Genomic DNA, 288,358 nt, shown 5'->3' with positions numbered 1-288,358 from the left:
ATTCCCTTTCTCTAGGCCTAACTTTCTGCTTCCCCTCAAAGCAGAAATCAACATTTCCCTTGGAAGGGATTGGATAGAAAAGCCTGAAGATATTTCCATTCACGCCTCCCATGTAGACACACATAACTTGTATGAGCAATATAACTATACACATATAGATGATACAGTAGTTAGAGCACCTATTCCACACACTGTACCAAATTCTAGCCATACAAAGAAAGTAAAAAAATATAATTCCTGCATTCCAGTAGCTGACATTCTAATGGAGGAGACATTGCAAACCAAAATGTACATATAAGACCTCTACAATATAAATGAGAGATAATCTCAAATGAAAGGTACCAGAAATGAATTTAGAGAGACTGGGGAGGGACTGGTAAAGACCATTTACAGAAATGGAATTAAGATGCATTTCTAAAGAAGCCAGAGAAGAAAAAAGTTGGAGAGGTTGTGGGAAAGCACTACAAGCTTGGGGAAGAGCCATTTCAAAGGTACAAAGTCAAGAGATAGAGGGTCATATTTAGAAAAATAGCAAAAAGGTCAGTGTAAATGAATAATAAAGTACATGAAAGTAAAATATAAAAAGAAAGGAAAGCAGTAAGGAATAATTTTTAATGTTTCCTGGGAAGAATTCAGACACACAAATTTTTCTGAAACAATTATCAAAGGATTTGAAAAAAATCTTTATTTTAATGCAACCAAAGAAGACTTTCTTAAACATTCACATAGCCCTCTAAGGTCTTCCCAGTCTCTTTCCAAAATAGCTCATTAATGAGCAAATAGAAGTCCTTTATAGTAAAGTTAATGTCTGGGCTGTTCCTGCACCCCACTTCAAGATCTTTCTATGCAGAAAAGCATTCACTAATAACTCAACTCAACAATATTAAATTAAGAACCAATGTTCTAGAAATGATATGTTAAGAACAACTGTTAGGATATCAGGAAAAGAAAAAAGAAAAAATAATGATCACATGGAAAATAGATAATTCCCTCTGCATTTGAACCACAAGATGGTATTGTAATCTCAGTCAACAGAGATTTAATTGCTACAACTATTAAAAGGGTTTAACTTGATATCAGTCAGGGAAATTAAAACTGGGCCTTGAGCTCCCAGACCTGGAACACTTTGTGGATGTTATTGAGATATTTTTCATGTGCTTGGTGAGAGGAAAGAAAGAAAAGAACATTAATGAAATATATATAAATACACAAAACGGAGAAGAAGGAAGTTGAGAAAGAAAATATAATCCAACAAGATAGTATTAGTTTATTATATTAAATTGTATGTATATATTTATGTATATATATATATGTAGTTATGTAATAAATATGTATAGTAATGTGTAATAGATATAACTTAGCTATATATAATAAATATTTATGGTTTCACATAAAGTACAATCCTTTCTTTCCATCCTCTGTCCATAGAATTATTCAGCTCATTAATATTTGTGGAGCAGAGAGAGAGAGAAAGAAAGAAAGAAAGAAAGAAAGAAAGAAAGAAAGAAAGAAAGAAAGAAAGAAAGAAAGAAAGAAAGAAAGAAAGGAAAAGAAGAAAGGAAGAAGGAAGGAAGGAAGGAAGGAAGGAAGGAAGGAAGGAAGGAAGGAAGGAAGGAAGGAAGGAAGGAAGGAAGGAAGGAAGGAAGGAAGGAAGGAAGGAAGGAAGGAAAGGAAGGAAGGAAGAAGGAAGAAAGGAAGAAAGAAAGAAAGAAAGAAAGAAAGAAAGAAAGAAAGAAGAAAGAAAGAAAGAAAGAAAGAAGAAAGAAAGAAAGGAAAGAAAGAAGAAAGAAGAAAGAAAGAAAGGAAGGAAGGAAGGAAGGAAGGAAGGAAGGAGGAAGGAAGGAGAAGAAGAAAGAAGAAAGAAAGGAAAGATAGAAAGAAAGAAAGAAAGAAAGAAAGAAAGAAAGAAAGAAAGAAAGAAAGGAAAGAAAGAAGAAGAAAGAAAGAAAGAAAGAAAGAAAGAAAGGAAGAAAGGAAGAAAGGAAGGAATGAAGGAAGGAAGGAAGGAAGGAAGGAAGGAAGAAGGAAAGGTAGGAAGGAAGGAAGGAAGGAAGGAAAGGAAGGGAAGGAAGGAAGGAAGGAAGGAGGAAGGAAGGAAGGAAGAAATACAGAAAGGAAGGAAGAAAGGAAGGAAGAAAAAAAGAAAGAAAGAAAAAAAGAAAGAAAGAATCTAAAATATTTTTCACAGCTGTTATTTCATCATAATTTTGGCAAGGTAGAAGGGTCAAACAAGAGACTGTGGAGACCCAGAAATGAGTCATTGTCCCAACAGTCCTTATCATAAACCCTCAACTGAAAGAAGTCTCTTTTACATATATAATTTTTGTAAGTTTGAATTCTGCTATGTTATTCATATTTCTACTCTATAATCATCTTTAAGATTTCTTTTTAAAATCCTACCATTCCTACAGTTGAGCTGGTCCAACACCTGACCACAGTCCCTCTTTTTTTCTGGGAATAGATTTACAAACACAGTTGTCTGCTAGGTTCACCAGACCACAGCTGGCTTTCTGGCATCCCACTTTGTGCTAAAACAAGAAGATTCCACTAAGTTTCATATCATAAAGGGGAAAAGGAACATGGGTGTGTTCCTATTTGCTGGTGACCTGTTCTAACATGAAGAAGAAAGTGCAGCTTCTCCAGGCCAGTGCCAAGTTAAAATGGCTCTATCTTCCTACATGTAGAAGGGGCATCAGTCCTGATCACTCCCCATAGAAACTCTGGTCCTGTCTGGGTTTCTCTAAGAAATAATCCAAAATCAAAATTGCAAACATGGCTAGGGCCACCAGAATGGTTCAGTCTTTTAGGCAGAATCTTCTTGTCAGGAATCCTTAACACAGAATCCATGAATTTATATTTGTGTATATGTGTGTGTGTGTGTGTGTGTGTGTGTGTGTGTGTGTGTGTGTAAACATGCATATTTAGAGATAGATAACTATTTCAATATAAATTATTTCCTTCATAGTTTTGTGTATTTTATTTCATGCACTTGAATACATTATGTGAGAAAAAATACATTAACTTCACCAGATGGGTCAAAGATATTCAAGATAGAAAAAAGAAAAAGAAAAAAAAAAAAAAAAAAGAGGTAAGAAGCCCATGACTTCAAGTTGCTTACCACAGCTCTTCTAAACCAGAACTAGACTAACACTAGACTAGACCCCTTAGGACCAATCCTAAGACAAGTCTAATAACCCTAATATCTTCTTCATTCTGGCATTCGGCTGTAGCTTTTCAAAGGACAATTGTACACTATCACACAAGATAATGTAAGACTATAATAAGGTTGTTTTAGTTTGAGGAGTTTTTTTGGGTGGGGAGAAAGGAGTAGAATTGTGTGTCTGTAATGTGTGATGGCATTTTGTTGTTGTTAAAATATTCTATATTATGGAAATGTTTAACACGAATGAATGTACATGTATATAGTCTATATTATATTGCTGTTTTGGGGAGGGAAGAAAGAAGAAGGAGGTAGAAACATTTGGAACTCAAAATATTACAAAAAATGAACGCTGAAAACCATCTTTACATATAATTGGGGGGAAAATAAAATATTACTAAATAGAAAAAAAGTATTCCATATTAATTTATCTTTGTCCTTGATGACTGAAGTAGCCAGAAAATGATGTCCAGAAAAAAGAAAGCAGAACATCAGGCATTAGCCAACAAGGAATATTCTATTTTTATTATTATTAAAGCTTTTTATTTTCAAAATATATGCATGGATCATTTTTCAACATTAACCCTTGCAAAAACTTGTGTTCCAATTTTTCCCCTTTTCCCCCAGCTTCTCCCTTAGATGGCAAATAATCCAATATATGTTTAAAATGGTAAAAATGTGTTAAATCCAATATATGCATACATATTTATACAATTATCCTGCCGCACCAGAAAAATCAAATCAAAAAGGAAAAAAACGAGAAAGAAAATAAAATGCAAGCAAAAAACAACAAAAAGAGAGAAAATACTATATTGTGATCCACACTCAGTCCCCTCAGTCCTCTTTCTGGATGTAGATGGCTCTCTTTATCACAAAATCATTGGAACTGGCTTCAATCATCTCATTGTTGAAAAGAGCTACGTCCATCAGAATTGATCATTGTATAATCTTGTTATTGCCATGTACCATGATCTCCTGGTTCTTCTCATTTCACTCAGCATCAGTTCATCTAAGTCTCTCTAGGCCTCTCTGAAATCATCCTGCTGATCACTTCTTATAGAACAATAATATTCCATAAGGAATATTCTTTTAGCAAAACACTACTGGATGAGAACAACCTGAAAAAATATATGTTGCAGAGTTGAAATTCTTAATAAAATCTCAGAGAACCCAACAATAGTTTCTGGATAATATAGAAATCTGAAGAAGAGAATATACAAATCCAAGTACTTTTCACAAGCACAGTATTGCCCTAAAAGTATAAATAGAGATTATTGAGTCATCTGAAGATAAACTATTAAGGTCCATAGAGGTCAGGAAAGGTTAGGAGTGGAGTCTCTGTACAACTTCCTCTAAGGTCCACAGTCTCTCATACTTACTTAGAACAGATTATACTAGATCAGTTTTTTGTTCCACAAACTTCTTTCAACAATAACAAGAGGTGGTGTGATTTCCAGAAAGTAATTTGACATGTTATTCATATTTTTAGACTTCTTCATTAAGTGCTTATACTAATTTAAAATAATAACTTTTGCCCCCTCCTAAAAAGTTCCAAATGAAAATTTATATTACATATTCATAAAATATTAAATTGCATTTTATCTAAAATTATTAAAATTAAATATAATACAATAAAATATAAATATAAAATAAAATAAAATAATATAAAATAATTACAAATGTTTTATACAAAATGTTCTGTAAGAATTAAAAGAAATCCAGCAAAACTTCATATATCTACCATTATCTAAAAGCCTTTCATATTACATTTCTTTCTATGCAAATTTTATTGAATATACATAATATTTTAATGAAATAAGTTACAACTTTAAAGATGTTTAACATTATAATCATAAATAAATTTAATTTCAATTCTGGGCTTTTTTATTTGAAAGACTGTTTACAATCTTGTCTCAATATCAGACAGTCTTAAATCCAGAGATTATTTCTGTGTTTTGATTTAAAATAAACAGTAATATAAGGTTTGTTTCTATGAACATTTGTGATAATCTGTGATGGTTTAGCATGACTGGTAAAGCACATGCCCAACATTCATGGTTTTTAAGAAGCCTGATAGTTGTATTACAAGAACTCAAGGGTTCATAATAATTTGATTATGTAAATTATACAGTTGATGAAATAGTAATACAGTTAACAAAAGGGAATAAAGAAGCTATTTTGGCATAGTATATACAATACAAATGATAGTATGAGCATGCATCTGACCATCCATTGCTAATTGTTTTGCTTTAGAATGTTGAACCCTTGTGGTGGCTGGACAAAATTTGATGGCAGGTTGAGAAACTGCAAGAACACATGCTTAGTCAGAAGCAGTCAGAATTTGATGTGACTGATGCATAAATACTAAAATCATTGTGTGCATGATGATGACAGTTTTGAATCACTGTACAAACAAACCCAGACTGCTTCAAACATGCACATTCTTGGTATCACAGAGGAAAAACACATTTGTAACATAATCAGATAATTATTTACTGCTTAAGGTGCCATTAAAGGATTTTTAGTGTAAATCTTTTGGACCATTGTTGCAAACCCCCAAGGGCTTTTCAAACCACTAAATGGGAACCAGTCAAATAGATGATCTCAAAGTCCCTGACTCATATGCCTTATTGAGTCCTTATTTCTATACTCTCCGAACACATCTTCCATGGAGAATATACCACTCCTTGATCTCTCTATTCTTTCTGTTTTCCCTACACAAATCAGTCTTAACAACCTGAGCCTCTCTCTTTCATATAAGTCATTAAAATTGAAATTCATGAATTTGTTCTCATGCTATATATAACGATTAATGAAAAAAAGGTAGCTCAAAAAAACTATTTTTCTAATATTGCTATTTATACTCCACTAAGATTAAATCCTCAGTATGTACCTGCATTTAATAAGCAAATAAACTATTTTCTTATTCATTTACTACCAAGAAAGAGGAATTTACCTATGTTATAATAGTTGACACATTTCTTGTGTGGACCAATATTTCATACTCAGCCCAGAGTTGGGAAATTGGTTTTGTCAAAACTTGTTTCAGACGTAGTTTGAGGGCGTCTCTACACTTGGAGACCCCTCTTCCAAAATGATAAGAAAATATCTTAACAAAATTCCATTTTTTTCTACTATTGTTATTTATACTTTAATAACATAAATGCTCAAAATAACTATATTTTATAAGTAAGCAATCCATATTCTTATTTATCTCCTAGCAAGAAAAGAGGAATTTATCTATTTTACAATGTTTGGCCAACATTTTAACCTCAGCCTAGAGTTGGAGAGTTATTTTTGTCAGCTATTTATTTCAGACATAAATAGTTTAAGGTACAGAGTAAGGAATGCTTGATTTACAAAAGTCTTTATCCTCAATTCTCAGAACCAACTTGCACAGGAAGTTTTATGTAAAATATTCAGCAATATGTTCATATTCAGAAAACAGTCAATTTGTGAGATAGCTAGATAGGATTCTTCAAACTTGGAGGGGTCTATTATAAAACCAACTGAAACATCAATATATTTCAAAAAAGAGCTATTAATCATGTAAATGTTACTTATTTATAATTTAAGACAAGTAGAATGAGTAAAACAATGAACTCTCCATTAATGTTGTTGAAACTGCTGTTTCTAAATCTCAAAGAGTTCCATGGTTTTAAAAGGCAATGACCATCCATGGAACATAAAATACAATTTATTAAAAACAAGAGTGGGAAAGAACCATTTTATAATACAAGATATTAACAGACAATTCCTGATTCCTTAGACAGAATCAAAATAGGCAGGAAGGCCTCACACTGTAACAAGAAACAAGGTAAAGAATCTAATTCTAACTAGGACCTTTTATACCTCAGGTCTCAAGGAAGTCAAATGGCCTCCCTTCTCTTTCCCTCCTCCTCACCCCGAGGATCCGCCCAGTCAATGTAAATAAGAGTTGCTCCTACAGCAACAGGGTTTCCCTTTCTACAATTTTCTGGGCTAGGTGATATGATGATGATTTATTTCCATGATACAAATGAGAGAAAAGAGAGTTTCAGTAACTTGCCCTAGGAAGAAGTACTGATAATTGTAACCCCTGTCCCAAAGCCCATTGTTATGGGATTCTTTCCTTATTGGTGGAAAAAGAAATCCTTTTTCTATATGTGGAGTGGGGTGGAGTTGACCAGAGCAAGAGACTGAAGGTCTCCAATGCTGTTCAGGTCCCTTCAAGCTTCAGATCTCTTATCTTCAAGTTGCTTCCCCTCCCAGCCAAAGCTTTTGGCTTCTAGGTCCTAGAAGAATGATAAAGGTAGCCAACCCCACACCAAGGCGCTGAAAGGAAAATACTCTGGAAAGAGAAGACATGAGAGGAGACAGAAGAGAGAGAAGACTCTCTTATATCCATATTGCCAACTTGCTATACTAGAAACTATAGAGTGTTTCCCTCTGCTTAAGATGGATGATTCTCTTTTGATCTAGATGAATCTTGCGCCCAAGAGAACAGAACCTTCATTCTTTATTGTCTGGTTTATATTCTCTAATGTATAGCTTCTCTAATGTCTGTTTTGCTATTGATTTGAATAAATAAGTTTTCTTTGCGATGCACTATGTGTGTTCATTGTAGAAGTGGTATTTCATGGGAAAGGGGTCGTGCTTTGGATATAGAGCTTGGGGTTCCCTTAGTAGGACACAGTGATCAGAAGTTAGATTGAACCTAATTATATCCCCTAGACCAACAATAATTAAAGAAACAGATAGATACTTCCTTCAGACCTGGTACATCCCCTGCTTTCTGAGAACAGAGCAGCTCCTATCCCCTACTTCCTATTTCCCCTCCTGGCATAAAAAAGGTAGAAGGAGAAGAGGCTAGAAATGTCTACTCTGGCTCCTTTCAAATTTTACAATGACAACCCTTGTGATAGATGAGTCCCTCTATACTTGGGGCCCTCTCTCCTTACATAATAAATTTAGGCTTTGAGAATTTTGCTTTAGTGTTTCAAAAAGGAGAGAAATTCATTCAGATTTCTCACTGGGACAGGTGTCCTTTTAAAAATCTGTTTAACTCAAGTTGGAGAAAGTAGAAATAATTATTCTAAATTATTTTCAAAACAAAGTGTAGATTTCATGTGTAGGTTGCCAAATCACTCAACTGCTGAAAATGAAGAATCTTCAAAGATAAAATGAAATCTACAATATAAAATGAAATATATTATACATATATATATATTATACAATATAAAATGAAATAGTATTAAGTATTAAATAGTATTAAGTATTAAGAAACCTGATATAGAAGCTGAAACTTTTAAGCATTAAAAGGTCTATCTTTAGCAATTCCCCTCTTAAATGAGGAAGAGAAAGATTAATATAAGTAAAGAGGAATTGTTTTCTCTTTGACCAAAATCTAAGCACATGATTGTACTGGAAAGGGCTTTGTTCTTTTTTTTTTTTTTTTTCTTTTAACCCTAAAGAGAGTAGCTGACACTGCAGTTATAAAGAATATTGTCAAATTTAGTACCATTTAGTGCAAACTACTCTTTTATTCACAAATAATGATGAGATTTTTTTTTCCTTAGATGCTGAGGACAGGGTACCAAACCACTATTAAAAACAAAAAAACAAAACCCAAGGCTCTCAGCAGAATACTTATAGTAACAAATGTGTTAAAATACAAATAAAATACAAAAGTATTTTAAAAGAAAAAAAATGCAAGAAACAGATTTCTACTTTGGAGAAAGCAAAATGTGTTTTTTTTTAAAGTTATGCATTTAATTCAGATTCTTTACATACACTCTAAGAAGCTGGCCCTAGGTAAGCTCTGGCATTTAAGACACACAAAGAAAAGAACAAAATCGAAAACAAAGTTATGGAAGCCAAGTTAAACATAAACTAGTTGGGTTGTTTCCTGTTTGGCACATGCCCAAAAGTATGATTTCAACTACTTCTACAAGTAACTACTTAATCATATATACATATATATATATATTCAGTTAAAATATATAAAGAAAAAGAAGATGATTTTTCAGCCTTAATTTTCTCAAGGGATAGAATATTCTTTCAAAATTACCAAAAAGATTTGGATATAAATACAAATACTTATTCCACATCCAAAAGACTAATTTTCAGTCATTTTCATTTTCTCTTTTTCTCTAATTTCTGAGGAGTAGATGTCCTTTATACTTCCCAAAGTGAACTTGTCCACTTATATCCTTGATCCTATCCCCTTCCATCTCTCCTGGAAGCCTGAATCTCTATAATTCTACCTTTTCTCATCTTTACTCTCTCCTCATGCACTGGCTTCTTCCCTGCTGTCTACAAATGTGTCCACATCTTCCCTGCCCTTTTAAAATCTGTTTTTTCTTTCTTGTGCTTTTTTTCCACCATTTTTGTTCTGATTCTTCTTTCACAACATGACTAATGTGGAAATGGGTTTATTATAACTGTACATGTATGATCTCTTGGGGAGAGGAGAAGGGAGGCAGGAAGAAAAAATGGACATAGAAATCTTATAAAAATAAATATAAAAAAACTAACAAATTTTTAAAAAAGATAAGTAAAACCTGACTCCAAGCCCTGTGCTCTACTACTCTCTGTCTCTCTCTCTGTCTTTCTCTGTCTCTTTCTGTCTCTCTCTGTCTCTCTCTGTCTCTCTTACATACACACACACATTCCACATACACACACACACACTTTGTCACACACAGTCCTAATCTTGTCAATTCCATGTCCAAAATATATCCCTGTTCTCTCCAATCATTCATAGTAACATACCTAAAGAATTTCTGCTTCTTTTCTGTTCTATCAGAATATCTTATATTTTAATGATGTGTTTGAGGTTTAGCACTAAATGATGAGATTGATGTAGGCACCAAATGTTGGAGTTGTTACGTGAAGAATTCACAATGGCCATTTTCTTTGGCAAAAGGTAGATTTGTTTTTTGTTGTTATTATTCTGTGCTTTTTTTTCTTTCTCATGTTTTTCCCCTTTTGATCTGATTTTTCTCACAGCATGACAAATATAGAAATTTGTTTAGAAAAATGTAATATCTTTAATCTATATTGGATTAGTTGCTGTCAAGGGAAGGGGGAAGGAGCGAGGGAAGGAAAAAATTTTGGAACACAAGGTTTTGCAAGGGTGAATGTTAAAAACTATCTTTACATTTATTTTGAAAAATAAAAAAGTTAAAATAGGCTTATTAGGAAAAGAGGTTACAAACAAAATGAAGAGATACAATAGACACCAAGATTGATAAATATGAAATAGATTTGGGAGAGCAATAGAGTTACTAAGGAAGAATTAATTAAAGAAATATGCCATGGGGGAGCTAGGTGGCACAGTGGATAGAGCACCAGCCCTGAAGTCAGGAGGACCTGAGTTCAATCTGACCTCAGACGCTTAACATTTGCTAGCTGTGTGACTCTGGGCAAATCACTTAACCCTCAGCAAAAAAAGAAAGAGAGAAAGAGAGAAAGAAAGACAGATAGAAAGAAAGAGAGAAAGAAAGAAAGAAAGAAAGAAAGAAAGAAAGAAAGAAAGAAAGAAAGAAAGAAAGAAAGAAAGAAAGAAAGAAAGAAAGAAAGAAAGAAAGAAAGAAAGAAAGAAAGAAAGAAAGAAAGAAAGAAAGAAAGAAAGGGAAGAAAAGCAAGAAAAGGAAGAAAAGCAAATCAATGTTTGACAAAAATTGCTGGGAAAATTGGAAATTAATATGGCAGAAACTAGGCATTGACCCACACTTAACACTGTACACCAAAATCAGGTCAAAATGGGTTCATGACCTAGACATAAAGAATGAGATTATAAATAAATTAGAGGAACATAGGATAGTTTAATCTCTCAGACCTGTGGAAGAGGAATGAATCTATGTCCAAAGAAGAATGAGAGATCATTATTGATCACAAAGTAGAACACTTTGATTATATCAAATTGAAAAGTTTTTGTACAAACAAAATTAATGCAGATAAGATTAGAGGGAAACAATAAAATGGGAAAACATTTTTACAGTCAAAGGTTCTGATAAAGGCCTCATTTCCAAAATATATAGAGTATTGACTCCAATTTATAAGAAATCCAGCCATTCTCCAATTGATAAATGGTCAAAGGATATGGACAGACAATTTTCAGATGAAGAAATTGAAACTATTTCTAGCCATATGAAAAGATACTCCAAGTAATTATTAATCAGAGAAATGCAAATTAAGACAATTCTGAGATACCACTACAAACCTGTCAGATTGGCTAGAATGCAAGGGAAAGATAATGCATAATGTTGGAGGGGATGTGGGAAAACAGGGACACTGATACATTGTTGGTGGAGTTGTGAATACATCCAGCCATTCTGGAGAGCAATTTGGAACTATGCTCAAAAAGTTATCCAACTTTGACCCAGCAGTGCTACTATTGGGCTTATATCCCAAAGAGATCTTAAAGAAGGGAAAGGGATCTGTATGTGCAAAAATGTTTATGGCAGCCCTCTTTGTAGTGGCCAGAAACTGGAAACTAAGTGGATGTCCATCAATAGGAGAATGGTTGGGTAAGTTGTGGTATATGAATTTTATGGAATATTATTGCTCTGTAAGAAATAACCAACAGGATGATTTCAGAAAGGCCTGGAGAGACTTAGATGAACTGATGCTGAGTGAAATGAGCAGGACCAGGAGATCGTTGTATACTTCAACAACAATACTATATGATGATCAATTCTGATGAAAGAGGCCCTCTTCAACAATGAGATGAACCAAATCAGTTCCAATAGAGCAGCAATGAACTGAACCAGCTACGCCCAGCGAGAGAACTCTGGGAGATGACTATGAACCACTACATAGAATTCCCAATCCCTCTATTTTTGTCTGCCTGCACTTTTGATTTCTTTCACAGGTTAATTGTACACTATTTCAAAGTCCTATTTTTTGTGTACATCAAAACAACTGTTTGGACATGTATACATATATTGTATTTAATTTATACTTTAACATATTGAACATGTATTGGTCAATCTGCCATCTGGTAGGGGGGAAGGAGGGGAAAAATTAGAACAAAAGATTTGGCAATTGTCAATGTTGTAAAATTACCCATGCATATATCTGGTAAATGAAAACTATTAAAAAAATTTTTTTTAATGTAGTTTGCTATAATAAGGAGAAAGACACCCTGAGGTATGATGGGGAGAAGAGAGGAAAGACACCATGAGGTAGAAACTGTAGCAGGTTTAATCTAAAAATGGTTCAACAAAGATGGCATGAGCCATGGATAGACAGATCTGTAGGGGAAATTTCACCTCAGAGGTTTGAGGTAACTTGAATTTCTAACTGGAAACAGGAAGGTGGAGCTACTCCATACCTCCATAGAGGGTGAGACTATAAAGTTGAACTGATGTCCATCAGTGAATGTCCTTCCCTGCTTGCCTCAGGGACTAGTCTTATCAGTCCTTCAGTCTTTCTCTGCCAACCCCACCTGGTTACACACCTCATTAGTAGGACAAATATGTACCAGCAGCTCCTTTTCTTCAACATGGGTTTGTCTAGTTTTTCCTTAAAAAACAATAAAACCAGGACTTGATTGCCTACAGGGGTTAGGACAGAGTTCAAATTATTCCTCTCCAGATATAGTTTCCTGAAAACCTCTCACGGTATTGATGTAGCTTCTTTATCACCTAAATGCATAAAAAGAATTACCTAAACAGATTTAGTGTCTTTTAAACTTAGTCACCACATAAGTCTCCACACCCTGATCTGTTGACCAGTCATGCAAAAAGGAGGGGGGTAGACCCTCCTCCCCACTCCTTGCCCTCTGGTAAGTGAAACTATAGTTGTTAAATACCCAGTCATGTGACAAGGAGAGGGGGCCTCTACACATACACTCCCTATCCCCTGTCCTCAACTAAATGAAATTATTTGTTAAATATCCTTTCTATGATAGAACTAAGTTAACTTCTCAATAACTCAAAAGTACCTTATTTCATCCCATCATCAAATCTGAACAAACAAGGTACTAGCCTTTATTAGGCTGATGCTAACACCTTCTTAATTGATATCTTTACTTCTTGCTGCCAAAATAATTTTTTCAAGGCTCTACTTTAACTATGTCATTTCCTGCTTGAGAATCTGCAATCCCTCAAGAGGTGTGGTAAATGTTTAACTGCATGCTAACTGAACATATTTGAAGTTTAGCCTGTGTTATTACCATTTTCCCCATCTCTTTTTAAAGTCTAACAATCAACAAACAATAAATCAAGCCCTGATTTGTAGTACTCACTGATTTTGACATGTAAATGCTCACACCAAAAATTTAACAACCATCTCTTAGCTGTTAGAATTGCCTCCATCACACACACTGAATGATTCCTTTTATCTCTAAGATAAAATATAAATTTGCTAGCTTATAATTTAAATCCTTTCATAACCTAGCTATAAACTATGTTTCTATACTCTTTCATGTTCCAGCTGTAGCCTACTTCTTTTGTTTTTTTTTTTATTTCTAATGTATTAAATTTTATTTACACTAAAAAGTGAAGTTAGATGTAATATAAGTTCATAATTTCACACTTTCCTTTTTTCTTTATGTTTATGTTGATAATATTTGTTAAGTTCATAGTTTTTACAAGGTACATACATACATATATTACATAGATTCTAGATTTGGAATCAGGGGCTTTGTGACTAAAGATTTACTTGACTCTGGGCAAATCATGTGCCATTTCTGGATCTCAGTTTCCCTACTTGTAAAATAAGGGGGTTGATCTCTATGGCCTATGAGGACCCAATTAGTGATGTGCACATATCCAGTGCATTTCTTCTTCCTCTAAAGTCCAGGAATGCTTGTTGTCTAGCCTCTTCATTTAGTGCTCATCTTACAGATGGCTGACACAAATCCCCTTCTTTTTATTAGGAATATTCCTCCTGTGATGTTATATGGTTGTGGATCATGGAATAGCATTATCTACAAAGAATCAAAATGGTGGATAACTCCAAGGGGAATTCGGCGACATCTAGTGGGCTGGAGGAGGTTGCATTCCAAAATAACTGGGGGCAAAGTATCCTAAAGAGAATGATCCAGGAAACAAAGAATCAAGAAACAGAATTAGGCTGGTCATTTAGTGAAATGAAGGAATGGCAGAGGGAATCAACAGAGTGGAAAAACAAAGTGGGCAGATTTTGTTTGGAATATTCATAGCAAGATACACACTGCAGGAGAAGTACAGTTTATGTTTAAACTGACTAAATGCAGTATTCACATAAATCATGCTATGGGCTGTCATCTTTAAAGTAATTTAATGTTTAATGTTTTGATAAAGCACTTTATCAAATCTTCTCACTATGTAATGGAATATTACTGTTCTACAAGAAATGATGACCAGGCCAATTTCAGAAAAACCTGGAAAGACCCACATGAACTGATGCCGAGTGAAGTGAGCACAACCAGGAGAACATCATATATAGCACCAGCAAGACCATTTAATGGTCAACTGTGATGGACTTGGCTCCTCCCAGCAATGAGGTGATGCAAGGGACCTGGGATGGAAAATTCCATCTGCATCCAGAGAACCAGCCATGGAGAATGAATGTGGATTGAAGCATAGTATTTTCGTCTTTCTTTCTCTTTGTCTGTTCATCTGTTCTTTCTATAGCCTACTTATTTCCCAAACTCAGCACTCCATCTTATCCATCTATGCATGAAATGCATTCCTTTATTACTTCTGTCTCTTAGAATCCCCAGCTTTCTTCAAGGTTCAATTTCATTTTCAAACTGTGCATACCCTTTGACCTAGCAGTGTTACTACTGGGCTTATATCCCAAAGAGATCTTAAAGGAGGGAAAGGAACCCACATGTGCAAAAATGTTTGTGGCAACCTTCTTTGTAGTGGCAAGAAACTGGAAAATGAATGGATGCCCATCAGCTGGAGAATGGCTGAATAAATTGTGGTATATGAATGTTATGGAATACTATTGTTCTGTAAAAAACAACCAGCAGGATGATTTCAGAAAGGCTTAGAGAGACTTACATGAACTGATGCTGAGTGAAATGGGCAGTACCAGGAGACCATTGTACATGACAAAAACAATATTATATGACAATCAATTCTGATGGATGTGACTCTTTCCAACAATGAGATGATTGAGGCCAGTTCCAATGATGAAGAGATCCAATTACATCTAGAGAAAGGAACTGAGTGTGGATCATAACAGCATTTTCACTTTTTGTTGTTCATTTGCCTTTTGTTTTCTTACTCATTTTCTTTCTTTTTTGATCTGATCTTTCTTGTACAGAAAGATGACTGTACACATATATTTACATATTTTAGATTTAACATGTATATTAGCATGTAAAACATATATTGGATTATTTGTCATCTCTGAAAGGGGTTGGGGGGGGAAAAGAGGAAAATTTGGAACACAAGACAAGGATCAATGTTGACAAATTATCTGTGCATATGTTTTGAAAATAAATAATTTTTTAAAAATTGAAAAAAAACATTCAATTTCTTTTTTTTCTTTTTTGCTGAGGCAATTTGGCTTAAGTGACTTGCCCAGGGTCATACAGCTAGGACGTGTTAAGACTCTGAGATCACATTTGAACTCGGGTCCTCCTGACTTCAGGGCTGGTGCTCTATCCACTGCACCACCTAGCTGCCCCCAACATGTTCAATGTCAGTTGCTACTTTCTCTGTGAAACTTTCTCAGATTTTTTTTTTGGGGGGGGGGGGCTATTTCTCTGACTTGCCTTCTCAAATGATCTGCTATTTATTGATCTGTAGACATATATGCCTCTAGGAGAAGAAAATCTTCTTGAGAAAGAATTAGTTCCTATATTTTTGCCTTTATATCTCTAGTACCTAGATATAAACTAAAAGCTAGAAAGGATCTCAGAGGTTCTCAGTCCAATCCTGTCTTCCTAAGACAATTTCAAATGGAAAAGATTCCATCTTCTGGCATGGTGCTGGTAGACTGTCCAGATTTCACAGCTTACAACAACAGCAACAATGGCTTAGGAAAACTCTGAAGATCACTAGAGAAGATAATGTACCAGACACTGAGGTCCTTTCTTGAGCTCAACTGTCAAGCATTCAAACTACTGCACAAGCCCAAAATGCCAAACGCACATTTAATTAAAAGACTAATATATGGAGAACTCACTCCAGGCAAGTGTTCACATGGAGATCAGAAGAAGCGATACAAGCAATATACTCTTAAGGTCTCTAAAAAATTTTGTTTTAATTATGAGACATAAGAGACACTGGCACAGGACCACCCAGCATGGCATGCCCACATCAAAGAAGGCACTGTGCCCTATGAGCAAAACAGAAGTCCAGGAGCACAAAGGAAGCATGAGATGAGCAAATCTAGAGACATCTCCATCCCCAAAGTTCAGACTATTTGTGTCTGCCCTGTGGCAGAGCAGAATGCAGCTTCAATATTCTGGATCCAAACTCAGTACTTTTCTTATATAACTATACTCTCTTCTCCCCTCCCCCCAACATAGTAGGTACTTTATAAATGTTTTCAAATTCAATTGAATGTAACAATTATTTTCTAAGTAATAATTTGCTGGCTTATTATAGTTGTCATTTCCCCCAAGAAACTAGCCTATTGTGATTCATGAATAAACCACAAAGAGCTAATAAACAAAGAACACCTTGGCAAATTGGCAACTGGATCAACTCTACAATCTGCATCAATAATCTGACTCTATTGTGAAGCAACCTGACCTAATTTCTGATGTAGTTGATGAGCCTGGCTGCTGAGAAAGGAATGAAGGCAGATAACTCTATCACTCTTCTCAAGAGAATTCATTCATTTTTTTTGTTGTTCTCTTCCTCCCACTTATGCTTTCAAAAGCAAAAGTAAGAATAAAGTTCTGTCAGTAGAAGTTCTCTTCAAAACTGTTGAGCCTTAGTTGTGTCCTTAACAATTTCTGGAAAGTATGTAGAAAGAGATATATGGGTCCTCTTATTTGTCTGAAAGTCACCTCAAGAGCATTCTAAGAATTAGTTTATGCTAATTAGCTTTAGTAAAGTTTATCATTATTGTTATTGTATTCGAATTAACAAGCATTTATTAAGCTCCTACTATGTAACAAGCATTGGGATACAAAGAAAGCCAGAAAACAGTCCCTACTTTGGAGGAGTTCACTGTTCCATGGGGAAGACAATATGCAAGCAACTTTGTACATACAAAGAAGATGTATACAGGATATATTGGGTTAGACTCAGAGGAAAGGCACTAAAATTAAGAAGGACTAAGAAAGGCTTCTTCTAGAACGTAGGGCTTTATCTAAAACCTGAAAGAAGGCAGAGAAATGAAGAAGCAGATATGAGGCTGGATCTCCATATCTCACCCAGACTGGAAGTATGGTAGACACATATAGTTCAGTCCCAAAAGTGACTGGATGGGAAGCTTTACTTTGGTCCATCTTTTCCCATCTGAGCTGGTTCATCCCTTCTTAGATATAGCTTTCTACTCCTGAGGACTCACAAATATACTGCCAGACTTGATGGAGATGACTGACTAGATATAGACCTATTGTAGCCCAAACTATCAAGCTCAATCTACCAACCTCGGGGTTCTTAGCAGCCCTCTGCCTGACTTTTGGTACAGTTTAAAAAGCCATCCATATTTTCATGGCAATGTTTCAAAATATCAGAGGTTTGGTTAATAAATTTGTATTCTTTTAACAAGAGAGAAAGTAATGAGGGAAAGGAAAGGAGGAACCCCATTTCTCGGAGCATAGATAATCCCATGAGGCACAGTGTCCCCTGTAAAATGAATTTACAGGCCCGAAAATCTAGATTGAAAAATAAAAGGTTTATTGTAGAAATTTGGAAGTAAAATCAGTTAGAATAGGGCCGAAGGTGGCCGCTAGGCGGACAGGAACCCTTACATGGCTGGAAGGATGCCATGTATTGGCTGGGAGGGCTCCTGCAAAGAGGGCTCCAGCTCGGACCTTTTTATATATGATGGGCGGTACCCCTAAGTTCTCGGCGGGCTTTTCAGTTAGCCCAGATCAGGTGAGGGCTGGGGGAAGCTGAGCTGAGGGTGGGGGCTGAGCCCAGATATTCAAAGGGTGCCTTTGACCAGGATTTGTGAATCAAGGTCAGTTATGGGTTGGGCAATTAGAAAGGAATCTTAAAGGGACCCCAATCCCCATCAAAAGCATTTCTTTGAAAAGCATCACAATCTCAATTCCTATGCAAACAGAATTGTAAGGAATACACATAAGCTACCATGTTTAGCTAAATGTCAAGACTTATTCATTTTTGCAACACCAACTACCTGTGGAATTTTTAATAAAAGTTTCCCATCAAAACTTAAAGCAAAAGAAAACTTTGCAAAGGCCATGGCCTACCTTGAAAATCAAATTTTAAAAATATTTCCTAGAGACCAAAATTAAATGGCTTTTATTTTGCTCAGTGCAAAAAGTTGGGTAGGAGGGGAAAGGGAATGAAGGAAAGAAATAATCACTCTTTATTAAAGGAAGGAAGGAAGGAAGGAAGGAAGGAAGGAAGGAAGGAAGGAAGGAAGGAAAGAAGGAAGGAAGGAAGGAAGGAAAGAAGGAAAGAAGGAAGGAAGGAAGGAAGGAAGGAAGGAAGGAAGGAAGGAAGGAAGGAAGGAAGGAAGGAAGGAAGGAAGGAAGGAAGGAAGGAAAGAATATCTCAACAAACATATAACAAGGCCCTAGACTAAAGGAATTATTTCACTCTATATAATGTTTTTTAAAGTTTTAAAATTTATTTTAAACAAGTACAAAATAAGAAAAGAAAACAAGCATATATCAGAAAATAGAGTCTATTCAATATAAAGCAATAAATTTTCATTTCAAAAAAACCCTATAAATATTATAAATTTTTTCAAAACTCTCCAGCTTTTATTTGCTTCCTTGTAGGGTCTTTTTGTTGTTGATGTTCTCTGCTTTGCATTTTTTTACTTGACTTTTTCCCTTTCTCCCCTGCCACCTTCCTCCTCCCCCCCCCCTGAAAACTACAATTAAGCAAGGAGATATATATAGACATGTATGTCAACATATACATATATACACACACACATATATTATTCCACACACACACACACACACACACACACACACACACACACACATACATATATATATATAACTGTACTATGCTTATTTCCACTTGTCTTCTGTTTCTCTGAAAGTGGATAGCATCTTCTTTAATAAGTCCAAGTTTTACCATGTTTTTCAGTTTGTTAAATGTCCTTTTTTTTCCATTGAGGATTATACTTAATCTTGCTCAGTAAATTACCCTTAGTCATAATCCCAGATCTTCTGTTCAACAAAATATAGCATTCCATGATTTACAATCCTTCAACATAGTAGCTTTTAGGTCATGTGTAATCCTTATTGTAGTTCCATGATATTTAAATTGTTTTTTTTTCCTTGTACGTCTAACATTTTCTTCTTAACTAGAAGCTTTGAAATTTGAAATCTGAAATATGATATTCCTGCAAGTTTTCCTCTGAGAAACTTTTTTAGATGTGATTAGTAGTGGGGCTTTTTTCCTATCTCTGCTTTGCATTCTTGTTCTAGAATTTCAGGACAATTTTCCTTGTAATTTCTTGACATTCTTTTTGTGCTTGGGATCATTTGACATTTCTCATTGAAAAAGTAGCTTTTTTGTTTTAGCTCCAATAACTTCCTCTGAACATGAACCAGATTTCTCTGGCCCTATAATAGCTATCTATGATTGGGTTCTTTTTCCTTTGCTTGATCATTTATTTTATTTTTTATCAGCTATTAGTGTGATTAAGTTCTAATCCTGAGGTATGGGGAATAATGCCCCAAGCCTCAAATCCTTCTTACTGTTTTTCCTGAGGTCTGTCCAGGGGCTCAACTTTGGATTCTCTTCTCCATTACTAAATCACATCTAGAATCCCCCATCACACTATTCCACATATGATCTTGTTTTTGCAGTCCCTCTGGGGATTACAAATTACAATTATCCTCTCTTCCCTAGAACTGAAACCAGGGATTCTGCTCTCTTGCTAGTGTAAGAGAGTCGCCATCCCTACGAAGATGTTTGCTAGCTCCTTTTCCCTAGCAACTACAACCTAGTTTTAAGATGCATCTGATCAGCATAGGTATGCATCGTGTCCCTCAACAGCGAAAGGTCCTTTAATCTTCTACTCATCAGTCAAATCCCCACACTGTCTAAAGAAATGAAAGTTTCTAAGGCTGAGGTTGGCTTCTAGTCCCAGCTGTCTCCTGAGCTTGTTTGTTAATCCCAGAGTTGAACTGGAGGTGTGTGCACCTCACTCAGGCCAAATCTCTGTCCCCTAGAGATCAGGTCTTTTCTTTAGGTCTTAGGAGAACAACTGCTTTACTCTGATTTTTGTTTATTTCTTCTGCTCTACATTCCCTCTGAGGCAATGTTCTTTTTCTGTGAAGGAAATTTAGATAGCCAAAAATTTTCTGACCTACTCTGCTATCTTCTCAGAATCTTCCCCACTCCATTTAATGTTAATACATAGAATTGTGTCTTTAAATCAGTAACAAATGTACCTCACATAGTATTACAAGTTGTTGAAATTTTTTTAAATCCACTACAGTTGTTATAAAAAGAGAAATTATTGCTGTTTCTGGCCATACAATAAGCTATTAGTTGTAAGCACAGCTGGTTCTGCCAAGAACAGCAGGAACAGTGGTTTACTGTGTAAAAATGGACTTAAGAGTTGAAGGAGCCAGAGAGAAGAGAACACAGCTGAAATTCTTGATGTGGTCAAGAAAAAAAACAAAATCTCTTTGCATGTGACTGAAGTTTCTGTCAGGTTGGTACAAAGGATTTAACTATCACTTCTGCTATAAGGTTCCAATGAATCTAGCTGACCATCCACATTTTAGCAGCTGAGCAAAATTTTCACCAGTTCTTATCATTACTGTATTGAAGAAGTCTGATGTAAGTTTAAATGTTTCAGGTCAAAATTTCAATAAAATATAAGTATGCTCCCTTGTGACCTAATTTCTTTTAGACACTGCCCATCAATTTTTCAGGTCATGAACCTAGGTAATCTAATATACCTGTTTCATAAAGAAAGTAGCCTATATGTTTATAATGAAAAAGCAAAGAAGAGTCATTGAAGTACTTCTATTTCTTCATATAGAGAAAATGAAGTAAGTAATAAAGCAAGGGATTTTGAAACTGCTAAGCGTGTATTAAGCTGAAAACAGATTTATAAAGGAAATAAAAAACTTTATATTACAGTGCTAAAAACTACTATCTCTCTTGAAATTTAACAACTATCACACATCTCTTTATTGTACTAAGGGAAAACCCACCAAAAATGGAAGCTAAACTAAGAGAATATTCCAGAATTCAGAAATAGCACAGGTTTAGGACAAAACTGGTAAGTTTAAGACATTCTCATACATCTAATCAGGTAGCAGAACTCCAAACATATGTAACCTCTAATAATTCTATCAAAAAATCCTAAATAAATTTGTCACATATTTTGATCATTTGGATTTTTTGAATGATTGATGGTACCCTTAAACAACAGATCTGGATGGAACCCCTCTCTCCTCAGATGTCTCATACTTTTCTTGAAGCCCTCAAAGGAGATGAGATTTCTCTTCTTATCATTTGCTTCTTTGCAAATTCTACTCATTGATCTTGTTGGTTCTACTCTCTAAGACCTAAGGGGAACACATCTAATCTTTCTTCCATGTGACAGCCCTTCAGATACATAGACAACTACCATGTTCCAGTAGTCTTTTCCAGGTTTAACATTCCCAGTTTCTTCAAATGATCTCCCTATGATATAAACTTAAGTCCTTTATCACCATATGCATGAGAGGTTGCATGTCTCTGAAAATCAGCTTTATCAATATATTTTCTAAAACATGTCACCCAAAATTAAACACAGTACTTTAGGATCAGGAGTGCATCTATGATTTTACTGGTAATGGTAACTTCCCAGTAAGGAAATGCCTTCCATCAATATAAGTCAACATCCTTCTCTGCAACTTATTGTCTCAACTTCTGCCCAAAGCTTGAGAGGTTGTGATTTACCCAATGTTACAAAGCTGGCATATGTCAAAGGTGAGACTTGAGCCCAAGTCTTATATATGTAGATGTTATGTCCTCTGATGAAGTGTTCCTTGGGGAGTTTAATTTCATTTTTGTCTTTGTGTCTTAGCTAGTGCTTAATAAATGCTTGATTCATTCATATTGAGCTTGTAGTCCTCAAAAACTGTATCTTTTTCAGATAAACTTCTATCTAGCCATGACTACCACACTATACATTTGTGGATACCAATTTTTTTAACCCAAATGTACAGCTTGATATTTATCCCTATCAAGTGTCATCTCATTTGATTCAGACTTGTGTTTTAGACTGTTAATATCTTTTGGGATCCTGTCCCAGGCATCCAGTGTTTTAACCATCCCTCCTAGCTTCATGTCATTCCCAAATATAATAAGCATGCCATCTAATCCTTTATCAAAATAATTGATAAAAATATTAAACAATAAAAGAAACCTAAATCCTTGCGACATACCACAAAAGACTTCCTGCCAACTTGATTTTGCAACCAATTGCAAAGACCTCTAAGGCTATGTTCTAGGCAGCAACTTCCCTTCTTTTTCACAAGAATAGTATGAAATACGGTGTCACATGTTTTGCTAAAACCTAAAAGAGTTTGAATCTTTGGAGAAAGATATTGGTTCATTAATCCTCACTCCCAAAATGGGAGGAAACGTTAGTTTTAATACATATTTTCTTATCCTGTTAAGTTTTTTGTGATTACCATTTCCTTTTTTTTTTTTTTTTTTTTTGGTTCTAATTTGACTGTCTTTTTAATAATAAATTTTAGAACTTTATGAGAAATCAAAGTCAATCTCACTACAGTTTGCAAATTCTCTTTTCTTTTTCTTTTTGGTGTGAGTAACTAAAAAGGAGCCTTTGTACTTTGCCAGTTTGTAGTACCTCTCCCATCCTCTGATTTTTCAGATATCACTGGCAATGGTTCAGCAATCATATCCACTAGTTCTTCTGGTATATAAGAATATAGTTCATGTAGGTCAAATGACTTGAGTTCTATAAAGGCAGTCAGATGCTCTTACTATGTCTTTATTTCAGGAATTTTTTTTTTATTCATTTTTCCAAATTATCCCCTCCCTCCCTCCACTCCCTCCCCCCGATGGCAGGCAATCCCATACATTTTACATGTGTTACAATATAACCTAGATACAATATATGTGTGTAAATACCATTTTCTTGTTGCACATTAATTTTTAGCTTCCGAAGGTATAAGTAACCTGGGTAGATAGACAGTAGTGCTAACAATTTACATTCACTTCCCAGTGTTCCTTCTCTGGGTATAGTTATTTCTGTCCATCATTGATCAACTGGAAATGAGTTGGATCTTCTTTATGTTGAAGATTTCCACCTCCATCAGCATACATCCTCATACAGTATTGTTGTTGAAGTGTATAGTGATCTTCTGGTTCTGCTCATTTCACTCAGCAACAGTTGATTCAAGTCTCTCCAAGGCTCTCTGTATTCCTTATTTCAGGAATTTTTTTAACCCTACTTCCCATTCTGGCTCTTCAATTATAACATATAACCATATTATATTCCAATCATGAGTATCAGTTCATCAAGTCTCCGTGATCCCTATGTAGCCATAGGGTCTCTTTGCATTAGGATTTCAAATTCATCTTGCTTTTTTCTCCCTAGACTTTGTGCATTTGCAGATGGACAAACTACAAACTCTATTTTGGATTTTGTTTCCTAAGCTTCTAGGCATCTCATTGGTCCTATTCTTATTACTAAATTGTAACTATCAAAATTGCAGCTGTAATTTTATAAACTATAATACAATATGATGCTGAAAATATGGATTGGGTTCAGGTTGTAAAGAGTTCTTATAACTAAACAGAAGAGCTTATTTTTTATTGTAAAGGGCAAACTTTGAATTAAGTCCAGCCACTCTTCAAATCACAGAAGCCTGCATAACAGAAGCAGCTAAGTAGAACAGCAGCAGGAGTGCTTACCTTTGAGTGAGGAAGACCAGAGTTTAAATATGACCTCAGACACTTACTAGCTATGTGATCCTGGGCAAATAATCATTTAACCTCATCTGTAAAATGGGGATAAGAACACTACCTACCACGCATAGTTATTGTGAGATATTTGGAAGGTGGTTAGCATAGAATCTGAAATACAGTAAGCACTTAATCATGCCTGTGTCCTTCATTCCTTCCTTTTCAGTTTGATAGGGTCTCCCAGAGTTTGCACTGAACTAGTATAAGCTTTAAAGATTGGGAAAAGGCATCTTAATTGTTTTGTATCAGGCTCCCTAACGTAGAATTCTGGTGAATCCTATGGATCTTGTTTTATAATAATGTTTTTAAATTCATAAAATATATAGGATTTCAAAGGAAACTAAATTATATTGAAATATAATCATCAGCATATTTTTTTTAAATCAATGGACCCCAGGATAAGAATTCCTGACTTAGGGCTATCTGCATGCTGTAATGAGGAATCATTGACAAACAACTTAAATTTTTTTTCCTAAATGTATATTTTCTTAATTCTAGAAATATCTGCTTTCTAAAGCAATCTTCTACACTGGTGTGGCAAGTCTTGGGATAATTGGAAATAAAAAAAGTTGACACAAATATGGTGCTTTTAAGATTTGAAGGCATGAACTAGCTCCAGCACATCCCTAAGGTACCCACCATAGAGTATTTAACAAAGGACATGAAGACTGGGCAACTTGTGAAGACATAGATAGGGGCAGCTAATTAAGAAGATCTGAGTTTAAATCCAGCCTCAGACACTACAAGTGCTTCATTTCTGAAATATACCCCCAGTCTACAATTGATTCACATCTGAGCCTATGAGTAGTTAAAATATCTCCCTTTTCCTCTCTGGTGGGCTTCTTTCTCTAAAGGGACCTGTACAGTCACAATTCAGTTCTGCTAAATCCCCAGGTCAAGAGGAAAGCACTTAAGTTAGGGAATCAAATAACTTTCCTCTCTGGTGAATCATATTATCTTCAGGGAAAATCTTGCTAACTATTTTGCAATGGTCCATGAATGGAGTCTCTACAGTTAAATCATCAGAGTTGGGTTTTATTTACCTGGGTCCTATGCAATCCTCCTGACTATTTTACCTTGGTGTCTGTCCATCCCAAAGGTAAAAATACTTCTCTGACTAGTATTGTATACTGGGTATGCTTCAGAAATGAAGCACTTGTCAACTCTCTCTCAGTTAACAAAAGAAGGTCTACTTAGCCAAATCATGAAAAGAATATTCAGCAAGGATACTGTTAGTTCAGACATATGAAACCACTTTCATTTCCATATGAAAACATGACTGATCAATAGGGTATGTTGCATATGATTGTATATAAGATATCCACTAAATCTGGATACTGACTCTTTATAGGTTGGCCTTATATGGAAGACCCATGAATGATGCAAAATTTTAGTCTCTTGTACCAATCAAGTGTCAGGGACAACTCCCCTGCCTTTCAGGAGAAAAAAATAATAGTATAGTTTGCATGGTAGTTATTGCTCTCCTCTCTGTTTCTGTCTGTCTGTCTCTCTCGTATTACAGAAATTATGAGTGAGTTTATATTATTATATTCTCTCAAATTCCACTTAAAATGACTTATGTTCATTATTATTCAAACATTCTTTGAAATAGATCATTTCTTCCTAAGAATGTTGGATGGATTTTGCTGCCCCTAACTTTCAGCACCAATAATTTCAGGAAAGGAACTCCACGTGTAAAGGTAGAATCATAAATTTGGTTTCCATGTTTTTTAAAGGGGCTAAAGCTTCTAACTTGAAGAAAACCTTCAACCTAAGTAGTTAACTATTGTTTAAAATATAAAAGCCCTCACTATAATTGCCAAATAAAACAGGAGATGGCGAACATTTCTTTATCTAATAGGATTCAACAGTCACAGAAAAAGCTTCTGCCTAAAGGTAAACAAGTGCAAATTTGATTAGATATTTTGACTTCAGCAAATTTCCTCCAAGATCTGATCTAAACTACAGTGACAACATAAAAATACAATTATGTAGCATTTAGATTCACCCACTATTGTAACTATAGTCTAGTCTTAGAATTGAAACTGTACTGTATGTTTTGATTGGGTGTTATAACATCAGGAAGATTGCTGAGCCATATTTGTCACTTGAGAAAGAACAACAAGTCATAATATAATTGCACAAAGTAGCTAGTTGCACCTTTATGTACATTTCTTTTTTTGGTTCATTGACAACTGGGGGGAATGAATTTATAGCCATTTATCAGATTGCAAGACACCCTATTCTACAAAGTTTTTTCAAAAAGTATGTAAAATCAAATCATGGCTCTAGTGTTCTTATACTCATGGCTCACTAAGTAGCTGCAAGAAGTAGCCTTCCTACAAAATATTCCAGAACTCTTTAGGTGAGTCAGTCTTTAGTTATAAAGGAAAGGAAAGCTTTAATGTCAGGTTTAAAAGGAGGAAGTGACTCACTAGCTCCGAGGGTGGGAGGGAGTTTTCCACATGAAAGGGGTAATATAAATGAATAAGCTTCTACCTCCTGCAAAGGAAAGTCACTGGGGAGAAGAATTTAAAGGGGAAGAAGGGGCGCCACAAAAGTCAGCAGTAGGACAATTATAACCAGGTGTAATATTTGTCATTGGTGCTTATATTAGGGTATGCCAATCCAGAACTGCAGAGGCTGATTCTTCCAGGGGAATGGAAGCCTTGTAGGAACAAGTCTGCTAAGGGGTTTGTGTGTGCATTGTTGTGTGTATGTGTGTGTGTGTGTGTATCTATGACACGTTTGTGTAGGTTGGAGAAGATATGAAGATATGTATATCAAAACAAGTAAATAGTCATTTATTAAGTGCCTACTATATTCCAGGAACCTGGTTAAGTGGTGGGGATATTTTAAAAAAGGAAAAAGATAGTCCTTTTTCTCAGAGAGCTCACAACGGAGTCTAAGAAACATAACATGCAAATAATTATGTGCCAATAAGATACATATACAATCAATTGGAGATAATTAACAGAAGGAGGGCACTAACATTAAGAGGAATTTGGAAGGGCTGCTTGTGGCAGTTTACTGGGACTTGAAAGAAGCCATGGAAGCCTGGAGGCAGAGATAGAGAGGGAGAGAATTCCAGAATTCCAAGAATGGAAGTTAGCCAAAGAAATTGCCTGGAATGAGAAGATGGAGTGTCTTGTGTGAGGAATGGCAAGGAGGCCATGGGAGTAGGAATAGGGTGGGACAAGGAGCAAAACAGGAGAAGATTAGAAAGGCAGGAGGAGCCAAGTTACAAAGATCCTTGTAGATCTTTGAAAATGAGTTTTTAACTTTTTCTTGGAGTTGAGTGACTAGGGCAGTGATTTAATCAAACAGATCTGCACCTTAGGAAATTTGACAGTGTATACATCTTTTTTTTAAATTTTAATTTATTTAACTAAAATTTTTTTGCAAGATGAGGGTTATGGTTACACAGGGTCACACATTTAGTAAATATCAAGTGTTTAAGGCCTGATTTGAACTGAAGCCCTCCTGACTCCAGGGCCAGTGCTCTATTATAGCACCTAGCTGTCCCAATATGTATATATTTAATGTTTAAACCTCATAATATCTTACAAACCTAGATTTTAATATCTGTTTCAGGACTTCCAAAATGAGACATCCCAGCAATCACTAATAAGGATTTTATAGGTAATAAAAAATAGTGGAAATAGTACTGATCCAAGTCTTGGCTATATCATTTATCTTGGGGCAGTCAGTTTATCTCTATGATCTTCAATTTTTTTTACTGTAAAATAGGAATCATAATGACTGCTTATTTACATCACAGGGTTGTTATAAGAATCAAATTATATATTCTATCTGAAAGCAATTTGCAAATTTATAAAGCAATTTATAAATCCTTTTCCAAAATAAATTATTAATTTCTAGTGTATTATCCTCTCTGGGCTTATTCTCACATACACATTGCCAAGTTAGGTACCCAGAGGGCAGCTGACTATTAGTCTACTCAGAATTCTAGGAGTAACCTCACCACCCCCTATCCTGAATACTATTATTAATCATCCAGTGGAATATTGATTTCTAGAAATGGTTCTTACTGAGAAAGTATAAGAACACTAGGGACAAAATCATTCCCCTAATATAAAGCAAACTCTCCTTTTGTGAACAAAAGGCTTCAAACTTAAGGTTAAATGGTGGTATAGAGAACATGGGCAGTTAAGTGCTACTTTCAGATTCCAGGCCTTTGGAAGTCCTTGTCTTTCTTCATAAATTTTTATGAGAGTTCCTGAATTCTCTGCTGAGAATCTGAGAATCTGGTCAGTGCCAAGAGGACCTTTAGGGTCTCTGATAGATTGCCTGGTCAGAATTCTAAATTACCAAAGATCAGAAAAGAATGAACACAAAAGACAAAGAGGTGGCATTTACTCACAAATATCTGGCAATCATGTAAGAAACAGGGAAGTTACCCTTTCATGAGTGATTGCTCTTTCCAATTCTGTAGGCAAGGTAGTCATGGCATAATATCAATCCTTCACTTACACATGGCTGGAGATAGGCTTCCCCAAGTTTTATGGACTTCATCAGAACCAGGCAGGAACTATTTGTACATGTTCTGTAAAACCTATGCACAAGCCCAGCCTGAGTGATTCCATGTTTAAACCTTGCTTAACTTTTGGTTATGTGCACAGCCAGCTTGCAGAAGATGGTGGCCTTGTGCATGTGAACTTAGACATGGGGAAAAGCTGAGGTGGCACAAAATCCATTTCTTCACATATGTACCAAGCAAATTTTTCCTCTTCCTTTCTTTTTTTCACCCTTATATGAAATTATTTACTTCTATCTATAAAAACTGTGGAAGATTTAAAATTGATTCTGGCTACACCTGCTTGCTATCTTGGCATGCTAATAATATACCTCGGTCTTGTTTTCTGAATTTGCCTCATTGATTAGGGCTAGACCCAAACTAAGATTTCTCTTAACATCTATGTCCATGAATTACTGTCTGGTTTTCGAAGAAAGGCAGAGCAAAACATGTTCTAAAGACTGGGCTTGCATTGGCTACTCCAATTTCTTGTTTTTTAAAAGATGCTTGGAGAGGTTAAATGACTTGCACAATGTCTGGCACATTAAATTTTTAATAAACTCTTTTTGATTGATTACTCAAGGTCAAGCTACTAAACAGCTAATAAAGGGCAGAGTTGGAACTAGAATTTAGGTATGCTATGCTTTTCATTGAACGAGTTTAGAAATACTATGACTATTAGTGATGTGATTAAAATTCCCTGTACTTAAAGGTTCCTAGAAATAAATATGAAGCTTATTGCCATCTGGCTATCTGTTCTTAATAGGGCCTTGCCCCAATGTACTCTGAATCTTCCCTCCATATAGAGTTTTTTTTAAATTCATATTCAGAATTTAAAATCCACATACATTAAGTATAATTCTTTTAAGGGAGTTTTTGGGGGTGCTATTATTCTTCCTTTAAAATCTAAGTTCCACTTAATTATTGAACAATAAATCTCTTATCATATTAACAATTTTAAAATGTAAGTCAAACACATTGCATCACCAGCTATATCAAATCATTAGGGTACAGTAAAATCTTGGTAATTTGCCATCCAAGCTCCATATGGAATTCTGACAAATCTGAATGGCTTTGTACAAGTTCATTTTTAAAAGATGGATTATTTTTAAATCTTAGTAAAAAAGAGTTTATTATTTAAAAATATATTTTTAAGTTAGAATCACTTTACTTCAGACCTTTAAGGTGATAGTTGGAAATAAACCTTATTACACAATGAATTCTTTCAAACAGACTGTGTAGGAATTCTACCTGGCAAAATATTAGCCTTTCTTAAATGCTGAAACTGAAAGTACTACAATTATTTCTTTAAAAATATTCTGCAATGATAGAAGGGAGGAAAAGAAAAAAAAAATCTTCTTCTCAGGCTGATTGTAAGAGAAAATCTCTTACAACACATGCATGCCATACACACACAGAATGATAGTATGTAAAAGACAGAAAGAGAAGGTAAAGAAGGAAGAGAGAGAAAGAAAAAACAGTCCTAACAGTCTAGACTATCCCAAAATTCCTGAACTGTGAAGGAAGGTCCTTGATGCTTCTTAGTCAGTAGGAAGATGCATATTAAAAGTTATGGGGAATCTAATTCACTTTCTCAAGTTACTGATTATGTCAGTGTTGCCTCCAGGGCTAAAGGATTCCTGGCATTAAACTAAGAAGCTCATCTAGATCACAGGGGATTTATTACCAAACCTCACTTTGGATATGGTTTCTCATAGTCTACTGTAGAAATTGTTTGTGAAATGAAAACAAAATGTTGAAGGATCACCTGCTGTCCTTGGATTGGATAACATTTGTATTTGATATTTCCTTCATTATTACTTTAGAGCTTTCGGATTTCTTGAATTTTGTTTTAAAGAAGTGAATCTAAAATCTCAAATGGATCTCATTCTTTTCTTTTCTTTCTTTTTTTTTTTTTTCCCTGAGGCTGGGGTTAAGTACTTGCCCAGGGTCACACAGCTAGGAAGTATTAAGTGTCTGAGACCAAATTTGAACTCGGGTCCTCCTGAATTCAGGGCTGGTGCTTTATCCACTGCGCCACCTAGCTGCCCCCTTGGATCTCATTCTAAAAAAAAAAAGAAAGAAAGAAAGAAAGAAAGAAAGAAAGAAAGAAAGAAAGAAAGAAAGAAAGAAAGAAAGAAAGAAAGAAAGAAAGAAAGGAAGGAAGGAAGGAAGGAAGGAAGGAAGGAAGGAAGGAAGGAAGGAAGGAAGGAAGGAAGGAAGGAAGGAAGGAAGGAAGGAAGGAAGGAAGGAAGGAAGGAAGGAAGGAAGGAAGGAAGGAAGGAAGAAAGAAAGAAAGAAAGAAAGAAAGAAAGAAAGAAAGAAAGAAAGAAAGAAAGAAAGAAAGAAAGAAAGAAAGAAAGAAAGAAAGAAAGAAAGAAAGAAAGAAAGAAAGAAAGAAAGAAAGAAAAATATTCTGCAAATTTACTAGTTCATTGAGTGAGTCTGCATAATGGATGTTTAATCATCATTGTCCTCACTCTTCTGCAGGATGCACTAGCAAACTCCCCTACCATACTCTACCTTCTCATCCTGAAGCTTCATTCTAGTCCTGGAAATGATGCTCTCAAAGTACCCTCTACTCTTATAGCTTCTGCCTCTGATTAGATGGCTTCTCTTGGAATCTCTATTTAAGGAGGTGACCCAGGCTAGCCATGTCTCATTCCTCCCCAGGCTACAATTGGTATGTCTTCTACTATGCCCCCTCAGTGGGTACCCTCCACCCCTTTCAGTTTTCTTTTATGTGGTGCCTTCCCCCATTAAAATGTAAAATCCTTTGAAGTTGAAGACTTTCTATTAGCAAACAGCCAGCTTGTAGAGTAGACAGACAGTTGGGCCTGGAGTCAGGAAGCCCTGGGTTTCAATCCCACATCTGACACTAATTGTATGATTCTAGGCAAATCACTTTACCTTAGTCTGCTCACCTGTAAAATGGGGACAATTTTACAATAGCATCTACTTCCTAGGGTTGTTATGAGAATCAGATGAGAAAATAATTGTAAAGTATAGGGCTTGGCATATAGTAGATGACATTATTATGCATATTTATATTCCCAGTGCATAGTAAATGTGTAACAAATTAAAGTTAACTGATTGTGGAGAAAATATTCAGAGCTTCAGATACAATGAACAATTCATATCCTATTTCTTGGCTCTCACACTGTTTTTGTCTTATTATTGTTTACATATCAGAAAGACATTGAAAGTGAGCATGGGATGGATATGTGTAAAAGACTCCCTCAGTGTACAGGCAATGATTGAGATTACCCAACAGCTGAGGTAGATTAGAGCTATTTTTCCTTAAACTTCATTTTAAAAACTTAGCACATTTTCTAGTCTATGAAATATAATGAAGTAATTTTTTCAGATTGCAAGTAAGAAAAACAGGGAAAAGAAGCTTTGGTTTGTTATTTTTATTATTATCACTTTTCTTTTACTGCTTTTTTTATTCCAAGCATGCCACAAGCTATGAGAAATTTTATTCCAAGGGCATTAATTTTTCTTCCCTTCCTCTTGCTTAGCAAAAAACTGCTCAATTTGTCTTTCCAGAATAGGGTTTAGCTATGCCAGAGGGAAGCAACTGCAGCTTCTCAAATGGGAAGGAAGAAGATCCCAAATCCTACTGAAGTATATGATAGCTATGTCCAAGTTGATAGGCTTGAGGGGTCATTTAAAATTTTAAGGACAGATTTATAATGCCCTATCAAAGAATCCTATCTGGTCCTTGAAATAAACAAATAGTACTTTTGTCACTGAATCACAGAATGTAAGAATTGAAATGAATGTTGGTGACCATTTATCCAACATATACCTGAATCTCCTCTATAACATATCTGACAAGTATTCATCCAGCTTTTATTATCTGAAAATACTTCTAGTGTTTTACGTTAAATTAAAAAGGTTTTCTACAAATAAAAACCAAAATAACAAGATTAAAAGGAAAGCAGAAAATTGGAGGGGGAAGAGGAAGATTTTTATAGATAGTTTCTTAGGTAAAGGTCTCATATCTCAAATAAATAAAGAAGTTTATTAAATTTATAAGAATATGACTCATTCCCCAGTTGATGAATGGTTCAAGGATATGAATAGGCAGTTTTTAGAGGAAGGAATCAAAACTATATATAGTTACATAAAATACTCTAAATCAGTATTGATTAGAGAAACTTTGAGATATCATTTCATACGTATAAGATTAGCTAAAATGAAAGAAGAGGAAAATGACAAGTGTCAGAGGGGATGTGGGGGAAAATGGGACACTAATATGCTGTTGATAGAACTGTAAACTGATCCAATCTTTTAAAAAAAAATTTTATGAAAAAACAACAAATCAGAAACATTGGTTAGTTTGATTAGAGTAAGAAGAAAAAAAAAAAAAAAAGAAAAAAAACCAAATTACCAGCATCAAAAATGAAAAGAGTAAATTTACCACCAGTAAAGAAGAAATTAAAGCAATAATTAGGAGCTGTTTGCCCAATTGTATGACAATAAATCTGATCATCTAAGTGAAATGCATGAATATTTCCAAAAATATAGATTGCCCAGATAAACAGATGAGGAAATAAATTATTTAAATAGTACCATTTTAGAAAAGGAAATTGAACAAGCTATTAACTCCCTAAGAAAAAATCTCCAGGGCCAGATGAATTTACAAGTAAATTCTACTAAACATTTAAAGAACAATTAATTTCAATACTCTATAAATTATTTGGAAAATTAGGGAGGAAAGAAGTCCTACCAATTTCCTTTTATGACACAGATATAGTGCTGATACCTAAACAAGAAAGGGCCAAAACAGAGACCAACTTCCCTAATGAATATTGATGCTAAAATCTTAAATAAAAATTTAGCAAAGAGATTACAGAAGTTTATCACTAGGATGCAGTATGACCACATAGGATTTATACCAGGAATGATACAATATCAGGAAAACTATTAGCACAATTAACTTATGTCAATAACCAAACTAATAGAAATCATATGATTATCTCAATAGATGCAGAAAAAGCATTTACAAAATACAATACTCATTTCTATTAAAAACACTAGAAAGCTTAGGGATAAATGGAGTTTTCCTTAAAATGATAAGTCACACCTACCTAAAACCATCAGCAAGCATTACATGTAATGAAGATAAATTAGAAGCATTCCTAACAAGAACAAAAGTAAAACAAGGTTACCTGCTAACACCATTACTACTCAATATTTTACTAGAAATGTTAGCTTCAGCAATAAAAAAAAAAAAAAAAAAAACTAAGAACTATATGAGCACAATTACAAAACACTTTACAAGACACAAATAAAGTTAGATCTAAACAATTGGAAGAATATCAAATATTCATGGGTAGGCTGAGCTAATATAGTAAAAATGACAATTCTACTTAAATTAATCTACTTATTCAATGCCAAACCAGTCCAATTGCCAAGAAATTACTTTATAGAGCTACATAAAATAATAACAAAATTCATCTGGAAGAACAAAAGATCAAGAATTTCAAGGGAATTAACAAAAAAAAAAAAATGCAAAGGAAGGTAACCTAGCTATACTATACTTTTAAAACTATCTCATAAAACAGTAGTCATCAAAACCATTTGATACTGGCTAAGAAATAAAGTAGTGGATCAGTGGAATAGGTTACATTCACAAGACAAAATAGTCAATGATTATAGTAATCTAGTGTTTGATAAACTCAAAGACTTTGTTTCTGGCATAAAAACTCACTAGTTGATTAAAAATTGCTGGGACAACTGGAAAATAGTATGGCAGAAGTTAAGCACTGACCAATACATACCAACACAAGGTTGAAATGAGTTCATGATTTAGACATAAAAGGTGGTACTATAAGCAAATTATCAACAATGAGGTGATTCAAAGTAATTTCAATAGACTTGGTTTTTTTGTTGTTGTTGTTGTTGCTTTTTTGTTTTTTGAGGCTGGGATTAAGTGACTTGCCCAGGGTCACACAGCTAGGAAGTGTTAAGTGTCTGAGACCAGATTTGAACTCGTATCCTCCTGAATTCAGGGCTGGTGCTCTATCCACTGCACCACCTAACTGCCCCAATTTCAATAGACTTGTGATGGAAAGAACCATCCAAATCCAGAGAAAAAATTATGGAGATTGAATGTGGATAAAAATATAGTATTTTTCACCTTTTTTGTTATCATTGCTTGCTTGGTTTTCTCCTTTCTTGTGTTTTCCCCCTTTGATCTGATTTTTCTTGAACAGCATGACAAATGTGGAAATATGTTTAGAAGAATTGCACATGTTTATCTTATATTGGATCACTTGCTGTCTAGGGGAGAAGGAGGGAAGGAGAGGGGAAGAAACATTTGGAACACAAGGTTTTGCAAGGATGAATATTGAAATATTTTGAAAAATAAAAAGCCATTATTGTAAAAAAATTATTTTAGTAGCATATTATTTTTCCAATTGTAAGTAAAGATGGCTTTCAACATTCATTTTTGTAAGATTTTGAGCTCCAATTTTTCTTCTCTCTCTTTTACCTCCTCCCTCCTCAGGAAAGCAAGCAATCTGATATAGATTATTAATGTACAATCAATTTTATGCTTTGATGCACATTCAGTCACCATAATTGTTTCTCTGTATGTGGATGGCATTTTCCATCCAAAGTCTATTGGAATTGTCTTGGGTCACTCTATTGCTGAGAAAAGCTTAAGTCTATCATAGTTTGATCCAATCATTTTGAAGAGCAATCTGGAGCTATGCTCCAAAAGTTATAAAACTAGATATACCCTGTGACCCAGCAGTATCACTAATAAGTCTGTTACCCAAAGTGATCAGGAAAAAAAAAAGGAAAATAACCTATATGTTCTAAAATATTTACAGCAGCTTTCTTTGTGGTGACAAAGAACTGACATTGAGGGGATCATCAATTGGGGAATGGCTAAACAAATTATAGTATTATGGCTGTGATGGAATATTGTGTGCTATAAGAAATGAGCAAGGTGATTTTAGATTTGCATGAAATAATGACTCGTGAAATGAGTAGAACCAAGAATGCATTGGATACAGTAACAATTGTTTAAAGAGTAACAGTGAATAACTAATATATTTTCAGTATTATAAAGATTTAAATAAGCTACAAAAGATCTATGAAGGAAGATAGTTTTACACACATATTTTTTTCTTTGTACTTAAAGATCTTTCTCCTGATTACTTGCAGAACTTAATTCTGAGGTGAATTTTAAAATATAACACCATGTGTCCTGCAGTTTTCAGCTTTAAGTGAGTAGTCTGTTTATTTCCGGAGGTGATGTGCTACTTCTTTCAAATGGTATTTCATTTTCTATGCTTAGAATTTCTGGGCAGTTCTATTATTTCCCTCATTATGATATTAATTTTTTTCTCCAGATATATTCTTCCCAGATATTCTAAGGTTGTCTCTGCACATCTTGCATTTGAGTTCAGTATGCTTTGCTTACATAGTAAGCCTCTTTTATTAATGTTTTTTGCTTCTCTCTTCTTCTGGGTTCAATTCTATGTATTTGCATTCCCATTGCTCTCTTTGTTTCTCTTTTGTTTCTTTGATGGAGCTTTTTATTACAGATTTTTCTATTCTATTATTGTTGTTGGTCAAGCCATTAAGTTCTGCACTCAGATTTTTCATTTCTTTTAAACCATTCAGAAACAGTATGTTATAGTACCATGTTTTCCCATTCTACATACAGGGTTTTCTGTCTCATCAAATGCTGTATCATTTTCCTTTATTTTTCAGTATTTATTCATATATGATGGAATTGATTTATTAGATCTGGAGGCTATATTTCCTTCTGTTGCTACTGTTTTTCCCTTTTGATTTATTTGTTTATGTTTGAGGTATTTGAGGATTCTTTCTGAAATCTTCAATATTTTCAGTCTCCCCCTTCTCCACCCCCCCCTCCATTTTCCTTATCATTTACTTCCTGACTGCTTCCCCTCCAGTTTTTTTGGAGGCCAGACAGAATGCTGGAAGGATGGTAATATCATTAATAGAATAGAGATGTTGGTGGTATGTCAAACTTGGGAGAAAGATAATGAGTTTTTGTTTCATTCTTATTGAATTTGAAGTGACAGTAAGATATCCAGATAGAAATACATAGCACATTAGGAAGGAAAAGCATAGCTCATATACTAATAAATACAGGTAGTACAGTTTTAAAATACAATAGAGCAACATTATTGTCATATTATATCACAATGGAGCAGAATTCATTATAAGCTATGTCTGAAGTTGTTGAAGAACTCAAAAGAACTCTCATCTATATATAGGGTATATCTTATATATACCCTAGCAAATTACTTATTACAAATTCAATTCCCTGACAATCTCATCTATCTGGAGAACAGACAAATACTAGGACATAAGCAAAAATGTCTGTGAGTAATCAAATGACCTACCATAAATCCATTCACTAAATCCATGTACTTTATTTATAAGCAGGACTTTCAAACTTTGATTAATTCCATTTACTTCATTTACTCTAGATGAAACTTTTATGCTAAATATACTACACATTCTCTTCTTTCATAAATAGGATGTACTTAAGATTCAATTTTTTGATGACTCAAGGTCATTATTATAAACATTAGTTATTGCACTGTTATATAGTAATAATAAAATAGTTATCTTGTTTCTAAGTCCACTGCAGATTAGTAGCAGTTAACAGAAATGGGAGGAGCCATTACTACCAGATACACACAGAAGTGACAGCTAACTGCCTAACAATGAGAAAGTAGAATATGTCACAATTATGATCTTTGAAAAAGCATAGCACTACGTTACGGGGTCATTTAAATTAGGATTATAATCTATTACATACCTCAACAGACCACAAGGACATTCATTCATTCACCCTCCCGGATCCAGTACAAAAACTTCTTTACAATAATGTTTAGTCATCAAAAGTTAGTCACTTATGACCTAAGAAATACTCTGCCACCAAAAATCCTTCAGGTCTAGATTCATAGCCACTGGATAACATAAACCCCAAAAAGACACCAGGATTTTCTCAAATTCTTAGGCTCATTTTAGAGGCAACTAGATGGTACAGTAGATAGAGTGCTCAGCCCAGAATCAGAAATTTAAGTTCAAATGCAGCCTCAGACACTTAGTAAAGATATGATCCTGGGCAAGTCATTTAATCTCTGTCTCTCTTCTGATTCCTTAAAAGTAAATTGGGGATAAAAATAGCATTTTACTCCCAGAGTTGATATGAGAATTAAATGAAGTAATATAATAACTGTTTCTTTCTCTTTTTTTCCACCTGTTTCTGGGGAAATTTTCTTCCATAAAGTTGAACGAAGTAGGTCTTATGTCCAGAGTTTCCTAGAAAAGGAATTAACAAAATGCCTTCTAGATGGGTAACTAAGTATTTGTGCAAAGTGGCTGATAAGTTATCTTCCTATATTTGTTCTCTCTACCACAATAGAAATACTTATGGCTGAAAATTATTCAAAAGCATACACTGATATGTATTAAAACATGAAACAATACTCATTACTTCTATTATATTCTCCTGAAAGGTAAAGATTCTTGGGAAACGTGTAACCTTTAAAAAGATTTCACTTTCATTTAAGTCTATTTTAGCAACAATTCAGACCAGGTCCAGGTCTTCTGGGCAGACAAGTGAAAGGATGGGGCTTCAGATTTTAGACTGATCCTATGCATGGTCATCTGCTCTATGGTAAGCCATGCAGTTAGAAGAAGTGCCTCCCTCTGCCAGTCAATTCCCAGGAACTTTTAACTCATAGAATTCATGAAACAAGTAGCAGGGCTGGAAATGTTGACTGTTTTTTGATGATCTGTGTTAGAGAAAAAAACATAGAGGAGAGGTAGCTAGGGATAAGAGGTTCAATTTCAACCTAGATAAGCACAAATTCTTTCTGTAATATGTCAGTGTTTTGGAAGATACCACAAATGCTGATAGGGGAGAAAAAGAAAGAATTCCATTTTCATCTTTTTGGGGGAATCCAAGAGAGAGCTGACAAGAGTTTCAAGCAAAACTCACTCAAAAAGGGTGGGGGGGAAAAGGAGAGAGGCAGAAAGAGAGAGAAGGGGGGAGGGAGGGGAGGAAAGGAGGGACAGAAAGGGAAAGGGAAAAGGGGGGGGGGAGAGAGAGAGAGAGAGAGAGAGAGAGAGAGAGAGAGAGAGAGAGAGAGAGAGAGAGAGAGAGAAGTAAGAGGAGAAAAAGGAGGAGGAGGAGGAGGAGGAGGAGGAGGAGGAGGAGGAGGAGGAAGGAGGGAGAGAGGGAGGGAGGGAGGAGGGAGGGAGAGGGAAGTGGAGAGGAAGAAAAAAAAAAACCTATTGAATGTGTATATCTTTTCCTGGCTTGATTGTCAATCCTTCCTCTTCCAAGGAGACCAAGGGATCAACTGCTAGTCACACATGTACTTTATATTTCTTATTTGTTTACATGTTGTGTCCCTCATTAGAAGATGAGTTTCTTGAGTCTTTTTGTCTTTCTTTGTATCCCTTGTGCTTAGAATAGTGCCTGACAGTGTTTAAAAAAATAATTGAGCATGAGGATGACAATGAATTTCCCAATAAGGTAAAGAATTAGTTCCATTTTTAGAGGACTAGAGTTTAAAAAGGCTAAATAACTTAGCCCAAGATCATACCACTGTTTAAAAGCAGGGTTAGGACTTGAACCCATGTCTTCTTACTCCAAGTTCAATGATCATTGTATTGTCTCTCTTGAACTAAATCCATTATTCCTGTGTCTTTATTTTAAAATGTCTGACAATTGGCACTTCTCTAGGAAAGCATGCCTAGAACACATGTTCATTTGTGCCTTACCCATAAAGCTGAGTGGGCACAATTATATGCCCATCATGGTGCTATGGGTAGCTTCACTGAGAAAGTTTTAAACCTTGATCCTTTTCTTGCCTACTCCTATATAAATATCCTGAAATAGGTATTCCTGGCCTTGATGGCAACTTAATGAATTCAAGAGGTTGGGAGCTCCTAGGTCTGAGCGCTCATAAAATGATCTCTGAAACAATGCCTCAGAAAAGATATAGAAAAGCTTCCTTTCTTATAACTCTAAGGCTATGATTTCAGGACTGGTAAAATAAACTTCTTTGATACTTCACTGGTAACATTACATCTGGCATACCGTGTTGTTCATTGCAGGAAAGATAAGATCAAGCCACATAACCGGGCTTGCCTTAAAATATGACCTGGAACTGCTCAGACAGTGCAGAGCTGAGATAAAGGTGAAATGCCTTTTAGTATTCCCACAAAGTGTTTCGTTAATAGTTTAAGAACCAGCCCCCCTCAGAGAATAATAATAGGAGCAATGGATTATTGTATCATATTTTGAATATTTGTCAACACTCATCAATCTTGTTTTAAGCAGTTTTTTCATAATAAAGAAAATGTCTTAAGCCTGATCTACTTTATACACTAAGTCCTTTTCTAGAAGAAAGTGATCCTGTTAAATACCTTTGAAGAGATCCCAAACAGCCAAACACTGTACTTTGTTTCAGAAATCTTTCCCAGGTTTTGAGGTGGCAGAATAATGACCCAGAGAATAGAATTATCTGTTTCATTCTCTTTAGTTGCCAAGCTCCCTCAGGACGTGATCCTGGTCTCCATGAAGAGACCTCTTTTAGTGGAAGAGGGTGGAGCAGTTAAGGGGCTTAATAGATAGAACACTGGATCTGGAGTCAGGAGGACCTAACATCAAATTTGATCCTCAGAGATTTGATATTTATTAGTTATGTGACCCTGGGCAAATCACCTAATTCAGATTGCCTTGCCAAACACACACACACACATATCACACACACACACACACACACACACACACACACACACACACACTCTGGCTGTCAAAAGGGGAAAAAAAGGAAGAGGATAGATACTTTTACAGAGATTTGGCCAATCCCAGCAATAGAGGATTCTATGGTACTGGTGGGATTAAGAATCACTAAACCTTCAAAGAATGGTTAATATATTTAAGCCCACAGTCTCCCACCCTTGGAGATTATGGATAATTACAATCTTTGTAGGGTCCATGGTGTCAATGAAGCAAATATGGCATTCAAACTTCCTGCCCAGCTCAAACTTTAAGAGATCTTGTCATACTTCCCCTAAGTTTTTAATAAAAAGCCACTGGCTAGAAATGAAAGCATGGGAATAAGGAAGTAGGAAATAGGTCAATTAGAATAGATAGGGAAAATAACATTTTTTTTTTTAATATAAGTTCATTGAGGTCAAAAGACTATTTGATTTTTGTCCTTGTATCTTGAAAGCCTAGGGCTTTGTAAATGGTAAACTCTTAATAAATTTTTGGAAAATTATTTGTTGAGTTGAATTAAAATACTCAATGAGACAGCAGAGTAATATAGAACAAGTGCTGACCTGTAAGTCAGGAAAAGTCTGCCTAGATTTGAATCATGCCAGTGGGTGGTTACTACTATTACTAAGGGCAAGTCACTTTCTATGAGCTTCAATTTTGTCATCTGGGAGATAAGAACATGCTTATAGTTATAAGTATTATTGCTGTTGTGAAGATCAAATAAAATAATGTAGATAAAGTAATTTTTCCACTTTAGTGCCATATAAAGGGTCCCTGTTGTTACTTAAGGAAAGAGAGGTACATCTATTGTAAATGGGAATATTTCTATATATGTTAGTCAATTCAGGAAACAGTTATTAAAACCTAAAAGTCTAGAAATTATTAAGTAAAGATATTACAGCAATTTATTTCCAAAATCATACATTCCAACCATATGGGATTTATACCAAGAGTGCAGGACTGGTTCAATATTAGGAAAACTAGTAGCATAATTGACTATATCAATAATAACATTAACATAAATCATATGATTATCTCAATAGATGCAGAGAAAGCTTTTAACAAAATACAGCAGCTATTTCTATTAAAAACACTAGAGAGTACAGGAATACAAGGAATTTTTCCTTAGAATGATAAGTAATATCTTTGAGTAAGTATTATCTGTAATGGGGGATAAACTAGAAGTCTTCCCAATAAGATCAGGGGTGAAACAAAGATATTTATTATTACCATTACTATTCAATATTATACTGAAAATGTTAGTTTTAGCTAGCTAAGAGGGTGGGAAAGCAATGAAAGGAATAAGACAAGGCAAGAAGGAAACAAAACTATGGCTCTTTGTAGATGATATGATGATAAAGAATTAACTAAAAACTAGTTGAAATAATGAACAACTTTAGCAAATTTGCAGGATATAAAAATAAGTCATCAGCATTTCTACATATTACTAACAAAGCTTAACAAGAAGAGATAGAGAAATCACATTTAAAATAACTGTAGACAATATAAAATATTTGGGAGTCTATTTCTCAGGACAAATCCAGAAACTATATGAACACAAAGCAAAACACTTTTCATACAAATAAAGTCAATTGGAAAAATATCAATTGCTCCTGGGTAAGCAAAGCTAATAAAATAAAAATGACAATTCTACCTAAATTAATTTATTTGTTCAGTAACACCAACCAAACTATCAAATATTATTTTATGGAGCTAGAAAAAACAATAACAAAATGTATCTGGAAGAACAAAAGATCACAAATATCAAGGGAATTAATGGGGGAAGGGGGAGGGAAATGCAAAGGAATGTGACCTAGCCATACCAGTTCTACAATTTAATCATAAAGTGGCAATCATCAAAATTATTTGGTACCTGAGTGGTGGATCAATGGGAAAGATTAGGTGTATAAGACACAGATGATTGGTTGATAGCTGCCCTTCATTCTTGAAGAGGATCCAAATGATATTGTTGAGAGTTAGATAAAGGGTACCTAGATGAAATTAGGGTTAATTGAGATCTAGTGGCAGGTTCGGGGTACAGGGAGTCAAATAGAGCTTTCCTGCAACCCTTTTGGATTCAGCGCAAGGATACAGAGTTAAATGAGGTCTAGTAGCGGTGCAAGAGTCCCCTGTAAAGGAATTTACAGACCGGAAAATCTAGATTAATAAAAGAGGTTTATTTGGGGTTTGGAAGTAAGGGTAAAGGTAGAAAGACGCCAGGGCCAGGGTTAGAATTTGAATAGAATTCAATGGGGTTTTAGATAAGGAACTGTTTGTGCTAGGGGTGGGGGTTGGGGAAGCCTGAGCAGATCCTTAGAGTGGGGGCTGGGACAGCCCAAGTTAGCTCAGATCTGGTGGGAGCTGGAAAGCCCAGATATCTCCCATTGGGATTCATGGGGCTGGGAATTAGAAAGGAATCTTTAACTCATATCAATATCACTATATTAGAGTCAAATTAGTGTATATGACTGGGGCTGATCAGACTAATACATGCTTAGAATCTTCTGCCATATATTGGACACAAATAGTCCCTATGAACAATTGGAGTGGATTCTCTAACTGTGCACATCTTGTTTCTTCTGAGCTAATTCTGCTTTGGTGGTAGAACACAGCACCTTCTCTGATGAGGCCATGACATGCTGGATATCCTATGCCAATGCTTCACATATCATACAATCAATTCTAAAGTTCTTGAGAGACCTTGAGTGTGTACTTTTATTGCTTTTTCTGACTACTTTGCCCTGTGTGAGTTCTCCATAAAATAGTCATTTTGGCAAACATACATTTGGCATTTGAACAACATGGCCAGCCCAGTAGAGTTGTGTTCTTTGCAGTAGAGTTGGAATGCTTGTCAGTTTAGTTTGAGAAAGGACCTCAGGGTCTGGTATTTTATCCTGCCAGGTGATCTTCAGAAGCTTCCTAAGATAATTTATTAAATGGAAGCCATTCAGTTTCTTCATATGGTACTGGTATACTGTCTAGGTCCTCAACTGCTCTGTAGACCTTCAGTTTGGTAATAGCTTAATACCTTTTCTCTTCCACACTTTCCTTCAGAGCCTCCCAAACAGTGAGCTAGCTCTAGCCATGAATGTATCAATCTCATTATCAGATCTATATATTGATCCCTAGAAAATATACTGCCAAGGTAAGTGAACTTATTCACAGCACTCAGTTTCTTCATTTACTGTAACTGACAGCTCTACATATAGATGGTGTGGTGCTGGCTGATGGGTCCTGGTGTATTCTTGGTATTAACTGTTGGGTCAAAATTAGCACAACCAGTAGAAAATCAATCCATATTCTGCTGCATCTCAGTTTCAGAGGCTGCAGTGATTGTACAATCATCTGAAAACAGAAAATCATGCACCAACATTCCCTCCACTTTAATTTTGACGTGTAGCCTTTTCAAGTTGAAGAATTTACCATCAGTGCAATAATTGATTTTGATGCCATGCTTATACAACGTCAGTGAGCTTTTGTAGCTGCTTTCCCAATTGTCCATGTTTGCTTTTTAAGGCATTCTACTCATTAGCCTTTTGCATTTCCTTTTGTACCACTCTCTATTCTTTTTCTAATTTTTTCTCTTATCAAAATCCCTTTTGAGCTCTTCCATAGCCTGAGCCCAAATATTATTTTTCTTAGAGGCTTTAGATGTAGGAACTTTGAATTTATCATTATCTTCTGGATATGTGTTTTAATCTTGTCACCATAATAACTTTCAATGATCAAAAACTTTTGTTGTCTGCTCATTTTCCTAGCCTATTACTTGGCTTTTAACCCTTAACAAAGTAGGGCTCTGTTTACAGGATGGAGGGTGCACTGTCTCAAGTTTCAGGGGTTTTGTGCAACTGTTTTCAGAAAGTCTTAGAGGAACCTAACCACAAGCCTTCTTTTCTTCCCTAGAGATGTTAGAAGCTTCCCAGCCCCACTGTAGCTACAAGATCTAGTGTGCTGAATCAACAAAGTTCTTTTTTGCTAATGCTTGGGGTTGGAGCTCATTGGGCTGGCACAACCTGCATTGGGACCGGACACCAGACTCTCCCCCTGATGCCAGAGACCCTCTCCACAGATCTTCTGAGTCTTCTCTGGTGTCTCCAGGTTGAGAGGTCCAGAAGCCTCCAGTACTGCTTCTGATTCAGAGATCCCACCTTGCTCACTGGGGTCCAGCTGAGGATAGGGCCAGGGCTGGAGTGAGGCATGTCGGGCTTGGAGTTGGGACTAGCGTTGGGACGGAGGCTGGGGCCAAGGTTGCAGTGTAGCCTTGATGCTGATTCTAGTGGTCGAGAATTGATGTGAGAATCCCCTCTTTGGTTGGAGGTGCAGGTCCAACATGAAAAGAATTCACAAACCCAAAAAGTTTGAATGACAAAGGAAGTTTATTGGCACTGAGAAGTCAGCTTTGCTAGGAAGGCAGACTTCTGAGTGGCACAGTCCTGTTAGGGAAATAAAGATTAGTACTGAGAAGAGAATGTCTTCACATTGGGCAACAATCCTGGTAGACAGATGTGCCAAGAGGAAAGGTCCCTTGGCAAAAGCATACTACTTTGGACTTCTGCAAAGATATGAGTTTAAAATTGTCATTTTATAAGTCTGAGGTTAAGGCTCCCAGTTGAAAAAGAGAGCCTATGCCCCCAGGCCTAAATACTTATCAAGCCACTCAATATCAGGTCCAGATCTTCAATTGAATGAAATTCTTGAAGATCTGGCTACTGGAAAGATCAATGGGGGATTTTTCTGAGCTCTTCAGTTGAATGAAGCTCTTATCTTAGGAAAAGGTTTGTCTGGAAAATATGCCTTCTCTTAGACTTTCTGGAATCTGGGGGATCCCAAATCAGAGGGAACACAATTTCAGAGTGATTATTTTACAGAGTAAAGGGGACACAGTTTCACCCCCGTCAGCCTGTGTTGGAATTATGAGCTAGGCTTCCCCCTTGATTCCATAGATCTTTTCTGCTCACCTTCCAAGTCTTCTTTGTTGTCTCTGAGCTGAGAGATCTGGAAGCCACTGAAACTGCTGCTGATTCACAGGTCTGGCTGGACCTGGGATCTGGGTCCAGGGCTGGGCTAGCATGGCAGGTGCTAGGATTGAACACTAGACTCCCGCCCTGGTTCCACAGACCTTTTCTGTTGACCTTCTAAATTTTTTTTGGCTGGTAAATGTTCTACTCTGTCTTTGGGGGTATTTTGATGCTCTAAAATTTGTTTAGTGTCATTATTTAAAGGAATTTGGAGCAGTTTGGTAGAGAGGTTGGGCAAATTCTTATCTTTACTCCACCATCTTGGTTCCACCTCTGTACAATCTCATTGAAGGCATCTGACAACATGATTGAAAACATCGTGCTAAAAGCCTGGGAGTAAACTTACAGCTTTGTTTCATTTCATTGTTGACTGGGAAAGCTTGAGAGCACTGTCCATTTTTCAGAACCCAGGCAACTGTGCCATCATGAAACTGACATACTATACTGACAAACTTTTGATAATTATAGTAATCTACTGTCTGATAAACCCAAAGATTCCAACTGGGAAAACTGGAAAATAATATGACAGAACCTAGGCATAGACCAACATCTCACACCATATACCAAAATAAGATCAAAATGGGTACATAATTTAGACATAAAAAGTGATAATAGGGGGCAGCTAGTTGGTGTAGTGGACAGAGCACCAGCCCTGAAGTCAGGAGGACCTGAGTTCAAATCTGGCCTCAGACACTTAACACTTCCTGGCTATGTGACCCTGAGCAAGTCACTTAACCCCAGTTGCTTCAGCTAAAAAAAAAAAAAAAAAAAAAAAAAAAAGTGATACTATATGCAAACTAGGAGAACAAGAAATAGTTTATCTGTCAGATCTATGAAGAAGGGAAAACTCTATGATCAAACAAGAGATAGAAAACATTAAATACAAAATGGATAATTTTGATTACATTTAAAAACTTTTATACAAACAAAACCAATGCAACCAAGATTTAAAGGAAAGCAAAAAAAGATGGGAAACAATTTTTATAGCCAGTATTGCTGATAAAGGCTCAATTCTAAAATAAAGTCAAGTTTATAGGTTACAACTCATTCCTTGGTTGATAAATGGCCAAAAGATATGAACAGGCAGTTTTCAGATGAAGGAATTAAAGCTATTTATGGCCATATGAAAATAATTCTCTTAATTACTATTGATTAGAGAAATGAAAATTAAAATAACTCTGAAGTGCCATCTCATACCTATTAAATTTTCAAAAGGAAAATACATGTTGGAGAAGATATAGGAAAACTGGGACACTGATGCATTGTTGGTGGAGTTGTGAACTGATCCAACCATTCTGAAGAGCAATTTGAAACCATGCCAAAAGACAATCAAATTGTGCAAAAGCTTTAATCCTACAATATTTTCACTACTAGGCCTATATCCCAAAGAGATAACAAAAAAAGGAAAAGGACTTACATGTACAAAAATATATGTAGCAGCTCTTTTTGTGATGGAAAAGAAATGGAAATTAAGGGAATATCCATCAATTGGGAAACAGTTAAAACAAAATGTGCCATATGAATACAATGGAATACTATTGTGCTGTAATGATGACTAGGTAGATTTCAGAAAAACCTGAAAAGACTTACATGAACTGGTATTGAGTGAAGCAAGAAGAACCAGAACATTGTACACATTAGCAACAACATTGTTTGATGATCAACTATGACTAACTGGAGCTCTTTTCAGTGAGACTATGATCCAAAACAATTCCAAAGACTCATATGATATAAAATGCTATTGATATCCATTGAAAAAAACTGGAATATGAATGCAGATTTCAATTTGCATTCTATTTTTCATTTTGTGTGTGTCTTTTTTCTTCTTTTACAACATGATTAATATGGAATTATGCATGTGTATATATGTATATATATATATATATATATATATATATATATATATATATACACATAAATATATGAAATCAGGTTGCTAGTCTTGGAAAGGGAAGGAAGGGAGAGAGAGAAAAAAATTGAAACACAAAATCTTATTAAAATGACTAAAATATCCACATTCTTTGACCCAGAGGTCCCACTACTATGCATGACATCTGAAATAGGACAATGTTATGACCAATACTTTCATATATTGCAAAATATTCATAGTAACATATCTTGAGGTAGCCAAGAATAGAAACAAAGTAGATGCACATCAATAGGAGAATGGTTAAACTATATTAATATAATGTTATATTACTATATTGTAAGAAACAATAAATGTGAAAAATTCAAAAAAGCCCTAAGAACCTTATATGAACTGATGTAGAGTGAAGTTTAAAGGATGAGGAAAACAAAATACCTAAGCATTACACTCCTTAGTATTTTTTTTTTGCCATGAGGAACCAAGGCATGCTGTAGGAAAGTAAGGACACCTACACATACACATGATTGCAAGTACATATTCTATATGATTCATGGCACATGTATTCAAAACTGCCTCAGTACATACATCCTTTGAAAATCACTGGACAACACTAATGTAATGGAAAGACAAAAAAATCTGAAATGAAATAATTGTACAATTATAACAACAGATTTGGTCCTGAAAAAATGTGAGAAGATTCATCTTCCTATCCTCTTGGTAGAGATTGAGGGGGTAGAGGAGAGAAGGGAAATATTCTATTGATGTAGAATATTTATACATTATAAAATGTGTTGAATTTTTTGAAGTGCAATTCAAATATCACCTCTTCCATCAAGTTTTCCATATTCTTTCTGGTCAGTGTTATTTTATATTCTTTTAATCTTTCTTACAAAGCCTTATATCATGTTGTAAAAAAAGATAAAAGACATACACAAAAAGTGAAAATAGAATGCAGATTGAAATCTGAATTCATATTCCACAGTTGTTTCTTTGGATGCGGACAGCATTTTACAACATGAGTCTTTTGAAATCGTTTTGTTTTGTTGAACAGTATTGTTGAAAAGAGCTAACTCATTCATAGTTGATCATTGTACAATGTTGCTGCTACTGTGTACAATATTCTCTTGGTTCTTCTTGCTTTACTCACTACCAGTTCATGTAAATCTTTTCAGGTTTTTCTGAAATCTACCTATTATTCATCATCATAGCACAATAGTATTTCATTGTATTCATATAGCACAAATTGTTCTCAATTGATGGTCATTCCCTTAATTTCCAATTTTTTGCCACCACAAAAAGAGCTGCTATAAATGTTTATACAGATAGATTTTTTTCTCCTTTTTTTAATGACCTTTTTAGGATACAGATCTAATAGTGAATGTATTGCTGATCAAAGGTTGTAAGACTTAAGTAAAAGAGAAAGAAATATATATGGAATTTAAAACTATGTAAAAAATAAAAGAATAAAAAGTTTATAAAAATACAAGTACATTAAGCATAGACAAATGCATAAAAGCACAAGGAACATGCAATAAATCTACTGTGGGTAAAATGCTGTCAGGCATTCCTAGTGTGTGGATAGGGATGTGCATATGAAAATATAGGACCTGTGATTTCTCTAACTAGTAGCCATTTTATGAAACTTTCAGTTAAGTAGGGAGGTGTGACATACAAAACAGCTAGAGAATAAGCTATAATAATAATAATAAATTATTAATATATAAAGCATAAGAAAAGCATGAGATGTGCAAATAAAGTACTATGTGAAATCTAAGGGGAGAAAGGTAATCATTGACTACAACAAAGAATAGAGAAAGGTTTGTGTGTCTTGTAGAGAAAGGTTTTTCTTTTTAGTTGAATTTTAAAGGTATTAGAGATGAGGATTAAGAGGAAGCATTCCAACTTTAAACAAAAGCTTCAGCAAAGATGTGAAGATGAGAAGTTCAGCATATCACTTGAAGTGTTTTATTTTAAAACATGGAAGAAAATAATATGAAGGCCAGAAAAAAATTAGAATAGTGCAGGATTGTAGATGATCCATGTTTGGAAGCCACTTCATGACACAATATCTATGCATGAGGAAAATTAGTCTTCGATAGGTATGAAAGATAAGTTAGAATGGGAGAAATCATAAGTCAGGAAGAACAATTTGGAGGCAATTGTTATTGTCCAAGCAGGTAGTATTAAAAACCTATTCCCTAGGATGAGAACACTAGACTATAGAAAAAACAACAAATTCAAACCTTAGCTTATCTTGGCCAGAATCAGGCCTCCATTTCATTTCTAGGTAACCATCTCCAAACCATGTTGCTTCTACTTGGTCATTATCTCTATCTTCTCATAAAAACTTTTTGGACTCCATCCCTAAATCTACCATGCAAGTTTTTGCCTTATCCTGCTCAGGCATGCCTCCATGGTGTACTGGAGCCAGCTTTTACCTATTTACAAAAGTTGATTTAAAATTTTCAGTGAGATCATTTATACCTCAGAAATCCGTAAATACTATAAATCAGGCCTTGAATTGACTTGTCTAGATTTAAGAAAGTGATGAAGATGTTAAGAATGCAGATTAAATTTAAAAGTGTGGTGTGCATATTTTTTCTTGCAAAAACATAAATTAGACATTTACTATCATATTCCTGAATCACCTCATGCTCTGGCCAATAGCTCCAAACTATGCCCTTTCCTACAATGCCCCTGTTAGAATATAAGGTCCTTGAAGACAGAAATTAACTTACTTGCTTCTGTTTGTATCCTTAGTGCTTAGCACAATGCCTGGAATATAGTAAGAGCTTCATATATGCTTTATCCATGTATTTATCTATATTACAAAAAGAAAATGAAAAGAACTTGGCAACATAGGATATGAGACTAGAGGGATAACACTTAAGTTTTAAACATGGAAGACTGAATAGAAATACTGCAGTAAAAACAAGTTTACATATATATGTATGTATACATATATATGTGTAAATAAGTTTATGACATATTGAGTTTGTTCAGTTCTGTGCAACTAGAGATATGGGTTTGGAGCACAAGAGGAAAATCAGAACTAGAGATACAGATTTGAATGTCACATTTAAATGTGTTAGTTGAAACATGGGAGCAAGTGACATTGCCAAGAAGATAATGTAGAGAAGAATAGAGGATCAAATACAGAGCTTGGAGAAAATGAATCCTAATGCATTGAAAAGATGATGAACTACCAATAAGGAACAATGAAGAAATACTTGAAGAGATAAGGGAAGAAATCAATCAAACAGCATTTATGAAAAAATTACTATGTACCAGATATGTTAGATGCTACAGCTGAAAGTAAAAGAATGAATCCCTTCTCATAAGGAACTTTCGTTATGAGGGAAACAAGTATACACACACACATACACACACACAAATACACAGTATAAAGTGAATATATACACAAAGTAAATATAAGATAGTTTTGGAAGGAGAGGTACTAACAAAATAATGAAGACAGTGAAAGTTTTCATCCAGAAAATGATTACATGAGCTACATTTAAGAGAATTTGTCTAATTTGACTAAAAGCTTAAGAGCAAGGCTTTATATCCCCAGTGCTTAGCATAGTGTCTAGTACATGTTGTTTTATAAATGTGCTGGTAAAAAGGACTCAGGAGTGTATGAAGTTAATTTATAGTTCTTGTAAGAAATGGGCAATCCACCCAGGGGAAGATCCAAATTTATAGACTGTACAATATGCCTTTTATTTACTATCCTGAAATGCAAGATCCCTTCCTTGTCTTCCCAATTAGTGGGGATGACAAAATTAAAGGATTTTTTGGTTTGGGTGACTTAAGTAGAGTACCTCAACAACTTCATTTACAACTTCATTTTAATATAGTCTAACTCCCATCAAATTAGCTAGTTAACTGGCACCCCTCAGGAACACCTTCCTTTCAAAGGACATATATACTGACATCCTAACATGAATAGGTCTAAGAGAGATGGCGAAATGATCATCCACTTATTAGTAAAGGATAGCTTTATTAATAAAATGATTAAATTAACCAGAAACTGTGTTTCTTGAATCTTTTCAATCACAGTAGATGCCTTTTTTGTCAGACAGGGAAAGGAGAGAATGGGAATAATGTCAAAGGGTTATGAAATTAAGAATATAGGAAAATAAGAGAGTTCAGATGAATGGCCCCCATTTTCTCAATAAGAACTTTAGCTGAAAAGGAATGGAAAGGGGGAGATTTGAGGAAGGAAACACTTTCATGGTGAGATAAATCAATTAGAAAGGAATAAAAGAACTGCCTGGTTGAACTAAGGCCTGGTTGAGGTTGGATAATATGAATTTGTAATATACCAGTCAGCATGTTTGGTGACTTTATCTGTATTCAGTAGTTAGTGGGTAAGAGTAGGAGATACTGTGAATAATCCAGGGCTGAGGTTTGGCAAGAGATGATGGGTGAAAGGACAAAGGGACAAGGTATTTGAAAACAGAGGATGGTGCAGAAATGGCTAACTATTAGGTTGAGATTAGAGAGGGAGGAAAATGAATAAGAGCAGAAATTATAGTCTGAGAAAAGAAATTTGGGGTTGGGGGATTAATAGTCTTAATGGCAAAGTATGAGTTTAGGAGTCTGTGGGAGAGACAGATAGGTTAGAATCAAAAAGGAGAATGTCAAGTTTTCTAATTAGAAATGGACCATTAGAAATGGTGAGATCTAATCTGTGACTACTCCTTTGTGAGGCTGAGGTAAAATGAAACATCAGGTCACAAGATTTTTTAAATTAAAATTTTCAATTAATAAGGGACTAAACATTTATAAAGTGCCTACTATGAGCTGAGACTTCAAATATTATTTTATTTGATTCTCTCAACAACCCTGGGAAGTAGGAACTATTATTTTCTTCTTATGGGCCAGGAAACAGAATTTAAGTGATTTACCCAGTCACATAGCTAGTAAGTTGTCTCAAGACAAAATTAAACTCAGATCCTACTGACTCCAAGTCCAGTGCTCTATGCACTACCCAAAATACTTGGCTGCAGTTATTTTCTTTTCCTCCTACATAGCCATTGAAAAGAAAAAAATAACTCTTGTAATAAATATGTATAAATCCTTCATCATAAGTCTATTGAAGTCATTGTTAGTCATGGCACTACTCAGAATTCTTTCAGAGAAGTTGTTTGCCTTTATAAAGTTGTATAAAGTTTTCTCCTAGTTCTGCTCACTTCATAAAAAGTCTTCACAAGTCTTCCTAGGTCTGGGAAACTGTCTAGTTTGTCATGTATAGAAGCACAATAGTATTCCACTACATTAATATAACAATTTGATTAGCCATCCCCTAATTGATTCCCTTCTTAGTTTCTAGATCTTTGCCATTACGAAAGGATGCCAAAATTTTTGTACATATTTTTTTCTTTCTTTCTTTGATCTCCTTAGGTAAAGATACTGCTGGTTATATATAGCATAGTTTCTGTTGTTCAGTCATGTCTGATTCTAACTCCATTTGAGGTTTTGTCAGATACTGGAGTGGTTTGCCATTTTCTTCTCCAGATCATTTTGATGAGGGAATTGAGGCTAAGAAGTTTAAACCCAGGGTTACACAGCAAATAAGTGCCTGAGGCATCTGGAGTCTTCCTGACTTCAGGTCTGGCACTCTCTATCCACTATGCCATCTAGCTGTCTCAAAAACTAGGAGGCATAGAGACAACACAGGTGATAAATAATGAAGCTTATAATCTCCAACGGGTGTTTTAGAGATTACTGAAATAGATGTATATAATATTTTGGGAGTTCACATAAGAGTTGCTAAAAATAAAAAGCATCTAGATTCTCCCACCTCTCAGTGGGAGAAATTATTGACTATATGCAAAATAAAAAATTCATTTTTAGATATGGTCATTATGGGAATGTTTTATCTCTATATATGTAAAATGGATTCTAGATCCTCTCTTTCTCCTTCCTTTCCATTTCTCCCTCCTTTCCTCTCTTCTTTTTCTTCCCCTCTTTTCCATTTTCCTCTGTCCTTCCCTTCCTCTTTTCCCTTTTCTTCCCTCCTTTTTTCTTTTCTTCCTTCTTCCTGTCCTTCCATTCATCCATTCATCTTTCCTTCCTTTTTTGTCCTTCTTTCTTCCTTTTTTTCTTTCTTTTAAATGGGTGGGGGAGATGATGAGAAAAAAAGAATTCTTGCTAAGTTTAATAAATAAAATTTTTTTTAAAGTTTCAGTAGAGCAATAGAGAGCGAAATCAGATTGCAAGTTGTTGAAGAAATATGTCTTGAGGGAATCAGAAGCATGAACACAAATAGAAGAAGAATGGGACAATACTTCTTTGTAAGATGTACAAGAGTTGAAAGGATATTTTAGAATTGGGAAAACTTGGCAGATGAGGAGCAATTCAGAGTGAAAGAGTGAATATGTGTGAGGAAAAGGGGATGATAGCTGGAGCAAGGTCTAGAAGATGAGAAAATGGATGGAAGGGCACAGGTTATTATAGCCTTAGGAAATACAGCCACATCTTCCTCTGAGACAGAAGGGAAGAACTGGAAATAGCGATCCTGAAAAAAATAGGAGTGAAGTTGAGAGATCTTAGTAAAAGTACATTGTTTTTTATGCCCATCAAAACCTAGTCTACCATCTTTCTAGTTTTCTTGTATCTTACACTCTCTTCCTCCCCCCACATACTCTGATCCAGTGATATCAACCTCCTAGCTATTCCTTGAAGAAAATACTTTCATGTATTTTCACTGGCTGCCCCTCCCCCCTCATTCCTGGAATTCAATCCTTCCTCCAGTGTCTCCTGGTTTCCCTGACTTCCTTCAAGTCCCAACCAAAATTTCACCATTATACAAATCCCAATTTTCCCAATTCCACTTAATCCTAGTGCCTCCTCTCTGTTGATTATCTTCAATTTATTCTGTTTATGTCTTGTCTGTACATAAATCATTGGCAGGTTGTCTGGAACTTCTTGAGAGCAAGAACTGTCTTCTGCCTTTTTTATCTTCAAAGTTTAACACAGTCGCCTGGCACATCATAGACACTTTATATTTATTGACTGATAAATGGGAAGCTGTAACCATAATTAAAGCAGTTTGAAATAGTCATTGAGGAGAAAGAGACCAGAGTTAATAAAAGTGATGTTGTAAGAAATATGTACACATATACATTCATAAATATACTTTAACCTCAAAATAGTTTATAGTTTCAGTTTATTTCTCTCACAAATGCAGACTTCAACTTCTTCCCCCTCATGCTTAGTATGGCTTTCCTGAGATGCTGTGGCAAATTAAGAAAGGCAGGCAGGCAGAAAGGAGGAAGCAAAGAAAATAAAGGAAGAAAAAGAAAACAAAATCCATTACTTGGTGGCCAACTTTTTGGCAACGGACTCAACTAACCCTTCTAAAACAGACACACAATCCATTGCTGGGCCCATATTCAAAGTCTTTCCAATTTGATATTTGACCTGCCGGAGGTTGGGTTCTCTTGGCATAGCCTTGAAAAACCCAGTGATGTTCCATGCCACAGCCTACATCGAGTGCACCTTCAGAAGGAGAATTAGATTCTTATCCCTAATTCTTTTTTCTCTGCTCGGGATGGGAGCATTTCCCCACAGAGGGATACTAAACTTCAATTATTCCAAAGAAAAAGTGAGGCTTATCCAGGGCTTTAAGGAACTAATTCTATGCAAATATGGAGATAACAAGGAAATTGTAAAATAAAAGATGGAACCATTTGTTACTCCTAAACTGGCTAATTTACAAGTGCTCACTATGGGACTGGCATGAGGGCGAGGAAATATCTGGAAGTTTTTTAGTGGAAATAGAAGTCTTTTCTGTAACCGACCAAATTTATACTTCCTCTTTCATCCCTTACTTATCTAATTCTGCCAGTCGTTCTTTTAATGGGGGTGGGGGAAAGGCTGGAAAATGACTGCACTGGTTGATACCATCTAAAGTTGGGAGGGAGCGGAGGTTTCTCTAGGATGATGGCAAATGTCTGTGCAGCCTGGATCGTTCCACGGAGCCACAGAAAATACTATAAGTAGTCACTGTTCGGACAGAATCGAGTAATCAGGTAGTGGGGGAACGCTCCATTTCCGATTAAAAGTCTCTCTTCCATATGCTTCCCCCTCCCCCCAAAAAAATGCTAGTAGGGAAAAAATCCTTTTGAAAACAGTATTTCTGATGCAACCACAGTAATTGAATAAGAGTTTTGGAGAGGAAAAAACCAAACCGAAGCAGAGTGCGATGTTAGCAGAGTCACAATCCATAGGAAATTTTGTTCAGGCTGTTTCCAGGCACGCCCTTCTGGGCAGCCATGACTCTCCCCAGTCTGTTTCACAGATAAATCAGTCCTTGTTTTGAAGACCTGAAATTGGTGTGACTCACACACTAGCGTGCCCTGCCGCTGCTGCCGCCTCTGGAAGGCAGGGGGAAAAAATGTGTAGTTTCCCACAACCCGAGCACCCAAAACGCCGCACTGAGCCAATCAGAAGCGGATGGCCATAATCGCACCAAAGTAGGTAAAAATGAGGCTTTCGTCCCCTCCCCCGCTCTATCTCTGCCCTCCTCCTCGGCTTCCCCGCCTTCCCCCTCCCTCCTTCCAGCTCCTCCTTCCGTAGCTTTTTTCCTCCTCCCTGTCCTTTTTTTCCTCTCCTCCTTTTCCTCCTTTGCACCCCTCCTCTTCTCTGCTCCTCTTCTCCTTAGTCACTCTGGTCTACCGAGGCTTCTCTCGCCCCACCCCTCTCCGCCTGCGCACACCTGGGCCAGGTAGTTAATTCCATGTAAGGAAAAGGTCTCCGCAGCGAGCGCCAGGAACCACGTGACTCCCCTCTCGGCCCTCCTCCTCCCCCACCCCACCTCACTTGGGGGGCCGATACGACCCTCCCAGTTCCTTTCTCCTCCCCTCTCCCTCCCTCCTCTGACTGACGGACAGGTGCTCGTAGATTCCTTCAGCTCTAGGCTTCCCCTAGGTGAGGAGAAGTGACCCCGCCCCTTCTCTGAGTGCGGCCGAAATCGGCTTCCGGAGGGCGCGGCTGAGAGGGGCGGGTCGTTGTCGAGCAGGCCCCTTCCTTAGCAACGGCGACCAGCCCGCGAAGCAGGACTAAGAGCGTGACGTGTGCAGCGTTTCCGCCCGGCTCGCGCTCGGCCGCTCCCTTCCTCTTTCCCTCCCTCGCTCAGTCTCTTGCCTGCCCGCTCTCCCCGACAGACTCGCGCGCCGCCGCCTCAGCGTCGCCTCCTCCCGCCAGCTCTCGTTGTTCCCTTCCTCGGGCTCCCGGAGGAAGTCTCTCCTCCGCACTTTAGATCGGAGCAGCGCTAGACTCGGTTCTTCCTCCACCCCGCCCCCGTCGGCCCAGGGACCAGACCGCGCTCCAGATCGTCCGCTTTGGAAAGATGGTGAGTGGGTGGGAGGGAGGCAGAAATGGCCCAGGCATCGGCGGAGCCGGGGCAGCTCGAGCCCCGCCCGGCTGCCTGCTCGGCCGTGCTCCCGTCTCTTCCCCAGGCACCTGGCGAGCCCGAGCCCCCGGAGGTGGAGGATTCTATTCGGAGAGTGGGGGAGGGGGCCTTCCCTAGAGGCTGAGAGCCCCCATCCCCCCGTTTCTGAATACAGTCTCCTTCCTTAGACTCCACTGCCTGTCGAGGCCAGCTCGCTTCCTGTTCCGCGTCTTCCCGGCTTTCTCTGCAATGTGGCCCCGAGGGGTCGAGCGGCAGCTTTGTTCTTTCCTCCACTCCCTACCTATCCGACCCCTCCCCCATTGTTCCCCCCATCTCTCTCGAACCTCCCCCTCGGCTGGGGGTGGGTGCTCGGGCGAACCGAGCCGCGCCAATCCTTCCCCTCCCCCTGCCTTCCCCTCCCCCAGCGTGGTGCGTGTCCTTTGCTCTAAGGTGGGGCTCTGTGGCTGCTGCATTGCTTCAGGCTGTTGTGAAAGTGCTGCGGAGGGTTTCCTGCTCCCTTCGCGTACCCCGCGGAGTGTGGTGTGAGTGTGCGCGCTCTTGTGTGTACTTGCACATCTTGTACAGATGTGGAACTACACTCACGCCGAGTTACGGAAAAATACATCATTGTGTGCACGTATGTGGACGCTTCCTGGGCTTCACCCTGGAAATGGAAGGCTCTTTAATCGCTTCGGTGGAAGCGCTTTACGTTCTGCTTCCCGATGGAGGTGTTGGGGTCATTGGGTCAAAACAGGACTTATTTGAGTAAAAAATTTCTGCCCCACAGCCACAGGGATGTGTGGTTTAAAGGAAGGCTAGTCAAAGTTCCTTGTATGGCCTTGGGATTCCTGTCAAAACGCCATTCCATCCTGTTATTGTGCAGGCTGGAGGATCATTTATTTAATATTTGGATGGGGGGCAAAAAGGGGAGGGAAATACTTTTTAGAAAGGGAAAGAGCAACCATACAAGAAGAAATCATCACTAAGCATGATTAAGAACACTAGCTTTGCTACCTCTTTGTTTGTCATATCTGTAAATCAGCTTCCAGCAGCAGTCTTGTAGTGCTAGTCAAGCTTGGCAGTGTCTGTCTTAACCCCTCCCTGCCTGATTCATGCTTGTATGGTTAGATTTTTATTTGCAATAGGCAGTTTTGCTAGGTGAAAATTTGCCATGTCTAGTGCCAGTTTGCTAATAAAAGCAGAGGGAGAAGCCCTAATAACACGAGTTTTAAAACATTCATAGATATTAAGAATTTTAGGGGTGAAAAACAGTATTTAAATTGGTATCTTTTTCTGTTAAATTATCAGTCTAGTTTGGGGGAAAAATACGGAACTTGAAGATTAGGTAAAACATTTCTCTGTTCTGCTTTACGCTACACCGCACCATTACCATTTTTGGTCATTGATTTGCAGGCTAAGGCTCACCAGACTTTGGTAGAAATGTTTTCCTATAATGCCTCCCAGTATAGGTGTCAGGATTAGTGTGTCAGAATACATAAGACTTAGTTGAGTTAAAAAAAAAAGTCACATTTCCAGGCATGTTGACTTTCAAAGGTAGTCTCTGACACTGATATTTTAACTGTACCAAAAAACTCCAGTTAATCAGTCACCTTATTCAGTACACATAGTTAAATATTAAAGTAAGCCATTCAATTTTGTGATATTTCCCCTCTATAGTATTAGTATTTGAACCTCAAAAATGATATATAAGCACCTTTGCCTTTGTAGCACTAAAGTATTTTTATAGCAACAGCTACACTTGGACTCATAGTTAAAGATTCTCCTTATTAGATTATGGTGCTTTGAAATGGGATGGAAGCTGTATTTGTTCTTATTATATTATAAATAGGATAAAATTTTTAAACTGTTTTATTACTTATTAATGTATTTCCATGCAATTCTGGAAAGGTTGTATGTGTTTTATATTTTTATAACTTAGTCTACAAAGATTAGCATATGTAGGAGTGTGATGTTCTGTCTAAGAAAGAAAGGTAAAAGGAAACGAGGTAGTCTTGACTGAAAATACGTTTCAAATCTGTCTCAGTAATGTCAGGAAGACAATACATATTTTATTTCAGATTACCTATGAGCAGACTCAGGAATACTCACTTATTTGTTCTAAGATCCTTATTTGGGTTTTGATTCCAAATGTCTGTATGGCTACATTGAAATGTTTAAAATAGATAGGACTTTTAAAATGTATTTTTGTTGAGACCATTTTGCATCAGTTTTACAAGTGTTTTACCCACATGTTCAAGATGGCTTCCAAACTTCATTTTGTAAAAGTTGTTTAACTTGATTTGATGAGATTCTTTTAATATCCTTGAATAGTGATATTTTTTATTAGTGACATAGAAATAATTTCTCAGTTTGTCTATTATGTTTGAACTCATTGAATATGTTGGGGGCAAGGTGAGTACATTTATTTGGGCTGCTATGTCTTATGGGTAATGAATTAATAAAATTTCAAGGCTTTTTCTTAACTAGTCGGGGATTTCAGACATCTGCAATTCCGTATTTTGTGTAGTTCAGGTTGTCAGATGTTATTTTCTAGTATTTGTTAGTTTGTACAATATTTAAGTTGAACTTAAAACTTAATGTTTAATTGTTTTACCCATCTCAAATTCATACAATTTTAGAGCAGGAAAGAACATTAGTTATAATGTTCATATGGCGGTATTAATTTGATTCTATACTTTGATTGTTCCAGATCATTAAAGTGCAAGTACAAACTTAAAGGTGCCTTGGCTGTAGGGTAAAAGTTAGCCTTTTGTAATAACTGTGGCAGAATTTGGTACCTTTTCTCTTTTATAAGCTGTTTCTACCAATTTCATTGGATGTTCGGTTCAACTAAGATAAGCTTTGATTTCAATGTTGAGGTTTTAAAATGTAACTTCAGATGTTAGTTTTGACTTGGTAGATTCAAATAAACGGTCCTTTAAAATCACTGCCAAGTATTCCCTCAGATCTTAATGAAGCATCTCCAGTGGGAATGAGGAACTTCAGATTAATGAAAAGAACTGGACTTGGAGGGAAAAAGACACTCTCTGATACTTAGTAGCTATATTACCAAGTGCAAATCACTGCCATATCCTTATCTCATTTTCATCTTCTGTGAAATGAGAATAATAGTACCTTTCTTATGAGGATCAGAAGAAATGATGTGGATAAAATTATGAAAAAAGTTTAACATATATAAATGACAATTATTAATAATTCAATTGCTTCAGATTATCGCTTTTAATATTTTGATGAGTTTTTGAGGTGCAATGCTTTAAAATGTATCACTTTAAATGCGATTTTTTTTTTTAAAGCATCCTGATTAAAAAAAAAGATTCCTCAATATTCTGATTCTTGTCTAAAGATGTTTGTGAGTATGCACATAAAGAAATGAATTTGTCTTACCTAGTCCTTAATATGTGAATGCACTTGCAGGGCCACTGAGAAGGAAGTTAGGCATGAAGTCTATCTAAGTGAGCCTTTTTGACGATGCATTATACATCCATGTCTCTGTGAAAACTGCCTTGTAACTAACCCTGTAAACTGAGATAGCCAGCTTTAAATTCCTCAAGGAGGAATCTCTGAAGGGAGATCCAATATGAAAAAGTCAATAATAGGATGCAGCAGACCTAGTACTGCCTTGTTCTGGGCTGCAACATTTCTTTTCTATGTATTTAGTTTCCCTCTTGGAATTTCTTTCTTTGTTAAAGAGGGTTCAAGAGTCAGCTGAAGTGTAGCAGCCAGCTAAAAATTTATTGGTTCATGAACATGGAGAATAGAGTCATACTTTGCCAAATAAAGTCAAAATGTCTGAGACATCACAGAATATATCATAGAATTATAAAGGTTTCACTTTTTTTGTTCAGTAGCTTGAGTCCTTGTGACCCACCAGGGATTTTCTTGGTAATACTGGAGTGGTTTGCCATTTCCTTCTTTAACTCATTTTACAGTTAAGAAACAGGCAGACAAGGTTAAGTTATTTTGCCCAGAAGCACACTGCTAGTAAGTGTCTGAGGCCACATTTGAACCCTGGAAGATGAGTGCTTCCCAACTCCAGGCCCTGTACACTATTCACTGCGCCACCTAGCTGTACCAGGTTTCACTAGATTATTTTCAAGACACTTAGGGCTGAGGAAAAATACAAGATCATTCAGTTTCTTTAACTTGAATCATTTTTTTTCCTTGTTTTTGTTTTATTAGATTTTATGATAGTACCTCACATTTATGTTTCCATATAACAATCCTGTGAGGTAGATAGTGTGAATATTAATATCTTTGTCTTACAAATGAGAAAACAGGAACTCAAATAAGGTAAGTGACTCATGGTACACTTATGGTCTACTCTGAGAAATTGTGGTATCACCAAATCTATAAAAGCATATTTTCACATATATATATATATATATATATATATATATATATATATATAAATGGCTAATAATAAAATATAACTAAGAATGTGCCTTTGTTTTTAGATTACGTATGAAATATACATGAATAATGAATTTACATGTTTAGACATGTTCACCTTAAGTAGCTTTATGAGAAGCATTTACCGTGAATCTTTATTTAGACCTCTTTTCCTTCCTTCTTTTTCCCTCCTTCCTTTCTTCCTTCCCTTTCTCTCCCCCTCCTTCCTTTGTCCTCTTTATTTTTTTATTTTATTTTATTTTTTTGGTAGAATTGTTTGTCTAGTCTTGCAATTGGAGAAATAGAAGAAACTATTAAAATATTTTGGAGATTGCTGCTGTGATCATTTTATTCTTATCCATATCATTCATTCTCTTATTGGATATGACTTTTATGAGAACTTTATTTAAATGTTTATAAATTAAGACTAGATTGTCTATTTAGAGGATAGTTTAAATTTATTTACTTTTCTGTTGAAGAAGCTGTGGCCATAAACCAAATTAAACAAAGTAAAAGCATGAAATTGCAAAGTTAAAATATAATAATGCTACTTAGACATAATTTATCTGTAATTGATAGCATTGCTTCTTAAAAGTATACGTGCTAGGTGGTGCAGTGAATAGAGCACCAGCCCTGAAGTCAGGAGGATCTGAGTTCAAATGTGGCCTCAAACATTTAATACTTCCTATCTCTGTAATCCTGGTCAACTCACTTAACCCCAATTGCCTTAGCTAAAAAAAACAAAATAAAAAAAACTGTACATGCTAGTACTAGTTTTTAAAAATTGACTTTTATCTTATTAACTTTGGTTTTTACCACATCCCTAGTTATAAAATGAAATGACTTTGCTGTTGCTTGATAGAGGTCTCCTGAGTTCCTACAAGGGGAAAAAGCAGTCTTAAATTAGTTTCTATTTTCAAGAAACATTGTGTTTTTAAATGAGCAAGATGAATTTAGTAATTTGGTGGGCATTTCAAACTCAACGCTGTTATAAAACTTCACTTCATTTCCTTCAACTTAGCCCCCTGCAAACTTGCCTTTTTCTGTTCATAATGCTGCCCACTGTCCTGTCACATAATTAACAATTTGGAGTCATCTTTGACTTTTCTGCCCATATTCAGTCTCCCAAGTTTTAACCAATTCTGTTGTTACTTCTCCATTCAATTGTTATCATTCTTAATAATCTCTTGATTGATTGGTCTCTCTGTTTGAAATTTCTTCTCTCTGATCCTTTCACACATTTGCCACGTTGATGTTTTAAATACAAATTTCTGACTATATTCTCCCCCTTCCTCAGTCTTCCATGGCTCTATTTTACCTCTAGGATAAAATACAAAATCCTCGGCCTAGCATTTAAAGTCCTCTATAATCTGGCTTCCACCTACTTTAACATTATTTTATTTCCCTTCATGCTGTAGACCAACTGACCTTCTTGCTGTTGTTCATACTTGCCATTCTATCTTCTAGGATTGTCAAGTGGTTCTCCTGTATGTCCCTTCTTAACTCTGCCCCATACAATCACTAGCTTCCTTCAAAGCATTACTTAGGTATAACCTTTCTTCAAGAAATTTTGTCCTTCCTACTTCTCAACTAATTAACATTTCTCTTCCTCTTGAAATAACTGTACAATGACTTACATGTGCCCATATATTACGTCTGGTAAGCTCTTTGATAGTAGAGTGTGTTTAACAGAGTGTCCTATCACTCAAACACTCCCAATCCCCCTTTTCCTCTGGACCTGTAATTTCATAGGACAGTTAGGTCTGGAGTCAAAAAAGACCTATGTTCAGTTTTCTCATATGTAAAATGAGCTAGAGAAGGGAATGGCAAACCACTCTAACATCTTAACAAGAAAACCCCAAGTGGGGAATGAAGAGTCAGACATGACTGACACAACTGAACAAGTGATTTCATAGATTTGAAGAAATGCCTTAAAATGATAGCTATTTGCACTGAGAGATTAAACCTAGTCTATGTTAACAGTCTTAAACTCAGATTTTCTTGAATCTACCTTAACTTCCTCTAGCTTTGCATAAATTAGATACCTAATGAGTCATATTGAATTTGTAACATGTCACTTCTGAATGAAGAAAGTTAAATTCAATTTGACAAGGCTTTAGCAGGTAAGCAAGGAGCAGTTCTCAATCTTTCTTTTCTATTATTGTCCTTGGAGAATGGAGAAGTTGATGTTCACTCACCTAGGGCCTTAAAACCTTAAACCAGAGGTTCTCTACTCATAAATTTTATTTTTCCTGAAGAAATAAAAAAACAAAGCAAAACAATTGTTTTTGAAGTAGAAGGGAACTTATTGATGTCTAAAGCTTGTTTCATTTCTTTTCTCTTACTTGGTGACCTCATCTACTTCATGGATTCATTATTATCTAAGCAGACAGTTTCCAGATCTACATATAACCCTACTCTTAATCAGTTCAGCATTACCAGCTAGACTTGACAAATAAGCATCTCAAATTCAAAAGTGGCCAAAATAGAATTCAAACATTATGTGCCTATGTGTGCATGCACACGAATGCATACACACACACACACAGAATACTTTTGCATTCACTCAGTTATTATCCTCCTCACCTGTCGTATAGGCATTTGCAATAGATTTTTTTGATCTCATCTCAAAAGAATCTCCCCATTCTCATCCACCAAAGAAAGTAGTTGAAAGCCCAAGATACATACAATAATCCCTTATTCCTTCAATCCTTTGATAAAATTCTTTGTTTCCTGCCATATCGAATATAAAATTTCCTTGTTTGTCATTAAAAGCTTGAGAACCTGACTCCTTCCTGTCTTTCCAGTCTACTTAGACATTAATTCCTTCCACCCTCTCTATAATCCAACCATATTGTTCTACTAAGTGTATCTTACTTTTCATTGGTTGTTCTCCAGGGAGCTGAACTGCTCTCCTTCCCCTCTAATTTTTTGAATCTTTGGTCTCATTTAGCATTTAAGTTATGCTCCACCTTCTGTACGAGACCTTTCTTAGTTCCCCCAGCTATTGTTCTTTTACTTTTCTAGATTAGCGCTTATTTGATTTGTACATATCTTGAACATAGAAACTGTATTTTGTCTCCTTTATTAGAATTTGGTTTCTTAGAGGATTTTTTGGTATCCCTATCTCATAGCATAGTACTTATTACATAATAGATGTTTAACAAAATGCTTGTTACAAGATTGACATAGCTAAGGAAAGTGAGATTAAGAAAATTAGTGACTTGTCTAAAGTCACAGCTCTACATAGGGGATTAGCCTAAACTATTATCTAGGTCTCTTGATTTTGTTCCACTGCTTTTTCTTCTGAATACCCCTGTCTTTCAAGAACAATAAAGTATAGTTAGGACTTAATATCTGTTGACTTGAAAGATTTAGTAGTTTGTTAATCTGTACCTAGAAATATATAGAGGGAATTTATACTTTATGTCAAGCCCCTCCCTTTTGCAATGAATCTTATAGACATGCTTTTCAATCACATGTTCTCTTTCTTCCCTTTGCCACTGTCACAGGAAGGAAAGTCTATATTGTGAGTAGGATGAGAGTACTGGGTTCAGGAAAGCAACTCTCTAGCTTTGATTTGTCAGGGTTGATACCAGTCCAAGTTGGTTGATAGAAGAAGCAGTTTCACTACTGAAGCCAGAACCAGCTTTATATGGGTTACAGACTTGGCTTCAAGAAAATACCAGCCTATTGCAATAGAATGTCAACTCCCAACATATTTGAAGGTTGTGCGTATTTGATAAAGAACAGTGGCGGGAAATGATAAATATTTCCCCCTTCCAACTCTATCTCCACTTCCCTTAGGTCTTTTCCCTCTTGTAACATGCTAGACAACAAGTAGAAGAGGGAAAAGTCTTAAAGCACTAAGACCAGTAGGGACTAACTTCAAAGGTTAGTAAGAAAGAGTCTTTCATAGAGGCAGTCGCCAGATGAGGTTGTTGAACTCTTGGATGCACTGGCTGAACAATTAAGGGCTGTAATAGACAATTGTATCTTAATTCTCCTTTAGCATTTTGGACTAAATATGTAAAACTTCCAAGTACAAGAGATGTTTATTTGGAGAGAATAGGAGAAAGTAGGATCAGATGAAATAGCATATATTTTGCTATTAGAAAGGAGCTAGAGATTTGAGGTTAACACTATCTAAAGGAAGTAGTACTAGCAAGAGGTTGATCCATATGCCCAAGTTTAAAATTGCTCTCAGAAATGACAGGAATTCTATTTAGTGTTAGAGCACTAATATCTCTTTCTTTTCTACCCACTCTCCTTGGCTTTGTAAATAGAATGTTCAATTTTGAGATTAGCATAAAAATGAGTATGTTGTAAGATGTTCCTTTTAAAAAATAATTTGTCATCTGCATACTTAAGTATTTGATGGAGCTTTGATTTCATCAATTTGAGTACTCCTTTCAGATTACAAGCACAATTGTGTGTCTTCTTGTTTTGTCCTTGATTTCCCAAGAACTCTTTGCAAGGATCCATTCAGAATGCTGGGGAGCTTTAGATCTCTTACCATTGTGGAACCCCCAGGCTGGCCATCAGTTTTCAAGATTTCTTGAAAGATGTAACTACAGAGAAACTGAAACTGTTTCATGATAATTAATATGAAGTGAAGCATAAACCATGTTGATAGCATTTTGGTGGGGTCAAAAGGAAGAACAATAATGATGAGGTGGTTCAGAAGATCCTTTTTTGTGACTGACATGCCAGTTGCATCCGCAATTGCATCAAGCTAGTAGCTAACATGTTGCACAAATGTAGATATTCAGGAGTTAGGCTTAACTACATGGGAGGTATAACTATACAAGAATGGATTTCAAATTTCTATTGTATAGACTTAGATTTGCACTTGGACCATAGACTTGGAGATGGGCCTACATTGGATAGTTAGGGATGGTGCTGGATTGCCTTTGGAAAGTTAGTGTTTTTAATGATTGCAAGCTGCTTCTTGAAACTGATTCATCTTTTTAAAACAGTTTTCTTCTGGTATTATATGGCTACAAATAATGAACTCCACAGAATTAACATTGTGAATCACCTAGAGAGAAATGGAAGATTCATGGGAGATGTAAATATTCCTAAGAAAGAATTAACATGGGAGAAGAGATATGATAGATACTATCAGAGGGGGGTATTTCTGACTACTAAAGGAGGTGGGCTTTTCATGTAGCATAATTGCATATTAGAAGAAAATTAGCATACAGTAACATCTCAATTATCTACCATTGTCAAAAAACTAAAAATTACATCTTTTAGCCACAAAACATTTTAAAATTTTAATACTTTTTTCTAGTTGCAGTGAGTTTATTCCCTACTCGGTATATGTATCATAAAAATATTCATGATTTTCCCTAACCAGGTTGCCATAATGTTTTTAAATTTTATTTTTATTTATTTATTATTAGCTTTTTATTTACAAGATATAAACATGGGTAATTTTTCAGCATTGACCCTTGCAAAACCTTCTGTTCCAAATTATCTCCTCCTTCCCCCCACTCCCTCTCCTAGATGCCATACTGTTTCTTATCAGTTACTATAATATGCCTTCAAAAAATATTTAGGTTTGTAATACTGTTTGGACATAATGACATGGTCAAAATCCTGCTGATGATTCAATGATTTCTCTTAGTTTTATTCTTTTCTCCCTCTGATATGAGTCAGCATTCTCTTGCTGTAGTCAGTGCTGTGTATAGCAATTCCTTCTAATCTTTTGTAGGCCTGGAAAACAGATAATGGCTGTGTAAAGTACAAGTAAGACTGAGGGGCTTTTATGATGCATATACTTTTAGTCCTTTAGTGCTTATACAGAAGCAATTTTTTTTTCCTGTTCTTGGCTATTTCAGGTTCTTATAATGACCAGAGAAATTGCCAGAAATATGTGTGTGTGTTGTGTGTGTTTGTGTTTTAGGGAAATCATTTTAATTGGATAATTGAAGGAATATGTTAATGTGTTAAGGTTAGAAATAGAATACCCATGACATTAATTATTTTATCTAAGTTTTACTTTTTACAATAGCTGGATATAGTCAGATACCAAAGGATTATAGATTTAGATATGGAAGAAACTTCAAGACCATCTAGTCCTTTAGTTAAGAACTAAATTAAGTTTTAATTTAACTTTCTTTAATTCTCTTATAAAACAGTGTGTATGTTGTTCTTTTGACTTTGCTTATTTTAGCTCTACATCATTTCATATGTTTTTCTTTATTTCTTTAAATTCTTGTGTTTGTCATTCATTATAGCACACAGCATTTGCTTATTCCTTATTTGCTGAAACTTTCCCCTAGCAGTTGTGCTTATCTTTCCAGGCTTTTCATATAAAAAATAATACTGCTGTAAACATTTTTATGCTTTCTTGTTGCTTGCTGATCACTTACTCAAGATACAGTCTTAGTAATGAAATCTCTTAAGTAATAATACCTAGTAGAATTTCAAATTATTATCTTCGGCTGTTAAACCAATTCACAGCAATTAATTAACTTGTCCATATGTCTTAGACCCATAACATTTACAATGAGTTTTCCAATTAAAAAAAAAAGTTTGTAAGATGATGGTTATAAGGTTTTACCTCATGATTGTTTAAATTTCCATTTCTCATTAAGTTGTTTGTCTATTTCAGCATGGCTGTTAATCTTGTACGTTTGTGTCAATTCTATGTAGTTTTTGGATATCAGACTTTTATTAGAGATAAATTAGTGTAAAGATTCCTCCATCTTTTCTTGCTATTTCTGACTATCTTCATTTTATTTTGCACAAAAGCCTTTTCATTTCATAAAATTTAGATTTTAAAATTTCTCTTTCAAAAATTTCCTCTTGGAAATTTTGAGAATCATGAAAGCCAGATTTTCCATTCTACTCTTATTCTTTTTCAGTGTGACTATATTTAGATTATTTATTCATTTGAAATATATTGTGGTACAAGATGAGAATTTTAAATTCATAAATAAATAAAATACAAATTGAAATCATATTGAAATATAGCCATCAGGATACTTAAAAACAAAGACAAATTAACAGACTCCTGGTTAAGAACCCAAGTTTAGAGTATTCATTTAAAAGTTATTGGGTTTTTTTAGCATCTAGATTTGGTAACACCAGTAGAGGCAAATAGTTCATCTTTGAGCATCTTTGTATTGTATTTAAATAATAATAGTCCATAATGACCTTTAACATAACAGATGGTGGTTCTGTGGAGGTTTATGGAAAGACGTAGATAAAAATTGTTTCAGATAACATGGGATCATAACATGCCAAGGGTTCTTTAAACATGGAATGACAGTAAAAAAATTTAAGAGTTTGGAGGGTATAAAGAGGCTATAACATGAAAGTCCAATCCATATGGATGAATCTCCACTATAGCATTTCCAACAAGTAATCATCTCTATTTAATAGACCTCCAAAATAGAGGAACTTTTTTTTTTTTTTTTTTTTTTTTTTTTTTAAGTTTTTATTTACCAGATATTTGCATGGGTAATTTTACAACATTGACAATTGCTAAACCATTTGTTCCAATTTTTCCCCTCCTTTCTCCCACCCCCTCCCCCAGATGGCAGGTTGACCAATACATGTTAAATATGTTAGAGTATAAATTAAATACAATATGTATATCTGACCAAACACTTGTTTTGCTGAACAAAAAGAATCGGACTTTGAAACAGTGCATATTTAGCCTGTGAAGGAAATTCAAAATGCAGGCGGACAAAATTAGAGGGATTGGAAATTCTATGTAGTGGTTCATCTCATCGTTGGAGAGGGCCATGTCCATCAGAATTGATCATCATATAGTATTGTTGTTGAAGTATATAATGATCTCCTTGTCCTGCTCATTTCACTCAGCATCAGTTCATGTAAGTCATTACAGGCCTTTCTGAAATCATCCTGTTGGTCATTTCTTACAGAACAATAATATTCCATAATATTCATATATCACAATTTATTCAGTTAATCTCCAATTGATGGGCATCCACTCAGTTTCCAGTTTCTGGCCACTACAAAGAGGGCCGCCACAAACATTCTTGCACATACAGGTCCCTTTCCCTTCTTTAAGATCTCTTTGGGATACAAACCCAGTAGCAACGCTGCTGGATCAAAGGGGCATGCACAGTTTGATAACTTTTTGAGCATATTTCCAAATTGCTCTCCAGAATGTCTGGATGTATTCCCAGTTCCACCAACAATGTATCAGTGTCCCTGTTTTCCCACATCCCCTCCAGCATTCTGCATTACCTTTCCCTGTCATTCTAGCCAATCTGACAGGTGGTTAGTGGTATCTCAGAGTTGTCTTAATTTGCATTTCTCTGATTATTAATGATTTGGAGCATCTTTTCATATGACAAGAAATAGTTTCAATTTCTTCATCTGAGAATTGTCTGTTCATATCCTTTGACCATTTATCAATCGGAGATTGGCTTGATTTCTTACATATTAAGAATCAATTCTCTATATATTTTGGAAATGAGGCCTTTATCTGAACCTTTGACTGTAAAAATGTTTTCCCAGTTTATTGTTTCCCTGCATTGATTTTGTTTGTACAAAAACTTTTCAATTTGGTATAATCAAAGCTTTCTATTTTGTAATCAATAATGATCTCTAGTTCTTCTTTGATCATGTTAGTATTTCTAAGTAGAAGGAAAAGGGGCTTTTTTAGTTCCTTTCAAATTTCTACCCATGTCATTTTCAGTAGGCCTCCTCTTAACCTATCCTCCTTCCAGTTCCTTTAATATCATTGGGAAGGATTTTAATCTTTCTAAATTTTCCTGTTTTTGTTGAGGGATACTTGGTTACTCAGAATCATTTAGGATCTCACCATCCTTGGATCCAGTCAGTTGGCAAATTGTGTTGAATCTCCCCATAACAGCTTTTGCATCTATCTTGTCTCCATATTGTCACTGTCTTAATCTGAGCCCTTATCATTTCTGACATGGGCCATTACTAGTCCTTTAATTAGATCTTTTTATTCTGTCAAAACCTAAGGGACAGGTCTTACCATATCATTCTGCTATTCAAAAATCTTTAGTGGCTTCCCATCACCTCTAGGATAGAATGCAGTTGTTCAACCTGGTGTTTAAACCTGCCACCATCTGTCCAGCCTTACTTCATATTAATTACTCCTTAATGTGAGAAACCAATATAGCACTGGGTATAGACTTACCTCAAAATCAGGATAAACTGGGTTTAAGTCCAACCTCTGTTGTATATTGGCTGTGTGACACTGAACATGACATTTAACTCTCAAGTTAATAACAAGGTGATCTCCATTCAACTCTTTAAGATTGTAAATTGCAGAGAGTAAGCCAGCCTCCTTTAGCAAATTTTTATAGCACAGGTTCAGTTTCTATATTATATACATTTCATCATTGCCTTATATGTTTAACTCTTTCAAAACTCTACTCAAAGTTCTTTAGTGAAGCCTTCCTTAATCTCCATCCTCTTATTAACCCCCTCAATAACAATAATGATAATTATGATAACTAACATTTATATAGTCCTGTTATAGCCACCCAAATAGAATGAAAACTTCTTGAATGAAAACACTTTTATTTTGCCTTTGTAGCCCTATTATGTAGTGGTTAATGTTTGAACTTTCCTTAGATTGGGGGGAAATGTATATGTGTATATATACACTAGTCTACATATGTATATTATTAATAAATGTATGTGTATACATAAATTGCACTTTGGAAGTAGAAAACTTAAGCTTTCATCTCCCCTTTATATTGTAGAAAGACAAAGGGAGTTAATTTTTTTGTAAGCTGAGATCAGGTAGTGTACCTAAGTTTTGTGACTACTTCAGGTTGAGTTCAGTGCTGTCAGAATTGTGAACAGTGATTTAAACAAAAAAGCTTGGTTTTCAAGTATTGTTTGATATACCATGGGATAGGAAAATGGGTTTGTTTTTTGTGTGTGTTTATGGACTTTAAAATTTCCAGATTTTCGTTTTTATGGTGGCACTTGCATTCCTTTTTTGTGTAAATAACTTTTTTCAAGCTGTGTATGTTGAGCAGGTCTTCAATATAAGGCTTTCTTTTTCCTCACCTTCTATCCAGCCATTATGTGTGCTCCACTTGAAACAAATGAAAAACAAATAGCCATTTGAGTTGGCACTTTGTTAAGTCATGCTTTAGCCACAACTATTTTTAAGTGGGGTTGGTGTTCTGGGAGGTTGCTGTTTTCCCTTGGTCACTGAAGAAACTGAAGCTGTGGATAACATATCTTTTTAAGGTAATCTCAGAACTCTTGTTTTAATAGCAATCTATTTTTGCTCTCAAGATTTGCTTTTTTACAGAGCATAAAATGTTCTGTGTTCAGAGGACCATAGTTTTAGCCTAAGTTGCTGCAGATGGCTCATGTTTGGTATGACAAAACTTTTAGCTTTTAGTATATATTTTTTCCTTCTCTTTTCCTTAATCTGCATTTGGTGCAGAATACCTTCATTCTTGATTGTTTTGAGCTGAATTAATCCCCATGAACTATAAAGTTTTTCTAGGATTTATGAGATTGATGGGAGAAGGATTTTCTGTTAGGTAAAGCATCTTATGTGATTAAGAATAAAAGACATAAAAACAAACAACTTTGACCCTGAGAAAAAGGCCTTGTTCTGGTCAAAATGAATTCTATATAATAAGTACTCCAATAAAATGTTTTTTATTCCAGTTCATATCTGTGTTTGCTGAGAACTTAATTAAAACTATTTTTCTATGGAGGTTCAATTATAAGCAGAAGTAGAAATAACAAAATAATATTAAGACATTTATACAGGCATATCTTACTTAATGCTAATATCTTGATTCCTTGAAAAATATTAATGCTTTGCTGCAGTTATTAGCTACATAGGAAATAACTAAACTGAGCCAGAAAGAAGGGAAGAGGAAAGGTGTGCAACGGTAAAGAGACTGTCAGTATTTAAGAAATTGGCTTAATGGTATAAAGTTTGATCTAGTTCTGTATTAATTCAGCAGTTGAGATGGGAGATTGCATGCAGATCAAACTTGTACAAGACAAATTGCAAGAAGCCCACTTTGTTTCAGGACTTTATTTTTTATTTTTTAATTTTTTCTGAGGCTGGGGTTAAGTGACTTGCCCAGGGTCACACAGCTAGGAAGTGTTAAGTGTCTGAGAGCATATTTGAACTCGGGTCCTCCTGAATTCAAGGCTGGTGCTCTATCCACTGTGCCACCTAGCTGCCCCCTGTTTCTGGATTTTAGAGGAAGAGAAGGGGAGTGATGTAAACATAAATTGGGGCCAGATTTGGATAAAATCTTCATTGTCAAACAACAGGTCACTGGGGTTTATTGATACTTTTTATCCTTCCTCTCTCTATGTAATTACCTTTTTTTTTTTTTTTTTTTTTTTGTAAGTATGAATCAATTTGGTGGTGTTTAATCTTTGGGAAGCATTAAGTTCAATTTATAATGAAGGGGGATTGTAATATTGTGAGTGGATAGAATTTCAGAGTCAGGAAGATCAGGAAGTCATATCCTATCACTGATAATTCTGTTAGCATGGGCAGATCACATAATCTTTGCTTCAGTTTCCTTATCTGTAAAAAGGGATAATAGTAGCATCTACCTCCAAAGGTTGTTGTGAGGATCAAATGAGATAATTATTATAAAGCCCATAGCACAGTACCTGGCACATAGTAAACACTATATAAATATGTTTTAAAATTAGAAATGCCCAGCATGTGAATATCAAGTATGTGATTATTTTTTTCCAGATTGTAAAATTGGGACCAGTACAATTTTAAGTGTTTTTAGTATATTGATTAAGAAAATTCTCCTTTATATAAATACAGAATTGAAAAGTATGTAAATGGAAGAGTGGCTTAAAAGGTGTCAATACTTACTTCCTGCAGTAAGCATAGTGACAGTAGTTGCACAAGTTTGAAATACAATTCAACAAGACTTTTATTAAGTTCTTAAGTCAGTGTAAGGCACTACACAAATTAATCAGTCTAGCATGCCAACTAGGTATACCTGCATCGAGCCAGAAGTAATCTATTCCTCCTTATATTCTTTGTGCCACTTAAATTTTTAAAAAATTCTCCCATGTACTTAAAAGTATTCTATTTTGCATTTCACTCCTGGTAGGAAAGGCTCATAGAAGGCCAAAACCATAGTGTCCTCCTCTGTACTTTGTAAATGTTAAAGTGCTATATGAATTGTTTATATCAGTCAGTACTTAGACTGATATATTTTCATTGAACGTAATGCATATGCATAATAAAAATGCCTTATTTTGACTGAATTTTTCAGTGTATAGTTCAACTTGATGACAGTTTTAACTAGAAAAATTGCATTCCCTTAAACTCCATAATGCTACAAAAGGCAACCCCTTTTCCTGGAAGTGGGAGTATATGTAATACATGTTATTTAAATTGGTCTTTGGTAGTTAGACGTGAAGATTTCTTGGGAAAATTAATATAATATAATCTAAACCACCCTGGGTTTAGATCTTCTAGGTCTATAGTAACATCAGAAATTTGAGTTCATTGAAAATGACTTTAAAAGGATGCCAAAAGTTTATAGAATTTTTATATGCTCATCTGGAATGCTAGTATAAAGTAAACATTTGGCAAGAATTTGTTGAATGTGATTGCCAGTGACAGAAAAGGTATTCTGTTTAAATTAAATACACAGACCTTTTCAATAGGCACCATCATTCATCCCAATCACTCAGATTCTGTTCCCTCTAGATATCAAATCAGTTGCCAGTTGTTACTGATAATATTTTGTGGCATCAGAGTATTTCTGTGTGTACAAGTGATACCTCATTGTCTACTTCTCCACTACTAGCATTGCTTCCTAAGTGGTCTACCTATTTCTCCCTACTCCATCTTTCATGTCTGCCAAAATTATCATCCTTAAGTGTAGATCTGACCTTGTCATTTCTCTATTCAGTAAACTCCAGTGGCTCCTTATGGTTTCATCTTATTAGATGAAATATAAAAACCCTTTCTTTGATTTTAATCCCCTTTTCAACCTGGTTCCATCTTTATATATGCTTCAGCCAAAGGACTTTACTCTCATATGGCTCTCTCATTTCCTTTGCACTGGCCATCCCCCCATCTAGAAAGAATTCCCTCCTTACTCTTCAAAGCTTAGCACTACCGTACCAGTTTCCACACAGAACTTCCCTAGAATGTTAGCTCTTTGGAGAATCTCTTGTTTCAAGAGATTGTTTCATTTGTCTTTTTTTTTTCCCTGAGGCAATTGGAGTTAAGTGAGTTGCCCAGGGTAACACAGCTCATTTGTCATTTTTAATCCCCAACACCTAGCATGTTGCAAACTATTTGGTATATTTAATGATTGATATGAAAAATCTCCATTCACAAATTTTAAAGTCTTTTTTTTTCCTTCTGATGCTTCTGCCATAATCTCTTGAATCTTCCATGACCCACATTTAATTTCAATTGTTCTTTCTGATTTTAAATTATTTTCCTCCCTTTGGTCTTTTTACTGGTCCATAGAAAGGATGCTGGGTTTGAAGAGAGGGGGCCCGAGTTCAAATACTAGTCCTGCCTGTATTGCTTTTGACTACTCATTTAACCTCTGAAATGCAATTTCCTCATTTGAAAGAAAAAAATAAAATAAAAATGAAGCGGGATTGGACCAGATGATTCCCAAGGTCCCTCAAGTTTAATATTGTAAGACAAATAACCTTAAAGCTAAATCTCTACAATTCTCTAAGTACCAAATTGTTATGTGTATGGCTTTTTTGGGGGGAGGCGGCAAACTATGAGTACCTTTTATCAAAATTGACGTGTAGGCCTTTTATAAAGTATTGTAGTATAGTTATTGTTAGAAATAAAAAGGATTTTAGGGGGATAATGTAATCTAACCCCTACCTTAATCAAAGTATTTATTTTATAAATAACTTCAGACCTAAGTTTTTTTATTTTTTTTCCCCAAAAATGGTGACATTTAACTCCCATCCATGTTGATTTTCATTTTGCCTATTTGCAATTCTTTCTCCTCCCCCCTCTTTTTTAGTAGGTGATAGTATTATGGTGTGATAGTAAAAATGGAGCATTTAAACTTGATAGTTACTACAAATATAAAATAAAATGTAATTCTTTATGAAACAATGAGCCTACTAATTATTATTTATCCATTTAGTTTTTCCTGTGTGGATAACAAGATCTAAATCTTGATTGATAATTCAGTCTCTTCAAGTCAATATCATTTGTAAATAGGAGTATCTTCAGTATCTCACCATCTGTAGGGAATCCTTTGTTTTGGCCTCAAATGTGGTCAACACTTGGTACGAAAGAATACATCTTCCTGTCTTTTGACCCTTAATATTAATCATCAGAGGGTTAGGGGACAGTTACCTGTTACATCTTTTAAAGGAATCTTACATGATTTGCATGGAATAAAATTTTAGTTGAAAGGAATTTTTCAGGGATCAAATGCTTTTTTAATAGTTAGCAAACATTTACCCTTCCACATATTTGAAGACAGCTATCTCTAAAGCCATCCCTTATTTAAGGCTAAACTTTTCCTTCTGACATTGGGTTTTGATTCATTTCTCTTTCTGATCACTTTTGTTTAGATACATTCTAGCTTATTTCTATTTGTCTTAAGAGAGAATGTCCTTAAGATTATAATATGAGCCAGGGAAAGGTAAATTCTTGTGAGTTAGATACAGTTCTATTATTGCAAAGTAATAATACCATTACATTACATGATCCTTTTTCAAAGCCAGATTTCCCCCATTTTATTTGTATACAGCTGCTATTTAATTCAGGTTTCTTACTACCTCTTGCCTGAACTATTACAATTGATCTTATTAATAATGTCTCTCTTCTCAAATCTTTTCCACTGTATTCTCTACACAACTTTCACATATAACCACATGATTCCCTTGTTCTGTAAACTGCAGTGGCTCCCAATTATTTCTAGAATCAAATGCAAACTTATCTGATTAGTGGTACTTAAAACCCTTTACATCCTAGCTACAATCTACTTTTCTGTTTTATTAATCCTCTTCCTGCATCTATTTGCATCTATTTAAAATGGTATAGTTTGACATGGCAAAAATAATGTGATTTTTTTTTTTTTTTTTTTACCTTTTAGAGACTGATCATAAACTTTGCAGTGAGTGCATTTCTATCCATAATATTGGTCATATTTTTATTGTGTGTGTGTGTGATTTTATAATAAAAATTGGAAATATATTCCACCTTTAGTTAGGGAGAGGTAGATAATCTATGTCTTTTGGTTTTATTGTAGTATACCCCTTCACAATATTTACTATGTATAGAAATTGCTGACTACGTCTTTGAGAACCCAAATTATAGAGGTTCAGGCAGCTAGTTGGTTCAGTCGATAGAGGCCTGGAATGAGGAAAATTTGAGTTCAAATTAGACCTTAGACACTTAACTAGCTGTGTGATTCTAGGCAAGTCACTTAACCCATATTTGGCTTAGTTTTTAATATCTAAAAATGGGACACACAGAAGGATATAATAAGCCACTAATCATCTTTGCCAAGAAAATCCCATGAACTTTTTTGATCATGTAGTCATAGAGTTGGCTGTGACTTAACAACTGAACAAGTCTTAATTTCTTCCTGTAAAGAGTTATCTAACACATAGCTTATTTCATCATAAAAATTAGTTCATCATCAGCATTCATATTATACCAAATGAGTTCTCAAGCTTATACAATAACATATTTCTGATTTGCTTATGATGGTACATACCTCGGTAGTCTTCCTATTTATTTTGATTTTCCTCTTATAATTTTACTGCCTTCATTGTTGCAAAAGATTTTAGCTTAGATTTGAAGGGAAAAATGCGCCTATTGAAATTCATAATGTAGAACAACCCCACATTGGAAGCAAGTGTGTTCTTAAAGTTCTCTAACTAAATTTAGAGAAATTGGCCCCAGGGTAATGATTTTATCAGCCATAATAACTTTGTTTGGAAGTGCTTTTTTTTTTTTCTATAGAAATTCTATTACACATATTGGTTAGGCTCCCATACTAGCCTACAAAATCTTGTTTAACCCAGAACATAGCTGAGAATCTAATTATCATTTATGGCATTGTTTCTATGGACAAATGCATTCCATGGTGAGAAGAGAATGTAGTGGCTGGAAAATGTTGATGTTCCCAGGCGCTGCCGTGCCAGCTGCCTAACTTTGATGAGAAGGGAATGAAGCAATAGCAGGAACATTTCTTTCCATCACAGCAACTTCTGGCTTCCTGCTGCACTGTGAGAAGAAAAGGAGAAAACTTTGGAAATACTTCTTTGCTCTATCTCGGTTCAAGTGTCCAAGGGAAAGAGCACCAAGGAGCTCAGGGCATGCACAGTAAAGTAGACAGCTTGGAAGTGGGATTTGCAAGTCAGGTGGTTGCAATTTAGGGAATATAAGTAGTTCCCATTTTCTATTATTGTTATTAGGCAATGTTAAATGTCTTAATTATTTGCAAAAGACTAAAGGGAACTTTGTCTTCTGTGTCTATGGTAACAGGCCTCAGGAGTGCAAGTAGCTGATGAAGTATGCCGCATTTTCTATGATATGAAGGTTCGGAAATGTTCCACACCAGAAGAAATCAAGAAAAGAAAGAAGGCAGTTATCTTTTGTCTCAGTGCTGACAAAAAATGCATCATTGTGGAAGAAGGCAAAGAGATCTTAGTGGGAGATGTTGGTGTAACCATTACTGATCCTTTCAAGCATTTTGTGGGAATGCTTCCTGAAAAGGATTGTCGTTATGCTTTATATGATGCAAGCTTTGAAACAAAGGAATCAAGAAAAGAAGAGTTGATGTTTTTTCTATGGTAAGCATCGCCAAAATATGGAACTCAACTGATTTGAGATAGTAATGTTTTCTTATGATACCACTTTTAGAACTGCATTCTGGGATTAAAATACTTCCTTAATTTTTGTACTTACAGCCGATTATAATCTGGAAATGCTTAATTTTGATTGCACAATTTAACAACACTCATCATCTCCTTAAGATTGCACTTAACTTGTATGAGTAATCATTTAGAAATTTGGATAAATTATATATGACTCCTGTACTTACTAATTATAAGCTAAAATCTTGCTTTTCCCATGAAATTCTGGGATAAGCAAAAGGAAAGTAGTAGTTTGTGCACACATGCAGATTCATTTTCTTGTGGGTGTTTTTTTTTTTTTTTTTTTTTGCATTTGAGAATTACAATTTATTACAACATTTATTCATTAAGCACAGTTCCATTCCAGTATCTTTCTGTGGTATTGAAATGACCCAGGATTTTTGAAAGTTATACCATTGGAAAGATCTCTGACACATAATTTCAAGATGCAAAGATTGGCTATAGGTTCAGGAATGGATTGTGTGTCTATGTCTTGAGGACTAACTTAGCTAAATTTAGAGCCATATTATTATGAGGTTAGTTTCAGGATAATTCTTTTTTTTTTTTTTTTTTTTTTTTTAATTTTAAGCCATGACAGCTCTTAGAGACCGTCTACCAAGTTATAAATGGACTGTGATCTCTATCATTGTAGAGAATATGAATTGTTATATTGAGGCAAATGTGTAGAACATTGAAACCTGATTCTGTATTCATTATTCCACCTTTTTTTCACAAATTGTGACTGATTTGTCTGGTTCCTGGAAATTTGTAAGAGCAGGCTCAATCAACTCTCCAGTTTTAGACTGTATCTGTATAATCCTAAGCTGTGGTCCCCTAACATTTCTGCTCCTCAATTTTCTCTCTCCTGATGAGATGATCTCTAGGGTTTGTTCTGTTCCCTTTCTGCATTCCGTGATAGTAAACTTGACAAATCAGGGAAATTGCATAATCACACCCCATACCTTTTTTTTTTTTTTTTTTTTTTTTTAATAATAACTGTTAGCTTATTTGTAGAGTTAAAAATACAAGTGATCTTAAGAGATCATGGAGTAAGAGGATTTTAACCTAGGGTCTGTGAACTATATATATTTTGCTCATACCCAATTTATTACTGTTAAATATATGTCTAACATTTTTTCCATTTTTTATTTATTTTTTTTTATTATAACTTTTTATTGACAGTACATATGCATGGGTAATTTTTTACAACATTATCCCTTGCACTCACTTCTGTTCTGACTTTTCCCTTCCTTCCCTCCATCTCTTCTCCACCCCACCCCCCCCATTGCAGGCAGTCTTATACATGCGGTGAACTTACTTTTAAAAATATTTTGATTATATTTTAGTATAATTGGTTTCCTTTTAGTCTTATGCATTTAACAAATTATTGGGTCCACAGTCTCTTCTTCAGACTGCCAAAGGGGTTATATGATAAAAAAGTTTAGAGCTCCTAATCCGATCCAATTCTTTCATAGGTAAGTATTATAGATAAATAACTGAGATTTCTCAAGAGATTGGCTGAATTGCCCCAGGTCCCATAGCTAATAAATGGCAGAGTTATGATTAGAACCTTTGACTCCAAATACAGGGTATTTTCAACTGTGGTTGTTTTGGGGTGTGTAAAATGCCTGGTAAATAAGAAAGGAAAAAGGCTTTCTGTGGTCCCTTTAGTAGTGTGTCTTTGGGGTGGGAAAGATGGACAGTGAGGATTCCTGTAAAGGGCTTAAACTCTCAAAAGGTGTGCTTGAATCAGACAACCGAGCACTTAAGGCTAATTATCTATTGGGGCAATAATTCTATTAGCCTATGTTTGGAATTTCTTTCTCTCAGTTAATGCTGGCTCAATGTTTGGGGTTAAGAGAGAATTGTAGGTAGTGTTAGGGGGTGGAATGAGAGAGGCAGAGAACTTCACTTGGCCGCAGGAGAGGGAGGAGATTCTGAACTCTAGAATCAAGGAGGGATCCTTGGCAAACCTCTTGGCATGTTTGTCCATTCCCTTCACTTCTCCCCCTAAAGACCAAGACTTTTGCTTATCTTGCCTCTGGATGATCCTGATGCCTTCTGGGAGCTAGTTTGGACTTTACAGATTCCTACTTGAAAAGGGAAAGTACTGTTGTACCACCCCACCCCACCCAACCCATTATGGTGGGGAAAGAGACTAACCTATGATAATGATGGTCATAGACTGACTAGTAATGTTATGGTATGGTATAGAAAGCAAGCATCCTTAGATCTTGCAACATCTCTACCTCTGTCATACATTGATTTTGTAGTTTTGGATAAGGCACACCACCCATCCTGTCAGTTTTTCAGGCAACTATCTAAGTTGCAGAATGCCGATCTGTATTGATAGAAGACATTTTTTTATCAAGCATACTTAAAACGATTCTCCAGAGGAGTACATAATACCTTTAAAAATCATATATATTAATGTGATTTATGTTTTATTGTATTCTTATTTATTTTGTTAAATATTTGCCAATCATGTATTCTAGTACTCAGAAGTATGGAGTGATTTTAATACTTCTGCCTTGCACTATTAAAATCAGAAATCCAAAACAAAAAAGTCTACTAGAAATTAATTTTGTAACTTTACACCTTGAGTTTTGTAGAAATCAGCATCATTAATGGTTCCTTTCTGCTGTATTAAAAACGGTGCTTCTCAATGTAACCTCATTATATATGTAAGATTTTATTCTAAAAATAAATCCATTGCAATGATTTCTTTGAGAATAATACAGTGTTAGCAAAAAGTGAAACGGTGACAGAAAAGTAGCAGGAAAAAATCAAGGGGCAGCTTTGTTTTCTCAGATATCATATTAAAAGAAATAGATAGTTTATTGACACATTCTGGAAACAAAAATTTGAAAATTATAGGTTTGAATTCAAATCTAATAAAATTGATAAACAGGCTTTTGAAATCTTTGGTTTTGAAAATGTCCAAAATGTGCCCAAGATAGGAAATTGCTACTACTGCCTTTAACTTTAATCTGTTCTAATTACTAAAGTGACATGATTTTTGTCATTGATTTTGTAACCTTTCAGTATGGTTTGCCTTTCAAAGGAAAAAAAGACATCTTTATTGATCTTCTCTAAGGTTTTCCATCAGGTTAGAATATATTTTACCATGAGTTCAAAGAAGGCATAATTTTTGTATCCTAGTAATCCTATCACAGCATAAAATATATATGCTGTATTTCGGAGAAAGGGAAAAGATCTATCCATAGCAGATACCTCTATGAGCTCCTCATGGACAGTATTCTAGTCTTATTCCTGTATCCTGCAACTTGACAATGGATAATAGTTGGAACCCCAAATCTAAAGATTAAATGTTAGCCATGTCAAGGAAAACTAGGGCTACTATCCTTAAGAGGGACAAAAAGAGGTAGCACAGTAGACAGCACTGGCTGTGAAATCAAGAGGATCTGAGTTCAAATCCGGTCTCAGATGCTTGCTAGCTTCATGATCCTGGGCAAGTCACTGAACCCCAGTTGCCTTACTACCCCTCCCCCCTTTCCTTGCACAAAAGATCGCTAACTAACAAAATCAGAGATTCTGATCTCATTTCAGTGCTTGAGTCACAGTAAACAAGATATTTAGATAAAAAAATTCCCTGTTTTGGCAACATAACATGATCACATATCATAAGAAATCTTTGGTATAATCCTCTGAAAGTTAGGGGGGGGGGTGTTAGGTGAAATGTGTGCACATATGTTTTGTTTTGACTTGATCATTATTGATAGTTGACAATATGTTTAGGAAATAGCCTAAGAATACTTAAGAATTGTTAACACTGCTTAACTGTTTCTTTGTAGTTAATAGCAGTATATAAGGGTAGAACTTGGAAAACTGAGAAGCATAGGATTAGGTTGAGTAGGAAAAAAAATTTGAATTGCCAACTTGTAATTGGACATTGTTGCTGAATATACTTACAGAAGGAATCATTGTGATTTGCTGTCTCATGTGTTTTTTCTTATTCTGCATATCTTAGAATGTACAGATTTCCTTTCCAGCTCTGACACTACAATCCATAAATTTGTCTCAGTTATTCTGAGTGACTTCTCTCACTTCCCACCTTTCCCATATCTGCCTGTGAAAAATCCTTCCTGGGGAGAGCTGGTGGATAGAGCACCAGCCCTGAATTCAGGAGGACTCGAGTTCAAATGTGGTCTCAGACACTTAACACTTCCTAGCTGTGTGACCCTGGGCAAGTCACTTAACCCCAGCCTCAGAAAAAGAAAGAAAAATCCTTACTTTCCTCCAGTTAGGCGTCATGTTTATAAAAATTTCCCTGCACCAACCTGAAATCCAACTCTCACCCAAGTCTCAGCAATTTTTATAGTTATCACATTGGTGCTTATGCCATAGGTACATATATATATGTGACTTAACATTCCTGTTAGATTGTAGGAACCTTGAATGAAGGAATGTCATCTTAATGTTGAATTCAATTATTACTTTTAACACGTTTTTGGTATCTTTGTCCAGGGCACCAGAACTAGCACCTCTCAAAAGTAAAATGATCTATGCAAGCTCCAAGGATGCAATCAAAAAGAAATTTCCAGGTATGAATTAACTTCCTGATACATTCAATCATGGAAACAGTGTGTAGAAGAAAAAAAGGCAGGCTTTAAGTGAAGAAAAACTTTCTCATAATGAGTTATCCTACAGCGAAATGGGCTACCTTGGACTGAAGCAGATTCTGCCTTATTAGAGTTATAAAAGGAAAAGCTAGAATGATTTTAAGTAGGTGGTCCCTTTCCACTCGTTCTATGGGAAGTTCCCCAAAGACTATATCATTTCTCCCCCCCCCTTTTTTATTTTTATTTATTTATATATTTTGGAAGTGCAGAGTTGTATTTCTGGAAGGCCTATTGTCCAAAAGGGAAATGTTATCAGTGCTTCCTTTGTTTCAAAAGTTAAAATAGAGAATGAGTTCAGGGAGGTAGAAGCATCCTCTTAGCATAATTTGATGCCATATGCTATTTGTGCCTCCTACTTTTTTGGCTATGTACTTCATTTTAGCTCTGTTTTAATTGATTAGTTGGCTATTATATTTTTGTATCTTTTTGTTAATAAACTTCATTGACTTGGAACTTAATTAATTGGATTTTTAAAAACAGAACTTTGCACAAATAGAATAGTATGTTCTGACTTTGGAACAAAGGGGACTTGAATGCTGTGATTTTTAGATAATTTAAGCCAGCAAGTTGTATAAATGGGAGTGTACAGCTTATGTGGCCTGTTTCTGTTTCTGCAGGAATAGGGAAAAGGGGTTCTAATTATATTACACCCAGATTTTAGGGGTGGGACTATAAAACATTAACTTATTGTGTGGATTTTTTAAAAATAGGAAATCTTTAATGTTGAAACATGGTTTTGTGCCTCAGGACAAAGAGGTTGGTGAGCTATGGCTAAGGAATAAGGTATATAATTAGCTATTTTAAGTATTTAGGAGATTATTATATAGAAAAGAAATTAACTTTGTTATATTTTGCCTTAGAGCAGTGGATAGAAGTTGTACATAAGTATGTTTAGGCTTGATATCTTTCCAGACAGAAAGACTTCCTAAGAGATAGAATTATTTCCTAGAGTAGAAATGAGCTGCCTCTGAAGGGACTGAGTTCTTTTATTAGCAGTCTTAAGCAAAGCCTTGATAACCATTTTCTGTGCTTGTTGTAATCAGGAAGATTTGAGTTCAAATTCATCTGCAGCCAGCCACTTAATAACCGTATGACCTGGGCAAGTCATTTATTTAATCTCTATTTGCCTTAGTAATTTTTGCCAAGAAAATCCCTCAATAGGGACACAATTGTGATTGGACACAATTGAGCAACAAGAAAAAGAATGAATCATCTCTGAGAAGTTATCAAGTTCTTTTCAGAAAGAACATCTAAGTTCTTCCTGAAACTAAGCCATCTATCTTATCTTTTAAAAATTCAGTATACTTCTAGTGATGCCATTTATCTATGAATCATGAGAGAATTGAATAGTGATTCATCTACATGGCACTGGAGAGATGCATAGCCAAGATAAATAGACTGCAGTTTGTTATTCACAAAGAATTATACAAGTATATAAAATTTTTTAAAATGTCAAGGAAGATAGAGGACCAAAAGAGAGAGATGGGTCAGTTACAGCAAAAATGAGGAATACCCAGTTGATAGTTTACATGCTTCAGTAATAACAACATAGTGTAAGGATGTACATCCTTACACTAACTGGTAGGCTATAACACAATCTTGTCACAATTATGTACCACAATTTTAGTTATTCATTAAAAAGCTATAATATTGTAGAACTATTTTTATCTGATTGTGTAATATGGGAATGTGATTTGAATGAGAAAACAAGATTGTGCAGAATAATTTTAGCTGTTAAATTTCTATAAATAACTGGTTTTTAGAATAAGGAAAATTTCCAGCTTAGTGTCTCAATTAAAATTGGTATTTTATTAATGATCCAAACCAAAGTTGCCAGAGCATCCTCACATTTATCTCAAAATCTAACAATAAGATGTGACTATAATAATATACTGCTTCATTAAATTGTGTGTGTGTTTTTCCCCCCCTCCTACAGGCATCAAACATGAATGTCAAGCAAATGGACCAGAAGATCTCAACCGGGCTTGTATTGCTGAGAAACTAGGAGGGTCCTTAATTGTAGCTTTTGAAGGATGTCCTGTGTAGATGATTATTCAGTGCCACAAATTGAAAAGCTTCCATGTTTAATGTATCTTCTTGCTAAATATGTAAAACAAATATACTTAGGCCAGGGTTTCACTGAGGGGGAGCTGTCTTGTTTTAGATTAAACTAGATATTATATAAACCTGTATAAAATAACCCTAAATAAATCTAAAATCTAAAGTTTCATTGGTTGTAAATTAAATTTTTGCTGTCTGACAGTCTATTTGGCAAGTTTGCTTTAAAATTTGCTTAAGCTCAGGGTTTTTAATTACACAATTAAAACAAAAAAAAAGTGGCCATAAGGATAGAATGGAGAATTAATAGGCATTTTTGTAACTTCTAGGTTACTGTTTCTCCTTTAATTATCATATTGTTCATCTGATGGCAATTTAGGCCCATTTTAAAAAAATAAAATTCTTCCTTGAGCTAAATAGAAACTAGCTTTAAAGGTTTGAATGAATGGAAAGCATTTCTCCTCAAAATTTCTAAAACCAATACTAATCCACTAAATACAGTAGTAAGTCAAGTCAGGCTGTCTTCACTTTAATGTGTTAATGTGTGATAAAGACTGCCTTAAAAGTGCATAACACAAGTAGTAAAAGCTAATCTTTCAAAGCACTATTTAAAGCACATAGAACACAGGAAGCAACTCCTCAAACCTATCGTAAAGCTCTTCTATTCACTGGCTGTGAGACTTTGTTCTAATGAAATAACCTCTCATTCTGGAAATTACAATGTGTTCTGGAGTGATTGTGGAATACCTTTATGTTGCACCAAATTATGACACAAAACAAATTTTAGCTCTGCAGTAACTCGGTTTGTCAATGAAAACATCAAAACATTGTGTTGACAAGCCAGGGGGCTTGTGATATCTTGAATCGTGTATCTTTCAGAACTATCCTGCTTCTAGTACTGTAAGCTATGGAAGATCATTAAGCAGATGTTTACTTTGGGACATGGGGAGACTTCTTAATTTCCTATAGAGATGTATTGATTGTATGTGAAATGGGTAACAGGTATGAAACATAATATTCACTTTAATCATCTACTTTATGAAAGCTTTCAGTGATTGTCTTAACACCATGGGCATAACACTTTTGAACAGTGTAGAGATGCACAAACAAATCTAGAGGTAGCAGATTGGCTTTATTTAATAAAGGAAGCATTTTTAACTAGTCTCCTGTGTGATTTATTCAAGTGTTCGTACAGGATAAAGGACTTCTATATTTCCAGGTTTGTTGTGAAGACCAATTGAGATTATATGTAAAGTACTTTGCAGACTTTTTAAAATACCAAATAAATGTCTTTTGTTATTGCTCACTCTTTCTGAGATATGAAATGTTTACAATTTTGCCAAAATACTTAAATGTAAAGAAACTTGTCTTGATGTATAAGACATTGTGCAAAATGAGTCCTACTTCAAGTATTTTGCTGGGGAGTATATCACGTATAAATAGATGAACAAATACAAGAAAATTCAAGATGGGAAAAAAATGCCCACTTGGGGGCATTAGCCACAATTTTTCACAAGGGATGCACTAAGGTGAGCTTGGAAGGAAGGTAGGGATTCTAAGAGGTAAGCAGGGAAAACATTTCAGTTAGGATGACAGCTTGGACAAAAGCAGAGGTGGGCTATTTATTGAATTTGAATAGACAACTAGTTTTTAAAGTTTATTTAGAGTAATGAAAGGAGAAAGTCTGGAAAGTTAGGTGGAAGTCAAATTGTAGAGGGTTTTGGATGCCAATAAGGTTTGTAATTTATTCTGAGGCATTAGATTTTGGAGGAAAGTAATGTGATCACAGGATGCATTCTGAAGGGATCTGTCTTAATATTAAAGAGGCTGGATTGGAGAGGGGAGGGAATAAGACTAGAAGCTAGGGGATAAATTAGGCTATTGCATTCCCTAAGTAATGATGTCCCGAACTAAGGTATCTAAGAGTCCAAAAAAAAAAAAAAAAAAGGATGGGTTTAAGATGGGGCTGTTTTCACAAGATTTGGCAATTGGATATTTTTGACCATAGTAAAAGAGGGAAGTGTCAAGTTAGGAATAAGTGGGTTTATATTAAAAGGGGGGGTGTAGTATGCTATGCCCTTGAGGGATAGGAAGGTAGAATGTTAGAGAGTACTGGACTATGTAAAACTTGGAGTTTAGAAGAAATAAGGGCTGGCTACTGAGATAAGGGGATTCATCTGCATAGAGAGAATTGAGCCAGTGGAAGCTGAAATAGCCAGATCTTTTCTAAGCTTTGATGCTTTGGTAGTGATGGGATTTAAGTGACTTAGCAGTCAGAGCAGCAGGACTCCACCCCAAGGGAAAAGGGGGTGTCCTACTTGTGACTGGTAGGCAAAAGATGCAGAGAAGGCAGGCAGGATGAAGCCCGAGGGAAGAGCATTGACTGTCCAAGTGGATTCTTGCTAGAGGGTAAGGGGTGGGGGAGGTCATGGACTCTTGCTGTGGTGGTTTGGATTAGAGGGGAGACAGAACTGCTGACAGCCTGAGGAAGGGCTGGGGATGGTAAAAACCAAAGCAGACACATTTGAGAGAGACTGATAGAGGGGTCCCTGGGGAATGGGATCAGAGACTGGTATTGGACTCCAAAAAGAGAAGAGCTGTCTCTTCATTGAAGAGATCATTCTGCCACAGTAGAGTGCTTTCAAGGTAGCCTAGTCTCCACAGATACATGGAGGAAATGGTAGAAGCTTGAATTTGGGATTAGATAGTGCATTAGAGGTGGGTCAAGTACTTGTAGCATAGGCTTGGTTTAGTAGCCCAGGGAGGAAAGAGGGATGGAGGAGGGAGTCCAGAATTGGTTTGGGTTGTTCAGCTATTTGGGAGCTGTGCTGGCTCCCTTTGGAAAGAAAAGTTGCTTCTGGAGGATTGGTCATGAGACCTACTAGGGAGGTGGTCAGGGAAGCTGCCTCAGGAGATATCTTATGAAGTCACGGAATGACAAGTATTAAAGCCTAATTTGTACAATTGCTCTTTTCCGAAGGGATAATGTCCTGAATTCTTTTTTATTTATTTAATTTTAAAACTATTTTCAAAACATGCATAGATAGTTCTTAACATTCACTTTTGTAAAACATTGTGGTCCAATTTTTCTCCCCCTCTCCCCTAGATATCAAATAACCCAATATATATTAAACACATGGAATTATTCTATATATACTTCCACAATTATCAGGTAGCCCAAGAAAAATCAGATCAAAAAGGGAAAAAATTGAGAAAGAAAACAAAATGCAATTAAACTACAATAAAGTGAAAAATGCTATATTGTGCTCTACACTCAAGTCTTCACAGTCCTCTCCTTGGTGCGGATGCTTTGTCCATCACAAGACCATTGGAACTGGCCTAAATCAGCTTGCTATTTGAAAAGACTCATGTCCATGAAAGTTGATCATTGCATAATCTTGTGTATCATGTTCTCTTGGTTCTACTCACTTCACTTAGCATCAGTTCATGTAAGTCTCTCCAGGTCTTTTTGAAATCATTCTGCTGGAATTCTTTTTATTTTAATGAAAAATTAGTATAATGGAGGTAGAATGACAGGTTGGGACAGAGGGCAAATTGGTGTGTTTAGGTGGCATCGTGGGCAAAGCACTGAAGAACGAGTTCAGTTTGCACTAAAGACTAGTGTCGACCCTATGCAGGACAGTTTCTTCAACTGTAAAATGGGGTAATAATAGCACCCATTTCCCAGCCTGGTTGGGAGGATCCTGTGATGTACATGTAGAGTGCTTTTGCAAACTTTAAACTCTGTCATCTCGAAGTTTCGAGGAAGCCTTAGGCTTTATGCGAGAATATGAATGAGAATGCAGACAGCATCAGCAAGAAATTCTAGTAACCATTTGTTAGATGGCAAATCTGCAAAAAAAAAAACCCTGACCCACTGGTGGCTATGGTGGCAGGGAGCTTTAAGGCGTCTCCACCCCAGCTCCGGCTCCTGGACGTTTGGGGAAGGGGTGGCTGTAGAGGAAGTGCAGCTGCACCTGGCTCTTTTAAGGGCTTTGCAAAACAACCCTGTGAGGTTAGCGTTATCTCCATTTTGTAGTCATGGAAACATGCAGAGGTGGTGACTCCTTAGGTGGCCATAGCCAGCGTCTGGGAACTTAAGTCTTCCTGACTGGGGTTCTTCACTGAGTCACCTGGCAATGTACTGAGGGAGGGGCTGCAACTAGCCAGCAGAGCAGCAAATCCTTGGTATTAAGTGGCAGGAACAGCACCCTCATGTCGTTGGGGGAAGGCTTTCAAGAACAAAGATGTCGCATTTAATGATGTTGGCACATGGGAAACAGAAGTTTGGTTCAGTGCAGAAAAATAAGTGGGAATGCAGATAGCAACTCCAGGTTTGGCTCCAAGGTTATTTGCACATATTTGCACATTCCCACTCAAGTTAGCATCATGTGAGCTTTTATGAATGATCTCATGGCCCTTCCTTAGCACTTTGGGCAAGTTTGGAACAATGAAATTTTTTTTTTTCATTTTTTCATTTCCAAAATGAAGCAGTTGAACTAAGTGAGTTTATTAAGTAGAGTGAAGGGAATTGTTCCCTTTGGGATCATCACATAGGCTTGTACCTTGTACCTTATTGGTCTTTAAAATCCAAGCTGTGCAAGTCAGTGTAAGAAAGTCTATGTGAATAGTGAAGCACATCAAAAAGAAATGCCATTAAATGTACAATTTCTTCTAGATTTAAGAGTTCCCTTACAGTTCAGTGCTTAACCACAGTGCAGATGGCAGAAAAACAGTATTGAATAAAGCCTAATAAAGAATGGGAGCTGAAGGCTAAAATTTCAAACATAAATCTTTGGGAAAATGATTACATTAAGCAAGGTACAAACCTGCAATAAGACTAGTGGTGATTCAAAGTAATAAAATCCAGTTTCTAGTCTTAAAATCACTGAGCTACTGGGTGGCCTACAGTAACATTTTGTGCTGACACAGGAAACATTACTTCTGTTTTTTTGACCCAATTCATTAGCTTCTGGACTAGGAATGGAAATATTAGAGGAAAGACATCACTTCCTTTTGCCTTTTAACCATTTATATAACTCTTACTAACTTGTTCCAAAGGGAATTCTAACCCAACTGCAGCTGAAGATATAATATAGCTGTTCTGTCTCTATTCAGACTCATTTCCTGAATTGAGAACTTTTTTTGTGAAAAATTATACTTAGAAAACTCACATCCCAGGTCTTATACAGAAGGATCCAAAGTTCATAGTTTGGGGATTTGGATGTGTCTAGATGCAGAGACTTCTCCCCATAAAACAAGTAAACTCCAAGCTGATTTAATGTGATAAGAGAAAACTGATCTGAGACAAGATGGGGGGGGGGGGGGGGAAAGCTTTTTATGGGTTGGTACTAGCTATCTGTGGACACAGCTTCATCTCTGTCATGGGAGAGGCTGGATTCTATGATCTCTTTCAGGTCAAAGTGTTCCCCAAAGAACTGTTATTAGACTTAATAAAATGCAGTAAGCATTATGCTACTTTTCTGATCCTTGAGATGATACTGATCTATTGCTTAGAGTTAGCTAAGGTGGGACAATAGACAAGGTACTAGAAAAGTCCTGAGTTCAAATCCAGACTCAAGCACTTAATGGCTGTGACCCTAAATCACTTAACCTATTTGCCTTGGTTTCCTCAGATATAAATGGGGATAACAGCACTTACTTCCCATGATTGTGAGGATCAAATGAGTTAGGTGTTATATACTTCCTCTGCTCCTTTTTAAAAAATGATAAGAGCCTTAGCAACCACTTCATATAATCAATTTTATAGGTGAGGAAACAGATTTGTTAAGTATTGATGCAAGTGATGGCAAGTAGTATATGGAATATTAGATTTGAGTCCCTAGGAAGATTTGGGTTTCACATCCTGTCTCATACTATGTGTGACACTGGCCAACTCCACATAATCTGAGTCAGTTTTCTCATCTGTAGGATAATAGCCCATTCTCAGGATTGCTGTGCCTCAACTGGGGTAATATATACAAAGCACTTGGCAAACCTTAATGCATCATAGAAGGAGGCTTATCATTATTAAAAGGAAAGTGGATCAGTCTCTCAAGGGACAGTGACTGGAGCTAGGAATGAGGGATCTCTTACAGCCATGATCCAATGGCATCTGGATAACTGACAGACTTTGGGAAACTCATGGTGATGATCCTGCAAAAGCCAGATAGAGAGAACTGGAATGTATTTCCAGTGGAATTTCATAAAATCTAGTAGATTCCTTAATACTTAATACCAAGCCACATTTGCAGATAATTTTTTAAAGTTAATGCCACATCAAGGAACTGCTGCTAATTAATGCTCAATGGCTAGATCAGCCTGATAATCTAGCAAGAATTGACTGAAAATTAAATAAAAAAAACCAAACAAACAAACAAAAAAAACCAGACCCTCCCCAAAACCAAAAACTTGGAGTACCAACCTTATAAGATTTAACAGTGTAAAAGAACTATCTTAAGATTGGTAGCTTGTTATGCAGATGAAAAATTGAGACACTCAGAAAAGTAATTTGCTAAATATCACACAAAACCAGACTTTGAACATAGAATTCAATAGGCAAGTTATAGGATCAAAGATTTAGAGCTTGAAGAAATTTGAAAGCTCAAGTCAGCCCTCCCATTTCTTACAAGGGATCAAAGATCCATAGAAATCCAAGGTCTGACAGGTAGCAAGAAAAAAAAAAGGGGGGGAAGGTATGAATGCAAGTCTATCAATTTCAAATCTAGCATCCTCAATAGCTTTATTTAATCTTCTCTGAGCCCATTTCTTCATATGAAAAATACTCTTACAATCTACCTCCCAGGATTATAAAACTTAAACTTTTTTTTTTTTTTTATGTGAGTTTCCTAATCTCTGGTACCATTCTTTATTCAAAAGAAACTTTTGCTAGAATTTTCCTGAAAGCAATTTTTAAATGTCAGGCTCTCCATCCCCCCTTAAGTAGGTTATCATGAAGAAAGTGAATTAATAGTTCGAGACAGATGACTTATTTTGTATGAAATCCAAACCAGTTTTCCAAAGAAACCGGGTGGAAAGCAACTGAGGTGCCCTCTGCTGGCAGAAGAGGCATGAACACCAGCATCCAGACTGGGATGAGTGGAAGGGGGAACAACTTGTGGGAGGTTTTCCCTGAATTTGTAAGGCAGCAAGACCACAGAGTATTAGACTCTGTCAGTGGGACTGACTTCAAGCCCACAGTGAGGAAGAGCTCCTCTCTCGGCTCAGGATCGCATGGCTGCTCTGACTCGGAAATTGTGCCATCACTGCACCCGGTGAAAAGAACAGAACCACAATTCAGGCTAGCACTTGGGAACAAAGGGACTTTCCCAATGTCTACCACCCCGCTCCACTTCCTGAGCCAGAAGAGGGCTTTAAGAGATTTCTGAGCACCGGGATTTCGCCGGGCTAGATTCTAGCTGTTTACATGTAGTCTTGTCTGCATGTCTGGCCTCCATTCTCTGCGACCCAAATAAAGGATGTCATGGTTGGCTTCTCACACACTAATGACGGACATGTAGCTGATGTCCAAGTGTACTTGCTTCCTAGCTAACATACTAACCAACATTAAGCTCCATGCTGGGAACCCAAATATAGAGGGCATCCCCTGCCCCCGGGTAACTTACACTCCCAGTACAGCCAAGCTGGAGATGTGGGAGCTAGCACAGGGTAAACTACCCTGTATCCTTTTGGCGGAATGAGGTGACCCAAGTGAAAAGGGCACAGCGAGAGAGCAGAGGAAGCTAGCCGAAAGTCAGCAAGCATCTGATAAGATCCACCATAATTAGGCACTAAAATACGGGAAATCCTGATAAATTGAATAAAATGATCAACAATGGCCTTGTAAAGCAATGAAAAAGATGAACAGAAATGGGATAACAGCTAAGGAAATTAGGGACTTGTATAATTATCTATAAATTTTCCTCCATGCCCAAATTACTTATTCAAGACCCATTTAAAACCCCACATAATCTGTGAAACCTTCCTTGACTATTTGACCCAACTTCTTGCCCTGTGCTGCCTTATTACCCACTGGCAAGTTGCTATGATAGGCTTCCTTGAACCCCTCTTTGCAACTAAATCCTTAACACCTCCAAGGCAAGGAGAGAGCTCCAACCCAAAAAAATTTCCCGAATAGTAAATATTTAATAAGGATTTGCTTATGCTGAAAATTCTAACTTGTTTGTCTAAAGAAGGGGTCCTTAAATGTGTAAAGTCTTACTCTAATTTTTAAAAACATTTTTCAGTTGTCTGATGCTTTGTGATCTCTCATAGGGTTTTCTGGGCAAAGACACTGGGGTGGTTTGCTATTTCCTTCTCTAGTTCATTTATAGGTGAGGTACAATTCACAATAAATTTTACCGAATACAGTGATTTGAAGTCATGACTTGAGGCCCAGCTCTCTTCTCTATCCATTGTATCGCTTAGCTGCCTCACATAGATGAGACTGAAACAGGTCTACACAAGAGTGATTTGTGCAAAGTTAGTAAGTATTACAGAGGGGAGAGCAGAGCTCTCCTAATTGTTTAAATGTTAGGAAGGCAGGGTGGTATGAATGGAAGAATACAAGACTCAAGAGTTCAAGCCCCAGAGGCTGCACTCCCTGGCCAGGTGATTTTTAGATCAGTCCCTTGCCTTCTCTTCGGGCGGGAATAATAGGCCTCTGCTCAAATGTCACCTGGGCATCTCATTAGCTCTCTCCGCCCACCACCACAGCTGTGCCAAGGAAGGTCCTTTGTAAAGAGCTATGGACACAGGAGCCAGTATTTTGCCAGGTCCCCAGGACAGCTTTTAGAACACAACTCAAAAGTCCCTAAGCTCCCAGCTCAGAGGAAAGCTCACCAGAGAATCAGCAGCTGAGCACCAGACATCCTGTTATAGGCCATCTAGTACTGAGGCCAGGAAGGTGTCTTGCTCAGATCACAGCTCAGTAAATCGCTGAGCTAGAATGTGAATCTGTATCTTCAGATTGTGAATCTAGGGATCTTTTTTTTAAACACTGAGCTTCAGGGAAGTAGGGTTTTTGGACTTCTGTCATATAATCAGGGAAGTTCTCCCTTGTCAGATGTCAGTGGATGATTAAATAGATTCTGCTATCACCCCCAGAGTACACAAACATCAGTTTAAACAGAATAATAAAACTGCTACCCTTGTACTTGCTTTAAATAAAGCAACTTTCTTTCAAAGGGATCAAAGGTTTGTTTTGGTTTGAAAGGTTTATTCCTATCCTAGGGGATGGGAATTTTTTTTTTTAAATGGCAAATAGGTTAAATATTAAAAGACTAAACATATAGGAAGGTTAAGTACCATTCCCAATCCTACACAGCAGACTCAGGTCTAGGACCTTACCCTTCCAAAATTCTTAGCAGTGATACAAAGCATCCTCCACTGGACCACATCTACTAGGTGCATTTTGAAGGGATGGTGTGGATTTTTCTCGTGACAAGTATTATGGACTCGTACCAGCTGCACAACATCCTTTCTGTTTGGCAAGTTAAAATCACTGCACCCCAACTCCTGCCAACATGAACTTTTCAATGTTTCAGCCAGAGCAACCTCTTATTGCCAGAGCATAAATATTTTTCCAAGTCTAGGATGGAGATACCCTGTTTATTCACAAAGCTTGGTCCTTGCTATGCCCAAGGCCACCCACAACTCAATTCCTGGCAAATTCAGACCCCAAGGCTGTGTGTGGAGAAGGAAAAGAATAGCGAATTCTATCCCGTTGCCAGGTGTTACACCAGTTCCTTTCCCCCTAGTTCTCTGAAAGGAAAAAAAGCATCTCATCAGATTTTTCCTGCATTTGGCCTGCTAATTGTTAAATCTTGGGGAAAGAACAGGGAAGACAGGAAAATGGGTAGGCAAGATGCTTTCTATTCCTTCTGCTGCCTCTGTGCCCTATGATGGGTCCTACATGAATGTTAGTTTGAGGAAGAAAATGAACATTTCAATCCTGCTACTTGAACTGAGCCCTTCTTGTCCCAACCTTCACTTCTGCCCTCGGAGTTCATGGGAACCTGGGGACCCCAGCCTAGAAAAGCCAACCCCAGTGGGAAAGAAGACCAGAGACACCCCCAATGGCTACAACATTGGTTTTAATAGCAGTATCATCCAGAAATTCACAATCAGATCTTGTTGGCAATTGCATGGCCCACTTTCTTGACACTTCCCTCTCAAGCTGGCTCTTTCTCCCCATTCTCAATGACTCTGCAGAAACAGTCACTCCCACCCCAACCCCGAACAAAAAAACAATTGCACTGATTGACGTACAGATACATAGACGTTTTCCCTCCCCTCCCCCCCACCCCCTCCCCTGGTTTCACACATTCATGGGTTCTGCTCACACAGAAGAGTTAATAAAGGCTTTGGAGTCCGATTCCTGACAGTCCGGGGCTTGACCCAGGGAACACCATTTTAGAAAACATTACAAAGATTCCTTACAAAGGTGGTGCCTGTAGTATGTTTTGTGTGAATCTAAAAGGTTCTGGTTCACTAATGGCTTCTGTCTCATAGCTACAGGATGTGGAACATGTATATTTTTTTCAGGTTGGTTTGTTTTTAAGGAATGTGTAAGGCATTTTGGTAAAGTTGAATAAGGAACTTTTAGTCCAGAGGTGCTTCAGACGGAGGTCCCTTCCTTCACACTGCCGACATCCTCCTGTGGAAGAGAGCACAGTTAGACAAGGTGGGGAGCCACAGCAGGGCTGCATCAGTCAGCAGGCTCGGTGGGAGACGTGGCCCCACAGCTGCACCCAAGACACATGGATCCCCCTGCCTTCCACCACTCTCTAGGCGCCCAAAGATAGCATGATCCCACTCCCAAACCCTGACTCTGCAGGGGGAAGGATTACAGACTACCCAAAAATCTCATCAGTTGGGAGTGAGTAGGCTAAAAGCTTGCTGGTGGCCAGCCATGACTAAAGAGAAAAGAAGGGGCCCTCAAGTGCTTGTGCCTCCCCCTCTTTAGCAGTTCCTATCTTAACCCTTTCCACAGGAAACATGCTGACAATGACATTGTGCAGAATCCCCCGTTAGCGGAGAAAGAATCAGGTTAGGTTTTCGAGCTGGCTGCTGATGCAGTGAATAGAACACCAGGCCTGGATTCAAATCTGGCCTCAAACATTTAATAGGTGTGTGATGCTACCCAAGTCCCTGAGCCCCTATTTGCTCCAGTTTTCTCATCTGTAAAATGGGAATGATAATAGCACTTCTCTCCCAGGGTTGCTATGAGGCTCAACTGGTAATAATTATAATAATTATGAAGTGCTAAGCACTATGCTCGGCACATAGTATCCATCATCATTAGTAGTAGTAAAGAGTGGGTCGCTTAACTCCTGTTTACCTCGGCCTCCCCCACTGCAGAACAGGGAGAGTCATAAAGCCCCACCCGCAAGGGGTTCTAAGAGATAACTCTTGAAGTAGGGGGTGCTTAATAAACGGAGGAAAATGGGAAGGTCCCATACCGTTTTCTCCAGCTTCTCTTGTAGCTTCTTTACCATTTCCTTCTCCTGGGTTAACTGCTCCTGGGTCATCTTCAAAAGCCCTTGGAGCTTGGTAGCAGCTTGACCTAAGCTCTTTGTTAACCTCTTTTCTTTTTCCAGTCTTTCCTGTGGATCACCAATACAAGGGACTGTTCAGGTTGTCTCTAGTTTTTTGAATGCCTGGCACCAGGGAACACAGTCTTGTACCACATTTTCAGTAAAGACTGCACATAATTTGAACTAAGGAGTTTTGAGCCTGGGGGAAAGGGGGGGAGGGACCCCTCTACAACCAACCCCAGATCACTGGCCCAGGATGGCCTTACCGGAAAGAAAGCACAGACACACACTGTCCCCAATAGACAGACAAGAAAAGTTACTTCTAATGAGATGCCAGTGAGGGAGCTGATACCAGATTTTATTAAATATCCCATGTAACCTAGAAGAGGACAAGGGCCTGCAATTCCTGCTTCTGACACACAATGGCCACGTGACCACCACCCCCTCCACCCCCAATCTTGAGCTCTTTGGCAGCCCTCTACTCTCCAAAAAGGTTAATGTAAAGATCCTTTTGTCAGCCTAGTGAAGCTTCAGGACCCCTTCTCAACACAATGTCATCAATGTTTCTGAGTCATAGGCCTATAGACTCCATATCAGAATGATGTTATAAATATATAAAACAAAAGACAGAATTACAAAGGAAATTAATAACATTAAAATTCAATTTTGAAAATTGTGAAAATAAACAAAATTGTTAGTATTACAAAGGAAACTAATTATAGTGAAATCTACTTATCAAATTAAAAACTTTTTAAAGTTCACAGGTCCCATATTCATAATTTCTGCTCTGAGACTATAAATTGCAGTGTGTGCCAGAATGTGCCAAGCTCCACAAATAGGGAGAATTTCTCCAGACCCAACTATAATCCAGGTCCAATCTTATGCCCATTCCTATCTTTTTTTTTTTTTTTTTGAGGATGGAATTTTTTTTTTTTTTTAATTAAAGCCTTTTAATTTTCAAAACATATGCATGGATAAATTTTCAACATTAACCTTTGCAAAACTTTGTATTTCAATTTTTCCCCCTTCTTCCCACCCCCTCCCCTAGATGGCAAGTAATCCCATATATGTTAAACATGCCCATTCCTATCATAAAGCATTAACTTGTGATAGAAACAAAAATATGGACATCAATATATAAACCTCAGAGTTCTCGTAACTTGTACCTTTTTAAAAAATTATAAAAAAAAATGCCTTAGACATTCCTTAATGTTGCTCCCTTAGAGCAAAGAGTTAAAGGAAAAAGATAAAAATTGGTGCTTCTGACTTTCCCTGCTCCTCTGCAAAGGGATCTGGGTACTGAAAGGAATAACTGGGGGAGGTGAAAGAAATATAAATGGCACAGCAGATAAGTTGTAGGGAAATTCCATAGTGGTACCAATGAATTCTCTACTCTTCCCTAATTCTCCAAAGCATGTCTGTGTGGACTGATATCCCAGGGATTTACCAAGAGCTCCTCGCAGCCAGCCCCTTCCCGGCACTGTGGCCTTCTGGCAGAGTTGGCTTGAAGGGTGAGTTAAGACATTTACCTTCAGCTGAACAGCCTCCTCTGTTTCTGAAGACGCCATGGTGGATGCTCGAAGCTTCTCCAATTCTGCTTGTAAATTACACACTGAATTCTGGGCCTTGTTTAAAGAGAGTTTCAGGAAATCAGAAGATAGGACCGGGTTAAACACTCTAGCTAGAGCACCCAAATAGTCAAAATCAGAAATAACAAGAAATGCAAGACAGGCTTAAGAGCATAACCATCAAATTCTGATGCCGACAATCAATCATTATCTAGTCATTATGACAATGAGGACAATTCAGATTTATGGAGCACTGACCAAGGGCTTTCTTTGCAACAACCTGGGCAGGCAGACATTAAAAATACTTTTATCCTCATTTTAGAGACAAGGAAACTTGACAGTGAAGGTCACCGCTGCCCAATAAATGGCAGAGGTAGAACTCCAAATCGAGCCTTGTTGCCCATAACTGAGTATTTATGGAGCACCAGATGAAACAAGGTAGTGACTGAGTTCCTATTAACAGGGTATTTCAGTGTTTCAGACTTGAAAAGGAGAATGCACTAAGCAGTATGCATAATTACCCTCCCTCACCTGTAATATTCATCTATTGGGTGAAAAGCATTAAGAAGTGAACACTGTGGGGGCAGCTAGGTGGTGCAGTGGATAGAGCACCAGCCCTGAATTCAGGAGGACCTGAGTTCAAATCTGGTCTCATACACTTAACATTTCCTAGCTGTGTGACCCTGGGCAAGTCACTTAACCCCAGCCTCAAAAAAAAAAAAAAAAAAGAAAAGAGAAAAAAAAGATAAGAAGTGAACAAAGTGAACACTGCAATGGAGGAAACAATGTGTAAACACCAAGAGACATACTAGATATACACAGAATAAATGAAGGCATCCAAAAGAAAAAGAGGCCCTGACAGCTGGCAAGGACCAGGAAAGACCTCATAAAGAGGATGGGACATAAATTGTCTCAAAAGGAGCCAGGGAAACCAAGAGGGCCCTCAAGTCAAACAAACATCCTTCCTTCCTTCCCCAGACATGTTGGGTTTGTTTTGCAGGGATCCTGTGAGCATTAGCTCCAAGTGTAGAGATTCTAATCCTTCAGCCTGGCATTTAAAACAATGATGGGGGGTGGGGAGATGGCCAAAGAGGTAAAGGAGAGGACAAATAAGGGGGAGAAAAAGCTACTACAAATTTCATGGAACAGCAACTTGTTAGGCTGTTATGGTTTAAAATTCACATGCAGGTCACTTGACCCAACTTCAACTCTGCTGGGTCCTCCTGGCATAGACAGGCCCCTGTGATCTCAAAGCCACGATTCAGCAGGTCCTACTTAAGCCAGGAGGGTTTCCATTTCAGTGTGGGGTACATTATGAGCCCGTTGCTCCAGAATCAGAAAGGCTTATCACAAAAAGGAGAGCCAACAGCCACAGGAATCCATAAAACCACTTGGACCTGGGCTTCTTCACTTTTGCAGGGTCATGAATCCCTCTGGCCATCTGGTGAAGGCTGTGGAATGTTTCTCAGAATAATCTTTTATGTAGAATCACAAAGGAAAATGTTCTTACTTGGAGGTAGCTGTCAGCAGAGTAGGCTCCCTCATGTTATCCCAGCTCCCTGCAATACTTACAGGGCTACATCCCTGAATCCTGTGGGCTTAGCAGCACAGCACTGCTTCCGTACTGTGGGTCAGGGAAGGCCCTGATTCGATCCCACGTCCCTCAAGAGGTCAGCAAGAATTCTAGTTCACCTTGCCTCTCTCCATACCCGACTCTCAGCAGGGTCAGGTCTGACCACCTGGCTATAGGTAATGATAACTTCTGCCTTGCTCACCAACCTCACCCACAGATCTCTTCCCTAAGCTATCAAGTACATCAAAATGCTCATTAACATTATAAAATATCACCCAGTTTTTTCCATTCTTCCCAGGGTGAAAGGTGTCTTATCAAAGTTGGAAAAGGAGATAGAGCTATGACATCTGAGGCGACTATAATTTCTTATTGCTCACCCATCCAATCCCTTTCAGATACACATATCCCAGGTTAAAGAGCTTACCTCTTCAAACTCCACTGTAAGCTTCTGCCGCTGGATCTGTTCCTTCTCTAGGAGGACTTCTGTCTGCTCTAGCTGTGTTTTCAACTACATACAAACACACATGCAATTAGAATCTGTCAGAAGACAATGAAGTCATACTAAGACATGAACTCTAGACCCTGCCCTTCATTTAGATCTAATCTTCCCTCTCCTCCATGAGGGAAGGATTTTTTAACTTCAGGTCAGTATTTCCACAGGCTTCCCATACTTCTCTAGGAAACTACAGGCTTAATTAAGTCAGGCAGCTGGGTGATTCCCCCTTCACCAGTCTGAGGAAGAGATTTACCATCAGTCAGGACTGAACCCAAAGGCTGGGAGCTTAAAAAGAGTGAGAGATGGGAAGGGAGGAGGAAATCCAGAAGTACAATTGTGGGCTTCTGGAAACACTTTGGGGTAGTAGGGGAAGGTAAGAGCTGATTACATAACCTTTGTCAACTCTGTATGAATAAAAGCTGGGGAATGCCAGGGCAGATAGCTATCACTCTAATTTATGTCTCTTTTGGTATCTAGAGCAGTTCTAGGTAAAGGTTAGCTAAGAACAAGGGGAAGCTTTTTTTTTTTTTTTTTTTTTTTTTTAAACAGCCTGTTAAATTGTAAGATCTTTGAGGCTAGAAATGCCCTTATAATAATACCCTTAAGCACTTAGCACAGTGTCTGGAACACAATAGGTACTTAACAAATATTTATTAATGTACTGCTCCCATTTAGGATTCTCTGACAAAAATTTATTAGCAGGGACTTCAGAGCTAAAGGGTTAGAAAAACCATTCCCCCTTATATAAATTATATGACAAGAATTCAACAGAGACAAAGAGAGAATTAAAGAGAGTAAGAGGCAAAGAGCTCCTCTTTACCACCACGCACCATCATCTTACTTAGTAATATTCTTGGAACAAAAGCCCTCAGCTATATTCCAATTGCTTTATACCCCATTAACTCTAATTCGTAACAAGAGCTCATCTACATAGCATTTTTATACTTGTATTGAGTACTTGTCTTGAGACTGTCCTATGAAGCAGATAGCCCAAGTACTATTATCTCCATTTTAAGGACACTAAATTCCAGGAAGTCAGGTGGCTTGCAGGAAAGCCAGTGGAGTGTCCTTTCCATTGCACTAGTGACCCCTCACAAAGACTATGCTTCTACTCATCACCATGTGAGGTTCCCCTTCCCCAGCTCCACTCACTGAGACTGTTTTCCTTTTTTTCCTCATTTCCCAACAGCAAAACTAAACAAACTATAATGTTTTGTGTATTTAGGCAAAACAGTATGATTTAAAAATAAGCACATCACCTAGAAAAGTTACAAGATTCTGGGAGTTTCCCACCACCCCACCTTGACCTCATCCAACCCATGTTAAAAACATATCCAGAGGAACAGCCCAGCACATGGCTAAGACACAACACATGGAGTTCATGCAGTTATCACTAGCAAATGGAATGCCATTGCATACTCGGGAGCCAGGGAGAAAGGGGGAAAGTGGGTGAGAAGGAAGAAGATGAGCATAACAGGGTTGTGGGGGGGGTGGTCAGGGGATCAGTCTCACCGCCCTAACCTCGAGAGGTTCCTGCTCAGTTAGGTCAGCCTGCGACCCAACAACTTCACCATCCTGTACATGGTTCTTCATTTCGCTCAACTGCTTCCTGACCTGAAATAGGGATGGGCGAGTTTTGCTCAGGTATACCCCACACTTGCACACACATTCATATACACAGTTGCTACAAGTACATGCTTCCCTTGACTGTCTAATGAAGCCAGCAGGACAGGCCTTAGGTTGGTAAGCATGGCACATGGAGATCTAAGGTAGAACTCTTAAAAAATAAGTGAATAAATGAATGAGTAAATGAATAAATAAATAAATGCATAAATAAGTGAGAGCACCACCATTTAGGTAGGATAATCTAGGGTATAAAAATTACTTAACTGGATAAGGGGCTGGGGAAACAATTGCCCTTTATCCTCCCTAAGTTGACTATACTCACTGAAAATGGCAAAGTATAGAATTCAGGGTTAACTGATTTGATATTTTAAAACATGCTGATATAGAGGAACGACATTTCTTTCTAAAAGTAAAACCAACAAACCTTTCCAACACATTCAAAATTAAAGCACATGTTTTGTGCTGCCTTTGTGAGCACAGAATAGGGAACCTTTTCCAAAAATATGAGTTTTGTAGACCAAAAGATATTTTTCCTTGATGTTTAATAGAGGAGAGGATAGGAACTATCCTAATTCTGGATGGTGGTTAGGAAAGACCAGAGTTTAGTTCAGGGACATCATGAATATTTCCATTATTCATAGACTGATTCCAAGACCCAAGAACATTTTAAGGCCTGGTCTATCCACAACCTATTCAGCACAATTTGCACAATAGAATGATTCTAGAATCCTTTCCTCAAAAAAGGATTTTTACATTTAAAATTTTTCAATTTCAAATTTAAATTCAAACTCTCTCTCCCCAAAATCTGACACAAAGACAATAACGCAAATTCCTGCCAATTTGGATTAAATAAAGAATCTTCAAAATGGAATAGATGTGATAAAAAGGTCATTATCATTAAGTGTCTGATGCAATCAAACCTAAACACTGCCTGGAAGATTTCTTGGGAAAAACAAACTGGATAATTTAAGATTATAAATGAATCTAGATTCCACTCAATCTAAAGCTCAGTGTTGCATGTAAAATTCAAGACTACTGCCTCTGATATATTTTTAAAAAAAGATTTAGACCAATTTTATAAAAAAATATACTTAGAATTATAACATTTTCACATGGGAGGAGCCCTCAGGGATAAGGTTCAGTCTTCTCATTTTGCAGATGATGAAATAGAGGCTATGGTGGCTTAGAATGGGAATTAGTGGCACTGTCTCCTAATATTCATCCTAGTATTTTTTCCATTATCCCAAATGGGCCATCCAATGAAATCTTGATAATCATTGCTCTTTAAACAAGTTAAACCCTATTAGGTCCATCATGGGATATCAAAGCCCAGTAAGTTGAGTTGGTCCCAGAAAAGAGAGATTCACCACTTCACTCCCAAGGGGATGCCTGAAACACAATTTTTCTTTAATCCATATAGTTTTAGAGTACTGATGTTTCCATATAGGAGAATGTGAGAAATCTGAGTTCACGTAACGAGAAAGGCTTCTTAAACTGTGGCATATGAACTCATGTGAAATCTTGTAACTGAACATGGGGGAGGGAAGGTCTCAAAATTGTAATTTATTATCAATAAATGTTTGATCTATATACCTTTTTATATACCCATATATCCAGAATTATGTAAAAATTTCTCCGGCAACAAAAGACTACCATTTGATCTGACAGTGCCACTGCTGGGTCTATACCCAAAGAGATTATAAAAGAGGAAAAAGGACCCACATGTGCAAGAACACACTATTGTTTGTAGTTTTTTGTTTTTTTTTTTTTGTTTTTTGTGGTGACAAGGAATTGGAAATTGAGTGAATGCCCATCAATTGGAAAATGGCTGAAGCTATGATATATGAACATAATGGATTATTGTTCTATTAGAAATGATGAGAAGACTGATTTCAGAAAAACTTAGAAATATGTACATGAGCGGACGATGTGTGCATTGAACACAACCAAGAGAATATTGTATACAGTTAACAAGATTATGTAATGATCAACCATGATAGAATCAGCTCTTCTCAGCAATATAGTACAATTCCAATTAGGATGGAAAATGCCATCCATATCCAGAGAGAAAACTATGGAGACTGAATGTAGGTTGAAGCATGGTATTGTCATCTAAAAAATTTGTTTTTTCTTTCTCATGGTTTTCCCTTCGAATTTTGATATTTCTTGAACAAACAACATGACAGATATGAAAATATGTTTAAAATGACTGTACATATGTAATCTATATCAGATTGCTTGCTGTCTTGGGGAGCAGGGAGATAAAGGAGGGAAGGAAAAAAATATCCAACTCAAAATCTTACAAAAAGGAATGTTGAAAATTATCTTTACGTATAATCAGAAAAATAAAATGCTATTTAAAAATAATAGCTTTTTCAAAATATGTGCAAAGTTTTCAACATTCACTCTTCTAAAAACTTGTGTCTCAAATTTTTTTTGTCTTCCTTTCCCCACGTTTTCTCTCCTAGACAGCAAGTAATCCAATATAGGTTAAACATGTGCAATTCTACCATGTCCGTTTCCACATTTATCATGTTACAACAAGAAAAATCACATCAAAAAGGAAAAAAAAATGAGGGGAAAAAAAACAAAACAAAACACAACAAGCAAACAATAACAAAAAAGGTGAAACTACTATGTTGTGATCCACATTCAGTCCCCACAGTCCTTTTTCTGGGTGCAGATGGCATTTTCGATCACAAGTCTATTGGAACTGGCCTGAATCACCTCACTTTTGAAAAGAGCCACATCTATCAGAATTGATCATCACATAATCTTGTTGCTTTGTACAGTGTTGTTAGCAAAATAAAAATAGTATTGAGAAAAAAAAAAATTTCAGGAGGCAGCTAGGTGGCGCAGTGGATAGAGCACCAGCCCTGAATTCAGGAGGACCTGAGTTCAAATCTGGTCTCAGACACTTAACACTTCCTAGCTGTGTGACCCTGGGCAAGTCACTTAACCCCAGCCTCAAAAAAAAAAAAAAGAAAGAGAGAGAGAGAGAGAGAGAGAGAGAGAGAGAGAGAGATATTTCTCAGATGTAAGGGGGTTATGAGTGGAAAAAGTTTAAGAAATCATGGAGTAAATGATTTATGGGCAAGGACTTAGAAGAAGAGCCCAGACCCTCAAATGAAAAAGTCTCGCACCACCACTGAAAAAAATTGCATCAATTGCATCTATACATTAAAGCTCAATTCTGGTCTCCTAAATCAACTGCGTGACATTTAAGTTAAAAAAAAAAAAAAGGTAACTGGGGTTAAGTGACTCACCCAGAGTTGCATAGCTAGGAAATATGTGTCTGAGACCAGATTTGAACTCAGGTCCTCCTGACTTTAGGGCTGGTGCTCTGTCCACTGAGCCACCTCACTGCCCCAAGTTAATATTTTAAAATGCAATCTCAACACACATGCACATACACTTCTTTCACAACACTCTCTCCCCATATATTACAACCAAAGCTTAGTTACCAGCGCAAGTTCCTTGCTCTGCTTCTGTGCTTCACTGTTAGTTGCATCCATCTGCTCTCGGGCTTCTGTTAAAAGGTCCCTCAACTTTGTTTATAAGATAAGAAAGAGAAAAAAGTGTTAGTGGGAGCAGAAGAAAGAGAAAAACAAAACACAACATCGAACTATGAGTCAATAGCCACATTATCTAAATACCAAACAGAAAGACAAGGTGTTAATAGAAATAACTCAAAGGAAATGAGTTTACTAGGTTCTCTGAATCCAAAGTCTCACTTTTAAGAGACAGAAGAGAAACTTTCCAAAATCTTTGGGGAAAGTTTATAAGGCAGCTCCCATATATGACTAGAGCCCAATCAAAAATTACGAGTTTTCTTTTTCTGCGATGGTAAAGCTAGGCTTAAATCAGTCATCCATCAGTACTTTTGGGGGTCTTTCCCTCCTTCAGAGATGATCAATCATCCAGTGGCATGTGAAGTATACAATGGGGCAGCCAAGGGTCCCAAACTAAGGCACAGCTTAGGTACTGTACAATCAACAGGCTCATCCCCCAAACAGAACCATTCTGATTCTTTCCTAGTCTCTAGAAAAGAGAGATCCTCAGCTTAGGGGAGTTTCAAACAAAGGGACTACGGTTAGATTTTTAAAAATAAAGAGATAACCAACTATTTCCTCACTGTCCCAGATGGCCAAGCTGTCCTTGAAAAGAAAATCAGCCTAGCCCATGGTGACAAAAACTTAGCTGGGACCTTGAACTTGCAGTGTCAGAACTTGTGAGCAAGCCTCCCATCTAGCCCCATGCTGACGCTTTCATGGGGGGGACTAGGGAGAGAAGGGACAGTGCAGAACCAGGGGCTGCTGAGGTTACCACCTACTTACCAACTCCACCTCTTTTGCGTATTTCTGACATTCTGCAGTGGATGTCGACATGTGCTCTTCCAGCCGTGCTTCTAAGAGAGCTGCATGTTCTTTGACCTTGACACAAATACACATCATCACACAAATGAGACAATAGCCCTGAAGTCACAGTGGCATTAAATAACACGAGCATTAATTGAATAGGAATTGCTGAACTTTAAGGACAACCACCATAGACTGAGCACTAATGAATTTAGGAGTGGGAAATTAAAAAAACAAATAAAAGCAAATAAACAAACAAAAAATCCTGCTTTTGTCTTAGGAGAAATTAGGCCAGGTGTAAAAGAAAGTATCACCAGCACCATGATTCTTCAGTTTCTTGAAGCTCTCCTCAGTTATTTGATTCAATTCAACAAATCCAGTAAACATATATATGCCTTCAACTGCACTGCTAATTGCTGGGGTATAAAATTGGCTAAGACACAGGTCCTGCTTTCAAGGAGTTTATAATTCAAAGAAGGATATGAAGGTACCCCAATAATTACTATAACAAAGAAAGGTAAGATAAATACAAAGGAGAGATTCAAGAGAAGTGGTCTGACAAAGTGAGAAATCACTTACACCTAGGGTGGCAGGTGGGGGTGTTAAGGAAGGCTTCAGATAGCAAAGGTGGTATCTGAGTGAGCCCTTCAAAGAAGCCGGGACTTTAGGAACCAGAAATGGGCTGGGAGTGGGTAGGAAGGAGTCTAGTTCAGGATTTGGGGAACACATGAACAGCAGCACAAAGACAGGAAAGGGCAGGATGAGAATGGGTTGAGAAGTAGAATATGAGAAGATGAGTCATATGAGAGAAGACCGGATAAACAGTGAGCCCAATTGTGGAAGGGCCCAGAATGCCACCTGAAGGCAATCTGGCTGCTCCCCAGAATGCACAAGGGGGAACCCCAAATAATAAGGACAGACAGGGACCTGGAGGTGACAGGGAGCCTCTAGCATCTCACAGGCAAGGAAACCCCTCAGAAGGCCACAGCAGCAGTTCAGGTCAGAGATGATGAGGGCCTGCCTAGAGCAGGGGCAATGTGAGTAGTCAGGGGAGGGGCTTATTGCATAGAAGAATTGAAGTAACCCACCAGGGAAATTACCTGGGCAGCAGGAGGGAAGACAGACTGGAGAGAGCCTGGCCTAGAGGCTCTATCAGTCTGGTGAGAGGACATGAAGGCCTGAGGGAAAGTGGAGAGGAAGAGCCAGATAAGAGGAGACTTGGGAACTGATCATATTCATGAATCTGGGAGACAAAGCTATGCCATGCACAGAGATGGGAGGAGAACAGGTACGGGAAGGGAGACGGTGAGCTCTGTTTGAGAGAGGGGGTGTCGGAGGTGCTGGTGAGGCATTTGGAGGGACAGTCAGCAGGCTGTTGATAACACAGGCCCGGCCTTCTGGGGATGTATTAGAAGCAGATACGGATTTGGAGGTTACCTGCATAGAGGTGACAACTGAAGCCATGGGAGTAGATAAGATCACCAAGGGAGAGTATAGAGAGAAAAGAAGAGAGGGTCTTAGGCAGAACCTGAGCAGAAGAGATGAACCAGTAGAAAAGACAAAGAAGGAGCTATTAGTGAGGCAGGATGAAAGCTGTGAGAGAAGGGGCATGGACAGGGAAGGAGGAAAGACGTGGTCTACCATGGCAAATGCTGCAGAAAATTTAAGAGAAAAAAAGATACCCTTCCCCCAAAAAAGACAAACAGTTGGCATGCCAACGTGGTGGTGAGAGACCTGAGAAGGTATTTCAGTACAGCAATGGGTAGAGGAAACAGATTTACAAAAGCTGTGTCAGCATCCTTCTGACACTGATAAACATAGGAAAGGACAGCAAAATTTATGTAATTAAAGAAAACCCAACCACCATTAAAAAAATCAAAATCAAAATCAAGAATGAAAAATCCTTGGTGGGTGGACAGCTAATTGTATAACCTATGTATAAGGATGGCTGACATCCTGCAATCAACCCATGAGCTCCCTTTCTCCAAGTTTCCACGTAAAGATCTGGGACCTTTTTTAAAAGACATTTTCTTTTACTAAAGCAAAAAAATGTCTTACCTGAGCTGTATTCTGTAGGTCTCCTTTTAACTTCTCCATGGTTTCTTCAAGATGTTTCACTTTGATTTGTGACTATGAAACAAAACCAATACTGTATCAGAGATGCAGGAAGAGACATCATGAAGTGCTGTTGCTCTAACTTGAATGTCCCCTCCAGAATATTTATTCCTCTTGGGGTAGAGATAAGGAACCCTCACTCCAAATTCAGCTGTCCAATTTCCCCTTGTCCTAATGTGGCTTTCTCTAAATTTCCTATCCTGAAGGCAGGAAAGAGAAAGGGAGGAAGATGAGATAAGTCAAGTAGTCAAAGCAACTTCATCAGCATTTACCTTCTGTAGTTCTTCTTCTGATACTGTGAGCTTGGCTTTCCAGACCTGCTCTTCCTCCTCTACACTCTTCTGAAGGTCTTTCAACATACCTTCCTAAGAGATTGATCATACAGGGGTAATGGTTAAAAAAACAAAACAAAAAGCCCACCCAGTCATCCTAATGCCATCAAACTCAGTCAATAAGTTTTTATTAAGTACTTATTATGTGCCACGTCTTGTACCTTACCACTGGGAATACAAAGAAAGAAATGAAGTATAAAGCCATTGAGAATGCTATAAGATGATTGTTGTTCCCCTTTGTTTTTGTTTTTTAAATTTTCTGGTTGAGTTGTGAGTTATCTTTCTCCCTCCTGACCCTACATTAAAGAAAGCCAACCTTTAATATAGATATATGTGTGGAACCATAATATACTTAATTCCATATATCAATTCTTCCTCTGGAGGTGGATAGCATTTCATTCATAAATCCTTTGTGGTTGATTTGAATGATCACATTATTCAAAATAACTTAGTCATTCAATTACTGTTACTACGTGAAATATCCCATTTCTTACTTCCCATTTATATAGATTCTCCTCACTTAAATGTTTTTACCCCCATCCTATTCTCCATTTAGCTCATATATCATAGGGCTACAGAATTATTAAAAAACTCAAGAGTTATTGTCTAAATTCCTTTTTTATTTTTGTTTTGGTATGAGGATTTTGCTTTTAAGTAAGCCATTCTTTGGCTCTATGATGTGATTAGAACCTTAAGAATTGTTGTGATTTGTTTTGTCCTCTCAAAGGTTAGGACACATAGAGGGGCTAGCAGAAGGGACATCAGACAATGCAAATCCAATTTTTGTCCAGAATATGGCTTTTTACAGTTTCAAAAGATGAAAAAGTAGGCTGGCAGCATATATTCAATTATCCTTCTGAAGACCTCCTCTGCTGCATACTTGAGGTCTGGTACCTCAAAGTCTCCTTTCCTCAACCCCGTGGCCAATGTTCTGCAAAATCTTTAAGCCTCTTCTTTTCGTGACTTAGACTCAGAAGAGATCTGAAAGGTCATTTAGTTCAACATACTCATTTTGGAAAATGAAGAAGCAAAAACCCAGAGAAGATAAGATGCACACATGACTAGTCATTTCATACATTTAGAACCAGGATCCTGCTATCTTCCCCTTCTGCCATGCTGTCTCTCATCAAGGAAAACTCTATGTTTGCCCCTTCAGAAAATCCGTGAAGTGCTATTTTTGAACCCTCATTCTTTTTCCCATTCCAGAAATTAGCCTAGCCCATGGCAACAAAAACTTAGCTGGGACCTTGAACTTGTAGTGTCAGAATTTGTGAGCAAAAGCCTCCCCAAAAGTGCAAAAGTGCTATTTCTGAATCCTCATTCCTTTTCCCATTCTAGAACTTAAACCACCTTCCTGGGAAATCCTGTGTAGAATTACAGATAGAATGCAAATACTTTTGAAATAAATAATTCCCATCTAACTATGGAATACATGCATATTTTTCCAAAGTCCTATTCTAATCCCTCATTGTGGTGGGAAGGTAACCTGGTGTTTTGAAAGCCCGTGCCTGTGGAGAACTTGGGGGCCCTGTTATTCCAACTAGGAAAGGCTTCAGTTATGTGTGAAGTCTAAAGACCACAATCAGGGCTCATCCCCTGACTGCCCACAGGATGATGAGTATGGAGGTCCCAGTACCTCTCAGAGATCATTTCCTTTAAGTCATAGACCATGCACTAGTGGAGGAAGAAGGGCCCCTAAAGACAAAAATCACAGATCCACAAACAGGTGAAGACATTAAACTCACTGTTTCTGCGAGGATGGTTCGGTACTGGTCACATTCAGACTGTAAAGTATTTTGGGCTTCCTCAGCATCTTTTAACTTAGAGACTAAATCCTGAAACAACCCAGGAAGAGCTGCATGTTAGTCACAAACAAAAACACAAAATCTATCTCTAACCCCCAAGTTTAAAAAAAAAAATGGCACCATAAGTCTACAAAGTCTATTCTGGCAACAATAATATTCAGGGCCAAGCCCAGAGCCTCCATTTCTAGGACCTTCTTACCAAAGACACTCCAGCCGGTGCTTTCTGCTTCCCAGCTTCTGTGCTCTTCTCTTTGAATTCCTGTAGCCACTCATCATAACTCTGAAACCATTAAAGAAATGAGTATGAGGATTCCCATTTATCCTGAGCTGAGCAAGAGTGCCACCACTGGAATCAAACTCCACTTTAGACAATAAGAATAATTAATCATGCTAACAGTTGGCTCTAACATAGCATTCTAGAGCTGGCAAATCACTCATGCATTATTCCCATGGGACCTTGAGAACCATGGGGTGGGAGATCCTACAAATATTATTATCCCCATTTTATAGATGAGGAAACTCAAAGTCAGAAGGGAAATAAATGGTAGAACCTGAATCCAGTTTTGCCCAACCCCAGTCCAGCCTCTGTGAACCACCACTGCAATGCCTCTGCTTTGTACCTGTTGGGTGACTACTGAGATGTAAGGGAAGAGGGAGAGAAGAGTTTCTTTTGTTTTTCTCTGAGAGATGCTGAACTGTTTCTCTATTTCTTCCTGAAAGAGAAAAAGCAAGGTTTAGAGGTGAAAGTAGAAATTAGCTGCTCAAAGAGCACTATAATGTATACATCTATGGGATATTTTTTGCTCAAACTTTGTCTTAGAGAGTATATGCTTAATTCTCAAGGTGAAAAGAACAACATGAATGAAAAGGACAAGATTCTGAGAAATTCAGAGGTTCTAAATGCTGCTCCACAAGCAAAATGTCCCTATAAAAACATAACTAAAAACCTGAAAATCATGGAGGGAGAACTGATATGAGGACCTTCCAAACACTGAACAATTCAACTCTCTATGACATCTTTCAACAGCTTTACTTAAGTTATTATCAAAATTAGTTTTTATTTCATGAATACACATTATACTAGCTAAAGAGTGAGTAACCAGAGTTGATGTTCAATAGTGCTAAGATAAATATAAGATGATATGTTACCTTGAGATTAAAAACAAAAACTTTTACACAAACAATTGGCAAATGTATAATCAAAGGCTGACTAAACACTTTAAACTTCTCCCCCCGCACCAAAAAAAAAAAAAGCCTCTGAGAAGCCTGGGTTCTAGACTGCCCCAATTCCATAGGCAATCTTGAATAATTCACCTTCCCTAGCCCCATTTGTTCACCTATATAATTAGGGGGATAGGCAAAATCAGCAGTGTCAAAATCCAACAGAAGGAGGGACCACTATACTGTATCTATGGATTCTTGCAAGCATACATTGACTTAGAAAATTACATTTTAACATTATCTATGTTGTATTGTACTTTAAAAAATATATTTTGTTAAATATGTCCTAATTACACTTTTAAATGGTTTGGGCTGCAGATGGAAGTGATACAGATCATCTGATACTTCTGGGCCCAGATGATCTCCTAAGTCCCTTCTAGTTCTAACATCCTGGGATTCTAAAATTTGTAAAAGGGTTAATAAGAATATTAGCAATATATACCCAGAAGAGTTACTATTTAAATGACACTTTCTTTTCTTTTTTTTGCTGAGGCAATTGGAGTTAAGTGACTTGCCCGGAGTCATATAACTAGGACTATTAAGTGTCTGAAGCCAGATTTGAACTCAGGTCCTCCTGATTTCCAGACTACTGCTCTATTCACTGTGCCATCTAACTGTCCCAGTTTTATGTATTTTAATCAGAGTCCTAGACTTATGGCCACATGGTGCAGCATCTATGGTGATTAGTAGATACAATGCTGAATTTGGGATCAGGAAATTCTGAGGACAAATCTGAACTCAGACACTTTTTGGTCACATGATTGTGGGCAAGTCCTTTCATCAATGGCATTCAATTTTTCATCTGTAAAATGAAGTTCTAAAGTCTCTTCTAGTTCTAAATATTATATCTTACATTTAGAACTTATATTCAGAATAGGATTTGTTTGCCTTAGAAAGTATAAGTATAAGCATCACTGTTTTACTTTCTAAGGCAAACAAATCCTATTCTGAATACTCTGCCCAAGAAGATTTTTCTTGAAAAATAATATAAAAATGATAACAACTAGCATTTCTATGATACTTTAAGGTTTATAAAGCACTTCATAAATAGTATTTCATTTTATCATCACAACAACTCTGGGAGGTAGGTACTATTATCATCTCTATTTTACAAATGAAGAAATTGAGGCAATCAGAGGTTAAATGACTTGCCCAAAGTCAAACAACTAATAAGTATCTGACTCTGAGTCTGAATTTGAATTCAGGTCTACTTTCTCCTATTACTGCCTCAACATATACAGCTACAACTCCATATACAATGGAAAGATAACAACAACACTTGAGGACCAATGCATTTGAAGCCAACAGCTCAATTCTCATTTTTGAAAGTGGTTTCTTTGATATGGTGATTGGAAGATCAAAAAACAAAAACAAAAAACAAAAGCATTTCAATAAGTGCTATTTTTAAAATGTCAGTAAATTAGATTCAACTAATGAATAATAAAACTCAAGTTTATATGGTTGGAAATAATTCTGTTTTGGTTTTTATCTCTCAAGTGTCACTAGACATTTGCATCTTATTTTTAAATATTAAAAAACCCATAGAAAGGTATCTGCTGGATGTTTGGGTAAGCAAAGGAAGTAATTTAATAGGCCAATATAATTTATTGAAAAACATTTGTCATAGCACATCAGTGAACCTAACTGTAGCTCCATATTAGCTAATACGTTTAAGGGAAGGCATGAAATTTAAGAGTAGACTCTTTTCTCCCCACCTCATTCAAAAGAGAACAGAAGACTCAACCAAGTGAGTATTTTATGTATCAGCTTCCTTGAGAATCTCAGACTTAATTAAGCCAAAGCTCTAGGCCAGAAATCCTTGGCAACCTGTATTTCACAAATTAAAAAAAAAAAATTCTTGTTGTTTTGGCAAGGCCATTGGGATTAAGTGACTTGTCCAGGGTCACATAGCTAGGAGATATTACGTATCTGAGGGAGGATTTGAACTCATGTCCTTCTGACTTCAAGGCCAGTACTTTATTCACTATGCCATCTAGCTGCCCCCTCAATTAGTTTTGATGTTTTTAATGCAGACAGAATTGAACATGAAATATATCAAACCTTTGCTTTGGTTAAAGAACTCAATTTCTCCTCACATCCTTTTTCAGCAGAAGCTAAAGCTTCCATTGCTCTCCAGTTTTTTTCTCGAAGGTCCTAAGAGAGGAAACAATTGTCAAGATCAATGCAGCCATCCCAACACTCTCAAACAAGACATGTAGGAAGTACAAGTTGAGATCCTCTGATGAGCTCAGGCAATGGAATGTGGCATCCAAGAGACTGGGATCTAATTTCCCATTGTTATGGGCCATCAATTTTTAACTTGTGCTGGAGCCCTTAAACATATGGTTACCGTGCCTCTTAACACATTATAAGGACAGTCCCAGCCTACTATCAAGACAGAGAAGGTCTTTTTTATAGTCAATATAATATTGGGATAAGGAGCAAATGGATGAGACAGCATAGCTTAAAGATTTCTTTCCTCCTCTCTCAAATGTCCAATCATGGTTTTCCCTCATCTCTCCTTGTAAGAGGAAGAATTTCACAATATTCTGTTGATGGATTGTACTGTGTCAAGAATTTATAACCTGTAGTCCATACACTTTTTAACATTTTGTGATATAACTGGTTTCCTTTGAAAGAAGATACATTTTATTTTATGCATTTAAAACTTGTTTCTGAAGAGTTCATAGCCTTTCTGGACTGTCAGAGAGTTTTCGACACAAAGAAGGTGTAGAACCCTTGCAATAAATAAATAGCTTGAGTCTAGCATTAACTGACACTTTGTTAGGGAGGAAGAAGGAAGTGAGAAAGGACAGACAGAAACACAAGGAAGTGATGAGGCTCTTTGTTATAACAGAGAGCCGATGACTGGCCATTCTAGCAATGAATGGACATTTGGGGGCACATTCTCACTGAAGAGACACATACATAAATGAAGCTCCTAGAGAAGAACGCATGGTCATAAATACCCTTGTACCAAAAAGCTCAGGCCAGACAGACAGTTACAGGTGGCCTAGAACAGCAGAGCTCTGTCTCCAGACCCCTGCCAGCCTTCTCACTGCTATCACTCTTTCTGATGATTCCGAAAGCCTCCTCCTGACTCTCCCCATCCCAAGTCTGCCCACTTTCAGGGTAATCCCCTTTATTTTATGGCTTTGGTCACATGTCTCTTCTGATCACAAGTCCTGGTGCCTCTCTACTACCTATCAAGTAAACTCCAAATTTCTTGATTGATGCTCAGGGCCCTCCTGTCAATACCTTTCATTGCTCAGCTTATCTCATGGACTACCAGTCACGGATTTTAAACTCCATACTCCATTCAAACTGGATTCTGCTCCCTGCTCTCCATGCCTAACACATTCTCCATACTGAATTCCTTGCTCCTTGTGTCCATATCTTCAAATTTCCCTTCAATACTGTTCAAATCCTCTTGTAGGAGAATTTTCCTGACTTCCTCAATTATTAGCATTTCCTCATCCTGTAGTAACTTTGTAATTACTTTGAATACATTTTGTATTTATATTTATGAGGTGTTGGGTCCCTCTAGCAGTTTGATGAATCATACTGGGGACTTCATACTCTTCCCCTTTCTTAGGATTGTTTTTAAATGCACAAACTAAAAATAAGCTGGTTTACAAAGAGAATTCTAGCATATACAATGTTTCCTACATAACAAAGGTGGGGATGTCCAGCCTACAAGCCATATAAGGCCAATGAAATCATTTGCTAAGGCAACCACAGGTGATGACGGTGAGCTGAAAGCTAGGTACACAACTTCCCACTGCTTAAATTCTGTAAGTTGATAATTTGTATGGCCCCCCCCAAATAATGTTATAAATACCCAAATGGCCTCTGGTAGAAAAAAAAAGTTCCCTACCCCTACTAAAAGAAGAAAGTTTCTTGAGGTTTAGTTTTGTTTCTTTTTGTATGTCTGTGATTGAGACTTTATAACTATGAATAAATGTTTAATGAGTAAACTAAATTGTTCTAGTAGGTGCTCTGTTATCTCTGGCCTAAGGGTTTCTTTAACTAGGATTCATCCAAGGTTGGAATATGGGATTAAGAAGTTATTCATAAGAAACTCCTAGTCATTCCTAAACAAGAAGAAAAAATACAAAAGAGATTCTAACAACCAAAGATTCAAAGAACCAGAGATTCTAACTATTCTTCTTCACTCTCTCCTTCCACCTCCAATATCATAAAAGGAAAAGGGAATATGAGAAGAATACAGCAGTGCCATGGTTTGTGGAATTATGAGGTGAACAAGGTTAGGGAGGCATGGAGCCCTTAGGCGTTACTGCCCAACTTAACTCCTAGCTAAGCCCCTTGGCTGGGGTGGGGAAGGGGAAGAGAGCTGCTGGTGTGAGGACTGTTAGTTGGGGGAGACTGCTCTAAGATGGTTTTTGAAAGGACCAGGAGCAAACACATAGAACACTGATGCAGCCTCTTCACCTCATGCTGCCTGAGCCTACCCTCCATGTCCCATACTTACATTGTTTCTTAATTTTTGCTGCTCGACAGCTTCCTTCAACTCCGTGGCTTCCTTTTCCAAGGATGCTACCTGGACCTCACGCTCTTTCAGCCTAAAGGATAAGAGAGCATTATTTTCTTGTTTCCAAAGTGGTTACTCTCAAAGTGTTACTCTCAGTAATCCATTTTCCAAATCAGGGGCAACCCAAATAAGAATGGCCTGATGTTCAAACTACACCATGATACTTTAGAAGAAGGTTTCCAAACAGCTAATCATTCACAAAGTGCAACCTAGTGGACAATAATAAATAATAAAATAATACATTGTGGACAATACTAATAATAAATAATAACAGTTGACAAAGTGCAACCTAGTGGACAATAATAAATAATAAAAGTGAAAATGACTAACACTTACAAAGTGTTTTAAGTTTTACAATGTACTTTGCATTTATGATCTCATTTGACCCTTTCAACAACCCTGCTTGGTAGATTTTATTATTAGCCCCTTTCTACAAATGAGAAAACAAAGGCTGAGAGAGGTTGTGACTTATGTGGTTAGTAACTGAGGTAGGATTTGAACTCAGATCTTCCTGACTTCAATATATACTACACAGCCTGAAGCCTCATTTTTCAGGCTGAAACTATGAAAATCTCAAAGCTTTGGAGAAATGAAAAGTATTTTTTCCCCAAATGAAACACAATTCTCAATATTATCCTCACCCTATCTCCAAAGTAACCAGAATTTGAATAATGATGCATCAGATGGCTATGAGCATCAGAAGCTCATGTGGGGGACGATGACAAGACATCCACCCTAGTGCATGAAGATAGAATTTGAAGAGTTGCGAGGGGCAGAGGTCATTCCTGTCCATTGCAGGAATCATAGTATCACAGTATCTCAGGGACAGAAAGGATCTAAGTAAGTGTCTAGAGTCAAATGATTAAACAAGATACCCAACAAGATCCCCACCCATTGCTGAGAGTCTTTTAGTCAGTGGATATCCCACTACTTCCTGAAGCAGCCATTCCATAGTGGGAGAGTGCTAATTAATAGGAAGCTGTTCCTGACATGAAGCCTAAATTTACTTCTTTGTAATTTCTACCCACTGGTTTTCATTCTGCTCCCTGAGACTCAGATAACACATCTAACTCCTTTCATGAGACAGTCTTTCAAACAGTTGAACACAGCTTTAACGTTCTCTATGTCACTCACTCCTCCTACAAAGACTTCTCCTGGATGAACATCTGAATGCCCCCAGAGTCTTAAAACAGTTCTCATAAGCCTGACCTCAAGGCCTTACATCATCTTGGGTCACTTTCTTCTGAATGGTCTCCAGCTTATACATATTAATGTCCTTCTGAAGAGGGTGGACCGCAATTGAACACACTCTTCTGGCCCAGCCAGAAGTCAGTAGGACCATCATCATCTCCCTAGGCATTCACATTATGCCCCTCCTATGACTATAGCCTCTTCGGCTAACAGCCACACAGCTTTTGCTTCATCAGCTCTGGGGATAGAAAGATCACTTATTCCATCCATGACACATACATATATACATAGCAATCAATATACCTCTTAATAACCAGAGCCAAGAAATGAACATAAAATTCTAGATGTGATTAGCCAGTACTGATACAGGTTAGAATTTTCCCCACTCTACTCTGAACATTTCTGAAATTGAGATTTAATTCAACTCAAGATCACATCAGCATTTTTTTAAACAACTACATCAATTGTTGCTAATTATTAATATGGAATCAGCTAAAATTCCTCAGATCTTTCTATACGTGGAAGAATCCCTTAGCTATATATACTTCCACTATTTTGTATTTGCAGAATTGATTTTTTTTTTTTACCTTAAATATAGGACCTAATTACAAGACTCAACATTTATCTGTTAAAATTCATCTTACAGACTTCCACTTAGTATTTCAACTTGGCTCAAAAAGTTAATATGCTGATTTGAGCACATGGGTTACTTCTTTCTAAGTTTTCATCCAAGTAATTGATAATGTCTTGCGCTCATTTTAATCTATAGCTAGCTACTTTTGAGACCAAAAAATGCAGACGAATCCACCTAGGCATAGCAGACTTGATCACCCATAGACAAGAGCAGATTGTTAAGGTCTGAAAACAGAAATGGTCAATGAGAAAATTAATTTGTTATTCTGTTTATAGTTTTAAAAATAAGCCCTTGTTTAGCTGTTGTTGTTCAGTCCTGTCTGACTTTTTGTGACCCCATTTGGGGTGTTCTTGGCAGAAACATCAGAGCAGCTTGCCATTTCCTTCTGCAGCTTTATATATATATATATATATATATATGTATGTATTTACAGATAAGGAAATTGAGGCAAACAAGGTTGAGTGATTTGCCCAGAGTTATTCAGATAGTACTTGTTTGAGGCCAGATTTGAACACCGTCTTCCTGACTCCAGGTCTGATACTCACTGCACTAGCCCCACCTAGTGGTTGTTGTTTAGATAACAGGTTACAACTTCATTATTATTATTATTTTTATTAATTTTAGTTTTTATTTACCAGATATATGCATGGGTAATTTTACAGCATTGACAATTGCCAAACTTTTTGTTCCAATTTTTATCCTCCTTCCACCCTCTCCCAACCCAGATGGCAGACTGACCAATACATGTTAAATATACAACTTCATTATTAAGATCCCTTTCAGCTCAGCTCTATGATAAAAACCTCAGTATGGACGGAGGGGAAAAAATCTAAAAGCTGCCATAAATCCCAATTTTTATTTCTGATAAAGTATCTTTGGTGAAAGGATATAGCTATTTTCTATAGCATCATTCTTAAAAGGTTCAGGATATAGCCCAAATGCCCTCCACCTCTGTGTCCTTGAAAATCCATCATGGATACATCACCCCAAATTTAACTCTTTCCTGTGCTAAAAGTTCTTGTACTCCAAGATTTGTGAACTAAGCTTAAAGATGAACCATCCCTATCTTTAGACTTTGGACTTCAATTACATCTGCTCAGACTTTACGCTCCTCATACTTAGAATTTCCATACATCTATTCCCAAATAAAATCCTCTTGATAATTTGGATTTGAATTTCATAAATCTTACATATTTCTACACTGAAGAGACAAGCTCCAATAGACACTACTATATAACAACTTCTGAATTTAGAATACACTATAAACAAAGCGGTAATTCACAAATGCTCACTACATCAATAATGTATAAAACACACTGTCTAGAACTGGACAATGTTGATATTAATCAAAACAATAGGATAAGACTGAAAATGTTGCAAGAGAAAATTTATTTTCTATATAAGTCAATTGCTAATATTGGCTGATATCAATATTAGTTGCTGCTTTGATTTAAGACTTATACACATCCCTAAGGAAGGCATACATTAGAACTGGAAACAAGCACTTATCTATGGATCTTCTTTTATATTATATAGTTCATATAATCTGGCAGTTACAATATTCATATCTTTCTTTTCCTAAAAACAATAGCAGCATGAAATTGAGAGTTGCTTTTTCATAGTAACCTATCAGTCCTATAAAAATATTTTTAATATCGCCCACAAATCTATACCAGAACCACCTGTACTTAGCAATACTCCCACACACTCTTTCCTTCCTTATGAGCTCCATATCATTAGATGAATAGGATACAAAAATCTGCCTAAAGCAAATACACTCAAAAGTTTTTCAGAAAAGACAAAATCCCATAGAAACCAAACCGAAAGGTCAATGGAAAGGAGATGTAGATTACTTTTCTGTCTTCTTCCTTGGTTTCTTTGAGGTTTTCTAAATAAGCAATTATTTATCAGCAACAGAACCAGATGAGCTAAAAACAAATGCTTCAGGAAAATTATTTTTTGAGGTTGAAAAAAATTTATGCCAGATATATCTGAATGGCCTAATTTTTTATTCATCTTCTTTAAAACAATAACAGTTTCTATAGCAACCATTCATTGTGTCCAAGAATTCTTACTTTAACACAAAATAGTATCCAAAAAATACTCAACTAAGTTGTGTGTCTTGAATTAAGACATATCAGGACAGGACAATGCAGAGTTTGATCCCATGTTTTCCAATGAGATATTCCTTGCCTTCTGGTAGGTTTTTTATTTTTGGTAGCTGATGACACTAATTGCCAGGAGAAACTGACCACATAAGTAAGCTGTGTTTTGATGGAAGTACAGTGACTCATCTAGCAGTCATGGTCAGAGCAAGAGAACCTTGCTGGACACCACATATGAAACACATTTGTGTTAGAGTTGGAGAAAACATGGGATGTCCACTATAGACTTATATGGCTATCTGAGCTCTCTGCTCTCCCAGCCAAGTCAAATCTCCTGTGAATATGCCCTGAAAAACCTATATTTCCAGAGATAATAAGTCCCAAGAACTCTGGGATTACATTAACTTGTGGAGCCCTAGCATGTAGTCATTCCCAACCCTTAGCAACACCAAACAAACACTAAATGAATGGCACTTGTGCAGGATAGGCACTATGAAAGAATGCAGCACCGATCAGTAGGTCTGATGATACAAAAAAACCTCAAAACACCAAGATTTGGGCCAGATTAAAGTCATCTCATTAAAAAAATAATCATTCACTCCAGCAAGCTTTGGTTAAATCCAAAGTCCCAAAAGTGCAGACCAGTGAACAAACCAGTACCAAAACATTTGTTTTCATCATAAGCTTTTCAATAACCCTGAAATGTAATCAACTTCCCCAAGTAACCAGTACTGCATAGTTTTAATCCTACCCTTTAAATATGGGTATATATGTATACACATGTGTCTATACACACACTCACACAGTCTCTCTCTCACTTATCAGCCTACTCAAAAGTATTTTAAGTCATCTTGCTCTCTCTCAGAGGATGTATGAGTAACAATAACAAATCCTATTCTTAACATAATAGTTTATATGGGAAGAAAAAACAATTATATCCAACCATCACTATTCACACAGTAGCCTTATTCTATATTTATCCCTAGCATGCTAGTGAATATGGAGAAGATAGAGACTTCTAAAAATGGACTTATTCTGAAAATCTGAGGCCTTTCTCATTTCAAATGTATCTCAACTCAAACTACTCAACCTAAAGCCTAAAAGTCAGTGAAAGATAGCACATAACCAACCATTCAGCTCTTCAGTCTTACCTTGCTTGCAACTGGTCCACCTCAGCTTGGCTAGCCTAAAGTGAAAAGAAAAAAAAAGGATGATTGTTAACACAGATTTCCCTATATTTTTCCTTTGCTTTTATCAAGATTCAAATCAATTTTCTCTCCACCTGCTCTTTATTTTCAGCCTAGTTCAGAAAGCAGAAAAAGAGAACATAAATTGGTTTCTACAATGTCAAAGATGTGATTAAAAAGTGAGGAGAGTTATCTACCATTAGGAGGCCCCCAAAGAACTCAGGGGAGACACATCCAGCCCTTGCAATACTGTCATGAATAGAGAGGCCTACTTAAAAGAAAAGGTGATGAGTCCCGACCTGGGCATGTTTGGCTTCCTTAGCCTGGCCAGCATCCAACAGAGTCTCGATGGATTTAATCCTTTCTGTGAGCTTTGTATTCTCTGTACTGGACTCCAACAGCTTTCCTTTGAGTTTATTCAACTCTTCAGACTTGCTTTTCACCTCTGTTTCAGAGGACTGTAATTTGCTACGCAATTCTACAGCAAAAATAAAGAAGGGAGTAATAATAAATGGGATAATCAAGAAAGTACTCCCTGTTTGTATTCTCTAGAACTTTTACAGTATCTTCTATTATAATATCGTTCCTGTTCTGCAATCTTAGTTAAAGGGGTGAAAACACTTAAGGTTTTAAACAGGGAGGTTTAAATACAATAATTGCTTATAGTTAGTATTTAAATGCTTACAAACTGTTTTTAATAGCTTATCTAATTTGATCCTCAAGAGAACTCTGTCAGGCAGGAGTTATTATCCCTAATTTAGAAATGAGAAAACCAAAGCTGAGAAAGGTTGAATTACTTGCCCAGCAGCACACAATAAGCATCTGAGGCAAGAGTTCTTGAACCCAGACTTTCTTCTCTATCCACTACACCAATCTATGCTACTGAATAGGGAAAAACAATGAAGATTTTATTATTATTAACTGCTAAAACCCACAGCCAATAAGCAGATAGGGAAGAACTAAGTGACCTGAATTTTTCTCTGAAAACAGATGACACTATCATTTATAATTACAAGGGAAGCGGGAAAGGCTCCAGACCATTACTCAAACACTATAAAATGAGGTTGGTGATTGATTTGGTTTATAAGAATAGCATAGGTGAATTTGTTTCACTTTGATCAATTCTAACACACATGAGAATGATGTTACTAAGTCTATTCTGCAGAAGGTGAAAACTTTTCAAAGTTCAAGTTATTTTTTTCTTGGGTGATTTCTACTTTCCTCCATATTCTTTATATTGTTAATGCTTTGAAGCATTAACCACTGTCCTGTCCTTTCCCAGTCACACAAAGCAGAGACTAAGCTGAGAAAATTATACCATAGCTTAGGGAGAGGGTGGTGTGTAGAATTCACATCAGGAAAGTAAAAATCTCATCTAGACTATATATTTGTGAGTTCTGCACTGGTCCAGTGGATGTCTCAAGTGGGATAGCATGAGATATTACAAAGCCCATTGAAAGTTTTACATCATAGAAAGGGTTGGCTAGGGCTAGAAAGGGAGAATAACTTAGGACCTAAGTGATGGAAAACACTGGCATCTCTAACTTTTATGAAAACTTGGTTTTCCTTTGCTACTCAATTTTCTAACACATAAGGAGAGAGGGATAACAAAATTATCTAACCAATAATATTCTGCTGATCTCCCTTTGCTTTTTCTAAGTCTGCCAAAAGATTTTTGTAACTGGACTGGGACTTGCGAAGCTCTCCGCTCACTTCATCCAGTCTCTTCTGGAGAGTGTCTTCTTTTTCTTTTTGAGAGACCTGGAAGAGAAAGGGCAGGGGAGAAAAGAGAGGGAGAACTTGAATTCCCAAATTTCGATTTTCTTGTCTCATCCCAGCATCCACAAAAAATAAAATTGTGTTGATAGCCTCAGTTTCCTCAATAAGTAGCTTTGGAATCATATCTTAAAATCTGCAATTCATTTTCCTATAGTTCATACTCCTCAGAGTCAATAACAATAAAAACAACAGAATGCTGCTCACAACTAGAGGAATAGACAAAGACCTCTACAATGAATGACAAAGAATTAAAAGCAGGCGTGGACATAAGCAAAATCATGCTCAGAGATTTTAAAAAAAAATTATATCCTGAATGTATTCTGCACAGTGTAAGTTTGTGTGCAGCTTAATAAATTCTTGATGAGATAAAGATTCAGATATCAATGTTATATAAATCCAGATTTAAATAAATCTCAAAAAACATGAGATGTTTTACAATAGTAAGATAACTCAATGAGACAGGCATGCAAGAGGCCTGCTACATATTGAAAAAGAAACCCTAATGTTTCCAAAACTTCAGTTCATTTCCTAAAGCTGCATGTGTCATGTTGTGCTAACATATATACATCTGCTTCCTTCTCAGTAGGTTTTACAATGTTGCCAGTTAAAGGTGGAGTAAGGTTTCAGAGGCAGTCTCCTTCTTCCCCAGAGATCTACATTCTTGCCAGGAAGAGAGAAGGAAGATATGATGAGCCTGCTAGAGATGCTGAAAACAAAGTCTGGGAAGTTTAAGAATCTATCTATAGTAGGAAACCTTGATTGAGGGAAAAGATAGTTTCCAAATAGTAAAAATAAAAGCTTTAGATTCAAACAGGGATGATTCCCGAAACTAGTACCCTAAACTACTAATGATTGAGCTATGATCAAAGGATCAATTATCCTAACCTCATATTTAAATTTAGGAAATAGGAAAAATAAAAGACCATGACAAATTACATTCTTTAGGGAAAAAAAATAGAAAAAGGAAAACCCCAAATACCATTCAAAGACTAGATATACTCACACAATGTTGGAGCTAGAAGGAAATGACCAAATCCTCTCATTTTACAGAGAGATATACTCACACAATGTTGGAGCTAGAAGGAAATGACCAAATCCTCTCATTTTACAGAGAAAGAAACTGATGCCCAAAGAAGTTAAGTGGTTTGCCCAATATCCCCCAGCTAATTATGGAACAGAAGAAACACCAGAATACAAGTTCTTCCAACTGCACCTATTACCTGCTATAAGCACTCTCACCCACGTTTTGATAATCGCACATAAATAGGATCAAAAGTGCCTCAGATAACAATTCCCTTTTTATACAAAAATCCAAACAAAAAAAATACCTGGCCTAACAGGAAGGTTTTTCTCCACACTTGAGTCAAATAAACTCTGAATATTATCTATTTCCACTCCTAAACTGCATTTAAGAACAATTTACATAACTACACCACTGCATCTGCTAAGGTCTGCTTTTTAAATACAAGCCCTTAGAAGGGATGCTTTTGGATGAGAACACATAAAACTCAGGAGAAAGTGATTGGCATCATTCTCATTTTTCTAAATGGCCAGATATGGAATGCCACTTCTGAGTGGGAAAGAATCTTCTTCTGGGGCATCTATCCCTACAAAAACAGGTCATATACAAATGGCTGAAAATTAGTCAGGTTCTTCAAATAAGAGACCCTGCCTCCATGGCTAACTGTCTTGAGGGAGAATGTGGGCCTTCGGAAGTCATGATCCAAGGGTCCCAAGCCTAAAAGGAGATAGCCAATATTGTCTGGCTAGGCCTCCAGCCAAGATGTGCACTTTGATCATCCCAAATTAGAGCTGAATCAGTGTGGACAGATCAGACCAATCCCAAGAGGGTGTCAGGAAAGAGAGAGTCAGTGGGCCCAAGCACAGACAGGCCCCTCGATATATACTAAGAATGGCCCCCCAGGGGCTGAGTGGCCATGGGAGGCACCAGATCTTGCCTTACCTGCAGCTGGTGGACCTGTTTCTCCAAGGCTGCAGTTTTGACTTCCAGGCTCTTCTTCTGCTGTTCTTCCTGTTGCACAGCCTCAGATTTTTCAGCCACTTCTTTTGTGAGCTTACAGCACTCTTGCCTGAGCTTGGCCAGTTCAGCATTCTGCCTGAAAGACAAAAATGTCCCTGGATCAGAATGAGAGGTTGGTGTATTGTTATAAGCTAACCTACTTGAGCTTCCTAGGCTAATGAAAACAACTTCTCTTATGCCCCCAAACAACAACAAAACAGAATTCCAGTGAAACCTGAAGGGCTTATTTGAAAAATGTAAAGTGTTCACCCCTGACTAGGTCTCTCATGATTTTTCTCCAGGATAATGACTGGCTCAGAAAGTAAAAAATCCTGCCATGGAATACTATATGAGAGACTTATACGAACTGATTGAGAGTAAAGTGACAAAACCAGAAGAACAATTTACATAACTACACTACTAAAAAAACAACTTTGAAATCTATGAGAATTCTGATCAATTCAATGACCAATCATGATTTCCCAAGAATTGATGGTGAAATATACTGCTGACCTAACAGAGAATGATGGATACAGAGTACAGAATGAAACATATATATTTTTTTGGGACACAACTAGGAAATACAGTAATTCTTTCTGCTTCCCCATACCTTTTTCCCCCCAATTTTCAACAGTATTTTATTTTCCAAATACATATAAAGATAGTTTTTAATATTCATTTTTTAAAGACTGTGTTCTGGATTTTTCTCCTTACCTCCCTCATCTTCCCCCTCCCCAAAGCAGCAAGAAATCTGATATAGGTTAAATATGTGCAGTTCTTTAAAAAATATTTTCATTTCTCATGTTGTACAAGAAAAATCAGAATAAAAGGGGAAAATATCACAAGAAAAAGGAAAAAAAATCAAACAAAAAAAGGCAAAAGCACTATTTTCTCTGGATGCAGATGGCATTTTCTATCCCAAGACAATGGAGAATTTGAGGAAATGCCTTAAATCACAGCATTGTTGAGAAGAGCCAAGTCTATCACGCTGATCATCACATAATCTTGTTGTTATAGTGTGCAATGTTCTCTTAGTTCTGCTCACTTCACTAAGCATCAATTCATGTAAATCTTTCCAAGCTTTTCTGAAATCAGACTGCTCATCATTTCTTATAGAACGATAATATTGTTATATTCATATACCATCATTTATTCAATTATTCCCTAACTGAGGAGCAAACAATTTCTTCTTCTTTGACACTACAAAAAAGTCTGCTTACAAATATTTTTGCATATGTGGATCCTTTTTCCTCTCTTACAACGGGATATAGGTACAGCAGTGAGACTGCTGAATCAAAGGGTATGTAGAGTTTATAGCTCTTCGGACATAGTTCCAAATTGCTCTCTAGAATGGCTGGATCACTTTACTACTTTACCTTACCAGCAATGTTAGTATCCCAGTTTCCCCACATCCCCTCCAACATTTATCATTATCTTTTTCCTGTCATCTTAGGCACTCTGAGAGGTATGAATTGGTACATAATAGTTGACTTAATTTGCATTTCTCTAATCAATAGTGATTTAAAGCATATATTGCCTTTATCAGAAACACTGGCTGTAAAAATTGTTTCTCAGCTTTTTGCTTTTCTTCTAATCTTAGGTACATTAATTTTGTTTGTGTAAAACCTTTTTAATATGGTTATTTAAAAACACAGAATTTCTCCCTGTCAATTGGGGAGGGGGCAATCTATTTTTGTTCATTGAAAAAAAATTAATTTAAAACAGTAAATAGTTCTCACTATTCACTATGCTTTAAGAAATTTACAAATGTTAATTCTCTCCAAAGAGGTATGTAGCATTTTAAAAGAGAGTGTCTACAGTAACGTAATGGAAAATACTAGTAGACATCAGAACTCAGATCAATGTAATGACTGATCTTGTTTACAAAGGTCTAATAATCAAATGACTCCCACTTCTCAAAAAAAAGGTCATGATCCATAGGCAGAAGAAACTGAAACTTACTCTTGTCAAACAGAGTAGATGATGAGTCAAAATGTCAATGCTTTCTCTTATTGGGCTTCTTTTTTATTTATAAGAAAGGCTTTATTTGAAGGAGATAATTAAGAAGTGATACTGATGTTGAGTGCAAATGTAATAGAAAAAAAAGTATTGATAAAACTTTTTAAAAATTAAATTTAAAAACACATCTTTTGGGGTGACAAATGGAATATAATTTTTAAGACTTCTGTAGTTTAAAAAAAGTTTTTGTGTATTCATCAGTAAGGCTCAGTTCCTTGAGAACTGTCCTGGGAGTTTCTAAGCATTTAGAGGTAGAATCAACAAAGCTTCCATGTTCCCAATTCTCTTTACAGTATAAACTCTGCAATCAGGGATGAGCTTTCCTGAATTGCAAAGCAGTTAGGCATCAATGCTTTGTTAACTCACATCTCCCACTTCCTCAGCTAATTTTCTGAGCTAAAGAAAAGAGGACTAATGAAGGGTCCCAGAATCATAGAACTTAAAAGCTAGAAATGACCTTAAAGATTATTTCTATTCAATTTAAGATTTTCCAGATGAGGAAACAAGCTGGGAAGGTAGGGGGGAGGGCTAAGAAAGGGAGAAAGGGATAAAGACAGAGAAAATGAACTGTCCAATGTTATAAAAATAATCAATAGCAGACCTGTAATCAGAAATCAATAATGATTCCCAAAGAGGATACCAAACCATCTTTTCAACATATAATTTCTAAGGAAAACAAAAACCAACTAGAAGACCACGGAGGAAGGGGCCTAAATTAAAATTCAATTTAAATAATAATAATCAAACTTGGTATACTGTAAGACAAAGATGATGTATTAGTTTAGCTGAAGTCCAACCCAATAATGCACAGCTCATTGGGATGAATTATCCTCAGTAGCCACTGAAAACCCAAAAGAAAAAGTTAAACAATGCTTTTAACCTAGAGGAAAAATGGGGTGAAAAAAATCTTAAAACACTGCATCTCCTACATAAAATTAAAATGAAGCCACTGGCTCTCTTCCTAAGGTTCTTCCTTTCTACAGAAAATTATAGCTAAGGGAAAAAAAACAAACCCAAATCTGACATCTGATTTTATCCATCCATTTTACATAATAAATGAAGATGACATAGAATATAACCTGCCCAAGAAAATTAAGCTAAGAACCAACTCTGAAGAATCTATTCCCATTACATCACAGGCAGATGACTGCTGAGATACTTTCAGCTCTAGTATTCTATGATTTCTGATCACAGAATACCTTAGTGCACTTTCAGAATAAACTCGAGAATCAGCCAGCTGGGATGAGAATGCCAGAGACTGAATTGGCAGTATGGTGAAGCCTAGAGACACTTCTCAAGATAGTATTTTTTAGGCTTAGCATTGTGGCACATGTCTGCAACCTTCCTGAAGATGGTAGTTGTTTGAGTTCAGGAGTTGAGCTACAAAAGGGCTAAAAAGCCAGTGTTAATAAAGGAATGTCTTTTTAAAAGCATAAATAAAAAACATTAGATTACAAAGGAAACCACTTCTATTGAAACAGTTGTATTTCTTTAAAGTTATATAGACATTAAAAATACATATAAATAATAGTTTATAATATATAAAATACCATTATACTTTATATAATAATTGTATATAAATCATACCAAATAGGATACGGGGGATGTGTATGTATGCTGTATGTATATATGTAAGTATGTATGCGTTTAAAAGCAAATTCATAGACCTTAGATTAAGAACCACTGTCCCAAACAATGGTATCTGATCCAGAGGGGGAAATTTAGAGATTATAAAGAAATACCACAGAGTGAAATACTTTCCCCAATGCTTTGATGCATAACCTAATAGAGAAAAAGGGGGAGGACTCAAGGCATAGGAGGAGAATCAGTGTTCCTCTATATAAACTATCTCTTCTATTCTTCATTCAGGAAATGGCAACCATAAAGACTCAAGTCCAATAAGTAAAACATGGAAGGAGATAATGACGTACACAGTGGAACTTGAGATGGAAATAGCTTTACAAGGGCCCTTCATCACCATGAGGAACACTGCTGAGAGCTAAACCCTACAGCTCACCATCTAATATAGCCATTTTCTCTAAATTCTAAGAAGCAAATTTTGAGGGATTTCTTCCTCCCATTTTCACTTATTCAAACATGTCAGTTTTCTACTAGTTTTGTCACATTCTTTTTTCCATAAAGGCAGATAAGAAAATGGTCACACGTATCACCAGCATCTTAGAAACAATCACTTCAAGAAACTTTATTTAACTCAAAGGACCCCTAAATGGAAGTGGAGATAGACCTAGGCAAAGACATGTTTGTTTAATGAAATTGACATTTACCCCAATAAAGTTAAATGCTACACTTAAAGGTAGATACAGTACCCTAAGTGTTTTCTTTAACTATACAGCTTATATGGGGAGGAAAAAAATAACTGTTTGTCAATTCATATTTTTTTTTTGTGTTAAAAGGCAATCACTGATATCCACAAATGAAAATGAAAATGGGATCATTTGAAACTGGGGGCTAAATTCATTGTCAGGCAGCTAGCTGACAAATTCTGAGAAGTCCAGACTCTCTATAGCATTACTCATTAACTTTGAAAAGTTGCTTAATCAATTTGGAACTATGCCCCCAAATTTACTAAACTGAGCATACTGGTTAACTCAGTAAGTAGTATCACTGCTGGCCTATGCCCCCAAAGAGGTCAAAGAAAGAAGGAAATATGTACAAAGGTATTTAAAGCAGTTCTTTTTGTGGTGGTAAAGAACTAGAACCTAAAGGAAACAGGTCTCCATTTGGAAAATGACTAAACAAATTATGATAGTAAATGTAATGCAATACAATTGTGCTATAAGAAAAGATGAAGGGAAGAATTTTAGAAAAATCTGGGAAGACTTGTATGAACTAATGCAAAATTTAGTGAACAGAACCAGAAGAATTTGTAAAATAATAAAATTATAAAGAAAAACACTTGCTGACAGAGAGGTTGTGGACTTAAGAGTTTAGAATAAGGTACATATATTTTTGGACATGGTTAATTTGTTTTGTTTTACTATACATATTTGTTATAAGGGTTTTTTCCTTTTCTTTTTCCTAATGAGCAGAGGAGGAAGGAAGTAGGAGAAAGAGAAATAGATTCCATTCACTTAAAAAAAAATTAAATTAAAAAAATTTTAAGTAGAAATTCTAAAAAAGAGTTTAACTTTTTGTCTCTGATTTAATTATTTACATTAGATTAATGGGGATCTTAATAAAATCTACCGTTAGGATGTTGTATATGTGAGTAAAGTCCCTTATCTGCCACAGGGAGAAAAAAATCCCTACAAGATGTCAGTATCATCTAATTAACAGACAATGTCTAATAAAAAGTTATCCGTGGTATGGAAAAATAGTCATGGTTTTAGGCCACAGAAAACAACATAATCTCATCTTCCTTTCCTCCAACCTTCATTTGTAACTCTATACAAGTTTTGCCATAAACATCAGGAACAAGGAAGAGAGATCCACATTAAGAATAAACCTGCTGGGCTAGAAACAGAAAAGCTGACCCTATATGCAGCTCACGTTCATGGTCACTAGTACAGGGGCACTATTTCTCACAGGAAAAAGCTAACATACTCAAGAACTACTGAGGGCTCTCCTCTCCTCTTGATCTCCAAAGGAAAATGTTAATTTTAAACAGGATACAAGGATTCTTAACCTGGCATCCAAAGACCCAGGGATTTCAAGGAATCTGAATTTTTATGGGAGGTGAGAATTTGATTTCCATTATTCTCTAACTGAAATTTTACATATGCTGCAATTATGAATTTTCAAAAATTCTGTTCTGAAAAGGGGTCAGTAGACTTTTACCAAGCTGCCAAAGGAGGCCATTCCATAAAAAAGGTTAAGAACCTCTAGTTTAGTGTAATTACAGGACCATTCAGCAAATTTATTTAAATTTCTATTTTTAAACAGTGAATATTGAAGCTTACTTGCTCTCAGTCTGACTGGTTGCTTGGTTCAAAGCATCCCTCAGAATTGAGTTCTCTTGTTGTAAACGAGCTAACTGTGTATTTGGTCCATTCTCCAATTGTTCCTGAAGACTTCGAATCTGAAAATGAAATTTAGAGGGTAGAAAAGTATCAATCAACAAAGCCTTATGAAAGGAAGATGTAAGCCCCAAATTCACACCAAAATTTGCTTTCTGCATCATAGAAGGTGGGCTGCAGAATACAGCTCTCTTCTTTCCCTTGAATTAGACTTTTAAAAAAAAATCTATTATTCCTCATTCCTTCCAAACTTTTTCATCATTGCCTTCTCAGCCTGTTAGAAAAGAATCAGGCTAGAGGCTCAGAAACATTCCCTGCTTCACTACTTCTGTGGTTACACAGTTTGAAATTTGTATTATATATTTGATATAACAAGTTAAGTTACCACAAACCAATAAAACCTTTTATCACTCAAGAGGAAGACAAAGTTTCCCTTTCCTTCTCCTGACCCATTATCACCTTGCAAGAAATCAAGCTGAAAGAAAGCATCTGTAGTCAGATGGTGAAAAACCAGTGGCAAGACATGAAATATAACAAATACGATTTTTTGCCCTTCCTCCTCAGCTCATCTTTTAAAATAAACAGCTTTAACAGTTTCTAATTTGAGAGACATTCTTGAATCTCTCTCCATAAAGATCTTAATGTTTTCCATTTTTCAAAGCACTTACATATCCATTACCTCAGATGATTCTCTCCACAATGCTATGTGGGATAGGTACAGCAGGGACTCATGTCCCCATTTCTGAAAGGAAGGAACTAGCTCAGATTTATACATATAGCAAGTCAGTGAGAGGGTTAAGATGAGAGCCTGAATCTGTGATACTTTGCACTTTTTTGATAACATCTAAGTTGACAGTCCCACCTTCTTCCTCAAGAAGCCTCACTTTACCTGTTCTCCTTTCTTGGTTTATATGGCATATTCCTAAAATGAACACACTCATTCAAATAATGCCCCACTCCCTTCTTCCTCCCTACTTCATGCTTCTGCCTTTCTGGTCCTAGTCTAAACCAAGAGTCCACATGCTCCCCCGGGCCCAACCTTCTTTGTCCTGCAAATGCCTCACCTTCCCCTGTAGTTGCTGCACTTCATTCATGTGGTCCCGGTAACTAGCTTTCATACGGGCTTGTACAGCCACAATCTCCTGCTCCCTGGCCAAGAGCTGTTTTTTCACATTGGCTTCCCCAGCAGCTGCCTTTGACTTCTCGGATGCAAGCTCCTAGAAAAATTGGGGAGAGAGAGAAAAATTTTAGTTTTAGTTCCTGTTAGAGGTGGAAGAAGCTAATCAGATGGGACCTGACAGCATCCCTAACCGATGACATAAGGGAGGGCAACATCCCAGAGGCTGGGAGGTCATGTCAGTCCAAACTTTCCTTAGAGTCCTCACATGTCCTAAACTCCACAATGTAACCAAGTTTGCTCTGAGGCCCTGATATGGAATTCTGGAGAAAGCAGAAATGGCAGGGTAATTTTGCATGTACAAGGGGCAATCCCTATCTAGAAAGCTAAGTGCATTACCTGGCAACAGTAAAGAACAAAATGCAAGGATGGGTATGTCTGTGTGTAAGCTGCATCAAATTATTCTCATCTTGACATGTACAGCAGGCTGAGATAAACAAGAAGATATTTAAAATGTCTGCCCCTCTGCAAAAATCCCAAGGCCTGAGCTACTCAAACTTCTCCTTAAATTGTCACCATTAAGTGGAATGCAATGAGCTTTAATGGGAGTAAAGAGAACAGACAGATCCCTTATTCTCACACACAGGAAGAGGAAGGACCAGGAATCAGGAGGAGCAATAGGAATGCTAGCTCCTATATTGGCTCTCCTGGGTTAATTTAAGTCTAGGGTTATGAACTCCTTCTTACTCAAACCTTCACTTCCCAACCACATTCTTTTTCTTCTATGACTTCTCTCATCTTTTTATAGTTCAGTCCAGATCTAGATGCCTCTGAACCAAAGCCAAGAAATCTTAAAACCTTTTCCATTCCTTTACACAATTGTAAAAATCACACAATTTACAAACCAAGGGACCATAGGCTTTCTCCTAGAAAGAGAAAAGAAAGATCATCATTCTGGAGTGGGGAGACTCAGAAGGAAAACAAGTTGGCCACTGGATACCACTGCTGTTCTACATGGGGCAAGTTAAGGACAGAATGGGCTTCACATTATGAAATAAGTAAAAAGGACCTAGATGCTTCATGATGCTCTCACTGATGTCCTTCCCTATTCACTGGTCTCAATTCCTATATCCAAGGAAAGTTAAAAGATTTTCTGAAGCTGACCAGAAGTTTGCCAAGTCAAGACTAATAATCCATTTCTCAAATTTTTAAAGAGGCAAGTGAGGAAGTAACATTCACAGCTAGGTACATCATGGGAAACAAACACTGCTCCCCCTCCACAAAAAAAAAAAAAAATCAGAATAAGGAGAATCAGCATTTAAAAACACAAAGTACTCTTACTATTGAATTGTGAGGAATATTTACCTTGAAAATCTAACCAGTTTACATTTGATGTTCTCTCTAGTCTCATATCCAAGGAAGAAGAGAAATAATAACTCCTCCTTCTCCTGAAATAACAATTCTTTATGTGTGAGGAACAGGAACAGGAAGTCTACTTTGACAAGGCTTTCCCTCCTCCCAGATAGGAAATGGAAAAATCATAATCCCAGAAGAGCTAAAGATTCCAGTATCCCTGGAATCCCCCTTTCAACTCATGTTCCTAGGCCCCAGGGAGCTGAACATATATTAGGGTAAATCAATATTTCACTACAGAATGTCTTACATGGGTTTCTTTTATGTAATATATTGGTAATTTAATTCCCCTTAATTCTTTGAAAGGAAATACCATTCCAAAGTAACAGCCCCTTATCTTGCCATCCCTTAGGTCTTTAAAGTGTAGTTTCACAAATCCTCTACAACCCATCCATATATGTTTTTGCCACACTCTTCTCTACTTTTAAATTCTAAAGCCCATGGCTAATACAAGAGTGTTCCAGGAAAACCTCCAACAAGCCACAAAAAACTACCAGATAGCTCAGCAGCCCACACATATGACAGATACTCTGAATCTTACCAGCTACTCTCCCCTAGAGCATGTATACCCAAAAACCCCCCCAGATCAATAGTATATATTTTGCATTGACCAAATCATAACTCTTCTTGGGATTTAATAGTGCATCTATCCTAAAGCCAGCAGGAACCAGAGAATTATTTCTTTTACCTTTAAAGGTGTTCCAGATCTAAGAAAAGTCAGATTGATTTGAATTCATTTCTTAGCCCTAATCTTGAGCAATTGTTGAATCCTCTATGATGTTATTTAAATGTCTTTTCTTAAACCTTTATAACCCAAAGTTCACTGCCAATAGTGTTAGGACTTACGCTCTAAGTTTTTAATGTCTCATCCAAAGAGAAAGATGGATATCAACTACCATTTATCAAAGCTGAAAATAGAAATTTTGCTCTGGTTCTAAGGTATATATAGAATTTTTCAGGCAACAATCTTAATGGATAGGATCAATATGCAAGAGCAGTGAATCTGCAGTCAGATGAACCTAGCACCAAGCTGGCTCAGTCTTCAGACCAGAGTCTGACCTTCTGTGCTCCCTTTAAGTCAGAGAGTAACTTATCACAAAAGGGTCTCTGATTTGGAGATTCAAAAATGGCAGAGGACCAGCAACAGAAGGTCAGCTCTCACTTCAGAAGGAAACTCCTCCTCCTGTTCATCAGGGAGATAACAGAAAGGAACTATACAAGGGAGAAAAGGGTTCCTTGACAAAACAAAACAAAATACCCAAAGACCAAAAACAAACAAGAAAAATTCATTTTGCACAGCTACATATCCAATGCCTGGTTTAGGAAGCTCAGGCTCTCTAATATAAAAGTAGATATTCTTAGAAACCCTAGTGTTGAAGGTATGGCTCTTAGTCCCAATGCCTGGGGAAAAGAAGCCTATTTCCCTGGCATTAGGAGTAGTGCCTGTCTGGCTGGCTATTTCTGTCTCTTTTCATCTTGTTCTCTTTCTGTCTCTCTCCCCCCTCTCACCAGATTCAAGAATGAGGTTTTAGGAACTTCCAAGTATCTGAGCCTGCTGATTTCCTATATAGACTTGGTATAAGAACAATCTTTTTTAACCCAAAGCTTTTGGTTTAAATTTATCTGAATTTATTTTTTCCATAAGTAAACAAGAGAACAGGGAACAAAAGCAAGCTTTGGCAGACAATTCTCTGCATCAGTCTATTATCTTCCCTGTTTTACAACTAAATGAAAAGATGATAGAAGATTCCTAGATTTGTTGTCTGTTGATTTCAAAAAATGAAATTTATTCAAGTAGAGTAAGATTGTTCAAGCTCTCTTTCCACAAAGGCCTTTCATGTATACATGTTATATATATTTTTAATTCCTCTATAGAGAGCAGGCGAGCTTTGTTAAATGATCCTGACTACTATCAAATACAGCATAGAGCAGGGAAGTATAGGTTAGAGAAAGACTCCAGAGAGTCTCACAAAGATGTCCTACCTATCCAAAAGAAAAAGAAATCCTCAGACATGGTGAGGTCTTCAAGACAATTCTCTGCAAGTCAGTTAACAAACCCTAAGATCTTAAGATCACAAAGTAAGAACAAAATTATATCGCCAATATCATCTTACATAACCTAAGCACCTCATTTTACGATGTTGAAATGAAGGCCAAGAAAGGTTAAATAACCAGTCTCACATCACACAAATAAAAAGTGGTAGAGCCAGATTTAAATCCAAATACTTGTTTTCTAAATATGGCAGCTTTCTTAAACATGACAGGATCTTGGAAAGAATTATCGTAAGACAAAATTTAAGTACTTATTGTAACCTGAATTATTTCTCTTCCTAATCAGTTCTCCTAAGAAAAAAGAAATTGTAACCTCACAGCTGAGCACTCTACTTTTTTACATAAACCATAGCAACAGAGTGACCAGATGAAACATTTGTGTTTTTCAATGGAAGCACTGGGGTAACCAGGAATAAAACATGAAGAAGTACTAATTGGATTCTTGGCCAAAATATGAGCCATATTCTCCTTAGGAATACTATCTTTTAAAATCTTAAATCTAAAAAAAGGAAAAAACAAACAAAAAAAAAACCCCCAACTGCAACAACTTTCCTCCTACCCCCACTTCCAAACAAAAAATAATCTTCTAGCAAATTCATGGGACTCTATTAGACTGAGGCACTAATTCCCTATTTCTCAAGGCCAGTACCAATCACTAGTAATTGATGCAACATTATTGTAACCTACAGAAAGAATAGCAAGTATTCTAGGACTGGTAAAAAAATTATTTATAAAGTTTTCATTTGATCAAGGATTTAAAGATGGAAAGAATACTGAAGGTCAGTGACCTGCTAGAACTAAACCATCTAGTTCAATCTACACCTGAACAAGAATCCTCTTTATGCTTCCTCCAAAAAGTGACCCATGCAACTTTCTTCCTTGCAGACACAAGGTGAAAGAGTGCTTGTCATCTTCTGAGACAGCTGACAGCCCTTTGGTATACTTATTGTTAAGAACTCAGGACTGTCCTGGAACAAGTTTAACGAATCTTCCATTTGACAACCCTTCAAATATTTGAAGCCAATTCATATGTTCACATGTCCTCTCTTCCCCCCAAAAAACCATCTCTTCTCTAGGCTAAACCTCACTATTTCCTTCAAACTCTAAATCAAAATAATCCTTTCATCATCCTTATTTCCAATGGGAAAAAAGGTATCACAGAGCTAGAGAAGTACTTACTCCATGCATATCAAGCAATATGCACTGGAGGCACAAATAGAAAAGACTATGATGGATCCCAGTCTCAAGCAGTTCATAATCTAATCTAATCTAATCTGGAAATGACAAGTAAGAGGCAAACTGCAGGGCAGATGAGGAGACAAGTCACTAAGTGGTTCAGATGGCAGAGGTCCTCAGCTTATACAAGTAGGTCAAGTAACTGAGCCCAGGAACTTCAGGAGACAGAGGAAGGACCTTAAAAGGCAATGGCAGAATAAGGCCAGGAGTCTCCATCTCTTCAGAAGGAATGAAGTTGTGGACAACCTTTTCAAGTTGGGTGACAGTCCAAACAGCCTAGGCAAAAAGAGAAGCCTAGCCCCAGTGGTAGTAAGTGTCCCTATCACGCGTTGCCTGAGGTTGGAGGAGAGGGAGAAAAAGGGGTCTGAGAATAGCCAGCATCTAACCAGGGCAGGATCATCTCATTTCCTTACCCCTAAATTCTCTGACTCTCAGTACAATCTTAATTTATGATCAGGTCTTTTCATATCACACAACTGACTTTAAGGAGATTGTAATTCATTATGATCCCCAATCTTTTTTTTTTTTTTAAACTTATAAAGTTGACTTTTAAAAACTTGTCAAATCACATAATATATGACTTCACATTTATCCCTACTAAATTTCATGTTGTTTGGTTCCATCATTCTAGCCAATCAAGACCTTTTTAGATCCTAATTCTGCTCCTCTTGATTCTGCCATCTGCAAATTTGATACACATCCTTGTTTATCAATTGTGTCTTGTACATAGCTGAATAAATATTGGCTGAATGAACAAATGCTCTGTACAAGCGATGTGTTATCTGTTCATTATCTGTATTTATCTTGCATTTTATTCCTTATTTGTATATTTTTTCTCCATGACTTTCATAGAGAAATGTTGTCAGTTTCCGTTTGTTTGCTACCAAAAGGGTTACAATTACTTTCATCTCTAAGTTCTACTGAAGTCCTTCTCTGAAGCTTGTAATACTGGAACTTCCTCATTTTAAAGCTAAAAAAATGAGGCCAAGAAAAATTAAGTGAATTGCTTATGTTTACCCAGGTAACAAATGGTATAGCTAGGATGTTAATTCAGGTTCACAGGATTTAGCCCTGTGCCTGGTACATGCTAGGCTTTGAAATGTTTATTGAATTGAACTGAATTGAATTATAAACACAATTTATCTGTCAGAGGTCTCCATATCCTAAGTGTCAAAGTTTCCTCACTTCTTCTAATACTAGAGACAAAGTCCTACTCTCAATTACTCATATTCCTCAGGGCTGAAGCTTTTTTAAAATTATGATACTTTTAAAATGTGGCATGTGAGGATATACTCCTAAGAAAGTTGAGGCAAACTGATGGAATATTATAACACCAGAAAGGGTGAAAAATGTGGAGAGTGAAGGGAGGAGATTACAAAGAAAAAGGCAAAGACTTTTACAAAGTGATGTAGAGTGAAGAAAGAAAACACATGAACTAGGTTTAAATTAAAAAAAAAACAACAACACTACCTCAGCAAAACTTTATGACTAAGATACCCACATGAAGGGGACAGAGCAAATAAAATGATTTTTGTAAAAGTGTTGTATAAATTTATAAGCAATACAATGACAGTAATTTTCCATTCAAAGTTTTATTTGTGATTTTAGTCTTCATTTTGTTCATTTGATGGTTGGCATTTGCTACAATTGCTGTAAAGTTTATATTTTTAAAGAGAAATATAATAATATGGACCTTCTGCTAAGGAAGCAAATGACTGATCCATACTTTTCATGAATACATCCTCTATAGATGATTGCCCAGAAATGTGCATGAGCAAAAGGATACTGAGATTTAGAAAAGGTCCCTCTCAAAGGCCCAAACTTTAACACCACAAACTTCCAAAGTCCTCTGATTCCCACTCACCTATACTTAATTTCCCCTACAGCAATCATACAAATTAGTAATGGAACTGACATAAACCTGACTCATTTTATATTCCCTTGGACAGGAAAGAGAGAGGTAAGAAGAAAGCATTCCTCCGAGGAGAAGCCATCTTAGACATTTTGATTTCTATATCAGATTAGACATAATGGTACTAACATCTCTGTTCTAAGTACCTAAACAGACTGATGTGAAACAATGCCCAAATATGCTTATGATAACTTATTCTGACTGAAAACCAACACTTAATACTATATGTAGGTGTGCCTTATGAATTAATAGTTGGCTAGAGAAAGAAAAAATGCAGAACTCACTTTTGACTATAATTCACAGGGTACAAGATTAGACTAGTCTCACCCGCTCTAGTTTCCTGACTTATCCTCCTGGTAGAGAGGTGCTAGTTAGCAAGAAGGGAGATGATGGCTAGACTTCTCAGTTCACTAGTACAGGGAACTCCTGAGTGAGGAAATCCTCTACCAATGCAAGTTGGTACCATTTCTGCAACTTATAATTTTAGAAAAATTGCCTAGCCATGAGAAATTAAGCAATTTTCCTAGTAAAAAGGTCAGTAATCTATCTCCTACAATACAAAAGCCTTACAAACAAAGAACTAAAAGGAACAAGTAGGGGAAGAAGGAAGGAAAAGGAGAACCAACAAATAATTAAAATTAAGGTAATCAGCTCCATCAAGTATTTATCATTACAAAAGGCCCACCAGGAAGCCTAACAAAAGACCCAATTTGGTTTAAGCCAAAAGCTTAAGCAGGTAGCCTAAGCCTGACATACCTAAGAAAATGAAACAGGAAACCAAAGTCTTCATCCTATTCTGGGTTTCCTCCAAGATCCTCAGAGAGTTAGACATTAAACCTAGAGACCAGTCTGCTGGGCTAATCCTAACTTAGTGAGAGGAATATGAAGTGTTGATGAGAGGTTAGGTATTTCTCAATGGATCTGGGGCCTCCTCCATGTAGGCACTCCCTCCAGTGATAAAGTCTACAACCCACCCATGCCATCATTTGCCACAGAGCTGGCACTCCCAGGAACATCTAAGGGCTCTGATCTGGGTGTCTTTACAATCACCAATGAAGGACATGGGCTGCCAGCAGTTTCCTGATTCTTTGAGTCACATTATGGCTCTTTTCATTTCATCTTACTAATAAAAAGGATAGAAGAAGGAATATGTCTATAGATAAGACTACATGGGATTTACCTTATTAAGTTCTCTCAGTCTGTTTTTGGCAGCAGCAGCATCCTGTTGTTCGGTAGCCAGTAGCTTTTCCTTCTCTTCTAGCTGTCGCTTCAAAACTGCTACCGGATCGCCCTTTTGAGTAGCCTACAAATGCACCAATAAATTCAAATTAGTAACTAAGAAATGCCTGGTAGCTGTATATTCTATGATTTTCCTAGACACAACAGTAGGAGGCACAATTGTCCTATAAGGAATGAGACTCCCAAAGAAAACAGTTTATATCCTTCAGGTTTCAAAGGGCAATAATACAAATAGCTTATGGGTTTGTAGGCTTTAGGGTTTATTAAAAATCAAGTTGCCAGACATTATCTCATGTTTTGCCCTCAATAACCCTGAGAGGTAAGTACTACAGGTATCCCCATTTTACAGATGAGGAAACAAAGGCTTGGGGTCATACAGCTTAGAGTCACCAGAGGTGAGCCTACCTGGCACCATACTTGATCTTCACTACACTAAACTTCACTACACTAAACTGGCTCATAATTATGGAGTGGAGGGCATCACAAGAGATCATCTGGTTCAGTTCTCTACCTGCCGGTCATGTCTGAAAACAATACTTTCCAAGCAAACTCCTTTGTCTCATTGAGAACCAAGAACATTAGAATTAATAATACTAGTAGATATGTTAATTATTTCCAAAAAGCTTGGGCAACCTTCTCTGCATTATGGCTGTTTAATCAAGTGATATTTATAAATAATATGTCCCAAGAATGGCAGTGGCAGGAAGGATGGACCCGAGGTGGCAGAGAAAAGCAGAAAGATCTCTAAGGCCTCTGAAGCAGCTCAGGAGATCAGGAAAAAACCGGTTTGGTTCAGGGTGGCAGCAGCTGAAATAGAGCACAAACGACAGATGGGAACAAGAAGTAGAATAAACATACCTGGGTAGGATAGTAAGGAAGAAGGTTAAACAAGGAGAGCCAGGTGAAAATGGTGTTGCCCCTGACATGAATGAGAAAGTCAGAAGGATGAGGTGGTGAGATAATCCCATTTAATTGCTGCTGAGTCTTGTGTATTCAACAACTACCAAAGTGAATGAAGGAGCCATCTCTTTTTTTGCTCCCTGAGAATTATCATCACTTACCTGTATCATAGCAGCTTCCTAACTGACCTCTCTGACCCTCCTCCTGTCGCTCCCTTCTCCAATCCATTTCCAAAGAGCTGCCAAACCTATAGTCCTAACGCACAGGTCTGACCACATCATTACCATCCACTATAAGTTTCAATGGGTCCCTAGTGCTTCTAGGATGACCTAGCCTCAGTTTATGTTTCCTGCCTGGTTTCACATGACCATCCTCTTTCCTGCCACACACTACATCTAGTCAAACCAGCCCACTTATGATTCATCATACATGACACCTAATCTCTCCCGGCTGCCTGGAATGCTTGCTCTCCTCACCTGGCTCCTGGTTTACTTGTCACTATGCTCTTTCCAAAGATGTTACTGCTTTACACACACACACACACATACACACACACACACACTTTGTATTTACCTATGTGTGTGTACAGTTCTTTCCCTCAGTAATAAGTAAAACTCCCTGAGGGTAGGGATTGCTTCATATTTTCTCAGCAAATAGCACAGCATTTGGCACATTCTAAATGCTAAATAAAGCCTGTTTGAACTGAACTGAATGTTCAACTAGTCAATGTGGGGTCTAGAACTCAGAAGAGAAATATTTATTTGAGATATGAAAGTCATCTTTTCAGGTACATTTAGCAAAACACTGTATGCTTGGCACTGTGCTAAACATTGGGGATACAAAATCAAAGAAAAATATAGTTCCTGCCTTAAAGGAGCTTACAATTCAATAGGGGAAAGCCATATACAAAGAAGAGATGGAAAGAATTGGGAAGGAGAGAGAGAGAAGGAAGAGAAAGGTGGGGTAAGTTATCTGCCAAGAAGCATGTTGTTAAAGTCTGGAGAGACAGAAAGATAGTCTAGAGGGAAACAAAGGCTGGCCTGGACCTCTACACAAAATGAAGGAACTCACAATGGAATAAAGGGGTCAGCATAGCAGAAGGGTATTTTCACAGTGAGAGGACCTCAGGGAATGATGGATGTTCCATAAAAAGGCTACAGAAGAAGGGGGCAATCTAATACTTGTGGCATGTAAATAAGGAGTGAATAACTGTGAGAAATTTGGGGGTAAATGAGGTTGCCAACAGAGAAATTACTATAGAAGGAAAGAGAAGAGAGCCACGGATATACCTCAGGAAAACACCCACACTAAAATTAAAGAAAAGGGTCCATCCAATGGAGGAGAAAGAGAGGTAGGAGAATTGTCCAAAAAATATATTTGGATTAGTGACTCGGTCACTGATGATATTTGAAAACAGTTTCAGTAAAGTGGTGGGTGGAAATGAACTTCTGAAACTGCTTTCCCCTGTGCCTAACAGGCAATATAAGCATTGCCACTCTCTTCACTTTACAGATGAGGATCAAAAAGGACAAATGATAGACTGAGCATCAGGGGGCATATATGTGGCCCCTCACTTTGAGGTTATTGCTCTTCTCACCAAACTACATTGCCTCAAAGAAAAAAAACCTATACAGTTTTTGTGTAAGACATTCACATACAAAAAAGAGGAAATTATATGAAGTATTTGGCTATGCTCAGAATCACACCAGAAAAACAAGTAGCTTTGTAATGGGAAACACAGCCTTATCAGTGGCCATGTCTATACCTGCCCACCACCACCACATCTCAAAGGCATACACACGGCCAGATCTTAATTTGGCCCCTCATCAAAGCTTTCCTAGACTACAAGAGCTTCCTAAATTGAGTCTCTTCCTTAATCTACTGTCCAGTTATCAAACAAGATATTCCAAAAGCACAGGTGTCACCACGTCACTGCCTTGCTCAAGAAGCTTCATCAGTTTCTTCTTGCCTTTAGGATAAAATCCAAGCTCTTCTTTTAGAGCCTTTCACCATCTGACTACCCTTTCTTTCCTAGATGCGTTCAGGACTTCCTTTCATGGAGTCTACATTCTTCCAGTACAAGTGGCCTCATTTCCATTGCTCTGCCATCTCCATGCCTTAGCATCAACTGTTTCTCCTTCCTCACTCTCTAGCCCCTTTCAAGCAATGATCCCTATCAGAGGCCTTCCCTGATAGGTCCCACCATTCCTTGCCATAATTCTCCCCAACCATCAAATTATTTCATATTTTTAAAAATATTCTATAATCACTTAGGATACAGGTTGTTCCTTAATCCATTCTACTCAAGAGAATGTAAATTCTTTCAGGGGAGACAGTTTCATTTTTTTGTCTCTCTCTTCCCAAGTACCAAGTACATGGAATCTGACATATAGTAAATGTTTAATAATGCTTCTGAACTGAACTAAATTGTTAAGAAGCCTGAGGGTTCAGAGGTAGAAGACGAGTCTTTCCTAACTACCACAAGGTATGGAGTCTGCTGCATCCCCAAATCCATTGAGAGGATAACAGCCAGGCCCTTCGAGTTCTTGGCTTTGGTTTTAATGTATCTATAAATATACCATACATACAATTTCTTCACTCCCCCAAAATAACTGATCAATTCTGAATTAGAAAGAAAACTTAATGAGAACTTCCAGACTATAACCATTCTTAGCTCAATAAGGAATATAACAAGCTAATCGAAATTGAACTACTAACTATATAGAACAGAAGAATCATTCTCAATAACACAAAACAACTACTATAAAATGGGAATAATAACATTACCTACCTCACAGAATTGTCGTGAGACTTGAGTTAAAATATGTGAAGCATTATGCAAACTCAAAATGCTTATTATTAATAATGCTTATTAAAAGTTTATTATTAATAACTTCTGTAGAAGAAAAGTAGGATACTGAACAATAATCTTAAACATTTAAAACAAACAATTTTTCCTAAAAAAAGGATGGCACCATATTACCTCTCCTAGGCTCAGTTGGGCAAATCTGGACTGCATCCCTGTGGACTTTCCTAGCAGAGAGAGAAAGGATGAGAAAGAAGTGGGAGGAGGGGAGAGGGGCTGCAGAGCTAGGCTGCTGCTATTCAGTTTAGCTCAATGTCAGAGCAGATCTAGGGCAGCAGGCAAAGTTAAGAGGGATGGAGACCTAGGTTTTTCCCAGACACCAAAAAAGTAAAGGAACAAAAGCAAAAGCAAGTGCAGCCAGACCCCTGCTCCCTCCACTGCTGGACAGCAAGAGATGGACATTCAGCCAAGTCTAAAGCAACAATTCCACAAGTCCCACCTACAAGTTCTGGTCAAATTACATCACATGCTCAGTCACGTGCCCCCTTCTCAGCTCCACCTCCTGGGAAGTGAGGTGCTGCCTATGCTGGAAGCTGCTAAGGGAAACAGTTTGAAAAGAGGTCTAGTCTCAGCTATGAAATGAATAAAGATTCATCTTCAGGATTTGTGTTCAAAGTCCTGCCCTGGGCCAAGGATAGGCAGCTGCCCCCATGATGTTTGAAATCATCTCTACTGCTCAGAACCAGGACAGGGAGGAAAGAGGAGGAAAGAGGGAAGAAGGGGGAGTAGAATAGGTATTCATTAAGGACTTTCTAAGTTCCAGGAACCACAATAAATACTTTCCAAATAAAAATTAACTCATTTGATAAAGAAGTGAAAAGATTTTTCCAGAGTCCTCTTACCCATTTTAGATAGCTAGAAGCTATCTAAATTAATTATAATTTAATTATAATAATTAATTATAATATAATATAATTATATATATATTATATATTGTATTATATTTATAAATATATTATAAATATAATATAATTATAAAATAATATAATTATAATAGTTAATTATAATAATGGGAAAGGGTGTGGAGAAAACACCTAATATGGTGTCAATTTATTAATGGTAATATTTCCAAAGAAAGGAGAAAATTTCTAACACTTCAGGACTACAGATCTAGAACTAGAAAAGATCTCATTCTAATCAAAAGCCCTCATTTTACAGAATAAGGAAGTTAAGGCTCAGGGAAGTTAATAACTTGCCTTCCTTTCCAGGCTCATTATACCTTACCTTCCTTTCACCATGTTCTCTGGTGCAGTCATATGGTATTTTTGCTGCTCCTTAGACACAACACTGTTTCTTAATGATTTGCCCATGGCTGGAACATATCCCCTCAGGTTTCCTTCATGACTCGGCTCAAACAACACCTCTCTGCTTGAGGCCTTCCTGGTCCCTGTTTAGAACAGCTACTAATTCCTTCTCCTACACAAGCTGCCTAGTACATACTTTACATGTTTTAGAAATAATCAAATCATAGAGAGCTGGGCGTGGAATGGGGAAAATGTGCATACAATTGTGCTGTGTGACCCTGGGCAAGTCACTTGACCCCTCTGGCCCATTTTCTCACCTGGAAAAAGGAGATAATAATAGCACTTAATTCACAGATTACTAAGCATGGGTAAAGTGCTTTGCAATCCTTAAATCACTATATAAATGTTAGCTACTATGATTATTATTTATTAAGTATAAAAATCAAAAAGTATAAAAAAATTCTATGTACATTTAATATGTTCGTGTTGTTTTCTCTCATAGGCTACAAAATCCTTGAAAACAGAATTTGTTTCTTTTTTTTTTCCCCTTTCATAATGAGAGTTTCATATGTAGTAGTGCTTAATAAATGCATAATGGCTGACTAAGTGATGATGGCCCTTGGTCAAAGAGGGCACAATCAGAGATGAGATTGAACCCAAATCCTGATTTCAGAGCCAGGGTCCTTTACACCAGGCTGTTACCAGGTTTCTTTGATGATACACACACATCAAATCCATCTCATTTCCAAACAGAGATGTAGCTCTGAGGACACCTCATAACTAAATACGACCAATTCTATGCAACGCTATACCAGCAGTAGTTCCATTTCAGCCAATTTTCTTAAGGTGGGAATGCTCAAGATACAAAGCTTCCCTCATCAAAAGCAAGATTAAGCTATAAGAACTTGTAGGACTTTGGGGCTAATGACCCAACACCATTAACACATCACCCTTATATTGCCATATCTTAGGCTTTATGAACCTGTTAAACCCCTTAGGAAGCATAAGACTAAGGACCAACATAACAGTTATAATACAAACTCATGCAGCAAGAAGAAAAAGCCCACTTTCTAGTTCCATGCAATGGAGTTTAGCCTAGGCCTCCAGGAGAGCTGAATTGTTTCTTCAAGCTGCTAACTGCCCCAGACTCTGTGGCAGGTGGAAAAATGCTACTCTGGAGGGGTGAAGAAGCCAAATCATTTGTTAGGGGTGTTGACAGATGTCCCCTGCATGGCCTTCCACAAATACAACTATAAGAAACTCTGGGGCAGTGAATACCTTTTGACAAATTTCAGTGATGATCCAGATGCAAGGAAACTTCACTCTGGAGCAATTATTTGGGTCTCTCTCAAGCAATGAGTACCAGCCTGGGGCTTGGCACATCCCAGAATGTCTCTAATTATGTCCAGAAATGATGAAAAATCTCCTGAACAAAATTATTTTTCATTTACAAAGATAAATATGGGTCATATTGCACATCTCGAAGGATTTTGGTCACATGACAGGGAATAAAGACTCCAAAAGGGTTGGAAAGCAGTACTGAAGGATATTAAACCCTTATTTCCAAAAAGTAGGGTATTAAATTCAAAAAGCATTTGTTAAGTGTATTTAGATGCTAGGGATAGAAAGACAAAATTAAAAACAAAACAAAACAAACCCAGCTTCTACCTTCAAATAACTTCCAGTCTACTAGAATGTAAGGATCTGAGCTTTTGGATCATTCTAACTGAGTTTCAAATGTGAAATATTCTACATATTCCACTCTTGTTCTTGGTTATTTTCAAGATATAACTTGAGAGTACATTTCATGAGCAGATTATAGGGTCATAGATTTAGGGAAAGAAGAGCTCTTGGGAGTTTCTTTGTCCAACTCCCTCACTTTATAAACAAGAAAAACAGTGTTTATAGAGTCTAAATTCAATCTCAAACACTAGCTGTGGAGTCTTGGGCAAGTCACTTATTACCTCTCAAAATCAGTACTCTCACCTGTAAAATGGGGATGATAATAAAATTCTACCTCACAGGGTTGTAAAGACCAAATAATACACACAAAGTGCTTTGCCAGGCTTAAAAATCTATAGAAATGTTATATAAAGCTATGTAAATGCTGTCACCACTACCACCATCACCTTAAAGTGAAGGCTTGCAATTGTTACTGGTATGCATTGTTTTCAAAACTCAATGGCGATTATAATGTAGCAAAAGGCAAAATATATTTAAACTGTGACTAAACCCAGATTGGGATGAAGGGGATAAGACAATATTCTTTTCTGAAAAGAAAAGTGAAGAACAATTTTAAAAGACCAGATTGTTTTATAAGCATTTTCTTTCCAGTTTAACAACTTCGGCATGAGTTCATCAGTGCTATACATTCACATCTGGGAATACATCACCATAAGCACAGCTGCATCTTGCTACAGAGGCTGTGTGTGGTACAAAAGCTACATAACAATTTCTATTTGTTTTCATTCACGTGGGGGAGGGAGAAAAGGAGAAATACACATGTACAAGTGCACACAAATACACAGACACACAGTCACTGTTAAAATTTCTAGTAAGAGTCAAGATACTCCTTACCTTATGCCAGGTATCCTGGACAATCCCAGCCTTCTCTGATAAGATTTCGATGAGACAATGGGCTTCCCCTTCATTGAAAACTGTACTTCGAAGAGTAGACACCAGAGTCTTATAGGGTAGATAGAGGGGGCCATCAGAATCTGCTGGAGCTGTTAAGGAGAGAGAAGCAGCATTTGTTGAGAATCATGTTAAATAATATGTATAGATCTCAATGTCAGCTATTATTATTCACACATCCCACCTCAATCAAGCACTTAAGTTTCTAATCAAAACCAATTTAGTCAAAAACACTTATTAAATATCTTCTAAGTCTAGAACACTATGTGTTAGAGAAGATTAACCATTGCCCTCTAGCAGTTTATATTCTACTTAATAAGAGAAAAGAAAATAAACTCCTCTATTATTTTCTTACTGAACAAAGTGGGAAAGGGGAGGCTAATTCACTTTAGGATTATTCAACCTACCCAGAAGGTAAAGTTTCTTCCCTTTTAAGAGTGATTCAAAAAAAGAAATGAGAAAGATGAAGAAAGAAAACTGACCTCTTTAAGTCTTCCTGAGAGAAAATACCATCCTTTCTTATTGCTGTACTTAATAACAATCCTTTGCCTCATACAACAAAATGGTATGCTCTCTAAAGAGTAGTACTTGCTTTCAACTTTATTCACTTTTCCCAAAGTTATTCCTTCTCCCATATGCCCCTAACACTAATCCACTGTGATTCTTCCCGTCTTACTAAGTGGACAGAAACCCAGCAAAACATACCAATAGTAACAAAAATAAGGCATAAGCTCCAGTAGTGTCTCTGATATTACATGAACCTTGATTTCTTTTAAGCCTCAAGTAGTCCCCGTCCCTTTTTATGCCTTACATTACATCCTATAAAATGGGATTCACTTCATAATTACTGTAACATTCATTGCTTTTTTTCCCCCCCTCTTTATGGTCTCTTTCTAAAACAGACAAAAGATCTAGTGTTAAGATCATGGAGTTTGAAATCCACATACTTTCTATGTGATTTTGAATAAGTTATTTACCCTCTCTAGGTCTCAATAGGGATAATAGCTGGCACAGTGGATGGAACAGTGGGCTTAGAATCACAAAAACTCATCTTTCTGAGTTCAAAAATAGCTTCAGAAACTTACTAGCTAGGTGACCTTGGACAAGTCACTTAATCCTGCTTGCCTCTGTTGACTCATTTATAAAATAAGCTGGAGAGGAAAATGGCAAACTCACAGCATCTTTGCCAAGGAAACTCCAAATGGTCTCCTCCATCTATAAAAAAGAGTAGATCAAACTAACACGATCTAAGGTCTCTTTCAGGTCTAAATACAGTGATAAGAGATTTCTAAGCAATAGTTTTTTTTTCCCTTGGATTGCCTTCATCAATACTTCATTAAAGACAGTCTTCAAAAAAAAAAATTTGGTTAAATGTCTCAAAGAATCATAAATTTAGAGCCCCAGAGGCCATCTAGTCCAAACCCTTCATTTTATAGATGAGGACACTGAGATACAAAGACATTAAATGAATTGTCCAAAATCATATAGATCAGAAAAGTGGCAAAGCCAGAATTGGAGCTCAGGCACTCTGACCCCCACCCAGAGCACTCATTCCCCTACTCTACACCCTCCCAATAACTAGTTGTTATCTCTGAAAAAGCACTTACCAGGATTTTTTGGTTTGCTTGTTTGAAAATTTTGATAATTTTCTCAAATGTTCTTTCTTAAAGACATATGAACTCAAAAAGACCTCCATGCAGTTTGGGAATTAGCACAAGTTTAACTGAGGTATCCTGACTCATGAGAGAAGACCCAGTTACAGCACTTGCTGACAATTTTCTATTGACATAGTTCAGATCTGCATTGCAAGTTAAATGATTTATGTACTGCTGAACTATCAAGACCACTTAAGCCCAAACAAACAACAATAAAAATTTGGAAGAGGGCATAGAGGGAGAAAAAGATTTCCTTAGTAACAATGTTCTTTTTGACACAATATATCCAATTACTAGCCCCATTATTTTTATTACAAATCAGAACATTCACTGTGATACTCTAGGAAATGGAATGGAAGAGGTGGGTAAAATTCTTGTTCTTATAAATACCTTCAATTGTCTTATGGAACCATAAAGAAATTAAATAACCAAGCATCATGTTAACAGTTTAAGATATGATAGGCTCTTTAAAACCACCTTTTTCTCCCTACTTGGCAGCAATGAGATCTTGATGCTCAGGAAGCATGGAAGAAAGGGAAAAGGTAGGAACATAGTTTATCAATGGTTCTTCAAGGAGATTAAAAAAAAAAAAAAAAAAAAGATCCAACTTGCTAAATGCACTTATGCTTTGGAATAAATTTCACCAACTATTATCTCAAAAAACCAACCTCTTATCCCCTCCTCCATCCTTCTCTACCCTCCTGAAAAAGGGACGATCCTCTCCTTTCAAGCAGGCTACTAACTCCAGAAAGGCTGACTGATTGTTGCATCTTCTGCTCCCTATTCTCCTCCAGCATCTAATCAGATTGTCCTCCACAAGGACTATTCCTAGAAAAGTGGGGAAATCTTCTATTCAAGCACATACAGCATTAACTAAATGTAGGATTCATTAAAACAAGCCTATGTAATGAAGTTTGCAGATGTCTCACCAGAGAACTGTGCCTTTCATTTTAATTTGCTATCCCAAACATTCTACATACTGTTTCTAGTGAGAAATAATAACTCCTATTTCTATAGTACTTGACAGTATACAAAGCACTTTATCTCATCTGGCCTCACAACCTTGTAAGAAAAATTTTACAGTTATGATGATGTCCACTTTTCACATTAGGAAAATGAGACTCAGAAAGGATCTTTTTACCCATGATCATACACCTAGTAAGTTATAAGAGACTGGATTTGAACTCAAAACTTCCAAATTCCTCTCTCTCTTCACCAGGTCATGAAGTTTCTAGGACTTAGGAGAGAAGCCTAGAAACATTAGGCAATAGATTCTCAAATTTCAAATATTTGTGATTTCACTCATTGCCATGGCCAAAGAATTCAAGAATCTGTCATAAATTTGTTGGCCTACTAGTGATAAGCCTCCCTGCACTTTGCTAGACTAACACTTGGAAAGCAAGCTCAATCTGCTGCCAACATCATGCAAAAGTCTTTCCAGCGTGATGGAACCTGTTACATCTTATGCTTTAATGATAAAGCTTGCCAGAAGTAGGGTCACAGTTCTGCCAGGCTTCTTAGAGAGGTACGGGTAGAAGTAAGGAATCTCTATACTACAATTTCATATCCTTACACACACACACACACACACACACTCATTTATTCATTCATTCAAGTGTCAGTTATTCTAATAAAATTTTTGGCTTATCCATGAAACAAGTCCATAGAGCAATCTTCTTTCTGAGAGGAAGAATGGGTCAGAAAGAAGCTCCTTCATACTTCAGTGAATAGCTAAGCAAAGAATTCTATTTTCATTCTCCCAAATGACATGAAGTAAAGCCCAAACACATGGCTTCAAAAGAGCAAACAACTTTCTAGCAACATATTTTTAATCAATCAATTCCTCAAAATTGACCAATTCACAAGTGATTGCTGAACTTTCAAAAATATTATGCAACGACTCCTGAACTTTCTTATTTTTGAGACTTTTGAAACTTTTAGTCATTCTAAAAAAAACTAGCCTGAAGCAAGACCTTGACAAGTAGTTTGTGCAGAAATATTTCTGTATGGATATTCTCTCCTCTCTTAAGTTTTTGAAACACTTTTCTCTCTTGTTTTTTATTCCTACCCAAGTGGCTGCCATTTCTCAGTCTATCCTTAAATGTGCAGAATTAATTTAATTTTATTAATAATAAGACTTCAGGTCCCCTATATTTACACAGCAATCATCTATATATAACTTCTAAAATGATAAGAAAAATTAATGCCCACTGCACTATTTGTCCTCAAGGAATTTATAATCTGTTTAAAAAATGAGTTATTTATGATTTTTAAAAAAATTCAATAATGCAAGCCAGTATCTGAACCATGACTTTAAAAAATTGCACAAAAGGTGGATGGAATTTAGAAAAAGAAGAGATTACTATGGGCTAGAATAGAAAGGTACGGTCAGACCTAAATTGGTCCTCGAATTTTCTATCCTTCCTCTTCTCAGTGTTCTTCTGGGCAAAAATAACCATAGGGAACAAGTACTACACAGGAAGCTCCCTGAGATTTTGAGGCTATTCTTCCTGCTACTCATTCTCTTTCCCTAATATTTAGAAATTCACAAATACATTCCTTCTCTAGCAGCTGAAAGAATCTCCAGATGAGTTGTTTTTCTCTTTTATCCTACAAGGGACCCAAAAAAGGACACTCCCTGGATGCAGGAAAGAAGGATATTGGCTTTGGAACTGTGATCTTAACTAGTTTTTCTTTCCCATTGATAATAGTTAATATTATATTGCCAAATTCAAATACAAAAGACAAAAAATTCAACTCGGTGCTTTTCATGTTTTTAATATTCTAATTAGGAATAATGAGAAAAGAAAGGAAAAATTACCCCTAGGACAAAAATATTATAATTATTTTTTCCCCCAAAAAAGCTGAGTGACGAGCTAACCAAAGAAGTTGGGAGCTTGGAAGAACAGGGAAGATAAAAGAAGCAGGTGCTAATTATAAAGCTAATAAGAATCCTAGGAACATTTTTTGGGGGGGAAGGGGGAGAAGAGAACAGAGGAGGTAATTGAAATTAAATGACTTGCTCAGGCTCAGTTAAATGTCTGAAGTCACTATTCCTCCAAACTCCAGGGTCAGTACTCTACCTACTGTGCCACCTAGCTGCCCCTGGTGGATTCTTTCAATTTCTATTTTACCCTATAGGTCTAAGATATCAGAGCAGTTTTCCACATTTATTAAAACAGGATTCTAAAGTGCCCCATCCTCACCCTGTTTCTTTAATATTACTTTCAGAGAATTTAAAATTCTTAAATTCACTCTCCTCAATCTATTTTTCAAATCAATTATTTTTCTGGTGAGATATTTCACATTTTCTTCTGTTTCCATTCTTTGTTACTTTATTTTTTATGTCTCATGAAGTCACTAGCTTCCACTTGCCCTTAGGAATTGTTTTCTTCAGTGAGCTTTCTGTACCTATTTTTCCATTTGGTCAGTTCTGCTCTTTACACAATTTTGTTTCTTCAGAGAATTTTGTGCCTTCTTTACTATCAGAACAATTCTGTTTTTTAAGGCCTCTTTTATCAAGTTACTAATTCTCTTTTTATAATTTTCTTGTGGCATTCTCATTTTTCTCCCATTTTCCCCCTATTATTATTCTTATTTTTCTTTAACTCTTCTAGCAATTCTTGTTGGACTTGTGTCAAACTAGCATTTCTCTTACAGGTTATGGTTGCAGTTGTTTTCATGTTGTTTTCTTCTTTTGAGTTTGTATCTTGGTCTTCTTTACCACTAGGGTAGTCTTTTATGGTGAAGTTCTTTTTTTGAATGCCTCCTCATTTTTCAAACCTAATTCTTGACTTTGAATTTTATATTAAAATTTATATTTGGATTCTGCTTACCGGGGGTGGGGGTGGGAGATACTGTACCAAATTTCAGATTTGGTGTACTGCTGTTTTCGAGGTCTGAAAATCTTCAGTGCTTCCAATATGATGTTATCCAAGGGGAAATTTGATCATAGTTGTGCTCTAGTCTTTATTCAGGACAAGCCCCTATTCCTCTGCACTTGTAAGTGTTAGCTTTCCTCTCTGCCTTGGAATTATGACTAGGCCACCAGCTCCCTGGTGACCAACTATAAGCACTCCTCTCTGCCTCATATGGATTATATAGCTGCCATAACTCCAGTACTGCACTTTAGTATGAGTAAAGGGTCCTCTGTAATCTTTCCTGGACCACCCTCTCCTTCTCTAAGCTGAGAGCTCCCAAAATTAGCAGGATTATGTTAAAATCTTTTTTTTCTTACCAAGTTATAAGATTAGCTGAGCCTCCAAAAGTCAAAATGGGGTCTGAAGCTTCTTCATGTTCCTTGCTTGCTGAATTATAAATAATGGTTGACCCATGTATATGAAGGGAACAGGGGAGAGCAAGGAGGCTAAAGGCAATGACAGTCACATAGCTCCCTCCTTCAGCATAGGCACAGAATTGCTTTAGCTCTCAGAAGAAGGTTTCTGAAAAAGTAGAAAATGCTCCAATATTCTCTTTCCCCTCCTCAAACACCAAATATAACTTACTTAAGTTTCTTCAAACTCTACTCTGTAATTGCTGTTTCAAGAGATGTCTATAGCCATCTCTAGTCACTCTGATCTATATCTGGCCACTGGACCCAGCTGGCTTTGCAGTGGAAAGCGAGGCAGGTAACTTTGCCCAGCCTCCCTCACCTAAATCCAATTCACTTGTGTGTTATGGTATCACCTCCCTGATGTCATGGTCCTCTTTGAGGATGAAGAACAAACAATAAAAGTTATGAGGTAGCTTGAAAGGCACTGTATAAGATAATATCAAAGTGACATAATAGAATATTGTGAAATGTATTAGATGTGTAGCCACAAGACCTGAGTTCAAATTCTACCTCCAAAACTTAGCTTATGAACATGTGAGTTCCCCTGAGCCTCAATATCCTTATCTTTAAAATGAAGCTAAAAGATTTATAGTTTACTCAACAGCTTTGTTGTGAGGATACCACTTTAAAATGTTCCTGAACAAATTTAAACTATTATTTATAGACTACTCAATGTGTATGCATTTTATTAAAAAAAAAAATCGGTTGCAGATTATGTCAAAGACTTTTGCTATATACAGAATTGTGCTAGTAAAAAGAAAGGAAGCAGGATTTCAATTTATGGAATGTAGGCCAAACTCTGAACATACTGTTAAAATGCAATGTCCTTAAGATAGGCAAAGTCCACAGATAGTTAAACAAACTTGCCCTTTATTCTGCTCTAGCAAGAGGAATTAAAACTATGCCATAATGGTACTTATCCATCCTATCTATAGAACTAGTATTTAAAGGATATATTAGATTAGATAAAGAAGTATTAACCTGAGGAACCCTTTAGCAATTTCCAGGAACTACCACTCCCAAGCATTTCCGCCTCTACCACCGCCACCCCTCCTCCCAAATCTCCCATTCAAGCCTAGATTAGGCAAAGTAAAGCTTCAAAACCATTCTCTGAGCAGCTTCCAGGGGAAAATCTGTCTGAGGAATAATGTTCTGCCAAAGCAACCACAAGATTGGTTCTGATATATACAGGGCACCTTAAATATTTTTAATTCCATTCAATTCCAAACAACTTACTAGACTCACAAGAGTCATAATGATCAGCAAAAATTATTTTGGCCATCTTTTCATCTCAGTTTTAACTGTGGTATTCCATAGAAAATGTTCTAGTTGGAATTAAGGAGTTGCCAAAAAGTTACATGACAAAAAAGTACTTAACAATCAAGTAAATCAAAATTCTCTACCATATCCTCCCTTTATGCATTTACGGATGGTCTTTCCTCTATAAGTCAATCAAAGGGACAGTGTGTGCATGGGTCTAGGTAACCATAACATTTTTCTCCAGTTGAAGTTGGATTTACCCTACAGGAATAAAATCTAAAATGTTGCATGAATTACTTCTTGGAGTGCATGCTGACAGCTGTTCCTTAATGGAAGGAGGATTATCAGAACAGCCTTGAGTTGTATTAAGAAAAGTAGTCAGGCTAAGCCAAAACTTAGCTGTTTCCAAAGGTGTCTGACAGTACTGTGCTGAAACCTGCTAATCACAGAGTAGAGCCAAGTCCAGGGCCTTGACATCTCCACTTGCTTTTTACTTCATCCCAAATCTTGTGCAAGTGCCACCTCAGACATGCGGTTAGAAAACAACATGCACCGGGGACTTATTTACACAGCCCATCCTCATGAAATTTCTGTATTTCTGAATCAAATTCAATTTGTATTTGAAACAGAAATCAAATCCCGTTTTATCACTACCTTGGCCACATCCATAATATTGTTATAATAAGGGAGTCAAGGGAGTTGAGCCTAAATTCTCTTAAGAATCCCACCCATCAATAGAAATGCAAAAAAGTTAAATATAGACTTCAGATCTGAGATTTCTTGTTTTAATCTATCCTTTGATATCCCTCCTATCTGCCCACCTAATCTTTGATTTTTTTTTCAAGCATATGAAAAATTTCACGCATAAGTTTCCAGGGACTTTGACAGAACTTTTTCATTGATGAACAAGATTATAACTAGTAATTAAAAACATCTGAAACCTCCTAAAGAAAGAAAACTAGGAAAACAAACAACTGGACCAATTTGTTTCTTCCAACTTGGAAGCTTTCAAGAAAAGGGAGAGGGGGGAAAAAAAGGCTAAAACCTGAAACAGCAAAGCTGTTCTAGTTACCTCCATTAGTGATTTCAGCTTCAGCATGCAATCCTTAATGTTAGCACAACTATGGAACTATCCACAGGTTAATAGACCAAAAGATGGAAAGAACCTTAGTAGCCGTCATATCCTACATTCACATTTCAGAGATAAAGAGTGAGAAGAAAGAGACATTGATGAGACTTGTCCAAGGTCCAAAGTGGTCTCAGAAGGGAGATGTAATCCTAGGTTCTCTATTTAGAGCTCCTGAGCATTCTATGGTTCAAACTCCCTACCTAGTTTCAAAGAGGCATAGATTCCAAAAGTGGCAGCAATGCCACTTTACCATTTCCCCTCTTGTCCTTTTCATTAAAAAAACTAGGTTTGGGAAATTTTAAGTAGATACTAGCACTCTTATTTTAAATGTTTAAATGGATTAACAGAGTTCTGTAAGGTTCAGAACTGAAAAGGACGAGACCCTGGAGAACTGATGTATTTTAAAAAGGAATTTTTATCTCTTCCTTCCTCCAAAAGAATATGTTATTTAAGGAAGAAAAGCCTTCCTTATTTCAACTTGGTAATGCCATGCACATAGTAGGTACTTAAAGCTTTTTGGATTGGCTTGGAACTCATTGGCACAAAAAACACGATCATACTATATACTTCAACAACAATATTATATGATGATCAATTCTGATGGACGTGGCTCTCTTCAACAATGGGATGAACCAAATCAGTTCCATTTGTTCAATAATGAATAGAACCAGCTACACCCAGTGAAAAAACTCTGGGAAATGAGTATGAACCACTACATAGCATTTACAATCCCTCTGTTTTTGTCTGCTTGCATTTTTTACTTCCTTCACAGGTTAATAATACATTATTTCAAAGTCCAATCCTTCTTGTGCAGCAAAATAACTGTGTATATCTATTGTATTTAACATATACTTTAATGTATTTAACATGTATTGCTGTACCTGCCATCTGGGGGAGGGGGTGGGAAGGAGGGAAAAAATTGGAACAAAAGGTTTTGCAAGGGTCAATCTGAAAAATTATCCATGTATATTATCTTGTAAATAAAAAGCTATTTAAAAAAGCAGCATGATCATTTATATGTTTATTAAACTCTGACAAAATATGGTGGGCAAAAAACATCTTTTGGAAGGTAAGTAGAAGTTGTTATGACCAATACAACAGAAGTTCACTTTTTAAGTATTATTAAATTATAACTTTTTGGCACCATGAATTTTGTAATCCACATATATTAAAGTAAAACTCATGTACGAAAGCAGTTTATAAAATTTAACATAAAAAAAAGGGTTCTCATACTCAAAAAAGGCTGGAAATTGCTGCCTTTGATTAGAGGTCTAGCTTTTTAGGCTATGAATATTTTCATCGCATGTCCACTGGATCTGGATAAAGGTAAGATGATAAGTCTTTTGTAACTGAGCCATCATAGTAAAGGTAATATGGATTCAATGCCTAATAGGAGTAAACATTCATTTATGAAAGTGAATCTCTTAGATCTTGGTAAAGAATCTTGAACTTTATTAAAATCAACAAGTAATGAAATTTTTGCTATGCCAGGATAATCTACAGGAGCCTAGAGAAAAAAATGTACATATATATATATATATATAATATAAATATATGTATATATGCTCTCTTCATATACAAATGAACCATTAAATCCTTCCTTCCAGTATACCTTTAAAAGACACAAAAATGACAGAGTCCTTTATTTGGTTTTATTTAGCAAAGACCACTCTTGATTCTATTTTAATGGAATTTTTTTTTTGAAGGACTATTTGTCTGGTTTCCATAGATGCAGTTGAATATGAATATTTTGACTGGGCCAAAAAAGGGCCTGTCCTTAATTCAATGACAAAGAAGGTGAGAAGGCAGAGAGTGTTAATGGAACAAGCCTAAAATCCGTATTATTGGCAATGCTGAAGTTGATGAATTGATTGAGGTGAGGAGTTCTAAGCTGTAGTGTACAAGTCTCTTGGTATACTCACTAAGTCTGGCACCAATATGGTGAGCCTCAGAGAGAAGCCAGTAAGCTGCCTAAGAAATGATTCCTGTTTGGAAATAGAACAGGTCAAAAGCTCCCATGCCAATCAGAAGGGAGACAGAAATAATTAATGAGCTGTGAGGCACTTCCATTGAGAGGGAGACACTCCAAAAAAATAAAAACAACAAAATCCAAATAAATGATATCTGATCATATTCTAAGTCCAATAAAAAATGTCTGAATTATCCATCAGTCTCTCGATACTCCTCAGGATGAAAAATGATCAGGTGTTGCACATGATAACATTTCCCTGAACAACAACAGAAACAAACCCCCACTATCCAGAATTAGTGTTTAGGTATTTCTCCTCTTCTGTTAAAAGGTTGAAAAATGAAGCTTAAACTTGGGCCTACCCAAGTGTGTAAGAAGCACTCAGTGTCCTCTCTCTTCCCCTTAAGTAGATCAATAGCAGAGTTAGAGATTAAAGGAATGAGTCCTGGCACTTCTCTGCACACAACCAAAGGCTATGCAAAGCAAATCAAGTAACTTGGGATTCATGTTCCCTCAAAGTTCAATGTTCCAGTCACACTAAATTTGGGGCCTCTGGAATATACATACTGTACTTTTTAAGAAGCCAAAGCTTTGGTTTACAGAGTGTACACAGGACCAAATAATGTACAGTTAAACTAAATTCTAGTTGCAGGAATAGAATAGCTTTTGAAAATTTACAACTATGATGCTGATTATTACCTTGTCAATGCAAGTTAGTTTTGCAAGCAGGGAAATGGAGCTGGAGAAAGCAAACCAACATAATTACTTGAGTAAAGACTACTAATCAGGGATCAAAAATAGATTAAAAACAAAAACAAAAACAAAAACATCACCACACATATTCTAGCTTGCTCTATAAGAAATTAGGCTTCCTAAACAATCATAAAATATGTGTTCTTCTGCTTCAACTCCTAGAGAAGAAACAACAAAAGCCATGAGTGATTTAGGAAGCCAAAAGTAATCCACGCTGGTAGGAGAAAAAGATTTCAGGAAATATTTTCCCATCCCCTTATGCTCCCTCAATATCTTCCCTCTTTTAAATTATTTAGATAAAAATCAGCATTTTTCCCCCCTAGCAAGTGCTTCCTGCTTGTTTTACACCAGCATTTATAATTCTGTTTCTCTCATCTAAACTAACACTGCTTCTCCCCACACTGCCTCATGACACAACCACATGACCAGAGTACAATCTGAGCCATGTGGGCTTGAGGAGACAAACTGAACCTGGGAAATAAAGGGGAACAGGAAGTGCACCTTCAGCAGAAATGAAGTATGAAGCTTTGGCCCTGCATCCAAGTATGGAAAATATACTGTAAAGAGCACTTTACTGTGAGGAAAGAAACAGGAGTGAGTCCCTAATAATTGTTCAAATGCAAGTTTGCCTAGAACCATTTCCCAAGTTGGCAAAATTACCATTTAGCAACCACAACATCTGATCTTACTGTGATTTTCTGTCACAATCAGGTAAAATTTTAATGGTTAATTTCTGTAGTAAATGGGCATCATAATTCAATCTGGTAATCTAATGTTCTCTTTGAAATAAGGGAATAGATGAGAATCATGCAGTTATTGATTAGTTCTCTCTCTGCTATCTTTTCCTGGAGAACCTTCAGACAAAGTTCCAAGTTCTCCAAGTTTTTTGTCACTCTGTATTCCTAGAAGATAATAAATGTTAGCTCTGAAAATCAGCAATAAACATTTATTAAGAGCCCACTATGGTGCTGGCATTCTACTAAGCACTGAGATACAGATAAAGTAAAAAAGATGGTCCCTACTCTGAAGGACCATGATAAATATTTACTCAAACAGCTGCATAGCCACACCCACTTTTACAAATCCCTACTCTTCTTCCTAATCTTTTCCTATCAAAGAGAATTATAAATAGAGAATCATCAGGGCACCACCAGTGTACTCTATTAGGAGAGGTGATGTTGAACTTGTGATTTCATAGACACAATGCAATGCTTCTTAAAGTATGATCCTCAGACCCTTGGAGTCTATCTACAAAACTCTCAAGGAGTTCGTGAGGTCAAAATTATTTCCTTTATTCAAATACTGCTTCCCTTTCCAACTACATTTCTGATTTTCTTTGTGTACTTCAAAAAAAAACCCAATATATTACAACAGATTATATGTCAAAAAGGGGGAAACTTCTCACTGATTTATTTTGTTTAGAAAAGTATGGTTATTTTTCATAAGCAAAGTTTTACTTATGCTAACATGTAATAGATTTATTATTGTTAATTAAAATAAATATTTTCAAAAGGTTTTAATTTCCAATGTAATAAATTATCAATAGATATATAACACTCACATAAACACAAACTCTATGAAGTCTTCAATAATTTGGGGGAATCTGGAGGTATCCGGACAACAAAAATTTGAGAATCAATGATAGAATTCCCAAAAAAAGCCATTTCCTCTACCAATTCAAGTCAGTACCTTCTGTGTAATATAGTCTTACAAAGTTGCCTGAGGTTCTTACTGAGATAAGTGCCTTACCCAGGATCACAAAGCATATATCAGAGACAGAATTTAAACCCAGATCTTCTTCGCTTGAAGGACTGCTGTCTATCCACTATACTACAAAGACATTATCATTGTTATTAAGATTATTGTTAATATAAAAGTAGCAGCTTATCTTTATATACCACTTCTTTCTCAGCCTATGAAGTCATTAACATAAATAGCAAACCCTTTTTACAGATGAGGAAAATGAGCTTCAATAAAGATAAATATTAAAATAAGACAGATATTAAGTGGCAGAGCTGAAACTCAAACCCTATTGATCTAATTTTAAAATCCAAAGCTCCTTCTACTATATTACTCCCAGTTAGTTCTATTAAGATACCCAACTAGAAACTACCAATAATTCAAGATAGTAAAAATCATATTTGCTTCCTTTCCTCTTTGCTACTGTCCACACTTAGGCTATCTCTCTTCATATTTACATTTTTTCATCTGTTCAGAACAGAAGGCCAAGTCAATGCCTATAAAATGTTCTGTAAAATCATTAGCACAGCATAACAAATACAAGCTTAAAGATACTTTTTGACAAAAATAGTATAACCAGTCTCTGTGCCAGAAAACAAAAATGGTCAGCATCAAAGCATTCTTCAATTGTGACAAAACATTTTTACTACATTTACCATGCTGTACAACTTTTGCTAATTTAAACGACTAGAAGGGAAAGTCCAGTATTAATGAGCAAAGACTCAATTATCAATTTTTAATTAAATGCTCTTTGCAAATAATAATAAAAATAACTAGTTCTAGGCTAACCACAAGAGTGCCTAATTAAATGAACTCTTGTAATTAGTATATTAATAATCTGTAATTTCAGTTCAAGGGAACTCCCTCCACCACTTAGTAATTAAATCCTAAGAAGTTATTTTAGGCATAAAGACTTTGGGTGACCTGTCCAGAAACATACAAATAGTGATAGAAGCAGAATCTAAATCCTTATCTGCTTGATACTTGGTCATAATCTTTCTTATTAGTCAAATTTTAAAAGGTTAATTTCCTAAGACAGATTCCTTTTCACAATCATTTGCAAATATTCTTATAAAGTTGAGAGAAGAACCATTCAGTGACCTCACTTTCCCCTTGAAAATAAGATTAGTTACACTCTAATACTTTTATCAGATAAGACCACCTCTACTGAATCACTCAATTCTTTAAAAAGAATTAAACTAAGTGAGAAAAATCCTTCATCACATTGAAATGAGTGAAAGCCAAAAGATGAAATGCAATGAAGTTACAAAGGGTATGTATTGAGAAATTGTTGAACAGACTCAGTCACATCATTTGGAACTTGAGTAAAAGCGAAAGCCAAGGATAGGGAGTAACCTAGAAAACAGTACAGCTAAACTCTAAAGGGGATGAAGAGGAAAAAAAAACTATCCTTCAGCCCTACCCCTTAACGAGAAGATGACCTGGTAAACTCTGAAAGGTTTGGGAGATTTCAGAATTTCCACAGACATCCTAAAAGCGGAAACCTTACTTAAGGGAAATTTCATAAGGACTCCAGGGAGGGAAGAAAAAACTTCGAGAAAATGAGTCATGAATTACATCTTTATCACATTTGCTATCATACTTTCTGCTAGATTTGTATGTATTTGTGGGAGGGTATATCATTGTTTGAAGGGATCTTACTGCAGAAACTGTCCTTATTTTATTACCTTAATAAATACTCATTTATAAAACTAAATAAGTCTGGCTGACTAGCTGATATTAACACTTAATAAAGAAAAATATATTAATGGGGGCTCATGCCTTATAAGCACTTAAAAAACCCAAAATTCCTCTCCCCTGATTTCTTGAACCTTCTAAATGAAATTTGGCCAATGTCATCCGAATTCACTTCCTGTTGAGAAAACTACGGTGAGTAATTAATTTATGCCCTGCCTAATTCTCCAATTGATATTGCTCTCAGAAGTCTGAGATGCTGTCATTTGCTAAAGTCAAGTTATCCAAGTGTGTAAGATTTACATAAGGGTAACAAAGAGCATAAATTCATCAATTAGAATTTTACCAACTCCTAAAAGCATTTTCCTATTAAAGTAATGGTCACATTAATTCAACATTAGGAGGGTGTTTTTTAAAAATGTATTGAAAAGATGCCCCCACAAAAACAAATCAATTAAAAGAGCACAGGTAGTGAGAGAAGATGGCTATGAGTCAAAAGTCAAATTCAAATGCTGGCTTCAATATTTCTCGATTATTATGACTATTGGCAAATAGAAACACAGAATGGAGTAAGGGAAAGGAGTTATATTTGGAGTCTTAGAGTGTGCAACCTTCAACAAATCAAAATTCCTCTAGGCCTAAGTTATCTCACCTGTAAAATGATAAAATTGCACAAGATGATGTAGAAAGCCCCTTTCAGCTCTAAATTGTAAATAACTACAGAATCTAGATAACACAATTTCCTCATTTGTAAAAGGGCATAACAACAATTATGCCATCTACTTAATTGATTCATTATAAGGGGGAAAAAAAAGTCTGTCCATCTTACTATAGTCATCATTTCTTAAAACTCCTGTAAGGATTTCCCCAATTTCAAGTTGACCGAACACAAAAATGTTAATAAATAGGTACAGAGGATAAGAATTCAGAGCTTTGAATCAGAATAAGGACAAACCTGGTCTCAGATACTTCTTACATATGTAGCCCTGGACAAGCTGCTCAACATTCCTATTTTCTCATCTGCTAAAAAAAGAGTATTAGAATCAAAAGCCTCAAAGACTCTTCCCAGCTTTAAATCAACAATCTTAAGATACAATGAAAATGGCTAATAAACAACAAAAACACAGAAAAAGGGGGGGGGAGGTGCTCACCCACTCCAGATGGTAGGAAATCAAAATCTTAGATTCCCCTCCACCAGTTAGGTAGATCTTCACAAACAGGCCCTATCTACCTTTGAAAGTCTTATACATCACTCTTTTTTTTTTTTTTTTAATGTACTTTGTATTATGCCTAAACTAAATGTTCCTATTCAAATCAAAAGTCAGTTAATTGGGTCTGCATCTGCACATTTCTCAGAAAGAAATCTAATCTTTCTCCACAGAAGGGCACTTCAAACGTTTTAAGATAGCCATCATGCTTCTCCACCTAGTCTCTCTACTGTTATTTCATCATCCATGAAATGAGTGTAATATCACCTGCATCCTGTCATAGGGCTGCTGTAAAAATAAAAATGATATATGAAATCTAAAAAGAACTAGAAAGCACCAGATTTTATTACCACATCAAGAATCTGTGATGGTGTTAGCACGGGTGCTCTGGAACATCAATGAAATCCATTATCACTTCTTTTTGATTAGTTGGTCTTCCTGAGTTGCTGTGACAGGGGGGGGAAAGTGTCAGCATGAGAATCAATCCCTCTGAACTTAAGCCATAGCTTCTAGACTCAAAACCTTCCAAACTAGTAGGTCCTATCCCATCATGTACTTTTCCTGTAAAGTCTTCAAGAACCCAGGATTGCCTTCACTACATGGCACAGTTATCAGAGAACTTCAAAGGAGATATTTTAAGAATGTACTGTTTTAGAAGGTACAAAAATATAAATCTTTGGCTAAGAAAACACAGCCTTTTGAATAGCCAGTACAAGTCATGGAGCAAAAACAGCTGACTCAAGTGGATTTGGTTTAAAAGGTTTCTTGTACATATCACATTGGGTAGATAGGTAGGGAGTTATGATTGAAATGGACTTGGGGGAATGAATGACAGTTGTAGGCTCAGGAGCTATTGGTGCTCATCTGTTAAGGCTGGATTCTGAGAGAGAGAGGACAAAAGAATCAAGTCATGGGGTAGCTAAAAGATGTGGTCATAGCAGCAAGGACCAAATAAAAAGACAGTAGGGTAATTGTAACACTGGACACTAAAAAAACCACTGTGTGCTTCATTCAGAGATTGTATTAACAGAATTACCTCAACCTCAGATTAAATTCTTTCAGCTATAGGAGATAAGTCTTGGAATTCTATATGTTATGCTCCCTACCTGCCTATCAAATCTCTATTTCTATAAATTTGGCTGCATTTGTAGAATTTATTGGATGTCTAAGTATGACTATAAATCTGTTGGTTTGGGAGTACCAGGGGCAGAGCCAAAATGGCGGAGTGAAACAGGAAGTGCTCAGAATAGATTATAAGGACTTCAAGAAAAGTCATTTTCAATAGGGTGAAAAAGGTTTTCAAGCCTACCTCAGATGGTATCTGGCAAAGCCATAAACACATAAGCTCAGCAACCAGTGGGGCAGTCTCCAGTCCCAGAACAGAAAGAAAATTGCAAGCCTGGAAAATGAGACTGCTTAGAGAGAGTATTGCTACCCACTGCTGTAAGCAAGACACCAAACATAAGGAGCTCATGTACACAAAGCCAAGGCTCAGAGCAGCATAAGAAGCTTGGGACAGTATTTCTTGTACCCCAGGAGCAGAACTCAACCTTAAAAGTCACAAAATAGGAAAAAAGAAAGAAAATGAACCTTAATGATAGAAAGCAACTATGTATGGTTACAGGGAAGATCAAAACACCAACTTAGAAGACAAAATGCCCATATGGGAAATGTCAAAGGATGATATGAATTGGTCTTAAAAGGCAAATAAGAGAGATAGAAGAAAAACTGGGGAAAGAAATGAGGTATGCAAAAGAGAGTCAACATTTTGGAAAAGGAAGTACAAAAACTGACCAAAGACAATTCCTGAAAAAATACAATTGGCCAAATGCACTACACACACACACACACACACACACACACACACACACACACACACACACACACACACACACAAGAAAACCAACATCTTGAAAAGTAGAATTAATCCAATGAAAAAGAGATATAAAAGCTAATTAAAGAAAATTCTACTTTAAAAATTAGAAACTAATGACTCTATGGGGCATCAAATCAGTCAAATAAACTAAAAAGAATGGGGGAGGAGGGAGAGGAAGAAAATGCAAAATATCTCACTGGAAAAATAGATGACCTGGAAAATAGATTCCAGGAGAGGCAATTTTTAAATTATTGGTTTACCGGAAAGCCATGATCAAAAAAAAGAACCTGGATAGCATTCTTTAAGAGATCATCAAGGAAAATTGCCCTGATATACTAGAACCAGAGGGCAAAATAATGATTAAAAGAATCCATCACCTCTAGAAAGAAATACCACAAGTAAAATCCAAAAAAAACATTATTGCAAAGCTCCAGAACTGTAATCTCTTTATTTTTTATTTTATTTTTATTTACAAAACATGTGCATAGGTAATTTTTCAACATTGACCCTTGCAAAACCTTCTGTTCCAAGTTTTTCCCTCCTTCCCATCCCCTCCCCTATATGGCAGCTAGTCCAATACATGTTAAATATATTAAAGTATATGTTGAATTCAATATATGTATACATAGTTATATAGTTATCTTGTTGCACAAGAAAAATCAGATCTAGAAAGAAAGAAAAAACCTGAGAAGGAAACAAAAATGCAAGCAAATAATAACCAAAAGAGTGGAAATGCTATGTTGTGGTCCACACTTATTTCCCACAGTTCTCTCTCAGGGTGTAGCGGTTCTCTTCATCACTAAACAACTGGAACTGGTTTGAACCATCTCATTGTTGATGAGAGCTACATCCATCAGAAATGATCATTGTATAGTCTTGTTGTTGCTGTGTATAATGTTCTCCTGGTTCTGCTCACTTCATTCAGCATCAGTTCATGTAAGTCTCTCCAGGCCTCTCTGAAATCATTCTGCTGATCATTTCTTACAGAACGATAACATTCCATAACATTCATATATCACAATTTATTCAGCCATTCTCCACTTGATGGGTATCCACTCAGTTTCCAGTTTCTAGCCACTATAAAGAGGGCTGCCACAAACCTTTTTGCCCATGTGGGTCTGTTTCCCTTTTCTAGGATCTCTTTGAGATATAATCCCAGTAGAAACACTACTGGGTCAAAGGGTATGCACAGTTTGATAAATTTTTGGGCATAATTCCAGATTGCTCTCCACAATGGCTAGATTCATTCACAATTCCACCAACAATGCATCAGTGTCCATCTTTTCCTGTCATCTTAGCCAATCTGAGAGATGTGTACTGGTATATCACAGCTGTCTTAATTTGCAATGTCTCTAATCAATAGTGATTTGGAGCATCTTTTCATATTACTAGAAATAGTTTCAATTTCTTCATCTGAAAATTGTCTGTTCATATCCTTTGACCATTTATCAATTGGAGAATGGCTTGATTTCTTATAATTTTGAGTCAATTCTCTATAATTTGGAAATGAGGCCTTTATTAGAACCTTTGAATGTAAAAATGTTTTCCCAGTTTATTACTTCCCTTCTAATCTTGTCTACATTAGTTTTGTTTGTACAAAACTTTTTAACTTAATATAATCAAAATTATTTATTTTGTGATCAATAATGATCTCTAGTTCTTCTTTGGTCACAAATTCCTTCCTCCTCCACAGGTTTGAGAGGTAAACTGTCCTATGCAGAACTGTAATTTCAAGGAAAAACTACTACAAGCTGCCAGGAAAACAAAACAAAAAACAACAATTCGAATATTGAGGAGCCACAGTCAGGATTCCTCACCCAGGATCTGGCAGTTTCTACATAAAAGATCAGCAGGCCTGGAATACTATATTCCAGACAGCAAAGGACCTGGTATTTCGACCAAGAATCAACTACCCAGCAAGATTGAGTAGCATCTTTCAGGGGAGTTTCTTCAATGAAGTAAGAGACTTTTGATCATTTCTATAGAAGAGACTAGAACTAAGCAGAAAATTTGATCTGAAAACACAGGACTCAAGAGTATAGATAGGTAAACAGGAAAGAAAAAAAAAATATTTAAAGGTTAAACTGTTTACATCCCCAGACAGGGAAAATGATAACTTGTAACTCTTGAGAACTGCATCTTTTTTACTAAGGCAGCTGTGGGGGGAGGGGAGGTATACATAGAGGGTGTGGATATAAACCAACTAATGTTATAAAATCAAAGAAAAAGGCATTAAAGAGTGGAAAAAGGACCACTAGGAGAAGAGGAAAGGGGAGGTGAAAATGGGACAAAAGATCTATTACAACAGAGGGAAAGAATGGAGGGGGATAAGCTCTGAAGCTTAATCTCATCAGTTTCAGGGAATAACACATTCACTTAGCTGGGTATAGAAATTTATATTGCTCTGTAAGGAGGAGGAGAAAGGGGAAAGAAAAGGGAGGGCAGAAACACTAGGAAAAAGGGGTAAGAGAAGAGAGAGCAGGCTGAGGGCAGCAAAGGACCAAAATACTCTACCAAGTAGGAATGTGATAAAGTAGAAAAAGTGAACAAAGTATATAGAAAGGAGAAAATAGGATGGAGGAAAATACATAATTGGTAATCATAACTGTGAATATCAATGGGATGAACTCTCCCATAAAACAGAACCAGATAGCAGAGTGGATCAAAACCAGAATTCTACAATATGTTTCCAAGAAACACATTTGAAACAGAGAGATACATATGGAATAAGGGTAAAAGGCTAAGAGCAGAATTTATTATGTTTCAGTTGAAGGAAAAAAAAAAAAAAAAGCAGGGGTAGCAATTCTGATCACAGATAAAGCAAAAGCAAAAATAGATCTAATTAAAAGAAATAAGAAAGGAAAGATCTTACTAAAAGGTACCATAGACAATGAAGTGGTACTACACCAAGAAGAGCATCCAGATTCTTAGAGAAGATATTAAGCTAATTATAGGAAAAAATAGAAAGCAAAATTATATTAGTAGGGGAACCTCAAGCTCCCCCTCTCAGAATTAGATAAATCTAACCATAAAGTAAACAAGAAACTAGGGAGGTTAATAGAATCTAAGTTTTCTAAGATTCTATTAACCTCCCTAGTTTCTTGTTCCTCAGCAGTACATGACATCTCTACAAAAACTGATCATGTATTAGGGCATAAAAACCCCACAAACAAATGCAGAAAGGCAGAAATAGTAAATGCTTCCTTTTCAGATCACGATGCAATAAAAATTACATTCAATAAAGGTGCAGGGAAAGATAGATTAAAAACCAATTGGAAATAAATAAACCTCATTCTAAAGAATGAGTGGATTAAACAACAAATCATAGAAACAATAATTTTATCCAAGAGAATAACCATAATAAGACAACATACCAAAACCTTTGGGATACAACCAACACAGTTTTTAGGGTAAATTTTATATCTCTAAATAGTTACAAGAATAAAATAGAGAAGAAGAGATCAATGAATTGGGCATGTAACCAGACTTATTGATTTTTCATATTTATGTGTCCCTCGGTTTCTGTTTCCCTTTGACAGTATGGTACAATGGAAGAGGCACTGGCTCAGGATTTAAATCCTCTCTGATAGTTATAACCTGTCATTATGGACAATCAATCAACTAGCATTTATTAAGTGCTTAAAATATATCAGGCCTATGTACTGAGGATAACACAAAGACAGAAGATCAAATTGTCCCTCCTGAGGGGAAGAACAATGAAACTGTTCTGAAGACCTCATTAGTCCAGAGGATTAAGGCTTGAGCCACTGACATAGCTTCACAATCATCTAAGGAATATATATATAAAAAAAACAAAACAAAACCCTGCTCACAAATAGCTAGAGGTTCTAAGACGACTGCTCTGTGAATCAACACACTTTCCAGACTAGAAGAATTGTCTATCTCAGCCAATGCTAAAGTCTCACAGAATATCCTTTCCATGTTATTATTTAGCAAATGTACTTCCCTTAAATGTAAAATTTTATTCTAGATGGGAACAACAATATACATATATAAGTGAATTCTGAGTAAATAAGTAGATACATAGATAGATGGTTATAGATTTAAAAGATATTGAAAATATGAAGGAAAAAAATCCACAAAGTATTTAGAGGGGTAGAGTAATAGCACTCAAAGAATCACAAAATGTTTCATGTAAAATAGTGGTGCTTCAGGTGAGTGTTGAAAACAACAGAGTAAAGGCAGTTTATTTATTTGGACTGTAAGGTACAAAGAGAATGTATAATCAGATCAAGTTATGGGAGCAGGATGTGAATGAAGGCCTTTAAAAGCTAATATGGAGGGAATAAAGAACTAGAACTGATTGACTAGAGGAGTGACATGGTAATATCTTTAAGAAAAATCACTTCAGCTACTTGGAGGAGCATGAACTGGAATAAGAAGAGACTTGACTAGAAGACTAATTGGGGACCACTGCAATTTATGCAAGAGGTGATGAAGTACCTAACTTAATTAGTGGTAGCATGAGAAGTGAGGATATGTTATAAAGGTAGAAATGGCAAGATTTGGAAAGCAACTATGCAGGTGAATAAAGAAGAATGAGAAGTCAAAAGTAATGCTAGAGTTATGAACCTGGGGGACTAAAAAATAGGTGACTTCAACTTGTCTATTTCTATAGACAAGTTAGAGATGGATAGCTCACTTATAATATACTTGGGCCTCAGTTTTCTCAACTTTGAAATGAAGGATTCAGTCAGGAGCTAAGGTCCCTAACTTGCTATGATACTATTATTTGTTTTGGACATCTACTACACTCAGTGTTGGGCCAGCAGGTACTAGAAAATTTGACTATCTGCATATTTCATTTTATTTCCAAAATGTAGGACTGGACTATAAATAACACTTGTTATCTATATTGCTATGTATGCATGAATTTTAGAACCAAAGAATAGGAATTATAGAACAAATGAGCAATTAGCAAAACAATAAGCTTTCCAAGGAAAGGCAGATTAAGTTTCTAATAAACCTCAGACACCTGGAGACTGTAAAATTTGTCCAGTTAATGCAGGTTAAAAGCTGGATCCTGTTTACTCTTGGTCAGTTAACCCCATTTTAACCATGATTTTAAATATCTAGGCTTTCAATTTTGGTGCTAACAACAAGGAATTCTTTCTTGTCAAGGATATGGTTTCTAATTTACACCAATGGCATCTAAATAATGAGGGGGGAAATTACAACTTGCTTTCTTATAACTTTACAACATTTCCAAAACAGAGAATAAAGGCATAGTGCTGATAGAAATGAGATTCTATTTGGCTATATGGAGGCAAACTTGGGAAAAGTGAACATTGTATTCACTTAAAAATTCTGATTACCAATAAGCTTGATATTTATTCAGAACAAAAATAAACTAAACATTAAACAAGCAGAAAAAATAGCCAAGAAATTAATCAACAGAAATAACTTAGTTAAAAATTCATCAACCATAACATTAAATAAATGTCCTCAAAATCCTTAGTGACATTTTAAGCTTTAATAACTTACATTAGCATAAATATAGATTGTAGAGAGATACAGAAATATAAAGATGTATCCTCAGAAAGATAGTGTCATTCAATGGAAAGAAAGAGAACAAGCCTCTGTCAGAAAGTCCTGAGTTGATGTCCCATGCACTTGTTATACTCCAGTGCTTCAAACGGCTCTCTAGGACCATCTATGGCTCGGAACAGCTGCAAGTCTACCCTGGTGTCTAAATCAGCAAAATCATAGATTCACATAAAAATAAACTGTCAACAGCAAAACACACTGATGTGGAGTTTTGTTTGTCACTGTTCTCATTAGACTTCAAACAATTTGTTTTCAGAACAAACCATACCATATTCCTATACTCCTATGGATCCTCACTACCCAGTGCCTCCACAAGTGCCATCCCCACCTTCCAATTCAAGTTCCTCCTCTTTTGTTATTCAGTCTCTCCCTCAGGCATGCTCTCCATACATTTTCAGTAACAAGCACTAAATCCTCAATACTCAGGCACCCAGAATACCATAACTAGATAAGCAATTCAAGGACTTCATCAGATTGAGAGGGAATGGGGGAAAAGAAGATAGAAAATTCCAGATAAAAGCTATATCTCAGATCTTTAACTTCTAAGAGTTCAAGTTATCAGGAAATAAATATATGTGTGAGTAATGAGGGAAAATTATGGACCAGACACTGGCACTGATTATTGATATTGAAGAATTAACAAAATGAGAAGAGGGGGAAAAAACTATTGGTTACTCTAAAATAAAACAAATTACAGTCATTAATGGGAAATGCTTACCACTAGTACCTAATTACCAGTCTGCAGCACAACAATTATGGGTCATTAAAAATTTGCCACTTCCATTTTGTAGTTTTACTTGATTTTGAGAGTAAATTCTATACTTGCACAAGGTATGACTAAAACAAGCTACATGGACAATTCAGTTATTACTTAATAATAATATTAGTAGTAGTATTAAAAATGACAGCAACTACATTTATATAGGGCTTTATCATTTATAAAATGCTTTTTTTAAAAAAATAAGGCTTCTGGAATCAGTTTAAAATGAAATTGAAACATTTAACAAAAGAAATAAAAATACAATAAAATTTAAATAGTGTTGTTTTCTCAGTCAATTTGTGATAGCAAGGATCTTATTTATAGTTTGGTGGTTCAGTTTCTATTTGAGTTTGATAACACCACAGCAGGCAGAGCACTGGACTTGGTGAACTGGACGGTCAAATCCCACCTCAGATTTTACTAGGGCAAAATCATTTTGCCTTTCTCAGCCTCAGTTTCATTACCTCAAAAATAAGTATACCAATACAATAGCACCTACCTTCCAGTGTTAAGAGCTCTGCAAATCTTAAATCATTATATAAGTTAGTCCCTCATCACATATATTAGCCTCCAGTTCAGTCTCCATAATATTTAGGCATCAATGAAGCTGAATCCTGAGAGAAGAAGAGAAGAGAAGAGAAGAGAAGAGAAGAGAAGAGAAGAGAAGAGAAGAGAAGAGAAGAGAAGAGAAGAGAAGAGAAGAGAAGAGAAGAGAAGAGAAGAGAAGAGAAGAGAAGAGAAGAGAAGAGAAGAGAAGAGAAGAGAAGAGAAGAGAAGAGAAGAGAAGAGAAGAGAAGAGAAGAGAAGAGAAGAGAAGAGAAGAGAAGAGAAGAGAAGAGAGAGGAGAAGAGAGAAGAGAGAAGAGAGAAGAGAGGAGGAGAGAGGAGAAGAGAGAGAAGAGAAAGGAAAGGATAGCAGAGAAAGACATTGATCTGTACAGAACTCAAACTGAGAAATATATAGTTATGAAACTAAGAGGTAGGTAAAAGAATGGTGGATAATTCAAAGATTATTGATAAAAGTTGAAGAGTTGAATTTCTTATGGAGTTCTTATTTCATTCTGTTATTCTGCACAAAAATCATCATGGAAAATTTTTATTCATGGAGAAGCAAGGGGAACAGGGATAAAGAAGTTTTACTTCCCACCCACCACTTCACAGTGTTCAGTTGAGATCCACCCTTATAGATTCACCTAAAACCAAGCTTACAAGATTTCCTTTATAAAAACTGTTAAATTCACATTCCATCCAAATGGAAATTCTGTCTTTAGTGGGAACCCTCAAAGAAAGATATTAACAAAGCAGTGACTTGCACACTATAAGCACTTACTAAAATGGTTTAAATTAAATCTTTCTCCTATCCATCTCTTCTTTATTCCTGCTGACTATGGCAAAAGAAGATATATAAAACTCTTTGAAAATTTCAAAGTACTAGGTAAATGTCAGATATCAATAGACAAAGTAAACAGCCTACACTGTCATCTTTCCATCTCCACTCCCTCTCCTCTCACTCCAGGTCCCCTTGCTAGATTTATCTTTTCTGTTTAGGCAGAAAAAACTTTTCTGTTTTAATCATGTCACTGCTTTGCCCCAAACCCTGCAAAAGCTCTTTATGAGCTGCTGAGCAAAATTCAATCCCCTTCACAATCTGGTACTAATTTACCTCTACTAGACTCTAAGTTCTAAAAGCCCAGATCTTGTTTTACTCACCTTTTTATTCACCATAAAACTTCATACTGTGGCTTGGGTATATAATCTTATTAGAGCAGTGTCTCTAACACATTAAAATGGAAGATCCTCAAGGGCTGGCTCATTTTTGTATTTGATCCCTAATGCTTAGCAAAATCCTTAACACAAAATAAGCACTTATTAAAGGTTTGTTCATTCATTTAAAAAATAAGTTTTATATGTATTTGTACTGTAGCAAAATTCTCTTCTCCAAAAACAAAACTGAAAATGGAATGAGGGAAAGTCTTTCTCTATCCCATTATAGCTTCAAATTTTTAGAATTTTACTTCTCTACTTAATTATAAAGTCATTCTGTTCTATAGATTTCCAATTACTTTCTTAATAAGGCAATGTTATGGTGAGAAAATGGTATCAAATTCAAAAGGTAACTAGAACTACTAAACCATATATCAGGATCCCTAATACATACATGCCCATACAAGGGCACATACTGACTTAGAAAACCACATTATTCAGATTATTTGTTTTTATTGTAATTTTGTTTATTTTATTAAATATTTCACAATTACATTTCAATCTGGTTCTGTGAGCCAAATGTGGGGCTATTTTGGGCTCTGAATTGGATACCTTTGGTACAGGGGGCACAGCGCTGGAATTGACACAAAGAAGTTCTGAGTTCAAATTCAAATGCTGAGAAAAATCATTTTAACTCTATGCTTCAGTTTCCTCATATTTAAAATGAGGGGGGCACTCGTGTCTAAGTTCTTTTATAATTAAATTTAAGATTTCATCATCCTAAGTGATATTCCCTACAAGACACCTCCTAGCAGCACCAGTTGTTAGGTATTTTACCAGTATACCCTGCCCACTTTACCTTATTTTAAAAAAATCTACCTTATATTTACTATCTATGTGTAAGTATAGAGGAAGTAAGCTCTTTGAGAGCAGACTATTTAATTTTCATTTGTCTACTCCAGGAAATATAGAAATGGTGATTGAAATGAATTGACCACTGGATGAATTCTTGGCTGTGAAAATTAAACAAACAAATAAATTAAAGAATTTGAGGCCTTCAATGTCATGAAACCTTCCACTTCTGAAATAACAATCAAGGAGTGAAAGGAAAGGGAGTATGGAATTCTAAGAATTAACCATTTTAAAATAATTTATTAACTTAGCAAAAAGATTTGTTATTGATTTCCAATAAATCAACCATATCACTACTGACATTCTTGAAATAAATGAAACCAAAAAACAAAGAAAAACTATAGGCTTAATGGAAGATATTCATAGGTTCACCTTGGATATACAAACAAAGGAATTAGATTTAACTTCTTTCATCTTGCATCTGTAGGTAACATCATTTTTCAAGGGATAGTTTATCATTATTATCACAGAGTTCTTAATGAGTTCAACAGTATCATGAAAATAACCACTTTTTAGTATCTGCAAAGGAAGAAGAAGGCAAATCCTATCAACAACTTGAAAGGACCCCCCAAACAGTCCATATGTTTTGCTGCTCTGTGACTCAAGGTAGTCACGAGGAAAGATGGGAAAAGAAAATTGGAAAATACAATTCAAATTTAAGTGATCAAAGACTGGATAACTCAACTATGTTTGTAGAGAGGATTCTTGTTCAGATATCCCACTCTGTGATTCTGTGATCCCAAAAAATTAAACTGGCTACAGACAGGAAGTGACTAGTGGGAATTATAAAAGATACAAACTGAGTAAAGGTCAAAATTAGCAACAAATCAGAAGATAACAATGAGAAAAAGACAATTTTAACCTGACTTATCTAAAGTGAGGAACAGAAAATGATAAGAGTATAACTGTTTCCTGCAAATGTTTAACAGATATAAAACCATCAGGATAATGAGGAGGCTAAAAGATCTAAAAAACCTCTACAGTTAGCAAGCGTGTTATCTTGTTGTCAAGTGTAGAGATGGTTGTCAAGAGCAACACCAACTTACAATACAACCCCATTTGTATATTAAAAAAAACCCACCAAAACACCCAGAGATGTAAGACTAAAAGAAGTACTACCTTATAAAACAGAAGGTTAAAAACAAGTCTACAGAAAGCTTGATGAGATTTACTGTTAACATCAATGGAAGTAATCCTTGACAAAGGCTCTCATAACTATCAAGGAAGATGTCCTATGAAGGAAAAAGGGATTCTCTTTAGTGTTTTTCCAGATGCTTCCTTGTAGTTAATATGATTTATCAATCAAACAGGAGAATTTGATAACTACACCATAATAACTAAAAAAAGAATTGACCTAACATTATTTACAGAAATAACTAAATAAACGAAAAATGTTCAAACTATGACATGTACTTGGAAGGTCAGTCTATTAAGAATGCATATGTATGTATATATGTGTAGATATATACACACACACTATTTTGTCACACATACTATATATAGTACACATATAGAAACCACAGAATGACAATTAATTAAAATAGTGGGAAATAACCGGCTGAATTGGATTACATTTGGGAAATTATAGTGTTTTAAATGATAATGAATTGTCAACATTAAAGCTCATCTTTTCAATTCAAATATTCTGCTAGTGTTGCTATATGGTACAAATCTTAAAAGATTATAGTCCCTTTAGAATCAAAGTTAAGGGTGATATGAAAAGCAATGGAGAAAGACATGGTGGTTGAATATAGGATGGAGAATATTTAAAATAATGACCTATATGGAAGAAGTAACATGAGGGATATCATTCACAAAATATATGACATCAGAAAGTAGGGGCTAGTCACCCAAGAAGACTAAAGAACAACTGGTCAACAAAGATTTATTTAGTATCTACTATGTGCCAGGCACTTATGTTACAAGCCAAGCAAAATCAAAGTAGTCCCTGCCTTCAAGATTAAAGTCTAATGGGGAGATATTATATATATAGATATATACACTAAGCAGATTAAAAGTAACTCTAGAAGGAAAGGCTCTAGGAGCTTGAAAGGAGAGGCGAGGGGGAAGAAGAAGAAAGTAGCCTGGAAACACTTCAGAACTTGAGCTGAATCCTGAAGGAAATCAGGGATTCCAAAAAGGGAAAGTAAAGAAAGAACATTTCAAAAATAAGGAGCAGATAATGTTAAGGCATAGATGGGATACACACAGGGGCATGTGTGAGAGAAGACCAAGCAGGCTGCCAATATGGCTTGACTTTAGAGTGAAGGATCAGATGATAAAGAGCTTTAAATGTTAAACAGAGAAGTTCATACTTGATACTAAAGGTAAGAGAAGCCACTTGAGTTTACTGACTAGAAGGAGTGAAATGATAAGACCTATACTTTAAGAAAATCACTTCTGCAGGGAGAGCCTAGAAGAAGGAAGGTCACATAAGAGACTGCATTATTTCTATAAAAAAGTCTAGGTAAAAGATGAAGAGGGTCTAAAGTAGGGTAGGAGGGTGATTTATACAAATGGACAGCAGACCTAAACAAGAAATGTTACAATTCATGAACATAAATAGGGAGAAGAGAAAATCCAATATGATAAACAGGATTGAAAGGATGATGGTACCATTGATAGTAATAGGGACAGGCTACGGAATAAAGATAAGTCCTGCTTTCGACTTGTGGAGTTTCAGACGTCTCCAGGAACATCCAATTAGAAATAGCCAATAGGCAGTGGGTAAAATGGAACTGAAATTCAGGAAAGACTGAATCTAGATAAATAGATCTGATTCATTTCCATAGAAAGGACAACTGAACTTTGGGAGATAATGAGGTCACCAAGTAAGAATGTGTGATGGGAGAAGAGAGGAGGGTCTAGGAAGGAACCTTATGGTAAAAACCATAGCTAATGGGTATAACAGGGAAAATGATCCAGCAAGGGGGAAAGAGCAGCAGTAGGAGTCAGACAAGGAGAAGAATCTAGGAGTAAGCAGTGTCACAAAAATCTAGAGGAGATAATACAGGAAGACATGGTTATCCAGCAAGGGGGAAAGAGCAGCAGTAGTAGTCAGACAAGGAGAAGAATCTAGGAGTAAGCAGTGTCACAAAAATCTAGAGGAGATAATACAGGAAGACATGGTTATCCAGCAAGGGGGAAAGAGCAGCAGTAGTAGTCAGACAAGGAGAAGAATCTAGGAGTAAGCAGTGTCACAAAAATCTAGAGGAGATAATACAGGAAGACGTGGTGAACAACAGTGTCATGCAGCTGACAGGTTAAAAAGAATAAGGAATGAGGCCTAATAAAACATCTAAGGAGATCGATAGGATATATAGTAAGGATCTAAAGATGAAAGAGATCTGGGTATACAAGTATAGTCATGGGTATTGGGGAAGCTGAGGCATTTGCATCTCTTGAACTGCAGTAGGCTAAGCTGATTCAGTGTATACACTAAGGTGAGCACCAATAGGGAGGTTCTGAAAGCAGGAAGGTCATCAGACTGCCTAAGGAATCGATCAGCTCAGTTTAGAAATGGAATATCAAAGCTTTGGGACTGAGCCTGTAACCAGTGCATTTCCCTCCTGTGCAAAATAAGGAGAAAACAGTCTCCCCTTTTCCCCCAGAAAAACTGTATCTGGGATATTATTCCACTAGGATAACAAATGGATGGTCCATGTGCTGTACTAAAATTCCTGCAACATAAAGTGATCAAGTAGAAGCCATCTAATTCACTGGATAAATCTTCTGAGGAGACTTTATGGATATACTAGAGAAGGGCACAGGGTAAGAAGGTAAGGATAAAGTGCCAGCTACACAAATGGGTAAAACCCACAACAAGGACATCCCAGATCTATTCAAGTAAGACAAATACAAGGAACAACCCCCATGTTGTTCTACTCTTTACAATTCTCCATCCAGAGAAGCATTTATGTATCTTTTTCCTGGGTTTTTTACCTTTAAATCATTTTTCTTTTCATATAAAAACAATTCCTCTATACCACAAGAGTCAATTTCTTTCTAATTAACATCTGTATGAAAATTTACATAAAATGATATGATACAAAGTAAGCAAAATCAGAAAAACATCCAATAAGTAGGAAGAACCAAAACTACCTCTATGTACAGATAGCTATAAATCTATATATAATTACATAAAACTGTCTAAAAATATAATTATAGGATAACTGTATATGGTATATGAACTATAGCCATTACAGTTACTAGTTATATATAATATACCAATAGCTATCATATAAGACAATACATTAGAGATCTCTAGGAATTCAGAAGAGGAAGAATACACTTATCCATACTCAGATAGGCAGCCATGATTTCAATAAGCTATGTATGTTTGTTTTGGTGGTAGTGGTATTTTATAGATGCTACCAAGTTAAGTGAATTAAAGGGCAGTATATACATAAAACAAGTAAAAACAGAAATCAAATTTCAAAGGTCACCCAACAAGGGCTACACTACAGTGCTCATAACAGGAGCTTCAAAACAAAACATCATTCTCCAAGAAGGCTAGAGACATTTTTCAAAGATAATAACATTAAAAATTTACTCCAAAACAAATATTTAAAATAAAGCCATTTTAAAAAAATAAGGCTTCTGGAATCAGTTTAAAATGAAATTGAAACATTTAACAAAAGAAATAAAAATACAATAAAATTTAAATAGTGTTGTTTTCTCAGTCAATTTGTGATAGCAAGGATCTTATTTATAGTTTGGTGGTTCAGTTTCTATTTGAGTTTGATAACACCACAGCAGGCAGAGCACTGGACTTGGTGAACTGGACGGTCAAATCCCACCTCAGATTTTACTAGGGCAAAATCATTTTGCCTTTCTCAGCCTCAGTTTCATTACCTCAAAAATAAGTATACCAATACAATAGCACCTACCTTCCAGTGTTAAGAGCTCTGCAAATCTTAAATCATTATATAAGTTAGTCCCTCATCACATATATTAGCCTCCAGTTCAGTCTCCATAATATTTAGGCATCAATGAAGCTGAATCCTGAGAGAAGAAGAGAAGAGAAGAGAAGAGAAGAGAAGAGAAGAGAAGAGAAGAGAAGAGAAGAGAAGAGAAAGAGAAGAGAAGAGAAGAGAAGAGAAGAGAAGAGAAGAGAAGAGAAGAGAAGAGAAGAGAAGAGAAGAGAAGAGAAGAGAAGAGAAGAGAAGAGAAGAGAAGAGAAGAGAAGAGAAGAGAAGAGAAGAGAAGAGAAGAGAAGAGAAGAGAAGAGAAGAGAAGAGAAGAGAAGAGAAGAGAGAGGAGAAGAGAGAAGAGAGAAGAGAGAAGAGAGGAGGAGAGAGGAGAAGAGAGAGAAGAGAAAGGAAAGGATAGCAGAGAAAGACATTGATCTGTACAGAACTCAAACTGAGAAATATATAGTTATGAAACTAAGAGGTAGGTAAAAGAATGGTGGATAATTCAAAGATTATTGATAAAAGTTGAAGAGTTGAATTTCTTATGGAGTTCTTATTTCATTCTGTTATTCTGCACAAAAATCATCATGGAAAATTTTTATTCATGGAGAAGCAAGGGGAACAGGGATAAAGAAGTTTTACTTCCCACCCACCACTTCACAGTGTTCAGTTGAGATCCACCCTTATAGATTCACCTAAAACCAAGCTTACAAGATTTCCTTTATAAAAACTGTTAAATTCACATTCCATCCAAATGGAAATTCTGTCTTTAGTGGGAACCCTCAAAGAAAGATATTAACAAAGCAGTGACTTGCACACTATAAGCACTTACTAAAATGGTTTAAATTAAATCTTTCTCCTATCCATCTCTTCTTTATTCCTGCTGACTATGGCAAAAGAAGATATATAAAACTCTTTGAAAATTTCAAAGTACTAGGTAAATGTCAGATATCAATAGACAAAGTAAACAGCCTACACTGTCATCTTTCCATCTCCACTCCCTCTCCTCTCACTCCAGGTCCCCTTGCTAGATTTATCTTTTCTGTTTAGGCAGAAAAAACTTTTCTGTTTTAATCATGTCACTGCTTTGCCCCAAACCCTGCAAAAGCTCTTTATGAGCTGCTGAGCAAAATTCAATCCCCTTCACAATCTGGTACTAATTTACCTCTACTAGACTCTAAGTTCTAAAAGCCCAGATCTTGTTTTACTCACCTTTTTATTCACCATAAAACTTCATACTGTGGCTTGGGTATATAATCTTATTAGAGCAGTGTCTCTAACACATTAAAATGGAAGATCCTCAAGGGCTGGCTCATTTTTGTATTTGATCCCTAATGCTTAGCAAAATCCTTAACACAAAATAAGCACTTATTAAAGGTTTGTTCATTCATTTAAAAAATAAGTTTTATATGTATTTGTACTGTAGCAAAATTCTCTTCTCCAAAAACAAAACTGAAAATGGAATGAGGGAAAGTCTTTCTCTATCCCATTATAGCTTCAAATTTTTAGAATTTTACTTCTCTACTTAATTATAAAGTCATTCTGTTCTATAGATTTCCAATTACTTTCTTAATAAGGCAATGTTATGGTGAGAAAATGGTATCAAATTCAAAAGGTAACTAGAACTACTAAACCATATATCAGGATCCCTAATACATACATGCCCATACAAGGGCACATACTGACTTAGAAAACCACATTATTCAGATTATTTGTTTTTATTGTAATTTTGTTTATTTTATTAAATATTTCACAATTACATTTCAATCTGGTTCTGTGAGCCAAATGTGGGGCTATTTTGGGCTCTGAATTGGATACCTTTGGTACAGGGGGCACAGCGCTGGAATTGACACAAAGAAGTTCTGAGTTCAAATTCAAATGCTGAGAAAAATCATTTTAACTCTATGCTTCAGTTTCCTCATATTTAAAATGAGGGGGGCACTCGTGTCTAAGTTCTTTTATAATTAAATTTAAGATTTCATCATCCTAAGTGATATTCCCTACAAGACACCTCCTAGCAGCACCAGTTGTTAGGTATTTTACCAGTATACCCTGCCCACTTTACCTTATTTTAAAAAAATCTACCTTATATTTACTATCTATGTGTAAGTATAGAGGAAGTAAGCTCTTTGAGAGCAGACTATTTAATTTTCATTTGTCTACTCCAGGAAATATAGAAATGGTGATTGAAATGAATTGACCACTGGATGAATTCTTGGCTGTGAAAATTAAACAAACAAATAAATTAAAGAATTTGAGGCCTTCAATGTCATGAAACCTTCCACTTCTGAAATAACAATCAAGGAGTGAAAGGAAAGGGAGTATGGAATTCTAAGAATTAACCATTTTAAAATAATTTATTAACTTAGCAAAAAGATTTGTTATTGATTTCCAATAAATCAACCATATCACTACTGACATTCTTGAAATAAATGAAACCAAAAAACAAAGAAAAACTATAGGCTTAATGGGAAGATATTCATAGGTTCACCTTGGATATACAAACAAAGGAATTAGATTTAACTTCTTTCATCTTGCATCTGTAGGTAACATCATTTTTCAAGGGATAGTTTATCATTATTATCACAGAGTTCTTAATGAGTTCAACAGTATCATGAAAATAACCACTTTTTAGTATCTGCAAAGGAAGAAGAAGGCAAATCCTATCAACAACTTGAAAGGACCCCCCAAACAGTCCATATGTTTTGCTGCTCTGTGACTCAAGGTAGTCACGAGGAAAGATGGGGAAAAGAAAATTGGAAAATACAATTCAAATTTAAGTGATCAAAGACTGGATAACTCAACTATGTTTGTAGAGAGGATTCTTGTTCAGATATCCCACTCTGTGATTCTGTGATCCCAAAAAATTAAACTGGCTACAGACAGGAAGTGACTAGTGGGAATTATAAAAGATACAAACTGAGTAAAGGTCAAAATTAGCAACAAATCAGAAGATAACAATGAGAAAAAGACAATTTTAACCTGACTTATCTAAAGTGAGGAACAGAAAATGATAAGAGTATAACTGTTTCCTGCAAATGTTTAACAGATATAAAACCATCAGGATAATGAGGAGGCTAAAAGATCTAAAAAACCTCTACAGTTAGCAAGCGTGTTATCTTGTTGTCAAGTGTAGAGATGGTTGTCAAGAGCAACACCAACTTACAATACAACCCCATTTGTATATTAAAAAAAACCCACCAAAACACCCAGAGATGTAAGACTAAAAGAAGTACTACCTTATAAAACAGAAGGTTAAAAACAAGTCTACAGAAAGCTTGATGAGATTTACTGTTAACATCAATGGAAGTAATCCTTGACAAAGGCTCTCATAACTATCAAGGAAGATGTCCTATGAAGGAAAAAGGGATTCTCTTTAGTGTTTTTCCAGATGCTTCCTTGTAGTTAATATGATTTATCAATCAAACAGGAGAATTTGATAACTACACCATAATAACTAAAAAAAGAATTGACCTAACATTATTTACAGAAATAACTAAATAAACGAAAAATGTTCAAACTATGACATGTACTTGGAAGGTCAGTCTATTAAGAATGCATATGTATGTATATATGTGTAGATATATACACACACACTATTTTGTCACACATACTATATATAGTACACATATAGAAACCACAGAATGACAATTAATTAAAATAGTGGGAAATAACCGGCTGAATTGGATTACATTTGGGAAATTATAGTGTTTTAAATGATAATGAATTGTCAACATTAAAGCTCATCTTTTCAATTCAAATATTCTGCTAGTGTTGCTATATGGTACAAATCTTAAAAGATTATAGTCCCTTTAGAATCAAAGTTAAGGGTGATATGAAAAGCAATGGAGAAAGACATGGTGGTTGAATATAGGATGGAGAATATTTAAAATAATGACCTATATGGAAGAAGTAACATGAGGGATATCATTCACAAAATATATGACATCAGAAAGTAGGGGCTAGTCACCCAAGAAGACTAAAGAACAACTGGTCAACAAAGATTTATTTAGTATCTACTATGTGCCAGGCACTTATGTTACAAGCCAAGCAAAATCAAAGTAGTCCCTGCCTTCAAGATTAAAGTCTAATGGGGAGATATTATATATATAGATATATACACTAAGCAGATTAAAAGTAACTCTAGAAGGAAAGGCTCTAGGAGCTTGAAAGGAGAGGCGAGGGGGAAGAAGAAGAAAGTAGCCTGGAAACACTTCAGAACTTGAGCTGAATCCTGAAGGAAATCAGGGATTCCAAAAAGGGAAAGTAAAGAAAGAACATTTCAAAAATAAGGAGCAGATAATGTTAAGGCATAGATGGGATACACACAGGGGCATGTGTGAGAGAAGACCAAGCAGGCTGCCAATATGGCTTGACTTTAGAGTGAAGGATCAGATGATAAAGAGCTTTAAATGTTAAACAGAGAAGTTCATACTTGATACTAAAGGTAAGAGAAGCCACTTGAGTTTACTGACTAGAAGGAGTGAAATGATAAGACCTATACTTTAAGAAAATCACTTCTGCAGGGAGAGCCTAGAAGAAGGAAGGTCACATAAGAGACTGCATTATTTCTATAAAAAAGTCTAGGTAAAAGATGAAGAGGGTCTAAAGTAGGGTAGGAGGGTGATTTATACAAATGGACAGCAGACCTAAACAAGAAATGTTACAATTCATGAACATAAATAGGGAGAAGAGAAAATCCAATATGATAAACAGGATTGAAAGGATGATGGTACCATTGATAGTAATAGGGACAGGCTACGGAATAAAGATAAGTCCTGCTTTCGACTTGTGGAGTTTCAGACGTCTCCAGGAACATCCAATTAGAAATAGCCAATAGGCAGTGGGTAAAATGGAACTGAAATTCAGGAAAGACTGAATCTAGATAAATAGATCTGATTCATTTCCATAGAAAGGACAACTGAACTTTGGGAGATAATGAGGTCACCAAGTAAGAATGTGTGATGGGAGAAGAGAGGAGGGTCTAGGAAGGAACCTTATGGTAAAAACCATAGCTAATGGGTATAACAGGGAAAATGATCCAGCAAGGGGGAAAGAGCAGCAGTAGGAGTCAGACAAGGAGAAGAATCTAGGAGTAAGCAGTGTCACAAAAATCTAGAGGAGATAATACAGGAAGACATGGTTATCCAGCAAGGGGGAAAGAGCAGCAGTAGTAGTCAGACAAGGAGAAGAATCTAGGAGTAAGCAGTGTCACAAAAATCTAGAGGAGATAATACAGGAAGACATGGTTATCCAGCAAGGGGGAAAGAGCAGCAGTAGTAGTCAGACAAGGAGAAGAATCTAGGAGTAAGCAGTGTCACAAAAATCTAGAGGAGATAATACAGGAAGACGTGGTGAACAACAGTGTCATGCAGCTGACAGGTTAAAAAGAATAAGGAATGAGGCCTAATAAAACATCTAAGGAGATCGATAGGATATATAGTAAGGATCTAAAGATGAAAGAGATCTGGGTATACAAGTATAGTCATGGGTATTGGGGAAGCTGAGGCATTTGCATCTCTTGAACTGCAGTAGGCTAAGCTGATTCAGTGTATACACTAAGGTGAGCACCAATAGGGAGGTTCTGAAAGCAGGAAGGTCATCAGACTGCCTAAGGAATCGATCAGCTCAGTTTAGAAATGGAATATCAAAGCTTTGGGACTGAGCCTGTAACCAGTGCATTTCCCTCCTGTGCAAAATAAGGAGAAAACAGTCTCCCCTTTTCCCCCAGAAAAACTGTATCTGGGATATTATTCCACTAGGATAACAAATGGATGGTCCATGTGCTGTACTAAAATTCCTGCAACATAAAGTGATCAAGTAGAAGCCATCTAATTCACTGGATAAATCTTCTGAGGAGACTTTATGGATATACTAGAGAAGGGCACAGGGTAAGAAGGTAAGGATAAAGTGCCAGCTACACAAATGGGTAAAACCCACAACAAGGACATCCCAGATCTATTCAAGTAAGACAAATACAAGGAACAACCCCCATGTTGTTCTACTCTTTACAATTCTCCATCCAGAGAAGCATTTATGTATCTTTTTCCTGGGTTTTTTACCTTTAAATCATTTTTCTTTTCATATAAAAACAATTCCTCTATACCACAAGAGTCAATTTCTTTCTAATTAACATCTGTATGAAAATTTACATAAAATGATATGATACAAAGTAAGCAAAATCAGAAAAACATCCAATAAGTAGGAAGAACCAAAACTACCTCTATGTACAGATAGCTATAAATCTATATATAATTACATAAAACTGTCTAAAAATATAATTATAGGATAACTGTATATGGTATATGAACTATAGCCATTACAGTTACTAGTTATATATAATATACCAATAGCTATCATATAAGACAATACATTAGAGATCTCTAGGAATTCAGAAGAGGAAGAATACACTTATCCATACTCAGATAGGCAGCCATGATTTCAATAAGCTATGTATGTTTGTTTTGGTGGTAGTGGTATTTTATAGATGCTACCAAGTTAAGTGAATTAAAGGGCAGTATATACATAAAACAAGTAAAAACAGAAATCAAATTTCAAAGGTCACCCAACAAGGGCTACACTACAGTGCTCATAACAGGAGCTTCAAAACAAAACATCATTCTCCAAGAAGGCTAGAGACATTTTTCAAAGATAATAACATTAAAAATTTACTCCAAAACAAATATTTAAAATAAAGCCATTTATTTTTTATAGGGAAAGTGATGAAGTTGTGTGGAGATTTTTTTTTAACCATACAAAATGTGAAGCTTATAAATGCAGTTCTTATAAATGCAAATCTCATCTTTAGGTTGCAAAAACAGATGTGAGACTACTGCTAGCTACCAGTTCTGACATGTGTTCGTTCTTAAGACTAGTTTTCCTCATACGCTTTTAGTATCTATACTCATGGATTTTATATTCATGTTGTTTCCAGGAACATAACCCTGCTGTGAACCTGAAGGGATTACTGTATTTACATTTGAATGTGGGCCTATCTGATGTCTTGGAAAGTCATGGCAGAAAAAATCATTAAGATGCACTAGGAAGATCTGACTCAGAAGCTTCCCCTGCTTAACTACTGTGAAATTCGTTTTCTGTTGGGAAAAGACTTGTGTTAAGGGAAAGAAGAAAAAAAAAGCACAGGCTGATCTCAGATGTTTCCTGCAACAGGAGACAGCTGAAAGTTTAGATTTCACAGGGCTTTTCTATAAGCAAAGGGTTAAAATGAACCAAAGCAAGAGAAAATAGTAGGCACTCAAAACACTTCTAAAGAATGGCTTGCCCTACATTTGGGAGATGGGAAAATTGAGATGACAGGCAAGAGAAGAATCTAGGAAGTCTAGGAGTCTCGGGTACAAAGCAAAAGGGCACAAGAAGAAGGAATATAGAATTTTTATGAAGGGAAAGACTTCTGCCATCTGAAGCTACAGCTTGCAGATGGCATTGGCAGGGACTACTAATTACTAATGTTTACTTTGGGAGACTAGGAGGTAGTGTAAGAGTTCCTACGCCTGCAGCTTGCCTGGGAGAAGCTGCAAAGTTCTCTCCTTTGATAGGAATGTGAAGGTTGGATTATGTTGGGGCTTCTGCCACAAACAAACATTAAACACGAATCCATAACACAAAACATTCCCAGCAGGAAGGATGTAATAAAGGACAAGAGAAAAAACTAAAAATTAAAACAAAAACAAAAAAACAAAAAAAAAACCTCAAACTGCCAAGAGGGGAAGGACAGCTGAACTTCAGAAATAAAGAATGTATATAAAGGTCTTCCCAAAGAAAATGCATTAGTATCTTCTTTAGAAAAAGGTGTTTCTCAAATTCTATATCTGAAGATGCTACTAAGAGCAATGATATCTGTCACTGAACCTAGGAGTCAGTTCTCACACTTCCTAACTTCCTAATTATAGAGGATGACTTGATATAAATAGGAAGGAATGACATCTTACAAAGGCATGAATTTGAAATATAACAGGGAACCCCCTAAGGAAAGATCTTCAGAGACCATATGAAGACAGCAGGAAAATGAAGGCTCTAAAATCTTTACTGTTATCAGTGATATTTAATGAAATGAAATTAATGGAAAAAGACATGGTAATGAATGAAAAGACAGAGGAACATACTGAACAATAAATAGTCCTATGGATGGTCCAAAATCTGAGAAGCATAAAGACTTGAATGAGGATTATTAAGAAAGAAAAAATAGAAGGAAAACGATGGTGATGTTTGGTAAAAGACAAGAATCCAGCTGGAGAAAATATATGTAAGTTCCACATCCAAATTACAAAGTTTCTCCTTACAAATCAATCGGGTTAAGTGAACAAGCATTTGTTAATTGCCCACATTGTAGGCATTGTGCTAAGTACTAGGACACAAAAAGAGACCAAAAAAAAGACATCCCCTCTAAAAGAACTTATATGGAGGATAAGCTGGAGAAAGTCGCAGAAAGACAAGCATTTGCATTACTAGAGATACCAAAAGAATTCTTGTAGAAGACAAAATCTAATTTAGCTGGGACTTGAAAAAAGCAGAGATAAAGAGCAAAAGCGTTCCAAACCAGTGAAAATGCATAGATTTGAAGATGGAGTGTCTTGTACAAGAAAAAGTGAGGAAGTCAGTGTCAGTGGATCAAAGAGAAATGAGAGGGGAATAGGTCTGAGAATAATGAAAAGGTAGAAAGGGACCAAACTGTGAAGGGTTTTCAAAGCCAAAGAATTTTTTATTTGATCATTGAGTTAATAAAGAGCCAGTAGAGTTGACTAGATGGGGAATGATAGTCAGAACTATGCTTTAAGATCAATTTGACAGCTGAATGGAGCATAGACTGGACTAGGAAGAGCTTGAGGCAGAAACCCATTGCAATACACCAGAAATGAGGTGAAAAAGATCCACACTATGGTAGTGAAAATGTCAGAGGAGACAACAAATTAGATATGGAGGATAATATAGTGAGGAGCAGAGAATGACACCTCAGGCTTTCAGCCCAGGGAAATGAGCACAGAGTAGTAACCTGCACACTAACAGGAAAGACAGGAAAGAGAGAGGGCTTCAGTAGGAGGGTGGCTAAGGAGTTCACTTTTTTAAGTGTTTAAGATGCCAATGGGACGTCCAATCAACATAGCTAATGGATGTCTCATGAACATTTTAATATGAGATTAGAGGTCAAGAGAGGTGAGGGCTATATAAATATCAGCATAGGGATGATAAATTGAATACATGGGATCTGATGAGAAGAGAGGACCCAGGACACAGCCTTGGGAGAGACTCACAGTTAGTGGAAGTGATCAGGATGAAGATTCAGCAAAGAAGACTGAGAAGGAGCAGTCAGACAGGTAGGAGTAGTACCAGGACAGAGCAGTGTCACGAAAACCTAGAGAGAAGAAAGCATTAAAGAAAAGAGAGTGTCAAAGGCTGCAGCAAGGATGAGGCTTTAGAAGATGAGGCTTTAGAAAAGTCCACCTGACAATCAAAAGATCATTGGTAACTTTGGAGAATGACTTTTCATTTGAATGATGAGGTTGGAAGCCAAACTGTAAAGCATTAAGAGAATAAGAGGAAAGGAAGTAGACACACTATACACAGCTTTCTCAAAGAGTTTAGTCACAAAAAAGAGGAAAGATCTCCAGAGAGAACTGATAAACTCTAATTGCAGATTGAAGTATATATATTTTTTATTTTGCTTTTTTTTTCTTTCACAACATAGCTAAAGTAGAAATATGTTTTGCATGACTTTAAATATATAACACATATTTCTTGCTTCTCAATGGGTGGGGAAAGGGCAGGAGAGAAGAAGAAAATTTGGAATTGAAAATAAAAATTTAAATTAAAAAAATTTTTTAAAGGAAGGAAGGGAGCATCTAGGTGGGGCAGTGGATACAGCACCAGCCTGAAGTCAGGAAGATCTGAATTCAAAATCTGACCAGAGACACTTAATACTTCCTAGTTATGTGACCCTGGGCAAGTCACTTAACCCTAATTGCCTGGGGGGGGGGGGGGGGACAAAAAGGAAGGATAGCTATAAGAAATAGATAAATCAAGTGAGGGATTTTTGAAAATGAAGTGTTTGTTGTATAGATATGCTTGTAAGTAATAAGGAAGCAGTTAGGAGACGGGGAAGAAAACTGAAGACTAGTAAGAAAGTAGCATATAGGAGGGAGCAGTCTGCTAGAGAAGGGAAAGGATCACTTGTGCCTGCTGAAGGAATCTATCTTGGTCAAGGAGAAGAGCCATCTCTTCATCTAAAAATAGGTGATAGATAAGACAGTAAATGATTTGAGAGGAAAAAGAGAGAATAAAAGTGAGCTCTTAGCAAAGGGCTCTTTTTCCCCCAAGGAAATATGAAACAAAGTTCTCAGCTGAGAAGGTGAGGGGAAACTATAGAAGCTTGAGAAGGGATGAAAAAGTTTAGAAAAAAAATCACTGTAGGGAATGGGACAGTGAGTAGGGAGATATAAAAAAATTTGTATCAAATGTGATTTTCATTGTGATTTTCTGGGGCTTTATTTAGCCACATGAGAATAGTAGCAAAGGGATAATCCGAAGGTGGGGATAATCCCAAAGATGAGGTTTGACAGAGCAAAGTCAATAATACAATAAAGGGTAAGAGGACAAAAAGAAAAATGGAAAGTTTAGAAATAAACTGCTTGGCCAAGTCAACAAGACAGAGAAGGGATGAGAATTTACCAGGTAGAGACATGGGAGAGAACTAAGGGATTGAAGTATTAAAGGCCATAATAAGGCTAAAGAACAAAATTAGGAGTTGCTAGAGAGAAGGTGAAATGGAACGATAAAGATTATGATTAGAAAAAGGAATCTATGAGTTGATGAACTCTGAAATTCAGGAAACACTTCTAGGTGATGGCAAAATCAAAGGTCTGGACCTCTTCTGTATATCTAAGTAGGGTGGAGGAATAGGTCATGGGAAATGATTAAGTTGAAGAGTTGTGAGGTTAAGGCATTTGAGGCAGTATAGATATTTATGCTGAAGTCCCCTAGTATTAGGACAGGGGTTGGAAACAAGAGAAAGACTTATTATAAGCCTGTGACTCAAGAAATCTAAAAAGAAGCTTATTCGGGAGGGATAGGAGGACATCAAGAATAAAATTCTGACAAAAGGGTCACAATAGATTCAGATGAGGAAAAAATGGGGGTAGGGGGAGAGGAAGCAGACTAAAAAGACCAGTGTAGCTAATCAGAGATATTATATGTATATACTGACAAATTTGAATTTTGAAAGAGCATATGTACAAATGCATGGCAAGATCCTAACAAGAATAGTGTTTGGAAAGCCAAAACCCAATATGACCTAAAATGTGATAAAAAATAGACATCAACAGGGGAAGAGATGGCTATTCTATGGGAAAAAGGAAGAAAGATTATTCATACCATCCACTTCCTCCCCTCATATTCACAAACTCTTGAATGTAGTTGGATGTGCTGTGTTGACGGGTTACATTTCAGGTTTTTCAATCTCAATTGGGCTCTCCCTGCAACAGATTAATTATTTATTCCTCCCTAAAGGTTATTCTAAAATATATTCTTCACTCCCCATACCATTCACCTCTTTCCATTCTCTACAAAGGATTTCACCTCTTACTTTACTGAGAAAACCAAAGCCATTTGGTATGAGCTCCATGTTATCCCATTCTTACCTCAAAACTTTTGATAACAATATTCTACTCCCCCAGGCTCTGATAGAGGCAGCCTTTCTATATGTAAAGAAGATTATACCCTCTATATGTGCCCTCAATACCAACTCCTTTATCTTCTTCAGACGAGTGAATCCTCAATCATCTCTAATCTCTCATATCTTCAACCTCTCCTTCTCTATTGGTTTCTTCCTGGTGACTTTAAACATACCCAAGTCTCCCCCATGGTGAAAATGCCTTCAATTAGAACATATTATATCCCCAGTTCATTCTATATCTTGCCTCCCTTTTCAGCCATACTTCTTTTTAAAAAAATTATCTAATCAACTCAATGCCTTCATTTCTGTCACAAATTCTTCAACCCTTTGCCATTATCCCTCTTTCTATGGTGATCAATGATCCCAATCGCTAAATCTGATGTTTTCTTGGACGTTATTCTTCCTTCCCTAATTGCTGAATTTAGCTTCCAACCTCATCAATTGAAAGTGCATTCTCCAAAGTTAACAAGTTATCTACTGATTACCTTCTCTATGATAGATTCTCATCTCTTCTCTCTCCATGTTCTTTCTTTCTCTCTCTTCCTTCTTATCCTTCCTTTCTGGAATTTTATGATATTAATCTTTCCTGGTTCTTGCTTCTACCTATCTGACCACTTTCTTCTAGTCTCTTTTGCTGGGTCATCATCCATATCATGTCTCCTAATTCTGTTATCCATATTTTATCCTAGGTTCTTTGTTCTTTTTCTCCATTCCTTTTGATAGCTTTATCAATTCCTAGGAATTATCTCTACGAAGATGACTCCTAGCTCTACATTTCCAATTTCAGTCAATTCCTCTGAGCTTTTAGTTCTGTTATTAATTGCCTATTAGACAATTCAGTCAACTATTTGAAGGCATCTGAAATTGAAAATGTCCAACATTGACCTTCTCTCTCCCTTCCCCCCAGCCCTCCACTCTTCTAAAATTTCCTATTTCTATTGAAAGCACCAACATCTTTCCAGTCAGAGGTTCATAATCTTAGCATTATCTTAGACTTCTCACTAAATTTCTGACTCTCTCTTAATATATGTATTAAAAAAAAAATCTAAGCCTTGACATTTCTACCTTTATAATAACTCTTGCAACCAACTGTTTTCTTTCTACTCCACCAACTAGCACCTCAGTTCAGGCCTTCAACAACTCTTTCTTATATTATTTCAAAAGCCTCCTAATTGGTTGACCTCAAGTCTTCACTATAGGTCATCCTATATATAGTAACTATAGTGACTTTTTCATGAGTGCAGTTCTGACCATTATCAATCTCTTCAATTCTATTAATTCCAGCAACTCTACTGTCATTAGGACAAGATATAAATTCTTCTACTTAGTTTTTAAAGTCCTTTGTAATCTGGCCTCAACCTATGTTTCCAACCTCCCTGAGTACAGTGATCCAATCAAACTAGCCTTTTCTTTGCTCCTTAAGAATAGAACTCCCTCTCTTAGTACCATATCTTTGTATTGGCCATCCCTCAAGCCTGTAATGTATTCTATCTCAGAGTTCCTCTTTTCTTTTAAAATGCAGTTCAATTATCACCTTCTATATGAATGAGGCCCTTCCTGATCTTTATAACTGCTAGTACTCCCTCTAAGATTAATTTATATTGATCTTTTTTGTTTTTATTTATTTTTATGTTGAAAATACAGACTATCTTCCCCATTAAATGTAAGCTATTTCATTTTTTGTCACTTGTAACTTGTAACTGGTAGGGTAACTATCACCAAAAAAGTCCTTAATAAATGAGAGCTGACTAGTTGATTGATTTTAGTAAGTTATTTATCTTAAGGTAATTGATAAAATCAATCAACTAGAAAGAGCAACTTGGATTGGATAATATCGTTAGATGACTTTAGAAAGGTTTGACTGAATGCCAAGCAAAACCACCAGAATGATTTATATGACTACAATAAAATAAAGTAACAGTTAAAGACATCAGAACTCTGATAAATGTAATGATTGTTCTTTATTTTAAAGAACTGATGCATCCTAGGCAGACAGGTAACAGAATAAATTGGCAATATATTTGCCAATGAGTTTATCTGTTTTGCTTAGCTTCATTTTAGAAGTTTCACTTTTTTGGGGGGAGGGGGGAGAGAAGAGAGAGACTTGAGAAGCATCAATAAAGTATGTTTGTTTTTTTAAGCTAAGTTTAAGTTTTAAGTTGGCTGGATTCAAAGAGTATAGCATAGCACAGGAGACCTAGAAATCAGAAGACTTGTGCTAGGGTGCCAACTCTATCCTTTATTAGCTCCACAAAAATAGGTAGACCAACTGTTCTCGTTCTTAGTTTCCTGATCAATAAAATGAAAGACCTGGGAAAGATGTTGTCTGAGATCCTTGTAGCTCTAACATTCTGTGATTCTATGCTTCTATGCCTATGATAACGAATAAAAGATTGTTAATCTGGAAGGAGTCTTGAATAGTAGAAGGCTTTGGAGTCCCCTGTCATTTATTTTTAAACTCAATGCAGAGATTTAATCTATGATTTGGATAAAACCATATATGACCTATTTATCAAGTCTATACAGGATATGAAGCTGAGCTTAGTTAATATACTTACTAATAGAATCAAGATCCCAAAAGATAACATATAAACTAAGGATAAAAAATTAGTTATATAAAGGAAGGATATATATTGAGATGATATGTGTCCTTGGATGATGAAAGAACTAAAAACTAATTATCCAAAGTACTGGTTGAAGAAATTGAAGATATTAAGTCTGAAAAACAAGATTTGGCAGAGACAAAATAATTTATTATTAGATACCTGAAGGGGTATCATGGAGAGGAAGTGTCAGACTAATCTTAGAAGAAAATATTGAACACTGGGCAGAAGCTATAGAGAGAAAAATATTGGCTAAATTTTGAGATATACAAAAATCAATATGGGCTGCCTAAATTCTGTCACTCCTGAAGTCTTCAAGCAGAGGATAACGGCATTCATTCTTTGGTTAGGGGGTTATGCTGACCTGAGGTCCTTTTCAACTCTGCAAATCTACAATTTTGATTCACAATGCAAATAGATCCAATAATATAAATGAAATATGATGGTATCTGTTATGATGCTGAAAACCTCAAAAGAGGAGGCTGTGAACATAAATCAAGCAGAAACAAATATCAGGTAAACTTAGCTGACAAAGAAGCCCTAAACCACATGCTGCTTTTCCAAACATTTCATATTTCTTATAAGAATTTCATTTCAAACAAAACACAGTTAAATAACTCAAACAAATGGCTGTCAAAATACTTTAAATAAAGTAGTTATGGAATCAATTTGAGAGTATCTAAAACAAGAACACCATAGACATATCTCTCTATAAAATACAACAAAAGAACAAGATGTCTTATTACTACTCTCTCCCCTCCCACAAAATTATTAGTTAGAAAACTTATCAAATAAATCTACATTAACTTTCTCTTTACAAACTTAAAAGTACTTCACCTCCCCAACCCCCAACAAGTGAATCTATAATCAAACACCATTTGAGGGATTGTGTATTTTCAACATTAAAAGCAAGAAAACATACTACTAATGCTCATCATTTGACTGGGGCTTTTATAAAAGCCAAATGGAATGGAATGGAAAACCTAGAAGAGAAGACATCCCCTCTACTCACTAGGACAATTTATTAATCCAGTCTGATAAAGAAATCAGAGGCTTACTTGGCTCACTCTTTTTCTTGGAAGATTTCTTCTTTGATGGGGCTTCATTCTTTGGCTCCTCATGGTTGCCAATTACTTCTGCCTTTTTGCCATGGGCTAGGTTGGCAGCAGGGGCACTGGTCTTTGTGCCAACAGGAGGAACAGCAACCACGGGAACCTCTTTGGGAGCAGCTTCCAGCACTGAGGACTTGGAGGAAAGGACATGTATGGAACTCACAACAGGGTTGGGTGCTGGCTCCACCTTTGCCACCTTCTTTTCCTTCTTCCTCTTTTCCTTAGGGGATGAAGCAGGCTGCCCTTGCAGGGGGGGTGCAGGGGTACTTGCTACCACAGCTGCTACTGATGCTACTGGCACTGCCTGAGCTGCTGCTGCTCGAGCTGCTTTCGATGCTGCCCGAGCCCCTGAGGCTGGTGCTGGTGGGGTCCCTTGCCCTACTGGTGATGTTGGCACCACTGGTACTGCCTGGGCAGAAGCTGTTTTTGCTGCTGCCTGTGCTGCTGCAGCTGCCCGAACTGCCCTTGCTGCAGCCCGTCCTCCAGATGCAACTGGTGCTGCTGCCCCTTGCCCTACTGGTGAGGCTGGTACTAGCTGCACTGCTGCTTCTGCCTGGGCTGCTGCTGCTGCTGCCGCTGCCGCCCGAGCTGCCTTTGCTGCCCGCTTTCCCAGTGGTGCTGATACTCCTGCCCCCTGTCCCACTGGTGATGCTGGCACTACTGGTACTGCCTGAACTGCTGTCTCTGCAGCAGCTACCGCTGCTGCCGCTGCTGCTGCTGCCGCCCGAGCTGCCTTTGCTGCACGCTTCCCTAATGGTGCTGATACTGCTGCTCCTTGCTCCCCTGGTGACACTGGTATTGCCTGCACTGCTGCCTCTGCTGCTGCTGCTGCTGCTGCTGCTGCCCGAGCTGCCTTTGCTGCCCGCTTCCCCAATGGCGCTGGTGCCCCTTGCCCCACTGAAGATGCTGGCACTACTGGTACTGCCTGAACTGCAGCTGCCTGGGTGGCTGCCGCCGCCTGGGCTGCTGCCGCCCGAGCTGCCTTTGCTGCTCGCTTCCCTAATGGTGCTGCTGTTGCCCCTTGTTCTACTGAGGAAGATGGGGCCACTGCCACAGCTACAGGTTTTCCTGGTGATACTGCTACTCCTTTTGTTTGTGGTGGCACTGCTTTGGTTAGTTGTGCTGCTGCTCCTTTGGTTGGTTGTGCTGCTGCTCCTTTTGATGGTTGTGCTCCTTTGTTTGGTTGCACTGCTCCTGCTCCTCCTTTTGTTGGCTGCACTGCTGCTCCTTTAGTGGGCTGTGTTACTGCTGCCCCTCCTTTAGTTGGTTGTGCTGCTACTCCTCCTCCTTTAGCTGATTGTGCTGCTGCTGCTCCTCCTTTAGTTGGTTGTACTGCTGCTTCTTTATTAGGCTGTGGTGCTGCTGCCCCTTTTGTTTGCTGCACTGTTCCTCCTTTAGCTGACTGTGCTGCTGCAGCTCCTCCTTTAGCTGACTGTGCTGCTGCAGCTCCTCCTTTAGCTGGCTGTGCTGCTGCTGCTCCTCCTTTAGCTGACTGTGCTGCTGCTGCTCCTCCTTTAGCTGACTGTGCTGCTGCTGCTCCTCCTTTAGCTGACTGTGCTGCTGCTGCTCCTCCTTTAGCTGACTGTGCTGCTGCTGCTCCTCCTTTAGCTGACTGTGCTGCTGCTGCTGCTCCTCCTTTAGCTGGCTGTGCTGCTGCTGCTGCTCCTCCTTTAGCTGACTGTGCTGCTGCTGCTGTTCCTCCTTTAGCTGGCTGTGCTGCTACTGCTGTTCCTCCTTTAGTTGACTGTGCTGTTGCTGCTCCTTTGTTTGGTTGCACTGTTGCTGCTGCTGCTCCTTTGTTTGGTTGCACTGCTGCTGCTGCTGCTGCTCCTCCTTTAGCTGGCTGTGCTGCTGCTGCTCCTTTGTTTGGCTGTGCTGCTACAGCTCCTTTTGTTGATGGTGGTGGTGAGGGTGCTACTCCTTTGGTTGGTTGCCCTACTGTTGCTTTTGGTAGTGGTACTGCTGCTAGTGCCACTTGAGATTTTGAAGACTTGACAGGTTCTAGCACAATAGGAGCCACCACTACACTTCTCTCAGGAATGGAGTCTTTGGAGATGACAGTTACATTGGGAAACAATTCTGGTTCAGGTATTTTCCCATTGGGTTTCTCTTCCTTTTTCTTCGCCCGTCCCTTCTTCTCCACAGGTTTCTCCTTCTTTTTCTTTTCTACTTTCTGATGGTGATTTTTTGCCATTTCCTTACGCTGATTGGCTAGGGCTTCTTCATAGGATGTCTCCTTCATGGAGAATGTAGATACCAAGAAGATTCCAATGGCTGAAATGACCATGAATCCACCAAACACCATAACTCCCAAGGTCTGGGGGTCATAGATATCCATCACGGCTTGACTTTCTTTAACCTGTCAAACACATACACACAAAAAAGCTTAATTCAGAGATGAGACACAAAGTTCTAAACCAACCCTCCCTCCCCTTAAGTTCTCACTAGTGCTAGCTTCAGACTAATTTTAAAAAAAGAAGTAAAGAAAACAAACTCAGAACAATGTCTACATCATTTCTCTTTATAAAAAAATAAGGTTTGGACCCAAAACTTAGAAAATCCTTAAGGTACATTTGGAAGACATACTACTAAAGCAAAGATGTTCAAAATACTATTCAGAATACCAACAACAGCATCTAATAGCCAAGGAAGGCTAAAATCCTAAAATGTCACTACCTAGATTTACAGGGTAGATTTATCTAAACACATTTTCTATACCTCCACACTTCCTGCAACTCAAAAATAGGTAACATACCACCTTTCCCTAAGTTAAAACAGAAAGTTTTTTCAATGGAACTGTGAAAAAAAAATACTACCAAAATTGAGAGCCTTGTTTCTATTACAAGAAGCTACAACCAAATGTGTGATCTAAAAGAAATCATGTGCTATAAGAAATGACAAACAGGATGAAAAAACTGGAAAGACCTGCATGAATTGACACAGAGTGAAGTGATCAGAACCAGGAGTAGTATATTATACACAGTAATGGCAATATTCTATGATAATCAACTGAGATTTAATGATTCTCAACAATATAATGATTAAAGACAATTCCAAAGAACTCATGAAGAAAAATGCTATCCACCTCCAGAAAAAGAATATAAATTCAGATTAAAGTGTACTATTTTTTATTTTCTTAATTTTTTTAAGTTCTTTTTGCTTTTAGTCTGCTTTCTCTTTCACAACAGACTAATACAGAAATATGCTTTACATGTTCCAATATATATAATCTATATCAAATTGCCTTCCATCTTAGGGACGAAGGGAGAAATTCTGGAATTCAAATTTTTAAAAAAACTGTCTTTGCATATAATTGGGAAAACATTATTTAATTATTTTGTAATTAAAAAAAAAATTCAACTTTCAAGGTCCCAAGTTCCTGATATATAAAATGAGAATATGAATCACACAAACACTAAAGTTCTTTTCAGTGATAATATTCTGATTCCATCATTGTTAAAAGTCATCACAGTAGCAGTAGTAATAGTTGTAGTAAGAGTAGTAATACTAGATGGCAATCACATAGTACTCTTAAGACTGGCAAAGCACTTCAAATAATAACCCCAAACAAGGTTTAAGTTAAGTATTACCTGTTCCCTGAAGTAGCACGGAGGGCAGTTTCATTGGCAAGACATTAGTAAAACCAATATCATCACTTTAGTGCATAAACTTCCACCAATTACATATGAGCAATTATGCTAAACACTCACTCCATGGTTTTGTTCAGTATCTATCCAATTTTTCTTGGTAGTACACTGTTTGTTATTACATTTCTGGGGTGCAAAAGTCAAGGCATAAAATAGAAACCCAACTTCATAGTGAATTGTAAAGTAAAAGAGATGCTGAACCCAGTAGAAGCATGATGAAGATATCACAATTAAACTTTCTACATCCCAAGATTCTGTATTTGTATGCTATGTTCTGATGAATTGTGGGATGGCTGTGATAATGCCTATGCAATGGTCAAAAGCTGGGAATAGGAATGATAGGTAACTGCTGAAGGAAGGACTCAACCATTTTCAATATGGAATCAAATCTAACTTCTGCTACGTGAATAAGAACTAAAAACAATACTTCACAAACATAATAAATTCATTTTCATCAGATGAACACATCACTGTTTCTAAGGAATCTCAAGTACTTTTGCTACATGGACCACTATGTTATAATAGCACTCACTGCATGGATACGTTGGCTCAAAAAAAAAAAAAAATTTTTTTTAAAATTCATTTCTAAGCAACAGATCTAATATCCAAACGTTAACACAAAAGAATTGTCAAAATAAAAGTGATTTTGGGGACTAATGATTTTCAGAAGCTTTTAAATGTATCAATACTATATTATTTTTAGTACACCAAAATAATCTTATGTTTTTACAAAACCAGACCAAAAAAATCCAATTGCATTGTACATTATAAAAGCACAACTTTTCTACTAATCTCTAATAAAACAGAAGAGAAGAAGGGCTAACCAAGTTATCTCAAAGCCTTTGAAATGCATGTTTTCAACACATGCTTTCTAAGTCTGCTGAAGCTACAGATATGCTTTTCTCTATATATACTATAATGTATCAGTCTAATCCAATCCTTCACTCCTTATAATAACTGCAAATGCATTCTGGAGAGAGAAAAAGCAGTCAGCATTTATGTTTCCAAATGATTTTGGAACTCACAACATGATTCCTATCAAGAGGTCCCTAGATAATAGTGATGAAACAAGGTTATCTTAAATTGGCCTTTCTAGAAATAAAACATGCAAGTCAGAAACCAGAAAATCAAACTAGTGGATTGCTCATCCTGAGAATAAACAAATGAATAGGACAGTGGAAAAGACGATGGGGAAGGTAGTTATGACCTTCCTACTGGTCTGTTTTCAAGGACTGTTATATGACATTCCTTAAGGGAAACTTATGAGATTTTTAAGAAGGAACTCTCAAATTGACTCTAATTTATAAGAAATCAAGCCAATCTCCCAAGTGATAAATGGTCAAAGGATATGAACAGACAATTCTCAGATGAAAAAATTGAAACTATTTCTAGTCATATGAAAATATGCTCCAAGTCATTATTAATCAGAGAAATGCAAATTAAGACAACTCTGAGATACCACTACATACCTGTCAGATTGGCTAGATAGGGAAAGATAATGCAGAATGTTGGAGGGGATGTGGGAAAACAGGGACACTGATACATTGTTGGTAGAACTGTGAATACATCCAGCTATTCTGAAGAGCAATTTGGAACTATGCTCAAAGAGTTATCCCTTTGATCCAGCAGCGTTACTACTGGGCTTATATCCCAAAGAGATCCTAAAGAAAGGAAAGGGACCTGTATGTGCAAGAATGCTTGTGGCAGCCCTCTTTGTAGTGGCCATAAACTGGAAACTACGTGGATGTCCATCAATTGGAGAATGGCTGAATAAATTGTGGTATACAAAAATTATGGATTATTGCTATAAGAAATGACCAGCAGGATGATTTCAGAAAGTCCTGGAGAGACTTACATGAACTGATGCTAAGTGAAATGAGCAGGACCAGAAGATCATTATATACTTTGACAACAATACTATATGATGATTAATTCTGATGGACATAGCCATCTTCAACAATGAGATGAACCAAAATAGTTCCAATACAGCAGTAATGAACTGAACCAGCTACAGCCAGCAAAAGAACTCTAGGAGATGACTATGAACCACTACATAGAACTTCCAATCCCTCTAATTTTGTCTGCCTGCATTTTGGATTTCCTTCACAGGCTAATTGTACTCTATTTCAAAGTCCGATTCTTTGTGTACAGCAAAACAACTGTTTGGACATGTATACATATATTGTATTTAATTTATACTTTAACATATTTAACATGTATTGGTCAACCTGCCATCGGGGAGGGGGGGAAGGAGGGGAAAAATTAGAATAAAAGGTTTGGCAATTGTCAATGTTGTAAAATTACCCATGCATATATCTGGTAAATAAAAACTATTATAATAAAAAAATAAATAAATAAAATTAAAAAAAAAAAGAAGGAACTTAAAAGTACCTTTATTTTCAGCTATGAAAAAGAAAATCAAAATCCATTAATTTATCAGAGTGTGATAGAAATGAGAATCCCCCTTAAATTTAAAAGTACTCTAAAGTCTTTCCCTTTGTTTTATCCAAAAGATAATAGAATCACAGGTTAGAAAGTACCCTTACAAGTCATAATACCATGAATCTAAGGTAATAACAATAATATTGTTAATAATAATTTACTGACATTCATTTAAAGTTTGTAAAGTATTTTACATGCATTATCTCTTGAGCTAGCAATGATTAAGCCATTAGAAATAAAACTAATTTTTTCCTAATAAGCTTTGTTGGTACACTCACATCCCCACAAAGAAGTTCCAAGAAAGTTAAGGCACTAGAACTTAAGAGTTCCACAGGTCCAAAAGTCAGAAAGATCAGGGCTCTCAGAGGCCATTTAGTGCAAACCCCTCATTTTCTTGAGCTCAAGAAACTGAAGCCCAGGGAGTTGCAATCCTAAATATAGAGAAAGAGTTTTGAGGCTAATGAGTCCAATACTCTTAACAGATGAGAAAAAATGATGCTCCAGAAGAACAAGTGGCTTGCCCATAATCATATATCTATTAAAAAGCCAAGGTGGAATTTTAATGTAGATTCTCTGTCTTAAGAACTGGTACTCTTTTCAGTGGACACACTGGGTCTATTGTAGAACACTACAGAGCTTTGTTTATTTTTCCAATTTACAACACATAAACTTTTTGCAACAAAGCAAGGCTTAGAAAATTTGCCTTTAATTTATTCCATTTTAATATAAACAAAAGCTACTATAAAGGTATTAAGGAGGAGCATCCCTTCTATTCTGACACATGATGGCAGTGAGACCCTGGTAAATCCATGTCCCTTAACCTCCAAATTTCACAGACAACTAAAAACATTAGTTTTGATTAAAATTTTAAAAGTAGAACTCTTGAAGGATTTTCAGGTAACTCTCTACATAAATAAAATAGACACAGATTCTTCCCCACTCTTCCCTCCAAAAAAGAAGAGGATGCTAAAATACATTACGTATGAGGAAGAAATTTAGAAAGGATGTTTTTTAATGCAAGTTTATACTTCACAGCAACAGTTTATCCTACTTCATTCAACATGTAGAATTACATTAAATCTTTTTCTTACTATTCTTATCCCATACTTCTCAAGAAAACATAAAGCCCTGGTCATAAGAAATAATCCACTGAACTAAGAGTATATTTTTTTTTAAATTATGAATGAAAAGCAGACTTTGCCACAATCTAAATGTCAAACAATTGGATGGATAGTTGGGCAATCTATGATATATGGATATAATAAGTTGACGTAACATAATTAAAAACAACAAATAACAAAGAACTATAAATAAGTTCAAGAAATAAAACAAACTGAAGAGAACAGAACCAAAAGACTGTGGCATAATAATAAAAAATACACATTACACACATACAGGGTGTACGGCCAAAGACAATGGAAGGGAACTTGAAAAGAAGACAATAACTGATAAGTTTTTATACATAGTTGTATACTAAACATTGTTTCTGAAGTAAAATGAGCTGTAAATCTAAGCTTTTGTTATTTTTTAATGTTCAATGTAAAACATCCTTACAAAAATCATGTGCAGTAGCTTATTTACAAAATTATTTAAATCTCTCCTTTTGTCCTGGACACATTGTAAAGTTTTCATTTTTGGTCTTAAGTCACCATAGAATTAAATCTGATTGAGCTTTTGCAAATGAGTACTTTCAACATATAGCACTATTTGTCATCATAAGTTAATGGAACAGCAGACTCCACTAGGATTTTCCCTGTCTTCTCTTGGTATTAAAATAATTATAAAGGAAAGATGGATATACATTGGAAGACAGAGTTGCAATACAACTAAACAATACTTCAAATTTGAAAATTAAAATTACTGCTCCTCTTGGGAGGATCCTTTAATTGTTCTGTTCAGAGAGCAGAACAAAGAGTCAGCCAGTCAATAAAAATTTATAAAGAACTGACTATGTGACAGAGATTGTTTTTAGGGATATGACAGGAGAAAAAATAGCCCCTGCCCTCAGGGAGGGTCCTCTTCTCTTTTTCCTCTATGACTGGGATTATCTTTTTTTTTTTTTTTCAGAAACTATTTACTTTTTTATTTTCCTTTTATAAAAAATAGCCTTTTATTTTTCAAAATACATATAGTTTTCAATATTCACTCTTGTAAAACCTTGTATTCCAAATTTTTCTTCCTCCTTCCTGACTTCCACTTCCCTAAACAACAAGTAATAAATCCAATATAGGTTCAACATGTGCCATTTTTCTAAACAAACATATTTCCAAATTTATTGTGCTGCACAAGAAAAATCAGATTAAAAGGGGGTTAAACAAAAAAAAGAAAGCAAACAACAACAAAAAGGTGAAAATGCTATGTTGTGATCCATATTCAGTCTCCATAGTACTCTCTCTGAATGTAGATGGCTCTCTCCATCATGTCTATTAGAATTGGAATGGCTGAGATGCTTTTACCTTTTTGGTGTCACAGTAGTCTGAAGAAGCAGCTGGAACCCTTCTCAGAATAATGGTTTAAAATAGACATGGTAAACAAAAGAAACCAATTGTATTTAACTGCTGGTTATCAAATTATTTTTAAATAACAAGTTAATAGACCTCAGGTTAAGAAGTCTGCTCTGTTTTCCCCTTGGTGATCTCATTAGTTCTCATGGGGCTCTACCCTATATCAAGTCCCAATCATTCTCTTGATTTTTCAGTCCCATATCACCAAATGCCTTTTGGATGTCTCAAACTAAATGTCCCACAAGCATATGTAACTCAACATGAACAAAAAAGAACTCATTATCATTCCCTCTAAACCCCACCATGTTCCCATTTTTCAACTCTGGGGCCATCTTCCATTTTGGCTATTCTGCATGTGAGCTCTTTGAGGTCAAGGACTGTTTTTTTTCCTTCATGGTGCTTGGGACATACTAAGTGCTTAGTTAATACTTGCTCATTTTATTAATTAATTCATCTATGGACTGGACTAAATGGCTTAAAAAATTCTGTATTTTTTTATAGCATTTCCTCTGAAATAAATAACTACTATGGAATATCAAGACATAAAGGCCATAGCAGGGATAAGTGGAAAAATTAAAGTGCTAAAAAGATTTTATGAACCATTTAAGATCACAACTTAATAAACTGAGTTAATTAAATTCAAATTCAAACAAACATTTATAAAGTAATTATTAGGTTTAACACCCTTTCATCTCCCGCCCCCCCTTGTCCTTGTCCAACCCAACCTAGAGTTTGGGAAGATAAAGATGAAATACAACAGTTCCATTCAACAGAAGCTTACTGGAATTCTGGAGTCTTCAACTGAAGTGAAATATTTTTTAAAATATCTTCAACCCTTCCCTCCCAGAAAACTCAAAATTTCTGCTTTAGAAAGACAGGCAAAGCATTGTGCCATATGTATAGAAGGAGAAGAGGGAACTCAAACTGGCATCATGGGGTCAGCTCATTATTGACTATTTTCTAACAGAACAAATTTGGGATACTTTAAGAAGTGACAGCTGGGATCAAAGAATATTTGGCCACAAGTTCCAACTGTTTCTTAATCAGAGCCTGATGCTACTAGAGAAATGTAATGAAAATAAAACAAAAAGGCCCTTTGTTAAAATCCAATAATAGTTGTTGAGTCGTGGGAGAACAGAGAGACAGACTAAGGATACAGATATCTCCAAAGTCATAATCTGTGACTTTTGCTGAAGAGAAATAGAGGGAAAAAAATTACTAAAGATGCCTAAAATAACTCCTTTTTTAAAATTTAAAAATTAAAATTAAAATTCATTAAATCTTCTTACATTAAAGGAACAATTTTACTTTCCATTTTAAATAAATATTAAAACACTACAAATAAGAGATGCTCTATTTTGAGTCCATAATTACATTTCCTAGGTCGTTTTAGATTCAGAGAGAGATAATATCAACAGAAATTATTTATGTCTCAATACTTCAAATAACTAAAACTTTTCAACAGTAACAATTTTACAGGTCCAAACTTGAAAACCTCAGGCTACACTTCCCTCTCTCCTTACTCTTCAACATCTCATCAGCTGCTACATATCATCCATTCTACCAATGCTTTATTTCTCAACTATATTCCTTTCTCTTCATTTGAACATTCAAAACACAGGTTGCTGTAGGTCAAGACACTGATGAACTGAGAAGCTACTCTCCCACAATCTCAGCTCTGGATCTCAGAAGTAAGGGAGTTGTGATGCTGAAACTAAGGAAGGAAGGGTTAATTTAGCTCTCAGGTGGATTGATCTAGGACCCTGATCTGTGGGCCTTGTCAATAAGAAGTAGTTCTTAAACAGTTCGGTAAGGTACTTATTCAGGAGAAGCCTCAAGCTTAGTGGCTTGCTTTTTAACTTTCTTACCCCAACGTTTTTTGGGTTTTATCCTCTAAACTGTTTTCAAACTGGTTAGAGAGGGAAGAAGGAGAGAGCAGAATATGATTTTAATAAAAAAAAGATTGTTTGAACTCTTGGGTTCTGGGAAATTCACTATGCTACATACAAAATAGCTACTGGGAAGCAGGTTTGAGCTCATCATCTATCACCTGAAGTACTTAATGGAAAAAGCTCCTCATTAGGAGCCTGTCTTCCAAAGTCTTCTCTCTCCTATCTATCCTATACATAGCAAGTACACTAAATTTTCCCAAAGTACCCATGTGTCATTCCCCTACTTAAGAAGTCCCAAAGGCTCTTTTCCCCCTCCATTAGGATTAAAATAAGTGCTCTTCAGTTTAGCATGTGAAGTCGTTCATAATTTGTAGTCTGACTCTTGAGACTTCCAGAACAATATTCCTCTCATCCCAAAAGACTAAATTTGCTGTCCTGTGGCCTCTCTTGCACAAGTTGGAAAACATTCTCTTCTCTCCCCTCCTTTTAGAAATCAAGCTTTCTGTCAAGGCTCAGTAGATGTTTCATCTTCCATTGGAAGCTCTTCCTGATATCCTTAGTAGTTAATGTTTTTTCTGCTCAGATTTTGCTGTGTATAAAAGCTCTGTAAGGGCAAGGCCAGTTTTCTTTTTGTATTCCCATCATCTATCCAAGTACTTTGAACTTAAAAGTCTTTTAAAATGCTTATATGTAGTAGTAATGTTGTGATAATGTAGGTCTTCTGAAGTAACTAAAAATGTTCTAGAATCATTATAATTCCAATAAATATAAATAACAGACCTTGGAAATTAGGGTCATAAATCATTATTGCTACTTTCACAGATAAAATGGACAAGAAATATCAAATGATCTGATTAATGCCTTAGTTAAGAAGGATACTTTTTATTTCCTTCTGAAAAGGTTTGTAAATAATCATTTTAACATTTCCCACTCCCCTCCTTCCACCCGGGTTAGTCTAGAAAGTTAAATGATGTAACAGAGAGAGTTAAGACAGAGTTAGGAAGATCTGAGTTCAAATCCTTTCTCAGCTATTAGTGTGAACATGGGCAAACCCGTTAAACCCTTTCAGATTCAGTTTTTTTATTTGTAAAATGCAAATAATAACAGCACCTATCTCAAAGGACTGTTGTGAGAACTAAATAAGATGCACAAAAGCACTTTACAAACCTTAAGGTACTATATGACAGATTTTATTATTATTACCTCGCATAGTCTCTTACACAGAGAAATTCATTAATTATCTGTTAAAAGGATTCTAATTATTCTACTGAAAGATATTATATTGCCATATAATAACCAGGAGAGATGATGGTCTAAGCCAGTCATATAAGCATATCCCATGTTAAAAAAAAAAAAAAAGCATAAAAGGCCCCTCCTTTTATTCTTTTTTTAAATTTGATTTTTTTAAAGGATCAGTATTAGATGAAAATCTGCATCCTAGTAATTCAAAAACAGATTTGTAGATCATAAGAGTTTAGTAGAAATGCATGCATTACATAATTGCATCAAGACTAAGGCTATAATGAATAAACAATAAAGGAAGTACTAGATTACTCTCAAGCCTCCTAGGCTCAGTCTGAAAGCAGTTTCTCTAGTCTAACTTATAAATCTTCCAAGAACAATGGAAGGCAAGATGGGAAGCTGTTTCTTCTACTCATTCACCCCCACCAAGAACTCTGTGGACAGCATGACAGACATCATTGGCAGACCTTCAGCCAACCCTCATGGCTCATCTTTCACCTACATTCCTTTGAGACATAACTCAAACCCCAGTCTCTCAAACTCACTCTTCTCTTCCCAAAGACAATAGATTGGTCCCTTCAGCTCACTCTACCACATCCAAATACACAATGCTCCTCACAACTTGGATGAGCACATAGTCATCAACTATAATCATTCCAGTGAAATGATAAACTTCCACATTTTGTCAATTTACCTGCCTAGAACATAAGTAAGATCCTCTAACTACTATCATCTAAACTTCTATAAGCCAAATTGTACCACCCTTAGGACTTCTGGACTTTTCCATCCAATTTACACCAGAACTGTCTTATATCTTGTCTTCCAAATAAAATGTGAGGTTCTTGAGAGCAAAGACTTTTGACCTTTCTACTTATATCCCTAGCCCTTAGCACAATGCTTGGCATGTAGTAAGAGCTTAACAAAGGCTTTTTCACTTATTCACATCTTTTTTATTTATAAAGTATTTTCCTCAATATAACTCTGCAATGCCCATAGATAGTATAAATATTATTTACAGTTAATAGATGACAAAATGAAGAGGTTAAATGGACTATCCAAAGTCATATGGCAAGTTGTAAATCATTGCCAGAATCATTTCCTGAGTGAAGCTCTTTCCACTAAAGCATGCTGTCATACTTAAATCACAATAATGACCCACCCTGACTAAAATAAATAAATAAATAAAGGCATTTCAGAAAAGTGAACAAGAAAATGGAAAATATAGCAACTTAAAGTAATCCAATTTGACAAGTTCCAAAAAGATCCAAAAGAAAACTATCAATATCTTACAATAAGAAAACTTACATGTTTCCATGTTTTTCAGGTAGCAACTTCAATTAATCAGAAACTTCTACTCTTCAAAGGCAATACTTAAATGAAACAAAGCTTAAAACTTCTTAGTTGTATTTGAACCACCTTCTAACTTAAAGAGAAAATTACAAATCTAAAAAGAGATGATACTCAAAAATCCCATTATGAATCTCAAGCTTTCAAATAGATATGATATTCCAAAGTGAAGGCAGATATTTAAATTTAAGGTGAGGAAAAAAATTTGGTATGGCTGTGTCTAAGAAATAAATCAGCCAAACAAAAAGCCTTAATTAAAAGCTTGCTTATATTTGCAGGTAGGGTAGCTAGGTAGAGCAGTGTACAGAGCACTAAGCCTAAAGTCAGGAAGACATCCTCCTGAGTTCAAATACAGCCTCAGACACTAGATATGTGATCCTGGATAGCTAACAAAATCCTGTTTGTCTTAGTTTTCTCATCTGTAAAATGAGTTGGAGAAGGAAATGGCAAAACCCACTTAACATCTTTGCCAAGAAAAACTCCTATGGAATTAAAAAAAAAACTGGGCAAAACTGAATAACAAACTAATATGCCAGGCATCTACTAAGTGCTGGCACTCAGCACAGAGAGGTAAGAATAGTCCCTGTTCCCAAGGAGCTCACACTCTAATTTACTGTGTCGGAAAATGACTTATCAGGCCCTACATTTTTGGAAAATCACTTTGTCAAGTATATGGGAAGAAATAATGGAGAGGTAAGAGATTTGAGGCAAGGAAACAATTTAGAAAACTCATAATAGACCAGGCAAAAGAAAGAGGAAGGCCTGAACATGGGTGGCAATTGTGTGAGTGGAAATAAAGAAGTGTATAGGAGAGATACTGTAAAGGTAGAAATAGCAAGATTTGGCAGTGGGGTAGATATGTGATGTGAGAGTGAGGAGTGGAAATCAACTAATTCAATACAATTTGGAGAGAAAACTGATAGATGTTTCTTTAAGGATTTCTAGTGAAGAAAAGAATCACTTGTGAGTGCACTATACTAAAATTTTCTCATATCTGACTCCAAGCTGTTGTTTTTTTACTCAAATTTATGGTCAAGAGAAAATATGAAGTTGACCCTTTAAAAAAACCATATTCACATTGCCTATTTCATTTGGCCCTTCTCAAAAACTCTTTGATGAGTGAATCCCACTGACAAAACTGTTTCTTCCGAAATAGAACTTAAGCCTTAAGCATCAATTAGTTTATTTATGAATGATCAAGATTTACTCTACTTCAAGCATGTTATTTTTATCATATGCCATAAGTTAAAGGAAATCTATTTTATGGAGTTAAGATTGTATTGTTAACATAATTGTAGGTATGTGTTAAAAGGAAACAAGCATTACAGCTTCCCTAGTGTCTCCTTTTTTTTTCCCCCCTTTTTTCTGAGGCTAGGGTTAAGTGACTTGCCCAGAGTCACACAGCTAGGAAGTGTTAAGTGTCTGAGACCAGATTTGAACTCAGGTCCTCCTGAATTCAAGGCTGGTGCTCTATCCACTGCGCCACCTAGCGGCCCCTCTAGTGTCTCCTTTTGACAAAAATGCTTTCACATGCATTATTCTTTTTAGCTTTACCTAAAGAGAAGCAGTTACCCTGTATCCAGAAAGTATCCAAGACTCTTAACTTAGATCAGGACTTTATCAGGAGATGTAATAAGAAATTAGATGAGGAATAGAATTAGAAAAGTATTTTAATATACCTTTACTCCCATCACATGACCTTGTCAACTCTGAGCTGTTTTTATCACTGACCTTTTCATCATACTCCAAATTCAAAGGAATCCTTTGATAGAAAAATGTGAGGGGGTTGGCAGCATAATATAAAGGACCTTTGTAAAGCTCTGCCACCTACCTCAAAAAGTAAAACAATTACTAAATTTTTTTAATCTATCAATGGGAGACTTCATTGATTTCTACAAACTATAAATTTTTTTCCAGTTATGAATGTTGTTTTAATGATTCTTTGCTTTAAATTAAATTTAAAATATTAAGTACCACCAGAAATCAAAAATATGTTTCAGTAAAACAAATGTGTGCACAATAATAGTTATTCAAAATTCAGAGAAATGGAAGAGTAGAGAAGGTGGGGATGAGAGTGGTAATATTTAACAAAATTGCACATTTATATTTCAAGATGCCAGACAGAATAATAGAGTGGAAAAGACACTAGTCTTAGAGTCAGAAAACCTCACTACTTAACAACACAGTGAAGCAAAGTCACTGATCTAACATCTCTGGGCTTAAGTTACTTCTGCCAAATGAGGTTGACTTTAGGAAGACTGTAAGGTCCTCCTTTCAAACTCTAACTACTAGTCTCAAAATATCAGCAGCAGAAGGTTGGGGAATGATTTGGGAAGAATCGCCAGTCATAAAACAATATTTTAAAAGCAAAGGTATGTTACAATCTGCACTAGTAGGAAGGTACTCTCATGAATGAAATCACCAATCCTTGAAATACTGAATTGTCTACTTCATAAAGTTGTTTTAAGAATCAAATGGCACAGTATACTTTGTAACTGCAAAAGGTTATAAACATAAGCTAGCAGTAGGAGTTCTTCTAGAGTACAACTACGTGGAAGACAGATGAGTTGTGCTGGCTACCATAAAAGATATACATCACAATTCACTGGTTGTGAAGTCCTCACTCAAACAGACCAGATGTCCAATCTAAGGTTTCTATTTGACTAAGATACCACTGAGCTAGACATCATCCTGGATCAACACACCTTTTTCTATATATTTTTCCTCAACTTCTTTGTATAAGGAGATATTTGGAGTTCACACAAAAATAAAATTACAATGAAGAAGAAAGGAAAGGAAACTTTTAACTATTTACACATGCTTTTTATCTATGACATACATATGCCTCCTGTCTTTTCCACAAACTACTACTTGGTTCAAAAGACATTTATTTAAATTTACATTTAAGTTTCTTTTCTAATGTCACCAAATATCTCCATTATTCTAAAACCACTATAGGATTTTCAACACCTTTAAAGGCTTTATAAAGATCATACAAAGAGCACCTACTCCATACCAGGCAATATGCCAAGTGTTAGAGTTACAAAGAAAAAAAAAATAATTAGGTGCTGCTCTCAAGAAGCTCACATTTTGGTCAAAGGATATGAACAGGCAATTCTCAGACAAAGAAATTGAAACTATTTCTAGCCATATGAAAAGATGCTCCAAGTCATAAGTAATCAGAGAAATGCAAATCAATGCAACTATGAGTTACCACTACACACCTGTCAGATTGGCTAGAATGCAAGGGAAAGATAATGCAGAATGTTGGAGGGGATGTGGGAAAACAGGGACAGTGATACATTGTTGGTGGAAGTATGAATACATCCAGCCATTCTGGAGAGCAATTTGGAACTATGCTCAAAGAGTTATCAAACTGTGCATAGCCCTTTGCAGCATTACTACTGGGTTTATATTCCAAAGAGATCTTAAAGAAGGGAAAGGGACCTGTATGTGCAAGAATGTTTGTGCCAGCCCTCTTTGTAATGGCCAGAAACTGGAAACTACGTGGATGTCCATCAATTGGAGAATGGCTGAATAAATTGTGGTATACAAATATTATGGAATATTATTGCTGTAAGAAATGACCAACAGGATGATTTCAGAAAGGCCTGGAGAAATTTACATGAACTGCTGCTGAGTGAAAGCAGGACTAGGAGATCATTATATAATTCAACAACAATGATCAATTCTGATGGACAAGGCCCTCTCCAACAATGAGATGAGACAAATCAGTTCCAAGAGAGCAGTAATGAACTGAACCAGCTACACCCAGTGAAAGAACTCTGGGAGTTGATTATGAACCACTATATAGAATTCCCAATCCCTATATTTTTGTCTTCCTGCATGTTTGACTTCCTTCACAGGCTAATTGTACACTGTTTCAACGTCCGATTCTTTTTATACAGCAAAATAACTGTTTGGACATTTATACATATATTGTATTTAACTTATGCTTTCATATATTTAACATGTATTGGTTAACCTGCCATCAGGGGGAAGGGGTGGGGGGGGAAGGAGGGAAAAAGTTGAAACAAAAGGTTTTGCAATTGTCAATGCTGGAAAATGCATAAAATCTCTGTAAAAATAAAAATAAATAAATAAATAAAAGCTCACATTTTACTGGAAAAAACAATATGTACAAATAAGCAACTCAAAATGATTTTTTGGGGGGAAATGCAATATTACACATATACATTAAGTATATGGTAAGGGAAGGGATCAGTAGAGACTTCTATTAGGTAGTCACACGAGAAGAATTTGGAATGCTACTCAGAACTCCAAGAGAAGGTAAAACTTAAGTGAGATGGGAAAGTATGCCAGGGATGGGGATTAATCTGTGTGGTCAGATACAGAAAACTACACATAGAGAATACCAAGTAAACCAGTCTGGAAAGAACATAAGCATGTGAGGCAATGTAATGGGAAATAAGTCCCATTTTAGAGATAAGGAAACTGAGGCAGGGCTTGAACCTGAGGCTTTCCCAAATACAAATCCAGCACACTATCCATTACATCATGTTGATCCTACAGCAATAGGGAACCACTGAAGCTTCTTTAACAGCAGAATGGCATGGTCAGAACTGAACTTTAAAAAGCTCAACTTAGTAGCTATATAGAAGATGGACTGAAGTTTAGAGAGAACAGGGGCACAGGGGACCAATTAAGAGGCTACTTTAATAGTGAAGCAAGAAGTGATGAGTGCTAGAAATAGAGTGATGATTCAAGTGCAGAATATAGATTTTCATGGACACAGAATTAATTTTGCCAGCTTATTGGATATGGAAGGAAGGGAAAAAAAGGAAGACGAAGAGTCAAGGATGATTTTGAGGTTGTGACCCAGATTTGGGGGGACTAAAAAATTTTGGTTATGTTGAAAGAAATAAAGAATTCAGGAAGAGAGCTAATTTTGTTTTTGAGGGAGAGAAATAATAGATTCCATTCTGGATGTGGCAAGTCTTTTATGCATTAAAACAAAGTGATTTACCAAGTGAACTTGAATAAGCTATACCAATATTCAATATTGTTCTTAATATCATTTAATTTTTTTTTTTAAAGCAGACTTAAAATCAATTGAGTTGATGCACCCATTCTAGGAATCCACTAAGGTATTCAGCAACTGAAAACACCACAGTAAAGAATCAAGGATTATAGAATGTTTTATAAATAACAAAGCACTTTACACACATTACTTCAAAACCACCTTCTAAAAGCAGCTTGTAAGTTAAAGTCTGGAAGATTATCCCTAATTAGCAGGCAAAGAAACAGAAGCCCAACTGGTAACTGGCCTGTGTGGTTAAGGACTGCTTTTTTCCCATTTTTCTTTCACTGACTCTATGGGAGTCATTCACCTAATTGAAATCGAGATAGGTGTAGGAATAAGAAGAAAAGCAAAACCAAATTAAGGTCTCAATCATACACAGTATTAGAATCTCTTATCTTTCTATTCCTCCACAGCAGGACTTGGCAATAATCCTCAGCTCTTCCCTTTCTTTCAGTCCTTATTTCCAATCAGAGACCAAATCTTATTGATTCTTCACCTTACATTTCTTCCCTTCTGTCCCTTTACCTTCACCACTTGCACAAACAGCATCATGGTTCAAGCCATTAAAAACTTCTCACCTGTGAATGCAGTAGCTATCTTAGACCTAACTGGTGTCCCTGCTTTTAGTTTACCCCCTTTCCAATCTATTCTCCTTCATAGTTGCCCCATTTAGGTAGCTGCCAAAATCATCTACCTACAATTCAGGTCTAATCATTTCACTATTCTACTCAAGAAATTTCAATGGCTCATTGTATCGAGGACAGGGTTTCTTTATATGGAATTCAGAGACTTCCAAGGAGTCCTTGAACAAATTTGAGGGAACTCATGAAAATAAATGAGAAAGATAATTACATCTTTATTTTCACTATTTACAACTAAAATTTAGTATTTTCTTCCATTATGAATATTAAAAAATATATCCTGAGAAGAGATACATAGGCTTCACCAAAACGTTAAAGGGATTCATGATGCAAAAATAGGTCAACTCTACTTTTGGACAGCTCTGATATATTAACAAGTTTTTTATTATATTATGCCTGGAATTTGCCTCTTGCCAACTTGAACACTCTTGATTCTGTCCTGTGGTTAAACCAAGAAAATAGCCTTCAAATACACAACTTTGGCTGACAAACTCCTGCATCCAATCTTTTCATCTCCAGGCAAATTATTCCCAGTTTATTCAAGAGATTCTCATATTGCCAAGCTCTCAAGGTCTTCACCATCCTGGCTGCTTTCCTTTGGACATTCTCCAAATCATCAATCATCAAATTTCTTCCAGGGTGAGTCATGTAAATCAGAGGTCTCCAAACTTTTAGATTATGAACCCCTAGCTGTAAAAATTTTACAGGTATGTAATATTGTACTAATATTATGTATATTATAAAACACAAAAACAGACGTTTTAAAACAATGAAAAACATTTTATTATTTCTTTACAATTAAAAAAATTTGTTTCTTGAGAACAACATGATTGCATATTTAATTGGTCTTAGAAAATGTCCCATGCACCTTCTAGGGGACAGGGTAAACTTATAATAATTGTTCCCTTCCACATTCTTTATGATGGAGACATTTTGGGCTATTTATTCTATACAAAACATGCCATCTCCCTTTTTTCTGCCTTTATTCTGTCTGATCCCAATACTTAAAATGCATATCCTCCTCACCTGTGCCTTCTACAATTCTTCAAGACTCAGTTGTAGCCCTTAATAGCTGCTTATATTTTCCCCTCAAAGGACTCCCTCCTTCTGCTCGGTAGGCATCTGGTATATACATATTTATGTATATGTTGTTTCCCCATTAGACTAGCCCCTAGAGAGAAAGTACTATTTTAAACTTTTTTTTGGTATTCCCAGCACTTACAGTACTTGGTACACACTAAATGCTTAACAAACGTTGTTGCTTGAGCGAAATGTCTTTCATAAAACACAAGGGCACTTAGAACTGAATCCAAATTACTCCAGATGCAGCATGCCCAGGGCAGAGTTCAACAAAACTATCACCTGGACAGGGTGTTTGTCATAATACAGTCCAAAATTGCTTTGGTTTTCTTGGCTTTTGACTCATACTGAGTTTGTAGTTTACTAAAAATCCCGGAAATTTTACAAACTGCTGTCTAAGTCTTCCCCATTTGGGATTAAAAAAAAAAAAAAAAAAAAAAAAAAAACTTCACAGGTGCAAGTCTAAGACTTCACATTTACCCCTATTAAATTTCACCTCATTAGATTCAGCTCAATATTTTAGCTTATCAAGATCTTCCTGAATCTTGACTGTCAGCCCAGTCAGTGGCCTAGTCTTCCCTCCCTGCTTTGTTTCAACCCCAAAATTGGTAAACATTCTTTGTTGTATTCTTCACTGAACAGTTCTAGATACCAGATAAATATCTGGTCATATGTCAGCTGTTTATTATCTGTATTTATTCTTCATCTATATGTCTTCTATGTTGCTATATGTCAGTGGTGTTTGTTTTAACTCATAAGCCCCTAAAAGGGTAATAACTCACATTTCTAAAACTTATTTAAGGTTCTCATCAATCAACAAATATTTATTAAGCATCTATTATGTGCCAGGCATTATATTAAGCACTGATAAAAGTACAAATAATGAAACAATCATTACTTAACAAAAGGCTTACATTCAAATGGGAGAAACAAGCACATGAAAGAAAAATACAGAATAAATATTAAAGTGAATAATGATAAACATACAAAGCCATTAAAATACCATTAAAAGTCAGGTAAAGAGAAAATACTAGCATTTGAGGGGGATCATGAAAAAGCTGACAAAGAAAATGTGTGAGTTCTGTGTTAAAGGACCTCTATGAGGTGATAAGGAAGTTGTACGTTCAGGCATGGGAGTACTAAGGAACATCATGGATCAAAGTTGGCAGTAGGATATTCTAGAAAATATGACAGCAAAACAGATACTTTGACAAGTCTGACGAAACTGAAAAGGCTTCTTCAAAATCAGATTTGTGGAATGACTATGTTTTTTGAGCCTCAGCCTAGCTAAGACTGGAGAGGCCCACTGATACCATGTGATGAGTCCTTTGGGCTTCAACAGATCAACAAGATGAGGGGCAGTGACCTGCGTCCCTAGAGGTAGAATATTTGCATGGATAAAATAAAATTCTTCAAGTGTTGTCTTTTAATCATTTATATAGCACTATATGATGGCAAATATTTCACAATTACCCTGTAGCGTAGCTTGTGCAAATATGTTTATTCCTTTCTGTTCTGAGGTGGAAACAAATTCATGAGATTAAATGATCTGTCTTTATTCACATCATCAGTAGAAACAGAGAGCTAAAGAGGACTTATAAAACTCCTCTTTTTTTACAGAGGAGATAACTGAGGCAATAACTGACACAAAACAATTTAAAGTTTTACAAAGATGTCTTAACATGCATTTTCTCATCTGATCTTTTTAACCACTAGTGAGCTAAGTTCTACAGTTATTACCTTCAGTTTACAGATGAGGAAATTGAAACTCAGAAAGGCCAGTGATAATAAGTGTATATACTAGAACCAGGGTTTTCCAAAATCCAAATTCAACAGCATTCTTTCCATTAACCTGTACTGCCTCAGTGGCACTAATGGTAATTAAAGCAATGGTTTGTTTCTTTATTTTTTTCCTTTTTAAGCAGTAATGCTTTACTCCAAAAATGTCTAAGAGATTTTAAATGTATAAAGAGACAAGAGACACTATGCTTCAGTCAATAAGTAGAAGACCTAAGTTCAAGTTCCACACTTGACACACAGCGACTTTGTGACCCCAGGTAAATAATCTAATCTCTAAGATTATGTATTATAGAGCAGGTGTAGTTCTGCATTAGCAGGAGTGTCTTGTCTTCAGAGAACTCCTTATAACAATAAAATCATTAATCCAAAAAAGAATATGGTATCTAAAAATCTGATTCTTATACTACCCTTTGCTTTTCACTGTTTGCCTGGCTTGCTTCCTACTTAAACCTGAATCCCAAGCACCCAGATTAATGTCTGGCACAAAGTAGGAACTTAATATATTCTAATTGATTGCTTTATGTTCAGGATTTTTGCAAAAACAAATACAAATATTAGCTTGTCTCAGAACAAGTGGAATTGCATGTTAACAATTGTTTAGTCATTAATACTTTCAAACAGAAGGTTTTCAAAAAGAAAGCAAAGTAACTAGACACCTTAAGGGATTCCATTCTGAATTATATTGATTCAATTCTGAATTATAATTCTGATCTGGGGCAGGAAAAGGGAGGGAGTAAGCATTTATAAAGTGCCTACTATGTGCCAGTCATTGTGCTAAATGCTTTTTACAAATATTATTTTATTTGATTCTTACAACAAACTCTGTGAGGTATGAACTATTATTATTATTATTATTACCAGTTTTAACAGTTGAACAAACTGAGGAAAACAGAAATTAAGTAACCTGCCCAGGGATACACAACTGCTAAGTGTCAGACAATGGTCAGGAGTTCTATTCACTCACTCTACCACTAGCTGTCAATATTCCACTTTATCTAATTCCCAGCTCCTTAAAAGTGTTTTGATAGAAGTATTATGCAGCCTTGGAATCCTGATATGGAATCCATATCCTGGTCATTTTAGTCTAAATGTTTCAAATCAGCAGTTCTCCAAGTGTAGTCAAGGGTCTTGAGTATCCCTAATATCTTATGGGGGGTTTTCAATGTAAAAATTATTTTTATGATGACTCTAAGATATTTTTATTTGTAATGTCATAAATATCAAGGGGGAGAAGTCCTCAATAATTTTTAAGAGTATAAAGAGATCTTAAGCCAAAAAAGTTTAGAATTGCTGATTTAGTTTAAAAGAATAGTTGAAAAGTTAAAAAAGAATTATTCAGGATCCTCAAAATTTTTGAAGGAATCTCATTAGGCAGAATAAACCAATATCTCAAGTAGGCAACTTACATTCCACAATTTAAGTTAACTTTATCATTATTACAGGCTGTCCAAACAAGGTTCATTTCAAAAAGAGGTAATTGCTCAAATGTGACTTTAGATATACTTAATGCTTTTGATTTACTTAAAACAATTATCCTCTCTCCCTAAAACAATCCCAGCTTGACACTTGTCCTTACAACTGCTTACTCTGTTTATAGAATGTCAGATTATCAGTGGCAACTACAGAGAAGGAATTGGCTCAAACATAAAGCCTTGCAAAGAATCCTTAGTGACTAGCAAATAACCTAGACCCCACTCCCCTCCTTGACAACATACATACCCACTAGGAAAGCTTCTCCTCTGTGCAACCTGGTATCACCCTTCCTGGAGTAGGCATGAGGCCAAAATTCAAGCAAACTTAGTCAGAAAGATAGGGAAAGGAGGGAAGCCAAGAAGTTCTGAGACACAGATACATTTTCAGTATGTTGTGTGTATTTAGACCAGATTTTCTATTTCTTCTCTTTGGGAACTCTTAGCAGGAGAGTTACTTCTACCAAAACAGACTGGCACAGTATAGTTTTAGAGAGTTGTCTAGGGGAGTGAGAGGTTAAGTAACTTGTCCAGAGGCACAGAGCCTAATACACATGTCAGAAGTAGAATAAGAATCCAAGTTTTCCTAACTCTGAGGTCAGGTTGTCTACTTAAAAAATCTTAAACCTTCCTTTCTAGGGTCCCTTGTAGTTTGAAGGCAGATCTACATCTTTTAAAACTTCTTTCAGAGTTTGGGATTATAAACTTAAGCCTGACTCAAAGTTTCAAAGTTCCAGAAAAAAGAAAGAAAAAAACAAATTTGGGGGTGGGGTGGAAGGAGGAGATGGTCCCAGACTAAGAAATTCTCCAGACTTCTGACTGGAATACAAGCTCACATATAACCTGGGGGGGGGGGTGGATGGCAAGTGGCCCAGGAGTTCCCTTTTTTCTACTCCCCTCTCTTCCAAAGGAAAGGAATAAAAAGTGAAAAATTGGAAAGTAAAGGAAGCAAAGGTGATTGGACTGGATCCAGGAGAAAATTCATTCAGTTTCATTTCCTAGGTACTGCACAAGCCTTCTTGGATCTTCTCCAAGTTATAATACTTTATTACATACATTTTATGAATTCCCAAAGCTTTGGCATACATTATCATCTGATCTGCATAACAACACAGTGAGGGCAGGCAGGGCAGATAATATCTTTTCCATTTTACAAGTAAGGAAACTGAGGTTTAAATTACTTGCTCAAGGTCACAGCAGCGCCCTTTTCAGTTCCAGCTTCTCCTAAGTGAAGCAGTCAGCGTCAGGGATAATTGTGCCTCACACAGAATGCATCTGGAGTGTGGAGAAGTCCCTGCATACACTCCTTAGGGGCAGTCAGAGTCAGCAAGTGGAAGGTTCCCAGGATAGGGGGTCAGGCACGGTTTAAGAGTGAGAACAATGAAGTTTTGATTATGTTTCAAGTATTCCTCTCCCTTCTGTCCATCTTGAAGGTCTTGGAATAGGAAAGGGAAGTGGCCCGGGCAGAACTAAGCAGTTATTTTATGTTCGGGTTTGGAGAGGGCCGAAGAGCACATCCCCTTATTGCACTAATCAGAAAACTGAGGTGCAGAAAGACTGCCACGGTCACACAAGCAGCGAGTGGCGGAGCCAGTGTGGGACACCAGGGCTTCATGGCTGTTTCCACTTACCGAAGCCCTGAATACAGCAGTCTGCCTAAGACACTGGGATAAGATGACCATTCATTAGAACCCGGCTGGGGAGCTTCCAGAGATCTCTAGTCCCACACAGCTTTAACACTGCCAGATCACTAACGGGTTCTCCGTAGTTATCATTTACTTATGTGCATTAAAAGGTGTTAGGGCAGGAGAGGAGAAGCTCTCCAGGAATTAGCACAGCTCCTGGCACAAAGTGAATACTCACTGAACACTTACTGACTTTCCTGGGCATCAACCAAAACCTTATCTCCAACTCTTTCTGCTGTTCTTACACACACACTTATTCACTTTTCCATTTCCTTAAGAGCCCAAGGGTGGGGGGAGGCCCTGAGATAAAGGGCTCCCTCCCCCAGATGCGCCGACCCCAGCCACCAGGGGGAGCAATACCAAGATGCCCCGGGCAACGGGGAGAGGGTAGGAAAAGTTGAAGGAGCTTAAGGCGGGACACCAGGAGCCAAGGCCGTGATTTCTAACTCGGCTCCTCGGCTTCTAGGGAACCCCCGCCCCCCACAGGCTGCTCCGATTACAGCTGCCCCACCCCCAGCTCCCCAACTCTAAGAAAATTGCAATAGGAATTAGCGGGTTGCCAGCAGAGTCTCTCATTCAAAGCCCCCGTCCCTCCCCCCTTCCGCCCCAGTCCCCACCTCATCCCCTCCCCTGCGCCCCCACCCCCCCATCCTGTCCCAGGACTCCGGAGTTAGGCAACGTCATCTTTACAGCCTCCCGAATTTAACTCTTTCCTCTTCCAGCTGTGAACGTGGCCCTCTGGGGGGCCGCCCACACAGAACCCCGGCCAACTTTTCTTCCTCAACTTCGGACCCGAGGAGCGGCGCTGGCCCGACGGCAAGATGCGGGGCCAGGGCTTCCCCGCGCCGGCAGCCGATGCAGGAGCAGCCGGGCTAAGACATTGGGTTTTTTTTTTTTAAGGAATTCGCCCCTGTCTCCCATCCCCTGGGCCCGCAGGGGTCTTCTCCCTCGCCCTTCTCCCCGGGGGCGGCCCGGAAAGGAGGAGAGGGATCTGGGAGAGGAAAAGTGAGCCGGGGGGGATCCCCAACTCATGTGCGCTGTACCCATCCCGAGCACCGCCGAGAAAGGGCGGGGAAAGCAGAGGCCGGGAGACGTGTCACTCCGGGCGGCCTGGGGGGCCAGCAGGGTAGTCCCGTGCCCCCTTCACTCCCTCACATCTCTCCGGGGGACATCCAGCAGACCACCCCGCCGAGGGCGCTCTGCTCCCCTTCCCGGAGTTAGGAACGCCCCCTCCCCAAGCTGAGGAGGAGGGAGCACAGCTGCCCCTAGACGGGGCGCCCCCTCCCCACAGGCCCGGGAGGATGGGGCAGAGACCCCTGCTCATAGCCAGGGAAGAAGCGCCGTCTCCCCGGGGCCAGCGAGGACAGGGCTCAGTCGCTTCTGGACCCGGCGCCTCCTCGCCACGGGCTGTGAGGAGGGGCACGGCCACTCCGAGGCGGAGAGCCCCTCTCCACAGCCACGGAGGAGGGCATGACCGCTCCGAGACGGGCCGGGGGGAGGGGAGGAATGGGTCCGCCAGGTCCGAGAAGCCCGGGAGCCGCCCGCCCCTCCCAGATCCCGGGGCTGACCGCAGGGTCGGGCTGCAGGAGCAGCAGCCGAACCCGGGGGGAAGTTTCCTACCTGCACTAGGAGAAGCCGGAATTAGGAAGAGGCGCCTCCGCCTAATGCTGCCAACGCCGCCGCCGCCGCCGGTCACGGGAAAAGAAGCCCCGACGAGGAGGAGCCGGCGCCGGCCACTCGCTCCAGCCCTGAGAAGGAAGGCAGCTCCGCCTGCCGCTCGAGCGCCCCGCAGTGCCCGCTGCACGCCCGCCGCCGCCGCCGCCGCCGCCGCCGCCTCCCCAGACTTCCCCGCTCCCAGCTGCACGCCAGTCAGGTCCCGTCCCGGCGCTGCGTGCGTGTGTGTGTGTGTGTGTGTGTGTGTGTGTATACGTATGTATGTATGTGTGTGTGGTGTGTGTGGAGTCGTGGCACTTTCCTGCCTCGGAGCTGGCGAACGCCCCCTGCCCCCCCCCTCCGCCTCCGCCGCCGTCGCCGCCGCCGGATCGCCGCCTCCTGCGTTCCGCCCCCTCCCCTCCACCCAGGACCAGCCATTCATCGGCCGGCCCGCGCCCATTGGCCGCCGGCCCGCCACTTCCGCCGGCCGCCGGCCACTCAGAGAGCCGGCAGCTGGAGCCGAACGGGCCGCAGGCCACGACTATTGGACGGAGAGGAGGGTTTCCCCCAGCGGCCAATGGGAGCGGGGAAGAGCCGCGAGAAGAGGCGAGGAGGGAGAGGAAAAATGGGAGGGAGCGTAGGGGAGCAAGCTACCCCAGGCAGTAGGGCCCCGGGTGCAAAGGCGCCGAGGGGAAGAGGGCGGGAGTGGGAGCCAAAGTGCATCCGTCCGGCGTCACCCCCGGCACCCTCGTGCTCCGGGACGGGAACGCCGACCTGCTCCCAGCCATGGCCTGGCGCCGGCTTAGCCCGAGTAGGGCCGGGGGCCTGCAGGGAGCAAGCCTTTTCTCCTTGCTTCCCCCAGCCCGAAGAAGCCGCTGACCTCGGTCCTCGGCAGCCCCTCTGGGGAGCCGCGATGGTAGCGGACTTGGGGCGGTGCCCCACAGCGCCCCCACGAGGCAGTGGTTCCCGAGCGTGTCCCCCTGCACCACACATCCCTAGCGTGGAAAGCGCTATTCAACGGGATAAAACTCCCCAGAAAAGTGGCACCCCCTCTCCCTCCTCCCCCCAGGGAAGACTGAGTCTCGTCTTGGTGTAAGACGCTGTGCCCGCTGCCCAGGGTTTGGGAAAGTTCACAAAGGACCACCTGCCTTCGTGGGGCTTGCGGTCGAAATGATGGAGAATTCCCCAGGACAAATGTGATTGGTTGTCCCAGAAAGTGCGGAAGGAATTAGGCCAAGGAATAGTACTCCCATTTTAGAGATGAGCAAACCAAGGCAGGATGTGACTGCATCTTACGTGAAGTGCTTTGCAAACCGGCTCCTACACTACACTGCTTATTCTAGGTCAGTACCTAAATGCCAGTGTCCGCCGCGCACCAGGAGCCAGCCGCTTCCCCCAAGGTAAAAAAGAGTGCTACGTGTTCGTGCTTTCCACAGGGCCCCTGGCACAGGGCTGAGAAAGCTTAGTGCTTAATGAAGGTCGTTGGTTGGGTTTTAAAAGCAGAACTGATCCCTTTAGACTTTGAAGTCTTTCAGTTAAAATAATCTCAGGCCTGTTTTCTAATCTCACTTTATCGATTGTGTCCTCACATGAAGCACTTCGATTTTAGCCGTCACCTAGCTGAGCAACCCCCGGCCTTCAGAAAAAGCTTGTCGTGCAAAGATCCCAAGATGTACGTCTCACCGTCTCTAGCTCCTCTACATTCTTTTTCTTTCTTGAATACTGCCTGATCTATTTCCTTTTAACATATTCTTCGGGATCACTCGTTATCATACAAGTTGTGGAAAATATAATTGCCCCTGGGAAGCAGAGAAGGGTGGAGTTGACAATGCGGTAGTGCACGGCTGTTTTTAATTTTAGCACTGATTCCTGTTGGTTCCGGTCAATTATTAGTTTTCAGTTTTCATTCTTGTCTCGTTCCTTCCTCTCCACACCCTACAACCTAAAAGGGGGATAGACGTAGGCCCACCGCTAGAGCCGGGTAAATGGTCTTGGATGTATCACCAACGGGTAGAAACTTGAGCAAGTCATCATCTGTGCATAAACTTGGGGACCCACCTAAATGCTCACCCACTGGAGAGAACGCTAGATAACAATCACGTATGGTTATATTGGCTTATATTTCCAAGGCTAATAATAAATTATCAAAATCTTGAGACGCGGAGAAACTCTTTTGTTGTTAAGTCTGGTCCAACTAACTCTTCGCGTCTTCATTTGGGGTTTTCTTGGCAAAGATGCCAGAATCGTTTGCCATTTCCTTCTCCAAGTCATTTTACAAATGAAGAAACTAGACAAATCAGAGTAAGTGACTTGCTCTCTTCCTGGTCCTACTCTGATTTCCATTTCTATTACACCCCACTTCCAAGTCCTGGCTCCTTACATATCTATAAAAGTAAGTGTCTCAATGCCTGAGGCAGGATTTGAACTTGTTTGCCTGATGCTCTATCCCCTGTACCACCTTGCTTAGCCCATGAAACTCCACTAGGTATGAATTCAGAAGCCTATTACTCAAGACCAAGATCTTATTATGAACAAGTTGAAATAAGTTTTCAATCAGTCCATCAGTGAGCATTTATTAAGTGCCTACTATGTGCCCTCTGTTTGATGAAATAGTTATCTAAGCCAAAAGGAAACACAATGACAGTAAATGATAGGTCTACTGTAGCTTTCCCAATGACCTATCCAAGGAAACATTTTATTGGTCTGCCAATCTGGACAGAATGCTGGACTTGGGAAATCCTGAATTTTAATTATGTCTCAGATATTTATTGGCTATGTGTCCATGCACACATTACTTAATCTCTCTGAGCTTCTTCATTTGCGAAGTAGAGATGAAATTGCAATGCATACCTCACAGAATTTTTGTAAAGCTCAAATGAAAGGAGTTTGCAAAGCTCAGTGACATACAGTATATAAATGACACCTCTCTATTATTATTATTACTTTCATCAAAAGTCCTAGTTCTTAAAACCTGCAAACTTAAAAAATATATATATTCTCCCTTTCTCCTATCATCTTGATTTTCTCTTCTATCATAATTCCCTTCCTGGCCCTGGCTTCCTACACATATATAAAAACAAAAATAATAAAATAATTATAGCTTTCTTTTACTGAATCATCCTTCATTTCCCAACACCCAAATGTGGCTATATCCCAAGGCTGTTTTTGAATTGTTTCAATTACGAAAGTCAATTCATTTAGGATTTTCTTGATAAAAAATATTAATTGCCATTACCTCCTCCAGCTCATTTTATGATAAGAAGCCGTGGTAAACAGTTAAGTATTTAAAGCCTTTTCACAAGTGGGCTTCAAACTACCTTTACAGCTCTGTTAAGCATCTATTCCATCTATTCCTTGCTGTTTTCTCACACATGACATTATCTCCTATCTCAGAACATTTGTATTAGTTAACTCTCATACCTCTAATGATAACCCTCCTCACCTCAATCTCTTAGAATCCCTTATTTACTTCAAAACTTAGTCACCTAACATCAATCTTTTTCTGATCCCAGCCTTATTCCCCAAATTCCTTGTATTGTGTATACAAATTTGTGTGTACTTATTTAAATACTTGCTGTTTTCCTGGTAGAATGTAAGCTCTTTGAGGGCAGGAATTTGTTTCATTTGTGTCTTCCTGTCACCAGCACCTGTCATAAAATTGGTACTTCTTGATTGATTAATGTAATTAGCAATAATAATAATAATAATAATGATTGACATTTATTTAGTACTTTACTGTTTGTAAGGCATTTTAAACATATTATCTCTACTCCAATTGCATTTTGGATTGGAAAACACCTGGCCATTTAGCAAACCTGAATTCTTAAATTATTGGTTTCCATGGCAGATGGCCTTTGCAAAAGATGAGATATCTACCTTTGCAAGGTGGGTACAAATAGTAGCTAGGATTAGGGCAAATGATTTACACAATTGTGAACCATTATTGACATTGCTGTTGCCCCTCCTTTTGAAATTACATATGACAAATTAAATCCCAGAAGAAAAGAAGACAGACCAATGGAGAAAAGAACATTTACAAAAGATTTCTTACTCTGAGAAAACCTTTCTTTCTCTCTCTGTTTCCCCGATGCCTACACAACATTTCTCTTTTTCATCTTGTAGACAAGTCCACAGGGAATGAGTTATTATTTCTAAGTAAAAGAATAACTCCAGAGAATTCTGTTTGGCCTAAGGTGTCAAAACAGGACTAGATGCCTTAATGGTCATACCTTTATTTCATTTTAGCTTCCAAGCTGAAATAAGATCTTGGGTTCATTCTATTGTGAAAAGAGATTTGTGGTCAAATGATCCAAATTCAAAGCCAGGTTCATTACATATTGCCTCTAGAGTTTTAGATAAATCATTTAATTTCTCTAAGCCTCAATTATCTCATCTCAGTTCTATTAGATAACTTGGAAGGGCCTATTAGCTTTAAATTCTATGATGTATTTCCACTCTTTGGCTCCAGAATCATCCAAAGCAAATAGATATTGGTACCTTCTTTAAGAGTCCCAGAGATGACATTCCTTTGACTTCCACCTATATCTTAATGCAGTTCTCAAAGTGGGGCCCAAGAATCCCTAAGAATCATGGAACCCGTTTAGAGGTGATCTATAAGATCAAAAGTATTTTCATAAAAAATTATATATTTCAAAATTAAATATTTTAATGATTAATATAGTAACCCATATAAAATTTATTTGGGGAGTCCCTCCAAATGTTTAAGAGTATTAAAAGAAGGGGAGCCAAAATAGCAGAGTAGAGACTAACACCTAACTGAACATTCCAAACAACTTTAAAATAATTCCTTAAATCAAATTTGGAGCGGTAGAGCCAACAAAAGGTCAGAGGGAGACGTTTTTCCAGCCTAAGACAAATTAGGAAATCTGTAGAAAAGGTATCTAATTCCAAGATGGGCATAGACAAGAATATACAAGAGCAAAATAGAAGCAACAGGAGTAGACCCTGGCAAAAACCAGGAAAGTAGCAGCAATAGTAATAGCAGCAACATTGGGAGTTCTCGGGATACCTTCTCTTAGGGTTGGTAAGGAGGTTAGAAAATTGTTCAGAAAAAGATTACAGGTGATCTTTTCTTGGCACTGGTGCAGCTGATAATGACTGACAACTTTATTGCCCATAAACAATTCTAGGTCCCAGTTAAGGGCAGAGAGGACAAGAGAGCAAGCAGAGACTCTGGTCACAGTTCCAAAACCAAGAGGGACAGAAGACCTTCCTGGGAAAAAATCATCACATATGTCAAGTGAGCAGTGACCACACCTTTCCCAAAATAACAACACCTTGGAAAAACACCTTAGGACAGTGCCTCTCTGCCCTGAGGTGAGCAGAGATCAAATTTACCATAAAATTAAAAATGAAGAAATAAGCTGAGGAAATAAGAAAACAAAAAAAAAAAAAAAAGGACTTGACCTTAAAAAACTACTATGGTGGCAGGGAAGACAAAGACAAACTTGTGAAAAAATAATGTAAAAACAACTAGAAGCAAAGCCTCAAAGAAAAACACTAATTGGGCCTAAGGCCAACAAGAATTCCTGGAAGAATAGAAAAAAGAGCTAAGAGTGGTAGAGAAAAAATTGGAAAAATAAATGAGTGGTACAAGAAAATTATGAAAAGAGAAGTCATAGTTTAGTAAAAGAGACACAAAAAATGCTAAAGAATATCATATCTTAAAAAACAGAATTGGCCTAATTGTAAAAGTGACACAAAAATTTATTGAAGAACTTAAAAAGCAGATTTGGCCAAATTGAAAAAAAAAAAAAAAAAAAAGAGGCACAAAAAAATCACTGAATAAAATAATTTTGTAAAAATTAGAATTGCAGCTGGAAGCTAATGATTTCATGAGATATCAAGAAACAATAAAACAAAGTCAAAAGAATAGAAAAATAGATCAATAGGAGATAATAAAGACTACTGGATTGCCTGAATGGCATCATAAAAAAAAAAAAAAAAAAAAAAAAAAAGGCCTAGAAATCACTTCTGAAGAAATTATAAAGGAAACCTACCCTGATATAGATATGTAGATCCAGAGGATAAAATAAAATTTGAAAGAATCCACCAGTCACTTCTTGAAAGAGAGCTGAAAATAATAATTCTCAGGAATACTATAGCCAAATTTCAGAGCTTCCAGGTCAAGAAGAAAATATTACAAGCAATCAAATTAATTTTATTCAGATATCATGGAGCTTTAGTCAGGGCCATATGAGATTTAGCAACTTCCATATTAAAGGAATGCCTTAGGAAACATTATTAACAATAAGGCCAGGGGAGATTTTTAAAACCTTAAAAGTTGATGCTCTTAAAGTCTGCAGTCAATATGTCAGCAAATTTGGAAAACAGCAGTGGCCACTGGATTGAAAAAGATCATTTTACTTGATAGTGAAATACTGAAACTGAAACTTAAAATCTTTGGCCACATAATTAGAAAACTCATTGGAAAAGATCGTAATGCTGGGAAAGATTGAAGGCAAAGGAAAAGGGGATGGCAGAAGATGGATTAATAATGTTACAAAAGCACTGAATATAAGCTTGGGCAGACTCTAATAGATAGTGGAGGATTAAAAAAAAGGGCCTGGTGCACTATGGTTCAAGGGGTTTTAAAGAGTTGGACATGACTAAATAACAATAATCCATTAAAGGATTATAAACCTGACAAACCTGAGAATAATTCTTCAAGAGAGAATGGATATTTAATGAAATAGAGGACTTTCAAGAATTTTAATGAAAAGATCAGAGCTGAACAAAAAAATTTGACATTCAAACACAAGACTCCAGAGATGCATAAAAAGTTAAACATGGGAGAGTAATTATATGAGACTCAATAAAGTTTAACTGTTTACGTTCCTAAATGGGGAGATGATATACATCTGAAAAAGTTTCTCATTATTTGGACAGCTAGAAGGGGTCTATATAGAATAAGGGCATGAGTATGAGTTTATTATGTTGGGATGATCTAAAAAAAGAAAATGAAGAAGAGAGATGCACTGGAAGAAGGAAGAAGGGAGAGTTATAATGGGAAATTTTCCTTACATAAAAAAGCTCATAAAGAAGAGCTTTTATACTGGAGGAGAAAGTGAGGGTGGGAGAGTGGGGAGGTGGCCTTTTAATGTCTGAACCTCCCTCTCATCAGAATTGGTTCAAAAAGGAAGGAATATGTGTACATGGTCAGTAGGCTATAGAAATCTATCTTACCCAATATAGAATTAAGAGGGGAAGGGTATAAGAATAATAAAAGGATAATAAAAGATAAGTTAATTTAAGGAGACAGTGGTCAGAAGCAAAATAGACTTTTGAGGAAAGAGTAAAAAGAGAAAGAAAATGATAAACTCAAGAAAATAAGATGAAGGGAAATACAGTTATTAATCAGAATTAAGAATGTGAATGGGGTCAACTCATCCATAAAATTGAAGTAGATAGAATTCCTTAGAAACCAGAAATCAACATTATGTTGCTTATAACAGACACATTTGAAATAAAAAGGATACACAGAGAGTTAAAATATAGGGTTGGAGCAGAATTTATTATGCTTCAGCTGAAGTTAAAGAAAAAAAGATGGGGGAAGTAATCTTGATCTCAGACAAAGTAATTGCAAAGACAGACCTACTTAAAAGAAATTATCAGGGAAACTATTTTGCTAAAGATATGAGACAATGAAGCAGTGTCAAAAATTTTACAGCAAGTTTCTCTTATAAAGGTCTTGTTACTCAAATATATAGGGAACTGAAATCAAATTTATAAAAATAAAGAGTCATTCCCTCAATTGACAAATGATCAAAAGATATGAAAGAGTCTTCAAAAGAAGAAAACAAAGCTATTATCATGTGGGGGGAAAATGCTCTCAATTACTATTGATTATCAAGAGGTAAATTAAAACAACTCTGAGATACCACTTCACATCTATTAGAAATAACAAATTCTGGAGGGGATTAAGAAAAATAGATATACAAATGAATTGTTGGAATAGTGAACTGGTTCAACAGTTCTGGAAAACTATCTGAAACCTTGACAAAAGGATTATAAAATTGTGCATACTCTTTGATCAGACAATAACATCACTAGGTCTATAATTCAAAGAGAACAAATTAAAAGAGATAGCATATACAAAATAATTTATAGCAGCTTTTTTGTGGTAGCAAAGAATAGGAAATTGAAGAGATACTCATCAGTTGGGGAATGACTGGACAACTTGTGACATGATTGTGATAAAGTACTATTGTGCTAAAAGAGATGATGAGGGGGTGATTTTAGAAAAACGTGACAAGACTTACATAAACTGATGCAAAGTAAATTGTGAAGAACCAGGAGATCATTATATACAATAACAACAATGTTGGAATAATAATCAAATGTGAAAGACTTGGCTACTTTGATCAAGACAGTGATTCAAGATAATTCCAAATGACTCATGAGTTTAAAAAACAGCTATCCACCTCCGAAGATAGAACTGGCAAACCCTGAGTACAAATTGAAGTATATTTTTTCCATTTTCTTTTGCAATATGGCTAATATGGAAATATGTTTTGCATGATTTCACATGTATAATTGATATAGTGTTTGCCATCTCAGTAGGAAGGGAAGGAGTAGGAAAAAGGGAACTCTGAAACTCAAAATTTTAAAAAGAAAAGAATGCCAAAATTAAATAATTTTTTAAAACTAATATAAAGTGTTCTAAAACCAAAGAGTCTGAGAATTATTGGCCTAAACCAAGTCTTCATAATTTCACCTCTGGATTGTTTCAATAGAGCTTTCTTGCTAGGTCTCTGTTTTAAAAAGCTGTTTCCCTCCAATATATTCTATCTATCATTAACAAACTAGTTTCCCCCAAATTCTGCTTTCTTTATTCAACAACTTAATTTAATTTAATAATCACTTAAGTTTTCAAGATACTTGCATTCTTCTAAGAAAATGTAAGATAGATAAATAAATGTAAGATAATTTTAGAAGAAAATGAATTAATAATTAAAGGATCAGAAAGAGCTTTAGAAGGAAGCATCAGAGTTGAGCCTTAAAGGAAATTAATGATTTGAAGAAGCATAAACAAGGGAAGAAAGGATATTCCAGATATGGGAGAGAAAAGCCAGATCTGGCTGAGTTTATGAAATAACCAGAAGTAATGTAAAATAAATTTGTTGATAGGCTGATGCCACATCATGAAGCATCTTAAATGCTAAGCTTTATTTTGTAGACAGAATACTAGTCAGGAAGACCTAAGTTAAAAGCCAGTACTCAGACCTTTGTCAGTTGTATCTAAACTTTTATCTTCCTCTGCTTCCTCTTCAGCAAAATGGGCATAATAGTTGTAGTAAAGATGAAATGATTTGCTTTCCAAATTTTAAAGCTCTATATAAATGCAAGCAATATTATGATTATTTTATTCTATTTGCAATAGGGAGCTAGTGAAGTCTTAAGGTGGGAGAGATGAGTTAGTCTTGTGTTTGAGGAAGGTAAATTTGGCAGCTATCTGTACGATATCTTGGAGAGGAGATGGACTTGAAAGCTGAATGAATAATGAATGAATAATGAAGCTGTTGTAATAATGAATTTCATGAGAGACTGGTCTAGGGTAAAGGTTATATGAATGGAGAGAAGCTTATAGTTGGAAATATATTGGATAAAACTGTCAAGGCATGGCCCTTGATTATACATATATAAATATAAATTATATGTATATACTCTGTTGAAGAACTTATAGTAGCTCCCTACAATCTATGCCACAAAATCTAAATTCTTTTGTCTAGAATTTTATTGTTCTGCTCTATTTATTAACCCCCCATTTGCCATAGTGTTTCTTGTCTTAAATTGTTCCACCTGGAAGTTTTTCCTCTCTTCCAATATTCATCAAAAACTATACATCCACTAAAGTCCCAGTATTGGATGCTACCACCTCCATGAAGCCTGCCTTACTTTATCTCAAATTGATCCCTCTCCTCAACAGCTATCAAAGGTGTCATCTATACCATTATTTGAAATTAATTATTTTCTAGTAGTTTCATGTGTATTAAACCCAATAAGGTTGTAAGGTCCTTGAGGGTAAAGATTATGTATTTTGTTTTTTTAACCTCCCAAAAGGTTAACTAACTTATAAGTTAGTACATAACTACTCATACACTGTCAGGCAGAAAATTGTGCTCCAAAAGTATTTGGTTGATAAACCTTTTTTTTTTTTTTTCATATTGGGTCACTTTTTACTTCAAAGAGGGTCCAGTGAGAAAGTTATTGTCTTTATGGCAACCCCAAGCAATAACTTCATTTCCAGAATTGTCCCAAACCTTTAGCATAGGATTAAAGTTAAAGTCTAAATTTAGATATTTAGTCTAAACAATGGTTTTTTAAGTAGATCCTTTGAGGGAAGGTAAGATTTGCTTGAGAGGAAATCAGTTGGAACGCTTTGACCCTTCTTCCATCATTCCTTGGGCCATAAGGCTACTTTCTCTTATACAGTCTTATTGTTGAGAAGGTTCCTCTGCTGTCTTTTCAGTGCTTCCTTTAGCAGATATAGAAATAGTGGGATGAGTAGGTAGGATGAGAAGCTGTGTAAATGCTCATTTTCCACTCTGCCACTGCCATTCAAGGACCCAGTTGTATTTATTCAGTTTCCTTTGCTTTGGTTGTCAATGTCCAGAGCCCTCAAATTCTCTTTCTTTTTTCCTTGGCTTTTGTCCTTTCCATAGTTTTTTAGAAGATTATAGCTCAAATCTAAAACAACCTGATTCAAAAAAATCATCTCCTATTCTCCCCATCCCCATACTAGGATTTAATGAAAGTGAATCAATAGAATAGGTCCATGAATGCATGGACCACATACTACCCAGGCCCAAAGAATTTCCCATGAGTTCACTATGGAAATGTCACAAATTGTCTTAATTGGACATCTTCCTATATTCTACACAGTGATATAGTCAAAGTTGCTATTAAAGCCTCATCTTTATAAAGTTGGCCAGTCTTAGAATGCATGGAACCAAGCTTCCATCTCATTCTTTGGTCATTTTCAAACCATATTGCCTACAGTCTAGTCATCATCTTCATCTATCTCCCAACACTAGAACTTGAAATTCTCCCCCTGCCTTCCCATAACAACTATATATTTTGGTATCTGAATCTTATAGTCTTATCTTTCCTCAAACCAAGTCCCCATGTCATTTCCAAGCCAGAATTTCCCAACTATGCTACTACACACACATGCCTTTATTTCCATTCTTCAGTTTTCCATTATGTGTTTTCTTCCCCTTTTCCCTTGAGAATAGGTACTATTTTAATTCTTTATGTTTGTATTTCCAACACTTAATATAGGTGTCTGAAACACAGTAAGCATTTAATTGATCTTCTATCTTTTTGTTTCTTCCCTAAAAGCATTCCTTTTAATTTAAAACACTATTTTTTTATAAGTTTTTATTGATGTCTTATTTCTTACATCATCATATGAACTTGAGAACTCAAATAAACTAGTAGATATGGAACATTATCAGAGACTGAACTATTGCTGACAATCATCTGGATATAACATTGATACATAATATAAGAACAATGTGTATAACATTGATACATAATATAAGAATCATGATGCTCATGGAGATAATCATACCAAAGATTAATAATCTCCAAACTATATGGAACAAAAGACTTTTAAAATATAGAGATCTAGCAGAATATATCCAAATCATACAGCAATATGAAAGAGTTGACTTACCTGTTACTAGAATTATATCAACAACTTCAGTAAACCTACAAAGGATGAGCTTACATTTTATTATGGATATTTGTCATCTGACAATTCAAGAAAGAGAGTGAGTTTTTAATGTATAAGTCTATTCATTAGGTCACATCTTCCTAAGAATATACTTGCTAAATATTATAGATACTACATTTTTTGCAGTTTGTAGTGATATTCATTTTCATAGAATCACTGGTTTAGAGTTGGAAGGGATCTCTAAGAACATCTAGTCCAATCTTTCCATTTTAGAGATGAAGAAATGCTGGCACAGTGAGATTAAGGGAATTGTCCAAAATCATACAGTTCATACTTATTCCTTGCCAGTCTTCATTGATCACTAAATCTGTTCTCTTATATTTAATCAACTGTCAAGCCCTGTTATTTCTACCTTGACAAAGTCTCTTAGATACAACCCTTTCTCTTCTCTGGTACTGTCACAGCTTTGGTGAAAGCCCACGTCATCTCAGGAGCAGAGTATTATAACAGTCTGCTGATTAGTATCTCTATCCACTATAGTCCACCTTTCCCTCAGCTTTCAAATTTATCTTCCTAAAAGTGCAAGTCTAACCATGTTACTTCCATAGTTCAATCAACTCCAGATATTTTCATTGGCATGCTCTCATGCCTAGAACTTTTTTCTTCCTCCCCTCTGTGTCCTGGCTCCCCGATATCCTAAAAGAAGTTTTTTTTTCTGATCCCCCTTCAATATTGAGTCTTCTCTTTATTATTTCTTTTATAAACATATTGTTTGTACATAATCATTAGCATGTCAGCTCATGTGTGAGCTCTTTGAGAGCAGAGATTTTTCTTTACATTTCTGTTTCCATTGCCCATAGAATCTACATATAACAGCCACTTAGAAAATGATAGTTGAAAATGATAGTTAACTGACTGACTTCACCTTTCTTCCTGTGTTGCTGCTGCATTTATGGTACAAATGCTAAAGTTTTTATACTTTATTTTATTATATTAACATATTTTATAATATATTTTATATTTTCCAAATATAATGGATGAGTGTATTCATTCATGATGGCTACAGCAAGTGCCAGTTTTTTAAATTACTCAATTTTGGTATAGTAGTTTTGCTAATTGGATTACTATTGTCATATTTAAAGGTGTTTTTTTTTTCAAAATTCCCACCTATATTTTTTAAAAAATCATTTGAGACATCACTATTATTTTTGTTATGCCTTGTTTTTAGGTAGCATTTCTGGAATAAAGATTTCTGTTGACCTCAGGGTCTTCTACTTTCCTACTTCAGATTTTATCTACAGTTTAGTTTTGGCTCTTATTTCATCCAATCTAGACTTGAGATGAAGATGTTTCTTATGAATGCCTTGAACTGGTCAGTAATAATATTGTATAATGTGGAATACAAGGTATGATTGGCAAAAAAAAAAAAAAAAAAAATAGGAAAACCTTGCCTATAAATGGTAAAAATCTATTTCCAGTTTTATGGTGATATAATATTGGCATATAATGAAAATATCCATCTCTTCAATCTAACATGTACTCATGATTTTTCCAGTTGAATGACAAGCACCAAACATATTACAACATTTAAATTAAGTAGGATTGTTTCTCATTTATGTTAAGTTCTCTAGCCTTCTTGTGGTACCAGAATATGAGAAAAAAAAAAAAAAAAAAAAAACTATTTGTTCTACTGTCCTCTATGTCAAACTGATCACCTTGATGATTTCAGGTAAGGCCAGCCTTCAAGCCTATGCTACCTTTGTCTTTTAAGAACAGTTACATCACAATGCCTATGGTGCTAACCAATCAGAATCTGGCAATATTGCCAAAATCCATTTCACTAGAACTGAAGGGTTCTTGTTGGCCTTTACAACTTTTGTAGTACACATGAAGTCCCAATTATATAAAGTAACTGTTACATATAACCTTGATTGCCATTCTCCTACTTTTCTGCTACATCTCCTTTCCCATGGTGACTGACCAATTAGCTATAATAGAAAGAGAACCAAAATAAAGAGTCAAGGGTATGGATAGTTTTCAAAATAATTATCACTGGCCATATTTGAAAACATGCTTCAAATAACTCACTCAAATATATAAAGAACACTATTAAAATTATCCAATTCCTAGGTATTCTGTCTAAAGTAAATAACTCTCTACCTTTTAAAATGTAGAGTTGACCTCAGAGGTCATTGAATCCAACCTATACCTGAATTAAGAATCCTTCTTGCAAAATGTCCCACAAGTGGTCACTCAAAATTTTCTTGAAAATCTTTTTTCTAGCTCTTTAATTTTGCTGCTGCTCTTCAAACTCTGTCAGTTAAGTGCTCTTTTATTATTAGGTATGTAAAATACAGCATTACAGAAGATTTATAGTACCCTTAAAAAGGGAAGATTCTTAAGCGCATGGATGATATCTTAGAAATCATTTAGTTTATTAGTAGGCTAAACAAAAATAGGGACTAGGCTGGTGATTTCATTTGTACAGTGAATTCTTAGATAAAGAAATTTCTTTGACCAATGCAGGTACCTTCTCTGTAACTTATAGTCTAAGGATTTGCCTCAAGTTTTGATAAGTTAAATGACAGTTCCAGAGTCACAAAGCTAATAATTATCTAAGGCTAGATAAGAACTCAGGTCTGTCATGACTCCAGGCCCAGAGCTTTATCCATTGCAACACCAAATTATAATACTATTACTTGCTAGCACTGTAATCACAGGGCAAAAAGACATGTCATTTCCCTGAATTTGGGTCTCTATATCTGCAAAATGAGTGCATTGAACTAAATGATCTTCCATTTCTAACATTCATTAGGCCTAAAATGGAAATTGTTATTTTTGTGCTCAAAGTTTTTCCAGAAAGAGAAAGGAAACAATTAGATGAACCAATTCACAGTAACATATCATTGACTTGGTATAATAAAATTATCTATCCTTGGAGCATCTTTATTTTAAAGGAAGGAGGGCAATTCTTAAAGCCATTAACTGAGAAGCCATCTCTTGGGGAGAAGGGACTAGTTATCCCCACCAACTGCTAGCTACCTGCAATCCAGAATCAGACTATAGCTTGATAAACATTTATTAAACACTACTGCATGCCAGCCATTGTACTAAGAGTTGGAGATATACAGAAAAATATAAAACAACCTGGATTTCCAACAAGGCAGCCTAGTAGGCACCAGGAAGCATCATGAGTGAAGCAGACCAAACACTATCACCTTGGCTACCATTCCCCTCAGATTCTGATAGAATTAGAATAGAAATTAGATAGAAATAGCCCAGGATCCTGAACCTAAGAGCTTTTGGAATTGCAATACTTCTATTGTTAAATGGTTCAATATAAAAAACTGATGTTTTATCATGTCACAGAAGTGGCATTCTAAGGAAGAGGCATTTGCTTTGTCAGTGCATCCTAAGAACTACGGGCCCTTTCTGTCTGAATTGCAACTAAAACTATCCATATATGTTGCCTCTCCCATTAGTATGTAAGCTATTTGAGAGAAAACTGACTTTTCTATGTATATTCCCAGTGCTTAGTACAGTGCTCTGTGCACAATAAGCACTTAATAAATGCTTTATTTGTTCAAAAGAAATTTGAAAAGCTAGAGTATTTGGGTGGAATCTAAGATTAAATTCCATAAGGATAAGAATAAAGTATTTCATTTGGCTATAAAAATATCAAATGTATGAGTTTAAAATAAGAGAGGCATGGTAAGTAGTAGTTATCCAGAAAAGATTTTAGTGTTTTAATGGCTTGCCACTTCAAATCAGCAGTATGATATGGAAGCCAAAAAAGTTAATGTCATCTTGGGCTATATTAATAGGATTAATCCTACCACGCCCTGCCCTTCTCAGACCCATTTGGAGTATTGCCCTCAGTTCTGGGCACTATGATTTGAAGAAGGACATGAATAAGTAAATATGTAAGCAGAAGAGAGTAATCAGACAGGTGAAGGGCCTTGAGTCAATGACATGTTGGTCATTGATCAGTTGAAGGAAATTGGCATATTTAGCTTGAAAAAGAGAAGACAGGTGGCGCATGATTGTTCCCTTCAAATGTATTTGAGGGGCTATAGTTTCAGAGAAGGATTAGATTTGTTCAATCTGGCTTATGAGAACAGAACCAGAAGCAATGGGTAGAAGTTTCAAAGACCAAAAGTAGACATGATTTCAGGAAAAGAAAAAAGCTTCCTGCTCTTAGAACTATGCAAGAGTGGAAGTCTTTGAGCAGAGGGTAGATGATCTGGTATGTTATAATAGGGACTCTGGTGCATGAACTGGCTTACATCGCTAAAGAATTATCCTTCAACTCTCAAATTCTGCAATCTCTGGGACAATTAGGTGGTGCAGTGAATAGTGAACTGGCCTAGTGTCAGCAAGATCTGAATTCAAATTCAACCTCATACATTAGTTGTGTGATCCTGGACAAATCACTTAACCCCAATTGCCTTCCCCTCTTCTCTGCCCCATCCCTCCCAAATTCTGTAATCCTGTGCTTCTGTAATGCTGATTGTAGGAAGACTAGAGGAATTTACAAATCTGTCAATCTGGGAAGGCTAGGTTTTCTTGACTTACTAGTAAATGAAATTTTCCACAGGGTTTCACCTTCATATTCCAGACCTGTAAAAAGGCCAATTGCTAAAGAAAAATTTTCGTTCTTTTAGGGGGAAAATTAATGAGATCTATCTTTGGCATGGATTAGAAAATTCCATTGTGGTGTTGGCAGAATTGGCCTGGGCACAAAAGCTGAAGGGGAAAAACGAACTGCAAACCATTGGAAGGTGCTAAGAACAAAAGTGAAATTGGTTGGCTTGATTTCATTGTCCACACCAAGGGAAAAGAAGAGAGAGGGTGAAGTAAACAAAGAAAATGCATGGTGAAACAGGCAAGGTACTTTCCCAAGCAATTCTGGGTGCATCTCCCTTTGTCAGCAGGATGATATTGTCTTTATTCCAGCATTCTATGGGCAGGATAGTTAGCTCAGTGGGTTAACTAGCAGAAGTCTTGGCAACAAAGATGCAGGATGGGGAGGGTTGACTACAATCCTGTCTCCAGCAGGGTGACTTTGCTACGCAGCTTACTACCAGCTCACAGTCTATGAACTGAGAGACCTGAGATCAGATCATCTCAAAAACTTCTTCCAAGTCTATGTTCCTTTAAGTTCAGAGACAGAGATCAGTAGAGGGAAGCTGAAATGTCAATTCAGTGAGAAAGATTATTCATCAAGCTATAAGGTGAATCATAGGAGGTAGAAATCAAAGATCCCTTAGAGATCATACAGCCTAGCCATCTTCTTTTGTGAATCAAGGAACCCTGGTCTCAAAAGATTAAGTAATTTCTCCATTATCAAAACTTGCAAATCCAGAATTATAGTAGGACAAAGAAGAATCAGGACAGAATCTGACAGACCAAAAGAAAAGATCCATTAAAGTCTAGCACAATCCAGGATGCAGGATGATAGAGTAGACAGAATACTTTGTCCAGGTGTCCAGCCATACCTGAAATGCACTTACCCCCTTACCTTTGCCTCTTAGGACCTTTGCTCCATTCAAGTCTCAGCTTAGGTGCCCATTTCTATCTGAAGTTTTCCATGGTCCCCTTAAAATATTAATATGCTCTCTCCTCAAATTATCTTGTGGTTACTTGTTCTGTTTATACAGTTCATCCCTCCTAATAAAATTAAACTTTTTAAGGACAGGAAATAATATACTATTCAATAAGTTTTTATTAAATCTCTAAGGATGAAAAGACAAAAACTAAAAGTTCCTATCCTCTAGTAGTTTATTTTTTTATTAGAGAGAAATAAATATACTGATAAATAAATATGATTTATACAAAATGATTTGGGATGTGGTAAACACCAATGGGGGAAATCAGAAAAGGACTTACTTAGGAAGTGGTATTTGAGCTGAGATTTGAAGAAAGCTAGAGATGACTAGAGGTCTGAGAAAAGGGAAGGAATTTTTGGAAAAGGATAACTTATGCAAAGGTGTGGAGATAGGCGATAGAATATCACATAGAGAGTATTATCAAGCAGATTGCTTTGTCTGCAACCTAGAATACCTCAATGGGGTATTATGGGAAAATCAGTTTAGTTGAAAAGGGCTTTAAATTACAAACAGATATTTATTTTTGTCTTTGTATTTCCAGGGGCTTATCCGAATGTAAGTACTAATAGTTATTTGTTGAACTGAACTGAAATTCCATATTTGGCATTTACTAACTAGGCAAGTCACAAACTTCGTCTGAATCTGTTTCCTCAGTAATCATATTGGTTTAAAAATAACCCTTACTGCCTAACTTGCAAGATTATTGTAAAGAAAAAGTTTTATTAGCATTAAGGCACTGTAGAACTGGGGGTTATCATTACGAATCAGGTGTACATTGAGGGTCAAAGCTAGACTCAGGGAAGAAGACTGACACATTAACAGTATGTGCCTTTCAAAGTTTCCTTTGGAAAATGAATTGGGATGAATCTTCTCACCAAAAATATAACAAAAAGACAAACAAAATTCTTTAAACAAATCTAGCAAATACACTAGACCAAATCCAAATCAGGATATCCAAGAAAAAGTCTGAGGGAGTCATTTTCCCAGTTCATGTCAGCATGAAGAGACAGACAGAGAAGTCTGTGGATACTGGAGAAAGGGTTTGGTCAGTCATAGCATTCCAGTGTCCAGGGATTGAAAGTGGATATTGAATTGAAAGTGAAGATATTCAAGACAAGATCTCAGATCTATTCTAGGGCACCATGACCTCATGCAGGAATTGGAACAAATGCCAATTGGCACCTTTATAACTCATTACTCAGTTCCAGATTACAAATCCAGATAGACTGAGAAGCGGACCAATGCCCAACAGTAGCTATCCGAGGCCCTTGGCCGCGTACTGAGCAATAACAAGTTCAGAAAGAAGAGGGCTATATAGCTTTGATCTCAGGAACAAAGAAAAGTCTCAGTTCCAATTCCCAACCCAATTTGAAGTTTGAAGAGGAGTAACCAGGGCTGGAATTACAGGCCAAAGGGAAGACTACAATTTTGTCATTCTGAACTGAAAAGGCTTCCCAGCCTTTCAATAAGTCTAGTAGAAGTCTACTGAAATTGTGAAAGAGGTGAGCATAGGCCTAAGCCTAAGTTAGAAATTTATAGACCTCAAACAGAAAGGGATATGGGGAGGGTCAGTGGAACACAGAGAGTAACAATCAGACTTGCCTTGGATCAAACCATTTTGGAGTACTGAAAGTTTACATGTCCCCAAGCCTGAACTATCCATGTTTTTCTAGAATAACACAACACTCAATACCTCAAGAAGACAGCAGTATGACCAGCCCAGACATTCTCTTCTGAAGTAGACAGAATCTAGCCCCAATATAAAGGCTGAAGTTGGGAAGTAAGCTAGAAGAATGAGCAAACAATCAAACAAAAAGAATCCCACCATAAAGAGCCATTATGGTAACATACCAAAATACAAACCCAGAAGAAAGACTCCAAAACATCTACAAGCAAAGCCTCAACAGAAAAACACAGCTTTAGTATAAGTTCATCTAGAATTTCTGAGAGGGAATGAAAAAAGAGGGTTTTTTTTTTCCTTCCATAAATGGTACGAGAACATATAAGGAAAAAAGTTCTGAAGATAAATTGGAGATCTAGAAGAAAGAATTGGAATGAAATTTAACAGCTAGGAACAAGAAATATAAAACCTTGCCCAAGCAATAAAACTTCCTGAAAATTAGAATGGACCAAATGAAAGCCAATGATTTCATAAGGTAACAAGAAATATTAAAATCAATAGAAAAAAAAGAAGAAAATTTAAGACATTTCAAAGGAAAAAAAAACTGACCTAAAAACAAGTTGAGGAGACAAAAGTTGAGGCTCTTTGAACTATTTAAGTGCCATGGTCACAAAAATATCATATTTCAAGAAATTGTAAAAGAAAACTGCCCAAACCTCTTAGAACAAGAGGGCAAAGTAGAAATAAAAATAATTTACATCACCTCCTGAAAGGAACCTCAAAATGAAAATTCCTGAGAATATTATAGCAAAAATCCAAATCTTCCAGGTCATTTTTTTTAATGCTGAAAACAGCCAGAAAGAAAAAATTGAAATACTGAGTGCCAATAGTAAAGATCACACATGATTTAGCAGCAATCATATTAAAGAATAGAGAACCTGAAATACAATATTCTAAAAGGCAAATGATATAAGCTTATAACCAAAAATAAACAGAAAATCTAAATGTAATCCTACAGGAGAAAATATGCTTTTAATGAAATAGAAGACTTCCAAGCATTCTAGATAAAAAGACCAGAGCTACACAGAAACTTTGAAGTGCAAAGATAGGAATCAAGATAAACATAAAATGGTAAACATGAGTTTTTTTTTTCTTTCTTATAGTTTCTTCTTTTTATTCTGAGTCTTCTTTCACATGACCAGTGTGGAAATAGGTTTAACATGATTTTACAGGTATAACAACCTATAAATATATAAAACCTATATCAGATCACTTCTGTCTTGGGGAGGGGGAGGGAAGGAAAGGAAGAAGAAAAATTTGAAGCTCAAAACTTTGCAAAGATGAGTGTTAAAAACTATATACATGTAACTGGTAAAAATTAAAATGCTATTTTCTTTTTTTTAAGTAAACATAAATGAATCAAGAGATAAATCAAAGATAAATTGCTTACATTCTAATAATAGAAGATGATACATGTGCCTTCTCTGAAACTTATTATCCTATCCTTAAAGGGTCACAAAAAGATCTTAGAAAGCTTGAAAATAATTGTTATATCTTGCTAATCTTGAAAGAACAATTGGAAAAGAGGGAAAGTAGAATACATTTAAAGGAAAGGGAAGGGAAAGTTAGGGGGACTTATTTCACATAATCAGAGTATATAAGTAGAACTCTACGTAAACAAAACAAACAAAAAAGGAAGGTGAAGTGGTTGACAATTCAATCTTACCTTCATCTGAATTGATCAAGGAAAGGAAGAAAACACACACACACACACACACACATATACACACAATGATTACAAAAATAACTCACTCAATAGAGAAATAGGAGGGAAGAGGAAAAAGAAACAATTAGAGGGAGAGTAGTAGATTAAGGCTGATCCTAAGTAAAACAAATGTACAAAAATATTTATAGTTCTTTTTGTGGTAGCAAAGAATTGGACAACAAGGGGATGCCCATAAACTGGGGAATTACTGGACAAATAATGGCATATGAATGTGATAGAAAACTTATACTGTAAGATATGGCAAGGAGGTTAGTTTTAGAAAAACAATGAAAGATTTGCATGAAATAATGAAGAGTGAAGTGAACAGAACCAGAACAATTTATATAAAGACAACAATATTGCAGTCAGCTTTGAAATACTTAAAAAGCCTGATCACAAGGCTAATAATGAAGCCAGCTTCCCATCTCCTGACAAAGATATAAAATACTCAGACTCAGACTCCAAAATGAGATTACATCTTTTTTTTTTTAATGACACAATGTTGAAATTTGTTTTGCTTGACTATATATTTTTGTACAAAGTGTTTTGTTTCTTTTTTTTCTCTTTGTTGGTGGGAGGGGGAGAGAATGGAAGAGGGGAAAAAAGAAACCTACTAGTCATGGGTGATTTTTACCTAGAGGTCTAGAGTGTTCAAGAATGAGGTTATTAGCGCTAGTCAAATCTCTTCCTATCTCTGAGGTGGTTTCCTCATCTATAAAATGGAGATAATGACCTACTGGTTTGTTGGAAGGAAAGGGACTTGAAAACTCTAAAATAGATAAAATGGAAGAAAGCAAGCAGAACGTAAACAAGCATTTATTAAATGCTTTGTATATATTAGGTATTGTGCCTCCTGTTAGGGATACAATTACAAATAAAAAGATAGTCGCTATCCTCAAAGAGCTTATACTCTCAGAAAGAAAAATAATATATGAAAGCAACTGTAAGGGATACAGAAGGCAGGGCAGCCTAGACCCCATAGGCTCCAAGAAAAACTCACAAATGGGAGGAATTGGGCCATACAGAGGGATGTTCCATATTTAGAAAGCCATAAATTGGGTATTGCAGGAAGAGGAATCTCCAAGCACTAAAGGAAGTTCCAGAATGAGAAAACATGGTTTGGAAATCCAATGGGGATCATTTTTGTGAAAAGTCTCAGTGACACAATGGAGTGAATGGCTAAAAGTTTCAGTGAGACAGATTTCAGCTTGCTAAAAAAACCAATTCTCTAACAATTATAGTTATTCACAAATGGAATAGCTCTGGGCTAATTTCAGATATAGTGGGTTCTCCTTTACTGGAGGCTTTCAAATAGAGACTGGATGTCAAATGGTGGACCATCTTGTAGATGGTAATCTTAGTCAGGTAAGGGTTGGACTAGATTGTCTTGGAGGATCCTTCCACCTCTGAAACCCTGTGAATCTGATAGTCAAGGCTATGTTAGAGCCAGCTCAAAGAGGCTCCTGAAAGCTGTCAAATTTTCAATAAGTATTTACACCTTAGAGATTAAACAAATGCTTCAAATTAGGGCTTTCTTTATTTTTGATTGTCTCTAGCCTTAAGAAAGTGATGGAGAAAATGTTAATAATACAGATTAAATTTTAAAGTGTTGTGTATTTTTGGAAAGCCAGTTGTTAAACATTTACCAGCACACAAGTGGATATATTTTAATGGTCAAAGTATTAGACACTACTTCAATCTATGCATTCAAGTAAACTTTGCTCTTTACCTCTTATTCCATTTGCTGAACTCTTCCTGGTACCCAGAATTTTTTTCCCCACCCCAACCCGTCCTTACCCCCAAACAGTAAAAGTCTGCCTTGTTCATCTTTTGTTTTCTCTGTTTCCCTGATTAGACCTCAAGCCATCTGCTCCTCCTTGGATAAATTGCTGCCTTGGCACCTAATAGGAGCTTAATAATGCTTTATGATTGAGGAGTATTCCCTGTGTAAATCCTGCTCACCATGTCCCTAAACTTCAAGGCCTGGCACTGCCTCCCCTTATGTTTGATCTCTCCCCAACTAGAAAGCATTTTCCATCTCGAATCTCACATTGCACTATGCCTTAGCAATATTATAATGTACTAGAATTATATAGTAGTATGTAATATTTGTGTGAGTGGGCAATCTCCCTATTAAGTGTCAAGTGAGCTCTATGAAGGCTAAGACCAGGAACTGTATCTTATCTAATTTAAAAAAAAAAATCTCTCACAGTATCTAATGCAATGATCTATACATAGAGAAAGTTACAGATATCTTATTACAGATCTCTTCCAGGAGTTTTTGTGATGTCTTAAGGTTTATCACTGATGGTAAATGTTTAATAACCAGTTCTTCACTCCACCCCCCCCCCAAAAAAAAGTACACTCTCTGTACTGCTTAATTTATACTATTAACATTTTATCTATTACTTTCTTAAATCTAGACCACTATTGGCAAAAGAATCTCTCCAGGCTACATACTGACTTACTTTTTAAATGTAATATAATCTATGTCTTATAGTAATTTTGTTTTGTTAAATATATTTCAATTACATTTTAATCTGTTTTGCAAGTCACATGTTTGATACCTCAGATTTAGACAATCAACAAAATAATAAATCAAACCCTGAATTGTAACATTTACCTATTTTCAAGGTGTAAATGTAGACACTGAAAATTTAACAATCAGCTCTCATTAGACAGTATGAATAGGATCCAGCACACTTCTGAAGCAGTCAACATAATGGTCATCCATAAATAGGAGCATCTGAAGGATTGTACCATCCATAAGGAATTACTCCTCAAACTGAAATTTGTACTGGATCTCTTCCATCACAGTGGCAATTTTTTTTTTTTTGGTGGAGCATATATCTCCCTGTTGTATCCCTTACCTGATGTTATTAGAATGTCATTAAACAGAATTCTTTCTATTGTTACATCTTCAAAGGAATTTTGAACGATCGATATGTGATTGGTAGACATTTTGTTATAAAAGAGCCCATGATGTAGAATTTCTAGTCAGCTGAATACTCTTTTGTAATCAACAAAAAATAAGCATAATGGAATCTTATATTCTCTACAGCTTTCAGCAAATTGTGAGATAGTAAAAAATATGATCTATGGTTGAATAGTCTTTGAAAAAGTCTACTTGTTTCCTCTTAATAAAGTATGAACATTAAGGTTAATCTGATTTATGTATAGAGAACACTCATATTTTTTATACTTGGCAGAGTACGCACATAGATTAGTAGTCATGCTTTCTTGCTTCTTGTTTCTTTTTCTTTTTTTTTTTTTTTTTTAAGGATCAACAAGTCAGGGTTTTAATTCATGTCTTTCCCCCCTCCTTTGGATAACTTGAAAGTCAGTTCTTTAATGTCCTGACAATTTTGTCACCTTCTGCATGGATCTCTTCTATATATATTCTTGATCTAATTTGTCTTTTTTTCCTGTCTCTGTTCTCTTTAGTACTATTTCTAACTCTTCTGTAGACACCTCAGGGACCATAATATTCAGGTTCAAGTGTGGTGATTCCTCTTTCCTTGATGGAAAAAAAGTTTTTTTAAATAACAATTTTTGCAATTTTTTTTCATTTTTTTCTGTTGTTCATAGTCCTCTTCAATTTTACATCCTTTGGACAACTTTCCTTTAGTTGAATATTTTACCAAGGTTTCTTTAGATTATTTTTCACCTTTCACTATTTTAGGTGATGGCTCATAGCTATTCATCATAAAATTTTACATATAAGTTTATATCCTAACTCAAAGTTGCCTGTATCAACCATCTTTCCAACAAGTTAAGTATTTGCTGACTAAGGTATTTTCTGAGATCTTTTGGTTTTCTTGTTGTGGCACTTAATTTAGATCAGTTTGACTTGTGGATGAAATCATGGTTGCTTTCAATGTCTTCTCTTATTTATTTCCCATATTAAATTTTCAATAGCTTGTTTAAATAATAATATTAAACCTTCTTACTTGTATTCCATATTTTTCTCTCATCAATAGTTTTTCTTGTGTATTATAAATGCTGATCTTAGCTAGGATGATTGATGGTTTGGCTGTATACAGAGAGCTGCCATAACTCCCCTGTCCATAAGTCTTTTATTATTACTAAAATGTAGTTAGTTGCATCCAATGTAATGTTGTCTGAAGCTTGCCAAGGCTGGCACTTTGTTTTTTGTTTTTGTTTTTTAAAGAAAATGTTCATGATATAAGAGTATGAAGCATTAATACAAACTATGTCTTTGAGCTCCCTCATTCACTTTTTCTGAACTAATTTCTCATATATTTTTCCTGCCTTTGCATCTAAAGTCATAATTATCAAAATGTATGTTGATTTGACAGAGGGCTTTTATCAAATTCTTCATATGATTTATTTATCACTTTGTCCATATAAACTGATATTGGTACAAAAGCTGCAATTATTTTCATAGTGGTCCTTTACAAATATTTGCCATTAATAGTATGATAATTCCTACTTCATCATTTTTTTCTTTGTCTCTTTAAGAAGTATCTGTGAGCTATCCTTCCATTACAACTTTCTTCATTTTTTAAAATTTTATTTATAACAAAAAATGTCAAAATGTCCTTTATTTGGTTCTCCCAGCATTCATTTGTCTTTGGACAAGAATCTCACATTTAGAGTATTGATAGTCAAACTAAAGTTTATGAGTGATGGTCCCCAGCCTTTGTCCCAAGAATTTCCTTTCCTGAAAAACAGAAAGGGAGGAGATGATGGGTCAGAGCAGAGGGCATACTCAAAACTGCATATCAAGCTAAGAAATGGAGAGCAATAAAATCTCTTATCTGTTGTTCCTTGTCTCTTGGAAAAGCCCCATCCTGTCTGATTGACAATATTTTGCTTAAAGACATCCTGTTGCTTTACCTCCCTATGTAGGCTGTTATCCTGCTAGCTAAGCCCCCAATTTCAGTAAAAAACAAAACAAAATAAAACTCTCCCAAACTTCCTTTAATTCCTAGACTCTCCTAGAGACTAGTGTGTCAAGTATGGTGTGACTAAAAGAATCTTTGAATTCTTTCAACTATGAATCATGATTATTACATTCTTCATGGACAGTCTAAAACTAGCATGATTCTTGGTATCCCCTGCCTTATTTCTTGCCATTCTTCTACCACCATAGCAGAGCAGCTGAGTGGTACAATGGATAGAGTACCAGGCCTGGAATCAGGAACATTTATCTTCCTTGAGTTCAAATCTGATCTATAGCATTTACTAGCTGTGTGACCCTGGACAAATTATTTAAACCCCATTTACCTCAGTTATCTCTAGTATCTGCCAAGAAAACACTAAATGGAGTTATGAAGAGTTGGACCCAACTGAAAGACTGAATAACAAATCATCACAGCAAGAAGGCCTATATGAAATGGAGAACCCCTTACAATTTTTCCATTTTATGGCTTGCCATTTCCAAAATAGTTTCATCACTGAGTAGATAGCCTATTGGTAATTAGCTAGGCCAGTCCTTAAAAGTTATTTAATCATTTTGTTTCTGAGACCTTATTAAAAGCCTTTCTAGTATGGTTGAACCTGATTGAATTTGTAGCCGATGGACATAGTCTTTGAGAACCCAGGTCACTTCTAAGCTATTATGAGGCATTGGAATAAATATGTATTTTAAGAGAGTTCATTAGTAGTTAGGAGTCTCAACAGCTAATCAATCAATAATCAAGGGTTTACTATGTATCAGATATTGAGGAAAGACTTTGTGTATTAACTTGAGCTTTAGTGACAAACCTATGGAGAAGATAACATTCTATGATCTAGGCAGATGAGGAGGCTATCCTTGAATTTTAAATTAGACATAGCTGAAGGGGTTGATAAACTGGATATTTAAACATATTTGTGATATTTACTAAAATATATGTAAAGGTTAAATAAGGAACATTTATAAAAATCTTTTTAAAATATGAATTTGTTATTGGACTTTAAAATGGAATAAATTCTAAATAGCCCATGATGGGATAAAAGGCAATAGTTTAGTAGAGAGAAAAAAAATCATTGGAAGAGAAAAAATATAACAGTAGTTAATATTATTATAATTTCAAAGGCCTTTACATATAAGCAAATCACAGCTTGTTCTTGATCCAGCTGAGCTGAATAAAACTGGGATCCATATAGTGCTCCTATCAGAGCTTCCTGAGTATATCATTCTGTGTACTCTATGGCCATATGAATTAGTAAATGCTTCACATACACGGAGACACATACACACACACATCAGGGACCACACCCAGGGTAATGACATCATAATGTCCAATGTCAGCTTTTAAGTATTTATAGAGAAATCTTTGCTGTTTCTGCCAAATATGTTGTAATCTTTGGTAGTCTCAGTTTTCAATAACTAGGTTAATGTAACTAAGTCACCAGAGCCCTCCTTTGGAAAGCCCATCTGCCCCAGTGAGTATCTATTATCATTTCTATGCTCTTCTGATGGGAGACTCAGTCAGCCATCCTGTTTGGTTCTTTCTGCTGGGCTTCTGATCTCATACCTAATGTGGTCATTGACTACCAGTGGCCAGGATCCGTAATGGGTTGGAATACATTCAACATCCAAGGTTGGGGGGATGTAGCTGAACACATCTGAAGATATGAATTTCTAATAACTTACATAAGTGCCAAATTGCAAGTATTAGTTCTAAACGTCAGACCATCTTTTACTCACTCTCACATAAATTTTTTTAAACTATGATGCAGGCCTCAGAGGAATAAAAAAGACTGAGACAGAGTCATTGACCTCAATTTGCTTATAATCTAAAAGAAGAAATAAGACACAAGCACAAATAATTTTGATATAATGTAGAGTATGACAAGATATAGTGATATGAGATTTCAGAGGAGGGCAAGATTGCTTGGAAGAAGGGATGGGAATCAGAAAGGACTTCATTGGAGAAGGTATCAGTTTAGCTAGACCTTGAAGAATGAGCAGTTTTCAAATTTATTATAACCTAGATTAATTCCATGTTACAAAAGAGTAATCCAAATGATAACTCTTACCATTGTACTTCATCCTTTGTTGTAAATGATAATTTATTATTGTTCTTCATCCTTTGTTTTCAAAGATAATCGATTACATCAAAAGAGTGATATCTTGACTTGCAAGTGAAATGTATTTCAGTGAGGCATGGCTGTGCAAAGTCATCAGCCTCACTTTCTCCTCCAGAGTCATCTGAGTCTAGTGGCAAGGCATAAGTCAAGACAACTGGAGATAACAGTCTGAGAGTCTCATTTCCCCTTTTTCAGCTTGTCTTTTCCAGATCCCAATTAGTCTGAGGCAACACCCAGGGCTAGGTAAGAATTGAGGCAAAAAAAGAATTTAGTACAAATTGCCTTCACAGAAAAATCAGACCCTCAGACTTTCTGACCAGAACAGAAACAATTGCTATTTAACACTCATTCTGATACTGATATTTAAGTTTAAGGAATAAGGGAAAGCTGAAAAGTTGCCTCCTCCTCATACATATTTGTCTCTCCTATAATTGTCTACAAGTTAATAATAATTTGTTCTTTTGTATTAAATATTACCCTTGCCCTTTCCTCTTTCAAGATGAAAATACCCTTAGGAGGAGTTATATTGGGTCTTTTTAACTAGCCTGGGGCCTGAATGAATCTGCCAAATACTTTTTCTGGCCAGAGCAGTATGTAATAAAACACTAGATATCTGCTACAAATGGGAGCTGGAGGATAAGGAGACTTTACAAAAGGAAGATTAGGTGGCATATGGTGGAAAAACTTTACCTACTACATAAATTTTGCTTAGACCAAATCTTCAGTAAACAAATGCTTATACTATTGGAATTTGGTTCAGATTATCTGATACTAATTGTCTACAATAAACCATTTAGATAGGGTTTGAGCTGTCAGTTGAGGTAAATATGGCACATTAGAAAGCAGATTGGTTTAGGAGCTGAGTTCTAAGTCTTGGTTTTGTCACTAATAAGACTGTGACCTTGGGCAAGGTTAGTTAGTTATAAGATACATTCATTTTGAGTTATACTTTGATTATCTATAAAAATGAGTTTGAGCTAGTCATCTCTAAGGTCCCTTCCAGTTCTTACATTCATTATATATTTGTTTAATTATTTTTGACTTTTATTTTAATCTTGTCAGCCAATATTCCCATAATCATCTTTGAATTCATTTTTTTTTTGAGGGAGGAGGACTTAAGACTTCTGATTTTATTAGTATAGGGAACTCACCACGATTTATAAATTAGGTACAGTTAATCCACCAAATGCAGTTAAGCAAATATTCTGCAACTTAAAGTTTTAGAATTGGCTGGGGCTCTGAGAAGTTAATTGATTTTCCCCAGCATCAGAGTGAATCAGTAACAGACCCAAAGTCAGTTCATCCTTAGATCAAGCTGCCTTCCCAAATCTTCAATTGTTCTTCATTGTCATTAATCAACCATCATTTTAGTCCCTACTTTCAGGAATTAGGCTGCTTTCCTGAGAGCTCTTAGGGATCTGTTTGGTCCAGCTCCCCTCCATTTAACAGATGAGGAAACTGAAGTTTTGGAACTCAAAACAGTTTTGTCAAAACAATCAGTTTAGTTAGAAACAGAACCAAGACTAAACAATAACTGAGATTATATTTTCTAATACTTTAGAGTGTAAGACAATGGAGTTCTGGTTCTCGATCTGTTAAGTTGCTATTTGTTCTTGGCAAACCAACCACTTGATTTCTATGGGCTTCAGTTTTTCTATCTTTAGAATGTTTTTCAGAACACCAACTTCTCCAGCTTTTCTTTGTAACTATCTGATTACTCCTCCTTGGTCTCCTTAGCTGGATTCTCCTTCAAATCATATCCTTTAACTACAGGTGTCCTTCAGAGTCTGTTTTAAGTCTTTTCTCTTCTTCGATACTACTTAACTTGGTGATCTCAACAATTCACCTTGATTTAATTACCATTTCTATGATGATGATTCCCAAATCTATCCATCTTGCCATAATTTCTCTGCTGACCTCCACTCTCACATCTTCAACTACCTTTCAGATACCTCAAACTGGATGTCCTATATACATCTTAAACTCATTTTGTCCAAAACAAAACTATCCTTTCCCCTAAATGTTTCCTATCTTCCCCATTTTCCTATTATCTCCTGTGGAGTGTAATACTATCATCTCATCCTTAAGGCTTACAATCTAGAAGTCCTTCTAGATTCCTCACTACACCTTACTCCAATATCTGATCTTTTGTCCAAGTCCATAGATCTCAACTTTACACCATTTCATTAATCTGTCCCTCCCTTTATTCTGATATTATAACCGCTAGTGCATGTCCTCATCAATTTGTGCCTGGATTAATACATCAATCTGCTGATAGATCTGCCTGCTTCAAGTGTCTCCCTACTCCAATCCAACCTCTAGTCACTAAAGCAATTTTACTAAAGCACAAATCCATTTATGCCTTTCCCTTACTCCTTAAGTTTCCAGATCACATACAAATGCTCTCCTGGGCATTCAAAGCCCTTTTTAAACTTTCCAGTCTTAAAACACCTTCACATATCCAAATGATATGCTTTAATCTAGTGACATTGCCATCCTGGCTATTCCACCAACATTCCACCAATATTCTATCTGTTGGCTCTGGGCATCTTCTCTGGATATTCCCCAAACTTGGAATGTTCTCCCTCTCTCTGCTCCAACTACTAACCTCCCTAGCTTTCTTTAAGTCCCACTCCCTAAAAGATTCCCTCTCTCTTAATTCCAGTGGTTTCCTTAGTCAATTATTTCCTATTATCTTGTATAGTTTGTTTTGTATATATTTATTTGTTGTCTCTTTTATTAGATTGTGAGCTCTTTGAGGGTTGGGACTGTTTTTTTCTCTTTGTATCCCTGCTATTTAACAATGAAGAACAATTGAAGTTTTTGGAAGGTAGTTGGGGGTCTAAAGATGAACTGGGTTTTGGTCTTATTACTGACTCACTCTGATACTGGGGCAGGTCAATTAATTTTTGCATCCCTAGTACATAGTAAGCACTTAATAAATGTTTATCATTTGCCCTTGCCCTTGATTGATATTGGAATATGTAATCTGTAAGTCATGGGGCAGCTTGGTGGCACAAAAGATAGAGCACCAGACTTGAAGTTAGAGATCTGAGTTCAAACCCAGCTGTGTGACCACCCAAGTCACTTAATACTATTTACCTCAGTTTCCTCATCTGTAAAATGAGCTAGAAAAGGAAATGGCAAACCAATTCCAATATTTTTGCCACTAAAACTCCAAATGGGATCTTTTTGTGACCTAACAAAAAACAAAATCTTATCTATCCCTAAAATTCTTTGAAATAAAGAATAATAATACAAATTTGCCACTGACTTCTTGAGTTTTTTCCATACTGTACTCCCTCTTTTATTTTTTGACAATCCTATCTATAATGGAAATATTTTCACCAGGCTCTTCCTTCCCGCCTTTGTCTTAGAATGAACAGGAAAACAAATATTTCACAAATATGTTAAACTGAGAACTAGCCTGTAAATTCAAGAATATGTAAGAGTAATAAGAAAGTCAGTATTAGTCTTTAAGGTCAGTCTGGACATTAAGCAAGAGGTCTCTATATTTATACCAGGAGTATCAACTGGCCCTTAATTTTTATCTCTTTAAAATCAGAGGAAACTGCCATGGAAAAACATTGTTACAACTGTAAAATGCTGGACTGCACTGGTCCAAAGGCTTAATTTTACACAAACAATAAGCTGGCAGATGAGGGAAGCCAGATAACTTTAGTCAGTCACTAGGTTTATAAGCAGCAGAAGGGGGCATTTGAACCAGATCCTCTGACTGTGAATATATCTACACCCTCAGTGTGTCTCTAAAAAGTGGTACAATCAAACAAATATACCCCTACTAAAATGGCCATTCTTGAAATTAATTCCTAAAATAGCCTAGAGCACAGAGAAAAGAGAGAATGAAAAAAGAATGAAAAACCATCAGGTAATCTATGAGTGTATCTTATATGGCTTTCTTCTGTGGATGAAGAATTTCACTAAAAAGATTAGTTAGTGGCACTTTGCACAGAATGCTCACCCAGAGTAACTGGGGAAAAAAGAGACAAAATATTTTTTAAAAGTTCAAAATTTGTGATGCCCTTAATCATCTTATGTATTTAGATGAATGACTTTTTTTGAAAATGGATCCATGTTTCCATTAAATCCTAGCTCTACTTATCCTTCATCATTAGTTACTCAGTCATGTCCAATTCCATGACCCCATCATAGCACACCAATACTGTCCATGGAATTTTTTTTCTCCAGTGGATAAAGGCAAACAGTGTTGAGTGACTTGCCTAGGATCACACGGTATCTGAGGTCACATTTGAATTCAGATCTTCCTGATTTCAGACATAGTACTCTTATCCATTGAACCCTCTAGCTGCCTCTTCAGTTATTGCCTAAGAGTTCTGAACCATCTCATTGATTTAATGGATTCAGATTGAGAAAAGGGACCTTGGAGACCTAGTTCAACTGTGCATTTTTAAAGTAGAGAAACTGAGACCTGGAAAGAAGACCCTTGCTTAAAGTTCTGCAGAGGTGACGTAAGCTTGGACTGGTCTTTACATAAATCCTGCTTTAGAATGTAAGCTCCTGGAAGGAGGGTAATAGCCTTATTAATTTAATTTGCTGTGGGTCATCATAGAACATATAGTGCTCTACCACTTCAATATAGTGCACAGTGCTTTGAAAAATGCAGAATCTCTTCCTCAGAGAAAATTTTGTTACAAAAATAGACTGAAAAAAAAAAAATAATATATATATATATATATATATATATATATATATATATATAGAGAGAGAGAGAGAGAGAGAGAGAGAGAGAGAGAGAGAGAGAGAGAGAGAGAGAGAGAGAGAGAGAAGAGAGAAGAGAGTGAGAGAGAGAGAGAGAGAGAGAGAGAGAGAGACCTTATTCTAGTTCTAGGATTACTGAACACTGGTTTCTGAGATCTTTACAGAATGAATACTTTAGGGTTTTAGCACCACTCACACTAAGACTAACCTTCATTTAAACTCTATATATCTTGAATCTTATTTATTTACATATTATCTCTTCCCCTTCCTTTTCTCCCCCACATGTGGATATAAGCTCCTAGAGGCCAAGGGACTCTTTTTACCTCTGTGTGTGTGTGTGTGTGTGTGTGTGTGTGTGTGTGTGTCCATCCCTCTGTGTGTCCATCCCTCTGTGCGTCCCCAGGGATACAAAATACAAATAGCAGAGAGTCTGGCATATGATAAAAACTTAATGTTTTTTTTTTGATTGATTAATGAGGCAAATGTAAAGCAGAAAAATATGGGGAAAATCAGCAGCCAAGCACAAAACATAAACAAAAACAAAAGTCTTTAAGATCTATTCCTTCTCAGAACCTACATGATCCCACATTAATTCAATTGGAAAAGTGAGGAAAAAGTTAATCACTCGTCTTTCTTCTGGTCTTATCTAATGTGACTTTGCTTTACTTTTGAAACAATTGCTTCTCTTTATTTTTTTTAATCTTTTTTTTTTTTTCTGGGGGAGGAGGAAAGAGAGTTTAAGTGACTTACCCAGGGTCACACAATAAGTGTCAAGTGTCTGAGGTCTTCAGGTCCTGCTGATTCCATGGCCACTGTTCTATCCACCGCATCACCTAGCTGCCCCAGAAAAAGTTACTTTTCAATTATTCATGGATTGATGAACAGTTTATGGATTATTTCAGGGTCTCTCACCTTTTTCCCTCTCCACTACTTTGTGTCATTTTACCTATTCTTTAAAGAAAAAGTTCCTTCAAGACTTTTATTAAAATACTTTACCTCTAGGTTGGCTGCCCTCCTTTGTTTAAAAAAAAAAAAAAAAAAGTTATATGTGGGCAAGTGACCCCCCCCTCCCCTATATTTTTTCATACTCACATTTTCCTCTGCCCAGAATTTCATCATTTGAGTTTTGTTCCTTTAGTGCCGCTTAAGCACTGCTCACCCTCTGATCTCTTTGGGGATAGGACTGGACCTATAATTTCATTGCTATAAGGAATTCCTGATGAAAAAAACTTGTACCAATGGACCCCAGCAGCATTACAGTCATTACAGGCCTGGGATAATGACAAGCTAAATGAGTCACAAATTGAAGATACCTGTCAGGCAACTGTCAGAGACAAGTCTTGAACCCAGCCAGGTCTTCCAGACAACTTCCTTGTCACCTATGCTGCCACATGACCTTCATTTAAAATTCAAGTATTCCTCCAAGAAGCAAAACTTTTAAGTTTCCCTCACCGGAAAGACTTTAATCTTATCTCTTCTTGGCCAGAGGCAGAAAGAAGTCACTTAGGCACTTGGAGGAAGGAGATATTTTGAATTGTTAATGTCATCTTTGGATAAATCATAACTCACTTTGCCTACAGCCAATCTTGAAACCCCTCTGCCTCCTCTATGTGAAAATACGCATTCTTCTAGCCAACGCTCTCGGACTCCTACTGGAAAGGGAGCTGGGCTTATTCACTCTTAAACAGAATTCCTTTTATACTTCAAAAGTCCCCAAAGGCAAAGTGATCTTTCCCACATAAAAGGATGTTTGGTCATTCTAACACCGAAGTTACTACTTAAGCACAGAAGAGAATGTTAGAGGCAGGAGGACCTTAGAACTCATCTAATTTCCAAGGCCCAGAGCAGTGCAGTGAGAGATCTTGCCATGGCTGTGCTAAGACAAAGGCTTACATTTCCCAAATGCCTTCTCCCAACTAGACCATAAAGTACTTTGAAGAAGCTGGTAATAAGTGAAAACTGACAGGCAACTGAGCGATGAGAAATTTTTAAATTTCAGTTTCTAAGGGAAGCTCAGGGAGAGAAGTATGCTTTATCTTCACAAAATTCAGGTTCACACTGGTTTTTCTGCTTTGGATCTTCAGGGCATCTTCTTCAAGACATCTTCCTCTCCTCCCCAACAAGTTCCTTGGCTAAACGGGGCAGAAGAATCTCCAACTAGGCATTTTGGGAAATAGGACAAATATCTTGATCCACAAATGAAATGCTAAAAAAAAATAAATAAATAAATAACATTTCACATTTGTTGTATAGCTTGATGTAATTCTGTGGAAGAAGTGAGCGTTAGAGAGATCTGGAGGTCAGAGATCATGGATTCAAATTCTGACTCTGAGGCACACTCCTGATATAACTGTGAACAAGATATTTAAAGACATTTAACTCCCAAATTTCAGTTTCCTAAAATGTAGAATCTTTTGGGCTAGATATGCTCTATGAATCTTTTTAGTCCAGATCTATGATTCTGAAGTTTTTTTTTTCAGAATACATTCTCATGAAGATTAAAAAGGTAAGAGGGAAAAGATAATAGAGAGCTTTGAATGCCAAAGAAAAGACTTTATATTTGATCCTGGAGGCAACAGGGAACCAGTGGAGTTTATTGAACTCAGGAGTTTATTGAACTAGAGTTTATTGATCTTCACATTTACTGTCAATCTTTTTTTTTTTTTTTTGTCTGTTGCATATTTGCCATTCTTTCCTCACCTGCTACCAATAAAACCAAAGCTATATTCATTTTCCATCTCAGTTCCTGATAAAGACCACAAACTCAACTTCTTCCCTTGGGAGACATTGTGATATGGTGGAAAGAGTGAAGTCTATTTGGCGTCAGAAACATTCAGGTCCTGGTTCCAGCATTGTGAGATCTTGCACAAATCCCAAATGAGATGTCTTTACTTGGTCTCTCTGGGTTTCAATTTCCCTATCTGAAAAGTCGGAGTCCTGAACTAGATCTTTTAGTTTTGAAATCTGTGCTCTTGTTTTCCTAATTCATCTCCTCTTAGATCCCACCAGTCTATGCTTCTAGCCTTTTGTGATATAGTTCTGTGTTTCTACTCTCACTTGTCGTTGTTCAGTCCCTTGCAGTCCCTGTCTGACTGATTGATTTTCTTGGCAAAAATACTGGAATTTACAGATGAGGAAACTGAGGCAGAGTTAAGTGACTTGCCCAGGGTGATCACACAGCTCATTAAGTGTCTGAAACTAGATTTGAACTCAAGAAAAGATGAGTCTTCCTAACTCTGGAACACTTTTTTAATTGAGCTATCTAGCTGCTCCATTTTCACTTATACTTTGTGCTATATTTGTGAAGATTTGAAAATTATACAAATTTTTATTAATATCATTCTTACTACTTGAGAGACAATGTAGAATCAGACGGAGAGAGAGAGCGCAAAATTTAGAATCCAGAAGATCTGGTTTTGAATCTTGACTCTAAGGGGATCCCAGGCAAGTCACCAAGAAACATTCTAAGATTTGTGGTATGTCCTAAGTTACAAAAATACTGAGGTCTTTATTGCATTGAACCAATAAAATTGCAGATCCCTGGCATCATTACTGAAGGTAATCTGTAAAGAGCTGACTTCTAGAATCAGGAATATCTAGGGTTTGAGCCCTATCTTTGATATACTTTAGCATCTTGGGACTTTACAATCCTCTCTAAATTATGAACTATAAAATAGTTGCTAAATAAGTTCCTCAGGGAGAGGGACTGGGTTTTTTTTTGTTTGTTTGTTTTTTTGCCTCTTTTTAGGAGAGAGAGTTTCCATCACTTGGAGTCACCTGAAGTTACTGGACGTTTCTTACGCCAAGGAATCACAGGTGAGGACAAAGAAAAAAATGAGTTGTCAAAGTCCTCTGAATACATTTTCTTTCCCCTTTCACTCATTTCATGTTGTTCTCTCTTCTTGTCCCAGGTTCTATGCTACTGTCTATCTTTTTAATTTATATTTCATAAAATAGCTGGACTTGAACCAGTATAGACCTCCAAAATACTAAACTATTGCAGTAGCTTGTTGATGGATTTGCCTCCCTCAATCTCCATTGAGTCACTAAAGTGATTTCCCTAAAATGCAGGTCTGATCATGTCACATCTCTTCCTGTTCTTTAAACTCCATTGGTTCCTTATTGCCTCCATGATAAAATAAAAAATCCTTTACTTGGTATTCAGAGTTCTCTGGAACCTACTCCTCTCCTACCTTTTCAGTCTTCGTACAGTTGACTCTCTGACAAGATATTATTCTTCCACCCAATGGCACAGATCTTTATGTTCTACAAACAAGTCACTCCACTTCTTGATTCCATGTGATGTTCTGTTTCTCTAAGATGTAATCTTTCTCTAGGAGGAGGTTTCTTGGGGATCTTCTGGAGGTAGCCTTGGCTTTAGTTCCAGTTCAATAATCCTAAATCCATCCAGGAGTTAAAGTCTGGATCCTTTATTGTGTCCTTCAAAGTCTTGACTCTTTTCCTGGGATCCGACTAGCTTTAATAGAGACCTATCTCTCTCTCCTTGGTTCCCTGATCAGCTCTTGTCAGAATGTCTCCAGCCAGCACAGAAGTCAAAGTGGGAATGAATCTGCCTCTGCCTCCAAGAGTGTGGGATTGTAGGTTATATTCTCCCAGAGAATGGGCTTGTGGGTACTCCCTGGGCTTGTGGGAGCTCCTTAAAAGTATTCTCTCTTAAAGATATGAAAGATGTGAACTCTGAACTAGAAAATTGTTAATTCTATGCTAAATTAGATAATTATATCCATTCCAGTGACTTAGCACTTTGTAAGAATCCTAACAATTCTAAGCATTTTCTCTGACTCTCCCTCAAGCCTGGAATGTTCTTCCTCCTCAACTATACCTATTGATTACTCTGACTTTCTATTAGTCCCAACAAAAATCCCATCTTTTATTAGAAATGTTCCCCAATCTCTCTTAATTCCAGTGCCTTCTTTCTGACAATTATTTCCTATTTATACTGCATATAAATTTGCTTTGTATATATTTAGATTGTAAGCTCCTTGAGGGCAGGGACTATGTTTTATGTCTTTTTATAACCTAAATGCTTAGCATAGTGATTGCTACATAGTGGGCACTTAGCAAATATTTCTTGATTAATTGATTGAAAAGGTTCAAGTTAGAGGCAAGTGAAGAATTGATTCTCAAGGTACTGGAAAAGGGAAAAAAAATACCAAAAATATGGAAGAAATGCCAAAACTTATTATTACCAAAAGAAGGCAACCCAGAGGCATAAACACCCAGCAACTCTTATTGCCAATTTCCTAACTTTATATTTTTTAGAATAATTTATGATATCCTATTTGAAGGTAAGAAAAGAGAATGCTTTTATAAATAATATTCTATAATATACAACATTTTAATTATCACATACTATACTGAAAAGTATAGAAAGTACAAGATCCTACTATGCTTTATTTATTGACTATTGTTTTAAAATACACTAACAGAAGAGAAAGCTTCCTTAAAGTTTCTCTTTCAACAAGATGTCTGCCAGAGCTAGAAAGCTCAGAGAGACCATTTAGTTCTATCTTCTTATTTTACAGATAAGGAAAACCTCCTGAGGCTCAGGGAGGTTAAAGGATTTGCCCACAGTTACACCAGGAGTGTGTTACCAGTGTCTGCCATATGTATGTCAAAATTATGGCAATTCTTGAGAGATATAACAATGAAGGTAGTTTTGTTCTGATTTCTAATAACAAAGCACAAAACAAATGTTTGCCACTTCATGGTCAAATGGAAGAGAAATGTATTTCCTAGATGGTAAGGATCTTACATGTAGGTATTCTGTTTTCTGGTGACATTGAACTCATTACATTAAGTCTGAAACATTGTAGACTCCCAAATCAAATCATTTAACCATTTAAAAGAATTGGATGAAAACTATCCACATAGGAAAAAACAATAGATGAAGAATGTCTTTTGTTCAGACAGTGATAAACAGTTGGAACTCATTGAGCTTATCCACTAGTGTGTATATCTTGGATGGATTTTGCAAGTGGACAATGAGCTAAGGGTAGAGTGAGGGTATGGATAAAAAGAAAAAGCACTGGTTAGCTTTTGGGAAATATCATGGTTCTTTAATGACCCTGCTACTTCTACATGAAACAAAGGCTCAACCTTTTTAGCACTAATATTTCTCTAGTGATATTTTATGTCTACAAGTCACAAAATATTATAATCTTCCAAGAATTGAAATTAAGAATCCCCTAAAGGATTATGGAGAGATAACATGGTAATTAGAACACATAGATGAGGTAATCTGAAGAAAAAGCACATATGATTCAGAAACCTATAGACTTTGAGCTGGAATGAGACTTTAGTGGTCATCTCAGTCAATAAGCCCATTGTATAGTGCCTATTCTGTAATAGGCACCTTGAAAATATCATTTATCTTCACAACAACCCTGCAAGGTAGGTACTATTATTATCTCTATTTTACATTTGAAGAAAATGAAATTAAAAAAAAAAAAAAAGTTAAATGACTTGCTCCTGATCAAACAGCAAAGTGTTTGAGGCAGGATTTTAAACTGTTTTTCCTGATTCTGGGTCCATAATCTATAAATTGTATTAACTAGCTGCCCCTATTAGATACAGTGGGTGAGCTTAGAGTGGAAAAGACCTAGTTTGCAATGCATTAGCTGTGTTATCCTGGGCAAATCATTCAATCTTTCTCAGCTTCAGCTTTCTCCTTTGTAAAATGAGGATATAAATAGCACCTGCTCCTCAGGATTATTGTGAAGCTCAAAGAGATATATATCAAAAGCTGCATAAATGTTAGTTATCAATATTGTTATGATTACTGCTGCTGTTGTTAAGTTCAGGTAGGTAGCATCAAAACTGGGATTCAACACAAGTCCTCTGTCTCCAGATTCATTATGCTTTCCACTACATCATTTTGTATTATAAAAGAAATCATCAGAAAAATGTGAGAGGGGGGCAAGCATTTATTAACTGAATACCATGTGTTAGGCACTGTTGTAAGTGCTCTACAATTATTATCTCATTTAATCCTTGTAAAGTAGGAGTTTCTATTCTTCTCATTTTATAGTTGAGGAAAATAAAACAGAAATAGTTTAAGTGACTTCCCCAGGGTCACTCAACCAGTAACTGAGGCCAGTTTTGAATTCATATTTTCCTGACTCTACAACCATCTATTGCACCACCTAGCTGCTAGGGGAAAAAAAGACTAGTCACAATTGTAAGTGATAGCAAATAGACAACATGTTCTATTGACACCCAGGCAAAAAGTACTAGAGAAAGGTCTTAAGCACTTTGAATGTATCCACTGTGTGGTAAATTTATGGAAAGTGACATAGGAGAGGCAACAGGGATGGATGGGTTTCTGACTACATCCTTGGAGAGAATGTCCAACTCACTTAAGAATATAAATTCACTAGAATATTTCAACTTTTCTCTTAATTTTCTACTACCTTTAAATAATTGATCAACAAGAATTTATCATTATAATATAATATATTCAGTATACATAATATTGTATATAATAATATAATATTATTATAATATGTCTATTGGGCATAATATTATGGGGAATACAAAGACTTAAAAACAAAACAACCCCTGACATTAAGGAGTTTACAATATATAGGATGAAAAATATAAATTCCATCTGTTTGTTTTCTTCTCTATCCTGCCCCTCGAATTGTATTTTATTTTCCCCTCTCAGACCACTCTGGTCAGGTTCCCAGCATTTATTTGAGCAAGTTTTGCCACGCTTAGTTCTTTCATTTCTCTTTGCATGTTATTCTGGTCCCTCAAAACTAGCCCAACTGTGCCTCCATTCCCTTAACACAGTTGTGATTTTGAGCAGTTTGTGCTTCCTGAACAGGTTACACACTATTTCTCTCTTTCAGAAAGTCTTTCCTTATCCTCCAAGCCAGGACACACTGTTCTTAACTAAACATTCTCTTACTCTCTTATGGTTTCTTGAGTCACATGTCTTTGACCATCTCCCAATCCAGCAACAATTCTTCTCTGTTCCTAAAAAGAACTTGAAATTTTGTTTGACCCCAGAGACCTCTCGCCACAGGTCTGTTTTATCCATATTCTCCAGCCTAAACTTCAGACTTGACTTGTTTGGACTGTTCACAACTCACTAAGTCTTTTTAACCAAGATACAATGCCTCCTGTATCCACTGATCCACATTGACAGAGAATGAATGGAATCTTTAACCTAAGACAACTCTGGGGAAATGCCACAAATATCCCTTCCTTCCCCACCCCTAGCCCAGCCCACCTCCAGTTTTGAGACATTTCCAAATAAGCCCAATTTCTCTTTTGGTCTGAATCTTATATCAAATTTCTCACTTCAAAAAATGTAAAATTGCTACAAATATGTTTCAGTTTATTCCAATTTAATCGATACTATCTCTTGCTAAGCACTCACTTCATTCCCCAAACAGAAAAGTTTTGATTATTCTTCATCTGGAAGGGTCTTCCTCTCATTGAGCTTGCATAAGTTCTTTTATCCCATCTGTGCTCTTTTCCTCCTTCTGCTCATGAAGGAGACACAAAAGATCTCCCAGCAAGATCTGTTCTATCCCACGCCCTTCATCTTGCCATCTAACAATATATGTCAAAATATTCATTCTAGCATTTTGTGTGGTAGTAGAGAACTGGAAATAAAGTGGGTACTTCCCAAGTGAGGAATGTGGTATGACTGGAATGGGATATGAGAAATTCCGATAAAGAGGGAGGATTTTATATGAACTGATGCAAAGCAAAATAAATAGAAGAACAGTATCATTTTCACAATGAATAAAATAATGTAAATGAAACAAATACTAAAAGGAAGCCAAATTCTGAGTAACTATAAAAGTGATAATGTTCCTAGAGAACATTGCTTTTTTCTCAATGCAAAACAGAATTTGCTAAGGCAGAATGTAATAAAAATTGTCCATGTAATCACTATATAATAGATATAATAGGGTATTTTTACTTAATTGTTTTTTTCTTTTACATTAAAAAAGTTCAGTTCTGGGAAGGAAAAAAGCAATTCTTGAAATGACTAGTAAAATAAAAGGTATCAGGCTTAAACAAAAAAAAAAAAACTACAATCTTAAAAAAAAAAGGAAAAGGATCTATATATGCAAAAATATTTGTCGCAGCACTTTTTGTAATGGCAAGAAATTGGAAATTAAGTGGATTGCTCCATCAGTTGGGGAATGGCTGAATAAGTTATAGTATATGAATGGTATGGAATGTTATCATTCTATAAGAAACGATCAACAGGATGATTTCAGAGAGGCCTGGGGAGACATCCATGAACTGATGCTAAGCAAAGTGAATAGAACCAAAGGAGCATTGTACACAGTAACAAGATTATGTGATCAACTATGATGGACTTGGATCTTTTCTACAATGAGGTGATTAGGGCCAATTCTAATGGGCTTGCAAAAATGGAAGAAGTCATCTGCATCCAGAGAGAAAACTATGGGGACTGAATGTGGATCACAACACAGTATTTTCACCTTTTTTGTTGTTATTGTTGGCTTGCTTGGTTTTTTTTTCCTTCATTTTTTTTTTTTCTTTTTGGTCTGATTTTTTCTTGTGCACCATGATAAAGAGGAAATAGGTTTAGAAGGATTGGCCATGTTTAACCTATGTTGGATTATTTGCTGTCTAGGGAAGGGAGGAGAAAAATATGGAACAAAAGGTTTTGCAAGGCGTGAATGTTGAAAACTATTTTTGCATGTATTTTGAAAAATAAAAGGCTATTCTTAAAAAAAGAAAGAAAGAACTGTATGAAACTAACATCTGTTGCTCACCCTTTGCCCTCTGCTCTTGGTTCCAGGTACATCCTGGTTAATCTTGAACCCAACCCATTTCAAACAATAACCATTTCTCTAGTCTTATCTCACTGTGGAAGGTAAGAAGAAGATAATTTTGTGAGTCATTTCTGTTAAAATCTTCATGCCCACGTTCACTCACTCTTACTATCTGTTCTTGAAGATGTTTCTCCCAGGGACATTAAAAGAAATACTTATCAAACAGACAAATTTTGGCCATTATTCCTGGGCTTATGAAAAATTATCTATCTGATCAAACTACCTGGGGTCTTGCCTATGAAATACAATCACTCCAACACTTAATCGGTCAATCCCTCAAGCAGGCAATCAAAAAGACCTTGCTCTTTTTTGACAGGATTACTAAATAAATGGAAGGAGGAAATGCCATAGGTATAGTATAGATGAATTTCAGTAAGGTAGTTTTTTTCCTTCAACATTTTCCCAATATTTTTGCAGACAAGATGAAGAAATATGGATCAGATGAGCTTAGGCAAATCATATAACACCAAAGAACAAGTTTAGGACTACAAAGAAACCATATGGATCTTTCATTTTATAGATGAGAAAATGAGACTCAGATCACTTAGGAAGAGCTAGGAGCTATCCTCAGGTTCTCTCATGCTATCTTGCTGGGCACTTCTAGTTTTGAAAATCTATACTTGTAACTAGATTCAAAATTGATTAATGTATCAAAATCAATTTGGAAAGGTAAGGGGAAGGCAAATATTTGTTAAGCATTTCATTTTCCATCCAATTCTGACTTGGATTTGACTCTACAGAAGTGCTAAGTGTCTGAGGTCACATTTGAACTCAGGTCCTCCTGACTTCAGGGCCAGTGCTCTGACCACTGTGCCATCTATCTGTCCCCCAATTCATATTTCTTTGATAATTCTTTACTCTGCTTTTCCTTCATTGTAATGCTTGCTTGTGCCCCCTAAATTTATTAAGAATGATTATGTCTTATACTTGAGTTCAGTAAATTAGTCAACTAATATTTTTATTTAGTGCCTAATATATGTTTTGCACTGTGGTAAAGGCTATGGATACAAAGAAAGGCTTCTTTAGCTCAGTCCCTTGTTCTCAAGGAGTTCACAGTCTAATGAAGGAGACAACAATTGTGTACAAACAAAATGTATTTTGGAAAAATTTCAGATAGTCTCAGAAGAAAGGTGCACAGGTTAAGGAGGTCTAGAAAGGCATCTTGCAGAATCCAAGCCTTTAGCTGAGACTTGAAGGTATCTAAAGAAACCAAAAAGAAAAGATAAGGAAGGAGAGGGAGTCCCAGGCATGGGGGACAGCCAGTGAAAATACCTAGTTAGGATTCAGAATGTTCTAATTAAGAAGAACAAGGAAGCCAGTGTCATTGGATCATAGCATAAGTATAGAAGTCAAAAATTAGGAATGGGGGGGTGTAGATAGCAGTTCTTCTGAGATTTTAGAAGATGATAGAATAAATGTACATCAGTTAAAGCACAATGAGAAAAACAAAACATGTTCATGTAGGAGAAAGATTGGACTCTTTTTCTGCTAGGCTCAAGGCATACCTGACACCAATAAATAGAAAAAGGTTACAAGAAAGCAGATTTCTATCCAACATAGAGAAAAGTATCTTAAACAATTACAGATCTCTAGAAATAAATTGGCTGCTTTGGGGAGGGGGTAGAAGTTCCTCATCACTGGAAGCTTATAAGCAGAAGTTACATGACTTGTCAGGAATGTCTTGCCCATTTCTGGGTAGCTATTAAGCGATAGAGCAGGGTTATGACACAAAGTCTCTGCCATCCAAGTTGGGTATTCCCTTTAATGTACAATATGTTCTCCCCATTTTTTAAAAAGGGAAATTTTGCTTGAGGTAGAAGCTGGAATTATAGAATCTTGGAATCTAATTGTTAAGAAGTTTTTCTTTTTAAAGTTGAAACTAATTTCTCTACTTCTTTTACCCACTGCTTCTAGTCACTGCTTCTAGTTCTTTTCCATTAATTAAAAGGGTTGGATTTGTTGATCTCTGCCATCTCCAGTTAGACTAATGAACATCCCCTTCTACTTCTTAAGATTCTGTAAAAAGAAGCAGAATAGGAGTATTGTTTCCAAAATCAGAGGAATCCCTGGTAGCGCCCAATCAAAAGAAGGATGAAGGTTTAAAATAAACCAAACTCCAAACCAAATCAAAATAGTCATGTGTAATCAAATATCCATTTTATACATAGGAAAGCAATTTGCAATGGGCCTTGGTGGTTTGAAGGTCAGTAGCTGGAAAACATCTATCAATAGAAAGACTCTGTTGACTCAGATGTTGCCTCCCCTACTAAAATGTAAACTGCTTGTGGGCAAGGATAATTTCATTTTCATTTTTGTATCTCTAGTGCTTAGCCCATAGAGGGCACTTAGGTGATGGATGGTACAGTAGAGAGAACACCAAAAGTGAAGTGACTCAGACCCTGGGCAAGTCACTTCTCATCTGTAAAATGGGGATAATAAAAGCACCTATCTCCCAGGGTTGCTGTGAAGATCAAATGAGATTATAATTATCAAATTCTTAGCCTAGTGCTTGACTCATCATAAGCTCTAAATAAATATTAGTTATTATTATTAGCAATAATAAAATGCTTGTTGATTGACTGATTGGGTCAGAGACATGTGGAAGGAGAAAGAGGAAACAAAGTATTACATCTTTCCAACTCTACCATAAACCTGCAGTGTGATATTGGGCAAACCACCTGCCTGAAGTTGAGAGGTTTCCTCACCTATAAAATGAGTGGGTTAAAAGTCTTTTTAAACTTTAAAATTTTAGAAATCTTAGGTACTAGGACAAAGAGATAAACTTGAGGAGCATCATCTACACAAAGATCCAAGGAAGCGAATAGTAATAACTGGAGAGTCATGTTAACTTGTGCTTCAGGGTATTTGAAGGGCTTTATAATAATCTTATTTGGTACCAACACCTCACTGTAATTATCCTTGTTTGACAGATAAGGAAAGAAAGAATCCAGGGCTGGAAGCCATGGACTCAATCCTGAGTCCAAATTCTGTTTGGTTCATTTGCTAGCTGTGTAGTGAGGGGCAACTTTCTTGGCTTTAGCTTTCTCACTTGCAACCATATGTGGAGATATTGGTTCTACCTATTTCACAAGGTTATTGTGTTTTGTAAGTTGTAAAGTGTTAAATAAAATGTGAGTAGTATTAATGATAATAAGAGCAACTCTGAAGGAAGATCACAGATCACACTTTAATTTTGGGGTCACATATGTTACTTGTTAGAAATAGGATGCCTATAACTGGGCCAACTTGAAAAATCTCAACCAGTATTAAGGCAAAAGATTCTTTAACTATTTTTTTGTTGTTTTTGTTGGATTTTTTTTTCTGAATATGTGGTTGAGGAGCAAAGGGGAAAAAAAGAATGAAAGTTTCTGTTGGAGAAGCTTATTTTTCTAGGAGACCAGGTTCAAGGTTGAAAGGGAACCAATTTACCCAAAATAAGAGACTTGGACTAAATACAATTTGTCTCTAATCTAAGGCATTTATGTTGTTGTCCAGCCAATTTGCAGTCATGTCCAACTCTCTGTGACCCCATTTGAGGTTTTCTTGGCAAAGATACCAAAATGGTTTGCCATTTCCTTCTGCAGCTCATTTTACAGATGAAAAAACTGAGGCAACAGGATTAAATGACTTGCTCAGGCTTATATAAATATAAATGTGCATCAGTTAAAGCACAATGAAAAAAAAAAATAAGGCACTAATTGGTAGTACTACTTAGGTTATGTGATATAACCATCTTTCCACTTGCATAAAGTTTTGGGGGTTTTTTCTCCCTTATTTGACCATTGGCTTCTTTGCTTAAAGGTAGACATAAATTAGAATGACTGGATTAGGCCTGTTGTAATGCAGAAAGTTATTAGGAAACCAGACACTTTGAAAGAAGCTATTAAGAGGCTTTTGGGCAAATGCCTCTAACCCCTGCTACTTGTAAGGCAGGGACTGACTGATCTGAGCTATAGCAGGTAAAACTGATTATTCAATGTTTGCCTCAATGTAGCCAGTCCCAAGGAGAGGGAAGGCAGGTATCAGGGTGCCTAAGGGACAAGCAGATCAGAAACATCAGGTCAAACCTACCTTGCTGATCACTAATGAGATAAGCCCTGGGAGTTAGGCTGAATTTCCAGCCTGGGTGAAGTATGCTTTGGAACTCTCCTCATGCCCCCCACCCATACCCGCTAGCCAGCTTCCTCTTCCCACTTTTCAGCTCCTTTTTGAGTATTATCTTTCCCCATTAGATTGCATGCTCTCTGAAAGCAGGGACTATTTTTGTGTGTATTTGTATCCCTAGCATTTAATGCATTAATAAGTATTTATTGTCTAAGATAATACAGTATTTTAAGGTTTATTAAACTTATTAAGACACCATTTTATTTGACCTTCACAGGAATACTATGAGATGAGTTACTAATAGCCTCATTTTACAAATGAGGAAATTGAGTCTGAGAGAACAAGTAACCAACCCAAGATCACACAATTATTATAGTCTGAAGCAAGATTTGAAGTCTTGTAGTTTCAAATCTCTAATCCACTCTGCCATGAGAAACATTTTATGTAGGGGGAAAAAATGCTGCACTCAGAGCCAGAAACAAACATGTTCCAATCTCACTGATACTCAATAGCTATGTGACCATAAGAAAGGAGATCTCTCTGAGCCTCAGTTTTCTCATCAAAATGGGATCATAGAATTATATATCTAGAACTGGAAAGGGCTTCAGAGCCCACATAGTGCAAATACTTTGTTTTCTGGTTAAGGAAACTAAGTTCCAGGGAAGTTAAGTGATTTACTCAATGTAATACATAATTTAAAGCATTGCTGTCAAGCTTAAATGAGATGATATAGGTAAGTTTTTTGAAAACTTTAAAAGTACCATATTAATATCATATCAGTACAGAATAAATTATATACTAAAGCAAAGCAATCAATAAACATTAAACACAATATGCCAATGCTTAGTAGTACCTGGCACACTTAGTAGGTGTTTAATAGATGTTTATTGTATTACATATAGAAAAAAAGACAAAAGCTAGTCCCCACTCTCAAGGAGCTCATAATATAAAGACAATTATGGTACAGCCAACTATAACTATTATATTACAAGCTATATACAGGACAAATGGGAAATAATAAGCACAAGGAAGGGACTAGAATTAGAGAAATTAGGAAAGGTGGGATTTTAGCTGGGACTTAAAGAGGGAAATTAGAAATAAAAGAATTCCAGGAAAATAGCCCAAGGTGAGATTTGGAATGTCTGCTATTACCCATTAGACATTCCAGCTTTGAGAACGGCTCAGATGCAGCTGAATAAAATTCTAGGGATGACAATTGAATTACTACTCACTTGGGCTGTTCATGTTTCTCAGAAATCATGGTTTTGAAAGACTTCTACTATTTCCTGAATTTGGGGGGAGGGGAACCTATCCACAAATAGGCTAGCATCTGCACCTGGGCTGTATCACCCCTTCTACCCCCCAAAACATATACTCCTCTTGCATGCACTCTCAGAAGGGAGGAGCTATTTAGCTGCTCCAATTACTGAGAACTCACTGAGCTGCCTTGCTGTGAATCAGCAAGAAAACTAGGAAGTTTAAATTGGGTATTCTGACCCTGAAAAGAAAAACTGAAACTGAACTCTTGTCTCTCTAGCCAATAAAGAAAAGACAATGTTTGTCAAATGAATGAACTGAAAAACGATCCAATTACACCTTCACAACAAAAACATCCTTCTTTGTTCCAGAAGAGCCATATTAACCTTGATAGGGCCCCCTCCTCCATTTTGCGCTTCCTACTTAGGAGAACTAGAGTAAAGGAAAAAAAAGAGCCAGAAATTTAAAGTGAGTGAGCAGTAATTAGTGGGGAGAAGGAATGGGAAGGGTGGAAAGGAGTCTTTATCAAGAATTATTGTCTGATAACAGTAGATTACTGATTTTTTGTTTCCTTAATCTACACTGCTTGGTGGGCTCCTTAATTAAGTTCTTAGCCTCTGTGAGTCCTAGCTTTCACTGTTCATCTGTTCCAGATGAACTCAGACAGGTCAATGAGGGAACCACTGTTTTCCTCCAAATCAGCTTCTGAGTGGCTTGTTTCCCCACAATTAATTCCTCTGTTGTACATGATCTCCTTGCTTAATCTTTAATGCCATACTTAGTGCTTTCCTTGTTTTAATCAAATAGGAAGAGAAGAATAAAATAGGTCATCTGAAGGAGGCCAAGGGAAATCATAACAAAATGAGCTCTGCATTGGCTTCTGTTCATTTCAGAGCCCCCTTGCAGTGTGGGCCAGGACCTTACTTCTGCTGAGTCAGATGATATGAATGTGAAGTTGGAATTAGTTTATTTATCCAATTTGATTTAGCTTCTTAGACCTCCTACAATCCATGCAGCAGGTGCAGTCATGTAAGGAAAGGAAAAAAAAAAAGGAGGGGGGGAGAGCATAGACACACTAGGTAGCTACCTCCATCTAATGGTGTAAATGGAAGGACAGTGAAAACTGGTCCCAGTCAAATCATCTCCCTATTTGTCATAGTACAGGATATTTCTATAACTAATTTCAGTCACTTGAATAGCAAGCTAGTATAATAGATTGAGTGTTAGACAAAAAGTTAAGGAAACCCTGAATTCTAATTATAACATTTTGTAGTTGTGAAATGCTGGGCAAAATGCAGATAGTAGTAATAGCTACCTCATAGGGTTGTTGTGAAGACCAAATGACAGTTCCACTTTAAATCTGCACCACTCAAATGTGAAGAATTGTAAAACAAATTCACATTTCAAAAAATGAAAATGATGGGCAGGGAGGTGATTGAGTGTCATGGAGAACTGTCAAAGGAGGAATTGATTGAACTGCTAGCTGCAAAGGTTGCAGAAAAAGAAAGGGAAGTTTTGGAACACTAATCTAGTCAAAAAAGGTTCACAATGAAACAGCTGGTAAAAGCATTTCATCATTTAAACAATATTTTTTCTTATATTGAAAAAATGGATCCAAATTAAGATTTTTCAAAATTCAAAGATAAGTTGAAGATATTAGGAGGAAAAAAAAAAAAGAGAGCCCCTGTTTAAATTTCTCTCAATAGTTTCATTAAAAAAAGTTGTACTGCCAATTTCCAGTAACAAAGCTTGGGAGTAGTGGGGGAAGCAACATACTGAACACCTATGTAAACTTTACTGTACAGTATTATGCATTTTCATTGTTCAGTAGCCAACTCTTTGTGACCCAGTCAGGATTTTCTTGCCAGAGATATTGAGTGATTTGCCATTTCCTTCTCCAATTCATTTTGTAGAGGAGGAACAGAGACAGAGTTAAATGACTTGACACAGGGTCACACAATTCGTGAGTGCCAATGCCAGATTCTAATTCAGGAAGATGAGTCTTTTTTTCTCCAAACCTGCCATTCTATCCACCAACCTACATAGATGTTCCTTATAGTACTGTACATACTTTACCATTATCTTTATCTTTCATTTCTTTTCTTTTTTTATATAAATTCTTTTTAATAGCTTTTAAATTTCAAAATATATGCAGATAGTTTTCAACATTCACCCTTGCAAAACCTTGTGTTCCAAATTTTTCTCCTTCCCTCTCCACCTTCCCCTTTCCCTAGACAGCAAGTAATCCAGTATAGATTAAACATGTGCAATTCTTCTAAACATATTTCCACATTTATTATGCTGCACAAGATCAAAAAAGGGAAATAAAAGCAAACAAACAACAACAAAAGTGAAAATACTATGTTGTGATCCTTATTCAGTCCCTATGGTCCTCTTGCTACAGGCAGATGGTTTTCTCCATCACAAATCTATTGGAATTAGCCTGAATCACCTCATTTTTACCTTTTATTTCATAACTTTATTCATTATCATGCTATAGTATTTAGCATGTCTGCATTTTAGTACATTTTATGACTTGCATAAAAGTATTATTTTATGTATGTCTTTGTTAATTATATAAGTTAAGGGAAATGGGTAGATAGGAGAAAAAATTACTTTAAGTAGAGGTCTGAAGAATGGTCCACTTATGTAAAGTGAGATATCTGTATAGGTAAAGAATTTTGCAAACCTTAAAATTTCATATAAATGCCAGCTGTTGTTTTTATTGTTGCTTGGTTAAAGTATAGTCTTGTCATTGCTGAAATATTAAAAATTTCATCTCGAGGCAGTTCATAGTGGACAAAGCACTGAGCCTGATGTCAAGAAGAGTTCGAATCTGGTTTTAAACATTACCTCTTGGGTGACCTAGGCAAAAATCATTCAATTTCTACCTTTCTCAGTTTCCTAGACTATAAACTGGTAATAATAATAGCATCCACCTCACAGGGTTATTATGAGGATCAAATGAAATAATATTAATAAAGCACTTAACACTATGTCTGGCACAAAATAGACACTTAATACTTATTCCTTTCCCTTATCTAGGATGACATTAATGTTACTACTTATTAACATAGATTAATACTAATTCATTTAGAGAATAGAACTCTGAAGAGGGGATGTAGGACAGAAAAATAAGAACTCTGGTAAATTCTAAGAATGGGGATATTATCACAAAGTCTTAGTATCCTAAAATCTTAATTTTATAGGTAGCCCATAAGGCCTTAAGCAGCAAGGAGTGATCTGAGGAAAGATTCCTTTGGATATGAACTTGGGTAGAACTAATATTTTGAAACTTAGTTTGAACCCACTCTCTCCAAAAACTGAGATGTAATAAGGGAGAAAAGTATGCTGCCAGAGACATTAGATAGTAAGGTTTATACTTCTGTAGTCCTTCTATAGCCTTGCAATAAATAATTCCTTTGTAAAAGAAAAAAATAATAGGGAAGCTGCCAGTTCTAGGTGAAGCAATCTAGTAATGGACCACCTTCGGAGCAGTCTCAGGGCCTTATATGCCTTTCAGAGTTTGTCACAGAAATACAAATTCCTCTAATGTTGGGGTAGAGAGAGATAATACTAATAAATACCAATATAATAGCTGACATAGGGCTTTAAGATATTTTTAAACATTCCTATACAGATATAATTTCCACTGAGCTTCACAACAATACTGTGAGTTAAGTACTATGCTATTATTATCCTCACTTTGCACATAAGGAAGCTGAGGCTGGGGATAATCTAATGATTTGTCCATGTCCATATAACTATTAAGTATAAAAATGATTTTGAGCCATATCTATTATTTTAATTTTTTAATAGTATTTTACTTTTCCAAATACATAAAAAGGTAGTCTTCAACATTCATTTTTGTTCTAAATTTTGTGTTCTAAATTTTTCCCTCCCTCTTTTACCTCTCCCCTCCCCAAGACAGCAAGCAATCTGATATACATCAAATATGTACAGTTCTTTTTTTAAAAAAATACTTATTTTTAATGCATATTGCTTTATGAATCATGTTGACAGAGAAAAATCAGAGCAAAAGGTAAAAAATATGGGAGAAATTTAAAAAAACAGAAAAAAAATGAACATAGCATGTATTGACTTACATTCAGTCTTCATAATTCTTTTTCTGTATGTAGATGACATTTTCTGTCCAAAGTCCATTGGAATTGTTTTGAATCACTGAAACACTGAGAAGAATCAAGTCTTTCATAGTTGATCATTGCAGATTCTTGCTGCTGTTGTGTACGATGTATTCCTGGTTCTGGTGATTTCACTCAGCATCAGTTCATGTAAATCTTTCCAAGCCTTTCTAAAATAAGTTTGTTCATCATTTTTTATAGAACAACAATATTCCATTATCTTCATATACCACAACTTGTTCAGTCATTCCTCAGTTGGTGGGCATTTACTCATTTTCCAATTCTTTGCTACCACAAACAAACAAAAAAAAAAAAAAAAAAAAAAAAGCTGCTCCAAACATTTGTGCACATGTGTATTCTTTTCCCTGCTGTAAGATTTCTTGGGGATATAGACCCAGTAATGGCACTGCTTGGTCAAAGGATAATACAATTCTTTTAAACATATTTCTGCATTTGTTATGTTGTGCAAGAAAAATCAGACCAAAAGGGTGGGGGGAACACAAGAAACTTACAAACAAAAAAGTGAAAATACTATGCCTCAAACCACATTTGGGTTCCATAGTTCTCTGTCTGGATGTGAATGGCATTTTCCATCCCAAGTCTATTGGAATTGCCTTGAATAATCACATTGCTAAGAAGAGCCAAATTTATCACAGTTGATCATCACAGAATCTTGTTACTGTATACAATGTTCTCTTGGGCTTGCTTCACTCAGCATCAGTTCATACAAGTCTCTCCAGGTCTTTCTGAAATCATCCTGCTGATTATTTCTTATAGAATAATAACATTACATTGCATTCATATACCATAGCTTATTCAGCCATTCTCCAACTGATGGGCATCCACTCAATTTCCAGTTACTTGTTTCTACAAAAAGGGCTGCCACAAACATTTTTGCACATCATTCTTTTCCCTTTTTTATGATCTCTTTGGGATACAGACCCAGTAGAGACACTGCTGGTACAAGGAAAATGCAGGTTTATAGCCCTTTGGGCATAATTCCAAATTGCTCTCTAGAATGGTTCAATCATTTCACAATTCCACTAACATTTTATCATTTATCATTATCTTTTCCTTCAATATTTATCATTATCTTTTCCTGTCATCTTAGCCAATCTGATAGGTGTGAGGTGATGCCTCAGAGTTGTCTTATTTTGTACTTCTTTAATCAGTAGTGATTTGGAACTATTGGATTTTTTCCATGTTATGGGAAAACTAGATGTTTATTAATCAGATTAATAGATTAGAGTAGGAAAATACTACCAGTGTTATGATTGTTTATTTTATTTCCTGAGACTTGTCTATGTGCTGTGATCTTACCATGCTATAAAAACCAATTTTTTTTCGGGGTATATAGAAAGCCTTCAATAAAGAATTTTCCCTCCTAATGCAAAAGGCATCTTTTTAGTCATTTGGTCTTAAGAGAATTTTCTGAAGTTTTTACAAGTTAAATGACTTATTCATGATCACATTATTTGTATCTAAAAGGATGCAGGCCTAAATCTTTGTCTTCCTAACTGCTAAGGACCTTCAAGGGAATATAAACATAGCTCACATTTGCATAGAGAATAACATTTTTCAAAGTACTTTATTTAAAATGACATTTTTTAGTAATTTAACTTTGTAATACATTTTTCTTTATACTCTGAGGTAAGTGCTGTATGTATCATTAACCATATTTTATGAACAGATTCAAAGAAGCTAAATGATTTTCTAATATTTTAGGTGAGGGGTCAATTAGAGAAGTCATTGTGGCAAGGGAGAGGAGAAAAATACAAGAGATTTGGAGTTTGAGTGGACAAGTCTTGGCAACTAATTAGACTGTGAGGGATTACTCCTCATGTGAGAGTGAGGAGTTAAGGATGATTCCAGTATGGTGATCCAGGGTAATTGATCTACTTTAACAGGGAAGTTCAGAAAAAGGAAAGATTTGAGGGAAGACATAATTTCACTTTTGGACATATTGGGTTTGAGGTGCTTATGGGACACATTTAGTTTGGAAAAAACCAATAGGCAATTGAAACTATACAGGGTGTGTTCAGGAGAGAGACTAAGGCTAGATATATAGAGTTATCAATATAGAAATAATGAGTGAATCTACAAGCATTCATGAGAATGAAGAAAAAAGAATGCCCAGGATAAAGCTCAAAGATAAACTTAGGCATAGAAAATGATCCAGCAAAGGAGACAGAGTTATGGCTACACACATGGGAGGAGACCCAGAAGAGTGACGTGTCATAAAAACCACAGGAGGAGAGGAGTGTCTAGGAAGGGGTGTCAACAGTGTCAAATTCCTGTGGAATCGTGAAAGATTCCACCTTAAAGAACTGTGAGAAAAAAGCCATTAGATTTGATAATTAAGGGAGATAGTAATTAACTTTGGAAAGAGCAGTTTCAGTATACCCAACAACTAGCATGATGATGAGGTCAGAAGAGAGATAACAGTAGCATTATGTAGAATAATATCTAAACAAAAAATTTCTGTATATTAGAGCTATGTGGACTGAATCTAACAAGATGAAATAAATACAACAGGAATAAATGTAAAGCTTTACCCTTACATGTAAAAAAAATCAGCTTTATTTGTATAGTTAACAATTAGGTAGCAGTTTGTCTGAAAAGGATTTGGGGGTTTTAAAGGACTACATGTTCAATATGAGTCAGCAATATAATGTGGTCAGAAAAAATGTTAATGCAATCTTGGGTTGCATTAATAGGGCACAGGGACACAGCTTCCAGGAATAGGGAGGCGATAGTCCCTCCATTCTCTGCTACAAGCAGACCACATCTGAATTATTGAGTTCAATTTGGGGACACCACAGATAAAGAAAAGATGTTGAGTGTTCAGAAGAGGACAATAAGGTAAAAGGCTTTCAATCTTTGTCATATAAGAATCAGTTAAGGAACTGTGAGTAGGTTTAGTGTGGAGAAGAGCAGTCTCAGGAGGAACTATAGCCATCTTCAAGTATTTGAAGGGTTGTTATATGGAAGAGGAATTAAATCTTTTCTGATTTGCATGTCAAGCCATCACCTCCCTGATGCCATGGTCCCCTTTCCAAAATGAAGGACAAACAATAACTTTTTTGTGTAGAGCTGCTCTACAAACCAGCAGGAGAACACTGACTGAAAGTTGAGAAGCAATGATACTTTGAGCTATTTTGTGTGACTACAGGATAATCATATTGCCTCTTTGTGGTTTGTCTGGCAGAAATTTGGATTTTAGTTTTTTACTACGAGATAAAAATGAGTCATTTCATCCAAGAGACTCTGCTCTGAGGCAATAGATTGGTCAATGCCAGATCTCCAAGGGGATAGTAACAAATGACTAAGTTGATCTGAGAAGAATCCTCAGATCTCAGTCTGAGAAACAACCTAAGACCTGGATTACATCAATGTCTTCATTGCTTGGAAATTGTCTATTGGAGGAAAGGCTTGACAGTTTGGGGAAGTTGATTGGGGAGAAAAAGGGGAGGAAAAAGTATTACTTCATGGAAAAAAGGGTAAAAAAGAGAGGAAAATGTTCTACTTTTCCCTTTCCCCATGGTGCCATCTACTACTTTGCTAGTAAAAAGTCATCAGAATCAAAGGAGTAGACCTGAAAAAAACTCTAGAGATCTCTGGCTTAGGGAAACTTTTGCTGAAAGAATGTAATATTGTGTCTGAACCTATCCACTGGAGCAAACTTGGAAAAACTCTGCAGTTCCCAGGATTCTGGTTTCTGTTGTGGCTGGAAGAGATTACACTGTCTTGGCAGAAGAGGGATAGCTTGAGTGTAGCAGCCAACAGAAAAAACTCTGCTAAAGAAAAGAGCAAAGAAGTTGAGAAGATGACTAACCACCAGTGAATTGTGGTACAGATTCTCTCTGAGGAAGATCAAGGGTATGAAGGCATGTGGCATCTGCCTCTATAGCATGGTTTTGTAAATTTGTGTCCACTCAGATATGACCTCATTTTATTGAATATTATGTTTGAAACTATTCTTGCTTTTCCTTCTCTTTAGCAAATATTTCTAATTAGATAATTTGTCAAATGGGAGTAAATTTGTTGGATGGGTTTGGGCATTGCAGGTGGGGAAGAGTAGGAGAATATTATATCTAGTAGAGCTACCTTCTCAGAGTAACAGCATGGCAATCCTCTATGGGGATCTTTGATCCAGAAGGGTGAATATAGGTTGGGTGAATGAGCCAACTCAGGAGAAAGAGAAGAGGGAGATTTACGTGCCATACTCTACACTACATATAAAACTAATTCAATCTTTTTTTTTTTTTTTTTCTTTTTTTTTTTTTTTTTATTTTATTTTTTATTTTATTATATATATATATATATATTTTATAATATTATCCCTTGTATTCATTTTTCCAATTTACCCCCCCTCCCTCTATTCCCTCCCCCCGACGACAGGCAATACCATACATTTTACATGTGTTACAATATAGTCTAGGTACAATACATGTGTGCGAATATCACTTTCTTGTTGCACAATAAACATTAGAATCCGAAGGTACATGCAACCTGGGCAGACAGATATTAGTGCTGACAATTTTCATTCCCCTCCCAGTGTTTCTTCTCTGGGTGCAGCTACCTCTGTCCATCATTGATCAACTGGAAGTGAGTTGGATCTTCTTTATGTTGAAGATTTCCACTTCCATCAGAATACATCCTCATACAGTATTGTTGTTGAAGTGTACAGTGATCTTCTGGTTCTGCTCATTTCACTCAGCATCAGTTGATTTAAGTCTCTCCAGGCCTCTCTATATTCCTCCTGCTGGTCATTTCTTACCGAGAAATAATATTCCATAACCTTCATGTACCACAATTTACCCAACCATTCTCCAACTGATGGACATCCATTCATCCTCCAGTTTCTAGCTACAACAAAAAGAGCTGCCACAAACATTTTGGCACATATATGTCTCTTTCCGCTCTTTAGTATTTCTTTGGGATATAATCCCAGTAGTAGCGCTGCTGGGTCAAAGGGTATGCACAGTTTGATAACTTTTTGGGCATAATTCCAGATTGCTCTCCAGAATGGCTGGATTCTTTCACAACTCCACCAGCAATGTATTAGTGTCCCAGTTTCCCCACATCCCCTCCAACATTTGTCATTATTTGTTCCTGTCATCTTAGCCAATCTGACAGGTGTGTAGTGATATCTCAGAGTGGTCTTAATTTGCATTTCTCTGATCAGTAGTGATTTGGAACACTCTTTCATGTGAGTGGATATAGTTTCAATTTCTTCCTCTGAGAATTGTCTGTTCATATCCTTTGACCATTTATCAATTGGAGAATGGTTCGGTTTCTTATAAATTTGGGTCAGTTCTCTATATATTTTGGAAATGAGACCTTTGTCAGAAACTTTGTTTTTAAAAATATTTTCCCAATTTGTTATTTCCCTTCTAATCTTGTTTGCATTAGTATTATTTGTACAGAAACTTTTTAGTTTGATGTAATCAAAATCTTCTATTTTGTGATCAATAATGATCTCTAGTTCTCCTCTGGTCATGAATTCCTTCCTCCTCCACAAGTCTGAGAGGTAGATTATCCTCTGTTCCTCTAATCTATTTATTATCTCCCTCTTTATGCCTAAATCATGGACCCATTTTGATCTTATCTTGGTATATGGTGTTAAGTGTGGATCCATATCTAATTTCTGCCATACTAATTTCCAGTTTTCCCAACAGTAAAACTAATTCAATCTTGGCAGAGGTGGAACTAACTAGTAGTTGGCAGGGGGAGAATGGTATCAAGAAAGTCCCTAGTGTAGAATGCAATTGGACTGAGTCTTAAAGGAAGTGAGGGATTACAAGAGGCAGAAATGGATGCTTTCCAGGCATAGGGGACAGATGGAGAAAAGTAGAATGTCATGAGGCCAGTAGTTGAACCATAGGGTTCTTGGAAGGAATTAATATAAGTCTGAAAAGGTAGGATGAATCAAAGTTGTAAAGAGCTTTTAATGCCAGAAGAATCATGGATCCACTAGAATTCATGGATAGGGATGGTGACATGATTCTTATATTTTAGGAAAATTACTTTAATGGTTATTTTTGAGGGTGGTTGATGTGTAACTACTTTTCAGACATTTAACAATGATAATCATATCCCCTCAGAGTCTTTTATTGACTAATCAGTCTGTTTCTTTAATCAATCTTTTATATATTGCTAATTCAAGGACCTTCTAGATTTTGTTTGTCCTCTTTGGGACTTCCTTTTTTATCTATCTGGACATTGTAGTGTTCAGAACATCATAATAATTTAGATGTGGTCTGACCAGGTCAGAATAGAGTGAGATTATCTGTCACCTCCTTATTGCTGGAAGTTGTGCGCTGACTAAGATTGCATTAACATTTTTGGCTCCTATATCACCTTGTTGATTCATACAGAACTTTCAATACACAAAATTTTCCAATCTTTTTCAGACAAACTGCAATCTAACCATGTTCATACTGGTAATTTGTTGTATCCAAGTGTAAGACTGTCCCTTGTTTCAGCTTATTAGATTTAGTTCAAAGTCCCTGTCCCATCAAAGTCTTTTTGGATCCTGGCTTTGCCATGCAGTACATTACCTATCCCTCCATACTGTGTCATCTTCAATTTTGATGCATAAAGGCATTTTATGCCTTTACCTAAAGTAAGGATTAAAATTTCATATGACACAAGACCAAGCATAGATTGAATTTACATGAGAGGATTTGGGAGTCAAGAGAGTCCTCTGTTAGTTGTCTTCAAGCATTGCCACTTGTCAAAAATGTCACATGAAGATTTCTTTCAAATAAAGATAGGACTCAAGTATTCATCGACATCTTTCTCTCAAATTCTGTAATTCTATGAAAATTATGATAGAAGGTGGAAATTTTAATATCCTCCCACTTCCCCCATCAGTCTTCTGCTTCCTCATGTTGATAATTTTCCTCAGAATCCAGGACGCTTCAGCTGCCTTCTGGCCTTCTTGGACATTCACCATGTGCTCTTCTCAGCAATGCTTTGTGCTTAGTCATTTTCCTGATTCCAAAATGTATCTATGCTATACCCTCTCCCCTTAAAGCCCTACTCTAGGTCATCATGGGTGCTAATATCCATGTATAATGTTATCATAGGTGCTAATGTCTATGTCACTCTTACCATTTCATGGATATATTTTAGCAAAATTTCATCCAAAGACAAAAATTTATTCATCTAAAGAATAATTTCTAGTGGTAGGCATTTCAAACAATAAGATAGATAGGTAGAAATAAAGGTTTTTTGGCCATATAAGCCTTTTGATGGCCTTCAGTCACATTATGTAGGCAGCCAGATATTCCAACAATAATGGAACTATTTTTACACACTACTATTTTACACACACACACACACACACACACACACACACACACACACACACACACACACCCCTCTTGTTTCCACAAAACATTGTATGCGTTTATATGTGTGTGTATTTCTCTTTATTGATGTCTGTTTATACACAATACATATTTTATCTAGTGTTTATATTTCTTTTCATTTAGGTAAAATGTCAAGAATACAATTACAGATATATACGGGAGCTAAAGGGATATGTGAAATGGACTCAATGGAAATTTGTGTTTTTATTAATGATATTTAATAAAATTTAATAATTATTAATGATCTGGTCTCAGACACTTAACACTTCCTAGCTGTGTGACCCTGGGCAAGTCACTTAACCCCAGCCTCAGGGAAAAAAAAATTATTAATGATAATTAATAATGATAATGATTAATTGATCTTGATTACATAAGCTATGCTATTTTATACTGATTACATCTCTAAGAATTTATAACATCTTGGTGGCTAGGATGTCTAGAGGAAATCTCTACTTTTAGCTGCCCTAGCTTCTAAAATCTTTGGTCACATTTTCCCAGAATATTGTTTTCAACTGTACAAAATTAAAGCAGTGTGTTACAAATATTTAAATATAATGCTGATAATACTAAAAAACAAAAAACAAAAACAAACAAACAAACAAACAAAAAAGCAACAAGTTTGTAGTTTCCAGGCCCCCTATATCTCAGTATATGGGAAGAAGCTGGAATTCTAATCATGTAGCAATTAGAGTTATCCCTTCCCTTATTGCATGGGTTAGAAGAGTGGAAGCTTTCCCCTCTTCCCCAGCAAATCTGGAAAAATCTGTGTATAATTTTTTGGCTCTTTCTTTGTAGTAGAGAATGTCTTGGATTATTGTTAAAAGATAAAATATATAGATCTTATTCAATTATTACATATATATTTTAGGCATTTCTGAGTTTCTAAACTTTTTCTGTCTCATCTGCTAGCCTGTCATCTGCAATTTCCACAAAACTCCTTAAAAATTCCCATTTAATTTCTTCTGCCAATCCACAATATATTGAAGTTACAAAGGGCAAAGTTACAATGTAGAAGGAATAACTGCATTCCTTTCCTTTTATTTATTTTCAGGATCTCTGAATACAACAACCAAATTCTAGATCAGCAGTTCTTAGTAGTGCTGTGGAGACTTACTCATGATTTTGTTCCTTTTTTCTTCCATTTAATGTCTTCTATGTTACAGAGAATGACGGACTACCTCTCAGTCAAATTACGAACTTTTCTCGGGGAACCTATAGGAGAGAAGTGTGTTTCCTTTGTGGACGGAGTGGATAAAGACCTTGCAGTCAAATTAATAGAGAGTGGCTTTGATAAGGTAATTGTCTGTCTTTCTCTAGCCCCTCTTCACTCATTCCATTTATTTTATTTTTTCCTTCTCTCCTAATGGCAGCCTTTGCTATTTTTATACATTAGAAATTGTTTAGCAGGGAAATCTTACTTCTAGTCTATTTTACTCATTTGCTGTGCTATCTCTGAAGGTCTGTTTGAATGATGGCTCGATTAGGGGTATGTTTCAGCTTGAGTTTCTATTAGTTAATCAACAAACTTTTATTAAGTGCTAACTATGTGTCAGGCACTAAGCAAAATGCTAGAGTTATAAAGAAAACAACAACAAAAACAAAAACATACACTGTGCCCTGGAGAAGACCACATTGTAATGGAGGTGAAGATGTGTAATAAAAACTTGGGCAGATGCATTTAGACATTTAGACTTGAGATAGACACAATTAAACAACACTATCAATTATGGTCCCTACATATCTAAAGGCTGTTGGTGCATTTGTAAAGGATTTAACTAAAGGGAGTAATATCCAAATAGTATTTTCGGGGGTTTGCCAAAACTATGGGGAGATAGTCATCACCAACTAGATATTGATAATTCCCTAAGGGCAGCTTTTGCTATTTCAAAGTGATGAAATATCATGAAAATATCAAAACAAAGTTGGTTTCTGTTTATAAAATATCCTCCATTCAAGTCCTATTCTGATGACTTACTATGGTACAGCTATGATCCAGCATTCTCAGAAGTTATACGAGTGTAGTACAAGCTCTGAAGGATCCTACTAAGTTGGAAAGGCTTTGAGGGTGGGAAAACAACAGATTGGGTGTCTGTCATCTGGGACTAGCCAGATAAATTTGTTGGTGCTTATTACTAAAAGGCTGGCCACCAGGCAATCAGTCCGCTTGTCGGCAATAATTCAAGGGATTCCAATCTATATCAGTAGAGGTAATAACTATACCAGTAAAATCACAAATATCTCAACTATTGAAGAAAGTTTAAAAAAAGGATGTAATGTAGTATTTTAATAGTATCTTGAGGGGTGTGGGGTAAGAAAGGGACAGACAATTGAATTAACAGTAGAAGAAAACTGGTAAATTGGGAAATGAAACAAAAATCTTGGTTCCAAGAAGTTTCGAATTTTCTGCTCCTGAACATGGCCAGTTCTTGTTGAACCTAAAATTCTTTAAAAACAAATCAACAAACAAAATTAGTATCAATTCATTTGATTTGTAAAAGCAAATAACAGGCCCACTTATTCTTGGGACAAACAAGTGAAGTAATATAAAATTACCATGGAGCAAGTTGGAAGTCACTGAAAATGAATCCATGTAAGCTATCTTACAAGAGGTCTGACTGAAGAACATTCTCAAAGTGAAAGAATAAATGAAGTGGAATTTCAGACACCAGAAGGGAAGATTTTATTTAGTGGGGCCTTCACAGACCTTTAAAGTATACCACATGGGAAAACATTTATTTCACCTGTAGACATGCTACAATTGTAGTTTCTCTTCCCCAACCTGACTCCCACCCCACATAAGCCTTTCACCGTGGCTAAAATCGTAGAAATTGCTTTGCTGATGAGCATGAAACCACTGGCCCCAAGAGAAAGTCCTCTTCATGAGCCCACTTTAATATTAAAAGGGTCAGATGTGTCAATTAAAGCATAAGATTTTCACATTGAAATAAGAATTTTCATCCTACTATATCTCTCTCTACTTTCTTTATGGACCTGTGTGTGTGTGTGTGTGTGTGTGTGTGTGTGTGTGTGTGTGTGTATGTGTGTGTGTGTGTGTGTGTGTGTGTATGTGCATGCAATAATATATCACTTGAAGCACTCTAGTGTCCTTCAAGATATTCTTAAAGTCTAATTTTTCCATGAAAGAAAATTCAGGAAATAGAAGAGAGAGAATTTTCTCTCCTTTGTTCCTTGAATAGTCTTGGGGAAAGTTGACATCTTAGCATTGTCTCACTATGAATATTTGGGTTCAAGATCACTGCTTGTTAATAGCATCTATAAATAGCAGTCAACCAGTGGAACCTAGAAAGCTGGTACAATAATAACTATCTTCAAGAATTTGAAGGTCCATCTCATAGAAGACAATTTTGCTTGCTTTCTAGACAATTCTAGCAATGGGTGGAAGTTAGAGAAAAACTGAGTGAATCTAGGCTTTGGGTAAGGAAAAATTTCACAGTTTGTAAGGGTATCTGAAAGTACATGGGATGCCCTCCTCATCCAGTGGTGAATGGGCTGCCCTTCTGATGTAGTGTGCTCCCCCCACAGTGGTCTTCAAGCAGAAATGGGATGACCTCTAGTTGGATATGTATGTATTGGGGATTTCTGTTCAGGTATGAGTTGAATTAGGTGACCTCTGATGTACTTTTAAACTGTAGACTGAGATTTTGAAGTTTAATTCGTATTTGTTGTTATTCAGTTTTACTTTCCATGACCGCATTTTGGGGTTTTCTTGGCAAAAATACAAGAGTGGTTTGCCATTTCTTTCTCCAACTCACTTTACAGATGAGGAACTGAGACAAATAAGGCGAAAAGACTTGCTCAAAGTCACACAGCTAGGAAGTGTATCTGAGGTCATGAAGATCTGAACTCATGAAGGTGAACCTTCCTGATTCCAAGCCTTAGTGGTCTATCCATTGCACAGATACATTTTGGTATCAGGAAAGTTACTAAGCACAAGGTATTACTAAGGAGAGCACATGGTAAATGTCTGAGAAGGCCAGAAGGCAGCAAAAAGGGACTGTATTCTGAGGGAAATTATCATTATAACATTAAATTATATTTTGATATAGGTTACATTCACTTTTCAAGCTACTTGAGTAAACACAATTATTTTTATAGTATAGATTCAACCATATCTCTTAGCCCACACTTGAGAACTCACTATGTAGGGCCTGAGCTGAAAACTGTTGAAGAAACTTTCCGCCTCATTGGGGAGAAAGGAAATGTATTGATTATGATAACAAAGTCAAGAGCCAAACTCCCTAAGTCAAATATGGAAAAATAATCATTGTGATCCTAGTACTAAGTGCCACAGAAAGTCAAAAAAAGGAGAGTTCACCATGGGCTAAAATGCTTTTGAAACACTATAAAATTTGGGTAAGAGTAGATTAAATGGAGAAGAAAAAGTAGAGTGAAAAGAAAGACTCAGACACACAATGTATTTGGGGAAAAGGCTGGGGGGAAGGGAAGGGGAAGGGTTTGTGCAGGGACAGAAATGAGAGATAAGGCTGAAAAAGTTAGTTGAGTCTAGATAGTAGAGAGCTCTGAATGCTCTCTACTAAGAAGTTTGGACTTTAATTCTATAGGTAGCAAGGAGTAGCTGGAGACATCTGATTCCGGGACATGACTCCACTGGAAGAATGTAAATTCCTAGAGGGAAAGGTTTTAAGCATAGGGCTTAAAGCACATTGTTGATATAACCAAATTAACCAATATGAAGATAGAGTACTAAGTCTTAGTTACTGCAGTTCCATAATGAAGCCATTGCAAATCATTGTAGCATTAGTTATTTTTTATGTTCTATTAATGCAAATCTGTCTCTTATGCCTATCTGATTTCCCTAAGCAAACTGTAAGTTTCTTACAGGAAGAAACTGTTCTAATATTTCTTCTGAATACTGCTCTATTGAATAGCACAGAATTTCTAGCTCTAACAATCTTCAGTTCTATCCTTCTGGTCCGTGGGAAATTTGTCCAGAGGAGTCTTCAGGCTGACCAGTTCTCCTTGGACTTCTCTGGGAATTGGAGGGAAGCTGTAGCTTGGAAAATCTGCTGAGAATCTCAGCTTGTTTTGCAGAAGTTAAGCCAGTTCCATTAAGGAGCTATGTTGAAAACAGGCATTTGGTAACTCCTTTGAAAGGCATATATGTAAAACCTCAAACTTCCTGTGGCTCTATTTGGCTTTGCCTTCCCATAGAGAGAGAAATGCTTATTCATCCCCTGGTTGCAGGATCAGAAGTAGAGGGAGTCTGTGTACAGCCAAGAGCCATAGATAGAACCTCATCTTCCTTAAACCCCTTTTTGAGAATGCATGTTAATTTTTCCTTTCAGCCTGCTAGATTGGCTGCAGACTGAACAAAACTAAAAAAATAAAAGGAAAAAAGTTAGGGGGAAAAAATAACGTTTCAGGTTGCAGATTGACTACAGAGCCTGCAAAATGAATCCCTTCTTTCTGGGACATTCCTGGAAAGTTTTCCTCTTGTCTCACATACCAAGCATTCCCTGGCTTCCCCAAAAGTCAGTCTCATTGAGACTTCAACTTCTAATGTCCAGCTGATTATAGCAGCAGAGTGTAAGAGATTCAGAGGGCTGGGACTTCCATTTCCTTCCCTGGCTTTAGAATGAAGGTGTAAGATGTCTTGTCTGCACCACTTAGCATTTGTAGCATTAGTTATTGAGATAGGAGCCTTTTAACGTCCAGATAAATTTACCAACTGTTGGGATGAATAGGAGGCAGGGAATTACATGAGTTTGACAAAGTATCTCAATAAAGTCTACCACAGAAAATATGGTAGACAATGATAAGATAATTTAGAAACCATATAACCATACATAATTTTGCAATTGTGCCATGGGAAATCACCCTGTTTCAAAAATGTGACTGAATATAATATTTAGTATTTGTATAACATATGCCTTAAACTTAAATGTTGTAGCAGATAAGAATAGAATATATGGTTTGTTGGAAGATTTTTTTTTTAACTGGATGGTGTATGATATATAGCAGGGGAGGGAGGACACATAAAAGGTGATAATATATCTTTTGGAATAACATTAGAAATCACAATCCCTAGGTTCCTGCTGCAGGCCACCTAAGGCAGCCATCTTCATAAGTCAAACTTTAATTTTATATTTGGTTTCAGATCAGTAGACACTATTTATGAAGGATGAAAGTAGCTTCAAATACTAATTTGTCTAAAAGGGACTAAACCTTCTCCAAAATGTAGAAAATGAGAAAGGAAAAGAAAGATTGAAAAATAGTAATATCTTTTATCTTAATAGGGCCTTATGTTTTCCAGAGAGATTTCATATACAGTCATATGAGCCTTACAATACTAGGAATATAGGGAGTGGAGGGAGAAGGACACAATATATTAGTTTCCATAGATAATGTGGAGGCATAATTAGGAAAATGGCTTGTCCAAATACTAGGTAATATCAGGTGGCAGCCGAGTGGTACAGTAGACAGAGTGTTGGACTTGAGAGTCAAGAAAGCCTGAGTTTGAAAACTGCCTCAATTACTCAGTTGGGCAAGCTCTGTGACTTCTGTCTGCCCCAATGTAAAACGGGGCTAATAATTGACCTGACTCATTGGGTTGTTGTGCAGATGGCATGAAGTAACATGTGTAAGTGAATTTTATTTGTGGCTAAAATAGCTCTAGAACACAGGTCTCTTCTCAGCCTAGTATTCTTTTCTGCTATAGTGTACTTCCAGTCAAATAGGAGATCTTATGGCCCAGAATGGAACTGAAAAGGAGGCATCTAATTACTTCTGTGATTGTTTTGGTGCTGCTATTGTTTATAGTAATGTCATCTCATGCCTGAGAGGCATGTCCAAAAGTCACTCTAGTCCCAGTGGTAACCATGCCCTTGGGAAAGATGGCTTCCAACCAGTCCCTAACCCTCCAGAGAAGCAGAGGGCACGACCCCCTGATAAACTATGTTGGTACTTTGTACCCTGCAGGCTTCTATTCTTAAACAGGGTCTCGTGTTCTGGGGAATAATGATTTTTATGTTTGTTTGTGGGGTGTTTTTTTTTTTGCAAGAAACCTGTAATTTCACTGGCCTAAAAAAAGCGTAATGAGGATACTTTTCTATCAATGAGATTGGCTTCTGTTCTGTGAATTACAGTCTTAAACTGTAGCCTGGTGCGTCGCGTGTTTGTCCAAAGTCACGCAGTGTTTCTCAGGTAGCCCACTTGCCCCCCTTCCAGGAGGCTAAGTTAACATTAGATGGAACACACTCTCTCCCCCTCGCCTTGCTCACCCCTCTGCTGTCTCCTTTCAGGCATATGTATTGTTGGGCCAGTACCTCCTCATGCACAAGAAAGAAGACGATTTCCAGATGTGGCTCATGCTAGCATGTGGAGCTACTCAGCGAGAAGCCCAGAAGATCTCCAGATGCCTTCGAGAATGGAGTATCACCTTTCTCTGAAGACTTAAGCCCAATACAGCTTTCAAACAGTAACTTTGAATTACAGCATTAAAGTTCTCTTAAAGAGCATTGAAAACTCAATCTCCAGCCTTCTACTTTGTTTTGTCTTAGCCCTTTCCTACCCCTTTCTCCAAAACAGGGAAACCAAGATCAACCTTTACCCACACTTTGAGAGTGGCCAGGAACAACTCTTGATTAACGGTCAGTCTGTGAGTCCTCCAAGCCTTTGTTTCTCCTCTCCAGTCTGATTGGAGACTGTACCTCTGTTGTTGTAATGGTCCCAAACCTCATAGGGCTGAGCCAAGGAGCCAGCAGCATATCTGGCAGCTAGAAAGACTTATTCTCCAGATCCATCTTAGATGTAGGCAACCACTTAGAATGGCTACAGGGATGGGAGAAAACTTTTCTGCTCCCCAAACATTACTCCCATTAATTAGCTGAAATTCTACCATTTAGATCAGTGGTACTCAAACTTTTTAAATAGGGGGCCAGTTCACTGTCCCTCAGACTGTGGGAGGGCCGGACTATAGTAAAAACAAAACCTCACACTCTGTCTCCTCCCCTCAGCCCATTTGCCATAACCAGGGGCAGCATCTGGCCCGCAGGCCATAGTTTTGAGAACCCCTGATTTAGAGAATTCCTTTGAGTTGTTTTTGCTTAACATGCAGTGATCACCCCTGAAAGCCATAACCTATTAAATACCAAAATTTTAAGTGTAAGTTTATAGTTTGCCCCCCCTCCCAAGATTCTGATGCCTAGAAGAGATATTTTAAGTAGGAGAGATACTGGAGGGGAAGGATGGGTGGTAGGAAGGGTAAAGAAGGGAACATCAGAAACAAACTTTACCATTGTCACAACCTGACCCCAAATCAGCCCAAGACAATGGTAGTTCTGTTCCTATAGCTTT

The 288,358-nt window shown here is 36.6% G+C and overlaps 3 protein-coding genes across 6 annotated transcripts; 2 read left to right on the top strand and 1 right to left on the bottom strand.

Moving 5' to 3' along the window:
* Positions 1-55,971: 55,971 nt before the first annotated feature.
* DSTN (destrin, actin depolymerizing factor) lies at positions 55,972-85,943 on the top strand. Its single transcript, XM_074287809.1, has 4 exons — positions 55,972-56,784; positions 77,714-78,021; positions 82,573-82,649; positions 84,664-85,943. Exons 1-4 carry the CDS (start codon positions 56,782-56,784, stop codon positions 84,771-84,773), a joined length of 498 nt encoding a protein of 165 aa, XP_074143910.1. The 5' UTR covers positions 55,972-56,781; the 3' UTR covers positions 84,774-85,943.
* Positions 85,944-94,861: 8,918 nt separating this feature from the next.
* Positions 94,862-220,917, bottom strand: RRBP1 (ribosome binding protein 1). 3 transcript variants are annotated; one of them, XM_074287806.1, is made up of 24 exons: positions 220,782-220,917; positions 194,315-196,727; positions 147,437-147,585; positions 139,791-139,913; positions 131,945-132,097; positions 130,824-130,942; positions 124,828-124,981; positions 122,708-122,846; positions 121,385-121,563; positions 121,050-121,084; positions 115,909-115,999; positions 113,478-113,570; positions 110,816-110,908; positions 110,395-110,475; positions 110,136-110,225; positions 108,331-108,423; positions 108,002-108,073; positions 105,923-106,018; positions 105,050-105,133; positions 101,472-101,573; positions 99,888-99,971; positions 97,852-97,947; positions 96,248-96,391; positions 94,862-95,442 (listed from the first exon to the last, which is right to left on the bottom strand). In XM_074287806.1, the coding sequence occupies exons 2-24, from the start codon at positions 196,704-196,706 to the stop codon at positions 95,404-95,406; spliced, it is 4,701 nt and encodes a 1,566-aa protein (XP_074143907.1). In that variant the 5' UTR covers positions 196,707-196,727; positions 220,782-220,917; the 3' UTR covers positions 94,862-95,403. The 3 variants fall into 3 exon arrangements, with proteins under 3 accessions (XP_074143907.1, XP_074143908.1, XP_074143909.1); XM_074287807.1 differs by having other exon boundaries at positions 101,481-101,573; XM_074287808.1 differs by lacking the exon at positions 101,472-101,573.
* Positions 220,918-247,793: 26,876 nt separating this feature from the next.
* Positions 247,794-287,532, top strand: BANF2 (BANF family member 2). 2 transcript variants are annotated; one of them, XM_074287804.1, is made up of 4 exons: positions 247,809-247,903; positions 257,040-257,107; positions 281,185-281,316; positions 287,305-287,532. In XM_074287804.1, the coding sequence occupies exons 3-4, from the start codon at positions 281,188-281,190 to the stop codon at positions 287,449-287,451; spliced, it is 276 nt and encodes a 91-aa protein (XP_074143905.1). In that variant the 5' UTR covers positions 247,809-247,903; positions 257,040-257,107; positions 281,185-281,187; the 3' UTR covers positions 287,452-287,532. The 2 variants fall into 2 exon arrangements, with proteins under 2 accessions (XP_074143904.1, XP_074143905.1); XM_074287803.1 differs by lacking the exon at positions 257,040-257,107 and having other exon boundaries at positions 247,794-247,903.
* Positions 287,533-288,358: the final 826 nt, after the last annotated feature.

This window comes from Sminthopsis crassicaudata, chromosome 2 (genome assembly GCF_048593235.1).
Source record: "Sminthopsis crassicaudata isolate SCR6 chromosome 2, ASM4859323v1, whole genome shotgun sequence".
NCBI lineage: Eukaryota > Metazoa > Chordata > Mammalia > Dasyuromorphia > Dasyuridae > Sminthopsis > Sminthopsis crassicaudata.
This window is presented reverse-complemented; position numbering and strand designations above follow the sequence as displayed.

Coding starts and splice junctions, on each gene's coding strand:
- BANF2 (XM_074287803.1), top strand. CDS start 281,188: ATGACGGACTACCTCTCAGTCAAATTACGAACTTTTCTCGGGGAACCT. Junction 281,317..287,304: donor TAGAGAGTGGCTTTGATAAG/GTAATTGTCTGT, acceptor GTCTCCTTTCAG/GCATATGTATTGTTGGGCCA.
- DSTN (XM_074287809.1), top strand. Junction 78,022..82,572: donor GAGTTGATGTTTTTTCTATG/GTAAGCATCGCC, acceptor ATCTTTGTCCAG/GGCACCAGAACTAGCACCTC. Junction 82,650..84,663: donor AATCAAAAAGAAATTTCCAG/GTATGAATTAAC, acceptor CCCCTCCTACAG/GCATCAAACATGAATGTCAA.
- RRBP1 (XM_074287806.1), bottom strand. CDS start 196,706: ATGGATATCTATGACCCCCAGACCTTGGGAGTTATGGTGTTTGGTGGA. Junction 113,571..115,908: donor AGCAAAAATTAAGAAACAAT/GTAAGTATGGGA, acceptor TTCCTCTCTTAG/GACCTTCGAGAAAAAAACTG. Junction 110,476..110,815: donor TCTCAGTAGTCACCCAACAG/GTACAAAGCAGA, acceptor TAATGGTTTCAG/AGTTATGATGAGTGGCTACA.